The sequence below is a fragment of the Leptosomus discolor genome, chromosome 20 (genome assembly GCF_034619465.1).
Source record: "Leptosomus discolor isolate bLepDis1 chromosome 20, bLepDis1.hap2, whole genome shotgun sequence".
Lineage (NCBI taxonomy): Eukaryota > Metazoa > Chordata > Aves > Leptosomiformes > Leptosomidae > Leptosomus > Leptosomus discolor.
The window spans coordinates 1,499,714-1,748,693 of NC_141410.1; the positions used below are offsets into that span (position 1 = coordinate 1,499,714).

Genomic DNA, 248,980 nt, shown 5'->3' on the forward strand with positions numbered 1-248,980 from the left:
GGGCAGTAGGGTAAATTATTACAAAATAATTTACCAAAGCTAAATTGTTTCAGTATAAGTTAACAGCAATTCTTGGTAGGACCAGTGCTCCCCTACACAAGAGACATAAATGAACTAAATCCATGTCATTTTCCATGAGCTTCTGATAAACTAGCCATGGATTTCGGGTCTGGAGCTGAAAGTGAATAAAGGAAGTTTGTAACTCTTCACACTGAAGAGGTAATTACCAGAAATGGAGAGTTTACCTATTGTGATGTCCAGAGGCAGTTCTGAAACTACCTCTGCAGCAGAAGCATAGACTCATGGAGAAATGTAGGCTGGAATGGACTTCTGGAAATTCAACCTCCTGCTTAGAGCAGAGCCGACTTCAAAGTTGTGCCGGTTCAGTATAGGCATGGTGGCCAAAGACTAAAAATTCGTTATGATTTGCAGGTGACACAAAACTGAGAAGTAATATCAAACTTGACAGAAGAATTGGATAACCCTGTTGATTCAAATGGTTCAGATAAGGAGACATTTGATAACACAAAGCATGTCTTTGGAGATTGTTAACAAAGGCTGCCTTTTTTTGTGCTTTCTTTAAAGCAGAGGTTCAGGAGTTAAGAAATAGAAATGTATGAACTGTTAGGATAAGGAAGGTGAAAAAACTTTTAAGTGTTTATAGGATTCATATGGCTATTCAATTTTTTCCAATGTGAATACACTGGATAGATGAGCTCTGGCACTCATTTGAGACATTTGCACAGTTCTGCCATAATTACTTTAGGAGGAAATGTTCATGACAGAAGGAACGTATTTCCTGCGTAAATATCAAGGAGAAACGGGAACTGGAAGATAGTCTGTAATGATGGTTGAAGGTGGATCATGAGCAAGTTTGGACTGGAAATCAGTAGAAACTTTCCATTTCAAGAGTAAAGCGAACCATGGGTATCAAGTCAGCATACACCTAAAAACCACTGGCCAAATCATCATATCCTACACAGGGAAGCAGAGGACAAGCCATGACAGTGGAAAGCATGTTGGGGTCTAGAATCACAGAGAAGTGCCTAACTCTCCAGCACCTGTAGGTGGTCTGACAGAGAAGACCAGAATAATAACAACCCATCAGTCAAGTACATGAGTACTCTTGCACTGTAGTCTTCACTACTGTGGCTAAAACACCTTTATAAATTCCTCTTTTAGGGAACCTGGCAGTAAACTTGAAATCACTGTGTCAAGTGGAGTATAGATGGTTTGGCTGCCCAATCTATCTGCATCCTTCTGCCCCATCTGCATCGTGTGGAACAATTAGAGACTTTTTTATGTAGAAAACTCCTGTGGCTAAGTAGACATCTGCAATACAAGCGATGAAAAGTTTCAGCCAGGGAAGCAGAGCTATTGGTGAAGCTTCTGACACACAGTATAAAACATATTGGTATTGATACTGGAGCATTTTCTGAAGCTTTAAAAATCCACCATCCCAATAAAACTACTACTGGACCTGTTATACTCAACCCATAGGCCTGGAGAAAATGCATTCCCATCTTCAGTTACATTTGGTGTCATGAAGCAGAAGCACATGTTTGAGTGAAAATGCTCACAATAATAGAGAGGCATTTTATCTACTAGAAAGAGGTACAATGTGGTTAAGTCATTATCAAGTCTTTAATGTAAAAGATGCTTTACAGAGAGTTGAACTGGTAAAAATTGGAAAATTATTTTTTAAAGTACTAAGATTACGAAATGGTACTGGATCCAACATATGCTCTTTGTTCTACACAATCAGATTGTAAGGAAGATTTCTTCTAAAGATAACAAAACTGTTTTTGAAATAATCACTCTTTGCTCATTTGCATTTGCTTACAGAAAATTGTGTCTACTGTAAAGACAGCAAAGCAGTAATTATTTAAATTAGTTTGATAGATGTTTAGTAATGCTTTGATTAAAATATCAATTTTAGATACCAGTAAGTTTGCGAAAAGCAGAGCGTTTAAATGATAATGATTTTTTTTTCAATAAAAAGTTTTGTTTTATACAAACGATTTTGAATTAAAAGCCCTTGTCATATAAAAATTCCAAACAATGGAGCCAGTGCAGAACTGAGGTCCATATGGTGCCCCAAATGCATCATTATAACATAGAAAGGGGCACATCTCTGTCAGATGAAATACGGATGAATTCACCTCAACAAGAGAATAGTTTTATTACGTGGGTGATGCCCAAGTAGCTCCAACTTGCCTGGAAAATTGTCCTGTAGGACCGACAAAACTTTGGTCAGGAATGAAGCCGAAGGTGTTGGCAAAAGGCAATGCCAATTTAACACATCCAAATGAACAATCAAGAGCAAAGCCAGCCCCAGGGTTCCTTGTTTCAGCCTACAAGGTAGCAATCAGCCCTGGAACTACAGTAAAGGAATTTGTGGGGTTCCCTAGTCTATTGCTCCACCTTTACACATGAGGAATTACACATTTATCACTTCTGATAAAAATTTGCCTAACCTGTACTTCAAAATATTCTACAATCTCCCTGGTGATTCTGACCTAAATCTTGTAATGCAAATTAAACCCAGTAGTTTCGAGTCTATTCGTAATGGATATGGAAGCAAAGCTATTCCCTCATTCTTTTCACACTTCCCCTAAATCAGCTCTTCCTCCAGACAAACTTCTCAAATCCATTTTTACCCTCAGAGATCTCTATCTAATTGGTCTACCTCTTTCTCAAAATGCAGTTCTCTAAAATGGCAATAGTGCTATAGTGCTTCCACTGTGACCCTGCCATTTCTGAGTATAATAAAATTATACCACACATGCCTGAAGAATGGCAAATACGTATTAAAACCCACGTATTTTCTTTCTATTTTCTCTTTCAACAGCAAAGTGTTATGCCTGACCCATGCTCACCATGTGACAAATTATTGCCTCCTAGGTTGTCCTCTACAGTATCATTGCCAAGCTAGACTTTTCCTGCCCAATACTTGCTGGAACATTGATTCTTACCTGGAAGGAACAGCATGTTGCATTAGTGTGTATCAAACTGTACCGAATTTAGTCAGTGCATTTCTCCATATTGTCAGGATTATACCAAATTTTAAGCTTTTGTCCTTATGACTGTCCACCCTCAAATGGAGTGGACAGAGGAAGAAGATGTGGTGAAATTTGCTAGATGAAAATGGCAGCAGCAAAAAAAACTCAGTTGCAAGATGTGAGGCTTTGATGGGAGTTTTGAAATGCAATCATTAAAATGCACATCCAGAGGCAAATTTGGTCTTCATGTCAAAATGATAAGATTTGTAGTTCAGAAATGTTGTGAATGACTAAATATGACCAACCCCCTCCTTCTACCTGGCAATTACTTTAATATAGAGAGGACACGACAGGCATTACCTATTTCGACACTGGCAGCCAACTTGAAAGAAATACATTAGATGTGGAGCTGGCCAGAAAACCAGGATTTGTCTTTTCTCAATAAAACTGTGCTTCTGAGACAATACTGAGGAACAGTAAAGGGGATGTAGGTGTCTGCTTCACTAATGAGCAACATCCAGGCTCTGTGTCACCATCATGAACCCAGGCAGGAGTGCACCACATCTTCACTGTAGATTTAGTGTAAGAATCAAGCATTAGCCCCTTAAAAAACCAAACCAAAACAAAACCCCATGAGCTCCGTAAAAGCGTTTTTGCTAACAGGACTTAATTTAATTAGCAAATCTGTAACCAGGGCTGATCTGCTATAAGAAAATCCTGTTGGGCTCTTGCTACGCTGGTACTTGCTGTTGGGTAGGAACACACAGGAAGTGAAGCAAACCCACAGCCAAGCTGCAATAATTACTGGGAACTGTCTGAAAAATATTCTTTGCTGAATTTCATGTCCTCATCTTTTTCCCAGGCAATTACCCACACCAGTTTTTGAGTGAGGGATGAGTAATGTTCCACTGTTTGATCCTCAGCAACCAGTACATTCAGTATTTCTTTCATTGCACAACTAAAAGCAAACTTGTTGCATGCAGTACATATAACTGGAGGAACAGAGGTGAACAGATGGATGCCAAAATGAAAATTCAGCAAATGCAGAAACAGCAGAAGCATGTCTTCTCAACAAAGCCATTCACAATGTCACAAGCTCATCTCTAACCATTAGAAATTTCTCTGCTGAAGAAGCGTGTCCCAGCAGCTCATATCTACACAGTCCCAAATATAGCAGTGTGAAATGTCAGCACTATACCGTCATTGTAAATGGCATCATGGAAAGCAATAAGAGAATAATCACTAGTGAGTGTCTTAGAGAACAATTGCCTCTGAGATTTTTTTTCCTAGTGAACATTGCATACCCCGAAAAGATCTGTGTAGATACTCATATGAGTAAATGCACAGGGTTGGTTTTTTTTTAGTTGTTGTTTGAAAGAGGCAAATAGGATTTAATGGGCTCATTATCACAGCTAAGGAGAGGAGAGAAGGTATGGCTGCTAATGTTGGAACAGACAACATATCTTATCTTGACCTTCAGCCCTGTTCACTCCTCCACCCTCTGTCCATGGAAAAATCCTCACTCCATTGTGCCATGGTGTGAATCAGCACCTTTCACTGGAGCTCTCCAATTAAAATTCAGCAGTGCTTGGAGAGCACACTGGACTAATTAATTTTTCCTGCCTGAGTAATTACAGTCCAGAGGTGACCATGAAAGCCAAGCAAATCAATTTGTGTTTTACTGAGATCCTCATCAGTCACGGAGCACTAACCAAGAAGAAAAAAAATTACAAGAGACAGAGATGGCCCCTGAACAACAAGCAACAAAGGTTGCTCTAAAACTGCTAAACTTCTGTGCTGGAGATAGCAAACACAGTTCACAAAATCTTTTTTGTTTTTTGGTCCAATCAGTCAGTTGGCAGAGTCACCCTCTTGAAAATATAAACTTCATCTCTTTCACTGACATTCACATGCCATGCAACTGATTCATATTCTAGCCAAAAACACTTCAGAGCTCAGTTTATAAAGATGATCACAGTAGTTTTGCAAGTGTCTCAGCAAGTATTGGGAATGACTTTCCCACTTTCCAAACAGAGACAATCTGGTGCTCTGCTGAACCAGTGCGTTGCCATCAGCAGCTCAACCTATTTTCCAGGAAAAACTTTTCCAAGTGTGCCAGGGATCCAAGCAGACAACTGTATCCGCATGCCACTTCTTGATACATTCATGAAATGACTCTCAGCCTTAGCAGAGAACATCCCAGAGAAATATTGTCTCCTGAAATCCGAAGTTTTCTTCCTTCCCCATCTAATTTTTCCATGGAGTTCACGCAATCTGAAATGCAGAAGCAAGTGCTTTTGGCTGGTAGTGTGATGGAGAAGGTCAAGTTTTTCCTGCATGATGAAGAACTGGGAGACGTGGTTCTCCCAGAAGTGGGTGTGAGGATTCGTGGACAGGAGCTGTCTCACTTGGAAGGGTGCAGGTTGGATGGATCTCTCTGTAGAAGTGTCATGGCATTATGCCCAGCTAGAAGTGATTCTTCTGCCCAAGTCAAACCAGGTGGAGCAATCCAAATGGGTGCATGTGTCCCAGAGCCACTAATAAACATGTATTCAATCTGAGTTTTGGTGGCTAATTGTGGTAAGGACAATCCTGCTAGCATCATGTGTTCGAGTTTTCCTGAAGTCTGTCTCAGCATGACTCATCTCTTAATGGAATCAAGGAGGGAATTACACCAACTTAGGCAGGGAGAGTCACTGTAGAAGTCTGATGTTCCAGCTCTTCTCCAAGAGATGCACCACCAGAAAACAGAAGCAACATCCTACATACCACATTTTTTATCCTGAAACACCTGGATACCAGCAGCTATAGACCATCCATTGGACATTCTTGCAAAAAGATTAATATTACAGGGAGCCATGAAGAATCCTGAGGAGCACAGGGTCTCTGACCAGTCACACGTGTGCCTGTGCTTCAGCCTACAACCTGTGCCATAACCAAATGCATCCCTAGAGCACAGAAAAAATTGTAAGGGTAGTCTAAGGCACATCACAAAGAGCACAAATGTAGAGAAGGTTGCAGGGAGCCACTCTTCACACCGGGGAAGATGTGGGGCTACCTGGCTGCAGAGATGTTCTTTATCTTTCCAGGCAAGAATGTGAGCTGACAGGAACTGAGATGTAGCCCACACAACATTCATGTTGCTGTGATGTTAGTGTCCCTGAACTAATGACATTGTCACTGAATGAGTTTGTTTGCACATATTATGACCTGGAAGTTCTTGTAGAAATGTAGAAATTTCTCTCTAGGCAATTGCACTGTCTATTCATATGCAGAAAAGAATATTCACAGCAGGGAGAGGGAATGAGACTACCACAAGGAAGGAGTTGATCAGAATACCTGTGACAGAAAGATGTGGATGACACTGCAGACAGCTGAACAGAAATCACTATTTTCTCGGCATGTTCACCCTGAGTCTGAAGCATATCACTAGTAACTTAAAGGAGATCTGGTTGGAAAAATGGGTCACAGACTGCAGAGACAGAAAGGTCAGAGAAACCACTAGGTCTGGGTATCTGAGTAGGACTGTAGCTGGGTAGTTAGGAGTGCAAAAGAGAAGATGTGATGAAATGGTAAATCAGGCACAAATGTGGCATTGCTGAGACTTCAGGGACAAAGACGTGGTCAACAGAATGGGAATCAAACTGTTAAAAGGGAGTGATAGGACAAGGAGATGCTTTGTCACACCAGGTGTTATTATCTCCATCTATCAGTAGTCAAGGGAAGCTTTTTACGATCAAATAAAATTCTTTGACTGTCATAGGGGTAGTGTGACTCCTCACCTGCAGTGCAATGAAATGAGCTGTCACAGAGCTGCACTTCTGCTGATGTCCAAACTGAATCCCGTAATCAGCAATTTTTGTCTATTGCCCCTTGTTATACTGCTTAACACCACTGAGAATTTGTGCTCCATCCTCTTTATAACTGCTTTCAAGTACCTGCAGCTACTATTGGATCCTCATTCAAGTGCCTCTTCACCTGGATAACCCAACCTAACTCTCTTCATGCCTGCTTGTGGGCCTGGAACCTGGGTCTGACTATGTTCATCACCATCCCTCTTGAAGCAGGAGAGAGGGTCTCCGAAACTGGCCACAATAAGTCATGTTTGTCCTCACCAGCACTGACCAGAGAGGAAACCACTTTCCTTTAATCTGCTTGCCACAGCCCTCCTAATGTTGCCTAGGACATGGTTTGCCTTATCTGCAATGAGAGCAAGCTCTTGGCGGACATTCAACCTTGCATCCACAATTTCCCCCAGCAGGACCTGCGACTTTTCAACAAGGCTGAAAGCATTCAGTTCTGCCAGACAAGGGATCTGGGCTGATTCAGACTGACTCTGGGATATTACGGTGCATGGATAGACCTGAACAAGTAGAGAAGGATAAAGGGCATCTCACTAAACACTTCTCTTTAATGTACATGTGTACACATATGAACACTTGCACGTCTGTATACAAACACATGAGCGTGTGTGCACATCTCTATGATGATGTGGGGATGTCTCACACCCAGCTGCTTGCTGCAGGGGCAGATGGTTGTCTCCATAAGTTAGTTCAAGGCTTTGAGACTCTTCAGAAGGATGCATTAGCCACCTGCTTTATTTGAACAGGAAGCTAGGCAGCCTTGGAGCTGTTGTGCGCACAGCACAATGCAATTGCTGCCAAGAGCTTTCCAGGATGTTCCTGGCATATACACAATCCTGCTGCCAGTCATTTCAGTCAGGATTCATAAGAAGTCAGTCACAGGGGCCTCAAAGCCAGGATCAACCAGGAGGAGAACAGGATGGGCTGAGAAGAGCACTTCTGCCCTACCATTGACTTCCATATTCCCTTGTACAAAAGGTGCTCTGCAGTGGGGCAATGTTCCCCTGACAGATACCATTGATCAAAAACATTGTGCTGTACCCTGAACAAAGACTGATTCATAGAGAAAATGCCATTCTCTGTTAAGGAGCCTGCTGAGGTTTGTTTGACTTTTCTACCCCTGAGGTCCCATAACCATGTTATGGAAAGGCTGTGTGATGGTCAAGGTGGCCATCAGTGGTTCTCTGCCCAGTAGATGAGTGACCCAATACTCCATTTAAGTCCACAGCCCGTCATCCAGAGAGCAGTGAAGTTGGTGTTTGGAGTTTGTGGGGTTTTGTTTTGTTTTTTTAATCCCCATACACAGAAGCTGGTTAGGTTTTTCTTGGCCACCCAAAATGATGGACCTTTTCCAGAATGGACTTTTCTTGCCAACACATTTATTTTTAGACTTAATTGCCTTTCAGTTCCTCCAGATGAGCACACTTTGAAGAAACATTGCATTTGAAAAGGTCCAAGCCCTGAGTTGAACAAGAACTTGTGGAGAGGGATGAAATTGTTGGGATCTTTTGCTTTTCTCTTTCTCCATGTTTCCTTCCCATCATTCCCCCTGCTGCCAAGTGAAAGACCTTGTTTTTTTGACTTTACCAACCTCAGCGAAGCGGAGACTGAAGGGACCCTGAGGCGCTATTACCGCAATGAATGGCGTGCCAAGAGCTTTTTATCCTTCAATGCAAGCAGCTCACAGTATGGCAAATCCACTCCATTGGATCATAGAGGTTAACAAAAGCACAACAAATAATTTATCAACATGGTGGTTTGAAAGCCAATGTTGGCGACAATTACAAAATTTTCATCCCAGTGTAACTATCTCTTGCTATAAGATAAAAGCCTTCCCAAAATTCTCCCGCCCCTTGCGCAATGGTGCCAAGAAGATGATTTCTCTTGACGCGCTGAACTTTTGAACCCAATGAAAAAACCTTTTTTTTTAGTTATACAAGAGAGTCATTGAAAGTTCATTGCCCTTTCTCACATTTGCACCACCAAACGGACATAAGGAAAAACATCAAGTGTAATATCCGTCAATGTTAGTGAGGCATTCAGAATACATCACCGATGCATAAATAACCCAAATGAAAATCCAGTGGCAGGAGGAGGTTCTGGAAGAATGGAGATACACAACAATATTTAATTATAAAATGCATCAAAATTATTGTCTTTACTCATCAAAGAACTTCTCACAATCATTCCATTGGTTCTGATGTGAGCTTGAAATCCTGGGTACCCCCATCCAAAAGCTCTGGATTTTTCTTGGTTCACTGGCTACTTTTTCCTGCCAAAGCTCATAAAAATCCAGGCACCAATTTACTTAACACGAGGGGTGTGAAATCCCCACTTAGAGAAGGTGAAGTTAATTGGAAAAGAAAAAAATCATAAATCCAGGCCACTGAGCAGTTTGAATTGGCGAGCTCCCTGTGACCTTGATTTGTTGTGGTTTTATTTTCCTGAAATGTTTTTCCCAACACAAGTTGGATGGAAAAATCTTTCCCCTGGAATCACCAAGCACTGGCTTTTCCTGTCCTTTAAACAGAGCACTGGGTGTGTGCACACTGTGTAAGGCAAATGCTGATGGAAAAGCCTTCTGATCAGACTAGCAGATGAAAGCAGGCATCCAGCTTGCACAGGCAGTCCATATAATGGGAATCCAGACCTGCCAAGCAGTTGCCGCTAACAGTGCTTATGCAAATAAAATTCTCTGGACCACCTTTGTTTTTATAAGCAGAAATCTGGTCAGCAATGACCCACAACATGTGCTATGAAGAAGGTCAGGCTACAGAGTCAGAAATTTGTCTGATTCTGAAGACTCAGACAAAAATGCTGCACTGATATGGCCCAAAGGACATACACAATCCAGCCTGGTGAGATCCTAGTTACCAAAGGCAACGCCAGTGAGGCTGAAGAAAGACCTCATGGTCTTGCACTAAAGACAAGATGATCTTCACAGCCTCAAGTCAAAAATGGACTGTGGGAAATGTTAATCTGAAGAAAACTAAAGTTTTCCTAGACTGTAATCCCTAGAGAGGCTCTTATTTTCCTTTCTAGCGCATGTCCATTGATTAGTGAGAGTAAGGCATCGTTACATGAAACTCGAAGAAAGCTAAAATTACTGCATCTCTTCCTTTTTGTACCACCACCTTAATTGTTTGGTGAGGGATATCTTCACTACTTCTGTTTACTCACTGCATAATATTGACAACAAATAGCTTCTATTTTTGTCAGTGCAGACGCACATTTCCTGTTTGCACATCACTTTTTCTTATGTTAACCTGTGTGGAAATACAGGTAGAGAGGAAAGAGACTGTCACAATCAGTGAAAGCACCCATTGGTGCTAACATAAGCCTTGTTGTCAGACCCAACTCTGTTGTCAAAATCTAACTGGATGGCAGGAGAATAGAAAAGATGACATGACTGTGGAAATCTTACCCACAAAGTATGAATATTCCACTCTTGGTGAGCCAACAAGCATTTCTATGGCTTTCAGTGGGCCAGTATCTGTAAAGGCGGCAGCAAATAGCTACTGGCTCTATTGTCTGCAGGAGTATCAACGTGTTGATTTGAGGAATAGATCAGAAATAATGTTGAATCATTAAGAGACTCTCTTTGGCCTGAGCATTGTCAGCAATGGTAGACCAGGCAGCTATTACAATAATCTGCTGTGGGAGAAGGGCAAATAGTATGTTTATTAAATCAGTCTGTGATGCCCAGCTGACATTCAGAGAATCATAGAAATGATAGACAAGAAAAAAGAGGGAATTATAAGAGGACGCAAATGCTAGAGAAAGAATACTGAGGCTCAGTGTGGAAAACTGTAAATTATTTGAGAATTATTTGACAACAAGCAAGGTAACCAAATGGAGATGCTGTACTTAAAAAGACTGAGGGATATAAGGCACATGACACAGGAGAAGGCAGGGACAGAGGTCATACTGAATAAGCTTAGTATTGGCGGACAGTATAAAGAGCAAGGGTGACAAAGAAACCTTAAAGTATTATGCCTGATTGAAAGAGGTGAAACAATTGAGCAGGAGATTTCCAAGAGAAGAAAACCAGTTTCTTTCTGAGAGATATAGAATGAAACACCTTTTTTGGTGTTTTGAAAAGTTGTAGAGTTAAAGTCAGGGATGAAATAAAGTCAGATCAGTATCTCCTCCAGCCACCAAGTCAGAAGGAAAGAACAGGAGAAAATGTATATAAATAATTATTTTCTATCTTCAGGTATTGTAGACATCTTTTGTTTATTGAAAACCAAGTGCAAAAATCCATGTACCAGTCAAACAAATTAAGCTTACATCTCTCCAGAGAAAAAAATTAATTATTGATTAATCTTCCTTCTCTACCCCCTCCCCCGATAAATATTGAAAAAAGATATTTCAACCTATATAAAAGAGTTTTCAATCTTAGTTCAGCCTCCCAATTTCACTCCACTAGGCTGTGTTATCCCTATGTATTTATTGTCATGGTAGAGCTCACCAAGACTTGCTGGTTGTTACCAGGGTTCTGAGCATGTTTTCTCAGTAATAATCTATCACAATTTCCTAAAACATACCTGGATTTATGATGTTATTTATTCTCTATAAATTCACATTTTTTTCTAATCACAATTTTATCTTTTGTCTTCCTCCAATAGTCACACACAATTGCTAGCTGTTGGGTGTACATTTACTGAGTGATAATTGCCAGTGGAATCGAACAATTATATACATACATACACACACACAAGCATACACATATACATATATGTGTATATTTGATGCTAGGAACAAATTTGCAAAGAAGAAAGGGTTCAGGAAGGATAGAAACAAGTAAAAAATCATGTTGTGTTTGGTAAATCTTTTCAACCAGAAAGAATGTGAATTTTTTGAAATCCAAATATTTCTCTTTAGACCCTTGCATAGAGAATCATCTGCCTGAACAGTCAGCCTGTTTACTAATGACATTTTCAAAATGAAACAATGCTACCATTGGTTCAGAACAACATTTGTAAACATTTACATTTTTCTTAATATCCAATCTAAACCTCCCCTGGCACAAATTGAAGCCATTTCCTCTCGTCCTATCGCTTGTTATTTGCGAGAAAAGACTGACCCCCACCTCACTACAACCTCCTTTCAGGCAGCTGTAGAGAGTGATAAGGTCTCCCCTCAGCCTCCTTTTCTCCAGGCTAAACAACCTCAGTTCCCTCAGCTGCTCTTCATAACACTTGCACTCCAGACCCTTCACCAGCTTCGCTGCCCTTCTCTGGACACCTTCTAGCACCTCAATGGCTTTCTTGGAATGAGGGGCCCAAAACTGAACACGGTATTCAAGGCGCAGCCTCACCAGTGCTGAGTACAGGGGGCTGATCATTTCCCTAGTCCTGCTGGCACAACTATTTCTGATACCTATATTCTGATAGCCAGGATGCTGTTGGCCTTCTTGGCCACCTGGGCCCACTGCCGGCCCACATTCAGCTGGCTGTTGACGAACACCTCTGGTCTTTTTCTGCTGGGCATTTTTCCAGCCACTCAACCCCAAGCCTGTAGCCTTGCATAGGGTTGTTGTGACCCAAGTGCAGGACTCAGCACTTGGCCTTAGTAACCCTCATACAATTGTCCTTGGCCTATCAATTCAGTCTGTCCAGATCACTCTGCAGAGCCTCTCTACCCTCAAGCAGATCAACTCCCCCACCCAGTTTGGTGTCATCTGCAAACTTACTGAGGGTGCATTCAATCCCCAAATCCTGATCATTGATAAAGGCAACCTTGGGCTGTTGATAGCATCCTTGATGGAGGACCACTCCTTTGAGTCCAGCATGAGCTCAGTCCTTGTTCCCCATTCCTATTCCAGCGTTGTTCACAATAGTGTGATGCCTGTGAACGTATGGGTATTTGCATTGGAAATGTACCTAGGAAGACCTGAAGAGTCAAAGCTTTCATCAAGTCCTGCGACTAAAAGTGCATTGGAAAGGAGTTACAGATCCTAAAGCTATTGCAGGGTATAAAATAGGAAATTCAGGTATAAATAGGAAATACAAGTGTGCACTAGATCCTGTCCCTGAGCAGATGAATGCAAATAGCGAAAAAGGGTGAGCTCTCAGCAGAACTGGCCCAACGAGCTAGTGTGCTAATTGTATTTGGTTTGGCTACTAAATGGCCTGACAACAGTTATACAAAGGATAAAGGATAAAAAAGCCTTGATGAGAACAACCGAGGCCCTCACTTATTTCTCTTGATGGCAGAGGTATGAACAAAGCTGGTAAACACAAGATAAACAAAGAGGAGTACACCCAGAAGTAAGTGGAGAAAACATGAAAATATGGGCAAAAATGTGTCAAAACTGTGAAAAGCGAATAAAGAAATACAGAAGAGGGGAGATAAATATGCAAAGGAGGAACAGTGCAGACGACGTATAAAACGCCTTAAGAAAAATGCCTCATAATGGGCTTGTATCTAATAATCATAGGAAGGTGAACCATTATACAAGAATCTGCAGACCAGAAAAAGCCAAGGAAAGAAAGCACGATACTTGGATGCAAGCAGTGTCTGAAAAGATCAGATTTTATAGATTTATGACACTAGAACACTCCAAAACGGCTTTTTTTTTTTTTTTTTGAAGATCTGACTAGCACCAGATAAGGGAAAAAGCTGGCAGAGGCACACAAACAAACAGGAAATTGAATGGGAAGTAGACATCAATGCTTCTGTGAATGAACAAAACTACAAAGACTTCCACTGCATTGTGCCAAGGGAGAAAGCAAACCCAGAGCTAAGCAAAAAGAAATTAAAATTTCATGCAGGCTCTAAGGCAGTGTAAGACACAAACATATCAGAAAGGATATTCACCAGCCAAACACAGGAATCATTGCTTTCAGCAGTAAATTAAAGGAATCCTGACATGAAATCAAAGTGAAATAATCCATACAAAACCACAGGAGTGAAACGGGTAAGCAACCATAAAATATTCAGAGCAGACGGTATGATGCATCTGCTAGCAAGGGAGAAATCCTTTCTGATAACCCAGTACTGCAGATACTGCTGCCACTTCAGAGCTAGCAGTTTCAATGCGTGCTGAGCTTCAGACACAACTGACTTCCTACACACTTCCTTTTGCACAAAGACGCAACCCTGAAAGAGGCTGTGAAGACCTTAACCTGATAGAAATTCATATTGCAGAAAGCAACAACCACATCAGTTGTGGCATGGGTGGAAGGAGGTTCTAGGAAGCCCGCCAAGTACCATATCTGTGATCTTTTCAGGGGACCATGCCTCAGACTATCACAAATATTAAGACATGCTGAGGGTTTGCTAGTAGCATTGCAGATGAAAGGCAATAGATCACCAGATACTGGTGTCTGGGAAGAGAAAAAAAGTTGAGTCTACTGGATAACCGTTCTGAAGTTGAAGGCTGTCCTTCAAGGTAGACTTGATTATGAAAGGAAAAAACAACTCCACAAATGGGTCCCTGGCCACCGTCCTTCATACTTGGTGGAGAAGCTGAAGTCAAGCCTTCCCTCCAACTGAGACAGGGGTAATCTAAAGCTGTGCATGCTGTGACTCTGCTCTGTCTAGTATGAAGGCATTTAGTGTATGAATAGGTGGTGCCATGTTTGCCCCCGGAAGTGTGCAAAGGTAGGTGAGGCAGGTAGATGGGTTTTGAGCTGTGCTTTGCAGTCCAGCAAACCACGGAGATATCTGCATCTCCTAGGGCAGAAATGTAGGTGCTTAAATGGTTATGCACCATTTTAGAGATCATGATTTAGCCATTTGGGGCCTGATCTCACATGTGAATCTCAACCAAACCGCATTTGCAGGGAAAGCTGAGTCATAGAGATAGATGTTCCACTAATGTCACTCTTCAGGTCTATCACTTTTGGAAATTGCAACCCTACACACCTATGATAGATTATGATTATATAGCAGTTTCGCAACCGTGCTTTTCCACTAACACCTGCTGAATTATGCCTGACTTGCATCAGTGTGATGGGAGAGAAATCTAAACCACTCTGCCATCACCTGGATATCTCCATGGAGTGCAGCAGAGAAGCTTTCAGGGAGATTTTGGGCTGCTGTTTGCTTACCGGGTGGCTTTCAAAGCAGCAAGCAGACTGGTTACTTGGAGAATGGATGACAGAGGACAGAAACAGCATTATGCTGTAGACTTCCCTTCCTGGGTTAGGAAAGGAAAAGCTTATAGCCTGGGAAGGTCAAGTTTTTACATGCGACCTATCCAGCTGAGACTCCTTCTTAATGATTTGCTCCAAACTCAAGGAAGCAGGCTGGAAGCAGCCCAGGTAAGACCAGTTTCATATTTGGATAGCAGAATCATTCCCCTCCCCAGTATTCCCCTATAGTGCCAGATATTTTGCCTGTTGCTATGTGAAGGGCACATTGCTCTTATTTATTACCAGCTTCAAGTACAAATGTTCCACCTCCCAGCATATTCTGCAAAATGGCACCTCTGCCACATTTGTCAAGTGGTTATGAGCTCAGGATCTTCCCTTAATGGTTTGCAGGTGCTTTATACATGCAGTGCAGGTGGAAGAACCCAGGTAACCAGAGCATCGCAGCACTGGACATTATAAAGGTACTCTGGGATAGTAGGTGACCTGATGCAGAAAGTAGAGCTGGGAGGAAAATGGGGTGCTGAGAGGGCTCATGGTACAATAATCGGTCATGGAAGAGCCAGAAGGAGACTGTCTGGCCCAGACTAATGCACCAAGCTGGCACTAATATTGCTCGAAATGTGGCTTACTTAGGAAGAATTTCAGGTATGCCCAAAGAAGTTCTTGGGAGCTGATGCTGGCTCCATTATTTGTTCAACAGTTTTCCAACAAAGATGGAGTCTTGCCCCAGATGGAGACAACACACTTCCTAGTAAACTGAAGTGGCCAGTGGAGTGGGAGGTGAACTTTCCAGACAGGAAAGACAGTTAATGCCTTTGCTGCCTTGCCAAGACTCTCTTCTGTTCTTCTTCTGCATGTGGGCTGACTGTCAGTGTCTGGGTGGGTAAGCATCAGCTGCACCCACTACCATGTGGCTCAGAACTACTTTGTCCCTCTCAAGGGTCCCATTTTTAACAGTCCTTCTTATCCTGTGGATTTTGCCCCTTGTTGCTTCTCAGTCCCAGGCTCTCGGGAAGAGTTGTCACTGCAGGAAAAAAAGGTCTCTACCTAAGCACCTTTAGGGGCTTTCCAGGTCTCTATGAAAAAGGGGCAAACTTATTCCTTGTTTGGCTACTTCCAGAGTTGTAGTGCCATAAGGAATGATGCTGATTAACAGCCAAATAAAAGACTAGGTTCATTGGTTTCAGTCTGATGCTTCCCATCAGTATTTCTCACTGACAAGACAGTTCAGAACTGTTGTGTGTTGATCAGGTGCAGAGATTGGAGTTGCCAGGTTCAGGTCTTGACTCAAAGATTCAGATGTACAACCAGCTCCTGGTTTCTAAATGTAGCTGTACAGAAGTGTCTTATGACTACAGAAATATTTACCTCACCTACAAACATGCAAACCTAAGCTTCTGACAATACATGTAAAAATGTATTTTTTCCTTTGGAAAGGATGTAGGGGGGTGACAGAATCAGACATCATAGATCTGATTATGAACTAAATTATTGATGTTCTTATTATGAGTCAAACTATTGCAGCTGAATGTTAGATTATGACAGCTAATGGTCTATACAGTCTATGTGCTATATTATTTATGTCAATCATCTAAACTACACCTAGTTCTCTCAATGTACATGACTTTAAGGGTTGAAAGATCACTGCAAAGAAGAATTTGTGGACAGTAATTAAAATAAAAGCACTGAGTTCAGTTCCATCGAACTTCATCTTTTCTCTGATTTACGATGATCATTCCACGTATGTGATTTTTCTTTTTTTTTCTTACATGCAGTGTTGTCAGGGGACCAAGATTCTCATGAAAACAGCTATGATTTAGTTCCAACATGGGGTTCAAGTTGGGAGGTAGTTGCTTAGATACTGAATAGCCTTGAGTATCCTCCTCCTGCTTACAATTGTTTGTCAATGCATCAGGCAGCCAAAATGTCATAGGATCAAGATATCCCCTCTTATTTCATGAATAATGAAGACTAAGCAAAATCATCCCTGAAGTCCTAAGTTCGAATACTCAAACATGTGCACATGTAAATTTGTAGCATCTTTTTAACTAAAGAACAAGTTAATGACAAACAAGGTGTTCTTCTGGATAATTTGCAAGTGGAGCAAATGCTACATTTGTCAATTAATTGCTCAGACTAAATGGTTTAAACAGGGTAACAGCGCTAGCTGTTTATTTTGAAGCCATTTCCCAGGCACTAAACAAGTTCTGGGCATGTTTTTCTCTCTCCAAGAGATCAATATCCCTCACGTTTGTCTACCATAGTATTTACACCTGAGCAGGATTATTGGGAAAGGCAAAAGTTGCACAAAGCACCTAGAAAAGAAAGCCACAAGCAAATGCTTCAAACTTTACAATTCACATTTATTTTGAAAAAATGTTTTGTTAAAAATACTCCTACAAAGGCATTGGAGCAGCGGGTTTCTGTTTCCTTTATAAATACATCTGATTTATTTCTTTATTTATTTTTCTCAGTAACATCGAAAGACATCTGACGAAGCCAGGGGAAGCCCTGGTCTGAATGGAAGACACATCCCTGTGTAACAAGGACCTGCACACTATCTCCCCATTCACAATTAAAAAAATACAAATACTGTCATGAAAAGTGTTACATTGTCCACAGGGCCACGGCCAACATACAGGATGATGAAGAGTAGGAAACCAGGGCTGGGGATGCCCCTGGAGCCCAGCTGATGCATCCTTGGACTAGTGTTAGGGGGATGACAAGATGTAGCATTGACTAGACACACTTGTCTTTGGGCAGCTGAAAGATACACGTCATTTTCCTATCCTATAGTGCCAGCTCCTTCCAAAGCCATGACAAGGGGGTCAGAGCCCAGCAAAATCTCCCTACAAACCTTCCCTACAACATAGCCAGCTTCTCCACCTATCTTCCAGTGAAGGCTGACAGCTTCACACCTTGTTACATTGGAGGAGCCATAAGAGCAAACCACAGTAATCCAATGCCCTGACAGGCAAGAGGATTTGTTGCCACAGTGCTCAGCCACCCTGCTACATTACTGCCACCTCCCCATCTACCTTTCAGACCTCAGCATAAGGCTTCCTTCCCTCCATGACTTTCCTGCTTTCTCCATTGCATTGCTGACCCAGGCTTTAGCCTCTGAGCTAGGAAAGTCTTCCCTGCAAGGTCTTTTTTTAAAATGGGAACATGGACAGCTATATTGGCTCTTCAGTTCTTCAGAAGCCCATTGATATATGACATCTGGCGCTGCAGAGGGCAGTTTGACTATCTGTGCCCAGCTCACCCCAAAGGGAGGTCTTTGAGCTGCGTTGCAACTCACCTGTGTCCTGCAGTCCACCACCTTCAGACCATAGCTTGGCTAAGTGAGTTGGAATCACAGCATTACTTGGGACAGTGCTTTAAAAGACCGGGCTTATTTCTCCAGCAGGAACTGCTACTGCTTGGCTCTGGCTTGAACCACTTGAACACTCCCACAAAACTTAAAATGGTGCTTCAAAGCACATGCTGAACAGACTGACTTCACAGCCCATCCAAAGCAGACAGCGTGGCAGGGAGCAACACAAGGCTGGCAGAGCCTTTCCAAAGCAGACCTGGGAATAAAAATTGTGTCTTCAGACTGATGGGCATGCTCATTTACCTGTGGGTAAGAGGCACGGTTGGACCCTTTTCCCTGAACTATTCCATGGGAATTTCGATCAAGGATCCTGACACACCTGCCCCAGTTTCATAAAAATTTCCCCTTCTTTATCCAGGAAGATCTGGGATGCGAGGTGGCCGATGCTTCCAGGGAGGAAAGGGAGGAAGACAGTTAGGCAGAGGGGGGATTCTATCATGGGAAGAAATGCAGTTAAAAACAGGTTCCCTGCAGAGATGTGCTGAGCCAGCTCCAAGGAAGGGAACCCTTGGCGATGGTCCAAACCTAAACAAGGCATCCAGCCCTCTTGTGCCAGGGAAGAGAAAGAGGGCAAAGAAACGATGCAGAGAAGAGACAGATGATGATGGAGGGCAAGCAAGAAAACAGGGCACCAGTGTTGCAGGCTGAAAAGTGGATGGACAAGTCACTGGAGGAAGGCATCCAACAGAATTCCCCCTGATGCAGGGATCTATGCCTGGATCCACAAGTGAAGGAACAGATAGAAACCCCCAGTCCATGATTTCTCCCTCCAGCTCCAGCAGGACTACAAGTGTGTGCTGTGATGTGTGGTCTTGGTTCAGGAGGGCCATTATGAAGAGGGGGGAAGTGAAGCCAGGACCTCAGCAGGAGAACCTGGATGATCTAGGAGAAGCACCACAGCCCAGCACACCGGAGATGTGTGCACCAAGTATTGCTCTCCTTGCAGAAGGGGCACATGTCATGGCACCCACAAACTGTAGTCATCTGAAAGCCCAAGCTCATGTTTAGTCTCTCCAACTGCCTCAACCTCCACAAAGTCTTTCCTTTCACCCCTGCTCAAGCCAGCATTATTGCTGCTCAGATCTTCTCACTGCTTGATGGGACAGGGGTGACCAGACTTGTCTGTCCACTCCGCACACGGCTGATCCTGGGCAGGGTGAGCTGAGGTGTCTCACTTCCTTCCACTGTTGAACAGATTGGAAGAAAACTCAGGAGCTGGAAGGCAAGAGGGTCAGTGCTTCTACTGGCCTGAGGGACCTAGCCACAACCTGACTGCGTGACCATGAGCAAGTTCTTATTCCAGAAGCACCGCAGTATTTTGGGACCTCCTGCGATTTGAACTCTTCTGTGGCTGCCAATCTTTATTTCTCTGTACCTCAGTCCTGAGGAAAGCCCTGGCTTGCCTCTAGGATGTGCTTTACAGACTGTGGGGTGCTCAGGTATGGTGGGAATAGAGTGGTCACTAGAAGCTGGACTGGCCAACATGAAACCCATAGCCCTGCAACTTGGATTCCTCACATGACAACTGGGCTGTCCTACAATAAAAGCTGTGATTCTCACATAACCCCAGTGCTCCTGGGGTCATAAACAAAGGATTTGGTATTTTCAGAGAAAAAAAAAAAAAACAAAACAAAACATCAGAGATCTTATAAAATCATGAGCTAGAAATACACTGGTTCTCTCTCTTCCAGCCCCTACTGGAGATCAGAGCCCAGAGAGGGTAAGCAAGAAGCAGAAGTATGCCAAAAATTGTGTCCCTTCCCTGGTGTCCTACAGCTTACAAGGGTCTGCAAGGGGCCAGGACTACACAGCCAGGGACCCCTTCTGTTCCAGATGGGCCCTTCTCTCACATTTCTGGGCTGCTCTACAGAAGGCCATCAAGGCAGCCTAAACAACAGAAGGGGTTTTTTGCCTGGTTCTAAGTTGTCCCCAGGACATAAAGAACAAATTCAGCTTCAGTGCTGGGCCAGCACTCACAACTGAACCTTGCACATAATACCTGGATAATATTTTGTTCTGGAGCCCCCAACACTCAATGCCTGCTCTGGGGTGCCTCTGGGATTTCACTGTGTGCACCCAGCCAGCCCTGAATCACTCCATTATATCAAGACCTCTTTGCCCATTTTAGAAGCTTGTTCCAGGCTCTCCTGCATTTTTATCCTTAAGGCAGTGCTCATGGGTCCGTTTGGACTCATGGTTAGATACTCAAGCAACCAGCAGTGACTGCTCATGCAGGCTGAGCCAGCCTCCAATGCAGAGGGGCAACAGTTTGACTGTCAGAAACCAAACCATAGCAGAGGAAGGAAAGAAGGAAAGGGACTCCTTTCCCCAGCAGCCCTCTGTGCATCAGGTTCTCTGAATCATAAAAGAAGGTTTGAGGCAAGGATGCTTCCATAGACAGCTTCCACATTCAGAGCACGACTGACCACCAAGAAAGTCTCCCTTTTTCTGCCATTACTGCTGTTTGAGGCACTGATGATACGCTTCAGCTCTGAGTTCCAGAGATGCCTCGTGTTACACAAGGAACTGGGAGAAGGAAACAAGTGGTTTCCTCTGATAAAGGAAGCCCGCTGGCTCCACACAGAAATCCTTCACCAGTAAGAGTGAAGAATGGAAAATCAATGATGTTCCATAGAGTGTTTGGGCTTTTAAGAGATTTAAAATGTGCCAGTCCCAAGAACACGATGGAATAAAAGAAGTACTGTAGGAATTCTGTTATGCAACACATGCCTCTAGGCATCCATGACCCAGGAAAACTGGAAGAGGTATTTTTGTGTTGAGGCTTATACAGATTTTTCTTTCACAAGTTTGCCCTGTCATCTCTTGAATCCATCTAATGCTTGGTATCAATGTGCTCCAGAAAGGAGTACCATGCTTCAACCATTGTGCTTTGTGCCAAAGAATATTCTGCTTCACTTGCCTTGGTAAGAAATTATTGTGAGAAATAGCAATTGCTGGTTATTCACCTTACTCACATCTTTCCTGATTTAACGGCATGAAATTTTTTATGATCATGGTTTACCTCTGCCAGACCAAGAATCAAAATCTATTTATCTTTTGTACCTCCTAAAGACTTCCGGCTGCTCCTGAGGCCCGTATCTGTATATTTCTTAGTTCTGAGTATCCCTTCTAGTTAAGGAGAACAAAAGTACTGCCAGTATTTGAGAAGACAGCACATCAGAGATTTACTGGCTCATAACAACAGTCTTGTGTGAAGGCTACTGAGTGGTAACATTTGCTAGCAATCAGAAACTTCACGTTATTCTCTGCTAGCCAAGGCCAAGCAAGGGTGTGAATTTGCCACACCATCTGTCTCAGCCTGGTGTCCACAATGCCTGCAAGGCACTGTTCAGCTGGGGTCTGGTGCTTTTGTCAGCCTCCATCGCCCAAACTCATGAACCAGCTCACTCACCACAAACTGGAGTCTGTGAGCTGAAAGTGCAGAAGAAAGTCAATTGGGGGGAAAGGGTGATTTGACTGTCAGCTTAAACCTCAGGTTAGAACAAAGTGCTTCCCCCTACTCCTCCTTGGAGTCCTCCTTCCATTAGTTTTCGCTAACAACACAGCTGTTTGGCTGTTAAAGACTCTGGACATCCTTTCCTCCTAGACTTAGTTGGAATCATCAAAGGATACAGCATGTCATCTGTGCAGGAACTGAAGACTGACCTTAGACGTAGAAGTAGAAGCTACAGTTGAGGCAACTGAAAAATTCCTGAAATTTACTGGAATGAAAGAACTGGAAAAGGATCAACCAAACATTTGTTGTTCTTTTTTCATGAAGGCAAAACTGAAAAAAAATGAGGCACGCAAGGTCAAGTCTTGTGGCTTACTTGCAGGAACAGTAATCAGGGGCACTATGAATATCTAACAGTCTGTGGTTGGAGTGAGCAAGTCAGTGATCAGATAGTGCTACAGAAGTGGGACTGCTGCTGCACTCCTAGAAAGCACAGGACTGGAGATTTTTCTTGCAGAATTAAAAAAAAAAAAGGCGAGAGAAACTGTTGAATCAATTATAAGACAGCCGAGAATACAGATTAAGACAAAGATTTGTGGGGAGAGAGGACTTCTTGCTTCCAGTCCCATATTTCTACAAATAACATTTGTCAGTGGAATTGGCAGGAGTAACAGAGGGAGAGCAGTTAAGTTAAATTCCAGGAAATATTTGCCAAGTGCAGGGAGTTTGTTAAGAGAACTAAGGAAAATTGAAACACAAATGGAAGCAAACACAGATCAAAGTTGTGTCCTATCTTTGGGAAAGGCTCAATAGTTACAGGAAGCAAAGCCATCCTGGAGAAGTCTAAGGACTGAAGATAAAAAAAACCATGTATATTCTGCATAGTAGGAGGATTCTAGCAGCTTTCAGAAATGGCAAGGTGAAATCAGCAATACAGAAGAGAATTTTTTGGTGGAAATTGCTCATGAGACAGTGGCAGAATTACATTGAATTGTCAAAATGGTGGAACCAACATGATGAGCAGATAGGACCAGTGCTCAAGTCACAAACTAGAGCTCCAGGAGAGAACGTGGTTGTGTTGACTGCAAGCAGGTACAGCTCAGATCACGCAACTCCAAGGACATGTCATTTGGCTTAATTGATTGATATAAAGAACTATTGGCCCTAGAGATGAAAGCATATCAAACACCACTTCAGTAAGAGATTGCAGTGTAAAAGGAGGGAAACACAGCAAAGAAGATAACTTTTAGGATGCCTTTAATGGCATTGGATAACTACCAGCAGAATATAAAAATGAAGTTGGCGTTACCTTAGTTGTTCATATCACTTTGAAGGAGGAAATGCTGAATCCTGTAAGTGAAGAACTTGTAAGTATGTAAAATTTTTGAAGATGGAAAAACACCTACACTAAATCAGCCTCAAGTTGACACACAGGAAGGAAGATGAAATACATTAAAAAAATAGACTCCACTAAAACAAACCAGACAACAGCAATACTTCCAGACATTTTGGATTCATACATCCAAGGCAGCCACAGATTTATTATATCATCAGAGGGTACAACTGTTAACGATGCAGCGGAGTTCAAGCCCTGACTCCAGGTTTTGTATAAATCAGCCTGGAAAATGTATCAAGAAGTTTTCTCAACTGCTCAAAGCCACCAAGAGACTTTCTCTACAGGCCACTGCTAATCTGCAGCCTGTGTGATGATTATTGGGGAAGAAACTTTCCCTTAACACCAATTCAAAGAACAACTTCAAGGGGTGTGGGAAAAGCATTATTAGTATAGCCAGCACCTAATACTGATAAAACATTCTCTGACCTTAGTTCATGACATGCCAGACCAGGACACAACTCTGTACCAGACAGTGCTTAAGCAGCCAGTGAGGAGAGCAGGATCCTGCTATTGCAGCTGGCCAACAGTCCTTTCATGGCAGACCTCCCAAGCCAGAGCTACATGAAGATGCAGTACTGCTTTCTCCACAGCCTTGCACAGGGTACTAGTTTATATAGCGAGAGGGATGAGACACTGGAACAGGTTGCCCAGGGAAGCTGTGAGTGTTCCATCCCTGGAAATGTCCAAGGTCAGCTTGGATGGGTCTTTGAGCAGCCTGGTCTAGTGGAAGGTGTCCCTGCCCATGGCAGGGGGGGGTTGGAATTAGATGATCTTTAAGGTGCCTTCCAACCCAAACCATTCTATGATATGCTTCCGTACACATGGTTCTCTTCTTGCTAACACTGGTGTATACTGGTCCAACGATGCTAACAAGACGTCTCTTGATATATAATGACTGGCATGGAGTTGTGGGATAAAACTCTACCTTTGAATTACAATACTAAATTAATACTGCATAACCGGTAAACCCTGTGACAGCCACATTTACTTGGATCACATGGAAGACCCGTGCATGGATTGCTGCCATTGAAAGCTACTGCTTGGTAGTGAGGATACCATGGAGAGAAGAAGCCAGACTAGCAAGCAGCTCCTCAGCTGCTGAAAACCACTGATCTCCATTAAGTTTATGAAAGGTAGTGCTGAGATTTTACTGGGGAGCAGGGAAGGTAAATTCGGGAGGGGAGTGCAGTTCATAGTGCCCTGTTTCTGAGTCCTCACAGCTGGCAAGGGCAAGTGATTCCTCATGGCAGTGTTGTATCTTACAAGTTTGTTTTTCCTTTTGCCTGGCATGCCCCTGTGCTGTTAATTTCAGGTAAAGGGCTGGTGGCAACAGTTGGAAATGACACACTAAATATATTTTAACTTTTTACTATCTGCATATGCTTTACTTTCTCCACTCTGCCCCACGATGCTCCACATGATTTGAACTTCTCACTAGTCAACAAACTTAGTATTTTCAACCTAGCATCCTGCTCAGCTTTCCTACCAGCTGCTATCACCAGACATGGGTGACCCTCAGCAGCAGATGGCAGTGGGGAACAGAGGAGAAGGGTAGGTCTGGGAGGTAGCTTGAAAGGTGGAGGGGAAATGTGAAAATTGCAACAAGCTGCCTGAAAATCTCATTGTGATAATTTTCGTTAAGTATTCACACATGCACACATGCACATGCACAACAGTATTTCACAGTGTCAATGTTAGCAAGTGCCTTTTCCCCTTGTTACATGTTATCGCCATGAAGTTGAATATTGCCATTAGACTCATATTTCATAGCAGTACATTTGATACCCATGAAATAAATATGTTAAAGTCATTTCAGTGACTCTGCCATCCACAGGAGCATGCTCCGGAGGCATTTACAACCAAAGTACTTTACAGGAACTTGGTTCCTCACGCTCCCAGGAGAGCTAGAGGGATGCACAAAATTGCAGTGTTTTATGGATCATTTCTATTTTAGGTCCAGTTCTCCATTAGTCCTACACAGTGAAATACACAGACGTCACAGCGAAGCCTGGTAAAAAGAGGTGGAAATCTGTTACTTTTAGTACCAACACCATGTGATTTTTGGTCAGAAGAAGAGACAAGGATGTGCTTTCTCTGTCCTGCAGACAGCTGCCACAACTTTGGTCAGTTGTGGCACTAAGCTCGGTATGGTCCCATCCTTCACAGTGGGTTGGGTCGGGCAGGTAGATGTGTATAATAATGCTAGCCAGCAAGGAGTTTCAGTGCATTGAGACAAAATGTCTCCAAATGAAGAAGACTTGAAGTGCCCTTCCGAGCCCTGTCCAATAATGACTGTCTCTGAAGGGATGCTGCCTGGCCATTGCTCTTCCTTAGTGCCTGCAGGAATGTACGGGATGGCAGAGAACAAGTCAAGAATTGTCTGGGAAGGACGACTGAAGGGCATCATGTGCTCCTTCCTCATGGCTGCCCCATAGGAATTTGCTGGTGAGTTTCTAGACAGACAGCTCTCTTTACAAAGCTTCCTTGCATGTACAGTAGCTGGTTGACTGTGGCTAGACAACTTGGCATGGAACCATGCTTCCCTCACCCTGGACCGCCACTGAACAGCTTCAGACATGCTTTTGGGAAAGACTGACAACTGTTTCTTGTTAAAATACAGCTGCTACAGTGTGAGACAGAGACACAGCATGAGAGCAGTTCTCGCTGCTGCTCTGCACTTCTACAGGACAGGGTGCACGGAGAAGCTTCTTGTTTCTCTGTGTGCCCTCTGCAAGCATTTCATATGGTTTAGTTGACACCATCGATTTTTGCATGCTGCTCTTTCACAGTTGAGTCCATTTCCTGACCAGGAGCAGTGGTTTTTAAATACAAAGGCATTATAAGCATTCCTTTGCTAGATACACAGGCTAAACCAGGCTGGACATAGGACAGACAGCTGATTATGTCCACACATTGCCTGTATACAACATGCCTATAGTCCACTCACCTCTCATTCTACATCATATTCTGTCATCTGAAAGACATGTAGAGCAATGGTATTGCTGTCAGAGGGAATGGACTGTGGACACTGAGCACAGAATAAGTCCCTGTGTACCCAGCACACACCTGCTACTGATATTCACATGGCTACAGATGCACTTTTGGATGCAAGAACAGGGAAGTACTGTATACAAATGAAAATACAGTCCTGCACTAGAGTTTTCAGATGAATACGGGCTGAAGGGAAAATTCCTCCAGTTAAGATCCCTGCTGCTGAATCTGTGCACCAAACATTGCGACAATGCAAGAGCTAAGCAGAGAAGTAACTCTCACTTGCAGGGAACGGTCTGCTGCCACTCATAAGTGCTTCATCATCGGATCTGATCTGAAAGCAGAAAATGTTAAGTATTTTATAAATGGCCTCATATTTTACAAGCAGTCTAGGGAGATGATGTCTGGCCACAGAGGTCTAGACAGCTTGAGAGTTTCATCCACAGCAGACACACTTTTCTTGGATTCAGCTCCTGGAAAAGACAGCAAACCAGCTCCCAATGAACATGCCTTCAACAACCCCTGCTGCTGAAAATGAGTGGAGGACCCTACGGATGACGTGCAATGGCAGACAAAGGGCTTGTAAATACAAGTTATGCTGGCCACGGCCAGGAGATGTGTGGAAATAAGCCACACGTGGCCAGAGGAAGGTGGGTGGTAGTAGGCATGTTTAAAAGGATACGAGGTGGTGCTGAACAGGGAGAACAAGTCTGATTCTCATTTGTATCCCCCCTGCGCTTGGTTGGTGGTTTTCACACATACCAAAGACCTGGTCAGTAACTAAAGTATTTATTTCAGTTATTTATAAATCCACTGATGGACCGTTCAGCTTCAACCACAGCATTTTGCTTCCAGAGATCCAGGCTACTAGATCAGAGTTTTTGCCTTTGCTGTCCCAGGCTCTCCTCGAGGTGACTGGCTGCGACTGAAGCTCCTTCAGAGTACCCAGTGCATCGTGTAATGAAGGGACTGAGTCCCAGAAGGGCACAGAGCACATCTGCACAGTTTGGTTACTGTAGTGAACCACCCACAACCTGGCAGCTAACACAATTCAGACTCTGAGAAATCACATGCCACAAGCTCCTCTTAGAGGACTGGGCTTACCCTGCCTTTCTGAGGTCCGTGCACCAATCTGACACCTTTCTAAGCAGTCAGACATTTCCAAAGGGCTCTGAAGGCCAGCTGTGGAGTCTTCATTCCCTCCCACAACCCATCCACCCTCCCCTGTCTTTCCCTCCCCCCCTGCAATAAAAAAACCCACAAACCATCTGTGATGCTGCTCACCCCTGCACCAGCAACCCTGAATTGAGCAGGTGGTCAGTTCATCTTGGTGAACAACTGGAAACCCAACAGTTAGAAACATCTGTCAGGCCATGACAAATTGCAAAATAACAAACAAGCAAACAGGAGGAAATGTGCATATAAAAATTTTTTTCTCCTGCCATATTGTCAATAAGTTGCAAATTTTCCTTCCACAGGGAAGGGATTTAAGTTATTGAATGATATGATGCTTGGAGATCACATTTCTTTTTCGTTAAAAAAACCCCACCCAACCAAAAATTTCCAACCCCAAACTCACAAACTGGTGTTAACAAAACAAGGTAAAAGGACAAATCTCCCAACAATGACAACCAAAAAATAAAGGTACACACCAGCATTTGTAATCAAAAACTACTACATACTGTACTTGGGAAGTCTTCTGGAAAAGATCATTGGCATCTAGTGAGGACATCACTAAAAGTCTTGTGCATATGATATGTATGAGACAATGATGCCATTGGAGGGTGGATGGACGGACCCTTAGGAAACTGTCACTCACAAAACTGTTCCATGACAAGAGAAAATAAGAGATGTAAAAAGGATTGGTTTTCCCCATCCCCACCCCCCCAAGTGTTACAGATTCCTTCTCATTTGTTGGAAAGAGTCTCTTCTAGTCTCAGTTTATTTGTTTTTTAAAAAAAAAAAGTCTTCAGCTTTTGAAGAAGTTCATCAATTTCTGAGATGCACTTGGTTCCACAGCACCAAAGAGCTTCAGGTCTCTCTCCCCTTTGATTTGCTAACAGGGGTTTTCAGGAAGGACTGCTGGCTGCAGGACATTCCCAGAGCTGCCATCCCATGTAAGAAAGAGAAGTGCTTCTCATGACCTTTGCATTCATCTTCTTGAAAAAGTCTCATTGCTCCAGAGGTGTCTGGACCCAGCTGCAGCAGCCTTGTGCAAGAGGAAATAAATGAAGCTGCTATTTTCTTTTCCTTTGGAGACTCCCATTGGTCTTGGAGCCCTTTTCAAGAATGCAATTGCTTTATTATTATTTAAAAATATTTCATAGGTTTTGTTTTTTTTTTTCAAAATAGTTGTCTTTTTTGTTCCCTTTTTCCATTGCTTAAATTCTAGAACCTCTTGGTGACTTCTTATTACTGATGACAGGATGTTTCTTCCTGTTGCCATGATCCTCAGAGCAGCTGCCTGTCTCTGGTCCATGCAGAACACTCAAGAACTGGAGCTTGGACATACAGAGGCAAAGGGGAGCAGGGCCTCAAGGAAAAGAAGTAGGAGGACATGTAGCTATCAAACCTCCACAGACTGAATTTGGTTCATCTGTGCTCTCATCACCTGGATACTGTTCAGAATTTTCTTCTGGTGTCCTGCTAAAGTTACCCCAACTCGTAGAATATCCCTTTGGGAGGAAAAGAAACAAACACCGCATAAATATCAGAAGAAATTTTATCACAGAAGAACAAGCCCACGTACGAGAACCCCCCTGGAGCATGATGTGTAGGGAGCTGAAGTCTCCACAGATTTATTCCATAAATGCAACAAATGCATGCAAACCTGGTGAAACTCTACTTTTTGACTGGAAGAGGCCTGTCCTCCCAACCTTTGCCTTTGCTACCTACCTGCAGTATCCTCACAGTACTGGAACCTCAATAGAGAGTGTGAACCAAATACCACAGGCTCTGCTCACTGCTTTAAGTGAACTTGCCTTAGGTTTTCTACCCTTGTATCGTTTTGTTTCTTTCTTTGCATGTTTGGATTCTCTGTCTCATTTTGTGACAAAGTAACCCAATTTTCCATCCCTGGAGACACAGGAACAAGTTGTGCTAAGCTCTCATCAGTGCGAATGTTACTCCCCCTGTGCAGATGATGGCTGTTCTTTGCTACTTTTGCTTTGATCTGACGGGGTCATGAAGTGATAAACTTTTGCTACTTACCCTCTTTGCTACATCATGGAAATCTAATATTTGCACTGCTTCTATTTTTTTATGGATATTAGGCATCCGAGAAAAATAAAGGTCATGCCAAGCACATGAGTGTGACTCTACATTGGTCCTGTCTGTGATGACTCCAGCTGAGTTTGCTACTCATCTCTCTCTTGATGGATAAATCTCAGTCATTAATTCTTCTGACCAGGGAAAGGATGGCATTCATGAGATGTGACCCATACCTGACTTAAGATTTTCAGTTGCCTTTTCTCCTTCCTTGAGTGTTAGGAACACACTTTCAAGAGGAAGTGTGGAAAAACCCTTGCCTGTTTTAGACTAGAAGTCAAAAGGCAAAGAAGGGTAAACAGGAGCTCCAAGGGAAGGTGGAAAAAAGTCCTCTAGCACGATTGGCACATGAGCCTGTATGTTTGCTTTAGAGCTTCCTTTAGACATTGTCTCTTTTTCAAACAAAAGGAACATGAAGAAGGAAAGCTGGACATGGGGCTATGCGACAGATTCACACGTTCTGGCAGGTGGTAACTGACTGGAGAACACCACTGGAGCATGCTTCAGCCCCTGTCCTCTGAGATTGGTGTGAGAGTTAACATCCAAGCCACAGCTTTTCTGCTGCCCAGACTCCAGCTCAGCAAAGCAACTGGAAACCTGCTAGCACACTACACAACTCTGGCACAAAGGATGGTGTCCTTCACAGTGACTGCTTTTCTTGCTGCAAGGTCTTTCCATTCCCTCCTCTGCCCCAGCAGATGTGCTGAGCTAGGAAACTTTCCTCCTTGCATGACTTTGGCACTTTGACTTTTGCTTTTGCTCTGATTGAGAACAAAGCCCAAAGTCTTCACTTATGCCTGCAAACCAGAATAAGACTGTGGCCCTGCACAACCCTGTGCTTCCTAAGCCTTCTGCCCTGGACATAGATCCTTTGGTGACCCAGGTGTCCCAGCCTGCAGACAAACCAGTAAGAAACCTTTCCAGTAGGTCAGTGTTGAAACCATGCAGATTTGGTGAATGGAAACAGTCTTCAGCAAACATTTACACTTCGCTGGCTATCAAAATTTGAAGAAAACAGTGTCTCATGGCAATTCAGCTCCATTTACATGATTAGCTACTTCTGCAAAGAACAGTGAACATTAGAAGGTGGTTTCAAGTAATGTTGCAGCATGATTTCTCAAGGCAAAAGGACTTGGAGTGTCCTCTCTATTATCACATCCAGCCATGCAGAAGAGAAATGTGGAAAGGAGGTTTCTCAAAACTATGTTTTTGGACATGAGCTGAGGACACCCTTCTGATTGTGAGGAAGGCAGTCAGAGATGACTTGTGAGGGACATGGTAAGGAATTGGGAGAAGTGGCATTTAAGTGACACTAAGCATGTCCGTGAAAAAATAGACTTCATTAGCTGGACTGCTTGCAGAACTGTTTCCTGTTATATATCTTGCAAACAGCACAAAACCTAGGCAGGGTTGGGTTGTGGTGTGGGTGTGATGTCCCAGTTTGGTCGAAGTTCTTCTTCCTTGTCCAAATTTTATGGACCTTCTTTTTGTTGTATGAACACAGTCTATAGTGTGCCAAAAATCATCCCCAGGGCCTTGGAGTTGTACCACAGATATAGTGAAACAGTCAGAATTGCCATGTGAATTTCTTGGCAGCAAATAAGAACAAAAAGCCAGAAAAGGTCAGTTTGGCTGTTTGCGTGATCGGATTCTGATTCACTGGTGGATTTAAAGTCTGGAATTAGGCACCAAATAAAAAAACCTTCCTGGTTACTGGGCACAGAGGCATTGTAGCGCTTCAGGCTACAAGGCTTTAATGCTTGGTGCTTTCTTAGGCAGGGTTTCTAAAGCCAACTGCAACCAACCACCGATCTTTCACCAGAGGCAACAAAGCCCCAGCTAGCCCCAAAGGACTGAAAAAAACCACCACAAATGGATTTCAGCTGCCTCCTTTCTCTGAAGAACTTGCTAAGATTTTGCCACTAAGGGATGTTTCTAGTGGATGCAGGACAATTCAGAACAAACTTGAAACCATCTGGACTTTCAGAGGTCTTTCTTAGGCAGAAATTTGTTTGCAGCATTCTTGTCTCCACTGCCAATATGCTATACATCCAAGACGACTGCGGAGTCTAAAAGTGCTCTCAAGTCGCTGGAGAATTACCTGATGCCAGCCTGAAATCTGCATTTGTTCCATGTTGGGGTTTTGGAGACCCTTGTGGGGTTTTCATTTTCACAGTAGGCACATGCATCGTGATAATGTGGAAATGAATTCTGCAGATACAGAGTGATAGACAGACACACAGTCTGAAGACAAGACACAGCCTGCAGAGCAGAGTAGTTCTGCAGAAACTGAGTACACTAAAAATGGGTCCACAAAGCAACAAAATATATAAAAGTAAAACTACATCATGTGAAAATAAAAACTAATTCAGCAATGATCAATTGTTGTTAAACTACTGAGACTTCTCCCTGTGCTTTGGGACTAGAAGCCTGGGCACTTACTCTACAGTCATCTGAGATACTACATCAAAGGTGGTGAAGCCAGCACTGGCAAAGCTCTCCTTGTACTGGCTCATCTTGATGGCATCCAGCCATTCATCCACAGTGTTGAAGCTGGTATAATCCGGGATTGTGCGGTCAAGTAGAGGGAGGTTCATCCTGAAACACAGAAATGGGGAATGAGCAGAACAAACAGCAGCAAGCATGTGTATTTCTGCACCCTCCGCCAGCTGGAGGGACCTGGACCAGCATCATTCACAGTGTCTGCACTGCACTGTACTAGTAAGTACCACCCAAAAAGCACTCTATTCAGTTCAGGGAAGGATTATGTAGAGTACCAGAGGAGTCTTTCTGAACCAGTTCATACAGGAGTGGCAGGAACCACTAAAGATGATGGGATGCGGCTCGAAAATCCTGGCTGTACTTTGTGAAAATGGGGCCAGTGTTTCCCAGAAGTTGGTATATCCCTGCTCAGCCCAGGGAAACATCATACTGCCTGACAAGGCTTTATTTGCCTTACTGTGTGCAAGACTGGACTACCAAAGTAAGCATACCCATCCAGAAATCACATGTGCACACTCCTCTAAGATGCTTCTCTAACTGTGCAGAGCACACTGTCCAACTCAACTGTCCAACTCAGAGTACACTGTCCAACTCAACACAGCTGTCTGTGTTCACCAGATCTAATCTGTCCAAGGAGAGGGTCCAGAGTCACCTTGACATCTTTTAATGCCCTTCTTATAAAGAGCCAAACAACACAGGCCAAGCTGCCTTTAAAACAGCTAGCCTAGACAGATGCAAGGTTGGTGCCTACTAGGACACAAGGGACAGCAGATCTGCAAATAGAAGCCAGAGGACACAAGGAAGACAGAGACACATACCCAGACGAGAGAGGTGCCATGGCTTTCAGGCTGTTAGGATTTCGGATCATTTTATCTAAGGTGTTGACAATTTGCCCAAATTTGGGTCTGTGGTTTCGATCCTTCTGCCAACAGTCAAGCATTAACTGGTGCAGGGCATTTGGACAATCCATAGGTGGTGGCAGCCGATAGTCCTGCTCGATAGCATTTATCACCTGCAAGAGGAGAAAAGGAGATCAATACAGTTGCATAAAACCTATTTAATTCATGATGTTCCTTTTCTCGGATCCTGAGGGTGACTGGCATTGCCAGCCATACTTCAGTGGGGCTGCTCTGCCTACACTTACTGCTGTCTATCATCTCAGCCACCACCATACACCACTCTCAAACTCCCAGCCCTCTGCATGTCATGTTGTCCTGTGAGGCGATGCCAGACTTGCTCAGCTGATCTGCAGCCTTGCTGACTACTTGTGACGAGCTATGCCCATCAATCTCCCAATGTGGGGAACGAGAGCATCCCCACTACCTTGACAAGGATGAGTGAGCCACAGCTCCAGGCATGAGAAAGGTGAGTCAGCAAGAAGGGTTCACGTTTTCAGACAGGTACACAGTACAACACAACAGCTTACTGGGAGGAGAATATCACCGTCCAGTGAAGGGTCTGTTTGTGAGTTACAGACAGGGGAAGATGCCTCTGTGTTTTCCTTCCTCCGGTGGTGCTTTCTACTCCTGCCAACCCAGTCCTTCCAGGTGACAGGGTCATGCTGCCACACAACAGGGCTGGGTGTGCTGAGCCAGCAGTAAAATCTGGATATCCTCATAATCCTGTGCACGTGTAAACTGAAGTACACAGTAGGGAGGACTGAGACCTTGGTCAGCAGAGCCAGACACAGAAGAACTTCGCTACAGCATGCAGAGAAGGGTTGCAGCACACCTTGCCCAAGCCATGCTGCAGCTCTGTGGGCCAACACACGAAGGCTTTGGCTGCTGCCTCTTTGGTCTCTCCTTACCGGAATACATGACCTCGGAAAATGTCTGGTCTTCAACGTTCAATGGAAATAGCACACGCACAAGGTGAACTCCACCCCCCCGTCATTCTGCACCTGTAGCCCTCCAGGGTAACCAAGGAGGATGGACCTGCACAACTTCTTCCAGGGGTCTATGTTCCTCTGACAGAGGCATGTGACAGGCAGGCTTCTCCTACCTTCTTGGCCTTATGCGTCCTATGGTCATACTCAGAGCACGGGCACTTAAAGGTGAGCAGAAGGAGCCTTGGACACTAGAAAGAGGCTTGTGCATGGCAACAAAAATCAGAAGTGAGAATAAAAACCAGAAGCAAGGATACTGAAATCAGTGGTGGCATTTTGAAATGACCAACTCTTCACAGGGATGATAAAAAAGGGGAGGGAGATTGACAGAACCTCCCTCAGGGATCCAGAGGAAGGACCTCGATGTCTCTGTCTGTTCTCACCACGTGATCAAGGTTGCCATGGCTTTGTCCAGCCATGTCTTGCATACTTCCAAGGGCAGCAATCTGCCTGGTGGGCTACCCCAGGGCTGTACCACCCTCCTGGGGAAGGACTAGCCATACCCATACAGCAGTGTGGTTAATACATTGTTGAGGAGGAAGGCTACATAGAGAAAATTGAGGATACTGCAGTTGGCACTGGGAGAGTAGCAGGGAAGGGTTGGTAGAGAGGAGACACCGGAGGTGCTGTGTCAGTAGAAGGCTGCTGCTCCAAGGGAGCCTAGGTAGCAGATCCATGCCAAGCAACCCAGTGTGTGAGGTGGGGCATCTGGCAGGTTTAAGATGGACTGTGGCTTCAGGCAGAGAATGGATTGGGAACGTGCTCCAGACACTGATGTGCATGGCCAAAGTGCTGGGCAGGCTGACTTGAGACAGATGGGGACTGGCACCATTGCTGCCAAAATGTGCCAGATGGAAGGAGTCCTCCCTCCCCTCTGCCCCTCTGGCTGGACATGACAGTTCCCCATCGGGCCTGTGAAGGTCTGACCTGAGGCATCACTGGTATGCTTTGTGCAGCTCTTGGCTCCTGTTCAGGGATTCTTCCAGGAGCTGTGCCCTCTCCCAGCTCTCTGGATGGCAGATCTATCTAAGCCAGAGAGGAGGGGAAGCACAGGGGGAGTAAGATTGGGAAGGGTCACCATGCAAGCATCAAGCGCTCATCTCTGGCATGGACTGAACAGTTTCCCAACAAGCCACCTGCCTTGCTGCCATCAGACACATCCTGTGAGGGAGCACAGGCTTCACTCTCTTGTCTCCTCTCCCCCCACAGCTTCCCCAGGCGCTCACACCCCAGGGTCAGTAGGCTAATCTGCAGCGAACAGCCGCCACGCGCTCACTCCTAGGGAGGACCAGCTGCAGTCAAGTGGCGACAGAAGACAGGGAAGAGGCTGGGGACAGGTGCCGCACAGCAGGCTGTGCCGAGACAGGCATGGGCTCTGCCAGCCCTGCTGGCTGAACTGGCGCTGCTGCAGCACAGGGGCTGCAGCAGGAGAAACCGTTGAGGGAAGAGATCCATGGTAAGAGGACATGGGAGGGGGATGGCAGAGGGCTATGCGTACAGAGGGATGCCAAAGCAGGGAGAAGGACAGTGATACCTGGCTGCAGAAAATGCTTGAAACTGCAGGGGATAATGAAGCCTTAAGGGGAAGGGGACTGTCCTTTCTGAGAAGTGCATACCCCTAACTCCCTTCTCTTTGGCTCAAACAATTGACATAAAGACTTTTCTGGTATGCCAGGGCTGGGGCAAGGCCATGAACAGCCAAAGGCATGAAGACACCATGTATCTGCTCCAGGCATTGGAGACTCACTGGAATAAATTCCCCACCAGGCACTAGGGAGGAAATTGTCCCACTCTAGAGAAACCTGACGTGGCATGGATGGAGTTATACTGACTTGAAAAAGTCTGAATTTGCCATCAGGGTGGGAAGTATTGCAGGAGTCAGGCGGGAGCTTGGCTCTCACTCTCTCCCTGTAAGGCAGGGTTTTTTCAGGAGCCCACAGGATGATGGAGATGGAGGTGGCATTCTGAAGGTTTCCAATGGACTACCCAGAGGCAGCTCTGAAACAAGCTGGAAGCCAGGTAGATGATGTAACATTAAAGTTTACAAGACCCAGGCTTGCAACAGAGGGGGACCACAAGCCTTCTGCATGCCAAGGTATTAGCTCCTGAGGGTTAAGGAGGCGAAGACAGCATGAAGAAAGGCAGCTCTTTAGAGACATAATGTTACAGGAGACCTGGGAGCCCCACACCAACAGGGTCTTCTGGACACAGACATGCAGGTATATCACTCTGCACGGCACTTATTGCCACTGGATGGATGGGCTTTGGCCACCCATGTATCAAGTCAAGAGAAATAGGGAGAATGGCATTGCTATGGTGAAGATGTGGACTGCAGCCACAGGTCATCCTTGCATGGACGCAATGACTCACGGAAACTGCCTGGGTTCCAGGGAGCAAGGAGTGCACATAACAGTTCCACCTGAATTAGAGAAGAGTCATAAAGTATTTAAAATTAAGCATGTTCTGAAATACCTTTGGTTTTGGCTTCTATCTGTGTACAAGTTGCTTGGCTTCTTACACATCACAATCCAAGATCGCCACCGGAGATTTAATGACCATATAGTGGAAGATGTCCTTGACCATGGCTGGGGGGTTGGACTAGTTGATCTTTAAAGGTCCCTTCCAACCCAAACCATTGTATAATTCCGTAACAGACTTTCACCAAATGTCTGTGGTGTCCCGCAGATGAAGATTGCCTGCTGCTCTAGGAGCTCTCAGGTCAGTGGCGGCATTTCATTTTGCACCTGCCTGCTCCCTATCCTCCTGGGCATCTGTCTACCACTGCTGAGAGTGCTCACATTAACCCTGTCCTGCTGCAGCAGGTGTTATACAGACCCCAACCTCTGCCACAGCAACACAAGACGACCAGAACAAAAGACAAAGTTATCCCCATTACTTCTTCCAAAGGTGTTGACCTTGGACACTTCTCCCATGACAGAGAAGGCTCTAGACATGCCACAGGCTGAGTCAAGCTGTAGTCATGCTTTCGCCTTGCAATGCTCCCAATTTCAGTGTTTCTGCTCCTTGTTTCTTAACAACTCACATCTTGATTGGTCATATCCCAGTAAGGCCGCTCGCCGTATGACATCACCTCCCACATGACTATTCCATAGCTCCACACATCACTGGCTGATGTGAATTTTCGGTACTGAATTGCTTCAGGTGCTGTCCACCGTATTGGGATCTTCCCACCCTGCAGAAAAAAACGGAGAGGATGGTAACAGAAACAGCAAGAGTAACTGAAAAAGATGAGTGTCCAAAATATTTGCCTCTGATATGCTGGTAAAATCTTAGAAGGAAGGGACCACAGGACTATCCCTAACATTACATCAGGATGGCTGTGGCTTGTCTATCCAAGTCTGGGAAACCTTCAAGGATGATGATTCCCCACATTTTTCTGGTGACCTGTTCCAGGGCTGCACTGCCCTCTTGGGGAGGGGGGCTTTTCCTGTTATTCACCTTGAACCTCCCAAGCCACATTGCCCCTTATTATATCACCTGGTACCACTGCAAAGAGTTTGTCTCTGTCTTCTTTGTAACTGCACTTCAAGTACTTCAGGTCACTTACAGGTGTCCCTTCAGCCTCCTCTTCATTATACTAAACAAGCCCAGCTCCTTCCACCTGCCTACTGCTAAGCAATCTTCAGCATGACAAAATGCCCATCGTACTATTAAGGTCTTTTGCAGAAAAATGAATGTCTATGAATGTAGAAAACCCCAAACTGATCCCCTTTAAATCTTCCTCCATCTTTTTGCTGCCACCTAGCTGTCTCCAGAGCAGAATAAAAGAAATTAGAGCACCATCCTCTTCAGCTTTCTACATCTGTAGACACTTTGAAGTCAGTGATATATCATTCTCTTGAGTTCAAGTCCTCTGTCAGTCTGTTTGTTCACATATATGATCCAGCAGCTTTTGATCCTGCACATTTCTGGAGACAGAGGTGGAGTGAACATATTCTTTCGTATGCCATACTTGGTCACTGGTGGGAAATGGGATGGACTGGGTGGGCACTGCGGCCTTCATCATCCTGCTGGGCAACAGCAACCCTGGAGAAATCAGGACTCTCCACTCCCACAGTGGAGTCATGCACCGAAGCGCAGAAGAGGGGTGTACATAGCACAGGGCCACTATGATTGCAATGCTCTGCTTAGGCCCTTGCAGCCTCCTGATTTTCCACCAGGGTCTTTGGACTCGGGCCATTCACAACTCAAGAGACCTTCTGAAGGGAAAATCTTCCCCTGTGCTGAGAAATAAGCAAAATTGTCTGCATTTTGTGGCTGAGATGAATAAGGGACATTATACTTTGTCAATGATTAGTTGCCATGTCTTATTAAGGGTCTCCTAGGACTTAATAGGACATAGATCCTATACATGCTAGAATAATGAAGAAAAGATAATGTTCTTTAATCTTCTCACAGTCACAAATGTCAGATAAAATATTTTGTTTTCCACAAGAGGGGGAGACCAAGCATTCCATACCAAAAACGATGTCCTCTCCAATGGGCATACTCTTAACAGAGCTCCTGACAAGCAGTGGATTTAAAAAATGGCTAAAAATTAGACATTTTCTAAAGCAGAAAGTACAGACTGGGTATATTTGGATGATCCTCATCGGAACTCACTTCAGTGCGACCTCCCACCCTGCTTTTAATCCGACGCAGAGCTTCACCAGTCTGTTGGAGAAGGAGATTTTCCTAAGGTCCAGCATGAACCTTCCAAGCCATAGCCTGTGCCTGTTGCTTATTCATGGACACAAGGTCTCTGGGATAATTATAATAAAAAGCACTCATGCATCTTGGGACATTTGAGGATGGTGCATTTTGAAGAGGAAGATAGTATTACTTCTGGTTATAGTAGATACACGTATTCTATCACTATAGATAATACATGTCCTGCTACAGTACCCACGGTTCAAGAAGAATCAATTAGAGATGACAGAGAGAAAAGAAAGTAACAGGAACAGAAAACAGCAGTAAACATCAGAAGCTCCCATGTATTTAGCTTAACAAAGGAAAAGTTAGTTCGATGTAAGGATCGTGTTGTGAAAAATAAATGTAGCTAGTATTTCTAAAAGCCACAGGATGACTATATAAGATCGAATGGTGGATGTTTGAAGCTACACAAGTTCAGATGAAAATAAAAGCACACATTTTTCGGTGTTTGTTAGGTATTCAACTACTGTTACAATTCACTAAGAGCTATGCCAGACATCTCATCACCTGCAGATTCAAAAGATCTGGGAGAAATTATTTCCTACAGATCACGCCCAGCTCTATCAACATTTATTTCCAAGAAGTCCTGTCATAAGGACTGTACGTAGGCATTGAACGTGTAGCATCATTGTACAGTGATGCTGTATGCCACTGCAAACAATGGTATTTATGAGAACTGCTGGCTGCAATCTTACTGAACAACAAAGTCTTCAAATCATCCCTTGGTCCCGGTGCACAGTCTGTAGCCTGAGACAGGCTATGAGTCCTTGGTGGCACCTGTGTCACTGGCACCATGGTGTTCCTGGGAAGCTGTTACGTGACCACGAAGCCATTTCTGGGAATGTTTCGCTGTCTAATTCAGGTAGGCTCTCTGGAAGATCAGTATCTAGTACTGCAGGCCTTCGCCCAGCATGCATCCACACTTTATGCTGAGCCCATGACACGACATGAAAAAGAATCAGAGCCTCCCAGACAGCAGGGCAGCATGATTGGACAGCGATGGTAAAAAAACCCCAGACTTGCTTCCCTGGCAACAAATCTGTTAGGGCAGCAGCAGCATCTTGGAGGGCCCCAAGCTGGGCCACGCTGGGTGGGTACAATGCATCATCCCAGCTAAGGGCTTTATCAGGCACATGTATAGGTTTGCAGACATGCTTAGAAGAAGGCTCAGTTATCCATAGGACTGACCCATCAACAGCCACTGGACAACTGAAGAGGACCTTGCAAGAGAAAATTTTCCTTGGTTCATCTCATTGGTCTTTCTCATCTGGCACCTCATTTCCATTGTTGGCACCATGAAAAAGTGCTCCCCGTGTCAAGGGAGGATCTCCCCCTTTCCCTCTGTCTCGCTGACTCCTTCCTTCACCACCCATCCCTCCCCCTCTGGAGAGCAGCTTTACCAGTGCACTGGTGTAGGTGGGATCAGAGGTGTCATCCTCCAGAAAACGTGAGAGGCCGAAGTCAGACACTTTGCAGACCAGGTTGCTGTTCACCAGGATGTTGCGGGCAGCCAGGTCCCGGTGCACGTAGTTCATATCAGCCAGGTACTTCATGCCTGCTGCGATGCCCCGCAACATGCCCACCAGTTGGATCACTGTGAACTGCCCATCATTTTGCTTAGGGGAAGAGAGGGAAAGAGTCCACATGAGAGGAGCAAATTCATAGCCAACCGTGTCCCAGCAAACAGCCAGTAGCCTCTTTCTATGCTGCAGTTCAAGATACAGCCATGCCACAAGTACGTAAGTTCCCTCTCAAAGCAAGAGGGCAGAGAGTGGAGAGCTCACAGGGGCTGGAAGTCACCCGCACACACCCTGTGGGCATCATCACTATGACGGCTGCTGTCATCCAAAGGTGGCAGATCTGCCACATCTTGCACAGGAGGGCTCAGAAGGGGCAATCTATTCCCATTAAGCAGGTTATCTCCCTTCAACACAGTGAATGATCCATTTCCCACTCAGACCTATAAATACTTAGACAGAGCAGCTGGAGGGGAAGGCCTACTCCGTTAAAGCTACATCAGACTGTCCCTCCATGTCCATAGAGGCAGAGTTTGTACATGCATCTGTGAGCATGGGTACAGGTAGTCACAGCCTTTTGCTAGTACGAATGGACAGACATACATAACAGATGACAGCCTTGGTGCCACCTCCACCTCTGTTCCTGAGACACAGACCTCTGGACTATGCAGCAGCTGCCCCAGTGGCAGGGGATGCTGGGCAGTAAAGGGCACTGTTACACTGGCACAGGGAAGGAAGCCTTCCCCTCCAGTCCTCCTCTGGACCAACACAATCTCTGGAGCTGCATGCTCCTGTGATCTCATACCCGCAAGAAGGAGTCCAGTGAGCCATTCTCCATGAACTCAGTAATGATCATGACTGGTGAACTCTTAGTCACCACCCCTTCCAGATGGATGACGTTGGGGTGGTCAAACTGCCCCATGATGCTGGCTTCACTCAAGAAGTCCCGTCTCTGCTTCTCCGTGTAACCAGACTTCAAGGTCTTGATGGCCACAAAGATCTCTCTTTTGCCAGGAAGCTTAAGATGACCACTGCACACCTCACCAAACTCCCCTGTGAACAGAGAGAAACAGGTAGGGCTTGTCAGCCTCCCAGTCCTCTGCCTTCCTCCCCAAGGGATCCTACTCCCATGGGCTCCAGCCATGCCTGCCCTGCATGCCCATGAGCTGACCACCCACCATTTGATCTGTGCTTCCTCCCTCATTCCACACCAGAGAACCCCTTCAGGTGGACTCATCATTGGTGAGGAGCACTGGATGTGGAACTATATGCACATGGGAACTCCTTGTCTCCAGCATTGGATGTACTTGTCCCTCCAGCACTGGACCACCTTGCTCCTTCTAGTCCAAGCGGGGGCTAAGTCTAAGACCTTACTGACACTAGTCTTCCCAGTACATGTAAGGCTAAATCCTCACTAAGGCCTGAGACCACAAAGGAGACTCTGCTTATGAAGGCCAGACAGACATTCACAGTTCACCTACCTGCCCCAATCACCTGCTCGATTTTGACACAAGAGATATCGATTTCTTTTGCAAATTCCCTGACAGCTTCATTGGGATCTTCGTAGGTGAACGGATCAATATAAATCTTCATCCCTGGAGTCACTGCATAAAGGTGAGGGAGAGAGTCAGACAGACAGATGCAAATGGCATGACTGATGGTTGGCAGCAAGGAAAAGAGAAACCTATTTTTGTGAGGGTCTTTTTTACCTCAACAAGTTGCATAATCAAGGACATGAAGCGGACACAGCAAAGCAGTTTGAGAAACAGCAAGCAGAACCATGTTTGCACAGGACTAATAAAGCTGGATTCTAATGAATATTCACCCATAAGTCATTGTTGGGTCAGTGGAGGGCTGTATCATTAGCTAGGACTGCCAACTATGACCACAGAGAACCACACATCCTCTGCAGCAGGATTCGGCTTTAGTACATCCAGGGGAAAAGCAAGAGAAGCATTTGCTCTTGGGAGATGGTGCACAGGCACATCAATGTCACACCACACTCGTCATCCTGTAACGCTGCAAGAGGACCATTTGTAGAGACAGCAGCTCTGCCCCTCTGGCCTTCTCTGCATGCTCCTTCCATCTCAGCAAACCATCCCATCAGAGGCATGGGAAAGTGGAGCGGGAGACCTGGGCTCAGCACTCAAGATAGGAGATGGCGAGGGTCTGCCTTGGGACATAAACTGAGGCACACGCTGCTGTTGGTTTTCTACATGGAGATCTATAGGGGAGGCAGCTCCAGGTGCTTGGAACTACTGACACAGCCACCAAGCCAGGTTCACTCCTCCATGGGAGTGTCTGTGACCCTTCCAGGGGCAGTGCAAGCAGGATGGAGAGTCCAGGCCCCTGTTCTCCTGACAGGTAACCCTGCCTGAGGCTGGTTTCCCTCTTGATAGCCTCAAGACAGGCAAGATAAGCTGTAGGGGACACAGGAAATTGCAAAAGCCAAGCTCTTCCTCCTAAGCAGACCAGAAGACACAATAAGTTTATGTGAAAGGCAACAGCCATGGGACACGGTGAGGTTGGACTGCTGATGCCACACTGCACGCTAGCTACACTGTGGTACAGCTCTTACCTGCAGTCCTGCAGTTCTCCCCTTTCTATACTGATTTTGTTGGCCGCTGGCTTGCCCCAAAATTGGAGACCAGAGCTCACAGTTCACTGAATAAGGAGCCCAACACAGAACCAGAGGCACATCTCCCAGCTCCACACGTAGGATGCTGGTAGGATTCAGGGGAGTTGCTGCAACACTTACAGGGCTTACAGGCTCCCCGTGCCTTGGCAATTTGCTAACCATAAGCTGTAGCCTCTCCACAGCAATCACTGTGGGGGAGCTGAGCAGGGACTGTGCTTTGGACTGGCGTCCTGAGTGACGATGTGGCTAAAAGGCACCCCAGGCCCGTTATCAGTTCATCTGTGTCTGGTGGCATTGAGCCCATTCCAACAGTCATGAAGGCACAGCCATGCATGCCATCCCAGCCTGAAGCTGTCATGTTACGCACCAGACCCTGGGAGAAAGTGTGAATGTGTGTTTACACTTGCAGCACGGACTGACAAACAACTGAGAGTTGCATTTACATAATCTTTCTTGAAGAGTGTCATTTTTCCTGGTAAGTTATAGCACTACAGCCAGCACACTGCTGCTCTGTCACAGAGCTGCAGTTCAGTGCTCTGCCTTTTGGGAAATGTTTCCCAGGTAAATGCAGAAGCAACAATGAGTCCTGTGCTGAAACACTGCTAATGTTTTTCATTCTCTGAACAAGGCCTAGGTCTGTACAGGAACAAGGTATAAAAAGGACAACAATCCTGAGGCTGCAACTATAACATGAGGTAAGTAACAACTGAGATCGGAACAAAGCAGGATTATAGCGACAGGTCTCTAGTGAGGGAGGAACAAGGCATTTCAGAGGGCACACAGACAGGGATTAACAAGGGGAAGGAGGATGCACTGGGGTAAGGCAGGGTGTGCAGCAAGGTTGACAGCAGGAATGCTGGATGTCTTTGAGTACCTTGCAGTACACAGGGATGCTGGAAGAGGGAGGCTGCAAGACAGGGCAGGTTATGTATTGTATTATATACCTACATATATATATACACCTATATCTCATATCTACTACGATTCTGGGAGGAGTGGGATGGGCTTAGCAAAGGCACCACGAGGTATGTGGGTTCCTGCAGCAGGACAGCACTCTGCAGGCAGTGGGTAGCTTGGGAAAGCGGTCTCACTGCTGCCCACAAAGGGCTGGGCAAAGCTCAGAAGTCAGAGTAGCAAGACAAGGTGTGGCGGCAGGGCCCGCACTGCAGAAGAGGGTGAGGCTTCAGGGGTGTGCGTTGGATGTCACAGGGGTTTGTAGAGCATGCACAGGTGTTCACTGCACAGCTGGCGCCTGACAGCACACAGGTCTGGAGAGCACGGACTCTACGAGGCAGGGCAGGGATCTAGACCACAGGGGACCAGTAGGGGATCTAGACAGCACAGAGGTCCTCCTGTCTACGCATGCATGTGCCTGCCTGGCCAGGTGGCCTGAGCCCTCCCCACACGCCACAATGAATGAGTGAACAGGAACACAAACCGAAGAGAGAGCGGACCCCCAGACCTGGCAGGGGGCTGCGGTACGTACTGTGGCCACTGGTATAGTGCTGCAGCTTGTCAGTGTACTCAGAGTCAGCACGCTCAAAGCCCCGTCTTCTGGAAAGAAAGGAAGTCCTGAGCACCAGCACGGGTCCATTGGGGCTGAGATGCACTGCAGGGCCATCTCTTTCCCCCTTCACCTTCCCGTCCCCATCTCCCCACCCCTACCCCTGCCACTTGCTGTCCCTAGTCACCACCCACTTGCATATCCCCAGTCCCGGGTCATGTACTCACTGACCTACCTGTTGCACACAATAATGATGATGACTACAGCAATGAGGAATACCAGTCCTGCCGCAGAGGAGCCAATGATGAGTGGCAGTTTCTCCTGGACACTTGTCTGGTACTCAGCTGGCACGCAAGGAAGAGCGAACAGGTTACTGTGGCACAGGATGGGTCTACACTAACGAGCTTATCAAGGTCAGAGCATGGTCCTGAGCACTGCCCACATTTTCATGGCTATTGCTAATGGGCTTCCTGGCATGGTTTTGGTCTGAGACAGCTAGTGGTGTCCCAGGCATGGCTCAGGTTGGCTATAACAGGGGATGTGCCCCAGTGGGAATATTGGGTGGAACTATCCCTTTTGCGTGGAAAGTTTAGTCCCATGGATGCATGCTATGCCTTGCTCCTTGGCCTCAGGGCGAGAAAACTGGCTTGACCTGTTTTATTTGGCAGCACAAATTTAGAAAATAAAGACCCAGGCCTGCATTTGTCATCAACAGCTATGCACATGAAAATCATAAATTTTGTTTCCTCTAAATCCAACTGAGTGGACATGTCCCCACGCCAGAAAAGTTTGGCCTAGGTTAAGTGATTCCCTGCATGGACCACCAAGTACCCACGGCTGTCTCTAGATCTTGCCAAGTTGAATAAACGCATGTGACTTGTCAATGCACCCTTGAAGGGACCAAGAGCAAGGGGACCATCACTGTTGCCAGAGCATCTCCATCTTGTTCAAGTCTCTCTAGACCCTATGTCACCTTTATGCACAGGCATCTGAAGACTCACCTTCAGTCATGGTCTGGAAATACATCTTGCCACTATACCGGCCATACCCGGCCACGGTACGTGCCCGCACCTGGAAGACGTAGATGGTGCCAGCTTTGAGGTTTTGCACTTCCACAGTGTTGGTGGGGCTCTTCACTGTTGTTGAATTTAACTCACTCAGATCCTGCCAAGAAAACACAAATCTGTCAGAAAAGTAAGTCCAGAATCAGGCACTGCATTTCTAGAAGGAACAGGCACAGGAGACACAGATAGCATGGGTGGAGAGAGCACCATGGGGAGACCATGGGCCTGAACAAACAGTTCATTCCTCCAAGTGTGCCTCCCTGTAAGGAGACACAGAAACAGGAATGTGAGTATGGGCTACCCACCACCTCTTAGGAAAGGCTCTGATGAACGTGCTAGCTAGAAAACTCAGGTCGCTTCTCCAAGCCTTGAACTCAACGGGGATGGGAACTGCGTCCCTCTTCTGTGCCCACTTTCTCTTAGCACTGTCCTCCTTCCTCACCCCCTCCTCCTGTGCCTGATTCAGCCTCAGAACCCTCTCCATTTGCTCTTCCCCACCTCCCTTTGCCTGTCCTCGAGGTAAAACCCACCTGAACATAGGGTTTTGAACCCTGGGAGAAGCACTGCTACCATATTCTTGCCCAGGGCCTGCTTTACCAGGGACCATGGCTAGGTTTTCAAAGCTGAGGAACCAAAGAGCATATTTAAAAGCAATAATGAGACTACTTCCAAATTTTTGTCCCACCCTTTGTCTGCAGTTTTTCTAGCTGATGAGTTGAGCAGTCATATCATAGCAGTATAGACGGCATTGCATTTGTGTAGGTGATAGATTCATCACTGCCTTTAGTAATTATGCCCTTAGCTGAGCATCCAGAAGCACTACTGGATGGGCAGGATCTCCTTGGGCTAGCCACTATACGAGAGAACAGACAGCTCCTGTCCCCACCAGGGAACATGGAGAAACAGGTCAACAGAGGAGGATGAAAGAGGGTACTGAATGTTGTCAGGGCAAGGTGGCCAGATGTCTGGCAGCCATGAAGTCCTGAAAGTCAGTGCAAAGCAACAATATATGGAAACAGCACGATGTTTCTGGAAAACAGAAGTCTTAGGCAAGTGAAGGTGTGAGTATGAGCCCCTATAAAAGGAGGTGCAGGCACAGATTCTTGAATCAAATGTCTGTTGCTACGTTGAAAGTGCTCATCCTTTCTGGTAACACCTCTGATCCGGCAGGTCAGGCTGCTTTGGCAGGATCACTGGCTGAAACAAATCAGCAGCTGACATCAAAATCTGAGCTGGCAAGTTTACAAGCAAGTCCTGAGATCTGTTAACTTCAACAGTGATTGCAAAGGACTTGGCAAGCCCAAGAACTCCCGCCCCACGCACCCTCACCAGCAAGATGAGATAATCTCACGAGAAGTACACAGGGACTGGCAGAAGAAGAGGTGAGACACATAGTTTGTGCAATTCCATCAAGTGGGGCTGAGGGTGTGATCAAGGGACTAGCCTTTTGTCTCAGCTGTGAAACTCCACTGGGGGGCATGGAGGGACTTCTTCTTGTCCCATGCTACCATGAGATCAGAGTGAAATTCCCAGTAAGGAGCAAAGCATCTACTCCTCCTCACCAGCTTCTTCTGCAGTGCACTCCTGAAGGACAGAAGGTATCAGAGAAGCAATCAGGCAGAAGGTTCCATCTTGTGATGAACAAGGGTTTCCTCACACAAAGGTGCAAGTTATGAAAGCTGTTGCTCTCTTGTGCTGCTTTGGCTGCCTGCAGGCAGCAGTGAAGCAGAAATCAATGGAGAGTATTGCACTCAACTTTGCACACCCTTTACCTAGCAGGAGCTGTGTCCTCAGCCTCCTCAGCTTCATGACCAGGATGAGAGGTTGTCTTGCCCATCAATAAATGGTAGAGTTTACCCTTGAGGACTGCTGGTCTCCTGTCTCTTCCACTCTCCACACTGCTAGCCATCTGGTGACTTTGCTTTCATGTTCATTCACTTCTGAGAACAGCACTCAGAGGATCTTCTACACAGCCAGGAGCTGTGGTACCAGCTACATTAGAGGCCGACAAAGGACAGTCATTCACTATGGGGCTCCATACAGCAGACCATGTTGAACTAACGTTCTCCTCATGTTCCTGAGAGAGCCTGGTGCTTTCTCAATTACTTATTGTGTTGGAGCAGAATTGCAAGCGCACTGGCATTTGCAAGATGGATTATAGTCATGACCTGGGTTTGTGCAGGCTATTTGCCTCACAGCTGCAATCCAGCTGAAAGACAACATTCACGGAGTTAATTTCTTCTTGTATTAAGCTTTTGATTGAGCAGTGCTCTGGTGTGGATGGCTGGTAAGAAAGTGGTCTGGCAGGAATGTGTTTCTCCAAGTGTGCAGTCAAACTCAGAGGCTTGGAAATGCCATCATTCTGCAGGGTAATGCAGAGCAGCTCTGCAAATGCCTGAGACACCTCCACTATTAACAACATTCAGGAACACATTTCTCTTCTAAAAACTACATCAGTTTTATCCATCTGAACCTGGCGCTGAAGGTGCTCAGGTATCACTGGGGTATTTGAGAATTAGACTAATGACAACAAAAAGCTCAAGTACAGGTACACAGACAAGAAAGATCAAGAAAATATGAGCACACAGAAAACTGATTGCCTGGTTTGTCTGATCAGGTCTCAGAACTCTCTTGGATGTTTCCCAGGCAGGCTAGGAGAGAAATAGGTCAGGAAATGTTGACAGTTTTAGTGCTCAAGGGCTTGGATGAATCCTCCCAGGACCTTGGATGGCACTAACAATACAGTTGTTTTAAAATCATTTGTTCAGCTGTTTGAGGGAATTTCATCCCTGCCCCTGCAGGACTTTAAATTGAATGCAATGGACATGCTTGCAAGATGGTTTATAGCCTGGGAAATGGATGTCTGTCTATCTGAGGAAGGTGTGCATTCATAATTGTGCTCTTCTTTACTCCCAGATGGCAAGGAAAGAGCATTTACACCTCTCCACCCTCCCTTACCAAACCTATTCTTCCCCCCTGGCATATTGCTCAGCCATCACCTCTCCAAGCAACCTGTGCATTCACTTCAAACACTTCTCCCCTTTCACCCCTCTGGTCTTCTCCAGCAGGTCCAGGGCATCCCAGGTGACTTAAAGTCCAAGTCCAAGCAGTTATTTTTTGCAGAGGTTCGTGTTGTTTGTGTTGGGTTTTTTTCCTGCTGATTTCAGTTTGTGTTTGGAAATCCTAACTCAAAATAACCCACTCCTTATTTCCTCATAAGTTTGATTTTGAATCCTCATCTGGTTCCCCTTCCCATGAGCCAAATTTAAGCTGAAATCAAAATCTGATCAACAAAGAAAGAAACATGGATAACCTATGAAAAACCTGAAGCATTTGCAAAAATTGTTTCTAAAAAGTCATATTTTATCAGCCAAAAAAAAAAAAAGCCAAAGAAAAATGTCAACTGACTTAATTTGGCAGACAGCTCCTCTGTGCATCTGCACAGCAGCAATCTGCTGTGGTTCCTGAAGCAAACAGAGCCACACGTACAAAGTCAGTCCAAGGCAGTGTGCCAAATCATCACACACCCAAATTTCAGCCCCCATGGGACTAAGTGCATTAGGAGGGATGCTCAGGATGTGGTAAGAGGATCCTGTCAGCCACTCTGGGGATGGATTTGTGGGGTCCACAGAACCCAGACTCTCATGGGGAACACCACTTGTGAGGAGCTCTCAAAAGCATTTGGTCTTCCAGCCAAGCATCTGATCAAGTGCAGTGTGGCAAGTGTCTGTATGCCTCTCACAAAAAACCTGAACCCCAGACAGCAGCAGTGTGGATCCCAGGCAGGGACCGGGCTCCCTGGCAAGGTGTCCACATAATCTTCTTATTTCATAGTTTTCCCCAGTAGCATGGGTTTGGGCAGCATGGGGGCAGGGGAAAGGGGCGTCCCAGCTTTTGATCCATCCTGGGGACATGTGAGAAACATTAGGCAGCAGCTTTGGCCCCAGGCTCAAGGATGCTGTTGTCCAACACTGCAGGCTGGAGACCAGGGAAGTCCTCTGAGCCAGCCCAGGAGCAGTGCTTCCAGCTGTCCTGGTACAAGCCCTGGTGACATCCAGTTCTGGGGATGCTGGACTCCTGCCAGAAGCTCCTGGGCACAACGAAAGCTACAGCCAGCTCTACTCCCACCTCCACATCCACCATCAGCTACCACAGGTAACTCATCCCCTCACCCTTCAGCCCCCGAGCCAAGTCACAGAATCATAGAAACACAGAATGCATAGGGCTGGAAGAGACCCCCAAAGGTCATCTAGTCCAACCTCCCTGCAGTGATCACCGACATCTTTAGCTAGATCAGGTTGCCCAGAGCCCCATCAAGCCTGATCTTGAATGTCTCCAGGGATGGGGCCTGCACCACCTCTCTGGGCAAACTGTTCCAGTGCTTTACCACCCTTATGGTAAAGAACTTCTTCCTAATATCCAATCTAAATCTACCTGTTTCTAGTGTAAAACCACTGCCCCTCGTCCTATCACTACGTGCCCTTGTAAACAGTCCCTCCCCAGCTTGCCTGTAGGCCCCCCTCAGGCACTGGAAGGCTGCTGTAAGGTCTCCCTGGAGTCTTCTCTTCTCCAGGCTGAATAACCCCAACTCTCTCAGCCAGTCCTCACAGGGGAGGTGCTCCAGCCCCCTGAGCATCTTTGTGACCCTCTTCTGGGCCCGCTTGAGCAGCTCCATGTCTGTCTTGTTGTGGGGGCCCCAGAGCTGAACACAGCACTGCAGGTGGGGTCTCACCAGAGCAGAGTAGAGAGGCAGAATCACCTCTCTTGATCTGCTGGCCATGCTTCTCTTCACACATCCCAGGATGTGATCGGTCTTCTGGGCTGTGAGCACGCTTTGTTGGCTCATACCCAGCTTTTCATCCATCAGTACCCCCAAGTCCTTCTTGGCAGGGCTGCTCTCTATCACATCATCCTCCAGCCTGTATTGACTACGAGGATTAAACTGGCCCAGGTGCAGGACCTTGCACTTGGCCTTGTTGAACCTCATGAGATTCACATGGGCCCACCTCTCCAGCTTGTCCATGTCCCTTTGGATGGCATCCCATCCCTCAGGCATGTCGACTGCGCCACTCAGCTTGGTGTCATCTGCAGACTTGCTGAGAGTGCACTCGATCCCACTGTCTAGATTATTGATGAAGATGCACTGGTCCCAGCACTGCTCCCAGCACAAAGCCTGAGGGACACCACTCATCCTCCCATCTCCAACTGGACATCGAGCCATTGGCCACTGCCCTCTGGATGCGACCATCCAGCCAATTCCTTATCCACCAAACAGTCCACCCATCAAATCCATATCTCTCCAATTTAGAGAGAAGGATGTTGTGGGGGACTGTGTCAAAGGCCTTACAGAAGTCCAGATAGACAACATCCATAGCTCGTCCCTTGTCCACTGATGTAGTCACGTGCATACCCTAAGCCCTATCATTTTGTATAACAAGGACAGCTAATTATTCTTTGCAGTGCTTGACACTGCAATGTGTCTCCAGCTCCCACATTCTAGGATTATTTTGGCAACTTTGCAGAAAAACTGCTACGTCCTTTCAAATTGAAGACAACACTCACTTTTTTAATAAGACAAATATTGGCAGATGCCTCTTGGAGGTAAAAAAATACATTAAGGAGGGGACCATAGAGAGCAAACACTCGTTCAGTGTTTGCATAACAATCTGCACTGATTTGCTCCAGCTACATGTGAAAGAAAATCATAATGTTGCCTCTGCGCAGACATTTTTAATAGCACTTAATAATAGCAATGTTATAAATAATCTGTGAAATGGCAATAAAAATATACCTTTGTATCAGGTATTGTGAACAGCTCTTTTCTGTTAATGCTAAAACATCTATTCCAAATTTTTTTTAACTGAATTTATGTCTTCATCTAGAATAGAATCAATTCAAAATTAAGAGACAAAACACTTTTTATACAAGATGCATATACTGCTATTCTTATATTTGAACTGTTTTCATACTAATACAATATAATTTTCTACTGGGGGAAAAAAATCCACTGGAAACAACTTAACTAGCTCCAGAGATATTTTCTGAGCATTCAGAAGCACATAGGACAGTTTGTAATGAAACATTTTGGAAGAAAATCACCTCTGTACAGACCTGCAGTTGAGTGAGAACACACCTGGGATGTGTCACACACCTCATCCAAATTGCAGTATTGATGGGAAGCAGGGAAAGTGCACGGCATATCCAAAGCTGTGCGTTTTGGGACTGTTCCAAGGATCAAGCTTTCAATTGCAAAAGTCAGCACTGCAATGGCTAGACTAACATGAGATTCAGCTCTGCCAAGCAGTCAGAGACAGATGTAGTGCCGTTGCATTGCTGAAAATGCAGAGGGCTCTGGACTGACCCAATGAAGCATATGAAGACCTTGGCTGTCGATGACTAGTGATGCACCAGTGTGCAACCGGGACTTTGGAGTAAGGGCAAACACACACAGAGGATCTTAGGGAGACAAACCTGCTGCCATTGGCCAGGCCCTGCCTATAGTCTTGGTTATCCCACTTCTTTTTAACCTGTTTTCCAAATCCTCTGAGGTTGGCTTCCTGTGGGAGTAAGCTTTGATTCAGTGACCCCTTTCTTAGAATGACATACATCTTGGTTGGGGAGGAGGTAAAGCTACACCTTTCTTCTTCAATCAAAGAACCAGCAAAAAAATATACCAAGAGGTTCAAATGATTCTGCCCCTCTACTCTGCTCTGGTGAGACCCCACCTGCAGTGCTGTGTCCAGCTCTGGAGTCCCCAACAGAAGAAGGACATGTTGTTCAGCCTGAAGAAGAGAAGGCTCCAGGGAGACTTTATTGCAGCCTTTCAACACTTAAAGGGGGCTTACAGGAAGGGTGGGGACAGAATTTTTAGCAGAGCCTATAGTGATAGGACAAGGGGTAACGGTTTTAAACTGAAGGAGGGCAGATTCAGACTAGATATAAGGAAGAAACTTTTTACAATGAGGGTGGTGAAATACTGGCACAGGCTGGCCAGAGAGGCTGTGGATGCCCCATGCCTGGAAACATTCAAGGTCAGGTTGGACGGGGCTCTGAGCAACCTGATCTAGTTGAAGATGTCCCTGCTCATTGCAGGGGGTTGGACTAGATTATCTTTAAAGGTCCTTTCCGACCCAAACCACTCTATGATTCTATGAAATACCAGGACAGACAGTGCCTCAGCACCAACATGTGAGGCTGCTTGCGTCATCCTCTCTGGCAGGGCTAGTGCTCCACCTGAGAGCAGGCTGCCATGAAAATCATTGCCTAAGCATGGCTTGGGCCACTTGTGCCCATGATCAGGGACGTGCTGTGCTCCAAGCTCTGACAACCGGGCAAGAAGACACTCACCATGCAGTTGGCTGCGAAGACTGGCCACAAGCAGCAGCTTCCCCTTTAGACAAAAACTCCCTTTACTTACAGCCTCCCCCAGAAAACAGAGGGGAGGTGGAAGAAATAAAGATGGGGAGACAGATTAAGAGAAAGTAAGAGGAAGAGAATGAACTCCCTGAGATCTTCTATCTCTATGTTGAGGGTCCCTGGGGAAAGGACCCCTCTTGCTTTCCAGATCTCTCTTGTTACCTACTCATCCATCTTGCCACGTATTCTGGGATCATTTCCAAGGGTCAAATAAATGGCTCTGATTTATGCAATATAGGTCAGAACCTATTTAACGGCTTACAAAGAAGCTCCCCCCCCCTCCCATTCTCCCTCTGGCTCTTGGTGATGAGAAAATAGGTCACAGGCAGGCAGTGGGGGGGATTAATAATTTTTACCAGCAACTGCTGGGAAAAATATTTTCAATTCCATTCAATCATAAAGTTTTTAATTAGTTAGTTTGCAATTTTTAATGTATAGTTTATAAGCTCTTGTGTAAGAGGGAAGATTCCTGGAAGGAGAAATCTCCTGCTCCCCACCTCCCCTGGGTAGCACAGAGGAAGTTCACCAGCCAGGCAGAGCTTGGCAGGTCCTGGGACCAATATCAACATGGTCTTCAGGTCTCTCAGCAGCCACATAACTACAGCCCCATGGGATGGACAACCTGGCACTGCTCTGGCTTGCAGTCCCTCTGCTCACCTGGGCAGGGTGGAGACGGAAGGGATGTGTTCCTCAGGGACAAAAGAGCCAGATCTGCAGGACCCTTTCGCATCAGCCTCCCAACTCCAAATTGCAGTATGTACCCTCCATGGGAGTATGGGACAGCTTCTCCCTGGTACAACACCCAGGTTCAGGCTGCTGCACACAGATGCCAAACTCACCTTTGGTGTAAATGCACTGATGGAGACCATTACACAAAATCTGAAACACCAGACGCTCAGCTAGTATAGTCCTGCCTAGGACTAGATGCTCCCTACCATCCCCATTCCCCACTAATGCCCCAGTAAGGAAAAGGGAAAAATTTGCCCCTGGCTACCCCGCCCTCCCTGCAATGGGTCCATCTGCCGCAAGTGCTGGAGAGGTGAAGGAAGAAGCTCCTTCTGAAAGACAAGCAGATTTTCCGCACTTGCAGTGTTTATGTAGGATCACTGGAACCACCACTGGACTCCAAAGGGTTGACAGTCACGATCACCCACATGGCCAACTGCAGCAGGAGAAGTAACCTCTTGATCAACCAACTACTGTAGCTGGTGTTATGCCCTTACACAAAGATTTGCACCACCTCCTCTCCCAAAAACCTGTGGCTGAACCCTGCCAAGGTCCCACAGTACCTTCTCATAATATTGCAGCTCATAATCCAGGATGACTCCGTTGGGTTGGTCAGGCTGAGACCATGAGAGGGTAATGCTGTCCACGGTGCGACTGACCTGGTGCATGATGGACACAGCTGAAGGAGCTGGAAGAGAGAGCGAGAAAGAGGCCTCAGTCAGATGCCTGCACAGGCAGGACCCGCATCCCCTGGCTGGAGGCTACTGAATTTGCTTCCACCAGTGGCAGGGCTGTCCAGGGGTGAGGAGATCCTGGCTTTTGCTGTTTGTAGGGAGCAGTTTGGGGAGAACAAAATGTTTCCGCTGCTCATGAACAGTTTTTAGAAACGATGTAGGGCAGTGTCTTGGGCAGGAAAACAGATCATTCCCAAGCAAAATGAGCCCAGGGTTGGAGCAAACACAGCCTTGTTCCCCTGGAAAAAGCACTACTAGCCCAGCAACATGCAATCCTCCCTGCTTGCCATGGGGAAGTAGGGGGTTTTGTACTTTGACATTTGCATAGAGAAGCTTTGTCAGCCACAGGCAGATGCAGGAAGCAAGTAGCTCCTCTCTGCCTTGGTGTGCTGGGTCTGCAAGTTGCACATGCCAATCAAGGGAGGTGCATACAGCAGCCTGAGCATGCAACACAAACCTGACCTGACATGCTGACAATGGTGAGTCGCCCGCCTCGTCAGAGTGCCCTGGAAATAGCACACCCACAGACGCCACTTGTCCCACTAAGCACAATGGGACCTTCCAGCAGCTTCTCAGACAACCCAGCCAGCTGTCCACCCCTTGCACTGCCCTGTGTTGCCTACGTGGCTTGACACATGGTCAGGTAGGAACAGTGCAGTCTCAGCTGGTGCCGCGTCGTGGGAAAACTGTCCTCCAGGGACCTGTGCTAACAAGTTCATGGGGCAGGGACCATGGCGTGGAGCTGCCACATACCTGGGAAACTCTCACCAGCTCTGATCCTGCTTGCTGTGGACTGGGGCAGGTGAGCAAGCAGCCTGGACTGCTTTTAATCCTGTTAACTCAAGTAATGATAGCAGAGATGCCGCACCGCCTACTCTTCACTGCATCTGAGACTGGTGACCCGAGTACGTGTCCTTGACCACCCTGCGCCCAGCCTGCTGATGGCACTGCCAACACAGCCTCTATGGATGTCAGTCCAGAGGCCATCCCAGACCTCACTCAGCGCCAGCCCCGCCTTGGAGCGTGCTGACTCCAGCACAGCACTAGCCCTGGCATGCCTGCCAGCGCAGACTCCCCGCTTCAGCAGCTTCAGGGCAGAGGGGAAGCCTCAGGGGTGAGAGACGACTGGAAAGTGGTAGCGAGAAAGCTTCCCCATCACTTGCATGCCAGGCCTGGTTACAAATGGATGCAGAAAGGCTTGCACTTAGAAGGGCTTTTACCAGGTCCAACCCTTTCAATATTTCATGGAAGAACAACTCATTTGACAGCTTGGAGGAGCAGCACACAAAGCAAAGCGCCTCTCACCCATCTCCAGTGTGGTTTCCCTTGGCATCATGAGCAGCGACAGAAACTGTGCCAGCTGAGGACTGCAGACACGGCAGTGGTAGGACTGCACTACTTGGACTAGCATGGCTGCAGCATGTTTTTACACATTGCTGTAATGAATTACAGCTGAGTAATTCCTCTCAAAGTATACCAGCAAAAGTCATTTTTCCAATCCACCACCTTTGCCTCTTCACGACTGTTTTTTTCTGGATTCAGAGCACTGTAGCTCCCAGGATGTTCAATGCCTGTGTGCCAAGGGGAGTAGGGGCTGGGTATGGTTAAAGCAAAATCTGACACCATGCTGCTGCACCATTTCCTTTCATCTCCCTGGTTTCCTCACTCTTTAAGGAAGGTGCAACGTGGGTCAGCGTCAGCAAAGTGTTGGTGATCTCTAGTTTTGTCCAGCATTTACTAAAAATGAACAAGGGCAGACAAGACAAAAAGATAATTTACAGAAAATGGATGAAAGGACAGGTAGACTGAGAAGAATACAAAGAAGTTGTCTGAGCAGCCAGGGATCAGGTAAGGAAAGCTAAAGCCCAAATAGAATTAAATATGGCCAGAGACATCAAGGGTAACAAGAAAAGCTTTTACAGGTATGCCAGTGATAAAAGTAAGACTAAGGAAGCTGTGGGCCCTCTCCAGAAGGAAACAGGAGAACTGGTCACGAGGGATATGGAGAAGGCTGAGGTTCTCAATGTCTTCTTTGCCTCAGTTTTCACCAGCAAGGGCTCTAGCCACACTGTCCAAGCTGCAGAAGCTAAAGGCAGGGACTGGGAGAAGAAAGATCCACTCACTGCAGGTGACGAGCAGGTTCGTGACTACCTAAAGAACCTGAAGGTTTACAAGTCCATGGGAACTGATGAGATCCATCCACAGGTCCTGAGAGAACTGGCAGATCAAGTTGCTAGGCCACTTCCCATCTTATTAAAAAATTCATGGCAGTCTGGTGAAGTGCCCACTGACTGGAGAAGGGAAAACAGCCTCATTTTCAAAAAGGGGAAAAAAGGAAGACCTGGTCAGTCTCACCTCTGTGCCTGGCAAGATCATGGAGCAGATCCTCCTGAAGGCTCTGTTATGGAACACAGAAAATGTGGAGGTGATTGGTGGCAACCAACATGGCTTCACCAAAGGAAAATCCTGCCTGACGAATCTGGTGGCCTTTTATGATGGAGTTACAGCATCAATTGACAAGGGAAGAGCAACCGATGTCATCTGTCTGGACTTGTGCAAAGTGTTCAACGCTGTCCCGCACGACGTCCTGGTCTCCAAATTGGAAAGACATGGATTTGATGGATGGACTACTCGGTGGATAAGAAATTGGCTGGAAGGTCGCACTCAAAAAGTTGTGATCAATGGCTTGATGTCTGAGTGGAGACCAGTGACAAGCGGTGTTCCTCAGGGACTGGTACTGGGACTGGTGCTATTTAACATCTTTGTCAGTGACATGGACAGTGCCATCACGTGCACCCTCAGCAAGTCTGTCGACAACACAAGTTGTGTGCTGAGGTTGACACTCTGGAGTGAAGGGAGGCCATCCAGAGGGACCTTGACAGGTTTGAGAGGTGGTCCCAGGCCAACCACATGAAGTTTAACAAGGCCAAGTGTGAGGTCCTGCACTTGGGTCAAGGCAATCCCAAGCACAGATACAGGCTGGGCAATGAGTGGATTGAGAGCAGTCCTGGGGAGAAGGACTTGGGGGTGCTGGTGGATGGCAGGATGAACATGAGCCAACAGTGTGCGCTTGCAGCCCACAATGCCAACTGTATCCTGGGCTGCATCAAGAGAACTGTGGCCAGCAGGTCGAGTGAGTTGATTCTCCCCCTCTACTCTGACCTCGTGAGACCCCACCTGGAATACTGCGTCCAGCTCTGGAGACCCCAACACAAGACAGGCATGGAGCTGTTGGAGTGAGTCCAGAGGAGGGCTACCAAGAGGGCTGGAACACCTTTCCTACGAGGATAGGCTGAGAGAGTTGAGCTTGTTCACCCTGGAAAAGAGAAGGCTCCAGTGAGACCTGAAGTACCTGAAGGGGGCCTACAAGAAGGCTGGGGAGGGACTTTTTACAACGGCATGTAGTGATAGGACGAGGGGTAATGGTTGGAAACTGGGAGAGGGCAGGTTTAGACTAGAAGAAGTTCTTCACCGTGAGGGTGATGAGACACTGCAACAGGTTGCCTAAGCAAGTTTTGGATGCTCCATCCTTGGAAGCTTTCAAGACCAAGCTGGATGAAGCCTTGAGCAACCTGGTCTAGTGGGAGGTGTCCCTGCCATGGCAGGTGGGTTGGAACTGGATGATCTTTGAGGTCCCTTCCAACCCAAACCATTCTATGATGATTCTATGAACTTACTTCACTGGAATTGTTCAAGGTCAGGTTTGAGCAACCTGATCCAGTGAAAGATGTCCCTGTCCACAGTAGGGGAGCTGGTCTTTAATAGTTGCTTTTGACCCAAACCATTCTATAATTCTAACGGATCCTGAGACCAAAGCCTCACCTCCTCCCAAACACCGATCCCTCCATCCATTTCTGACTAAGCTAAGCCCTGTTACCCACCAGTCTGAAACTGTATCATCTCAGACCTTCCCTTGCTCCATGGCACACAGCACTGCTTCCCTCCCACCTTAGTGTCCCAGTCCCACTGCTTCAGGGCCCATTTCTACAAACTCCTGGGACTAGTTTCTCACTCTCGTGTTAAGACAAAACACAAGTAACATTTCTGGAGCCTGTCAGCTCTTACCAGAGCTTGATGCTTCCTCATAGACACAGATTTCATAAGACACCTGCAATCTCCAAGACAAACATTTCTTTCTCTGTAGAGAAAGGCCTTGGAAGGAAGATATGACCAAGGTACAGATGGTCCTGCAGCAGGGATTGGGACTGGACAGCTCGTGATATCTCTTGAACATTTGAGCTGCACATGCTCTGATTCCACACTCATATAGGCTATTCCAGGACAGAGGCCGCATACACCCAGTCCCATCGCAAAACTGGGATGTGGCAACAGTCCCATGAAATAGATGCACGTTCAATGGGTGGCCTTGCAGCTGGAGAAGCTCCTCAGCTTTGTCTCCCTCTGAGTAGAAGTGAGGTCCCTGGGATGCTCTTCTCCCACTTCCATGCACTGCGTGCCAACCACAGAGTACATGGCTTCCGTAAGGCATCTCCTTCTTCTCTAGGCCATGCTGAGGAAGCTACAAAAGATAACAGCTAGAGCACTATGTGTGTGAATCATTTGTGACCAGGTATGGCCCAGGCAGCTGTGTACTTAGTGAACATGCCCTCATCTGGCTCAGAAAAAATAACCACATGGATGAGGTGGTTCTCATCTAACAAGCCTTAATGAGGCGTACACTGCATTTGGGGACAAGGCAGATGAGATGAATGACTTCAGCAGCCTCAGCGCTTTTCCTACACCTGGGGCAAAGGAGCGTCTCTGGATAGGCAGGAACCTCCACCATTATAACCTCCTCCAGTCTTGTTTAATATCTTTATCAATGACCTGGATGAGGGGATCGAGTGCACCCTCAGCACCCTCAGTGAGTATGCATATAACATGAAATTAAGCGGGAGTGTCGATCTGCTTGAGGGTAGAGAGGCTCTGCAGAGGGATCTGGACAGGCTGGATTGATGGGCTGAGGTCAACTGTATGAAGTTTAACAAGTCCAAGTGCTGGGTCCTGCACTTTGATCACAACAACCCCATGCAGTGCTACAGGCCTGGGGAAGTGTGGCTGGAAAGCTGCCTGGCAGAAAAGGACCTGAGGGTGCTGGTCAACAGCCGGGGGAACATGAGCCAGCAGTGTGCCCAGATGGGTAAGGAGGCCAACAGCATCCTGGCCTGTACCAGAAATAGTGTGGCCTGCAGGAGTAGGTGATCATGTCCCTGCACTCAGCACTGGTGAGACCACACCTTCAGTACTGTGTCCAGTTTTGGGTGCCACAGTAAAAGAAAGATGTTGAGGTGCTGGAGCAGGTCCAGAGAATGGCAACAAAGCTGGTGAGGGGTCTGCAAAAGATGTCTTATGAGGAGCAGCTGAGGGAACTGGGATTGTTTAGCCTAGTGAAGAGGAGGCTGAGAGGAGACCTTATTGCTCTCTACAGCTACCTAAAAGGAAGATGTAGTGAGGCTGGTGTTGGTCTCTTCTCCCAAGTAGCTAATGACGAGACAAGAGGTAATGGCCTCAAGTTGTGCCAGGGGAGATTTAGATTGGATACTAGGAAAAATTTCTTTACTGAAAGAGTGGTCAGACATTGGAAAAGGCTGACCAGGGATGTGGGGGAGTAACCATCCCTGTAGGTGTTCAAAACACGTATAGATGTAGTGCTTACGGACATGGTTTAGTGGTGGGCTTGGTAGTGTTAGGATAATGGTTGGACTTGATGATCTTAAAGGTCTTTTCCAACCAAAATTATTCTATGATTCTATGATTATGTCTTCTCAGTAACTGCTCTTGTTATCAGAGACACCAGAGAAATGCACAATAATAAAATCACAGGAAGATTTAGGTCAGAAGTGACCTTTGGAGGTTTCTAGTCCAACTGGCTTGCACAGTAATTTCAAAATCAGATCACTTTGCTCAGGACCGTGTCCAGTTGAGATCTGAATATGTCCAAGGAAGGGGATCCCACAGGCTCTCTAAGTATCAGTTCCCAGCTGCCTCGATCTTGTGGGGAAGAAGCTTTTCACAGAATCACAGAATGGTAGGAGTTGGAAGGGACCTGTGGAGATCATCTGGTCCAACTCCCCTGCCAAAGCAGGTTAGCCTCAAGCAGGTCACACAGGAATGCATCCAGACGGGTTTTGAATATCTCCAGAGAAGCAGACTCCACAACCTCCCTGGGCAGCCTGCTCCAGTGCTCTGTCACCCTCAGAGTAACGAAGTTCCTCTTCATCTTCAAGTAGAGCTTCCTGTGTTCCAGCTTGTGCCCATTGTCCCTTGTCCTGTCACTGGGCACCATTGCAAAGAGCCTGCCCTCATCCTCTTGACACCCGGCCTTTAGATATTTATAAGTGTTGATAAGGTCCCCTCTCAGTCTTCTCTTCTCTGGGCTAAAGAGCCCCAGGTCTCTCAGTCTTTCCTCGTAGCAGAGATGTTCCGGCCCCCTGATCATCTTTGTAGCCCTCCGCTGGACTCTCTCCAGTAGCTGGCCGCACTCTTCTTAATGCAACCCAGAATGCCGTTGGCCTTCTTGGCCACAAAGGCACATGCTGCCTCATGGTCATGCCATTATCCACCAAAGCTCCCAGGTCCCTCTCTGCAGAGCTGCTCTCCAGCAGGTCGACCCCCAATCTGTACTGGTGTATGGGGTTATTCCTCCCCAGGTGCAGGACCCTGCACTTGCCCCTATTAAACCTCATCTGGTTCCTCTCTGCCCATCTCTCTGGCCTGTCCAGATCTCACTGAATGGCAGCACAGCCTTCTGCTGGATCTGCCACTCCTCCCAGCTTTGTATAGTCAGCAAATTTGCTGAGGACACACTCTGTCCCTTCATCTAGGTCACTGATGAATATATTGAATAAGACAGGCCCTAATATTGACCCCTGGGGAACACCACTAGTCACAGGCCTCCAGCTGGACTCAGCACCCCTGAGCACAACTCTCTGAGCTCTGTTTTCCTCACATCCCATTGGAACTTCCTTCATTGTCCTCTGTGGCCATTACTACTGTCCTCTCACTGTGCACCTCTTGGAAGAGTCTAGCTCTGTCTTCTCTTTAAACTCCCTTTATGAAATGGAAGACTGTAGCTAGATGCCCCTCAGCCTCCTTCCCTCCTGGATGGCCAAACCCAGCTCTCTCAGCTATCCTCACGTCTTGTCCTCCTGCCCCCAGCCCATCCTAGTGATCCTCCTGCTGGATTTGCTCTAGTTTGTTGATGTCTCTGTAGTACCGGGGAGCCCCAAAGTGGACACAGTACCCAGATGTGGCCTCATGAGTGCTGAGCAGATGGGAACAATAACTCTCCTCAGTATTTTTGTCTGTGCTGTTGCTAACAGAGCACAGTACTCCATAATGCTACAAAACATGATCCTTGTCACACATCTCCACCACAGGTGACAGCAACAGCTTGTGCAGAGAGAGACTCCCAACTCTGCGAATCAGGGATGGGCTGGGACTGGATATCTGAGTTTGAAACCCATTTAGTGGAGTCAGCCAGACCTCAGAGTGGCTTTTTGAAGTCTAGTCAGAGGGAAAAGCTTCTAGCTGGATAGTGACACAAACACTCAGGCAGCTGATATCTGGCAGCTCTTGTCCCCTGGAGCAAATGGTTCCTTCATAATCAGCTGCAAAGCTAGTTAACTTTTAACGAGTGTCTGACTCTTCACTAGTTCCAAGGCCGGAAGGTCCTGGTTGCAGTTCTCTGCTCTGCCCCCAGGTCCACGTGGGAGATCTTGTTCAAATCCACATTATCCCTCTGCACTGCCATTTTCTACCTGGAAAATGAGGAGAGCCATGCTGTCCCATTTTCACCCTCTGCCTGTCCTATCTATTTTTACTGAGCACTTTCAGAGGCAGAGACTGTGCTGAGGAGTTTGGTCTCCCAGCAGTATTTAATGCATGTAATATAATACTAAAAAGGAAGGAGATGAAAACAGTTAAAGTGAACACAAAGAGCATCCAATCTGGGATAGTGCTGCCTGGTGATACTCTCATCACAAGGTGTGCTCCAGCTCTGACAGAAGCATCAAGCACTTTGTGACCAGCCTGAACTACGATGTAGAAAGAGCTTTTCTGCCATGGGACATGGTGAAGTGACAAATACAACTGAAAAGACTGTGAGAGAGATAGACTTTCTGACACTTGATGAACTCAGCTGAGAAAAGATGGTAAAAGTCTCAAAATATCTAAGCTGACTTTCCTGAACTGTTGTTTCTGAACAAACTATACAATAGGTTCCCTCCATTCAGTTTCTGAGTATTTCAAAGCAAAGTTTTAACAAACTCCAAAAAGGCCCAAAATAATAAAAAAGAAAGGGTCTTTGTTCTGCCAGCCTTTGTGCCAAGCCCTTTCCAGGACCGGCCAGAGTACAGCTGGGCTGCTAACACCAAAGATTCACTGGCAGCATTTAACCTGGCCCTGTGGGATTGGTCACCTTTTTCCACGAACTGTGACTCCTCTTTGTTCCCTTGTGCCAAAAGAAACAGAGCTTTAGGGACCATTTCCAGGTTGGTCAATAAATTGGTGACAATTGCCCAGTGGCACAAATTGCCCAGTTACAAAGGCGCTTCTTCAGGTGTTGGCTCACCTCATTGTCCCTTACTCATGGAAAGTGTTTGAATTACTGTGTGCAGGGAAAATGGATGCTGGAAAAGAGACCTGCCCTGTGACACATAAAGGAGATAAGATTTGGAGCATCCCAGTTCTCACAGCCACTATCACTTTGAGATGTCACCTCCCTGAATGTGTAAGCAGAGGCAGTGTTATCCTGATAGTGTTTCCAGGTGAATGTGTGCAGCAACAATGCGAAAAATAAACAGAGCTTCATTTCCACAGCAGATGGAAAGCTACTCTTCATGACTGAAACCCTTGAGCCCAAATGGAAGTCACTTTTTCACATCCTCTTTATCTGAGACAGCCTCAGATTCCTTGGATTCCTCTTAGTGGAGCCCTGTGGCTTCTCCAAATTGCTGGAGAAATAAACTAAGCCAAAACCACCACTGGAGTGTAAAACAAGCTTAATGAAAATCCACTAATGCAAAAAGGCAGCTGCCATCTCTCACGTGATGACCTCTCTGGGGCAACAGCATGGGAGGGATGAGAGGGATGCTTCCACAGTCATCACCCCAAGCCTCCACAGGGCCACACAACACTGATCACAGCCAGACCCTTGTCTAGGCTGGGGCTTTGGGTTTCGTCAGTGTACCTTAATCCGCTAGGAGCTGAGCAGACTTCTCTGGCTTGGGGGCAGGTCTGCAGGATAAACCTCTGGAGGTGCTGACAGCTCTTCTTTTCTGGCTTTTCTGCAGCCCACACAGGGTGCAAGATGCTGCCTGTGCTCAGCTACTGGAAACACTTGGGAAGGATGGGGCTCAAGATGTATGCTATCCTCAGGTCTTGCCAGCGAAGTCAAACACCCATAACCTCCCCAAAGGACACACAGGTATAAGTTTTGCCAAGGCTGTAATGACAGCTAAAACAGCCGTGTCCTCACACGGCTCAATGCCACAAGGTGGATATGTCCAGGCAAGGTCTCAAATCCCACCACACAGCATATTCAGGTGCCTTCATGGAAAGGTTGCAATCTTATGTCCTGCTTGACCTGCTGTCTCCCAGGAAAACTCAAACACCTACTGGGGCAGAAACGTAAAGTCACAACAGGGTTTAGCAAGAAAAGCACCAGTGCCACAAGGCTGTTCAGCCCGTGAGTATTTAAGCTTCCCAAAAGCAGTGCAGCAGCTTCAACAGCACACAAGACAATGCTTCGTGTGTACCTCGAGGTTGGTCTTGCCACTGTCAAGGTGGGTCTAATAGACATCCTGAATTAATGCTCTAATCTAGTAAAAGGGTAATGAGCAAGGAAAGGCATCCTGTCCTCTTCTGGCTATGCTTTGTACCAGAGCCAAGTTGTGGACTAAGTCTACCAGCAAGACAGACATAACCCAGGCACTGCGGTGCTCCAGTCTTTCCCAGGTTGGTGTTCCTGGCCTAGGTAATCAGTTTAGGTGCATTATCCATGTCTAGCTGAAGCAGCTGAACTAGATGATCATTGTAGGTCCCTTCCAACTGAAACTATTCTATTCTATTCTATTCTAGGAACTGTGCCGGGAAAAGGGATGAACCAAGAGGCTCAGGTGCCTCCACTCTGAGCACAGAGCAGAGCTATGAAGGCTGACGGAGAACACATTCGCCTATGGGGATTGAACCCTCTTCTCCCACTGTACCCTCCAGTTCCAAATAGTACCAAATCCCAGAAGTGCTGGTCATATGGGACCCCTGGAGTCTCTGGTCCAAACTGTCTGCCATGTGATGATCCCAACACTGCATCAGGGAAGGTGGAGCTTGGTTAGCCGAATCTTTCAGCCTCCAAGGATGGGGCTTCCCTAGTTAGCAGCTTCTTTGTACTAGTACTGTTTAGTCTTTTTGATTAACTCCAGAAATAAAATGACAATTTTTGGTCATAAAGCACAGTCTTTCTCTGCCACATTACCGTAAATGAGCCCCACCATGTCTTGCCTCCCAGTCACTTTAGCTGAGGCACGTTCAGCATTTTAAAAAACAGGTCTTCTAAAGAAAAACAAAGCAAAACAAAACCAAGAAGAAAAGAGACCAAAACTTTTCACCTGGGCCCTGATTATGAAACTGAAGTCACTCCAGCTTTTGCTAACGATCCCTAACAGGCACATCAGCAGAGCCTCCTTGTCTTAAGGAACAGCATCTGGAGTGCATGACGGTGCTTTGGCTCTGTTTTCTGACCTGCAGTTACTGCTGACGGATGTGTGAACCAGGAAAACATCTCCATGCCAGCCCCTGAGGACAGTGAACACGGCAGAGCCTCTTGTAGCTCTGCACCAGGCATGCAGCCAGGTGGATGGAGGCAGGGCAGCTACTCCCAAGGACAAGAGGCGGCAGCTTCTCAGAGCTCTGCATATACTTCCAGATAATCAAGAAATGATGTTTTGTGCAGGAAAGAGATCCTATTTTAACCTATATGCGACTGTGAATCTCTCTTTACAGGTTTACATCCTTGCCTGAAAGCATATCCAGGTTTCCCTCTGCCAGAGCTGCTCTGTGAGGATGCTGTGACATGCAGGCTAACACCTCTATGGGTAAGGAACCAAAGAGCTCCATGCCTACCAGCCCCAAGGGCTACTTAAGCAGTCTCTGCCAAGAGAAACTGAAACCCCAGGTTGCACATGGGATCCACCACAACAGAGGCAGCTTAACTGTTGCTGATCCCTCCACAAGAGGCTTTGGATTCTTTAACTAAAGATTTGCTTGATCTCAGGTATGGACAAAGGGGCATATTGGTAGCATTGCTAAACCCAAGGTTTGCTATAGTCAGTATTTTAGTTCCATATCAAATAGTTATTTCTTTTGGGCTTGCTTGCTGAAAATGATAAAAAAGATGAAGGGAAAGAAGGAAAGGGTAGAAGACAAGAAGGAAAGAAATCTGAGTTTTCCAGGAGAAACAGACACTTTCTAATTGCAGCAATACCTGAAAGAAGGTCACGCTGACCGCAAAACCCGGGTCAGCTTGATGAGATAGTGCAAGAACACGTTGATTTTGCAGAAAATTTGGAAAAGCTACCGTAACACCCAGGTCTGAAGATCTGCATGAGACTGGCAACGGAACCCAAGCAGTGAGTCAAATATAGCTGAAACACTTGTGGTTGACCCTGTGCATATGTTATAGACAGACATCCCATTCTCTTTGAGGACATCAAATTCCGAGCCCATCGTGCGTCTTGTGAGGTTTTCCTCATGGTTACTCACTGTGTTCTAAAATGCACATATTATTTTCAGGTTGAAATTTATGGACTTCAGTTTCCAACTGCTCGAACTTTTCTGGTTTTGCTACCTAAGTCAAGGAGGAGTCTATAAACAGAATTTTGCCCTTGTGGAAGAACTGAAAGATCAGGAAAATACTTTCTTTTTTTTCTTCTTTTCTATTATCTAAGTACACTGAGTTTCTTCAGGGCTTCACAGATTTATCAGCCCATGTATCAACCTGATGACTCTCTTCTGAAACTTTTCCAATTTTTTGTTAACCTCATTTTCAAATAGAAATCTCAAAACTGAGCTCAGTAGCAAGTAACCATCTCTCTGAACTACAGAGACAGCATCCACCTCCCTGCTCAGGTCTGATGTTCCTCTGTGTCCAATGTGACACTTCTCTGATTCAGCCTAATCCTCGGGTAGCTTGTGAAGAGCTGCTGTTCCCTCTCTGTTGTGCACCTTCAGTTGTTTTTTTTTTAACTATGACCCCCAGCTCAGGGAAGGGAAGAGATAACTGCTGCTTCCTTCACTCCTTGCACCTCCCTGCTGAAGAAACATCTTGGGACCCAGGCTCTTTCTGCATTTCCTATAACCCCCCATTTCCTGATGGGAACAGATCCTAGATGCATCTGAAATTAGTCTAATTGGTGAAACTGCTATGTAAAGTTTAGGGCAATTCATTATGATAAAACTGACAAAAAAGCAGCAGGGGGGCATCACACAATGAAAAATTGTATTGAGTGAAGGAGAAATAAAGGCCCATTTTCCTCCTTGGTTTTATGCCTCTGAGTTGTACTGTTTAGAGGCATTCCTAGCAAGCTCATGTGTTTCCCTCTCCAATCTATCCCCACAACACCAGGTTTTCTCAGTCCGGCCAAACAAGACCAGGAGTCCTCAGGACATGTTCTGCGGTAGCTTCCTCTTTTATTCAGACAGCAAAAGCTTCCATCTGGGTGCCATGACCTTTCTCCCAGCCCTGCTTTTTCAGTACCCTAAGGTGACCTCCCTCCTATACCACCTCTACCTTTCCAGTACACGAAGACCAAGAATAAAGACATGAGAGTGCATCAGGACTCACTTAACAGGAGAACAAGAAGGCGTTTTCCTTGCAGACACTGAGCAACATAACCTGACACCCTGTGACACCTTCTGGTCCTTCATGCATGCTGGTTCATCCCATACCAAAGGACCCATCAGGGCTACAAGCACCTTATTTCTAATAGGCTTTGATAGCAGAGGCCAGTTTTCTATCTCAGCTCCTGACTCTTGGACCACCAAAACTGCCAGGGGCTTCTGTCATCAGTTTTTAGTAGTTCTGACTCCCAGTGTAATGATGCCGTGAAAAAAGTCCACCTCCAGCTACACACCAGATAATGTCCACAGCACTTCAGGGCCACTTCAGAGCTCCTAGAGCCTCAGTGCTACTGTGAAGCCGTGGAAGGTCACACTGCGCAGGCTGGGAAGCTGGACTGCTGCTGTAAAGGGAATAAAATTGGACAAGACACTGACACCAGCCAAAGCAACACTACAGGGAGCAGCCCAGGGTCTCGGACTCCTGAGGCAGCATCTTCTGCATCGCTTCTTGGCCATTTGATGCTGGTGTTTGGTAGGAGTGTGTGGCTCCAGCCTCTGAACCGCCTGCCAAAGGACACTAGGATGTTTCTGCAGCTTCTTTTTCATTATAGTTCTTTATAGTCTATAAAAGATCTATATCTTTTCATCATGGATTGTTATACCCATTTGAAATGCTACTAATTGCAATCTGGCCCTCATTTTGCAACTAGCCCCCCACCTCCTTCACCTGCCAGTCCTGCAAGGCTCAGACTTTCACTCCTTGCCTGCCAGTGGGTCAGAGCTGTTGAGATCCCAGTATAATCAAAGTGTCTCCATTCCTCTGCTGGCTTAGCTGGAAGAGTCAGGTTACAGGCAGAAAAACCCCTATCTCTGATCACTTTAATACCACTAACCCATGTCATGTCAGACAGAGTCAACATTTGCTCTGGAAAGCACTCATGACAGAGAGAGAGCAAAGCCAACCCGGCCCATGGCCTCTCCCCAGCAACACTTTGAAATTACCCAGGGGAAAAAAAAAGAGGCGAACAGCTGGGAGTTTTCCAGCATCTCCTCGGAGCCCTCCTGACAGATCTCAGTCCCTGGAGTGTCAGGTTACTGGACAGGGGGAACTGCTTTTATTATAGGAGGGTCTGCAGGGAATTCTGGCATTTTCAATTACCCGCATGCAGAAGCGGCTGTGATCCGGGGTCAGGATTAACTGCGTGACCCCCGGCTGAAGACAGAGTGGCAGGGAAATGCACCATGATGCTGCAAGGCACCAGCTAGTCCAGAGGCCATGGGACAGGGCAGTAAATGAGGAGATGTGGGGGAGAAAGCCACTGACGGAGCATCTGGCAGAGGATGCCTGAACTTCTACAACTGCCCTGAAAAGGTGGCAAAGACAGACTTGGAAAACCTTGGGGTAAGTGGTTAAGCTTCTCTCCCACTGCCTGTACCCAGGGACTCAGCCTCACTGGGTGACCCAGGTAACTCGAACATGCGGGAACTACACGGCGAATAGGATCCCTCCGGGGACCAGAGCAGGGCATTCCTTAGTACAGGGCTCCCAGGAGGTCCCAGAGTTCCTTCTGCACTTCAAGCCCTACACAACACCAGCAGCTTGCTCTGGCGAGACTAAAGGGATCAGTCATGGAGCAAGAGCTTCCTCAACCTTGAAGCCACAGGGCCTGGAGATGTCTAGGCTGGGACCCAGGCTCCAGCAGTGCCTGAAAATCAGCATCTGAAATGACAGGAGTGAGCACACAGTGCGTCCGTGCAAGGCCGTAGGAAGATGAAATACGCATGCGGGGCTTAGCTGACCTCTTTCGTAAGTACGGGACAGAGTGGAAAGCCAGGACAACTCAACCTGCCCTCCCCTGCAGTCCTGAATGTCTTGCGCCAGTATCTGACCTAAGGGACACCTAATCCAAACCAGCCATCCCTTCTAGCCCCAAGGCATCCCAGTCCCACATGGTTCCCAGTAGGTCACTGAGCAAAGGTCCAGCTGTCCCCAGTCCAGGTCCCATCACTGGCCTCAAGGCCCCAGTTCTTCAGGCTCCTAATAGAGTTAATCCTCAGAGTCGAAATGCATGTAGGTATCTAACTGACAATTGATCTATTTGGATAAAAATCTTCTCAATTTTTCACTTCTCCAGGTAAAGCCCTCTCCTGCCATTTAAGCGTTGCGGGCTTTCACGCTTCTCCATGGGCCCTCCTGGAGAATGGATTTGAATTTTGGATGCTTTCCTCCAACTTGAGCAGTGAAAGCACAACAGTAAAGAATGCCTGGATGAGGAAGGGAGGAAGGGAAGCTTTTCCTGACCTGCCCTCGATGGCAACCCTGGTGACCCTGCTCTGCACAGGAGGTTGGGTTGAAAACCCCTCCACCAGCACTTCTATGTTTGTAACTCTCTCCTGCTAAAAATGTTCGCTACTGCTTGGACTATTAAAACGTCTGTCCACTCAATTTCTTTCCCAGTGTCCTCTGCTGTGATGTCGTGTTCAGGAGCCACATACTTTTGAAATCAATTACTTCCAGCAGAAGCTGAGGAAAGGAACACAGCATCACAGGGATGACAGCACTAGGGCTCTTTAATAAACAACATTCGCCCTCAAAGCATGAAGAGCTGCAGATCTGGGATGTTCACTGGACTTGCTAGAGCTCTACAAGACTGGTATTTCACAGCCTGTGAGGTTTTTGTTTCTGAGATTCCTGGCAAGGTGGCCCCATCAGGCTGGTACCCACACTGTTTGTGTGTGTCGAGTGTCTGGAAAATTTCCCAGCGGGCCCAGCCTCCAGCCCCAGCCCCTTGAGTTTGTAACTACAAACGCTGGAAAATCTTAAAAATACAGCAATGCAGTCCAAAGCTGGTCCTGGCTCTGGCCCCATTTGAATCAACGAAGGCTTTGGTGTAGATTACAGCTTTTAAAGCAGTTTCCAATGCCACAAGCCCAGTGACTTGGCCAGGGCAGATGAGGGCTTTTGGCTGTCTTTATGCTCTTTGTTTAACTGAGTTAGCAGCCTTCATTCACATGCTGCCATCCTGCCTGCAGAAGAGGGCAGGACTTTGTTCGCAGCACTGAGAGGACCTGTTCCAGGGGATCCCGGCATCCCATCACACAGCCCGCTGGAGTGGGTTTAGAGTTGCTCGGTGCCAAGGTCATCCCCACCTCCTGGCCCCCTCTCTAAGTGGACACCTTATCTGCTCCAGATCAAGGTGATGTCATCAGCAAAAGGCTGGCAGAAAGAAGCCAGCCCTCCATCCATCCCACTGTCCCCCCAGATTTTCAATAAAATTGTACTTTCCCAGACAGTGACAATTAATTGCAACCAAAACTGTTCTTAGGAACAGACTGATTTTGATATTTCAAACACAGAATACTTATTAGACCAGAGAAATACTTCTTGAAAGACTGACACCTGCTCCAGAAGATCCCCTTGGACCCACTGAGTCTTTCTAATTTGAGACTGAACTTGTTCCCTTGCTGTCTTTCATGGTAGACTCCACCAGGCTGGCCTCCCTCTGTGTGGAGGGAAATTTTGGAAATAGTGGGGTTTTTTCTTGGAAAGAACCCAGCCCTAGCAACACAGCAGCCTCCTGCACAGTTGTCAGTGGCAGTGATGAACATGGACTGGGCTGCGGTGAGACAGGCATGGTGAGGATCTTCCTGCCTGAACTGAGTCAGACAGAGACTTATCATTTTACACACTGATCGAGGGGACTACTAAATCACAGGGACTCCGAGATGGACCAAGGGACAACCAGCTGGTCGGCTGCATTAACCCGATTTGCTACATCCATCTATTACGGTTCACATAATTGCACCACTGAGCAGCATCACCCCCGCAGTGTATGCTCAGCTGTTCAAGCACTGTGACCCTGAACCTGGCCTCTCGTGTGTCTGCAGCCTTGCCTACCTGCCTCCAGCATCTCCACCTGCCCGAGTGCTGGGACTAAGTTTCTTCTGCGCAAGCAAGGCAATTAGCACTGTGGGATGTGTTTGCCAAGTGCAGCAGTGAAGATAAATCACTCCTCTTGAACACATAAGCAAAAGGTGAGCTCCTGAGCCACTCCGTCAGCTCCCAGCACTCACACACAGCAGGGATGGTGATATGTTGTGGGGAAAAGGGGAGGCGCTAGTTCACCAGAAGGGACTTTCCAACCCATCCATCATGGATAGGCTTTTGTTTTCTGCCCCAAGTCAACTCCAGATGCTTTGGAACAAGTTTCTGAAGCCCCAGGCAGATGTGGAAAAAAATGATCTTTAAAGTCACAGAGTAATTTATGCAACAGGGAAGCCTGGGAGTCAGCAGGTGGAGGAGCCTGCAAAGCTGATAGCGGGTGGAGAAGAGCATCTGCTAGGAAAGCTCTAGCAGTGCAGCCCATACTCTACTCTGCCAACATCCCCCCAACTGCCCACCACAGGAGCAGGAAGAGGAGTCCTGAAGAGCCAGCAGCTGGCAAAGCTCCTACCATCTGGAAGCCCTGGCTGCCAATGGTCTCCAGTGGGCAGAGGAGAAGGGACTTGGGCATGGCAGGGTCCCTCCTGGGCACTCGCTGCCAGCTGCTGCAAGCTGGGAGGATGCAGCAAAGGCAACAGGCTGGGCCACCAAGTGAAAGGAGGGCAGCAGATGTCAAGCTGCATCAGATTTTGGTGGCAACGGCCTTATATACGACACAGTCAAGGCAAAGGTGGGAGCTGGGAAAGACGGAAAGAGAAGAGGGAGAGAAGAAGGGCTGCAGAGCCAGGATGATTACATGGGTCCATGTGGAGGGCAAGGTCTGGCTGTTAATGGTGGATATCCATCCATCACTATCTATCATATTTGAGAACTCATGGCAGTCAGGCTGACCGGAAAAGAGGAAATATAACCCCCATTTTTAAAAAGGGGAAAAAAGGCAGATCTGGGGAACTACACGCCAGTCAGTCTCACCTCTGTGCCGAGCAAGATCACGGAGTGGATCCTCCTGGAAACTATGCTAGGGCACGTGGAAAATTTGAGGTGGTTGGTGACAGCCAGCATGGCTTCACCAAGGGCAAATCATGCCTGAGAAATTCGGTGGTCACCTACGATGGGCTTACAGCATTAGTGGATAAGGGAAGAGCAACTGATGTCACCTACATGGACTTCCGTAAGGCATTTGATACTGTCCCGCACGGCATCCTCGTCTCTAAATTGGAGAGATCTGGATTTGATGGATGGACCACTCGGTGGATCAGGAATTGTCTGGGTGGTCGCACTCAAAGAGTCCCGGTCAATTACTCGATGTCTGAGTGGAGACTAGTGATGAGTGGCGCTCCTCAGAGGTCGATATTGGGACCAGTGCTGTTCTTTGTAGCGACATGGACAGTGGCATTGAGTGCACCCTCAGCAAGTCTGCCAACAACACCAAGCTGTGTAGGGTGGTCAACACACTGGAGGGAAGGGAGGCCATCCAGAGGGACCTTGATAAATAGACATGAGAGGTGGGCCCCTGCAAAACTCATGAAGTTCAACAAGGCCAAGTGCAAGTCCTGCACCTGGGTTGGGGCAATCCCAAGCACAAATACATGCCGGGCAATGAGTGGATCGAGAGCAGTCCTGTGGAGAAGGACTTGGGGGTCTTGGCAGATGAAAAACTGGGTATGAGTCAGCAATGTGCGCTCACAGCCCAGAAAGCCAATCACATCCTGGGCTGCATCAAGAGAAGTGCGGCCAGCAGGTCAAGGGAGGTGATTCTCCCCCTCTACTCTGCTCTGGTGAGACCCCATCTGCAGTGCTGTGTTCAGCTGAGGGGCCCCCACAACAAGACAGACATGGAGCTGCTTCAGCAGGTCCAGAAGAGGGTCACAAAGATGCTCAGGGGGCTGGAGCACCTCCCCTGTGAGGACAGGCTGAGAGAGTTGGGGTTATTCAGCCTGGAGAACAGAGGCTCCGGGGAGACTTTATAGCAGCTTTCCAGTACTTCAAGGGGTCTGCAGGGAAGGTGGAGAGGGACTCTATCGGGGAGTGTTGTGATAGGATGAGGGGTAATGGTTTCAAACCGGGGGTAGATTTAATTAGATATTAGGAAGACATTATTTACTGTGAGGGTGGTGAGACACTGGCACAGGTTGCCCAGAGCAGCTGTGGATGCCCCTTCCCTGGAAGTGTTTGATGTCAGGTTGGATGAGGCTTTGAGCAACCCCATCTAATGGAAGGTGTCCCTGCCCACGGCAGAGGGTTGGAACTAGATGATCTTTAAGGTCCCTTCCAACCCAAATCATTCTAGGATTCTATGATTCTGTAAGAGAAGTAGCCATGGGAATGTCAAGGTTTCAGGAGGTTTTGGAGACTGGGACCAGGCCAAATTGTCACAGAAACAGATGCAAAAGAAGAAACCTGGTATTTAAGGGACCTCAGTAATAGTCCTACAGTAGCTCAGCTGACAGACTCCTGCTTGCTCTGTCAAACAGGCTTCTCCCCTGGCTCCTCCATGTGGGAGATAGCTCCACAACTCAGAAAATTTCTGATTTTCCACATAAACACTATCACCAGCCACTCTGTACCACCTGCTCTTGTCCTTCTGCTTTAATAGCTCTTCTCCCTTTCTGGCAACCCTCCAGCCCAGCACATCATTACGAGCAGCAAATAAATCCCCTTCACCAATGCTGAGCACACAGTGCCTTTTTGGTCTCCAATCTGTATCATGGGCTCTCTTGTGTCTCGCTCACCTTATCAGCTTTCTCTCTACCTGCTATCATCACAGTTCAGCTCTCTTGAATGTGAGTAACCAGGTGTGCAAGCAATGACCATTCGAAGCTCCATCCAAGCTTCGTGCAATGGTAGGGAGACTTTGCTAGAGCTGGTCAACATATGTTGATTGATACAGTCCAGTCTTGCATGTGTTGTTTTTTCACAAGGTTTTACATTGGAGAGTTGTCTCCTTCACATGGTCTGCCACCAGGTCCTCCTTAGCTGCGCCGAACTGACAATTGCCGGGTTTTGTTGTATGGCCCCAAAAACCTGGCCTCACTGTTCCCATTGTTGAATTTCACCCCGATTCTGTTATTCCACCTCTCAGTGTCTTCCTGGAGGTATCACGGTCCTCCTCGCCCCTAACAACGTTTGTGTCAGTTTTCTGCACAAGAAATACCCTACCAGATTTGGAAACATCAAGAAGTATAAGACCACTTCTCTGGGACCTCAGTCAGCCCCCTCAGTTCACCCTGATGCTTCCCCATTTGGGTGGTAGTGGTCTCCTATTTAGGCAGTTCCGGGACAGACTTGAGCTTTACTAGTAGTTTTCCAAATCAAATGTTTTACTGGTGTCCAGACAGGCAGAGTCTACTGCATGTCCTTAGAAAATTAATGATGTCATTGGAAAAAAAAGCAAGAACAAGCTACACAGTTTCGTATAACAAAGACTTGATGGGCCCCCTCTCTCTCTTGATGTCTCAAGTCAAGACTGCTTGCCTTTCTGAAAGATGCTTTGGCCAAAGACAGGACTGAATATGAGGATAATTAATATGTAGGCTGATCTAAAACACCTCTTGGCTTCAACCTTTGAATCATAGTATAACAAAGAGCAATGGCCATAAATCATAGCTTGGGAGGTTCGTAACGGACATCGCAAAAAGTTCCCTCATGAGGAGGGTGGTGCAGCTCTAGGACAAGTAACTTGTCTTTGGGGGTTACCAATAATTGTCTACCCAATGCCACGGCTGCCCTGTTGTAGTGCTGGCAGCAGTCCTGTCATAGGTGGGAGGTTGCATGGGAGATCTGAGAAGCTGTGATGCTGTAATCTCCTGCCTTTCATTTTTATACTGGAAGGCAACGAGAGATAGACATTCATAGCTTTTAAGTTCTGGAAAGCTCATTCCAACTCTTCGAGGTGATTACTGCATACACTTTCCCAGATTGTTGTTTCACAGACAAGTAATTCGCAACTGTAGCCAGCTCAGGGTAAGACGGGGAGCAGCAAGAGAGAGAACAGAAGATGCCATAACTCCCTTCTTGTGTCCAGAGGAATGTAGGCCACTGCTGTGCATCCCTTTGAAGAAGGAAGCCAGCCAGATCTTCTGATGTAAAACAAAAGTGAGAAAAAAAAAGCAAGAGTCCATGTGCCCCAGGCCATACAGTTCTCCTCTCTCTGTCTAGCCTGCAGCATAACTAATGTGACAAGCAAACAGCAATGTGGATGGCTGGTGAGAAGTGCTAGTCCCTACCAACCTTGTATCTTCACCTTTTCAGCTGCCCTGGCTCCACTCCTCGTTCTCCTCACCCCTCCTCCTCTGACCTCTCCATGCTCCCTGTTGCATTTGACAGTAAAGCTCATGGACCGTGGCTGCAAGGGATTTTTTTTTGGTTGCAGGTGAGGGAAAAATCCTCCCTTCTGGTGCTTTGCACTTCCCAGAATCTGACTCACCTGTGCTTCATCACCTACTGGGCGGAATTCTCCAGCCTTTTGCATAAGGACCAGACTGGACTCAGTCCAGACACAGGACATTCAGAGCAGAGCAGCGCCATGGCCCACGTGTTTGCTTTGGACCACTGAAACATTCAGTTGTCCTTGAGCTCACAGGCACCTCAGAGGTTTGTCAGGACAGTGCTGTCCAAAAGACACTGTATGGCTGCGATGCAAGTGCCTGAGCTGTGATAGCCACCGCGAAGCCAAAATTCAAACCCTAATGATGTCTGGCATGAACGTGGTGCACAGGTGTGAGATGCACATCTCCCCAGCCAAAGGACCCATGTCGTGACATATTGCTGTAAAATGCCACCCAGAATAATAATGCAAATAATCACAACAAGTTGCCTGGATCCGCAGAGAGGAAGAAACTGTGCCAGTAAACTCTGCTGCTGCAGATGCTGCTCCTGATGGGTTCATGAGGAAAGTGTTAGTAGTTTCCTTCGTCACACACTAGCTGGTATTCACTGTATTAGCTGTTTATGGCTCTTTTTGGCTCTGTCTGCAGCCAAGAGCCTCTGACATCAGAGTTAATCCTCCCTTCTTATTCCATGAGACATAAGAGTTGGTCACAAAAGGGACACATTCCCAAAAATCTTGGCATTCTCTTTCCATCACTGGGAGGTCTTGAATTTGTCTCTGGATACCCTGGAGCCCAGGGATTTTCCCTCTCTTCTCACATTACAGAAGCCACACTCTGTTATCAAGAGGTGCCCTCCCTGTGTGCTGTTTAAGTCATCTCTGCCCAAGGAAACCTTTCCCTTGGCGACCTTCCAGAGCACTAAGCCTGCCCATGGCGCATATGAAGCCTGCAAATCCTCGCAGCACCAAGACTCCCCATCCTCCTTGATCCTCCCCAAAGAATGGCCACAGATCAGCAAGCAGGGGCTGTGTGTTGTCACCAGCAAGACGGCTGATGCCTGGCATGGCTTTCAATTAGTCAAGTGGCATTATCGCAAGTGCTGGGCCACACTCAGCAACTTGACCTCTGGCTTCCCTCCTACGCCTTCCCTCCTAGGATGCTGGCATGGCTCTCAACCACCCTCTTGACACAGATCTTTTGTTCTGGCATGGCTGAGAAAAGGCTTTTGGTGGCACCTGGTCTCTGCACGATGGGCTTGTTTTCTTTGGCCACATCACGGTCCCTTAAGACAGGAATGGTCGTGTCAGATGGCAAGTCCTGGATCTCCCTCCTTGGACAGCTGCTGAGCTTTGGGGGAGAGGTGCCACTCAGCTGCAGGGTGTGATAGACAAGCAAGTAGAGGGTGAGTTGGGAGATGTACAATATGGAGCTGGAGGTCAAGCAGAAGCCTTCTGAGAAGAGCAGAGAGAAAACACAACCTAGCCTCAGAGGTGACAGAAGATATTTCCTAGGAAGGTAGTGGGGATCAGGTAGAATTTGCTGGAAGGGGTAAATTTGAGTCAGCTGAAGACTGATGGGGGAGCAAGGAGGTGGTGGGAAGGGGATGCTTATTCCAAACTCTTTTTATTTCTATTCTGCTGGTCATGGTCCTTTCTAATTTTCTACACTTTGAAAAGGGAAGCATCACACCTCCTGTTCTAACAAAACCTATCCTGGAGGTTAAACACCTTTGGCATTTTTAGGACACTCACTGAAAGAGAAGGGTCCAGGAAACCACCTCCAACCATGGGCTGGCACTGACCGCTCTCCTTTGACCAACCTTCTCCTAAGAAGAGACATGGCCTGTCCCTTGGGGCTTCTCTCTGCACAGTGGTATCTGGACTGCTGATCACATTGCTGGTGGGACTGAAAAGTTGACAACGTTACAGTGAAATGCAAAGGGTAAACTTGGATAGTCTAAGGTCAGCATCAACCTGGGGAGGCTGTCCAGGAGGAACTTCAGAGGATCCAGCCAAGGGTGACCAAGGCAGCCTAGGGCACAGGGCTTATGAGACACGGAGAGAGCTGAGCTGGCTGAGCCTACTAATGAAGATGTTAAGGGCGAATTTAATTGCAGCTACAACTGCTCAGAGCTCCGTTAAAAGAGGATGGAAACTCACTCTTCCCAGCAGGGGTAGATGATCCTACAAGGGGCACAAGCCACAAATAAGGCTGGAAATTATGAAAAGCACCTTTCCCAGTAGGGTGATGTAGTCCTGAAACAGGTTAGCAGAGAGGTGCAGTTTTTCAAGACTCAGCTGGAAAAGCCACAGTAGATCTACTCTTGGTGACAGTCCCACTGCAAACAGGAGGGTGAATCAGAGACCTCATATGTCCCTTCCACAAACCCTGATGGGATCCTATGGCCCAAATCGGGCATGGCAGCATGACTTCGTGAAAGAAGCTGTTGTCAACTGTCTTGATTTTTTTCCTGAACTCAGGAGTTCAGCAGAGTGCAGACATCAGAGACGCTGGGCTCAGCATCAGCATCTGCAACACATGAAATTAGTTTTAAACAGGCTGGGACTCAATGGGGACTCACACTGTGTCTAGCACCGTGGAGGCAGAATCGTTCCTTGAAATTATTAAGAGATCTGGGAGATGACATAAAAACATTGCTGGCAAATCGTTCATAAAGTGTCCAAAATGGCAGTGTTGGCAGTGTCGCTTCTGTGCAGAACAATGATCATGGCTTGATGGCTGAGCCTATGAAAATGATTACAAGATTATGCTTCGGTCTGGAAACCAAAATGCAGGTTTTGCTTGCAGAATGGGAGACTGCATCAAGGGAAGCAGTATTGAAGGGACCAAGACAGAAGCCACCAGGGAGGTAAGAGCTGCCCACATGGCTAAGTAAGGTAGCACTTTACACTTGGATGTGTAACGGGAACAGCGAGACCAGCAAAGGAAGGTAGTTTATCTGCAGTAGAGCTGCTACTGGGTACAATATCTAGTTAAAAAAACTATGACAAAGAATACAGAAGTTTCCACAGACAACCGCAGGAAGATCCACATTCTGGAAAGCCACCTCATAGCAAGAAAGGATGATTCAGTTCGGTCTAATTACCTCCTATTTTTCCTGGAAAGAAGCTACCCGTCGCTTGTGTCTATATGAGGAAAAACATCCTACTACCACAACACAACAGCAAAACATGTTAGGTTGATGCAAAGGCCAATGTTAGTGAAATACAGACCTCACTGGAGAGGGGCATAACAGTAATGACCGCAGCCATCTATCTGTGGGAGAACAACAAGGTGAAGCTACAGGCTTGGGGAGGAGTGGCTGGAGAGCTGCCAGGCAGAGAGGGACCTGGGGGTGTTGACTGACAGCCAGCTGAACGTGAGCCAGCAGTGTGCCCAGGTGGCCAAGAAGGCCAACGGCATCCTGGCCTGTATCAGGAATGGTGTTGTCAGTAGGAGCAGGGAGGTGATCATGCCCCTGTACCGGTACTGGTGAGGCCACACCTCGAATGCTGGGTGCAGTTTTGGGCCCCTCTCTACAAGAAGGACACTGAGGTGCTGGAGAGGGCACAGAGGCGGGCTACCAAGCTAGTAAAGGATTTGGAGCATGCCTTCCTGAAAGGAGGTTGTAGTGAGGCGCGGGTCGGTCTCTTCTCCCTAGTAACAAGCGATAGAACAAGGGGAAATGGCCTCAAGATGCACCAGGGGAGGTTCAAGCTGGAGATTAGGAAGAATTTCTTTACTGAAAGGGTTGTCAGGCATTGTAACAGCCTGCCCAGGGAGGTCGTGGAGTCACCATCCCTGGAGGTGTTTAAGAGACAGGTAGGTGTTGTACTTAGGGACATGGTTTAGTGGTGTTGGTAGAGCTAAGACAAAGGTTGGACTCGACGAACTTGAAGGTCTCTTCCAACCGAAACTGTTCTATGATTCTACAATGGTGTGTCATCTTCTTTGCTCTCAAGTTTCCCTTTTGGGATGACGGTCACCATACCATTACACCCTTCAGCGCCACTACTCTGGCCACACTCTGTACCTGCCCTCTGGCTGCTCTATGGGGATTGTTTTCTTACTCTCTCCCAGCAGCTTTTGCCTGGCGTGCTGAGGAATTTGTGACACCTGAAGGTTAAAGACGTTGCTGGTGACGTGGCATCTCTCCTCAGTCCCAAAAGCACCAAGGACAGGGTGATTTTGCCTTGCTTTCTTCAGGGCTGGGAGGTCCACGAAGGCCAGTATAGCAGGCACTTTGCAGGGAGGCCATTGTCCAGCTGTGGCAGGAGCACAACCCCACCACACATTCAGTCCTCTGCTCTGCCCAAGACGGAGCTCCAGCTGGCTGATCAACCCAGAGCAAAGGTAGAGGGAAGCTGTAATTGCCATTTCCCCAGGCTCGTACCTCCGTTCCCATTGCACTCTCTCCTCACAACACCCTCTATTCTCCTGTCCCAACTCTGCCTTTGTGTCTGCAGCTTCTGTTACCGACTGCTAATGATCTACATCAAGGCTGCCAGGAAGTGCCGAGTGTAAGCAGAAGAATTCAGAGCCTCTAATTACAGAGGAATTAGCAAGCAGACAGTTACTGCTTAGTGCTAATGAATAGATACATTAAGAGAGACATCACACAGGCTGAGAAGTGTGAGCCCTAACAATAAAGGAGTGTCAAACAAGGAAAACACAAGGAGAAGGATCCAGGGGACTGAAAAGGATTCACCTGTGACTAAGTGCTCTGGTTTTGCTAAGGCAGAAGTAGCCACAGGCAGCACATTAAGGTGACAAACACACCATACAACTGCAAAGTGCAAAATCCGAGTGTTAAATAACTCATTTATAGCTTAAGACCATGCCGGGGGTGTGCAAACCCCTTCTCAGCCCCAGCTAGCATTGCACCCACCCTGTCTCCATCAGCCATCTCTGTAAAGGAAGCTGCAACAGGTCACTGTCCCAGATCAGTACCTCTTCTCATTATGTATGGATGTGTTCCTGCTCGCAGCCAAACCATGGTTCAGTGCTATACTAAATCTGCCTTCAGGGCTTCTGATATGGTATTGAAACATCGTGATCTCACGGCTCCCAAGTTAACTTAAAATGAGAGGTCACTCTGCTGGTTCATGGGCGACCAAGACATTTTTGCAGGTTACCTCTGTCTTGGCACTCTGAATGCCCAACCAAGCGATGCACATCTGCACCACTGCTGCTTTACCCCAGGATGAACATCTCCTGTCCCCAGCAGGCAGCACACACCGCAGTTTCCAGGCAATTCAGTGAAAATGCAATCATCCACCACTGCCAAATTCAGTCCTGAAGCTCATGCAGTGTCTAGGGCAGTCTGGGGCATGTTCACACTCCCCACACACTTGCTACAGTGCACAGAAACTTGCTTGCTCCCACGTATGCTTGTACCTTATTGGCATGCTTCCACCGTGCAATCGGATTAATCAAGGATCCAGACCCAGTCTGTGCTCCAGCTCCAGATGGCTTCCAGGTGGGCTGGGGAGAGCAGCCCCTGACCAGCAGCTCTGCAGGGCAGCCTGCCACCAGCACAGCTGCTGCCTGGGGGCTGCTCGTGTATCTCCCAGGAGCAGCACTACCAGACACCTTGACACATCCCTTCCACGAGCAAAACCACCCTGAACTGGGGGAGCATAGCAAATTCACAGGCCAGCGCAGAGCTGGAGACCCTGAATGAAACCCCTCCAGCTCTGCTGCTTGGTCTTCTTCACGAAGGTGACTCTGAAATGGCACAGGACCTGGGGCAGCTTTCCAGATAGTCATCCTGTATATCCACCTTCCAGCCCCTCTTCTGTGTATCTTTGCTTTCAGTCCTGGCTTTCTCTGCAGTGGGAGCAGAGATCACAGCTTGTGTCAAAACACTGGAGCTAATCTTACCTTCCCTTCCCAGGAACCAGCAGCAGTACCAACAGCTACAGCAAGGCTACCAGCAGCAGTGAATGCTGCTGCTGTGTCCACAACACACCAACGCTGTGTGCAACTGATGCTCTGAGGCAACAACCTCAGAAAGACTCACACACCCAGCGCCAGAGAGGGATGCTGAGGCACCAGGGGACCGTGATACAAGCTGTTGTCCTGCGGTCACAAGGAGGGCAGCTCTGCCTTGGGGCACACTCTAGCTTGTCACTGAATTAAAGGATATTTTTCACACCCGAGGCTTTGGATTCATCCAGAAATTGCCAGGCCCATGCACTTCGGTCATCGTCAGTGTTATGAAGCAAGCAACACCATGCCACATCTCACCCCACCTCTTCTGCCCTTCAAGCCCTGCTCACCCAACAGGGTTTCACCCAGCACCTCTTTACCAGGAGATCTCTGCCCACCACCTCCCCTTCCTGGACAGGTCTGCTGGGAGACACGGGTCTGCGTCTTACCAGCCTGGTTGGTGGTGATGTTCACTGACGCAAACTGCGGGGAGAAGGGGCTCTGGTCAGTGACGCCGTTCACCGCCTGGATCTCGAAGGTGTACTGGGTGTGGGCCAGCAGGTCACTGATGTAGATGCGGGGCTCCGTCAGGCCCAGCTGGCGGGGGGCGAACTGCACGTTGTCCCCACAGCGTGTGCACGCCCCGCGGCCGGAGCCGCAGCTCTTGCAGATGATGTTGTACACCAGGTCCTCACGGCCCCCTGAGTCCCGTGGCGGGGTCCACTCCAGCATGAGAGAGGTTTCATTCACACTGGAGATGACAGCCTGGGGGGCAGACGGGATGGCTGTAAAGGGAACAGACAGAAAGGTGTAAGAGCCAGAGCCCTGCTCATCGTCACAGGACCAGTTGTCTGTCCTGCACCACATCCTTTTCCCCATCCCCAGACTGGGCTCTGCAGCAGGCACACACTGAGCCAGGTGCTTCTCTCGGTGCCAGGGATGTGCAGAGCAAGCTGCACAGCAAAGGCAGAAGCAGGAACAAAACCTGTCCTCTTAACCCAGGCTAATTTGATCATGTGGCATTCCTGGCAAAATTAACCAGTTATTTTTTGTAGCATTTCTGATTCCTGGCCTTTGCACTAATCTTCTCATCTGGGTACAGCCCCAGGATGAAGCCATCCCACTGCCTAGAACAGCACAAAACAACCCAAATTTCTGTCCTCTTTCCAAGCGCAGACGGACCCAGGGTAAGAAAGACCCACGCCTGCAAAGCTCCTGTAGATGAGGTGCTCTGAGCCCCCTGGCCTCCTCCAAAATCCCACTGAGACAGATGCCTTTGTCAAGCATCCCTCAGTGCTTTGACTGACACGTGTCTCCTTTCCCAGCCACAGGCGGCTCCTCCCAGGTTGCCCAGAGCCCACATACTGGTGCATGGCATGTCAACAGGATCGGCATCTGCCCGGTAATATCCATTTCGGCACACGCAGTTAGTGGCCCCTTCCGAAGTCGTACGGCTGTTAATCGGGCAGTGGATGCATCCTTCATCCCCTTGGCTGGCTTTGAAAGTCCCCGATGGGCAGCCTGGAAGAGAATCAAGAGCAGTGGTAAGCAGTGAGGACAGGGGCTGGCAGGGATGCCCGGAGCCTGGCAGCGCTGCCAGAAAACACCCTTTGGGGCTTTGCAGAGTCCGAAGCCAAAACCTGACAATTTGAAGTAAACAAAGTGGAGAAGGAGCAGCTGGTCGGAAGGCTCTGAGGAGGCAGGCACTGCTGCTTGCACCACCTGTAGAGATGGGGTCCCCATGCAGGCATCTCTGCCTCCTAGTTCCCAATCACGAGCGCAGAACAGGCTCCAGTCAGGGAGTCTTATGAATGCAAAGGGGATTTTTAGCCACTGTCTCGGACAAAGATGTGAGCAGCTGTACCAAGTCAGACCAAAGGTCCACGGTCACCAGAATGCTCCCCCCAACAGCGGCTACCCAAGGAGCAGAGCAGAAGCCAGGTACATGCATTGCCCACAATACCTTCCCTCCAACAATTTACAGCTCACGGACTTTCTAAGAGGCAGGCTCTTTGCAATTAACATCCCTTGTGGAATGTTTCTTCCACTAAGTTACACAGTCACTTTTGTATTTCATGCAAATTTTGCACCCATTTTATCCTGCAGCACAGAGCCTCGGTGTAACTGCACACTACATGAAGAAACTGCTGCCCTCTGCTTTGAAGCTGTCAGCTACCATTTCATCTGATGTAATCTCACACTCACATTGGCAATGAAGACTCAATTGCCATCCACCTTCTCCATGACCCCTAGGGTTGCACAAACCTCTGTCATGCCCCAAGCAAGTTGCATAACAACGCTCACTACTTTATTCTCTACTCTTTTCCCATAATTAACAATGTCCAAATTATTTTTTAACCACCAATGTAGCAACTGGACTCCCTATTATAGCCCCAAGGTTTCATGCCTGAGAGACATCGGGCCAACTTGCAGCCTCTCTGTGCATGTGCGTGTGAAGTTGGGGTTGTTTTCTGCCATTTGCATCACTTCATGTCTATCGAATTCCAATCGTCTTCTCATTCCCCGGTCACGCCATCTCATAAGGTCTTTTTGCAGCTCTCCACATCCAGTCCTTGTCCTCCCTACTCAGAACCATAAATAAATTGTCACTTTTGACACGACTGGCAGCAACATGCTAGGGTCTACCTCCACTGGGGCTCAGACTTCTAAGCCACTCACAGATGAAGAAGATGCTCCATTAGCAAGAGCCGATCAAAAACCAAGTGTTCAGCCAGGCAGGGTAGGTGAGGGTGTCACAGGGGGTGCATGGTGCCTACAGCAGATGGGTGGTGAAGGCTGGACCACAGTGTGAAATACAGTATTAACAGATACGGCACAGGTGGCTAAAAATATCATTGCAAAGTTTTAAACACTAGAAAAAGTCCTTTCCAAGTCAGGGGATCACCAATGCCACAGCAAATGCTTGACTATAAGCATTTATCAGCACGGCTCTCAGCGATTACTCTTGGTTGAGACTTTCCACCAGTGTTAATTGCACAAAGAGCCTGGGGGGTGGCAGGTGGTTTCTGCACTGAAACAAGTTAAACAAACTTCTACTTCAGTTTGCTGCCAAGGCTTTCAGGAATGAGGCGGATCAGAAGAACAGCCTGAGAAAAACAGACGCTCAAAGTTGCTGTAAGCAAGAGCTCTTACTGAGAAGTATCTATTTTTTCTTCGAACAAAAAAAGGGGTTGTTTTTTCAGTTTTCATCTTCTTTCCTTCAAAATTATCTTAACTTTCCAATGAGAAAAGCTCTACAGAAAAATACCATCAGCCTTCCTGCTTGCAAAGTCCTCCTTGCCTCCTACAGTCAAAAGATCTGTTGAAAAACTGGCTTCTCCTCATGTTCCTAGACCTTCATACTCTCCCTGTCCTCTATCCCCCATGTGTTTGACTTCATTTCTGACCCTATTCCCAGCATGCCCCTTGGTACAAACCCATCTCAGAAGGTGTTAAGCTGGTGGGAGAGGTGATGGCTGTGTAGTTCACCATTACAGAGAAGCAATGGTGTTTCTGCTCTGTAGCTGAAATGGTAAAGGGTTCCCCTACTAATACCAATTTTCAAAACACGGTAAGGCCAACATGCAAAATTGCTCTAGTCTGTCATCCAGGGTGAAATACACAGTCATTTGATCACAGATATTTTAAGACACAGGCCTCTTTCATTTTTCTGAGGCTTATTTTAAAAATAACAACTTTCCTATAAGGCTTCTTGTGCATCAAGATAGAGAATACATCCAAAAAACGCCTATGCTGCTGAGATTTAGCAACTGGCCCTGAAAGACAAAAAAACATTCCCCAGGTTTGGCCTGGCATAGTCTGACGACTGCAAATAATAGTGGGGCAAAGTGGGGCAAAAATCTGAAGCTGAATGATTGTTCACCAAAAATGCCAAGCTGGGATGCCATCAAAACACAGCCAGAAATTTTGGCAACTTTCTTCCTCCCCAGGAGGTCCCACACACCAACATGGGATAAAATAATCCCAGAAAATCAGAACTTCTACAAAGATAAATGTTCTGAAATCATGCTGAAAGACATGAAAATTACTGAAATTTGATGCAAAAACCTTTTTTTTTTTTTTTTTTCTCTCAAGTAATGACAACCTCCACAAGTAAAATAAATTACCATTGTGTTCAAAACTGTTTTGTTCCCTCCAGGTCTTCCTCTGGGTGAGAAAACTGCTTTTAATTTGGAATCCACCCAATTTCTTGTTTCCAGAGTAAACAGCAGTTCAAAATCAAAACCTTCACACGGGCTAAACTCCCTCCTATTCAAACAGCGTGGATGTTCTCACCACTCGCTGGAAAACATGGGGACACCCCAGTTTTCTGCCCAAGGTGGTGACAGCAGCTTTGGGATATGCCGCTTCCCCTTAGGCTTGCAACAAGGGCAGGGGCAGAGCATCCCTAGAAACTCCTGCTTGGAAAAAAGGGAATTGAAACACTGAAAGCACAGAAATTTTTCATTTACCAGAGCATCCTTCATCCCAGGAGGGCAATTACTGTGACAGCAGCTCTGGCCCCATCACTGAAGCAGGGGTGCTTTGCAGCTTCCCACATGGTGGGTTCCCACATCTCCAGCACCAATCGGAGGATGCTAACAGGGGTTCACACAAAACATACGGACCTTTAATTGCCTCACTGCTGCATGTAGGCATGGATGGCTGCCTCGCTAGGGTACAGCTCAGGGACAGCAGTGAGTTTGCTAAGAGTACTGGCTGTGGCTCTCTCAAACAAGATTAGGAATGTCTGAGCAGCACCAAGTGTCCTTGTTTCCCATCCACCCATTCCTGGGGCGTGGAAAGGTGGTCATGCCTAGGAAGGCATGTGTTCTGGGAAGGCAATGCCATGGAGAAGGACCCATGAGGGGTCCTCTGTTGCAGGAGGACTATGCGAGTGCTCTGGGAGGGAAGGCCACTCCTGCAGCATCTGCTGCTGGAGGCAGCACTTGCACAAGGCTTCTGCCCTCCTTCCCCGCAGTGCTGTATCCCGAGCCTCAGTGTGAAGGAAAAGACTTTGGCCAAATGTGCAGGAGGGACCACAAAGGGGTTCCTGTGTGCTGACCCCATGTCCCACTGCCTCCCTCTACCAACTTTTTAATTAATCCAGTGTGAGCTGAGCAGGCTCCAAACAGGCTCCTCTGCATCAAAAACTTCCCTGACCTTCAGAGCCCACACCAGACCACTTCACAAACAGCTCAAAGCAAACCGCTCACTCTTGCAATAAACATTTCCAAAACAGCACCTTCGGTCCATGCCAATGGCTCTAAGAAAGGGTCCTCCTCAGCTCCCTTTGCCTGGCTTTGTTTCTCCTGGCAGCAGCAAGGCTCCTTCCACTCGAGCAAGGCACTTTTAACGGCTGACAGAAAACAGGCAGCCCTGGCTCTGTCTGTTAGGATCCACCAAGACTCTTAAATCCTTAGCGTTATCTCCCAGCTGCCTCTCTTCTCCCTCTGGGGCCGGAGGCAGGGGACAGGCAGGCTGGCTCTGCAGCCTGACATTGTCAGCATCCCCGGTGCTGCAGGATCCCAGAGCTGGCTGCCTCGGCTGCATCCTACCTCTCATCCTTCCCTGTGCTTTTGGGAGCCCTCTCTCACAGCCCTCTCCACTCCCACTGGCATCTAATCATCCCACAAACCCTACGCAAGCCTCTGGCTCCCTCAGCCACACACCACAGGACTGCACCTGCACTGACCCCACGTCGAACGGGTAGCAGCGATTTGCTCTTATGGAGAATAAAGAAAACACCAGGAGGAGTGTGGCCAGCACATCAAGGGAGTGTTTTCCACTGCCAGGACTGGGGATGCCATTGCAGTTAGCTTGGGGTTGGCCAGTTCAAGGACAATACGGAGGAACAGGATAGTACAGTGGAGGGGGACCAAGATGGCCAGCCCTGGGGCATAGGGCATATGGAAAGAGCTGGGATGGGTTAACTGAAGTAATGGGGTGGATCTAACTGCGGCTGCAGCTATCTCGGGACCTGCAAAGGCAGCAGACCCAAACACTTCTCAGGGTGCCAGACTCTATAACAAGGGAAAAGGACCACAAGTTCAGACTGGACTGAAAAGCTCCTTCTCCAAAGGATGGTGCAGCTCTGGGACAAGTCACAGAGGAGTGGTGGACCTCCCTCCTTGGGGGAGATTCAGCTAAAAGCCATGGCTGCCTTGAGGTAATGCTGGTGGCAGCCCCGCTGCAAGTGGGAGGCTGGACCCCTGACGCCCAGGCCTTCTCCACCAGCAATTCTAGGTCTCTGCCGCTCATGGTGTGTGTGAAGGTTGTCCTGTGCAGAAGACTATTATGTCCAACCAGCTCTGAATTCACTGCTTTTTCCTTTCATCAACCATGTCCTCCTTCTTGCAAGATGAGGTGGGTGTTGTAATAACAATGTCATTTTTCCCATATTCTTCCCCATTCTGTTCCTTAAGCCTTGACCCTTGTTTTTAGTTCTGCATGCAAATTGGTCTCACTTTGTCTCACCTGCAAAAGTTGCCCATTCTCTGCTTGTTCCTGTTCCTGGGCCTTCACACAATGGTGTTTGTCACCTTAGCGAAAGACTGGCCTCTAGACAACCAAAAGGAGCAATGCTGCCATTGCCTTTGGACCTGCTTACACTTCTGCCAAGGCCTGTCCAGCCTGGACATTTTAGTGCTGGAAGGAAGGGGACTCAATCCTGCCTTGCAGGATTGTATTGCAGAAGGCAGGTAGTAACACCCAAGCCCCTTGGACTTGGCATTGGAGTTCGCTGCTAGCTTTGACAGAGAGAGGATCTTGGACCTCTAGGTGCCAGCTCTCGGCACTCATCCTTCCTGGGGCCACACAGGTCCTCCAGTTTCCTTCCTGATAAATTTAATTAGCAGCCTACACTGTTACCTCATACTTGAGATAAGCAATTAATCCCATTGCCAGGTGCTGTCACTGCCAACAACTCTGACAGCATTTGGAGAGCAGATAGAAATATAGAAGGGAAAATGGGGTTAAATTAGATTAACTGAAGGAACGTGGTGTTCTGCTGACTTCTGTGATGTGGACTAAAGAGTTATCAATAAATAAGAAGTCACAATGCAAATGTTCCCGTTTAACCCTGTCTCCACAGGACAGAAACAGAAGCAGATGGCACAGGCCTGCAAAAGCATCCTGCCATTGTTAGTGGCTTTTAGATAAGTCCCCATGCCCTGACTGGCCCAGTGTTCTGAACCTCACCAGCAACTCAAGGAGATCAACTAGGTCACATCATCTCCCCAGCACACAGACAACCACTGCTCCGGCCTCCCAGCTGGAGGTGCCAGGACTCCAAACTCCATATCCCCTACAACACTGCTTCCCAGAGGTGCCCCCAAACTATCTCATCTGCCTCCCAGCTTCAGCCTAGGGATCCTGCAGACACAACCCCCTTGGAAGTGCCCTGGCAAGGACTTCCACGCTGCACCCTGCCTGTCTGCAGCCTAACACCGGCTGCTTGGTTTAAGAGGTTATATCTTATTCTCACCATCACCCACCCTTTCACTTGGTCCACAGGCAGGCGCAGAGGGGAGCACTGGGTCAGCAAGGGGCTGTGACAGGACCTTAGCACTACACTGTCACAGAGGCTTGGAGAGGACCAGGCAGGGCAGAGTGATGCCCTGTTTTGGGAACTCCCTGAAAGACCATGCTGGAAAGTCCCACCAGGGACAAATAGTCCCCAGCCTTCTAGCCAGGCTGTCCTCAGCCTAGCCCAAACAAGCTCCAAAGACCAGGAAATCTGCATGGGCCAGGGATTCAGCCTTTTGGACACCATGGGACAAACTGACAGTGGTCATCACATACCAACTCAGCAGCACAGCCTGGGCCAAAGCCAGGCAGTTATAGTCCCCTGCTCTCCTGCAAGAGCACCACCAGCCTGCTAGCCAGGACAGCCTTAGGCAGGGAGCACCCTCATCCAAACCCTCGCAGCTCTCTCCCAGTGCTCACGCACCAGCAGGTGGGCTGAGCCCTCAACTGGGAGAGGCTCCACACCAGCGGCTTGCCAGTAAATCCCTCCTGCAGCTTCCATGGGGTTCGCAAGGTCATCTCCCCGCTAGCACTGCTCTGAAGTTCAAGCATCTGGCGAGACCACCGCACCTGTGGGCATGTACACCTGCAAGCCCCCCCTGCCCCCCTGCTGACCTCCTCTGGGCGGCACATCCATCAGCGGTGATGGGATTCAGCTGTCAGGGAGAAACGCCTGGAATTTCTTACCTGCCCCGTCAGCCTGGTTTAGCCTCTCCAGTCTGTCACAGGAGCTCTTAAAAAGAAATGGAAAGCTTTCTGTTCCTGCCTGAGCATGGGGGACCAGGGTGCTGCCAGCACCCTCAGACTATGGATGGCAAGGGACATAGAATCCAGCATTTCTCCTGCTAGAGCTGTTCAGCAGACACCTGAGGGGAGAGGACTTCCTTATCCAAAGGAGACATGGAGCTGTATGTTCATCACGCTGCTGTAGACCACAGGTGACTGCAGCCCCAAAGGCACAGTTCACAGCTCACTTCCAGAGGCCAGCGCCCGTGGGTGAAGCTGAAACCAGATGGTGAGTTTACAGGTCAGGAACACAGCTCTGGTGCCAGCCGATGCTTTGGACCTCCTTGCACCTGCAGACACCTAAAGAGTGCTCTAGGGTGTAGCTCCAAGACCAAGCTCAGCAGCCAATGGTGCTCTCCTCAACCATGACATCCACCACCCTGGGGATGCTGGGTGCTGCTGGTCTAGGAGCAATCCCAGTCCCAGCACATGGGGCAATCAGGATGCTGCTACCACCTGCACAGTTTCAACCCCAAAACCCTTGTCTTGGCAGCCTGGCACTCATATAAGGACCCAGGGCTTCAGGTACTGGAGAATGGCATTGTCCCAGGAGACCTGGGGCAACTCGCGTGGAGCGATGCCAGCCTATGCCAGACGAGGTGCTGAGCCATGAGGTTATGTCCGTGGCGTGACGCACTAGCTGATACACCAAATGTCATGCTTGCGTTATTCAGCCTCTCATTTTCTTCTGGTGCAGAGGATGGACTGATGTGTTTTCCAGCCTCTGACTGCAAGACTGCAGGGTTTTTTTTGGTTTTGCTTTAGATTCCTTACAATATAATCATTAATTTTATTTAATGTTTTAAAAAATGCTTTTCAGGTAAGCAGCATGTCCTTTTTCAATAGATGTAAACACTGCAGCACTACATGCTGAAAGAGCAGTTGTTTAAACAGTAAGCCCACATTCTCCAAGTGATCTCCAGGAGATTTTAGGACTTTCACATTTTGTTACTTTGTTTGGTCTTGTTTAAATGTTTCCCAAAGCTTCTGCCTGGGAGAGCTCTGCCTCTGGAGGGTAGTATGTTAACTATTACGGGAACAGCTCCCAACCTTTTAACGCAGGGAAAGAAGCAAACCAAGCAAGCAAGTGGTGACATCAAAGTTGCACTGATGGAAAACCCCTAATCCTATAAACCCTTCCTGCTTTAATTGGTGTTAAAACAAAGATAATCTTATCTCACCCCTATAAAAGAAGGGATAGGATGTACTCTCTAAAAGCTTCTCTAAAAGCCCTCATAAACTTGACAAACATTCTGTGTTTCGAGCCTGAGGAGAATGGCTTTAATCCTAAAGGAAACATGAAAGTAAAAAGGGAGCTTTTCCAGGACAAGAGCCCTTCAAGTGGACAGTCTCCACAGCCCTCTTGGTCTTGGTGCGAATCTGGAGTCATGCTGGGGATGAGCATGTATGTCCACCGAGACCAGTCACCAGACTCAGGGGACCAGAGCAGCCAGGGACCATCTGATGTCTGCACATCTCCAGGTGTGAGCAGAGCCAGGATCAGGCCCCCAAGTGGACTTGTGCCTCCACCTCCAGAGACTCCAAGTGCATCTGTGGTTGCATTTATCTGCGAATCACCTGTCTCTACCTCACTCCCTTACCCCAGAGGTTGGAGGAGCAGGCTTCAGGATCAGAGGCATAGAGTCCGAGATCAGGTCTCTGAAGGACATCCCTACCTGACCCGGAGGCCCCAACCCCTACAGCCAGTGTGCAGAAGTGTTGATGATACTACTCCCAAACTGCTCTGCCTTCACTTCTCATAGCATGAGAACAACTGCCCTCCCACCCCATGCTCTCCTCTCCATCTCCAGCAGGCACTCTGCAGACCCCCTCTGCATGCAGCTCCTAAGGGAGCCTTTCCAAGGCACAAGCAGCTTTTCCAGGTGGAGGTGGCCAGGAAAACTTTGAGTGGGCATGTTTAATTATTGCATTTTAATGCTGCTTAGCACCCAGTTTAGACAAGTTTAAAACACGCCAGCTGGTTAAGTGCCAGCAACCGCTTTCCAGATGACAACATTGTTCTTTGTCAGCACTAGGAGCTGAGTGGAGCTGGCATAAGGGCTCATTAAAAATGGTTAGTTATGGTGGTTTAAATCACTGGGGGTGTAGTTGCACAGTAACTCTCCTTCCCAGCCCGCAGCAACCAGAGAAGCTGTAGGCAAGCAGCACTGCATGGGAAGGGAGGTCACACAACACCCAGAGCAGTTGCACACTGTCCACCTCCCCTTTTCCAAAATGCCCTGAAGTCTGCTGACGTTCTTACAAAGGGCATAACCCAAGGAGAACGAGCCTTCCTCCAAAACAAGCTCTGAAGTGCTCTGGCACTTGTGAGATCTGCCTGGGGCACTGTTCCAGTTTGGGCCTCCCCAGTGCAAGGAAGATACTGGAGCAACTCCAGGGGAGGCCGCCAGGACAGCTGGGGGCTGTAGCACATGGTGGGCAAGGAGGGGCTGAGGGTCAGACGTGAGCCTGGAGAAGAGAAGACAGAGGACAGACCTTACTTTTGCCTTCAGAGACCCAACAAGAGGGTGTAAGAAAGATGGAGCCGGCTCCATCAGACCCTCAGAGGTAGGACAAAGGCAGCATACGGGAAATTCCAGCCTGACACAAGGAGAACGTTTTTCAGCACAAGGGAGGTCAAGTATTGGAAGGCCGACTCAGAGAGGTGCAGGAATCTACATCACTGGAGACAGTCAAAGCCTCTCCCAAGGGACTGACCTGCTGTCCTGTCACTCTACCTGCCCATCACCAACAGCTTCCACTTCTCAAGTTTTTGGATGGCCAGCTTGCCCCCTGCTTGACGGACCACCGCTTCCTGGTTGCAGGCATATGAGCACGGCAAACAGGGTTATGCAGACACGTTGCTGGCCTGAAGGCAAAAAAAGCGACTGACACCAGGAATGCAAAGGTCAAGCAGTTGTTTGTAGGAGCAGCCCAGGGAAAAAATCCACTTTTTCACTTTGCTTAAATTCATGGACTTCGATAAATCAATCACACTTGAAAGCGACAGTCCCCTTCCCCAAAGCAGAGTCCCTTGGCACAGACACCACACAGGCCTCACAGACCACAGTGCCAGCCTGCGATTCCAGCTCCATTTCAGAATTCCATCTGTCCCTGCCACCTCTAATTCACCCACATCCGAACAGGCATGCTTCTGGCCCCTGAACATCTTTGAGGCTTCCTGAATGACCTGAGCTGAAGCAGCTTCATCTGGCAATGAGCTGCTGCAGCAACATGGTGCGATGGACTCGGAACTGCCGGGTTTGAGCTGCAAGCAGAAACCAAAATCGTTGTGCCTCCAGCCAGCTGACCTGCTGAAAAGCTAGGGCTCCTTTGAAACCCTCTGCTCCAGAGGAGAGGAGGATGTATAGACAGCCATCTGCTGTCCATCCCTGCAGAGGCAACATCACCTTTTAGCTGGGGATGGAGAAGGACAGATGAGTGTTGGGACTGCAAGGTTGACTATGAGTCATGTCTCCTACCCTAGAGAGAGCACAGCTAAAGCACTGGTGTCTGTCACTGCGCCCATCCTTGTTTATACAGTCTGTCTGTCTGCAGCATTATTTAGGAGCGGTCAGCATGCTATCTCAGTACTGCTGACAAAATAAAACACACTAAGTACCATAATCAGAAGGATTCACAGTGGGGAGATAAGGGTTTTCTTAAGCATGACAACCTGAGCGCTAGACATTTTGGAAATGGCAGGACTAAAGCCATTTGAGCAGCCCCCTCCCCTGCCTCCCCAGCCCCCAAGCTCTCGTGTGGGACTGATCACAGCATTTGCAGCATGCAACCGCGAGCCATTGTTTCCCCACACACAGGACAGACAGGACCCGGGAGCACGCTGGCTGCCGCAGTAAGAGGCAGCTGGGTGTACAGGGGCTCTCATCGAGCGAACAATCAGCAGGAGAGAGGGAAGCAGGAAGAAAGGTAAAAGCAAGGCAAATGAAACCTCTCTAGAAGACCTCATCTGTACCCATGTTTGATAGACTTTTTGGAAAATGTGGATGGCTGTGTGGTACGCTCAACCCTTGCTGGCATTGCCACCACATGCACAGTGTCTGGATGCCCAGGACCAGATTTGGATGTCCACGCTGCTGCGCATTCAGAGCCTCATCCAAAGTCAACCTGTCCCACGGCATCACCACACCAGGAGGCAGTAAGAGCTTAACCTGACTCTGCCACAGCTTCACCTCAGACATGTTCAACCTCTCTTTCTATTGACACATGCCGGGCACTCGGAGGCTAAGCAGAGAGCTCAGAAGTCCAAAGAAGGAAGCTACAGCTCTGTAATCAACACATGTATTTTGACAGAGAGCAGAAAATAAGACGTGGGGCCGCACAGTAAACTATGTGTACAGAAAACTACAAAACCCCCCACCTCTTTCCAAAGAGCAGTTCTGGTCACCTGTGCACTGAGCAAAAGAAGTGTGGCCGTGCCAAGATCACCACAGGTGTGCATGTAAGTAGGGATCTTACATACTATTTTGTAGGAAATCTTTTATAAAGCCTCCTTATTTTGCACAACTCTGATGACTTCTGCAATTCGTGGCTGAATAAATATCCAGGAGCAATTTTTACTGTCGGTATTCCTGCTACACTCCATGTGTCAAACTGGTAGTGGTGTTTGTGCAGTATGGAGGGTTGGGGGGGATCAACACCAGAAGGAGAAGGTTGAACCCTAGGTCCCCTGGTTCTCATTTCACTGATAGCTTTCTCTGAAAGGATGCTTTGCTGAGGGAAAAGAAGCAGAAAATAATTATCTGTCTATATCCATCACAAGAAGTGGTGTATGGCAGGACTTGAGAGCCACTGTCAGAAAACACAGGTGGGAAATGGCAATTTTCAACAGCTCATAATTCCCCTTATTTGGGCGGGTTTTGCCTGCATCCATCAAAATGCACCTTTCGCACCTGAAAGCTTTCTTCTACCAGATTTCATACTTCCATACTTCCAGATTTTCATACTCCCACTGGAAAGCAGAGAGGCCTTGGAAAGGCATCGCAAGCAACTCGAGATGGAAAAAATGTGAGGTTGCTCAAACACAAGGTTGGGAGTATGCTGGCTGGTTACAGCTGCATGAAAGTTGAACTCAATTCCTACCTCTGTGCATTTAAAAGTAACTCTCAGTAAATCATGGGTCTTCCCCAGCTTCCCAGATTGCCAGGGCTCTCCCACTGCACTCGAGGGCTTGCTGCCAGCTCCAGGCATGCAGCATGAGCACTGAGTGGATTCTCAGACCTGTCAGCAAAGCCACCAAGGACAGAAAGTACAAATAAAACACCATGAACAATAACGAAAATTCCCTCCAAAAAGTTCTTGTTGCCCCCAGGAAAATGCAATTCATATTTTTCAGTAAAAATTAATCTTGGCCAAGAAATTACAGTGAAGGAGTAAAAATGCATCTTAAAAAGTCACAAACTGGCAGCAGTGGCTTTAAAATAGTAAGCACAAAATACAAGCAGTTGGTAAGATCAGCTAAACTGGGCAGTGGGAAAAACAGGTAAGATTAACAGCAACAACATGGAAATCAAGAATGCAAGAAAAATTATATAGTAAAGATACATGCCTGCCCCCAAAATATGGGAAAGCGATACATAATGACATAGTGTACGCATAGAGAAGGATCATTTCATAACCAACACTTACTTAAAATTTTCCATTCTCCCTGAAAGTAGGAAGAATATCAGTGATCAGCTCCCAGTGCTAGGCAGGATTAGATAACTGGTACCCCAAGAGCTTTAAGAGTCAGCCAAGGAAAACTCTGTGATGCAAGTGCTGGCGTTCATGAAATCAGACGTTGTGAGACCATTTCAGGGGACCAGACACACCGGTAACACTGTGGCATATGATTCTGAAGGGTAAGAGATGCTTAACTCTCTTGGACAAGATGATGGCACCACTGCTAGGGATAAGGAGTGGAACAAGTGACATCAAATAAAGTCCCCTGATATATTTACTTTGTGTTGTGGGGTTTCATTGGTTTACAGGTCACTGCAGAGTAGGATCAGAGATAACTCACTGGTGCAGGATGAGCACCTTCCCAGTTCCGTCCTTCAAAAAGTGGTCCTCAGCACCACATGCCACTGAAGAAAACAGGTTAAAAAACGGAGAAGCTGCCACAGAGAATTGGCTGAGCGTGACAGACCATCATGAAGCTCCAGCAATCGATCAGCGAGATGCTCAGATGGAGAAGGCAGAAAGCGCCCAGCACATTGGGTCACACTTGGACATTGCAAGGGCAGCATATTACAACCAATAATTTCCTGTTCCCTCAGCAGCCTTATAAAAATATAGACAGATTTGGGCTTCTTTATCCACAGACTGCCCAACCACCAAGCTCATTTGGCTGCAAGGGATCCCAAAAGTCCTTCTCCAGGGACCTTCACTGCATTTCCCCAAGGTCAGCCGCTCCCGAAGCCCATGGCATGGCTGCGGCTGACACAAGGACTTCCTCCATCTGCAGAGGAGATGGGGAAAGCAACCAGGCTTGCCTAGGTGGGAAGCAGCTGGGTTATTTGGGGCACGGGCCATGGTTGGAGAAGGGTTTTCTTCAAAGTGCAAGGCACCTGGAGCACTGCTGGCCAGGGCTGCAGTGGGACCCACGGCAGCGCCCCGCTAACCCAGATGGGCAAGCCAAGCTAGGACTGTGCAGCTCCCTGGGACGCTGCCAAGCATGAACACCCACTTTAAAGGCCCCACTTGTCTTACAGATTAACATAACCCCCCTAGAAGATGCCATGGGGAGATACTCGTGTTTGAGAAGATTTGTGCCGTGCCTGATGAAGGACGCCATAATGGAACAGAGAGAGGAAAGCAGAGCTGGGCTGGAGGACGCAGTGCATGTCCCAGCCCGTTCCTGCTACAATCCTCAGTAACGGAGTGCAAAACCCCAAACTTCCTCACCCTGACACATCTGTATCCTTCATCCTAGCAGGGTGCATGCTGCAGCACAGGGCTGTTAACAAGGAATTGCCTTATTATTAGGGCCGCATGAGCCAAACTCAAGCTGTCATGCTCCTCAAGATGAGGTCTATGTCTTCTCCTCTCTTCTGCTCCTTTTGGCTCCGTCTGCAATACAGAGCCTGATTTTCCACGGAAAGGCAATGCGGAGGGCAAGGGCACACAGACTGACTGCAGTCAGCTCACAAGGCAGAGCTCTGCTTAGCAGGACAAGGACCAATAGACCCTCTTGTGCAAACAGCAACTCTGTTGGGATGAAACACAAGCTCCTCAAAGCATCTCTAGGATGCTAAGGCACTTCCTGCCTTGTGACTTCTCCTCCTCCTCCTCTTCTCTCTCTGGGGTACCTCTCCCTGCTGCTTTTGTTCCTGTAATTTCATCTGCTCCCATGGGAAACCATCATTAAGTGTCTCCCCAGCTTGTTCTCTGCCCACCCTCCCACACAAGGATCTCAGCAACTCACACTCATCACAGTGGGACGTGGAGCCTGCTTTCCTCCTGTGCTGATCCCCAGCAGTGAGAACACACAGCTTCTTGTGTCCCTGTCTCAAGCAGATCCCATCCAGGCAATGAATGGTAAACCCAGTGTCCTGGGTTACAGTGTAAAATGTGCCAAAAGAAAAAAAATATTCTATCACCATCTTCAGGAGCTGTTGAGACCAGGTGGGGCGGTGCTCCCTGCCTCCCCCCCTCTGGACTATCTCCTGTTCATGGGCACAACAATGCCTTATCGCCTGACCCATCGATAACTCGCTCCTGGGCTATCTCCTGTTCATGGCCCATCAAGGAACTGCCTCACGACTCCCCATCCCATTGTGAGATGCTCCGTCCGGGGAGGGGGGGGGGGGGGGGGGGAAGGAGCCAAGCAGTCCATGCCAAATAAAAACGGAGATTTTGAACACCCTAGCAGCCTTCTTCCACTGGATTCCCAGAGGAGCTTTTCCCCCCACTGGAGTTCCAGAGGACAAGAGCTACCTCCCTACCACTGGACCTTCGGAGGAAGACCAGACTCTTTTACCTGATTGCTGCTTCCACAGAACTGCATCCATCGCTTCAGGAGGACTGCAGCCAGCATCTTATCGGACTGCTACTGCCACCCTAACAGGGTGTCAGGTTGTATTCCTGACTCTGTCAGTGTAAACCAGTGGGTTGTTTTTCCCTGCCTTGTGTTATATATATATATATTAGTAAAGAACTGTTATTCCTATTCCCCATATCTTTGCCTGAAGGCCCGTTAATTTCAAAATTATAATAGTTTGGAGGGAAGGGGGTTGCACTCTCCATTTCAAGGGAGGCTCCTGCCTTCCTCCACAGACACCTGTCTTTCAAACCAAGACACCCAGGCAGGCACAGACATCATGGGCAACCCCACTCTCTCCCACTGCACCAAAACAAGGAAAAGATGGCAGCTCCTTATGCCATAAAAAAGGGTTGATGCAGGCAAAGCAGCAGAATGAAAGAGCTTAGGGGCAGCTAATGAGGTGACCCTCAGCAGTCCCATGTCCAGCCAACACAGCCTGTCTTGGAGGTGGCACGTGTCTGGGGACTGGTAGGGCCAGGGTCATGCAGCAGTGGTTATTCACCCCTGGGAAAGCACAAGCAGATGGTAAACAGGAGCCTGGCTTCTCCCCTGTGCTAGGGTGCCCGGCTGGCCACCACTGCCCTGCCAGTGCATCCCAGTACAGACAGTGTCATGGTACTGAACACAGATGCTCACAGGACTGTTCTCTCTGGTCTAGAGCTGAAAATTAAATTAAAACCACGACAGGGACAGTTAATTAAAGCAGATTAGTGTGAGACTAATTAGGGACGCTGACACTGCAACCATCAAGCCCTGCAATGTTAATTAGCTGTTCATTAATGTCAGCTCCCTGTTCAGTACAGAAATATGAACTCCCTATCTCCTGGGCTTCATGCACAGCAGAGCACACAGCACCACTCGGTTGCCTCCTCCAAGGGCACAGCCAGCCTCCTGTCCCCTCCCAGCAGAGACACCACCACCAACAGTGTGACACTCACCAACAACAGTGAGATTTTCACCACCACCCAGCATAGATAGCCACCACTAACAGCAATATGCTGTCACCATCCTGAACTACTACAGCCAGGAGGTCCCCATCCCTACCCAGCAGCAAGGCCATGCCATCATGAACAGCATGACATCCCAGCACCACTTGTGATCATCTGCCATGTACCTCATTACTGGACACCATCCCCTGTGTCACCGTTAGGGAGTTGAGTGGTGCCCAGCACCCACCCTTAGCACTCCCTAAAACTGGCACCCACTGACTTCCACAGGATGGATCCTTCATGTTTCCCCTCACCCGCTGCCTTGAAAAGGTACTAGGAGAGAGAATCATAAAATCATAGAACCATTTAGGTTGGAAAAAACCCTTAAGATTATCAAGTCCAACCATTAACCTAGGACGGCCAACTCCTCCACTAAGCACCACATCTATGCGTATTTTAAATACCTCCAAGGATGGTGGCTCCACCTCTTCCCTGGGCAGCCTGTATCAATACTTGACAACCCTCTCAGTGAAGAAGTTTTTCTTAGTGGGCTCTAAACCTCCCCTGGTGCACCTTGAGGCTGTTTCCTCTCGTCCTATCGCATGTTACTCGGGAGAAGAGACAGACCCCCACCTCACTACAACCTCCTTTCAGGCAGTTGTAGAGATTGATAAGGTCTCCCCTCAGCCTCCTTTTCTCCAAGCTGAACAACACCAGTTCCCTCAGCTGCTCCTCATAAGACTTGTTCTCTAGACCCTTCACCAGCTTCGTTGCCCTTCTTTGGATGCGCTCCCATCCTACTATCGTGCCCATATATGGGACTCAAAAAAGAAGGCCGGAGGACTCTAGAGAGGCAAAAGCAAAAGAAAGGAAATCCACTAAGCTCCTTCGTGTGACTTTCCAAGACCACAAGAACCTCCGTCCAGTCTTGCCTGGGAAAGGCAAAAAGAAATCTAACACTGTACCTCAGGAGGCCAAGAGCACACAGTGATTGTAGGAAGCACACAGGGCTGTAGGGAGGATGCACTGGCTGCGAGGAGCACACAAGGAGCTGTAGGCAGCACACGCAGGCTGAAAGGAGTGCAACATGGGCTGTAGGGAGCACACATGGGACTGCAGGCATCACGCACAGTGCTCTAGAGAGCACAGACAGGCTGTAAGGAACGTGCAGCGGCTGTGGGGAGAACACACAGGCTGTATAGAGCCCACAAGGGCTGTAGGGAGAAAAACATGGGTGGTAGAAGCAGACACAGGGTTACACAGAGCACGCACAGAGCCACATGGGCCACAAATAAAGGTTGCAGGGAGCACATGTGGGCTGTAGGGAGAACATACAGGTTGTAGGAAGCACACACAAGGGTTGTAGGAAGCACACATGGACTGTAGAGAGCACACACAGGCTGTTGGGATCTCACACAGCCTGTAGGGAGCATACAGAGGCTATAGGGAGTACACAAAGGCTACAGGGAGAAACACATGGTCTGTAGGAAGCACGCAAAGGCTGTAGGGAGCACACACAGGGACATTAGGGTGTTCAGATGGGGCTGTAGAAAGCACAAATGAACTGTACTGAGACAAACAGGCTGTACGGTGCGCACACAGACTTTACAGAGCACACATACACTGTAGGGAGCACACATGGGGCTGTGCAGAGCACAATCGGGTTGTATGGAGCACACACGGGGTGTCAGGACTACACAGCAGGCTGCTGTATGAACACAGAGGGCTGTAGGCAGCACACACAGGCTGAAGGCAGGAGCACACACTGGCTGTAGGGAGCACATACCATGGACCACACATACATAGGGCTGTAGGCAACACACATGGTGCTCTAGGGAGCACGTAAAGGCTGTAGGCAGCATGCACAGGCTGTAGGAGTACACAGGGGGCTGTAGGGAGCACACATGGGGGCTGTAGGGAGCACGTACCGGCTGTAGGGAGGCCACAGGTCGCAGAGAGCACACAGGGGCTGTATAATCCACTCATAGAACTGTAGGGAGCATACACAGGGCCGTGGGGAGCACACATTGGGTAAATGAAGCACAGACATGGGTATAGGGTAAACAAACGAGGTGTAGGCTGTAGGGACTACACACAGGCTGCAGGGAGCACACTCAGGGGCTATAGGGAGAACACAGGGGGCTGTATAGAGCACGCACAGGCTATGGGGTGCATACACGATGCTGTAGGCAGTGCACGAGTTGTAGGGAGCACACACCGGCTATCCAGAGCACACACCAGCTGTACGACCACACATGAGGCTGTACACATCACACATTGCTGGGCCATGTGCAGGCTGCAGTGATCACATACAGGGGCGCAGGGAAAACACACTGGGCTGTAGCAGTACACATGAGGCTGTAGGGAGCGCACACAGACTGTAGGGAGTACATACAGAGAGTATAGCATAAATACAAGCTGTAGGGAGTATAACCACAAGTCGTAGGGAGCACGCACAGGGGTGTAGGGAGCACAGAGGGGGCTGTAGGAAGCCCAGCAGTAGCTCTTGGGCTGGTCCCATTCAGTAAGTTGGTGTGAGCTGCAGGTACCGTGCACAGGGCCCCACCTCAGTCCTCTGACAATGCTCACCCCAGCTCACATGCCCGGCTTCAGCCCAGCCACAGGACCTGCCTGCCCCACACATCAGGGTCTTGGGGACAAAAGAGTCCTCTCATGTTCGGTGATGGTCATGGCGGTGAGCGCTGAGCCATCACTCAGAGGAAATGCCTCCTGCAATAGAGCACCTCCCAAACACATCACGGCCGCTAGGCTGAACCAGCCCAAAAAACCATGCCTGCTTCTCAAACATGGTCACATTTTCCACCACAGAAGCCTGCACTGGTTCCCTCCCATCCAGTGAGGATGCTCACACCTTCTCCTCTAACTGTATCCTGCTCCAGTACTGCAAAAGCCTCTTTGTATGGTGCATCCATGGCCTTTAGCCAGCTCTGGAGAAAAAAGGTGTCTCATATGTCTGGTGCAAACTGGTGATGGGGTGGGAGCTAAGTGAGGATGTCCTAATGGGAAGCAATCAGACTCCACTGCTTCTTCTCCCCCAGAGCATATTTAGAGCTTTCAGAAGGAAACAAAACTTGTTTATCTTAACACTAATCAATTTATAGCAATCAAAATAAAACCCATTAGGAGCCATTCCCCATTTGAATTTCAAAGACGCTTCTGACCCCAGGAGGCTCTGAGCTGATTGATTAGAAATTTCTGACACTAATGTGTGTCTTCGAAGGGTCCAGTGTGGCTTTAATTCCTCTCTCTTGAGACACTGATCGTGTGTTAACATCTGTCAGCCCCTTCCTGCACTTAGGGGAAGAGAAATTCATGAGCATACTGAGTTGCATGGCACAGCTGGGGAGAAGGCAGCATTTGCTGGCTTAAACAGCTTCCAGAAATCCCTTGGGGCAAATCATTTGCATGATCCTTTTCTCCTTGGGCAAAAAAAGCTGGAGTGCATCAAGAAATTAAAAGCACTGATGCAGAGCAGAGGCAGCAGGTGGGGCGGTCAGGGCTGGGATTTTGGCTTTTGCATCCCAACCTTGCCTCTGACTCCTTGTGTCCCTGGGCAAGCCCGCTCCCCACTCTGCTTGGGGGCAGCAGCGGAACATAAACAATAAAGAAACAAGAAAGATTATTTTTATTTGCAGTTGGAGACAGATGTGAGGAGGAGCCTTCATCCTTCAAGATGGAGCACTCTTGGTCCAACAGTGTTTTATATCATAGTGAAGACTACATCTGTTTCCACTTGAGGACAGCGTTAAAGAACAGAAACCACCAGTCCTGGCATGGGGTCCTGCACGGCTGGGGCACAGGAGCTGCATGTGCCAGCACAGACAATGCCCTGCGAGACATGCTGCCTTGAGGGCGTCACCCCTGGTGACCAAAGATCCATTTGCTGGAGCTGGACAAACAGCAGCTGGGCAAGAAAGCGCATTTTTTTGGCAGGGAAGCTGAAATAATTGACCCAATGATGGAGGGATTCTACCCTTTTGCTGCCACATTTCTTTGTCTGATGCAAAAAAGCTGAGGGAGGCCAAACACATTTGGGCTAAGGGTATATGCATGGTCATGTGCACCTGCATGGGGGTGATCCAGGAAGGGACAGCACAGGAACAGTGTAATCCCTTGCATGCTCTTCCATCTGTACAAAGAAAAGGGACTGAGAAGGGGTGGGAGGAGAGAGGGTAAATCTGTCCATGCAAAGAGGATGAAGCAAAGACCAGCAGGCACTGGGCTCTCTGCTGCCTCCACCTCCCCCCTGCAGCTTGCCCTCCCCAGTAACAGCCCCCTCTGCTGCATTCCCAAGCAAGACCAACTGCCTCTGACTTTCAGATGATTAAAGCAACTAATCTAGATAATGAAAGCGAATCAGCCCAAACGAGGCACTCTCCCCTGCAGCAGGGTGATGGGTCACCTGGAGCAAAGATCACTCCTCCTGCCTGGTGCCTGGAGCTCCCAGTGAGGATGCTGAGCCGCTGTTGCTGCAACAATCTGGCGTGCAAGGCTGGGCCTTTCACCTCCCCGGTGGGTGTGCAAGGCAAGCAGGCGTGCGAGGGTGCACCTGGGACTTGATGGGAGCCTTCGTCCTCTGCCCTCACTTCATGCAGGAGGCAATCAGCAAGGTTCATCATGCTGGCCCTGAATGCAGAACGCTGAACCTGTGGAACATGGAAAATTGGTCTGGGGAACGCAGGGTCAGCTGGTGCAAAGTGCCTCAGGAAGGAGCAGGATGCAGTGGCAGGGCTTGGTGGGGTCAGCGAGGGGTGTCTTGGGGTGCTCCGGTGGATGCTGTGGGCTTATCTTGGGCAACGCATCACAGATAGCGCTGGAGACACGCTATCCTTCAGGCCCTTCTGCAACCCAGGAAGCAGTGGAAGAGGAGTTTCTCCACCACTGACACCGGAGGGAGAAACCACTGCCTGCCAAGCTGCTGCACTCGGCCGTCGCACAGGCTTCATGCCTCTTTGAACAGACTCCCTCCTTCTCAACCAGTATCTCCAGCTGGGCAGGCCAGTGGCCACAGCTCTGGTGTCCAATGCCCACGATGCCAGCATGGGATGGGAGGCACAGGAAGGGCTGTTGGCACTGCTGGTACAATCGTCCCCTTAGTGGGTGCTGCCTGTAGGGACTAGGGTCCAGCAGCTGAGCTGACACTGCCCACCACTCTCACAGGCACTGCTGGGTCTTCTCAGCCCCCACTGGGCTCGCTGGTCCCTCCACAGCCTTGCACAATTTGAGGGCTCTGGACTCCAGGGTCCTGTACTTCATCCAGGTGCCTTTTGATGCACCTGATGGCTGGTCCTCAGCCCAGCAGCCAGCAATGAACCATCTTGTCCTACATAGTCCAAAACGTGAAGAAGTCCCTCTTATCTCATTAGCTTGCTCTAGTGGTGAATCACTTTGAAACACATGCCTAATTTTTATTTGTTTAGCTTCACTTTAACCCTACTGGTTCTTGTCATCCCTTTCTTTGCCGGATTAAAAAGCCCTTTAGAGGCTGGTACTTCCTTTGGGTAATCATCTCATCTCTTAACCTTCTTTTTGAGAGGCTATTGAGGTCTTTCAGTCCCTCATGGAAGAGGATTTTCCATGGTTCTTGGGACCATGTTTGTGTTTCTCTGCAGCACCCTCCAGGTTTATTTTTCATATCCCTCTTGAACTGTGGAGAGCAGGGCTGTCTGCTCACGTGGAGGCATTTTGCTGACCTCAGTCTACAGGACAGTCAAATTTTGCATTTAACTTCTTTGTATGAGATGTGGCTTAGCACAGCTTCCCAGACCTCCTCACTTACTGCTCATACTTCCACAGTTTTTTTCAGCAGAGATTTTCAACTCCCTGCTAGATGCAGTTACAGCAGGTCTGGCTCCCGGCACTGCTGACCCATGGTGGGGTCTCCTGTCTTCCCATGACATGCTACCACCTGAGGAATGTATTTAGACCCCTAGCTGGCTTCAGCACCATACCAAGGTTTCTCTGTCCATCTCCAGTGCAGAGGTGGTGCTCAGGTCAAGCTGGCTCCATGGTCTTGGCACATGATTCTTCACGGCATCCCAGCACAGCTGGTGGGAAAGAGATGTCTGGGGTCTTCAGGCCAGTCTCCAACTCATAGAAGGGCTATGCCCGGCCCTAAACCAGGGCAGCTGTGTCTGCGTGCAGCCAGGACTTGGAAATCCCTGAGGATGATGACGCTCAACTTCTCTGAGGAACTGTCAGCTTTTCCGAACTCCGTGCTGAGCCTCTCAAGCGTCCCTTCCTGTACAATCTGGCACCACTGACGGGGGCTTGGCTCCATCCTCTTTTAATTGACCCATACAGAGCTGTAGCTGTGCTTAGATCCCTTCTTAGGTTCTTCTTCAGCGGAAACCTTCTTCTTGCTGAAATCTCCTTGTGCCAAGCTCCAGCCAAGGGCTGAGCAACTCTCAGTCAAAGCTGCATCTCTCCACTGTTCTGCACAGCACGCCGCAATCCTCTGCTGGCTGCTCAGACATTGGGAAAGAGCCTCCTGAGACAAGAGATAAAGTGGCTCTGCTAGCCTAATAGGGATTGAAGAAGCCGCACTGAGATTTGAAATAGAACTCAATATGTCCAAAAAAGCACCACCCAGCCAGAAAATCCCAGCAACGTGACACATTCCCTAGTGGCATCCAGATTTCAGGCCCACCAAGGGTGACCAGCCACTGCATAACGTATGAATAACATCTCTGCGAATGCATAGATTCATGCAGATGCTGACAATGTCGATCATCATGGTGCCGGAACAAGGAGCCAGGCCAAGCACCCACCTGCAGGCTGGGGCAGGGGGTGATGAGTGGTACGGTGTAGCTTCCTGACGTCCCCAAATTAACTGAGTTTACCATAGCTAAAGCCACTTGCAAAGAGTGACAGCAAGATCTCAGGGTGCTGAGTGACTGGGCAATAACATGGCAAATGAAATTTAGTGGTGACAAAAGGAAACTAATGCACTTGGGGGAAAAGAGCCCTAATTATACAAACACAGTGATGGGCACTAAATTAGCTATTAACATGCAGGGAGGAGATCTCAGCAGCACTAGAGATAATTCTCTGAAAACATCAGTTCAAAGCTCATCCATCATCAAAAAAAATGAGAAAATGTAAGGAATTATTAAGAAAGGAACCCAGTGCAAACCAGGAATGCTATTAAGCCATTGCACGGAGTAACATTTTGAACAGTGTTTGCAATGGTAGCCACTCTTAGACAAGGTCATGAGGTAGATGATAAAAATTGTTAGGGATACAGAGCAGATTCCATATGGAGAGTCAATCAAGTCAGGACCTTCCATTTGAAAATGGACCACTCAGGGAGGTATATAAAGCCATCAGAAATATAGGAGACATGAATGGGAATAGATTGCTTGCAATTTCTTACAGTATGCAAGGACATATTTTTTTAACATGGTGTATAAGTAAATTGCCTAAATCACCACCACAAGACACTGTGGGCACTGAAAATATGAACAGCACGTCAGAAGACTGGAAGAATCATCACTTTATCCACCCCTTATTTCTCCTATGGTCTGGCCAGTACAGACTACTGCAAACCAATAAACACCAGGGTGTTTCTGGAAAGGTCATTTTTTTCCATCACACATAAAGTCACGCCCAACACATGGGAAACCCTCTCTCAGACACCTCCTGGATGTGTCTTTGGATCTGCCTGGACCAACTGGTCAGAACACATGGGACCTTCAGCTACCAAGAGCTGCAACCAAGTGTCCCAGGGGACATAACCTGGAGGATGCCCCTTCCTAAAGCACGCTCCAGCCTCAAATATGCAACTTCTAGTGAGCCAAGTCAACAACACCAACACCTGGAACAGAAACTGGAGGGGCTGCCAAACAAGGTACCTTGCTCTACTGAGCTGTTTGTGAGTGGAGTTGCCTAGTTGATGGGCTAAGGACAGTCCTTGTCTCTCATGACAGCAGCAGGACCCACAGCATGATGTCACACTAAGGACTGTGTCCTCGAAGCCCCAGCATCGCATGACATTGCACTAAGGACCATGGACTGTGTCCCTGGACCCCCAGAATTTCACAGACATGAACACTGCAGCAACACTCTGAAGCCCTGGTCTTTGCCATTGCAACGGGTCTCTCACCTTGCCCATCTGCCACCTGTGCTAAATCCACAGCTCAGGGCCTGTATGTGCATTTAAACCTGTTCTAGGAGGCTCCAACCATTCTGCTGGACTCCAGGAGCCTTCTGTGGAATAAGAAACCACCCCAAAACAGATCAAAGATGTCCACAGAGAGGCTGTTTAAGGGGAAAGAGCTTCTGGGCTTCCTATTTGAGGGGTATGTTTCCCTTCATGTTCAGTCCAGTGATTAGTGCTCTCCAGGGAATCAGAGCTGCAAAATGAATTTGAGAAGACAGGGCAGTGTCAGTCTGTTAGTAGCTTGCAAAGGATCGTGGCTCCCCTGAGCCTGAAGTCTGAGCACTTACCATTCAGATTTAACAACCAAACGCTTCCAAGGCAGGCGGTGGCCTGCCTGCTAGGCTCTCCTGCCCTGACTCCTCCCTGAGGAGACCATTAGCACCTGAAAACAGAGAAGCCACGGCCTTGGCTGCAGCATCTGGGGTTGGACGCGGCGCTGCAGAGCAAGGCTGGATCCATACGAGAGCCAGGGCTACGAGACAGCTTCATGCACCACCCCTGCGCCAGGGCTTGTATTTTTGGAAACAGCATCCCAGTGGGCTGCAGTGGATGCTGCTTGTTCTTGTGCCAGCCCTGACTGTTTTGGAAAGTTTGGTTAAGCTCCATTTGGCTGCCTCTGAGTTATTCAAGAACAGAAAGGGGGGTTATTGGTTACAGGAGGTTTCAAATTTTTTTTCTGAGCATAGTTCAGTTGAGAAAGTATAGATTTGGCCTGCCTGGTGCAGCTCCTGCAGCGAGGTGAAGCAGCCTCTTTACACAAGCATGCAAAGTCACAGCTAACTCAGCAGAGAGTTATTTAAAAGGACGTATTCAGAGCTCACAGCCTGGGTCTGCTCAGTCCTGTCTCTGCAGCCAGGGGCAAGAGCCACCTTCTCTGCAGCCCAAATGCCCCAATTACCATTCACCTCCCTTCGTTTCTCTTCACGCCCCTGGCAAAAGCCACTTCCCCGCGCAGGGCGGCACCGTGCGCTGGTTCACCACGCAGGTTTTGCAGGGAAGGCTGGACACAGGCAGTCAGGGCTGCTCCAGGCTGCCCTGCAGAGTCAGCACTGCACCTCAAAACACCCCGGGACGCCCCCTCCTCCTCCTCAGCTGCTCGCTAGCCGTAATGCTGATAATAAAGAAACCTCTGTGCGTCTCCAGGGAAGCGGGACTCGGAGAGGGGCACAAAGACTCCCGCAGCTGTGTGTTTGCAAACAACCCAGCTGAGCTGTGAAGAGGGGCTGAAAGCAGTAATTGTCTTTAATTAAAGGAGGTTGGAGGCATCTCAAGCTTTGACAAAAGACATTTCCAGTCTGCTAGCAGCTCCAGCACTCATCGCTGCTGCAGCCACAACCCGGCCCACAGGTTCAAAGGCAGCCTGTGACAGTGGGGTTGTGGCCACGCCAGCCCGAGGGTGCAGATGCAGCAGTGCCAGGGCAATGCCACACACCCAGAGGGCGCGAGTGATGTGCACACCTGCGCTCCAAGGAGGCGCCGGCAAGTCAGCTCACAGCAGGACAAAATACCTAGGACCCCTGCACCACTCGCACGTGGCACCAGATCGCAGCCAGATGTGCCTGTGTTGGGAACCAGCAGCTGTCCGAAGGCGTCCCACCCTCCCGCTTGACCTGGCTGCACGTGTCTCTTCCAGGGGTGTCACCTCCACCTTGGCTGGTGTCTCAACCCTGTCCTGATCTGCCCTCATCACCCTCCCACAGTGGTACCCACACCCCGCAGCGCCTTGCCAGGGAAGTCACGGTGAACACGGAGGTGAAGCACACAGGCGGAGAGAGGCTACAGACCAAATGCTAAAAGCGCTATCACTGCAGTTCCTCCTGGGCTATTTAATTAATCCTGTTTGTTAGTGATCTACCCGGGCCAGCATGGAGCTCTGTCACAACGCTGCACCCTTGCAAGCCAATGTTGGGCTAAGCAGCCCTCACCACAGCAGTACACACTGTGCCGGACACCCGTATGGATGGCTGCTACCTGCCCAGACTCCTCTGCCAAGGTTGGCCCTGGCTCTCAGCCATGCTCTGAGCTTCAGGGAGATGGCAAGCAAGCTCAGGGTACCAAAATGTCCTCCTTCCCTCCCCTCCTCTCCTCCGTGCTTCAGGGATGAAGATCCCCAGAGAGACTGTACTGTATTGCCCACCACACGCTGCTTCCTCCCTCCCGCCCACACTTGCTTTTGGCCTTCCAGCCCATGGGCGTGCAGGAAATCACAGCTCTGATTTCCATGGAAACCCCATGGGGGGGCAGGAAGGGGGGCTCTCCCAAACCTACGTAACACCATCAGGCTGAGCCTGGCACAGCAGCAGTGGTCCCACGTGTCCTGCTACCCCATCCCCGGATTGGCAACCTCTTCCTGGTTTCCACCAAAGCCTTTCTGACCCCTTCTCACGGCAATGGCCAAAGCTGCCTTGGTGTCAGGCAGCCTGGTCTGTAGGGAGGACTTCTGCTGCCAGAGAAATGTGTCAGACTAACCTCTCTTCTTCAGGCAGGACTAAGCAGCAAAACTGCACTTGTGTCCAGTCTGAATCCTCTGCTCATTCTTTGCAAGTTGTGCTCTGACTGCTTTCCCACACATACCCTGTCTTCCCATACTCCTCTCGGTATCTGCCTTGTATCTGGAAGCACCAGAAAACCAGCCCTTGCACATGGGCAAATCCCCACCATGGCCCCTGCAAAGGTGCAGAGTGCCAAATGCTCCAAAAATCACTAAAGCTGTCAAGCATGCACAGGCTGCGTGTGAAGTGCACGTACATTGGGCTCGACACATCCTAGAGGAACCACTGTGCATGTTGGGCAGGTCCCCATGCACATATTCTTGCCTGGGAAATCCTGGAAAGAGCAGCCATGCTCTAATTCCAGAGAAACAAAAACAAACTGGGATCGCTTCCATCTCAGCCAGACAGCAAAAACCTTTCCAGAAGCAAAAAAAAAAGGCCAGTTCTAATTATAGGGTATCCTGAAGATACACATGCTTAGATTTGTCACTGTATTTGCAAACTAACCATACTCATAGTGGTAACGCAAGTAAGCAGTGGGGCTGATAAAGTTCCTCTTTTGGCTTCCTAACCCTCTTTAGAAAGCAGAACAACCAGCGTAAGGAGTAACAAAGGGCAACCCAGTGCACCCTGCCATTCCCAGCGCCGCAGACCTTTTGCAGGTCCTAAGGCTAGGATTTGCATGGCTGCAGCTAGAAGACCAAGCTTGAAATAGCCTGGAGATTATTTTTCCTACAACAGCTACCCCATCTCTTATTCTTCAGTTGGTGCCACAGGTCCACTCCTAGGGTGTAAACTGAGAGTAAAACACCAACATTATTGCTCGGATCAATGTCTGAGCTGATGCAGGTGATGGTAATGGCGTAACCACTGTACTTGTGAAGGTGACTGAAAATTACAGCGTTGCTCTCCTCCTCCAAATGAGAGGAAGGCTGGCGAGGCACCACATGCCGGGAAGCACGCTGTGGACTGCTAGTAGCAACGCAATGGCAAATGCAGGCAATTTTTAATCCATCATTGGGGTGCACAGCAGGGAAAGGTGAATGAGAAGCTTCTCTGGGTGTCACTCCCTGAATGTTTCTCCTAATCCTGTTTTCCCCATTTTTACTCTTTCTGTTCTACTAATGAGGGCTGTGTGTATACACTAAAAGGCTCAGAATTAATTTTGCTTGCCATGCTGCAAGGAAAGGCCTGCAGCAGTAATGTTTCCATTGTGATAAACCCTCCCAAGCTTCACGCCTTCAGCTACAGGAATCCTCTGGGTGATGACTGGCATGAGAGAGCAGCTCCAGCACCCACTGCCTGGGCAGCCTGAGACATCATCTCCTCCTCCTCCCCCTCAACACAGCTCCCTGCAAGCCAAACACAGTGCTGTAGGATAAGCCACCCAGGTGGGGATGAATGGGGAGGTTATCTGCCAACATAATGCTCTTGACCATGGTTACAGCGATATGGACATCTGGAGAATTGTCACTGGCACATGAGACTGGAGGGATAAGGAAAAAGGAAGGGAATGGAAAGGGGCAGAGGAAGGCTCATGAAAACACAGTTGGTTTCCACTGAGATGCCCCAAGAGAGAGTGCAGCGCGTTGGAAATCCCCAGTTCAGGGTCTGATGTCCAGCCATGTCCTGCATCCCACCTGTCCCTTGACACTCCACGCATGTGAGCACTTTCGGCTGCTGCACGGGGCACCGGCCCGCATCTGTTTGCTCTGCACGCCCCAGGAGGATGTGGACACTGAGCTCAGGAATGGCTCTCCTGGCAGGGAGAAAGGTAGAACGGCGTGATGGAAACCACCCGCTGATGTCTGAGTGCAAATATGCCCATGATGCTGCACAGACCTTTCCCGTGTCTTCACAGAAAGCCTCCTGGAGAGCCGGAACCGTAAAACGGCAGATATCGTGCATTTAATGGAGTGTGCTGTTTGCTGTTTGACAAATATTATCTGTTACTACAGCCGCCTCAGAAGTCGCTACAATCTTTTCAAAAGCCATCCAGGCTGGGAGAAATGCCATTTGGAGCAAAGCATCCATTTCACTCTACTTTATGGGCTCCACTTCAGGCTGCACTTTAATCCTTACTAATCTTGAGGGTTTGGGCATTTTGATAGTTTGAAATGAATAAAGCCTTTATCATGCATCCATTTATTGTTCACTCTGCTCCTGCCTCCTGTCACAGCTGCAGGTGTAACAACCATGGTACTCCTGGGATCATAATGTTTTGAAAGGAAATTGCTAGCTTTGGTTTCAGACTTAAAAATTGTCTTCTTGAACACAGGATCTCCATGAGCTCTGAATGTGACAATAGTCTGAAAGTGCAAAAAGACTTTGCAAGCAGGAGCTTGTTGTCCTTGAAAACTGCCAGCGCCCAAATACTGAACAACCAGATATTCCTTCAAAATGCATTTTGAATTTACCCCATTAGCCATAGGATTTATTTCTAGCCACCACCCACCAAAGCTGTGGACCTCCAATGGGACCCTCACCTCGTTTTCCAGGCATGCCCTGGCTGCCACTGCAGCATTGCTGCGGTACCCACAGCTCATTGCATAGCAGTGGGCCAGCCCAAGTGCTTGGGATGTGCCTGAGCGCAAAACCATATACTCGAGTGTCAAGGATCAACTGAAACCATGAGATGGGTTTTGCAAAGGTCTGACTGCTTTCTGACACAAAGAGCAAAGCCACTATCTCCAGTTTACCTCCAAGGACTCCAGGAAAACGCTAACACCTTGGCAGGTGTCATTTCAACCTGCTGAAGCGAGGAAGAGCTGTCTCTGAAGACCTTGCTTCAGAGATCCGGAAAGGCTTCACAGGAGTCACCTACCTGCAGAACACATGGTGTTCACACAGGTCCCCCTCTTGGGTGCCTTTCTAAGAAAAGGATGCAGGAGGAGCAATGCACTGAGTTGGCAGCTCCTAGTCTCAGTAGGGTTTTTTTCTGCCTCCCCTTAACAGGATGCTTTCCAAGACCCAGTGACTTAGGAAGTCTACTGCTCATGCTATACCTTGTTCCCCATTTTCCAGCCTGTAAGACCTGCCATTCTGCAAATTACTAGTTTCTCATGTACTACAACCAGTTTCTCCACTTCTTGGCCAGACATTGGACTCCAGCAAAGGCATCCGAGCTAGGTGAGCGTGGGGCTGGTGTTCACTTGAAGGAAGAATCCTATTGAAACTCGCTAGCAGGGAGGAAGTCAAGGGTGCTGGTTCAGAGCCTCTTCTGCTTGGAAATGCATTTCCAGTGCAGCCACAGCCCACCCAAAGTACGGCAGCACTTTGCAGCCCTGCCTTAAACCAGCTGCTGGCCATGTCCCACAGCCTGCCCCTTCTTTCATGCTTCTTCTCTTTTTAATACCTAACAACAATTTTTTTGTTTTTTATTTTCCTTTCTTAGACACCAGTTCCCCAAATGCCAAATCGAAGACAATGAGGGGATGCCTTAGACTCACCAGACAGCACTCACCACACTTCTGCCTGGGTTTGCTCCCCATCCTTCACACAACTCCTTTCTCATGGTTTTTAAGTTATAACACCTGCCCACATAAGGATTGGATATTGCGGACTGGTGTTAGCAAACTTAAGGTCTCCTTCAAAATGTGACAATATTGTGTATTTTGCTTTGCCGAACCTAATTTAACATTGTTTGAAGTTTGGTCTATGTAAACACAGCCATTGTGTGAGCTATGAAACACTTTGATTCTATTTCCTAACCTTTATGGGGACTTTTATGTATGCTTTCCAGTGATATACTATGTTTCTAAGGCATATGGGGAACAATAAAGAGTTTCCCTGGAGCTAATTAAGCTAATTATGGCTTCTAGATTACATTTTCTGTAAGATTTTTACCTTGTATCACTAAAATAAAATAACTGTGCTCTTACAGAGCAACCATCTGACATCAGTCGAACTTTAAATCGGTCTCTCTCTCCTCAGAGAATTGTCTGAGGGTACTTCCCAAAATAAAATGTTCAAAATAATCTCTTGGTTTTGGCCCAACTCACAGAAAAATCTCAAATAAAAAAAAAAAATCCTCAAAAGCAGCATTTTATCCAATTTTCCTCAAGTTACATAGGATGAATAATATCCTCCTCTTGCCCTTAAAGATGCAGCACTATGCTGAATTCAGGGAAAAACCCTCCTTGCCCCCAAAATCTCTGAGGACATTGATTTAAAGGAAAAACTAAGGGTAAAAAACACATTCCCTTCATTTTATGTCAATAATGAGTTAAAATCCTGGAAGCCTGGGCCTGGATTCCAGCTATTCATTCCAGTTCCTATTAATGTTTACCACTTTTCTCAGAAAAAAAAAAAAAAAAAAAAAGGGGGGGGGGGGGGGGAGGCCTATGAAGGAGAGAGAGGAAAAGCAGGAATAAATGCTGCTCTGCCTCCAGTGTCAGCATGAGATGCTGCCAGAGCCGCTACTCCCAGCTCATATGGGTGTAGCAAGACCAGGAATGTGGTATTTGATCCAAAATGCTGTTTCATCGGTAAAAATAAGGCAGGGAGAGATTTTCTTATCAGTACAGATGTCAGCTCCATGAAAGCACTCGTGTTACAATGGGGGTCCCATCCCTGCACCTCAGGCACAGTCAGTGCACATGGAGGGTCAGTGGGGACATCACTCCTTCTCCAGTGGAGACCTCCAGGCCTGCTCTCACCCACCTCCTCCCATCTTCTTGCTGTTCCCAGCACAATGAAGCACCTGGGGAGTAAGGAGCGGGGCAGAAGCCCGTCCCAAAGCGGGAAGTGGAGCAGAGACCTTCCCTGCAGCTCTGCAGGCAAGACCTTGAGCACAGAAAAGAAAAGGCTCATGCAAAGGGACTGGGAAGCACCAGCAGTGGTGGATAGGGGCAACGCAAAACTCCACCACATCTCTCTGAGAAACCCTGGGGATGGCCACCATTTCCATCAGGGAACTCCCAATGGGTTTTGCTGGACCTGAGATGTCCACCCCTTCCTCCAACCCAAGGGAGTCATAACCTGCCCATACTAATAAATGAGAATATGCTGTTCACCCCCGTGCTTCTAGTGGGCTGCTCTCAGGTTATCTTCTGCAGCCTGCTGGAGTCTTTTCTACACCTTCACAATAGGACTGGGAGTGCTCTGCAACGCTCCTGCTGTTCAGCAATTATGCTCATGTCCTGGAAAACCTCATCTCCTCCCTTTCTCTCTAGAGAAAAGACTTTTGTGGAAGGCCTCAACCCGCCCCTTGTCTTGAAAGCAAAATGAGAAAGCAGTTCTCATTTCCTCTGCCTGCTTTTGGCCATGAAGGTCTAGTCACTCAGAAGCAGCATTTCCTAGTCTGAGGTGAGTCATCCATCTCTCTCCTTCAGCAGTAGATGTCTTGCCCCATTCCTGGATCACCTGTGAGCCTCCTTGTGAGGTTAGCATCTCTCGGGGCTTCAGACTGCCAGAAAATAAATACCTCAGCACCCCCACCTGACATGCCCTTGCTCTGCTAGGCTCCCCTTGGTCCTACTCCAACCTCCAGAAGCCCAAACACTACCCAGCAATGTGCAGCATCTCCTCCAACTCCAGGGTGCACCAAGCAGGCTTGGAGTGGTTAATACCGAGCAGCTGCAATCCCCACCACAGCCCTAATTGGATTCACAACATGGAGAGGTCAGCAAGAAGCACGAGGGAGAAGAATCAAAGCAATGGAAAGAAAGACGCTGTATTCTTGCTTCCCAGACGGAGAGGGAGGAGAGGGAGAAGCCCAAAGAGCAGTATCCACAATGACATTGAGCCACAGCCGGCTGGGAGCATTCAAATTGTCAACAACCCTGTAGAAAAGGCAGACAAATTCCTGTTTTGTACTTGGGAAGAAGCCAGGTGATGTAATCATCTTATAGGATGATGGTGAAATACTTTCCATTCCAGCAGTAACTCAAGATGTTAAATAGCAGCTACTAAAGTTAAACATTGTTAAATCAGTATGTCAGGATAGCATCTACCTAAGAGTCTTCAAAGAGATGGCAGATGAATCAGTGGACAGTCAGTGTTCACTTGCTGCATGCCGTGAAATCGTAGGATGTTTCAGAGACGTAGGAAAAAGCTATTTGTTAAATGAGGCAGTCCTGGCTATTTTAGGACTAACACTGCAACATCAGTACTAGTCAAGTAAGGATGTGCCTGATACAGGATTTGGTTAGTGAAAGATTAAAGGAAGGTAGTAACAGTAGTGCCAACCTACGTACACTTATGGAAAACAGATTAAGGCAAATTAGCCTCGTATGGTTTTCTGATGCAATTAAAAGATCGTCCAGGAGAGGTAACAGCGTTAATGCAATGCACCCAAACTTCTGCAGTGCATTTCCCTCAGTAACACATGATATTTTGATTCAGAAATTAAGAGGGTCCACCGACACCGTGGGACATATTCAATGCATTAAAACTTGGCGAGCTGACACTGCTATGGTCTGAGATCTAAGCAGGGAATGTGCAGAAAGCAGGTCTGTTTCTACTAGAGCCAACAAATTTGGTTCATGCCTCTGGGCTATTTAACATTTTTATCAATGACCCAGGAGAAAACCCAAAGCATTCCCAATAAAGTTAGCTGATGACATGGAAGCTGTAGTGTGGTAAATACTGAAGATGATGGGATCCTGATACACAGCAATCTGGATGCCTCGGTGAGCTGGGCAGAAGCAAGGAATGTGCATTTCAGTATAAACACATGTCAAATCACACCTCCAGGGACAAGGATGGGGCCACAGCAGTTATCTGCTCCTAGTCCCACTAGGAAGGACAAGGACCCTTCAAAAGCACCCAGAGAAATGCCGTTGCCAAAATGGTTAAAGCAAAGGGGGATGTAGGAAGAGGGAAATCTCAGCATCCCCTCTGGCACTCAGCTGATCCCTATGAGCATCCCGTATGTGGGACAGTGGATCTACTAACAGAAAGGCTAAAGCAGTGCCAAGGCCTGGGAAGAGCCAAAAAAACTGGCCAAAAACCTTACCAGAGGACCAGGGGCCAAGGATTCTCTTAAACAGGCACACAGAAAGCAGAGGTGTGGTGTCGGACAAACTACACCGAGGTCCGAGTGCAAGACGCAGCCGCGGGTAAGAAGGCAGGAGCGATTGCTGTGTTTAACAGGCCGTTCTCCATCTCTGGAAACATTTACATCACGATTGGCTGTATCTGCTCCAGCTCAAGCAGGAATGCTTCCTGTAAGAATTTAATTACCCCTGGGGCCTTACAATTTATTGGCTGGGTCCAGCATTATCAGTGGAAGCCCAGGCCCAAAACAGGCATGGAGCCATAAATAGCCTCTTATCTTCAAAACATCATGTACTTACGGGACGTGACTGTAAGACAGCGAGGACATACCCTTCTCCAGCACATCAGAAAACTACCTGCCCCTCCAAGCCCTTAGCCCATGCTTGCCCCTCTCTGAAACCCAAGCACAGCATGGCTGGCACGGACCTCCACTGCTTTGCACACCTCTGTGATGGAGGAATAGCTCTGGGTCCTTGACACACGTGTACACGCACATCACTGCTTCTGCACCTGCATCCCCAGCACAGGGTGGGGTGGGGGCAGATCTGCTGCATCGGACCTCAAAATAACACACAAGCCCGGGCAGGGAAGCCCATCATGGAGCCCACCTATAGGGCACAGCCCTACCAAAACCTACCAGCCAGCCCTCTACAGCCCCAGACTGGAATAGCCCAGGTACCAGCCCGCTACAGCAATAACCCCGGAGGTCACACTTCTCCCCTTGGGCTGAGTCAGTGCTGGAGCTGACCTGGGAGCACCCAGCTGGGTCAGTGGTGGAACCAGGCTGTGGTGTTGATGGGGCTGGACAGGACCAGCACCAGGCTGGGTGCTGGAGCTGGATCAGGACCCCCACATCCTGGCTCTATCCCCCAGGGAAGGAGCAGGAGGAAGGCAGTGCAGGCTCCGAAGGGGACACACTACTGAGCCCCCAGGCTCCCTATAGGGGTAGCCCAACTCCACCTTCCTGGAGAAGACAGGTGGCAGCCTGGATCTTCTACAGACCACCTAGGTGACCAGTTTTCTCCTATTCCCAGCACGTCACCAGCTCCTCTCCTCCTCAGAAATGCCTGTGACCCCAAGGGATGATGTCACATGTCTCTGACAGCAAGAGAGTGTTACCACCAGCTTCTGCAGGGCAGAAACATTCCTTGTTACCACAGCAAGACCAGGCCTCCCTGTGCTCGCTGCTGCACGAGTGCAACAAAGAAGAGGCTGCCCGCTGCAGATGCAGTGATCAGACACACGAGCAGACGTCCCTCAAAGATGGAGAGGAGCTGGAGATGGACACAGGATTCGGCAGCTAGGACGAGCAGCCAGCGGCTGCCATCGCTAAGCAGGCAGAGACCCTTGCAGGCAGCGTTCATCCACTGTCCAGTTCAAACAGAGCGAGCAGGCAGCACAATAGCTCTGCCTCCACTATTGCGGAGGGGAGCCAATGAATAAGGGAGGCAGAGAGAGAAATGCGCTTAATATGCTGCATGGGAGGGACAGGAGGGGGAGAAGGGGGGAGGCGGCAGACAAAGAACAGGGAGATGGGGAAAAAACACACAGGCAGGGAGCAGGAGAAGGTGAAGCAGGGAGGACGGGGCTGGGCGTATCAGGCTGGGGTGGGGGGCGGTGTGGGGAGGCGCATGCATGGAGCCCCTTGCCAGCGCAGCAGAAAGGAGAGACGGGAAGCGAGCAGAGGAGCAGAGCAAAGAGGCGCAGGCAGCCAGCCCCTTGCAGGGCCCTGCGGGACTGGCGAGCAAGGCCCAGCAAAATGAAAATCTCTTAACCACACAGAATTGTTAACCGTCCCCAAATCCTTTTGTGCTGGGGCTGCAAGCTTAGAAGAGCTTAAGCTGTTAGATGCATGAACTTCCTCCATAAATATCCCTGGTGTACAGTGCCGCGAGCAGGCTTGCGCTGTGTTAGCCAGCTGAAAAGCCTAGCGGAGAAAATGAGCAACTCCTGCCAGCACCTTGCAGCTGCACCGAGGGGCTACCCACTGCTCAGGGTGCTCTTTTCCACTGGGATCCCTTGGCGGGACAGGACCAGGGAGCCATGTCCCCCACGCTCCCTGCCATGTCCTGTTTGGGCAACCGAGACGTGTGAGAGCACTTCACCCCGAAAGCCAGCTTGGATTTGCTTTTGTTTTGCTTCTGGAATGGGGCCCAGATTCCTTCCCACCCCTCGAAACATGAGAAAACCTGCTGGCCACATGTACGAGTGAGTCCCCCAAACCAGGCGGCTCCTACGCTGCCTCTACAGGGACCAGGGGCAAGGACACAACGGGAGCTGGGCAAGGATGGAGGGCTGCATCCTGCAGGTCCTTCCCGAGTTGAGCTGGGGAGGAGAGCCCTTTCTTCGCCCGACTGAGCTGGGGCGACCAGCCCCTTCCCCAGTCCTCTGCTGGGCTCACTGAGGGGCCTGGGAGAGGATGGGGATGCTATGGTTGTCCTGCCAGCTCCGTGGCTGGCTCGCCTCCCTGTCCCCAGTCTTCTTCTGGGGACTGCTGGGGGAAAATGGAAGGTGTGTCCCAGTCTGGTACAACCCTGGGGTCCCATCCAGCCCTGATCACACAGCTCCACACAGAAAGGGGAAGGGAAAGGGGAAGGGGAAGGGGAAGGGGAAGGGGAAGGGGAAGGGGAAGGGGAAGGGGAAGGGGAAGGGGAAGGGGAAGGGGAAGGGGAAGGGGAAGGGGAAGGGGAAGGGGAAGGGGAAGACAGTCCCAGAGTCAACTGCCCCACGGAGACGGTGGGCTGCCGGCCATCGTGTGATTGATGATGTTGAGGAGCGTGGGGCTGGGCGCACGCCAGCGCTGGCTGGAGAAACAGCTGCTGAGGTACTGGACCTCCCAAAATCCTACTGCTGCGCAGACAAAGAGGAGACCCAGCCTCTCTCTCCTGCTCGCTCCCTCCACCTTGGCCCCCTGCTCTGCCTCCCCTCCCAGCCCAGCTGGGCCAGGCTGCAGGGATAGGGCTCTGCATAAGGAGTTCTGGGAGCCCAGTGGCATGCAAAGGGACCGTCCTTTGGCTGGGCTGGCACCAGGACCAGGGAGCCCTGAGAAACCTTAGCTGCATCAGAGCAAAGCGCTGTGCAGGGCTGGGTCTGCTCAGGCAAAAAAAAAAAAAAAAAAAAAAAGACTGAGATGGAAAAGCTGACATGAATCATTTTGGCTTTCGGGTGTTGCTCTGAATGCTTCACTTGGGTGTCGTAAAACACCCGTCTTCCCTTCGAGGCTGGGATTAGCCAGGCTCCCTTTCCACGCTGTGTTGCAGCAGTATTTCCTTGCTGTCCCCAACCCCAGCACCATCCCTGCTACAGCTGAAGGAAACTTAATCACCCTGAGCTCAGTTGGAAGAGATGTTCAGTGGCTCAGTGAGAAGCAGCTCAAAGCATGGATATTAAATGACACCTGCAGCACATCAGGAGCTGTAGCTTGATGAGTGAGCAGCCCAGCCACCAGCAGGAGACATGGTGCCCTCTCCAAGGGGACCATCCAACCTGCAGTCCCAACCAAGTACAGCCAGAGACTGTCCGTCCCCCTCTCCAGTGTGTCCATCTCCCCACCACCAGCACCATCCCCATGCTTGCTTGCTGCTACCTAGCCACCCCTGCCCACAGCAAGAAGAAAGGAGATGCAGCTCCTTCCTTGTGCTCTGCAATGCCCACTGATGTATCTATAATTGATCTCAGAGAAACCCCAGTTCTGCTCAGAGGGTGGCGACACTATCGAAACTGTAACGGGATTTTGATGTTCAGCCAAGACAGGGGGGAGAACAGTCCATTTGCCAAATGCCATGGTTTGCAGGTTTTCAGGTGACAATTAAACATGCAGCTCTTGGGTACCCATCTCTCTCACAATAACCCCAGCAGCTCCTTTCTCCACTTCCCCAAGCCCACGGGTGACTGGGGAGGAGCATGGAGATGGGTTTGGGAATGGTACTTTCAAGAGGGTGGTGCAGAGCATCTCACTTTCCCAGGACCACGTTGGCTCCATGGTGCTCAGCTGAGCTGAGCAGATGCTCCTGGAGGCTGCTTTTGAACATCAACAGGGGCAACAGAACATCTACAGGACCAGAGAACATCTACAGGACCAGAGAACATCTACAGGACAGGAGATCTCTGGCTACTGAGGGAGCTCAGGCGCCAGACTCGGAGGTGCCCAGGCTGGAGAGGTGAGCCTGGACCTGATCAGCCTGTGACCATGTCCCACCCTGGGCCATTTGCACCTCTCCAGGAAAATGCTGCAGACAACTTGCTCCCTCCCAACACATCACCTTTGGGTGCCTGCACTCCCACTCCCCTCACCCCAGAAGCATTTCAGCCCACACCAAGGCACAGAGTGTAAACCAAAAGGAACACAGTATTTTGGGAGGTGACTGCAGATCAGTGGCATGCACCATGGCTCCAAAGATGTGTGTCCCTGGAGGACACCAGCAACAGGTTGGCACCGCCGGCCCCAGTCATTCTGAGGCCCCAGAGGTAATGCAGAGCCTCTGCAATGGATGGATGAGCCTGGGGCAGGAACTGAGGAGCTGGGGAAGGAGTCAGCATGCACACACATGCCCCTCTCCCACATCCCCGCACACCCCTCTCCCACCCCTGCGTAGGGAGGTCACTCCCAGGCAGCTCATGCACATCCCAGCTGCAAATCCCGACTGCCACCACTGGCACGGCCCACGAGCAGCAAGGCAAGCGCGCAGAGCAAGACCAAAGACGAGCAGTTACCTCTGCAGACAGTCCCATTTTCCACCGACTCATAGCCCGCCCGGCACATGCAGCGGCCGATGGGCACCAGCCACTCGCCATCCCCGTTGCAGTACAGCTTGATCGGCACATCCACCTCCTCTGCGTTGGTGATGCACGTCCCCCGGGCTGCCACCAGTGAGGTGCTCTCTGCTCCCGACAGGGTTTCTTGGAAGACGGCCCCATTCTGGATCACACGGGGACACTTGCGGTAAAAGACACGGACAGCAATCAAGGACATGCAGCCTCCATAGTCCTGGAAGGCCAGGTAGAAACCGTTCTTGGAGACAGGCCCAAAACTGCGCACCTCAGTGTTAATCTTCATCACCCGTCCACCTAGGTCCACCTGTGAGAAGCTCTCATCGGCAGCAATCGTGTCTACCTTCATCCAAGGGTTCTCCATCCAGTTAGGAAAGGTCTTTGTGGCCGAGTCAAAGTCCGACTCAAAATAGTAGAGGTTAAAAGTCTCCTTACAGGAGCCTGGGACATTAGGGATGCTGCTGCAGTCCCGGACAGAAAATTTCATCTCCACGTGGATGCGGTGTGCTCCTCGCCTCCGGATGTACTTGGTCCGGAGCCAGTTGTTTTGGTTGGATTCAAAGACATTGCACACCTGGTAGGTGCGAATCGTGTTCATGTTCTCGTCGTACCCACTCACCTCTTCCCACTGTGGACAGGACACAGAAAGTCAAGGGGCTGCACCATACTGATATTCCCCACCCACTCCACCTCTTCTCAACCCCACCACGTGCCAAGTGGGCAGACTCTGTCAGTACCAGCTGCCCCACATCATGCCCACCCCGTCGCACAGGCAGCTCCATCAGTGCCCAGAACCTCGCCCCGGCACAGCTCCAGCACCACCCTGCAAGCTTCCCATACCTACACACCTTCGTCCTTCTCCGGTAGGGTTTGACTGACACTGGACAGGCCCTGCACAGTGGGGACAAGCCCTCAGCAGAGCTTGGGGCCATCCTGCTGCCAGCAGCATTGTGCTCCATGCCCGGATTGATGGTAAAGCATCTCTGCCGGGTGGCAGGGCACAGTGGGGCCACGCACCTCCTCTGCAGGCAGTAATGTCACTAGCAGGGGCTGCTGCCTGCGGGCTGCATGGTACGGCAGAGCCTCCTGGCAAAGTAATAGGATGCCTTTAGCAGATGTACTCCCACCAGCGCCGCTGTGGTTACAGATGGGGCAGACTGGACCCACTTTCTCAGGAGTGCATAACACGTAAACCTCCTCACCGGCTGCAGCCTGTGCACCAGACTGGTGTGAGGGCTGGGTGGCTGACAGTGCAATGGGCCAGTAGCTCACGGCCTCTCCCCAGAGGAAAGTTTATAGGAGCCTGGCCAACTCTGCTGTGTACCCAGAAAGGCAGATGCTGGGCTAGATCCTGCTAGTAGCCCTCATCTCTCCCCTTTTAAGGGCCAACATGCTTTGGGGTCCCTCCTGCAGGTATGCACAGGTCACATATACCAGCTGTCCTAATGTGGGATCTGTGGGATGTCCTGAGATCTGTCGCCTGACAGTAATATCCTCCTCAGCAAGACAGCTCAGAGCTGACATATTTCCCCATGGGAAGCTCAGCCAAGCTCCCCCCAGCTGATTAACGGCTGACTGCCAGCTCTGGAGGAGTCTCTGCAGAGCTCAGGATGCTGTGACACCTCCTGGCCCTGTCCAGCTCCCTGCCCTTTTCCCAGGCTGTTTTTTCCCAAATCTTTCAGTGCTTGGTGTTGTCTCTACCCTTTGTAGGATGGGGAGACTTCAGGGTGGGTGATGCACCAAGGAAGGGCAGAGCTGCAGCCTCTAACTGGCCACCACTCCTCTGCAGTGAGCACAGACGGGAAAGGGTCTTCGTGGGAGGAGAACCTTTCACTTGGCTCACCACAGCATTCCCCCAAAACCTCCTGGAGGGCAGAGCATCTCCCTGTGCTGCCCCCTCCCCACCCGCAGCACCCTCGCGATGTTGGCGGTAGGGATCAGGGTTCAGCTAGCGTGTGACACAGTCCCAGCCAGCTGGAACAGCTTCTCCTGTTCATAAACCTGCTCAAGTGGAAGCTGAGCTGTTTCCCACGGACTTGAAACCCTGAGCACAACCCTGCCCTGGATGCAGAATCACAACATCCAGGACAGGGCAGCAGCATAGCCCAGATCCAGCACCAGTGCCAGGACCAAGGTCTGCAGGGAAAACCTTGCAGAAGCAGAGCACCGCCATGCCGTCAGCCTGCAAAGAGCCTCACAAGAGCATCCAGGACTGCACAGGGAGGCTCATGAGATGGGAGACAGATTGCTCCTCGCACATCAAGGCTAGCAGCCCAGCAGAAGGCTGTCAGGGAAGATCCTCAAACAGCTCAAACCACTTCTGATTGGCAACGGCTACAAATCTGCTGCCATTGCTGGGGGAGGAGGAAGGCACCCTTGCAAAATGCAAGGGGAGAATTTGCTTTATTTTCCAGAAATAAATTTGGTGTGGTAGTGGAAAATTGCAGGATATCCCTGGGTTTTAGGGCACCAGTTGAGGGGGGGGGGGGGGGGTGAAGGAATCAAGGATAAGGCACAGGGAAGCAATTCTTTCCCCTGCCCTGCCTCTGACATGGCGCTCCCTCACCTGGACCCCTCCTGACACCACTCCAAAACAGTGTGACTGCCACCAAGACCCAGGGATGCCCAGTACTGCCCTGTCCCCATGCACACCTACATGGCTCCCGGGGAGGGTTCAGCACATGAGCCTGAAGAGCTCAGCCCTGGCCAGGCAGGAGCAGCATGTAGTGGAAGGAGAGTCTCTACAGTTCGGGCATGAACAAGCAGACGATGGAGGCAGAGCATGGGGACACCTACAAGTCCCATGGGAGCAGCACAGCCAGGGCAACTGTTTGGGCTTTTGGATCTCTAATCATCACCAAAGAGGAAATAAATGGGTGGACCACCCAGCAGCTTTTTTCTTCCAGGTGATGCTGGCTACACCTAACCTTGCCAGTCACCCATGGGTAGGATGCCCTGCCTTGTCCTGCCAGTGGGCATGAGGTCGCACTGGGAGAAGCCATGAAGGCACCACAGCATCGGCATTCGTGACACGCACAGTGCAGGGCACGATGCACGCCACATCCCCCCCCAGGGACTTGCCCAGAGGTGGGGACAGGAGATGACCCCACCAGCAACGCCGGGGCTGCACTGGACTTTCCAGACAGGCATCTCCATCCTGACAGGGACAGGGGACCTAGGAGCACCCTGGGGGCCAGGCTCAGGACCCCCACTATCCTCCCGCATCCCTGCAGGAGCGAGCAGCAGGCTCCCAAGCTCCCTTTTCTCAGCTGGGAGAGAAAGTCACTCCCGTGCACCAGCCCCTGCGCTTCCTCGGTGCTTAATTAGAAGCCTCTCCCTTTCTCCTCGGTCTCTAATTAACATGCCGGGAGCTCAAAAGAAGAAGGCAGCACAATAATACGGGGAGACGGCTTCCAGCAGGCCCAGGCCTCATTACTGCAGGGCTGGGGAGCCGGGAGCAAGGCATGCTTTACATATGGAAACACGGCAAACAAGAAAGGCTGGGCAAGGAGAGAAAAAGACTTGACCTCTGCTCCCACCTATTGTGCTCCCGTCATCCCCCTTTGGCGGCCGGGCCGGCACTGGTGAGGCGGCCGGGCTCGCGGGCGGGCGTGGGGCTTTATCATGGTGATGGGGGACCGGTGCCGGCACCACCCGTGCCCCAGTGCGGCAGGGCTGCTCAGGAGCTGGGCTTAATCTCCCCGATGGAAGCTTTTCTTGGCCATTTCTTTTCTTCTGCCAAGTCAGTTTGGGGAGGGGGCTTGCTGTCAGCCTCGGGGTGAGGTCCACTGAAATGTCTTCATCCAGCCCCTGAGGAGGGTGGATGGAGGGCAGGATGGAGCCTGAGTCACCACCTCTGTGCACAGGGATGGGAAGCATCTCCAGGCTTTGGCCAGGCTGGACTGGGCCACCCAAGTGTGAAGGAGCAGGTCTAGGGGTGTCAGGCACTGGGGCTCCCTGCTGCTGCTGCTGGCCACCACAGCCAGAGCTGGGCAGGACACTCTGAAGCACCTCAACACGCTGTGAAAACACTGCAGGACACAGAGGTGGTTGGGGCCGCTCCAGTTTTGCGTCATGAGCGGAAGGGTGCAGAGATGCACTGCCTTGTCCAAGCTCTTCTTTAAAAGTTTGTTCTGTGTGGTCTTGGGACGTGGCTCAAGGGACGCTTGGCACCAGTAAAGCAGAGATGCAGTCGCTGCTGAGCCAGCAAATGTCCCTCCATGAGATGTCAGGATGCTGGACAGTCATTTCAGGACTTGATCAAACAGCTGCCGTGGGTGCAACCTCACAGGCCAATGCCCTCATCCTTTTCTGCCACAAGTGACTGGCAACGGGATAACAAGCGAGACATTGGGGAAAAATGACAGTGGCCTTGGCATTCCATTTCTCCCCCCTCCCTGATTTTTAAGTAGCTGCAGGCCAGGTTTACAGAGAGTATGATTCCTCCAGCACCACACTGGCCTGATGCTGAAGGGTGAGAATTACACTCCTCCAGCACTGCATTATTTTTTGGAAGCATCACCTCCTAGAAACTGCTGGAAGCCTCAACTGTCAACCTCTTTTGTGCTCTTCCCACTAGACCTTTTCACGTGGCTTCAGTGGCTGACTTTCACTGAGCCAACCTACCTACGTTCACATGCAGCAGGAGATCCCACACCAGGCCCCAGGCCCCTGTGAAGTGACAGGACAACTTACCCCTGATGGAGGATGCACCGTCCAGCCCAGCTCTGCTGTTGCTGTTGTGGAGTCCATCAGTGTCTCTGCAGGAGGAAGGTGAAACATGGAGTCAGTGGCTGTCTAGTGAATAGTCTGAGGCTGGAAAAGGGCAAAGGGGTGGAGATGAGCCAGCCCAGGACTGCAGCCATCAAGCAGCCTGTGCTGAGCCCTCTGGCCACCTCTCAGCCAGGGAGTTGCCAGGTATCAGTCCCTTCACCCATCTGCTTCCCCAATCATTGCCCATTGCTCCCTGGCTCCCTCATCTCCTGCAATGCATGGGGGCACGTGCACTTCCACCCACCAGCCCAGCTGGACCTTCTTCCTCAAAATCGAGAGCCAGGGTAGCACAGCCCTGGAGCAGCTCTGCTGCTGCAGATAAGGAGCCCAGCCTGAGCAGGTTTCCTCCATCACCTTCCAGTTTCTTTTGCAAAAGCAGGATAGTTTTTTCTCGAGTGTTTTGCATAGTAGGCAGAATCCTTGGCAATGCGATAGCACATGGGAAGGAACAGCACTTTTAAGACTTAAAAGTACTAAAAAAATAAAGCAACGTTAAAGCTGATTTTCCAGACAATTTGGGTTGAAATAGGTCAAGCAACGCTACCATTGACCAGTACAGAGGAGAAGTCTCCCTAAGCCAGGCGGGCAGCAAAGCCTCCTCATCCTTTCTATAGCTTGTCACACTTCCAGAACAGAAGGTTTTTTTCATCCCAAATAGTTATAGGTTGGCCTAACTACACTGATGGCATAAGAAGGGATGCTCAGGTTATGGCATCTCAGTATGTGGGCTAATGTATGTAGGTGTTCTCCATCCAGCACGTGAACAGGCCAGGTGGCCCCATCAGAAATATACTGGACAGATACTTCCATGAATGGTTTCCACAATATGGGTAGCTGTCCAGGTCTGGGTAACTCCAGGTCTGCAGCTGCATGCTCGTTGCAGCACAGGGGTTTTTCAACACTGTGCCAAATGCTGAGGTTTTAAGATAATAGGACAATATTCTGGTGTTTCGGAAATGGTATTTAGAAATCATACCCAAGAGTTTCAGCACACCGAGGCTGGGCATGGGAAAAGCATTATGCTTGTGGGACAGACTGTACAGGCCAGCAAACGGCCAGTGATTCTGTGGCTGAGACCAAGGTGATGCCCACAGAAGAAATTCTATCCCTCTGCTCTGTAGGGAGAACATGAGTCTGCCCCTGATTTCAGTGTGTGCACTTGGGATGCCAATTGCATTTGCAGGGATGCTGGAAAACATCCAGCAGACACACACGCAATACACAAACACGAAATTTGGCTTGCAGCTTTGCTCTCCCTGCCCTCCCAGTTAGTGCAGGGCAGGCAGGGAAACAGTCCAGCTTCAGGGCTCTGAAGCTCTCAAGACAAAGTATCTTATGCATAAGATGAACACCCACTCTGTGTCAGCTCACTGAGAACGATCAACCATGAGAACTCTAATATAGTGGAGATCTCCAGCTACCATCCTATAACCCAACAAATGGTGTCAGTTCCCATGGCCCCAACAGGGACGGAGAGTTACTGGCTGTGACCGTGTCCTGTTGCTGCTCCTTACCACCAAAAAAACAAGCATCCTGCCACGAATCCCCCAAAAGCATCTCCACCTTCTCCACTTCCACTACAATGAACAAAAATGAAGGAAAAGAAGCTCAGCCTTGAGCAGACCCATCATCTAAGAGACAAGCCTGGATGCAGAAACAACCGCTGTTCAGCCTGCCCAACAGCGCACATGAACTCCCCTCTTCCCTTCGGCAAGCCAAGAAGTGCCTCAGCACAGATACGCTCCTTGCACCTACTTTTGGCAGTAAATCATTTTCAGACCGTGGGTTGTTTGTTACTCCTAGTAAAAGCCAGCGGTCTCCAGTTCACAGGAAACCAGGATTTCACAACCTGGTCTTATTCCAAGAGTAAAAAGCAAAAATAGTTCTTTTAAATTTTCCCACTAGGAAGAGTTGTGGAAAACAGCTAGTCAAGAAATGTCGTCATTCAGATTTATGAAATTTCTCTTTAAACTAAATGTTTGTTTACATAGTTCAATAATAGTGTTTATCTTATCGGAGGGTCTGGCTTTTTCATTAAAACACCAGTGGCACTTTGATCTGAAAGGAAAACAACATTTTTCACTCAGTGCTAGCTAGAAGCTGCATTACTTTAAAGAAACCTTAAATTTGTTACCTTAACTATCAATGTCAGTGGTGCATAGTAAGTATATTAATAGCAGTGACTATAATGTAAAAGAAGATATACTCTAAAACAGTATAACTAATTCCCCAAATAAAAACAGTATTTGGAGGAATTTGGACTTTTTAAAAGTCTTGTATTTAATGAAAACTTAGTGCAATTGAAATGTGCTTGGTGCATTATGCAGAGCACGCTGCCCACAGCCCTCGCCGTTGCCCCGCACGCTCAGCTAAAGAACTGCACATCTCCTTGGAGCTATGCATCTACCCCAGCTGGCCAAAGGACATCTTGTTTTGACACAAGACAAGAAGTAGAAATTTGCAGATTTTAAGCAGGTTTTTCCAATGGTCAATTATCATCTCATAAAAAAAGATTTGCCATTAATTTTAGTCTGAATTTACATTGTTTGGCTGCTAGCTATTAGATTTCCTTTTCCTTGTACAAAGACTGTGCTATCCAAAACCCCCTTTCCCTCTGGTGGTGCTTAAGGGTGGCAAACGAATCATCTCCAAGATAACTAAATTAGCTGAGCTTCCTTATTCTTCCACCCTAAAACAGGTTCCTTTCTTTGAGGCTCCTGTTTATCAACCTTCTTTGCATAGGGTGGACCCCAAGACTGTGGTCTCCATTGCACTCAGCTGTAACATCCCAATGCGCCCCTTTCTGCACAGCTTTTCTACCGAATTGCTGCTCTGGCTAAAGTCCATTTCGAGATGAGTTGGCACGTTAGCACTTAGCAGCAGTCGCCTGAACTAGGGAAAATTGTGAGTAACTGGTCCCCATGAATCACAGCAAACCTGGTTAGCCGCACTGACTGCAAAAGTGGATGTGAAGCCAGGACGGGTTTCAGTGGTGGTGGTGGGTTTGCTCCACCCTCCATTGATGGCTGACTTCAGAACACCGTATTGCTGAAATAACAGCCTGCCACAGAGTTATCTTGCCTGTATATCTGGCCAGGAACACCCCTCACCCTCCACCTGAGGCCAAGGAGGCCATATGGTCCTCCAGGGTAGATCGCTGTCTCATTCCTAAGAAGTTTCATCTTTCCAGACAAAAGCAGTGCATTAATTTTCTCCAGTAAACAAAATCAGGAGTGATGTCCAATGAATCAACACATCCCTCATCTGCAGGGGCTTCTCTCTGTGTCTCTCTCTCAGGCTCAGACCTCCCCAAATTTCCACAGCCAGATGCCATGGTGGCACACTGCAGTGGGAGGAAGACCCCATGAAGACACAGCCAAGCCCCGCTCTGACATCCCATCCTGAAAGTGCTGGCACGGAGTCCAAACTAGCAACCAGTAAACCTGGAAGGTTTAAGAAAGACAAGGCCTTACCACCCACCTCAGCTGAGCAAGAGAAAGGCTGAGATTTCCCCAGGGTCTTCCTGAAGCTGGACGGGTTTTTATTGCTGCAGGGGGACTGCGGAAGCTCATCAAAGAGGAGTTTGCAAGATGATTGATTGTGGTCTGCAAGGATCTACGCCAGGAGAAAGGAGCAGCAAACGCAGCTCCTTAGCCCATGAGGGAAGTTACAGCTACAGCTTTGCCTGGGAGCTGAACCCAGTAAGACACGTGGAAAATGAGATTAAATTTTACCAGGGAAGGTAATCTCCCCTAAAGAGTAATCACCAAGACATGCAGATCTTGCACTATTTGCATCCTTCACCATCCTGGGTGAGCCAGGAGCACGCACTGAGCAGGAGGTCACTTTGGTTCCTTCTGGCCATCGAGGTATAATAACCAAGGAGATACTCATGGACATCTCTGAGTGGATGGGTGACTCCAGGCACCAAGATGACAGTTGTACAGAGTTCTGCTACGGGTGCAAGCCCCGCACAAGGCATGATAAGCCCCACAAAATAGGAACCCAACATCCTCCAGAGGCAGTTCTTCCACCTGCAGCAGTCCCATTGAGTCTGCCCTCAGCACCTCAGTCGCTTGCAACTTCTGTACCCACGGTGACCCATAGTGGGCTGCCATGGCCAGCAGGTCTCATGATCCTACCTGTGGGCTGCCCCACGCTCATACCTTGCTCCATGCACCCAAAAGGACCAACTCCTTGGCTGGAGACAATAAAGTTGGACCCATTTCTGGGTGAGCAACCCCAAGCCCAGCTGTTAGAGCCCTCCCAACCACGGAGAGAAGATGCCTGCTTCAACCAGCAAACTCAGCAGCTTCACTTGCTGTCACAGCCAACACTTTTACAGTGCCATCCTGCCAGTTTGGCAGCACCAAATAACAGTGTGAGGGGCTGCCGCTTCGGCAGTGCCATAAAGACCTCCCTTGGCATCCAGGACAGAGCAACCCCCCAGCAATGACAGTGACGACATGGAGCTAAGCCGTGTAGAAGCGACAGGGGTGCGTGTCTGGCCCCTGGCCCATCTCTGGTGGCTGGCGATAGCTGCAGCTCAGTGAAATGCTCTCTCCAGAGCAGCATTTTCTCAATATTGTTGTTTGTGTTCTTCCCTCCCGCGTGTTTATCTGCAGATTCACATGCTACCCACGGCATCATAAATAAATTTGCAGCTGCTCGAAACCAGCAGACGCAACTCTGGCCCGCTTCCCACCAGAAACCACACTGCTCCCCACGGGACAGTTAGGAGATAAGTGCCTGTCCTTTTCACTTTGAAGATGTTTTCAATAAGCAACTTTCTGCCAGCGCTGGGGCCTGTCACCAGCACTGCTGCTTGCTAAGAGGGCATGCCAGGGCTCCGGCTCGAGCACTTTGCATCTAAAGGTGCGTCATCACCACCATACCACCACCTCCAGATGCTCAACAGCTCTGCCAAGACACTTTCAAGCTGATGATCTGCTATGCCAATGACCTGGGTGGGTGGGGGGCTCCTACGCTTCTGCATGGCCTTCTTGCTGCTCAGCCACAAGCGAGATGAGTGTGGGGATCTCAGCTGCACCAGCTTTTCCCATCCGGACAGGTCAGAGCTGAGACTGGCGGGCAGGTCTGGGAGGGGAGGACAAGATGGATGATACTGGGTGCTGGCAGTGGGATGGCCAGGACTGGGGATGGAGAGTGACAGGACCAAAGGTCAGCAGCAGAGAGGCTGGAGGGGCAAGGGATTAACAGAGGAGCTGTGCACTTTGCAGGCACACTTCTCTATGTCCAGAAAAATAACTTCCATGGAGTTTTGCCAATTTAGATCAATTTAGAGCATGTGTCCCCGAGTTTCTCAGAAGTCCTGGCAAATCCTTCACATTCACAGGCTTCAAACTCATCCAGATAAAGAAACAGCTGGGCAAATAAATAGCCCCACAGATAGCTCGAGCCTCCACCCTCATTTTTCCACCCACAAGTTTTTCCCTTCCCCTTTCACTTCTCACGCCAGCTCCTCTCTCAGGGTAGGAAACTTGCCAGTATTTTAATCCTAGTACAATATTATAACACAGGGAGTGAGCTTCTAGGTTGACCCAGGATCCCATCAGCTGTGGCCAGTGCTGGCTGTGCAAAGCAGGCAAGAAGTTGCCCAGACCAATAGGCTGGGAGCAAAGTCATCCCAAGGGAGATACACAGTGGGGGAGACTGTGCCTCATCTCCATCTCCCAGATGTGGCCTGGAAGCCCACCTAACACACTTCATCAGATCAGTCCAGGCTGGAGGTATGCTCAGTGCCAGCGTCCATCCAGGTGGAGCAAGATCAGGATCTGCACCGCAGATGCAGCAGCTTGGGACGAACTCCTCCGCACAGGCACACAGCTCCTGAAACCTCATTTCCAGTCTGGCCGCAGGCACAGCCACCACATCCCCATACAGGGGAGGGCAGCTAATGAGAAACCCATCTGTCCCCCACCCTGAGGAGCCCTTGCCACAGATCTGTTTACCCTTCCAGAAGTTGAAAGGCCCCTCTCTGCCTCCTGTGCTTTACTGAAGCATTATTATAATATTTTTGCCAGTGAGAGCTGAGAGGGGCTGAGTAAACCCAGTGGCCCTTCTCTGCAGCCCCCAGCTTTGCTTTGCCTGGCCGATGGCCAGCGGAACAAACTGAAACCCAATCTCCCCCGGCCGACCCGCTGGCGCAGGAACAGCACACTGCATTGTGAGCCGTCGGCTACAGGATATTTTGGATACTTCACTCAGGGATCCACTTAAACTCCAAGAGGGAGAGTGATTGATAGAGAGCGAGAAGAGGCAGTTGACTGAGCTAGGATGGGGACTGCTGGCATTCCACCCCACACCGAGCCTCAAAGGCCACCTCAAGGGCAGCCGGACCAGGTCGTGCCAGTGGTCCCAGCGCTGTGGATCCAGCAGAGAGGTACCTGGTCAGAAAAATTAGGTCCAGCCAGACCTAAGCATAAGGGTGACATCCAGCATCATCATCGTCAAGAGCAACTCTGACCTCCCAGCCAGCCCTCCAGGCTGACAGTCCTGGGGGCTAGCAAGGCATGGAGGAGGGAGGCCTGACCCCAGAGATACCGCACAGTGCTGGCAAGGGAAAGATGTCACCGCTTTGGGGGAGCCATGGAGCCTCTCTGGCCGCTTAGTTCACCAGGATGGCACCCCAGCCTGCCTGCAAGCCCTGTGAAACAGGAGCCAGCCCCAGAGCCAGCAAGGGAGTAGGGGATGGTGCTGGAAGCTGGTGGGGCTCAGCAGTGCCCGCTGGGATGCCTTCACCCATCTACTGGGTGATGCTCACCTGCTTCTGACAGAGACAGGATTGGTGTCAAACGAAGGGATGTGTCCCCAAGACACCCTGCCCTTAGCAGAGCAGTGCAGGAGCCTCACTGGACGCTCCCCCTGTGTTTTTCCACAACTTGCTGGGGGGCTGCCACGAGCTGGGTTACGCTTTCCCCCTTCCCACCTGGATCCCTCCCTTCCCCCGATCCCCCCACAACCTGTCTGACCACACACATCACTGGACCTGTCCTCTGGGGACCAAACCCAGAGCTGATGCTGCTGTGCAGAAAGGGGTACCACTGAGGCCCTTGGCTCCCAGCCTTTCCTAGATGGGGAAAGAAGGAAAACGGGGCTCAGAGCAGAGCTGCTCCTGGCCACCAGGCGTATGGCATGCCAACGGGTGAGTCAAGAGCCAGGGCTGAGTACGGCTGCGGCCCAAAGCCACCACGTTGGGAGGAGCAGCTTCCCAGCCCCTCTTCTCCCTCCTCTGAAGTCGTCGGCATTGCAGGCAGTGCCCTGCACAGTGCTGAGTACTCCACTGCTGGAAAGCTCAAAACCAAGGTGAAAGCCCAACTCAAGAGCCCCAGGGGTCCTGCAAGTCATCCAAGCGTGTGTCCTGCTTTCTAAGCACCCAGCTGACCATCATCCCATCCAGACACCGTCACTGCCAGGCAGACAAGCGCGAAGCATTGCCCCTCTCATCTGCCCAGCTGGTAGGGGTATGTCTCAGCTCTGCCTCTCAGCTGAGAAGGGCTGGGAATTCAGATTTTGTGATCTTTCAGCCTGAGGCCTCTGCTGAAGAAGAAGGTTAGGCTGGATCACAGAATCACAGAATAGTAAGGGTTGGAAGGGACCTCTGGAGATCATCTGGTCCAACCCCTCTGCTAAAGCAGGTTAGCCTCAAGCAGGTTACACATGACCACACTCCGTCCAGCTGCCACATCGCCCCCAGTCATCGCTGCAGATATATCCTCTCTGGCCCCAGTTTCCCAACACCGCCTGCCCCAGAGGTCAGCAGAAACATGATAGCCCCACCAGAGACCCCAGAAAGCTGCTCCAGCAGCACCAGGGACCCATGGTCCTTGCTGGCAGCATCTGTCCCAAAAGGAGCCAGGACTTGTAGGTGGTCCGAGTTCAGCCGAGGGCAGGCTGCCGGGAAGAGACAATGCAGATGCTAAATGCCAGCAAGCAGGGGCCCTCCTGCTGCTGCCAGGAATGCGGTAGCCACACAGAGAAGACACAGATGCAGACGCTTAACAGCCATTGCTACTGTCAGTGCTAATGACTCGGTCCCTACAGTGGCACTGACCCCATCATCTGAGAGGGACCTTGCAGGAGGGAATCCCAGCATTAAGCAAGTGCTGTCCTCACTCGCATCCAGCCTCATCCACCCCATCAGGACAGGTGCAGCAGACCAAATTCCCCACCGAGCCATCTCCCAGGAGGATGGAGCAGGCCCAGGTCCCCCTCCACAGCCTCCAGGTCCCTCTTCCTCCCTGGGGGCCACAGGGGTGCCCTAGGAGGTTGAAGACACCATGCTCATGAGCTCCTTTTGCAGATGCTTCAACCCCAGAGGAGCTGGCAGCCTCTACCATGTGCTGCCCCAGTCCAGTTGCTAGCATCGCACAGCCACCGTACAGGCTGACCCTGTGGCAGGGATGGCTGTCACCGCTGCAGCCCAAACAGGGGGCCACAACCATTGGTGTGCAGCAGTGGATGCCACATATGGCTCCTGACTGCAGCATCCGAGGGAAAGAGTGGCTTTTTAAAATAACAACCTGCTCCCACCACCGTGCCCTGGGGCCAACTGGTACACAGCGTAATGCCCAGGGTGCAGGGCCGCACCACCCAGTCCCCTTCAATACCCCAGACCCAGTCTCCTATATCCCAGACACAGCATCCTGTAATCCCAGACCCACTCTTCTGTATCTCCACGCACAGGGATGAGGTGACCTCAGGAGATTTGGGATGCAACAGAAAGCCTCAAGTCTGCAGAGCATCATCAGTAAGGAGCACGTGCTCAGCTCTCGCACAACTTCCATCCCTTTTCCCCACTAACTCCTGCCCATCATCTGATGTGATGAGCATTGAGGGGACCACAAGGAGCGACATGAGCCCACAGCACGGGTTTTTGGCCAGCTCTGGCCACCTGGAGTGGGGATGGCGTGTGCAGTGAGCCCCCGTCCCACCTCCCAGCATCACTTGCATTAAATGAGGTTTTGCCACCCTGCATGGTGGCACGGGCTGCAAGCAACTTGTTCCCAGCAGGCTCCAGAGCACTGCTCAGCATCCCAATTGAGCTATCCTTAATGGGCTTCAATTTTAATTTGCTTTTATTGGAAAACACAGATGGTGATCCCCTTCTCCCCCTGCCTGAACATATACAGGGTAATAACATTTACGGGGGAAAGATATTATCTCCAAACACAGCCAAAGCTCCAGCAAAAGCCCCACCACCATGCAGTGACACGCAGCTGCAATGCACAGCTCTGTGCTAAAGGCAGGGCCACACAGAGCCACCAGCATGGCCGGAGCGAAAGGAGGCAGGTCCAGTGAGGTAGAATTAAAGACCAGGACCAGCCCCTGGTGCAGCCGAGCAAGCCTGGCAGATCAACCTGGTTAACTTCTGTGAACAGCTCTTTGCAAAGCAACGTGGGGAGCTGCCCGGAGCAGAGGGATGCCCAAAGCTGCTGCTGCCCAGGCCTGGAGGGCTGTGATGGTGTACACTCCCCACCAGAGCCAGCCCCTGCCTGCAGCCCAGACGCCTGCTCCGAGCATCCCAGGCCCCAGCCAGTCCCCTGCAACAAGTTCATATCAGAGCTCTGAGAGCCTGCAGGGAGGTGATGGCAGCACAGGGACAGGCAGGGACAGGCAGGCACTGCTGCACAGGCAGACAGGCTACACCAGCCCCAGCGAGCTGGGATGGGGAGTCCTCCAGCAAACAACAAGTACCAAACAGCCCCTGACTTGCGCCACCTGCCCCTGGGCACCCAAACACCGGTGCCTGAGGATGCTCCCGCTGCTCAGGCACTGCTGTGCAGAGCCCTGGACCCCCTTTCACACATCCCCGCCACTGAGTATGCAGAGCACATGGTTGAGTGAGGATGCACGTCTGGCTCTGTGCATCTACCTGACAGCCAAGTATTTCTGCTTTTCACTGTTTTTACTGACAGCCTTACATTTGCTTCTGGTTGGCAGTTCCAAGTGTGAACGGCTTGGGAGGAACCACGGGGCCAGCTGCAGGTTTGTTTTTGCCAAGTCGCAGAAGGATGCCCCATGCCCTGGGCTGGCATCAACAGCAGGGGGCTTTGGGTCAGGCTCCTGACCATGGGAAGCCTCTCTTTGGGACAGATGCAGGAAATCCCAAAATCCCTACAAGGAGGCTTCCTTCTAGCCCCTCCTGAGGTCAAAGCATCTCTCTGCCACCATCCCTTTGGTATCTCCAGGGGTTTGCTTGCAGCCACACCAGGAACGCAAACCTTGTGTCCCCTCTGGGACCCCCACAGCAGATAAAGCCACAGCAGAGTCAACAGCTGCAGGTAGCAGGTATTTTTAGCAAGCTGCAAATGTTTCCTTCCTTGGGAAAACCCTATCTTCAGTACCTCACCACGGAGAGGGCTTCCTTTTTCACACCCGGGTAATTCATTGCACACTAATACAACCTCCCCAGGCAGCAGGCTGAACCAAGAGGATGCTCCACCGGTGGATGCTGCGAGGCTCCCGCTTGCTGGTGGCTCTGCCCGGGAGAGGGATGCGCTCCATCCATCCATCCATCATAGCGCTGCCCATCAAGCAGGAGTCCAGCTGCCCTCCATCGGGAAAAAGCATCCCTGAAGCAGGCAGGGGATGGGCTGTGGGACTGCAAGGAGAGAGAAGCCCCTCCAGGGCTGAAATCTCAGGTGCGGCTTGCGATTGTGCTGCAGCAGAGCTGCCATCACCTGCAAGGGCTGCATCGAGGAGCTGGGGGACCAGGGACCGGCATGGGAGTGAACATCCACGCTGGGACCTATCTGCAGGTCTGCAGACCAGCCTGGAGAAGGTGGCAGCAGCTTATGAACCAGCTCTGCTGCTCACAGGGCTGGCAGACAGCACACACCGGGGCCCAGGCTGCCACTGGGGTGGGGTCCTGGAGACCCCAATGCTTGCGGAGACTCACTTCCACCAATACAACCAATGTGGGTAATCTCAGAGCAAACCTCATTTTGTCAGCTGAAGGGGAGCTCATCAATGAACCGGGGATGAGCCATTGCACAGGTACAGACAACCATAATCTGATCACACATATTTGGGAAGTGATTTTTGCACCCACCAAAAAGAAACACACCCGGAGGTGGAAAAGAGGCAATTTCCAAAATTTGACAAGGATTATTAGCAAAAATTGATTAGAGGGGAAATGTAAACAAAAATAATAAAGAGTAATTACAGCTAGCTTAAGAAGGTTTTGCCAAAACCTCATAAATCTGCGATCATAAAAGAGGCGTCTTTAGCTAAAAATTATCTTGGCTTTGAATGAAAGAGAAAAATTGCAGTAAAAACAAACATATTGTATAAATTAAAACTGGGGGAAGTTGGCAGCAGCAAATTAGCAGTTCTAAGATGCAGACAGTTGCTAAAGGATGTATCAATGAAAAAAATCAACTGCCAGCAAACATAAAGGAGAGAAAAAGTGGAATTTTTAAATACACCAAAAGTAAACACAACCAGAACCGTGGAAAGGTGAGCCCACGGGGATGCTCAAGTGTGAAGTCAGGCAGCAAAGGCAGATGCCCCAACGCACCAGGCAAAAAAAAGAGCAAAGCCAGGAGGGATAAGCAGATATGGCAGCTCCAGGCTGGGGATCAGCAGTGACCAGCAGATGCCAAGAGCCACGGACGCGCCTGAGATCACTGACAGCATCCCACTGCCCCGGGCAGCTGCTCACCCTGTTCCATTCAGGAGCAAGGGATGCGTGGTGTTGGGGCTACGTTAGCATCACCCCCAAGACAACTATTTCCTCTCAAGTAACTCCTTCATGTGGTCAGCAGAGCCCCTACAGACCTGCAGGGTGAGGGCAGCCCTAGGACCAACAGCTCTTCTCTCCATTGACAACACTTTTTGCCATGCACCAAGCAGGGAAGGTGCAGTCCGAGAATCGGGAATGATCCTGTAGCATCCCATAGGGCTGGTGGAAAGGAGCTCAGGGGTCTCGGTCCAACATCATCCCCACCATGAGACAGGGGCAGCTGGGGCTTTGCCCAGCTCAGCCTGGGAGAGCTCCAGGCATGGAGATGCCCCAGTGCTCCGGGGACCTGCTGCAAAGCAATGCCGACGCTTCCAGCTGCTCAGCAAACCCTTCCCCAACCAGAAGGATGCTTATAGCATGTGCTCGAGGTGCTGCCTGCAGAGAAGCCATGGCGGCTCTACTAGTACTGCTGCCCCCTAGGCATGATCAACAAACCTCAGGAGAGAAGCAACCTGTTGGCTCTACAAAAGCCGCAGCGGCCACCCAGACAACTCAGCCAACATCTTGGCAGGAGTCAAACCAGAGAGACGCCTGGGGTGTTAGCTGAGCAGACAGGTTATAGGATAACATGACAAGCATCTGGGAGGACACATCCAGTGCCGAGAGCTCTCCAGGCCAAAAACCAGGCGGTTTGGCCCCACACTACCCATGCTGCACTGTTACTTCCTTGCTCTGCACCTCAAATGTTTTGTCAAGGAGGTGCAGCAGTGGGGACACCCCTCAAGCAAGCTTTGAGGACAAAAGCACTAGAGGTATCAGCTTCTGTGCACTGCAGGACAGGCAAGCACAAGCCATTGGGAGTGCCCTACGGGCAGGAGTCGAGACAGACTGCGGCCACTGGGCTTCTGCAGTGGGGGAGGTCCCTGTTTCATTGCCTTTTCTCACTGTGGGAAAAAGCCTCATGCACATATTGCAGCACCGCCCAGCTCCTTCAGTGCATGACTGTGCAAGGAGGAGGTATCACTCTTCTCCAGTGGCTGGCAGGGAAACTGAGGCAGGGAGCTCTCCCCACCACTTGCCCCAGGAGAGGCTGCAGAAATCAGTGAGCATGGAGAACCTTGTCCCCTTGCAATGCATGGTTTTAGACTCGGCACTGACTAGCACCCCCACGCCCTTCCAGCACGTGACATTGAAGCGACACCATGGAGGCTGGCACTGCCCATGCAAACCCAGAGACACGCATCCAGAAGCAAACTCACCCACGGCCACCTGTGGACCCCACGGGGAAGACATGCCCTTGAGACAGGCTGTGTCTGCACCCTCTCGCTGGCACCCCAGACGTCCAGCACTCTTTGCACGGGTGCACGGTGGGGACTGTGGAAGGATCCACTGGCTGCATCCCCACTCCCTCCTCATGTGCAAAACCACCCTGCCAAGACGAGAGCAGCCCTGCATCCTCTGAGCACCAAAGGATGTGCAGACAAACACCTACAGCTTTGCAGGGTTTAGGACTTGCTGCCTGAGCCTCATAAAAGTACCACACCTCCAAAATTTAGTGCATAGGGTGACCGAGGCGCTACCTGACAACGTCCTCAGCCTTGACATGGGAAATCAGGCGAAAAGTCTTGTGCAGGGAATGCACCATCCCCCAAATTCCCTACTCAGCATGAAGCAGCCTTTATAAATCAATGTCTGCAGGAGGAAAACACGTGAGGGAGCAGCAAGTTCATCCTCCCCTTGCTGCTGCACTCCTGATGATCCCTGAATCCACAAGCATCATGGGAAGGGATCTCTGGAGGGCTCAAGTCCCATCTCCTGCTCAGGGAGGGACTCTGACCTATGCCACGTGCTTGAGCACCCAAGGATGTGCCCAGACCCCCAGGAGCACTAGAAGAAGAGGACACTGCTCTTCTCCCACTTCCCAAAGCCACCCTCAGTCCTCTTCCATCACAGCTCCTCTTCGCATTCATCTGCAAAGCTCTTTCAGGAAGTGCTGCTCCCTCAGGGCATCCTGGCAGGTCTTGCTGCCACCATAGAAGAGTCTGGGCCAGCCGGCGGCCACGATGGCCGAGCCATGAGAAACCACCGGCACCCTGCACCAATGTCAGCGACGCTGGAGCAGATGGGCCGCGGGCTTTGGGATGCACAGGGAAATTATGGCAGGCAACACATATAGCCTGGGCCAAGGGTGGCCACACAGATGACCTCAAGACCACACCTGCCCACCAGGCAGAGCACCAGCTTGCACACACAGCTTCATGCACGGTCATCGTGTCTCCTCCACAGCACCTCGGACCACAGCACACCCTGGAAAGCTTGACAAGCTTCCAGTGCTACGGAGAGCCCAGAGGCTGCAATATCACCACAGCCCAGACATGACCTCCTGGCTACCTGTCCCCAAGGTGGGCTGCTTTCAAGCAGAGGGCGAGTACAGCCCGGGGCTCAGCAGCAGCATTGCTCCTCCAAACCAGGAAGCTGGAGCAAATCCAGCTGGTTTGATGTCAGCGGGTGCAGAGCCTGCCCGCAGGAGAGGCGTACGATACCTCTCACTGTCCACAGGGCAAAGTGGGTTACGCAGCAAGAGTAAGAGTCCCATGGTGGGGATGGGCTGCTGCCGCCAGCACTGGGACTGCTGCTCCCACGGGAGACCGGCCGCCACCACGGGCAGCCTCGCAGGGCACCAGGGCTTTTCCCATCCTGCTGGAAACCCTCCCCTGTGAACATCATTGGGCTCTGCTGGCTGCAGTAAGTCCCTCTTGCCAGAAGACACACCTGGCTGCCCACCAAGAACACCTGGAGCACGAACGCTGCCCTCCAAGCTGCCCTCCCCAAATGCACAAGGCAAAAGTCTCCCCAAAACCCACATCCTGGTGGGCAGCAAAGGAGGGGACTGGCTGGACCCAGCCCTGCCAGGAACGTGTCCGTGCCCCATCACACCCCAGCAGCCCAGGCAGGAGAAAACATCTCCTTAGGGTGAAAAATACCTTCTTGATTCATGGGAGGTACCTCTCCCGGACACGGAGGATGGAGCACTCTTCCATCACCTCCTGATTTATCCTGCTTGGAGAGCAGAGGCACTGGGGCCGGATGCCTCAGCACAACCGCCCCCGGCAGAGACACTGGTGAGATGCATAGGGCTGCTGGCCCCATCTATCCGCTCACACTGCCAGGGATTTACAGATGTGTAAAAACCCATTGGCTGAGCCTTTGTTTACTCCTCTTGGAGAAAATAATTAATTCTTGACGCAGTTCTGACTCACGGGACGTGGATTTAAAGAACTTGGTAAAAACATCTTTAAAGCTGTCCCACTCCAAGCACAGGCAAAATCAAATTATAATATTCCCCGTATCACACCAGGGCAGTGCCGAGCCCGGCCTTGCTGGCTCCGCACACCCACTTGTCCCTGTGCCATGATGTCCCCAGGCCAGGACAGATGTCCAGGGAGAGTCCGCAAGGAGCAAAGCCCTGCACTGGGGAGACTGGGGAAGAAGCCACAGAGAGATGGGAGAGATGGGGGGACAGGCAGCACCCCTGCAGGGACACGCCATGCCAGCCAGGGAGGTGACAGCTGCTGGCACCCAGCTGGTTTCCACCGCAGAGTAGCTGGGTAAGTGTGAAACAAGACAACGGGACCTTCAGTGCCTTTTCTCTCCAACAACTTTTTTCCTTCAGCTACCAAGTATTTGCCCAACGGGGTCACTCATGTGAAAAAGCCCCCAAAGGTGAAATGTCACATTGCAGTGGCACAGATGACAGGAGGGAGAACCCAAATAGCTCAGCCACCACCACCCAACATGTGAGTCCTCTGAGGTGGCACCTGGGATGGGGCAGAGCACACAGTGCTGTGCCTGGGAGCAGAGCTCTAACAGTGCTCACTACAAGGATGGAGCAAGGCTTGAAAATGCTCATTCAGCGCCTGGGGGCAGCACCTGTTTTGGCCGCCTGCCTAAAAAAAAAAAAAAGGGGGGGCGTTTCTGCTCCCCAGAGAGCAGAGAAACGTCAGACTCTGGACAACACAACGCTGAGCGCCCACAAAGTGAGTGCATGAAGAGAATGGCTTTGACCCCTTGTTGCTGCAGGGGAGGGGTCAGTGAAGCACCCTGGGCACTGACACCCCCACCAGCCTGGGGGTGGAGGGGAAACCCCCCCAAGCCCTGCAGGCCGCTGGCTGTCCGCAGCAGGGCCCGTTGTCACAGATGTGGCAGCGGGTGTCCGACCGCAAGGACAGGCGAACAAAGGACAGTTCGCGGCTCCATCGATCCAGAGGTCAGATGGGTGAAGCACAAACATCTGGTCTGACACCCTGCCCAGCGCCGGCCAAAGGACTTCCCCAGGCTTAGTTAGACAAGGGTGAGTCTTTCAGAAGGAAGCATCCAATACCGCTGCTGAATTTCCCAGGATGGAAAGCCGTCCCCAGCCCCAGTTCGTGCCTGTGGGGAGGGACCTTGAGCAGCACAGGGTAAGCGTCAGCCGATGCTGCAGCAGCCGTGATGCATGCGGCTGGGAGATGGCTACATGCAGCAGGGTAAGCCTGATCAGCATCTTTACATTTATTAGCATATCCCTTGAAACTGAAGCTTTGGTAAGATGTGTATTGTCAGGGAGATGTTTGCTTCATGGTACCCACGGACGACGGGGAGAGCAGAGCCACCCCAGCATGCTCCGGGCAGTGGGAGTAGGGCTTTAGCACGAGGCTTTGGCATCCACTGCAGCTGAACGCAGGCTCGCGCACTTCTAAGCCAGCAAACAGCCTGGCCAGGCTGCCTGGCCATCCCTCCAGCCCAGCACGTGCCCAGGGATGGCTGGAGACAGAGGGGTATTAGCTAGAGGGAAGAGCCCCAGGGGTCAAAACTGGTTTATGAGAAATCAGTCACCTTTGATCTACAGATTACGAGCAATAGCGAATTGACTACATCCCTGGGTGAGCTGCTGCACAGTTAATTAGACACGTTATTAAAAACATGCTCCTCTACCAGTCTGAATTAGTCCAGCTTCCAAGCCACAGAGTCCTGCCCTGCTAAATTAAACAGACCTTCACGATTAACAAGCCTTCCTCCAGGCCGGTACCAGCAGATGAGGCAGAAGACACTCCTTAATCTGCTGGATAAAGAAAACTATGTGCAGGTTTTCCACGCCTTGAGTCACGACTGTAGCTCATTTATCTTTATTTTGATTCTCCTTCAGCTGTGGACAGCAGAAAAGGACCCGGCATCCAGGACCCATCATCACAAGGAAAGGATAAACTGGTATGTGTTGGCTCACTGAGCAAGGCCCTGAGTAGCTCTTTCACTCCAGGGAAATGCATCTCAAAGGTGTCCTCAGGGCCAGAGATTTCCCGGTTAGCACCTACTGTCCCATAGCTGTGGACCACACTTTCTTCTCCCATACATACCATCGCCACACTCTGACACACTTTTGTTCCCCTAATGCACCAAATCATCTCAGGTGTAACCAGCTCATCCTCTCCCATCTTTATTACTCTTTCAATACCGGTACTTGCTGCAGACGGGGATCTTACTAGCAATGCTGCCCAAAATGTGGTGGTGACCCACTTATAAACCCCTTCAGGACATGCTTGTAAATCCATTTCTTGCTGGAGCACCACGGGAACCTCCCCATACTCCTAATAATGCTGAATTGTACATAAATGGCTTGAAATCCCTGCTTACCTCTGCAACAGCTCTTGGGGTGACTCATCTGTCCCCCAGTTTGAAAGCACCAAGTGCTGCCCACATGCTTTTCTCCACACTAAAGCACTGTGTAGCACACATCTCTATGACCTGCCCATCTTTACGGACAGCCTGAGCAAGAAGGTATGTCCTCAGGGTAGCTTTGTGTCACGTGATAATACAAAGCAAGTCCTGCTGCAGCCCTGTTCCCCCAAACCCCACACCTTCACCCCACATCTCCACCAGCAGAGCAGAGAACGGAGAACCCCCTTGAAAAGCATCACCATGAGCTTGGGTTTTTTCCTCAGTACACATCCTCCATAGGGTTTCACGGCTGGCTGTTTCATCTTACAAGAGCAGTCCTGGCTGCCCACAAGCTTCGTGGGGACCTCGCCCACCGGCTGCGGGACCCTGCTCTCCCCAGCATCCCAACCACCCGCCAGCGGGCAAGCCTTCGCCTCGCTCCCGAAGGCTTTTATTAGAAACACACAGTCACGAAACGTTGCAAGAGGAATCCATTACACAGCATTTAGTACATATCATTTGTATTTCACAGCCGGCAATCTTTCTGATTTCACAGGGAAACGGCTACTAAAAATCCTGCTGCAGCCGATGGGAAGGAAATGGTGTGCTAGGTGGGAGCGGGTATTGAGGGAGCGGGATGGACCTGCTCACATGTCTGGACATATTTCACAGCCACAGCCTCTCCCAACGCATCCTCCACTTGCAAGATGTTGTTGGTGTGCGGGAGAAGGCAGCTCTGCTGTCCGCAAATAATTCACCCCCATCTGACCCAAGTGCTTTTTGAAGCTGGGATACAATTGCGAATTATTACTCCAAGGAAAGAGAAACTCTGAAGCACTCCAGCATTTAGTTTAGTGTAACTCCTGCGAGTATTCTGGATGTCTGCAGACATTTCTAGTTCATGCACAGTGAGAGTGTTGTGAACCATGCCTCAGAGATAAATCAACTCACGGATTAGCTACTCTCCCACCTCCTCCTAAGCGTTTCGTTCCCCACACCTCCAGGATAGGATCTCTGGGGCAGTGGGGATCCATGGTCAAATGGGATCGTCACCATCAGGGCAATGCTATTCATGTACCACCAACATTCGGGGCAGTGTAAGTAGAGAACGAAAAACAAAGACATGGTTTAAACCCTGAACCTGGCCATTCCCAGAAAGATGCAATTTCCCAAAGAAAAGGCTGAAAGGAATGAACGGAAAACATAGCTTTTACCTATGCCCAGCTAAGCAGAAAGCACCTCATCCCACAAAACAAGAACAGCCAGTGACTCCAGGATGGACATCTTGACCCAGGAGAGACCTTTTCAAAATACAAATTGTGACTTAAGAGGTTCAACTTGGATATTAAAAGATTATTTAGGTCATTACTTCCTCAGAAGGGCCATACAGCCCTGAGGCAGGCCACCAGAGAGGTGGGGGATCTCCAGCAGTCTGGGTTTCCAGGACTTGACTGGGCAAGTCCACAGCCACCCTGATCACTGCTACGACTGGGGCAGGGGGACCTCAGGGACAGGGACACTAGAGCTGGACATCTACTCTGATCAAAGACGGAGACGCCTTGTTTTACTGATGGAGCTGAAAAATCTTGTTCTCCTAGAAGGTGAGCAGACATAGCAGGACCCCAAATCATTTCCTCAGTACAACATCTCCTGTATAATGATGCAAGCCAATACCTCAACCAGACCCCCATTTGCCACCTCAATGTTCCCTTCTTCTGGCAAGTGGAGCTACAACACACAGATCTGAATTTTGCCCACAGGAAAGTTGGCTGGAAACTCAGGCTGGGAAACACTCTCATATATCGTTCAGACCCATCTCCACATTAACCATCCAAAGAACTCAGAGCCACTCCATCACACTGACAACACACCCCCTTCTGCCTTCTCCAAGATGTCTGTCTCTTTAGCATTACAAATTATTTTGTGGGGGAAAAAACAGCATTGATTTCTGTTTATTGTGTTTTGGAGCAAAAATCCCACAGGTGCACAAAGACAGTAAGACACAAGTAAGGCAGGGTCTCCCTGGTCTAACACCAGGCTCACCAATATGAGTGAGTGGCATCCATCCTGCAAATTCAGAGGCTCACCCACCCTTCAGCGGATGCCAAAGACTCTTCTTCCCTAACTAGAAGCAATGCATGAAGTCAGCTGAACTTGCACAGCCCAAAACCAACAGAGACACCAGCAAATATCTAGCAGAAGCCACTTTCTCAGGTGAAAGCTGGTTTTGGCAGGGCAGCAGGTCCTTCTCCATCAGCAAAGCAGGGCTCCTCCCCCGTTTACAAAGGCTATTGTCATTACATATCCTCTCAAATCCAGCCATCAGTGTTCTTTCCTCAATCCTAAAACATCCCATTCAGCTCACCTGAGACTGTGCCTAACGTGAGGGTGGGGCAGTCTTGGACTCCCCTCTCAATTTCAGCAAGAAATCAGGCCAGGGCTCCTCTTCAGGAGCCACGGAGAGTGCAAGGTGACCAACATGCCCAAACCGAGCTGCCACAGCAGACACCACTGTCACCTCCCCAGACCATGTCTCCTTCAGCTCCTGGCTTGTCTACAGAGGGGGGTCCAACCAAGCTGCCAGCAGCATGTCAACCCAACAGAGCTGGGACTAGGACTAGCCTACACTGTCAACTTGTCACAGGGCAGTTAAGCCAAAGAGGATGCTGGAGAAGACACTTCAGTTTGCCCCAGTTCAGCTGAGCCACAATTGCACCAATACAAATCCCAAATGTGCTTGGGATATGAAATAGTACAATGACACACGTGATGGAGAGCCAACACATGATGGACATAGAGCCAATGAACCAGCTCTCACCACCAGATTTCTGCTTTTCACACTGCCTGGAAACACTGGTGCCTTGTACCTGTCAATATCTGTCATCATTACACTATATCATACCGTGTGATCAGTGAGGATAGGCTCGATACATAATTTTAATGCACAAAGCGCATTAAAGACCCCGAGGTCTACAATTTCAGACCTCATAATGACACAGAAAGAGGGCTGAATCACTGGACTAGAAGCATGTAATTGCCCCAGCACCAGTGATCACAGGCTGTGTTGGTCAAAAGGAGGACAGGCCAAACCTAAATTGCCTTTGCCTGTTGCTCCAAATGCATTAATTCCCCAAATCTCAGAAAATTCACAAGCAGAGTCAACCAGAAAACAGGAGTGAAAAGTACAAATGAAAATCAGAGGTGTTTTGGACTAGAAGATCTTTGGAGCTTCTTTCCAACTCAAACCATTCTATGACTCTATGACTTCAAGAAAAGTTTAAATAACTTTCTCTTTTAGAAAAGCTACAATCTGACACCCTAGGAATACGACTTCAACCAAAACCAACCTCAGAGTAACAAAGTGCTTGCAACAACCGCACATACAAAGGCAATGCATGAGAACTGGAAGGAGAATAAGCAGGCAACCCATATTTTACTGTGACTGGCATTAAGTGAAGCAAGTTAATAAGGGAAATCTATGGAAAAGCTACGTCTGGCATGTCTGAAGACAACGAAAAGTTATGGTGGTGGTGTTCTTTGAAGTACATAGACAAAATGCAAAGTAAAGATGTTAAAATTCATAGAAACATAGAAAAAAAACATTAACGATGCCCTGGAATGGAGATACGGAGATCCTGTCACCTTTTTGGGCCCTGCCGCACCATTTTCAAGGCAATTTTTTGGTTGGTTTGTTTGTTTGTTGGTTTGTTTTCCCTACATGCAATTAGAGCTTCCCTTGCTGCAGTTCTTTTTAACAGTTTGTGAAGGATGGCCATGGTCAGCCAGTCTGTGTCTTTATTAGGAAAGCAGGATGTTATCTCCATAGCCCTGGGGAGGACAGGGCTGCTTCCTCCCGTTAGTAACACAGGATTCCTCAGCTCATACATAACTAATGACCCAGAGACCGTCTGGCTGTAATTCTCTTAAAAATCACACACACCATTTGCAAGCATCTAGCAAATAAATAAGACTTTGGCTGCAGCTGGAATTGACACATCAAGACCACGCAGTGACCAAACAACTAGGCTCTTTTCTACATGGACAATAGCCTCGTGGAGGTGGGAGAAGACACAGCCATGGTTTATCTTCATTTCTGGGCTTTTCAGTTACAACACTTTCATAAACAAGCCCAAGGAACCATGGGCACATGAAATTCCTGTATGACACCTCCACAATAGGTTGAAAAATCAAACCCTGGGACTAGTTATTAACATCAAATTGGAAGAAAACCACAAGAAAGTTCCACAGCCTGATCCCAGTACTGTCAATGAATAACTGGGCAGTGGAGCAAACCTATGTAGCTCTTTCCAGCACCATGTTTCCAGAGAGTATCCCCATCTCCTTTGCCAAGGCAGGGAGAGATAAGCCTAGAAGCACTTTGGAAGGCAGGAGGAGACTTCGAAAATGTCTGTATCACTTGCAACAGCATCCTGAGGAAAAGAGTGCAGATCCACCAGGCACACCAGCCAGTGGAAAGCACAAGGCAGAGGACAACTTCTGACCGAGAAGTATCAGAGCCCTAACCCTTCAGGGACTTGGATTGGGAGAGGGAGAACTACGAAAACCAAACACATTTCACAGTGACAGACTCAACAGACTTCAAGACTTAGCAAGCAAGACCCCATGAGGGGACGCCTGGGAGAAGAAGAAAGCTGGTAAGTCCTTGAAGACACTGATGCAGAAGCATCTCAGTGCAGAAGGAGGATCACATTTAGTAGATGCACTAGGATTATAACGCGACAAAAGGGTAGGCATTCATGGTCTTGCTCAGTCTGAAATCACTTCTGGGGAAATAATGAAAATGCTGATGTAATTCAAATCATAAAGAATTAAAGAACAGGAGTATAATTAGCACCAGTCAACATACTTCTACAGGAAACAGATCTTGTCAAACAAATCTGATTTCATTCTTCACTGAGATTACAAGTTTGATTGGTGAGAGTAACCGTGCACAAGGCAGGAGGCTTTCTGACTACTGAAACCAGGAGGCGTGACGGCAGCTCGGGGGAGCAGAGCCAGCCGTGCCAGCAACAGCCGAGCCGTTGCCTGGGCGTACAACTCCGTATCGCCGAAAACATGCTAAAGGGATTAAGAGTTGATTAGCTGGCAGGTTTCAAGCAATAGTTCCCTGCGCTGGACCTCAGTGAGCTCTGCGGGAATCAGTCCCAGGTTCATTTTTGTCTCACAGTCAGTATAGTCAGAGGGATGAAGGAAACCAATGCTGAGGTATCTAATGCTCTTCCAGGCTGGCAGAGCATCTTCAGGTAAAGGATATAGGATTCACCTCCCTCAGCATTCACCATATGAAAAAATAATGCTTCCACTTTAATGCAGTTGTTAATTTTCTACAGATAGTAATGACAGAGAAAAAAGGGCCTCCAAGGCAAGCCAAACGATCTAAAACAGCCATCCCAGGCAGGTGGACTGAATTGCCCTCTGCAGGATACTAAGCGAGGGGATCTTGCTAACAGCTTACATAAAAAATCCACTTTTGTGCTGGTAATTACATTGACCAAATCATCTTCAAAGGAAAGTTGGGGGTGGGGGCACAATCCTTAAAATAAATTAAACTCTGTTGGGAAAAGCACCAGAAAGCCTGGTCTCCTCCAGCAAATGCCCTTCAAGCTGGTGTGGCTCAGCAGAGGTAAGCGCCAGCCAGGAAAATCTCCAGATGGTCTCAGTGACACAGTGGCACTGATTGGGGACAGCCCCCTGCACCCAGCTCTGGCACCGCAGCACGGATGCTGTTCCCACCCGACAGACGTTTGCTGTGTGTGAATCAACGGGACAGCTTCAGTCCAAGCGGGCAGGTGTCACCGACAGGACGGCCGTTGCAGCCGGGACCTCCTTGGAAGCCAGGAGGATCAGGGCTAAGTCTGGGCATGCAAACGAATGCTGACTTTGCTCTTCCCTCCCCTCCATTGCCAGGACAGCAGGAGCATAACCGTGGGTTTAAGGTTTCCACGAGAGAGCTGACTGTCCCAGGCAGGAGTATCTACGAGGTCCCACAGATGAGCTGCCCCAAGACATAAGCAAGGTGTACATAGACTTGCCTCAAGGATGCAGCAGTCAGGACAAGGAACATGCTCAGCACCACCCACATCCATGTGTTCCCTGCCCTCCCCAAGGGGTGAACAACAAAACCCAAAGCACCCCAAGAAAGTCCTACGGATGGTATTACACCGGGAGCTCTTCCACAGCAGGCATTATACACGAAGGTGAAGGTGGGAGCGCACCCATGGCTAGAAAGAGACCACTTAGTGCCCAGCCCGAGCTTTAGGATTTTCAACAGCTTTTGGGAACTTGCTCAAGCGGCAGCAGAGACAAGACAGGTCTGAGGTGTGCTGGGAGGTGGGAGAGGAAGAGTCCCAGGTTCCTGCTCCACCCCAAGCTTACAGAAAACTCTCCAGTGCCCCAGCAAATGGCAAATCCGTATGGAAAAAGTCCTCAGCAATGGGGAGGGAGCAGCTGCTGTTGTCAGTGCCTTCTGGGCTTGTCACGGCTGCCTCTTACGCCCTGCCTCCCCAGCCAGATCCTCTGACATCCAACACTGCTGCTGCCAAGCCAGCCCAGTTGGGTTCCCCCACTAATGCAAGCAGAAAAGTCATCCTTTGGGGGCTCCTTTACAGCAATGCCTCCCCCCCCAAAAAAAGACTTAGTCGAAGCAAATGCCAGACCCATTAAGAGCAAAGGACCTCACAGCCAACAGAGGAATGCCTGGGCTTGATGGACTGTTTATAGAGTCTTTTATAGGAAGGATGGGTAACCTAATCCCAACTACAACATTTTTTATGCTGCTCTATGAGGGTTCAGCTGTGATTAAACTGTTGGCACAGTCCCATGGCACATAAAACCATGGAGACCAGCAAGTCTCATCCCCGCCAGAGCCCTGCAAATGCAAGTGGCAAAACTATTCCAAGCATTAAAAGCCACCGAGCCCCGCCACGGGCCGTTCCCGCTCACACCTCCAACGGACCTCGCTGTCTTCAGAGACCAAAATAAAAGTGACTTGGCAGTCGCTGCGCTGATCTCTAGTTAATATTTACCCTGCTGCAGTCCAGAGCAGGGTAAAGGATAACCACCCCTCTAGGACTTCTTTTGGGTCCCAGAAGCTGGGTGCAGGAGATACAACTGCTGTAATGTGCTCTCAGCAGTGGGCTTCAGTGTCCTCTCCTAGAAGCAGTCCCAGGACCAGCACAGAGCCCTCCACTATCCTCCTCACTGGATAAATCCCATAGTCACATTTTCTGAGCTGTTAGAACACTTGATTTTGAGCCATTCTCACTAAACTGAGATGATCTAAGTTCTGTGGACCCCCTGTCTCTATCAGGCTCCATGACTGGAGCAAAGACCATGGTCCCCAGCATGGGCAAAGTCCTTCCAGGAGCCAGCCTCCAGGCAGAGGACATCTGAACACCTTCACTTGGCTCAAGCAGGTGCTGACTCAGAAAACCATGCCCACCTGCTACAAACCACCCCCAGGGTGCTCTAATTTGACTGTCTGAGACGGAAATAAAGATTTGAAGGGGGAGAGGTTGGAAGAGCAAGTACCTCCAAGCCCAGGCTTGGCACAGTCTCACCAAACCCATGCTGGAGGATGGGCTGGTGCAGCAAAGCAAAGCCCCCTCCAGACCCTCAACTTATCTGGAAAGGGGAAAAGAGTGGGGTGGCTGGGGCAGGAACCCCCTCTGCCACAACGCATCAATGGGGACTGTACAAGGGATGTGCATCCTTGGAGCGGACTGCTCAACGTCAGACCGGCAGGGTCTCCCTCAGCGCCGCTGGTGGGTGGGATTCCTTCAGGCAATTTGAACATGATGTCTGTTTCATGTTATTGTTATAGAATTGGAAGAGAACCAAGGTGCTTTTTTTTTTTTTTTTTGGCTTTGTTGAATCATCCATCAGTTTGTCTGGTCGCCCACATGATACTCCCTGGCATGATGGCCTTGACTCCTTCATGGCCACCACACGCCCATTCCAGGTGGGCTCCCAAAACTCACGTTAGCCCATGGCCATTTGAGGTGGCCTCTCAGAGTTAAAGCTCTGGAGCACATCGAGCACAAGAGTCTACCATCAATTTCAAACCCTTCTTCTGCATCAAATAAAAGACACCACCACCTCAGAAACCCTGCCTTAAGCATCCCCAGGCACAGCAGCCAAGAGAGGGCCATGACCCTCAGTGCACAGCCAGGCTCTTTAAGTGGGACAGGACTTTGCCAGCAGTTTCATTTCAGCCCTGTGCAAGCGTACAGCACATTCCTGCTGCTGAAGCGAAGGAGACCCCACAGCACTTTCACTTGTGCACCCATGGGGTTTCTCCTTCCAGTACACCTAGCACAAAGCCTGAGGCACCACGCGCAGGGCGATGGGCAACACAGCGGGGTGGGCACGCCACCATGAGCTGCCAGCATCCCCAGGAAACCCACAGCAGGGTCCAAACCCTTCTCCACCCCTCTGGCCACCGAACAATTCGAGGCTGGTGGACGACACACCCAGTGCTGACTTCGTAAATCCCGTTATTTTTTCCCTTTTCCCTCTGTAGCCCACACACCGAGGACCTCCCAAATGCACGGCAAAATGCTGGGTCAGCTTTCCAAGGGCTCAGCACCCACAAGTGGGAGTTCATGTCATATTTAGGCCAACCAAATTACAGGGCAAGTTTTCTCCTTGAGGGTGACCTGCTTCACTTCCCCCGGCACGAAGCCACATGGGCAGCCCCTGCCACCCCATCTGGCACGCCATGGGGACATGCAAGCTCGACCAGTTCCTCCTATTGGTCCTCAAATGTGCCACTCCCAAACCCACCGCAGCCCCTGGCAGTATCCCCTACACATCCCTTACTCTCCAGTCCAAAATTCAAGCCCTGACCCTGCAGCCCCACTTTTTCTTATGCAAAGACATATGGAAACCGGGAGCAGCCAGGCAGTGCTGCGGGACTCAGCCCGGAGAGGCTGTACTTCACCCTCAGCCCAGCAGATAAGCAGGGATGGGCTTCTGCAATGCTAAGGGATGAAAGCAAATGCCTGCGACGAGTTGGCTTGCTCGGCTTTTGGCACATGCCCATTTGCCCCCCATGTACACGCCCATGAGCCGTGTGCCACCAGGATGGGGACAGCCGCTTGCTCAGCCCCAATGCTTGTCCCAGAGGGACCAGCCTGGATGCACTCCCTGACAAAGCCTTACTTGCACGTGTCTGCACCTCCTGCCTGTCCTGTGGCTCCCCATAAACCAGCAGAGCCCAGGAGACCTCCCCAGCTACCGCTCAACCCAAGGAGGAGCATCAGCAACCTCCCAGAGCGGGGCAAGGTTTAGCCAAACCCTGGAACAGAGACCAGATGACAAATGGGAGCAGATGCCAGTAAAATCAGCATTTCCAGAGGATCTGTGTTTATCAAAAGCTTTTGCTCTCCAGCCAGAACAGGTGTCAGTCACAGCAAAATCTCGTGGCAGCTATTCAATCATCTGAAGGCATGAGTTCAACATCAGACCAAAAAAAAAAAAAAAAAGCACCATTAGCAACTTCTCTGCTCTCTATCTCACCTACAGCATTGGAAAAAGAAAGGTGAAGAGATAAAAGGAGGAGAAAACCAGGAACCAGGTGTACCAGGCACTGGCTCTGTGCAGCAGCAGCGCGGCCAGACGAAGCAGGCATCTCCCCATTCCTAGGTGATGCTCAGAGCAGATCTGCCCCCCCATGACAGAGCCACATCACCAACCATCACCCGGCTGCCATCGGTGGACTCAAAGCAGCAACCCAGGACGGCTCCATCGCGCACACCCGAGCTGGCCTCGTCCTGCCCACCGACGTGCTAGCAGCCGGCAGATTTACACTGCATGCAACGCAGAGCAGACCCTGCGCTGCTTGTTCAACACTTCCTGCTAGCCAGACACCAACCCCTACTAATGCTGCCAACATCCTAATTAGCACCTTTCCTGTGCCTGCCCTGCTCCCAACCGCTCTGCATCTGTCTGAGGACTTTCTTTGAGGTTCCCCAAAGGCAGAGCAGACGAACGGGGACAAGTCCTGGAGGTGCTCAGCTCCCCTTCCGCTCCAGAGCTGGCACAGCCTCCTCCTCCAGCCCACTTCAGCATCCCATTGCTCTGCTACATGCCTTCTGTCAAGGGATTTCCACAGGCATCAGGCACACTTCTGTGTTTATCCTTTCTGAGCCTCCAGAGCGGTGCTAACATGCGCTGAGGACGGGAGAAGCCCGGGAGGGTCCCTATTACACAGGGACTATCCATGCCTCTGCAAGGCGGGTAAAAGGAGCAGGGCTTTGTCCCAGTTTTGGCCCTGCCTGGGGAATTCACTTGGCCAACCTGGCTGGAAACTGTCCCTGGTGGAGCTGCTCTGCTCTGCTCTGCCTGCCTTGATCCACCCCCTCACTGCCACAGCATTGCACCCCGTGCCAGGCAGGAGCAAGCTCAGAGGGACAGACATCTGCACCCCACCACCCAGCACACTCCAGCACTGGGCAATTAATACCCTGCCACTGGCCATTCCCCACATCCAGGCACTGGCCGCCCTCTGCTCCCCAGGGAAAAATCAAAAAAACATCCCCAGCTTGCTTTCCCTCCCGGAACTGTGCCCGTTCCTACGCCAGAGCAGCAAGGAAGCCACGTGCCTGCTCGCATTTAACACGCAGGTGCTCTCTCGGCATGCACGCAGGCAGCTTGCGCGCCGGGGCATGCATACAAAGGCTGGGGACAAGCACACAAAACCAGGGCTCAGCCACCTGCAAGCGCGCTCTGCAAGCAACCTTGGAGGTGTTGGGGATCCTGCAGGAGGGATCTGCAGAAAATGCTTTCCCCAGAGCTGGCATGCCACAATTAACTCTCTGCAGGCTGGCCAGCCCTCCTGCCTGCGGGCAACGCCTCCAGCCAGCTCGTACACCTTGTTTTATTTCATCCATGCTGCCCTCGGTTCACGCATTTCTCCTGCTCACTTTGTCCCCTGATATCAGACAGGCTTAAAAGTAAAACAAGACAAAGATTTATCAAGTGAGGCTCACCATAAAGGTTTCCGAGTCACAATCGTGGAGCCTGGAAACAGGATTACAAGCAAAGCAAATCACGAAACGTGAGCATAACCTCTGCACAGCGAGATGTGACCCCTCACGTGCTCCAGCCCATCTCACACCCAAGCATGTGGCGTGTACCGGCTGGGGTGGCTGCCCGGTGTATTGGGTTTGTGTGGCAAGGTTTTGGTAGCGGTGCGGGGGAGGCTGCAGGGGTGGCTTCTGTGAGCAGCTGCTAGAAGCTTCCCCTGTGTCCAACAGAGCCAAAGCCCGACAGCTCCAATATGGACTCGCCGCTGGCCAAGGCCCGAGCCCATCAGAGACGGTGGTAGCGCCTCTGTGATAACATATTTAAGAAGGGGAAAAAAACCTGCACAACGGCAACTTCAGCTGGAGAGAGGAGTGAGTAAATGAGCAAGAAACAACTCTGCAGATCCCAAGGTCAGTGAGGAAGGAGGGTAAGGAGGTGCTCCAGGTGCTGGAGCAGATACCCCCCTGCAGCCCATGGAGGACCCCACACCAGAGCAGGTGGATGCCCAAAGGAGGCTGCGACCCCGTGGGAAGCCTGCACTGGAGCAGGCTCCTGGCAGGACCTGCGGACCCATGGAGAGAGAGGAGCCCATGTTGGAGCAGGTTTGCTGCCAGAACTTGTGAGCCTGTGGGGGACTGCAGGACTGCAGCCCAGGGAAAGGACCCACGCTGGAGCAGTTCATGAAGACCTGCAGCCCATGGGAAGGCCTCACGTTTTCCAAGTTCCTGGAGGACTGTCTCCCATGGGACGAACTCCACACTGGAGCAGGGGAAGAGTGTGAGGAGTCCTTCGCCTGAGGAGGAAGGAGTGGCAGAGACAACGTGTGATGAACTGACCCCAACCCCCATTCCCTGTCCCCCTGTGCCACTGGGGGGAGGAGGTAGAGAAAATTTGGAATAAAGTTAAGCCCAGGAAGAAGGCAGGGGTGGGGGGAATGTGAAATTTAGGAATGGGAAATTTTAAGATTTGGTTTTATTTCTCATTACCCTTCTCTGATTTGATTTGCAATAAATTAAACTAATTTCCCCAAGTCAAGTCTGTTTTGCCCATGACAGTAATCAGTGAGTGATCTCCTTGCCCTTATCTTGACCCACGACCTGTCATCATATTTTCTCTCCCCTGTCCTGCTGAGGAGGGGTCATAGAGCAGATTTGGTGGGCATCTGGCATCCACCCAGGGTCAACTCACCACACCCAGCCAGCTTGCAGCTGCTTGTCACCTCACGAATCTCTCTGTGATGGCCCAGGGCTTCTTCAACCTCCCCTCTACTGCACCCAACTTTAGTAACTTTCTACCATACCTTGCATCCAACCAGCTGCACATGTATTTGTCCGTCCAGAGCACTCCTAGCTCTTATTCAAGACCACAAACAGCTTCTTCAGACATCGTCAGAATAGGTGGCAGATGATGAAGGCATTGTCCCCAGGCATGTCCTAAAACAAATCCCTCCTCCTGGGTCAGACTGATGAGTCCCACCCCCCCTGCCCAACAGCTCAAACACTGGTCATAAAAAAAGTTGAGCTTGCAAGAAAGAGATGCATCTCATGAGAGAAAGGCTTGAAGCCAAACTCACAGAGGCAGCACGTTGTCCATACCCAGAGAGATTGAGCTACAGAGTCATGGGAGCCAGCAGCAGGGAAGGATGCTGCCAGCTCCCTCCAGGAGTACCAGCCATGGCCACCAGCCTGTGCCTGGAGTGAGTAGAGAACAGGGGATGCAGGCAGATACAGGTCCTGGTAGGACACACACAGTCTCTTGAGTGAAAGTAACCAAACACCATCTGAACAGCCCGTTCCTGCCCAGTTTGTCCTCAGACACATCATGCCCAACCCTCTTGTTTCAGCAAGCAACCCAAGTCAAAGCACTCAGGTTTAGTGGCCACCCCACATGAACGAGTGGCCTCCTGGGAGGCTCAGAAAAGCAGGTTCTCCTCTGGAGACCAAAGAGCATCCAAGGACTGTATCCTGTACCCTGCTACAAGACAGAGTGCTCCAATCAGTCCTACCTTGCTCCAGGAGACTCCAGCATAGGAAGAACCCGCAGTGGCACACCACGGTGCATACAATGCTTCTCATCCCCAGCCTCCCATGAACCCTGTGGACCAGGGCTGTGGAGGATGAAGATGCCTTCTCTCTCCTGCATCCCTCTGCTGAAGTTGTCCAGCCTCACAGAGCATCTGGACATGGGGTCCAGAGGGTCCAGCCCCTGTTCAACCCTCCTCGCCCTCCCTGGCTCTCCCCCTCCTCCCTGCCTCACAGCAGCAGAGCAGCACTGCACCAGACCCCCAACAAGTGTCCCTGCAAGCCACAGTGAGGGCATGCAACCGGAGCTCACAAGGCTCCAGCACAGCCCCATTCACTTTGGGACGTGTGTTGGGAGCTGCAGTGACATTTCCCATGGAGCAGGACTCATTTCATCCCACTGCTGGTCAGACGGGACCCCAAATAAGCCTGGACCAGCTGGATGCAGGCAGGGAGCGGCTCGGCATGTGGTAACCATTGCCTGGGACACAGTTTGTCCTTCAGTCCGCTGTGGACTGGGTATCCCCGTGGCCCCCAAAGCCTGGGTGGGAGAAGAGTGAACCAAGCCTTTCGTGGCCAGCCCAACTGCCTCCCCCTCCTCTCCCATGCCGGGGGCTCAGCAGCCAGCCGCAGGCTGCCCAAGAGCCCGGCTGCGGAGCCCATTGTTCCCTTTGTCTGGTCTTTTGAGCAGGAGCCCGCGCGGCTCAAGGCGTCCCCTCCACTGCGGGGACGTTCACACGCTCGGCCGCCCTCGCCACCCCCCGACCCGCTCAGCCGGCGGGCAAGTGGATGAGCACCTCCCCTAAATCCAGCCTTTGCCCTCCACAGGTGAACCCAGGGCTGAGGGTAGCTGCTCTCCTCCCCCAGCTCCAACCAGATGCTCTCGCCCTCCGGAAGGCCGAGGAGGGCAAAGGTGAGCATCAATGGGCATTTCCCAGAGGACCTTTCCCTCACCTGGCCACCCTCCCAAAACCAAGAGCCTGGGTAAGGCTGGAAGGCATTCACGCACCCATGGGGTCCACCATCACGGCCAAGGTGACGAGCACCCAGAGCAACATGGATCCACCCTGGCACTTTGCCTCACAAGCTGCAGATGGGTCTTAGAAGCCAAGCTGGGAACTGGGGGGTGACAGGACCCCCACTGAGCATGGGTATCCAGCATTGGAGCCTGGAGAAGACACCTCTCCCTTTGAGGCAGATGTCAAATACCATAACCACCACGGGAGGCTAAGCCAAAGGGATTCCTGGTTTCCCTCCCACCTCCAGCAGTGGACCAGGGGGATGCTCAGGGAGGAGGTGCAGAAAGCACCCCGCTTTCTGCAGCCCAGCATCAAGGACTTCCTGATACCATGGGCAGGGGTGGGCTTCACCCTGCCCAACGCAGTCCTACCTCCACCCTCCATCATTGCTCCTGGTTTTAAACCTGCTGCTTGAGAACTCAAGAGTGAAAAAATACAAAATAATGAATCATCACCCCTTCATCACCCTCTTCTTCACAACTTCCGTGGTCCAACGTACCTCTGCCCCCCACCAAGCTGCATCTTTCCTGAAGCACCCCTGCCCCTGTACCTCTCCTGTGCAAGCATCTTTGCCCTCCTTTCCCAGCCTTTCCCAGTTTTGAGTTGAAGCTTTCAAAGAGCCATCCACAATGACTTTAAGATCTCTTTCTTAAAATGCTAATAAGTAATTTAAAGACTGCCACTGTGTATGCATGGGTTTAGGGTAATTTTTTCCATGTGAATCCCTTTTCATTCATCACTGACTACATTTAATCTGCCACTTTATAGCCTGGTTATCCAGTGTCATGAGATCCTTTTACAATATTTTAAAGACAACTGTTGTTTTTATCATCCTGAATAATTTTGTATAATCTGCAAACTTTCTCGCCTTTGAGTTCCCACCCCTTTCTAGTGCGTTTATAAATATGTCGCACAGAACAAGCCTCACGCTGACCCCCATCCAGTGGGAAAACTGACTCTTTGTTTCCCCCTCTTTAAGCAGATTTTAATCCATAAGAGAGCCCTTCCTCTAAAATTACTGCTCTGGAGTCTCCTGGATCACCCAGGGAGCTCTTCTTAAAGGATGCTCATCCCACTTGCTGTGGCCCAAATACTCGTTTTACCAATTTATTCTAAAATATAAGCTCTTTTGCCATCACTTCAAGGCAGTCTCTCAGTCCTGCTCTGGGAAGGAAAGCCCCTTGGCAGGAGTCCCCTTGGCCACAGCCATTTGGGAGGACACTGAAGTCGTTCCACATCTCCCAAGTGCTCCATCCTGGTCAGGTTTAACCTCACGATTCTTATTTCCTGAGGAGGAACTTGGGGGGATAATTAATATCTTCTCACTAGTTATTTTTCAAACTTCTCTTAGCCTGCCATATACGGTTTTACGTTCACCATGCTACAGTTTCTGATTTTTTTTTCTATTTTCCCTTTTTAGATAACACTTCCACCTTCTGAAGAAATCTTTTTACCTCCAGTGACCTCTTTTAACTTGCCATTTAATCAAGATTTATTTTTTTAAAAGAAAAAAACTCTTACATTAAACAGCCACGTGCATTTATTCTGAGATTTAATATAATTTCCTACACTACATGCAAGTATTTCACTATTTTAGCTGCTCCCTTCAGCTAGCTCCTTCATTTTGCCTTACTTACAAACTGTTACTGTGTAGTAGTTTTAAATGCTGATCATTTTACAGATGCAGTGGTCTGCCTCTAAGAGAGGTAAAGTGGAAAGAACATTAATTTATTAGACTGACTGACAAAGCTTCACCAAGTTTTGGAGCTCACCAGCTCCTTCTCATGCTCACTGGGAGACAACCTGCTCCCACAGAGCCAGCCCCATGCCTCACACCACATCGCACGTGATGCTCGGGTCTAAATCAAGAGATTCTCCTCTCGTCACTCTCCAAAGAGCTGTGATGATTCAGTCACTAAAACTATAATTTCTGAATGATGCCCCTCTGTGACCAGGCATGGACCCTCCACAATTACAGTTGCGTTTTCTGCCCTCGTGGCCTGTTTCATCTCCCTTAACATTTGGCAAGCAGTGCCGCAAGTCGGGTCAGAGGGGTAGCAGAGACCTAATGCTGCTCCCTTCAGCCCCGAGCATGGGAATTCAGAGAGGGGCGGACAGCACGGCATGACCCTCACTTACTCCTTCACCTCCATCCTGCTTTGCCTGGGGGGACCAGCATGCCCTGCACAGCACACCCCCTCCTCTCCACGCCTGCATCCTGGCACAAACTGCCATCCATCCAGCACATTCCTGCACCATACATACACATATCAGTATATCCCTGCGCACTCCCCTGGAGCACCGCTCCTTCCTCACACCCTCCCAGCTGCCTCCTGGCACCCAAGGGGTTCCTGCCCACCTCCAGCATCCCCAGCAATAACCCGCGCTCCCTGCATCCCTGGGTACCAGCCAGGGCAGAGCCCCCAGGTCCCAACCCTCCCCGGGGGCTCTGCCTCTCCCTCCCACCCACACCAAACACCAGCGCCTTACCACAGGAGGCCCCGTCATTACCCCCTTATCTCACGGCTGAACTTTTGCCTCCAAGGATCTCCCCGCTCCCCCCATCCTGACGCAATCCAACAGGCAGCCACGCTTTTGCCCTCTGCAAGCCAGAAGCCAGGTTCGGGAGCAATTGCAAACCAGGATGGGAGCCAACGCGGGTGTTTCTCTGTAAAAAAAGGCCTTTCTGCAGGTTGGGAACCCCGCGCCCGCTCCAGGACAGACCAGTCTCAGCAGGGTCGGTCTGTCAGGAGTGGGCGCGTGTTGGGCTCAGACTCTCGTTTCTCCCAGCTCCGGCTGCACTCACACAAGAGCACTCAGGCCTGAGGAGGTATCTCAGCATCCACCAGTATTTACCCAGCTCCTCAGGCAGGTTTCACAGCCCCGCTGGTGCCCACCCCTCTCTACAGCCAGCTCAGGTATGTGTACACAAACGGCCACCGACTAGTGCAGGCAGATCCTGAGCCTGTCTGCAAAGGGGACTGCTGCTCCCACCCTTAGCGGCCAGCCCTGAAACCCCTCGGCAGCATCTTCGAGGCACAGCCGCATCCCTAGATCCCTCTGTAAGCTCTCCTGAGTAAGACATTGCTGGCCACACCAGCCCCAAGCCCTCATCCCCTACAGCCCTGTCCCCTTGGCATCTCCCTACAGCATCTGCTCCCTCGGCTTTTATCACTCAGAGAAGCTGGAAACACGTCAGGGATCGGGAGCAACTGCTGCTCCCACCCAGGAAAAACAGAGGAGTGGAGCTGCAATGGCAGCTACACAGACATTTAAATCAGGCACCAATTTATTTGGTCTCCAAAAGGAGTCTTCCCTGCCGCTGCCCCAGTAATGCAAAGGCCAGGCGGGTGCAAGGAATGCACCTCATCAATAATTAACCCAGGGCCAGGGAGGGGAGGCAGCAGCAGGGAGACGGGCAGCACAGGGCTGACCCAAAACCATGATCTCTGCTCCATGCCTCAGTCCCATTTGTCAAAAATTTGCTTCCAGCCTGGACTAAGGACAGCATTTGCAGATCCGGAGTTCAAATGCATGGGATGGATCGGCTTCTTGACAGATCCTGGCCTTTTCCCTGGACCTGCTGCTCTGCCACATCCCTCGGGAGCGTGCTGGGCTCATCAAGATGCTCCCACAGCTCCTATGGCCCTGGCATGCTCTGGGCACATGCCACCTCCCTGGAGCACCAAGGGCAAAGCAACCGCCCTGGTGTGACCCTTAACCACAAAGAGACGGCTAAAGTCTTCCTCCGCTGAGACCACAAAGTTGGACACAACGGGGTACAAGCCAAGCCCTGTGTTTGCTGACATCCCCCCACACCGCCCTGAGCCCAGAGGAGGCAGCAGAGGTGCTCAGCAGCAGGTGTACAAGAGAGGTTTGACCGTATTTTAACACTAAAATACGTTACAGCATACATAAAATGCAATATACTGTATATTATGTACATGTATGCAACATAATAAACGCATAATGTACATTGTGTACGTTATACTACATTATTAACTATGCAGAAACACAAAGGTCCTGTCTCCAGCTTGCTCGGAGGATGGGCATGGATGTTCGTGTCCAGCACCTCAGCCGAGGCGTACCCCAGGGGTCCCCGGCCCGGGAGAGAACACGGCCCTCCCACTCCACCATCCCTCCCTCCCCAAGCCCAGGGCCGGGCTCAGGATTGCAACCACCCAGCACAGAAGGATGCTCAAGGCTGAGTCCCCTCTCCCGTCACGCTGCTTCCCAGCAAAACTTGCACCGGGCAATTCTCCCTTGCCCATCAGAGCCCACCGCTGCCTCCGTGCTGCCTGCTCCCAGGCTGCCTGCACCCTCACAGACACTAAGGCCATCTCATTTTTTCTTTTGCATTTTTCGGCACATGGTTGGCTTTCCTCCAGCCCTCGGGAAACTTGCCAGCGCCGCAAGGTTTACGAAAAGTTAACTCCAATGGGGCGAAGAGCACCTTCGGAGTTTTTTTCTTCCCCTCTCGCACGTGAGTTGGCCAGGCTGTTGATGTTAAAATACCTAAGTGCCCTTCCCAGCTCCCCCCAAAAATACCTCGGAAATCTCAGTACTCCCGATACATGTGCAGCATACGCCAGCAGGAATACAAAGAGGAGCCGTTAGTGATAGCGGCACTGTTACCAACCAGTGTGGGATTCAGACCCTTCCACGACTCCTTTGTTCTTGACTTTCTGGTTTTGTGGTTTTTTTTAAAAAACACACAAAAAAACTTTCCTTTTATAAGCCTGAACTTTCTCAGCTGCAGATATGTTACCTTGCGACTGCCTTAACAACTGTACGCAATTCTTAACCTCTGCTTTATGTATGTTGTCATCCACCTCCCTGTTTTCCATATTGATTTATGTTTTACGTTCTTTTCACATTTCCTTTTAACAGAGCCGGTTTTAACCAAACAGCCTTTCCTCCCGAGCCCGAGACATGCATTCTGCTGGCCAGTGAGTAATCAACTTCCAATTTTCATGCACACTCCTGTTTATATTTCCTTCCCTATCGGCTTTGTTTCTAATTAAGGTTTGTTAAATGCAAGTGAATATATAGTGTACAGAGAAATATAAAGCATGTAGATAAATAAACACCCCACACACAGGCGCACTGACTAAGGCTGCACTTTCAACCACGGATCCCAAAGCACTTTGTCATGTTCATTAACAAAACCTCGTGGCTCCCTTGGGAAAGACGCTTGTATTATTTTACGCCTTGTAATTAGGAAAACTGAGGCACAGAGGAGACAAGTGAAATTACCAGCATTACAGAAAAGCTCTGTAGCAGAGCTGAAAACAGGACTCAAGAGGCAAGATCCTCGGTCAAATAACCAGAATATGTTTTTTTCCCGAATGAGCCTTTTTTTGCCTCCATTTTGGCCCTGCAAATTTGCCAGAGCTGGTGATGGCAGCGCGGAGACCATTGCCATCACGGGGGTGCCCTGTGGCTGGGGGGATGTGGTGGGGTCCAGCCACTGCCTCCTTGGCCAGTGACTGCCGTTGGGTCAGTCTGCCTGCACCGATGGGACCCAGAGCACCCGGAGATGCACATGGAAGTCACGTCCAAGCATCCCAGGGATCTCCGGGAAGAGGCAGCTCCCAAAGGGGAGGAAGGGGCAGAGGCATGCTCTGGGAGCTGCATCCCACACGCTTTCACGTTGCCAGCTCTCTTGGCAAGGAGGGAAAGGCTGGGACATGGTAGCTCATTGCCCACAGCAGCACTGTAAGCCACCATTAGAGCCTCGCGACGCACAGACAAGAAGGCAGGAGGCAGCAGCGGGGGCACAGGGGGAACCCCACTGAACCCAAATCAACACGTTCAGCCACCCCAGATGGGGACGGTCACTGGGAGCACTGTGCAGGGCCCCCGCCAACCATCTCCCTGTGAGCGACCCCATCCATGGAGGAGCACACCTCACAGCGAACGTCTTGGGTGAAACCTCCCGCCAGCACTGGCCACCCCCTCGTCCCCAGATATATATTTCCCATCCCATGGGATGAGCCTAGGCGCTTGCGCCTCTGGTCCCCGCTGCTCCTGCCATGACGGTGAGAAGGTCACGCACGTCTTCAAGCAAGTGCACGAGAGCCCTGGGAGCTGGTCACCAACCTCCCCAGCACCACCCAGCAGCTCCGCTCAGTGTGCAGAAAGGGCAGGGCAGGATGGAGGTGTCACCCCGTCCTTGCGCAAGGCCCCTGGCCCCCTCCCCTGCCATAGTCAGCAGCATCAGCTCTGCACGGCCAAGCCCACTCAGGCCTTGCTGGCCAAGCACAAGCCCCATTGTAAGTGTCAACGCCGCCAGCTGATCAGGCCAGACATCCCACATGGATATGTATGCTCCCACAAACACGCTCATCACCCCAACCCTCCCCCCCCCGAATAATTAAAAACATACTGGGCTTATTTGAATAGCATAGCTGGCTAGCGCTCTCCGCTGCAATGTAAATAGTCCTATTTATGCCAAGCTCCCATATTGTAAATATCACGATGTATAGCTGGCCAACCCATGAGTCATCTCCCAAAACTCCAACTTAATAAATGGTGCATCATCCGTGTTCCAGACAGACACCATCCGTGCAGCTCCCACCGCCCGGCACCTCCACGCCCAAGGCCAGTGGCTGCCGCCCAGCCTGCCCACCAGCCCAGCAAAGCCGCGGGGACAGCAGAGCCACCCATCCCCTCGCCAGCTCGGGCACGGCCCTCCTGTGATGGGCAGACATCCGTGGACCACGCTGCTCCACGATGGGGTGGTTTTTGGCCTGACACCTTGCTCTCGCCCCTGCTCAGCCCAGTTCTCCAGCGCTTCCCAGGCCACTCGTGCGGCGGGCGGGCGGCGCACAGGCACGGCTGCGACGGGCTGGGGAGCGTCAAGTCGTATCCCCCCTTGCCTAGACCCCACCACCGGGCGCCCGCCCAGTGCCTTCCCCGTACATCCAGCCCGCAGGAGCTCCCCACCTGCCTCCTGGCTCTGCTTTGTCTGAGCACCGGGGGAACTCGGCGGGGAGCCCGGCTCCTCCCGGGGACGCCAGGAAAGCCACGCCACCAACGGGGAGCCGGCCATGAGCTCCAGGATGTCGGCAAGGCCTTGCTGAGGTGCGCCCCAAAGCCTCTCCCAGCCACCAGCAGCGGGCATGGCGTGGCCAAGCCCGGGCATCCCTGGGAGAGCGGCTCCGCGGTACCCAGCCCGCCCCCAGGGACCTGCTGCGGGGGTGCCGAGGTGCCGGCGAGGGGATGCCCACCTTGGCGAAGGGATGGCGCAGGAAAGGGCAGCGCAGCAACCGGGAAGGTCTGGGGTGGGTGGGGGGAAGGGGGGGGGGGGAGGGCGGGACACACGAGGGGCCCCCAGCTCCGCACCGCGCTCCGGCGACAACACCTCCAGCTGGGGCAGCACTTCCCCAAAACTTCGCCTCCCCTCCAGCGCTGCGGAGGGGGTGCGGCGGGGAGGGGGGGAGGGGGACAAAGTGCCACCCCCCCTTAAAAAAAAAAGGGGGGGGGGAAACCCCAAAGGGGGGCTCGCCCTGCCCCAGAAGGGCCCCCGCCCCTCGCGCCCCCCCCCCCCCCCCCCCTTACCTTCCACGGCGGCGAGCAGGGGCAGGAGGGCGAGGGGCAGGCAGCAGAGCCACAGCGGCCCCATGGTGCGCGCCGGGCCGGGCATCAGAGGCGGCGCGGCCGGCGCTCCATGGAGGCGGTGGGGGAGCGGCGGCGGCGGAGCGCAGAGCCGAGCCCCCTCGCTGGGGCCGCCGCCGGCGCGGGCACGGCCGCGGGCACGGAGCGCACCGCCGGCCCCGCCGCCGCGGCCGGGCCGAGCCACCGCCGCCGCCGCGCGGGGGAGCGCCCCGCGCCGCCCGCCCCGCCCCGGGGCGCCGCGCTGCCGGCGGGGGCGGCGGGCGGCGGGAGGCGGCGGCGGGCGGGCGGCGGCTGGGCGGGGGGCGGCGGGGGGCCGGCGGCGCGGCGGGGGGCGGCGGGCGGGCGGCGGGCGGCGGCTCCCCCCGCCCGCCGATGGTTTCTCCCGGAGCTGTCGATCATCCAGAGAAAGCCGTGATTTCAGCCCAAATCTTCCTCGCCGGGGTTGACTGCGCGCCGCAAAAACCGGAGAGGGCGGGGGGGGGGGGGGGGGGGGGGGCGGGGGAGGGGGTTCCCGAAGGGATGCCCCCGCCTCCGCCCTTCCCCCTGCCCGCAGCCCCGCTCCGGCGCGGCCGCCCCGGGCCGAGCATCCCTCCGCCCGTGTCCGGGGGTGCGCCCGCCTGGCCGGAGCCCCCCGCCGCTGCCCACCGGGGCGGGCGTGGGGTGTCCCCGGAGGGGGCGAAGGGGGTGGAGAGTGTGCTGGCTGCAGGCAGGGCCCAGCGGGAAAAGAGGGACATCTCCAGAGGGACAAAAATACACCCCAAGGATCTGGCAAAATCCGTGGCTTGTTGCTGGCAGGCTCCGGGTAGCCCTGACCTCCCCAGGCCCTCTGAAGTCAGCCAGGTGGGGCAGGAGCAGGACTTCCTTCACTTCCCGTGCGTGGGGCCGTTGTAGGTTGGTTATGAGCCCCCTTCACGCCAGATGGGGCCAAGCAGGACTTTCCCAGAAGGTGCAAACTGACACCCAGCTCCACATCTCCATCACACCACCCAGCAGCCCCGACTTCCCTGCATGCGTGGGAGCCAAGTCTGCCCTTTGAGCACCTTGAGCCAAACAGGACCATGTGCCACTGTTACTAGGACTGTTTGGCCCAAGAGGTTCCTTCTGCCACCACCCTGATATCTCCTCCTCATCCCACCCAGCCCACTAGCATCCACTTTGTACCCAGCAGTGCCCCTCTGCTCACCTCCCATAGCTGTGCCCCTGTTTCTTCTGGCTGGGAAGGAGTGCCAAAGGTATCCTGCAGAAGCATACATGTGCCCTGGAGGATCTTCTCAGGGAAGGTCACATGCTGCACATGGAGGTCTATACGAGCTGTGCAAGGTTCATAGGCCGAGAGCTGAAGAGCCACTGGACTGCCAGGGTGGATCCCTGCCCCTCAACTCACAAAGTGTTTAAGATGCTGAAAAACCAGGGGCTTGGCTCATTGCACTCTTCCTTGTCCCTTTGCTGCGCTAGCAGCTTGAACATCTTGGGTTCCCTGCCTTGACCCATTGCAAGTGACTCATTTCTTGCGACTCACAGGTGCATTTGGAGGAAGGCAAGGCTCCCTGGTGGTGTTGGCCATACGGGTGAGCCAAACGGGCTTCCCCAACTCAAGTGTGGCCGACTGCAGGCTCTGATCCCCTTGGGAGCTCCTATCACTATAGATGTTGCTGGTCATACAGGTTGGCCTCATAGACAGTGCAGCAGCCTCCAGAGAATCCTGTGGCCCAGCTCCACGGTATGTGGAGAAACTTTTGTCTTTAGTGCCTCATTAGGGTTCACTCTTGCATGGAGAGTGCTCAATTCGTTACAGAAGGAGGCAGAAGAACCACAGACAGCCAGTGGTCTTGCTGCTCCTGCGTCCAGATGTGTTCCTCTGCAGGGCAAGAAGCTCAAGCATGCCTGCGGTTACTCACCATCCCAGTGCTCTCCCAGGGCTCCCCCATTTCCCAGGCTCTGTAATGGTGCCCTCGCTCCCCGCTGCGCTGCATCACCCAGCATTTCCCATCAGATCTTAGGAAGCACTCACTGTTTCCAAACTCCTCAAATCGTCATTTCAATCCTTCTGGATCCCAGGGCTGCTTTTGTCCTGCAATGCCCTAGACAGGTATGTCCCAGAGGATCCACCCAGTTCTTCAAAATGAGAGCCTATAGTCCAAGAGCAAGCAGCAGCCCTGTCTGTTTGCCAGAGTCCACCCAGACCCTCAGGATTTTCTTGCAGCTCTCCAGGGCTGCGCTGCCAGACACAGTGGGAAATTTGTCACAAGGGAACAGTCACTGGAGACCCTCTCTCTTCTTCAGCTCCTTTGAGCATCCCCTTAGGCTATTGCTGCTGGAGATGGGACCTCAGACTACACAGACTTACTGTCTGACTGCCTCAGTGACTCTGAAGATCTTATGTACTCCTTGGAGGCCAGTTTGTCCTCTGAAGATGCTCTTCAGAGTCAGTCATGAACTGTGAGGACTAGTCCCACCTCACGCCTTCACTCTGCTCCCAGGAAGGGCTTCCTACGACTGTTGCATCCCTCCGGTATCCATAGAAAGTCCTGCCAAGGCCCCACAGCTACCCTCACAAACTTTCTCTTGCCAGTGCAGGGGTTGCCACCAGCCTCCACCTTCTGTCGTGAGGCCCACGAGTTTCTCTGATCCCCGAGCCAGTGGCTCTGAGCAGACTATCAATGTCCTTTTCTGCACCTGCCTCTCGTTCTGCACCAGAACTAGTGGCCTCCGTGGAGGATGATCGTGGACCAGGCAGCATAGTGCATCCTCACCACTGTCCCCAGCCAGCCACGACAATGTGAGCTGAAGCTCTCCTTGCTGCCATCTGGTGACAAGTGACCACAGCATTATGTCACATGGACCTGACCACCATCGGGCAGCTGGTCCCACCTTGGGAGCCAAAGTATATCGGTTATACTGGTAGCTGCTGCCCACATCTAACCCTTGGGAAGCACCATCATAGGATGCTCAAACCCTGCTGCAAAGAGTTAGATAAAGCCTTGTGTGGGAAAAGCAGCAGCATTAAGGTTACAAAAATGGGACAGCTGCCGCTTTGGTTGCATACGTATTAGTTTATATCACAAGATTGTTCCTAGGCAGACAGAGCCAGGAGAGATGACATCTAGGGGACATTAAAATGAGTTTGATGGTGACGCATTTAATGTAGCATTTTCAGTTCCTGGTGCAGGAAGAACAAGTTTCATTTGCACATGAAGCCCTTGGCTCATCACACCTGGAGGAGGTGGCTGCCTCTTACTCTCTGCGAGGTTAAAGCGGTGCAGCAGGCAACAGCGAGAAGTCAAGGGAGACACGAAGGCAAGCAGCATGAATGAAGCAGCATCTGTGCCATGGGTGATACTGAGCTGTGGTGCACAGACTCAAGGCTCAGTGCAGCCACCCCAGGGCCGGGAGTGAGAGGGAGCATCACCCAAGGAGTCCCAACCACTAGAGGGATCCAGGAGAGGCTTCTTCTTCTTGGGGTCCAGGGAAGCTCCCTCCGCTGAAGCTACTTGATCAAGCTCAATGACCCAATTGAGAGAGAGGGCAGTAAGTTTTGGATGGGAGGGATGGGAAGCGAGTCCCTTGGTGTCACCTAGAGCAGTAAATCTGCCTGTAAAGACCCACCGAGAGCAGGCACGCAGCTGGCTGGGGGCTGCGGAAAGACACCCTGAGGGAAACCAGCACCCTTGCTCACGTCTCTGCATGTGAAAGGAAAGCTTTTCAGCTCCTGGCTGAATCCCTCAGGCTCCGTGGAGCCTCGAGCTTCCAGGCACAGGTTGGGAGGAGGAGAACATGAGCATATTTTTACAGAAATCGGAGTCTCCCTGCAGCAGCAAATCCCCTAAAAGCAAAACCCAAGTGAAAAGCAGCTTCAGCTGTTCTGGCTCTGACTGTGACAGGCTTGGCCCCAAGCCAGTGAGTTAATTCTGCCTATTAACTAATAGTATAGTATTGTCGGCAAAGATTCATTGCTAAACTTATGTTTTTAAGATATCACTTATCATTTAAACACTTAACTCTTGATCCCCGAACATGTACAGGCACCATGTAGCCCTGCAGCCATGCTGCAGATAACCAAAGCCACCACTGGTTGAGGAGGCCCGGCAGTGTTTAACCCTTTTTCCCCTCTTTGTCTGAATGATAAATTGTCTTGAATAGCACTTTCCAAAGGAGAGCAGGCCCTCCTGCTCAGGGACCGCTTATTATCACCTACTTAATGTTCCCAGCTCAGCAGGGACAGAGGAACTGTTCCCAACAACGGGTTTTTCTAACCTCTGTGAAGGGAGTGTGAACAGCAAGAGACCCTGTGGATACAAATGATTGCAGCCTGTCACAGAGAACCGCCCCCCCCCCCCCCCCCCCCCCCCCCCCCCCCCCCCGTCCTTCCTTGCCTTTCCCGGTCATCCCAAATGCAGTCTAGTGGAGAAGCAGGTCTAGTCCTTCAGGAGGAAAGGTGAGAGCAGCAGGGACTCCCCACCCTGCAGAGCTGGGCCCTGGGTGCTGCCCAGCACCTTGCAGCTCAAGATCCCCAGGCCCTGACCTGTACAGTAAAGAGACAGTTTTTGGGGACCTCAGACCTCTCCCCCCATCCCACCCCCTTCCCAGAGCAGACCAGCATCTTTACCAATTGTACTGGACTGCAACAACTGTCCAAGCAGGCGTTGGCTGCAACCCGCTGCCCTCCTCACCCCACTGAGGACTTTGTGGTGAGGTTTCTCTGTGCAGAGTTAAATCAAGATAAGGCTTTTACACCCCTTTAAGCTTTGTGAGGGCACCTGTCCCTGGATGGCTTGTGCTGAAATGTGACACTGTAGAGCCATCCTCACTCAACCTGTTTAGCTTGTTGCAGGGTCCTGCCCAGGGGAAGTTAAGGCGGAGGAACCAGCAGCTCCCTCTCCCCTTCAGCTCTTTCCTCCTGCATTTCTGAGCTCCTCTATGGCTAAGTGAAAGATTCGTGCATGGTACAAGAAGCAGGGATGAGATGGAGAGGAAAGGAGGAAGGTAAGAGCATGGCATGGGTCAACTGAGCATCGCCCTATGCTGGGGCCCCCAGGATGCAGCAGAACCCAGAAAAGCTTCAGGTGAGGATTTAATCTCTTTGCAGTGACAAGGTGGCTGCAGAAAGGAGTGAGGAGTGGAAGGTAGGCGTATTTTTGTTGCCTTTGCACTGCCTGAAGTCTTAGGTCTTAGAGTCTTCAGCCAAATTAGGAAGCAAAAGTCAACTGGTAGATTGCACTAAAGATCTGAAGAGTATTGCACTCCTAAAATGAATGAAACTTTTGAATGGTATCCATGGGAACAAATTAAAGAAGCACTTTTGAAGCATTTAAAATAGCATTAGAACTGTAGAATTGGGCAGGGAATGTTGGATATTTTGTTCAACAGCTAATTCGAACCCAGCTAATGATGACAGAGCTGAATATAGGCAGGTAAACCTTAGATGAGACAGGTAAACCTTAGATTAGACACTGCAGAAATTATCCAATCATGGCTGATATTAACTAGCTGTAGAGTTAGAAGAAACTTTTGGAAAAGTAACGTTTATAAAAGTATCTCCTTCAGGACTGCAAACATGTCCAGTCTTCTTTGAAAAAGTTGATATCAAATAAGCAGGACCTCACAGAGATAGAAAGAAAATAATTAGATAAAGAAAATACAAATTTAAATAAAAGCATATAAATAAGAAGGAGCTTCCAATTTCACAGATTGTAGAGAAATACAACAATCAAGAATGTAAGGTACTACTCCATGTTTTAAAAAATACATAAAGAAAAAAGAGGGATTTAGATATACAGCAAAGAACAGGTGAAACGATCACCAGACTGCCAAGTTATGTATGTAAATCTAATCCAGAAGACTTTACAACTATGAGGCATGACTGGCAAAAGGTGATTTTTGTGTTCTGGAAAATATTTTCATTTTAGTCCTTGATTATTTTATGGCTAGCCAGAAACAGAAATGTTAGAGAATAAATCTGCCCAGTAGATAACCTCTGATGAAAAACTGCCAGGCATTACATACTGACAGAGGTAATGACATAAAAGGATGCACAATTTAATTGCTGTCATTTTTGAAGATTTGTAAAAGAAAAGGATGAAACCCAAGCTCTTTTGTGGCAGGGCATCCACAGTCCAGAAATCTTCCGGAAAATAGTTTTAAAGTTGTTCAAAGGAAGCTAGAAAAGCCGAACAGTCAAACCCAGGTCCCTGTTTAATACTACAAAATTACAGGGCAGCATCCTTGAAATTGCGAATGCTGAAATGGCATTTAACAGGAAACTGAGGAGAAAACTACCTGTTTTTTGTCAACGCTGATGTTAAAAATAGGAGTTTTGCTATTGCTTATGAACACTATGAAAAAATGCAATATTATGTGCTATGATCAAGGCACTCACGAGCAAAATCCTCTGGTGCCCTGAGATGGCATAGGTTTACGAGAAGGCAAACATAAGATCATAGGCAATGGCAAGTTGTGAAATTGCGCTTTTCTCCTAAGAGGTGATTACTACAAAAAGGCAGACCTGAAGGAGGCAACCACATCTCCTTTCGCAGCAGAAAGATGAAAAAGAGACAGGTTGTCTGGGTCTTTCCAAAGAGAAGCAAGCTAAGGGAGATGCGGTGGCATGAAGAAAGCAGAGTGATGTGCAGACAAAAACCCTCCAAGGTCTGGAGATAAAAGGTCAGGAGTCAACAGGAACGGTGCCACATGCTGTGTGACAGGCATTTCACATTTTCTCTTTGGGTGTGGCAATATCCACTCCGTTGAGGTTTTGGCTAAAATGTAACTGAGCTGGAATAAGTCATGCAAAGTGAGACAGCCACTGGATGCCAGCAAATGTATGCACAAGCTCTTCATGCTAGTATTTACTTAGTTTTTTTTTTCTTTTAATTGAAGGCTCATCAGCATAATAAGCTCTAGCACCAAGATATCTTCTCCTGCCCGGGGACAGCACAGGGGGTGAACACGGGGTGTGTGCAGGGCACACAGAGTGCAGAGGCAGGAGACCGGCTGGGTGAGACCAGGCAGTACTAACGATGCGCAAGCGCCGTGGAAGAGGACGTCTTCGAGGAAGGGGAGGCAGGTGCTCGCACTGAAAATGTGAGCAGGAATAGGGGGTCAGTTTGGGGCTGGGCAGAGGGAGAGGAGGCATCCTTGCAGAGCTTGAGGAGTGTTGGCCATGGCATAGGAGGAGAGACCTGCTCCATGTTTGTCTGCCGGCAGGAGATGGGTCTGGCAGGGAGTGGGAGGAAATGCTGCCCAGTTAGCCAAGGTGGATGGAGTGTGGCTGCCCCTGCAAGAGCCTGCCCATCTGCTCTTTGGGTTGCTGCCCTGGTGACACGAGTGACCTGCCAGCAAAAAAGCGCTCAGGTGACTCCATCCCCTTGACACGCTGCCATGGCACTGCTGGCATGAAGCAGAGCTGGTAGAGGCTGTTGCACAGATCCCTGCCGTGCACATCAGCACTGGGGGCCGCAATGGTCAGAAAGGTCCTGGCTTCATCCTTTCAGTGGGCCCTTCAGTGTTGCCGATGGAGGAGGCTCTCTGCATTTTCCCACGCAAGACTTGGTCCTTGCAGCTATTGACACAGCCTCGGCCCATTGGCATCAGCATCTGGCTGGTCTCTGAGAAACTTCTTCTTGAGTGCTCCTTCAGGGGACTCTTATGAGCACCTGAGGCTGCTAACTTCTCCTGCGCTCAGGGGAGGTGTCCATGTACTGCTGTATTGTGAGGGCTAAGCCCCTTGGCACCCTTTCCCAGCAGCAGGAGGAGACCAGGTGTCTTGAGGGGTGCTGAGGCGGCCAGCGTGACACCAGTGTGACACCAGCCTGTACAGAAAGTCCCGGGAAGACACAAAACACTACAGAGCTGCTGCTCATAGAGGGCAGAGGGTGGACAGTGTTAAAGATACTTGGGTAAGTGCTGTCTGCTAGAGGAGAGTCCATGGGGCTTCTGCAAAGGGGAGTCCTGCTCCACAACCCCTTGGAGCCCTTCAGAGCAGCCAAACACACATAGACCAGTGCAATCTGTTCATGTCATCTGCTGGGGTTTCCAAAGGCTTTCCATTAAGTCCCTTGCCAAAAGCTTTTTAAGGAAAGCAAACAGCCAGGGGGTATAAGGGAAGCTCCTTGTCTTTTTAATTGCTTAAGAGATGGTAGCAGAGATGAGTAAGTAGCAGGCACTGCAAGCAGAGGGAGGTCACCAGTCAGTCCTGAAGGGTCTGAGCTGAGACCCATCCTTTTCAACAGACCCAGAAGTGGCACGAATAGGGACAAACAGGGAGATGACAGAGTATAAGCAATGCACGTGGGGAAAACAACCATAACCTCACTTGCACAGCGACAAGCTGGCTGCTCTCTGTCTTTTCCCACAAATGAACAAAGACTGTCAAAAGAAACTCGTGTGAGGTTCAGGGCCAAGTTTGGAAAGATTTGGGTTCAGGAGTGAAGGAGGTGAATCTTCACATGGATAGGAGATGAACTGTGGAGCTCTTTGGCAGAGGATGCTGTGGATACACAAAACTCATGGGTATTCAAGTGGAGACTGGACAAGTTCTTGGAAGAGAGATCCAGGGATATATAACACACAGAGAAACCTATGGTAATGAAAATAGTGAGGAAGTCTTCAATACAGGTATTTCTGGGCTCATGCAGCCCCCCAGCCTGTCTCCTTTCTGCCATTAAAACCCTTCCTGGGCCCACTGGAACTGTTGTAGATACTGAAAGGGAGTAGCAGGCAGCTATAAGGGGACCATGGGTGCTCCATCCCCTGGAGACACAGCAATCACAGAGGCCTCCAACCTTGGGATTGGGATACAGAGGCAGGGATGTGTCAGGCTGGTTCCGTGCTGAATATATTGCTCAGCAGGCATACTTGAGAGGAAATAAATCAGCCCTTGATTTACCTGGGAGGACAGATACTTCTTCTCAACTGGTTTTTAATTTGGAGTCAATTTCCAGGCTGTTGAGATGTCTTTGAGATAAGTGATCTGTGTTGTTCTTGAGTCAAACAGGATTTTCCTTCTTTTCAGACCAGAAAAACTGTGCTCTGTAAGTGGATGTTCCAGCTAATGAGGTGTTAAGTGTAGAGAGAATCACAAGTACTTGAGGGCAGATCCAGCTGCTAGTAAAACCAACAACCAAAACCAGGATTGTCCTCGACTACTTCCAGGAACAACTTCAGACAAAGAAACTGCCCCAGGGGCAGGATCAAGAAAAAATTGGGAAATACAGCCACAAAAATATGGCCGTATGTCATGCCACAGCTGCATTACGTGACTTACATATGGCCTTTCCTCAAGCCAGTGGAGAAGTCTGATGAAAAGGGGCGTGGTCGGAGCAGATACAAACAGTGGCTTTTAGCTTGCAACAAGGGACTGACTGGGAACAGCCTCCAGAGCCCTGAAATACCACAGTTTGCTGAAGAAATGGCCACAGAAGATGTAATGAATTAAGTTAGGGAGGTTTAGCAGAGGCATCTGCTCCCCAAGGAGAAGAGACGCTGTTTTGGGCTTGAGCTATGTACTTTGCTTAGTCCTCAACCAGGCATCCTTAGTGTCTACAGCGCTGCAGAGAAACGGCTTCAGGGCTAGCCTTGAAGTCAAATTTATCATCTGCCCACTTTGCCTTTGGTGAAACCCAAAAGCCCAGCTGCACCCATGCTCAGTGGCACTGTACTCTGTCCCTGAGCAGCGGAGGGCCCAGCAATCTCCATCTGTCCTCTCCGTGTTGCAGCAGCGCTGCCTGTTTGCCTCTGTGCAGAACAGGCAGCCCAGGAACCGCAGGGCCTGGCACTACCTGGCACAAGGACAGAGGGGATACACAGGCAAGAGGAACGCAAATGCGACGTGCTGGGCTTTGCAGTGTCCTGGTCTTCAGGACACTTCCACATCTCCAAATCAACAAATTTTCTGAAAGGGACCTCCTTAGTCTCACATCGTGGACACAGGCTCAGCTAGCACATCAGATGGATATCAAGGTTAAGAAGAAAGGCCATGAGGAGGCTGAAGAAGACCAGATGGGGCAGAGCACTGTGAATGTCATACAAATGCAGTGTCAGGACACAGGGATATCTTAGCATGGGACCCAGGCATGATGGACAGAAGATCAGAAACATGTAGGAGGAACACAGCAGCTACCCTCAAAACAACAACCTTTGGCAGGTATCCTGCTGGCTGGACATCACCATGTGATGCTGAGAGGTTTGCAGTACCCTTGGGGCACATGGTAGGACACTGTCAGCCTCAAGACTCACTCAAGGCCTGCAGTAACGTAAGGAAACCTGGGGCTGCAGGAAATCCCCTGGAGGGTTTCCAGGACTTGGCCAGACTTAGCCACATCTGCCCTGATATAGTGTTGATGACAGTCCTGCTGCAAGTGGGAGGCTGGACCAAAGCCCCTGTGTGGGTTCCCACCACCACCTCTAGGATTTATGTATCTGATGAGCTGACCTTCTCTGGGACACAGATGCCAGGTTTGCAGGATGAAAAAGAACAGCTTTTCTTGTGACACCTGGACCTAATGTTTCCCATTGCTGCAAGGGGATAAAGACGTTTCCCCTGGGCAGGGCAGCCCCCCCAGGCAGCAGGGATGTAACAGCTGGGAAAAAGGCTCCAGCAGCAGGACCCTCACTGCCATCGCAGCACAGGAGAGCACTCAGCATCAGTTGAGGAGGTCACCAGTGGATGGAGCCCTGGAAATAACACAAAGCTGGCAGGAAGCCAGCATCTCTTGCTGCACTGGGGTTTCTCTTTAAAAAAAATGATGGCAACAGCCCCACTTTGCTGGAAAATACCTGCCTGGTGCTGGGATCCTGCATCCTTAGGTGCCCAACCGACAGAACTGGGCATCCTTTGGGAGTTGAGCTGTGTTATCTGACAAAGGGGGATTATGTTGTGAAAACTGCTCATTGGGGATTGTATATTAACAGGATATGCTCGGCTAGTTGACAGGAAGCAATAAAGTAATTTGAAGGAGACTGGGAGAGAGTGTGCGAGTTCCTGCGCCTGTGTTAAATCACTGCACTAGATAAGCAAACAGCGCAGCCCTGGAGTGGGGAGGAGGGCTGCCAAGAGGGAGTTGGCTGGTGCCAGAAATCTCCAGGAGCTGCTGCGAGTCCAGCTTGAACATGGTGCGGAAACCAGTGGGATTGCAACTGCAACTCTCCCAGCCCCTGCTCAGGGCTCCGGTCTTGCAGCAGGAAGGTTGGCAGGTCCTGTTGCTTGTCACCCCAGGTCTGCACACATGCACTAGTGGAAAGAGAGCATCACTCAGCAGCTGAGAGACCCCAGCGCTTGCTTGCAGAAGCCCAGCCCACTGGCCTTTCAGGGGCTCTGGGAAGGAGCTGCTCCTCCCAGCAGATCCAGTCCTGGAGGAGGAAGGGGAGGAGAGCCAGAACGAGAAATACGTGCAACTGCGAGAAACGAGGCTGCGAGAGCTGCCGAGCAAAGGGCAAGCCAGAGACTGCCTGCGACAACGAGGGGAGCAAGGGGGGCTGTCGAGAAACATCGGGCACTTCTCATTCAGCAACTGCAGATTTAAGGACTCCGCTCGAATCCTGCCCAGGGGAAGCAGTGCCTGCCACGTGTGTGTCAGCAAGCACAGCACCCAGCATGCTGTCCCTTGCTCAGCCTCCCACGTCCTGCTGGAATCAAATATAGCAAAAAATCAGCAGCATTTTTCATTCTCATAGAAGCTTTGCTGGCCTCCAGGAGGGGACGTTTGCAGGCCTTCTGATGCAATCTCTGATCCTTTTCATCAGGGTTATGCTTTCACACTCTGTGTGATTGCCCAAGATGCTTGCTGCCATGGGATGTGAGCGCTGCAGGATCTATGGAAGTGTGTCTGTGTTTGGTGGAGGCTGAAGACACTCAAAGTGCTCTCTTCTGAATAACAGATATAAAAAACCTGACATATACTGCCTTCCACCACAGGCAAAAAAAAAAAACCCAACCCTGACTCCTGATGAGTGTTGAACCATTTTTCCATGTGTTAAGAGCTCCTACCTAGGCTGACAGGCAGGACACTTCCCTTGGCAATGGATTATGCCCAAAACTGTATCTCACTCTGAAGCACCTAATGGTGCCCCCCTGCATCTGACCAACATGTTCTCCAGGGGGTGAGCATCAGTGAAGTACTCTGCTATGAGGAAGCTTCCCTGGAAGCTGAGAGCATGATGCAGGTGGACATCTATGTGCATTGTAAAATAAGACCCTGACAGTGCCGTTCATGAGCACGTTGGTTGCATTTCATGGGGCATCACAAGTCCTGCATGCTGAAGAGGCAGTGGTGAAGGGGACAAGGATGGTAGATCACTGGAGGCAGAAATGGTCAGACAGGTACAGTGAGGTAGGGCCACAGCCATGTGTTTCATCATTCCTTCCCTTATCAACACCCAGCAGATGGTCAGCACCTTCACATGAACCTGGCTCCAGGCAGTGGTCATAAGTGTTGGCATTTGTGAGCGCCCAGGATAAGGCACATCCCCTGCCTGTGGAGGCAGCTTCCTCATTTTGAACCTAAGTCTTGAGGAAATGTAAATTTTCCCTTATGTTCAGTGACTTCCAGCAACTCTGGTCCTCAAAGGAGAGCTCCTCCCCCAGAGCTGCTAAGCACCATGCAGACCAGCAGGCCAAGGTGGTGTGGAGATGTTAATGCCTAAATGTTCTCAAATTTAAGGCAGGTGCAGGCTCAGCAGGTGGGATGGAGAAAGTCTCTCCTGCACTGGCCAGGAGATCAGAAGTGGTTATAAGTACAGAGGTAAGCCCAGGGGCTGGATGAAAGTAGTGTGGCAGGAGAAGGAGGGAGAGCTGTGGAGTGGTCAATGCTGGCCTGTCTTGAACTCTTATGGACTCTCCGTCTGACTGTCATGGGCTTTAGCACAGCCCAATGGTTTGTTAACATCCGAGATGGGTGCTGTGGTGTGCGCACGCAGGGGGCTCAAAAGCCACTTGCTGGCAGCTGCATGATATCCAGAGCCTAGTGCTCCTCAGCCCATCAGCACGGTTCTCCACTCACATGAGCTGCCTGAGCTTCAGCAGAGTGATGGGCATGCAAAAGACTTAAGAGGGCAGCAGAGGTGGTGGAGTTTTTCATTCCCTACTCATCCCACAAGATTCCTGCTTCAATGGACATTTATCTGCTCGGTCTCTCTCATCTTCACTGAGAGCTGGAAAAGAGAAAACACTTCCTTCCTCTGTCTGCAGTTCTTAGTCACCTCGTTACGGTTGAATGTGTCGGTCATAGCACATCCCCATCTGCACATCTCTCCGTGGGAGAGCGCAGAATAGGGTGCGTGCATGGCAGGGGGAGAAACGTAGCAAAGATGACTCTTGGAGAGGAGATGCTCCCCTGCATGGCTGGGGAAGCACTTTTCTACTGCCAGAAGACAGACTCCTCTGCAGGAGGAAAGAAACACATTGGAAGTTAAGCTAGTTAAGGTGAAGTGAAACAGCTTGTGTGTTTCCCAGCTTAACAGGCTTTTGGGCCACCAGTAGGGAGAAAGGAGGTCTGGAACTATAGGTAGGAATGTGCAGCCTTTGCTGGCTTATTCAGCCTTGCAAAGTGCACGTTTAGGTGGGACAAGAGGAACTGCCTAGGGCCAAGTCAGCTCCTTCCTCTGAGAACAATGGCAGGGATGGGATGCTCTAGCCTCTTCCTTCAGATGAGCAGTGTGGTCTTGCTTTCAGAGAGCATCCCCAGCCCTGAAGTGGAAAGCAGGGCTGACATCTCCTCCTGTGACGGGTCATGGCATAGGGGAGTTCTCAGGGCTGACAGACAGCAAAGACATAGGTGGACACCTTCCATAAGTCATGTTCAGGCTGTGGGGAGGAGGCACTGCACACACAAGCTGAAGGGTTTGCTCTCTGACTTCACTCACTTCACTTCACTGATCCCACGGGGCTGGTGATGGATCCTCAGTAGAAAGAGTTGCCAACGATGTTCTTGCACCCCTCCTTCCTTCCTCCCACGCACCTCACACAATTTTTGGAAGAGCCAGGCAGGACAAACGCAACTTGTTCTCTCGCCTCTGGAAGAGCTGCTCCAGCTGGCTCTTCCAAATGCGTACGGGCAGCCATAGCTCAAAGTTATCTGCTGGTCATGTTCAGCAGCTATATTGAGTCTGCCAGTGCGTCCTTCTCACAAACCTTTCCTTCCACAAGGAGCAGGCTGTGCTGGTGAACCAGCTGGCTAGCTAGATGGATGCATAGGTAGTCCCCAGAGTCTGAGAGATGACACTACAAGCTCAGGTTATATGTTGTGCAGCCCTTCGCATCAGCATCACTCAGCAGACTGGTGTGGGTGGCCTGTGATGCCCTCCAGAGAGGCTGTTTATCCTTCACCTTCCTTATCTCCCTCGGTCTGTCGCTGTTTGTGTCTCATGCTGTCTCATCCTGGAGAGCCAAGCAGACTGTCTGACCTTCATCACCAGCTTGGCACCAGGAGTTACCCAACCTGCTCATGAGTCATTTCTGCATGCAGAGGAGAACAGCACCCTCCAGACAATGGACATACCTGTTGGTCTCCACCTCTGATCACAGGGCTTTGGAGCTCCTCATGTGTGAAGTAGCTGTCACTACTTCACCCCTGCACACTTGCTTCAGCCACATGCTTGAAAGCTTCAGCGACCATGATGGGACTGCCTAAAGCAGGCACCTCCCAACCTCAGCCTCACTCCTGCTCACGTCTCTGCTCCATTGCCTCCCAAAGAGACCTAGCATGGCCTGGGCTACCCTGATCCTTTTTGCTTCTCCAGCACTTTGTCCTCCTTCGCTGACACCCCTACCCAGCTGCAGGAAAGAGATGTTCTCCCAGTGCATGACCCAACCACATCACAGCAGAATTGGAAGGGCTCCTGGAGCACTGGCTCCAGGCCACCAGAGAGGAAGGACCACTCCCTGGACTGGACTGGCGCCAGGCTAGAAAGAGACACAAGCTGCCTTAACTGCAGTAATTAAATCCTCAGCCCATATGAGAAAGAACATCACGTCTTCCCCACTCTCTCCATGCTGCTGCAGTATGTGCAAGTCACTGGCACCACTAGACAAGCACATTCTCCCCATGAGAGGCACCCATATTGGCCTAACTTTCATGATCTGCTCACCCATGTTCAAGCACCACAGAGTGGCTGCCTTGAGCCGGGGAAACAGAGAGCAAATCCCTGGTGTAAACTGACTGTGTTTTGACACATTCTTGTACTCACCAATGCACAAAGCAAAGAAAGAGAGTTGAGGCTGCAGGACAGACAGGAAGAAAAAGTCCAACGAGTGCAAATCCATGGGAGACAGGACTTGGAAGTGGGGATAAATGTGTGTTATTTACTGAGTCACCGTCATCGTCTCTTCTAGGGAGGGACAGTTGATTTCTCCAGACAGGACTAAAAGTATCCCTGTCTTTCCCCTGTCTTGGTGAGAAGCTCAAGTCCTGTTAGCTTTGCTCGGTCTCCATAGGAGCCGAAAGCCCCAGTGAACTAAAGTGCTTCCTTCCCCTGCCTGGGTGCCCGACTCCAGGCTCTGGAAGCTGCTGTCCACCGTCTGCTGTGGCCCCACGCATGGGTCCTCTGGTCCTGACAACTGTTGGCTTTGAAGAAGCATCAGGCAGCCGCTTACACTCTGAGAACAGGATGGTGTCTATGATCCCATCCTTCCGACCTCACCCACATAAAATGAGCCATTACTCTGGCTTCTGAGGGCTGTGCAACACTTAGTGCCCGTGAGCCCCACGAGGCTCACTAGTGCCCCGGGAGTTGGGCAGCAAGGCTACAATGCCCCAGCATGGCTCGGCTTGCGTGGGACTGAGCACCATCATGAGCACATTGTCTTCCCAGAGGGCCAGGTCACCTCTACCCTGCTGCAGTCCCACCAGGTCCCCACCAGTCAAGGCATTAAAACCATGGAGGGTGTTCCTCTGTGCCCAGGGAACTAGCACCACTCTTAATGCCCAGAGTACCCACCTCGCTCCCCTGGGAAGGCTCTTCCCTCGCCCCCTACTAGTCTCATCCCTGGGGGCCAAGGGGGGCCCAGCACTCACACACCCCTGACAAAGCTGCCTCCCCTTCCACCCCAAGCGAGACCCCCTCTCCACAGCGTTGGCAGAGCTGCGTTTACCGCCAGGCTCTGCACCGGCGTGACATGGCCTTTCTTCCTTTTCATCCCTTTCTCACTCCCTGAATGAGCTTTGCTTGCTTTGGCGGCGCTGGGCAGGGAGAGCCCGTCTCCCCCCCCTCGCTCCTGGGGATCCCCCCCGGCAGATGGGGCCGGGATATGAATGTGCACACAGCGAAGCCCCTAAGAGGATTTGCTGGCGCCCCTTTCATTGCAAGCCTTTGTGTGCTGCTCCGCTGCAGTGGGACGCCCCCGAGTTCTCCCCCGGCTTCTCTCTCTTCCACTCCAGAAGAAAAGAAAGTGCTTATAAAGGCCTTGTTTGTCCGACTTGTTTGAGGGGACCATATTGCTGTAGGTGCCGCGGGTCCCGGCGTGACAGCATCGCCCCTTTGAGAAAGGGTGACGCGCGGCTCCCTCCTGGGAGGGTCCGAGCGGGCGGCTTAGCCAGGCGCTGGGAAAAAAGGTTTCAGTTGCATTTCAATGTCCATTGAACCCTGAATCCCTGGCGATGGTTTTTCCAGAGGCTCCACAGACAGACAAAGCCACCAAGGCAGAGGCTAGAAAGATGCTGTGTGTCCAGCAGTGGGAAGAGGATCTGCTAGCCGCGCCACCCGCCCCCCCCCCCCCCCCCCCCCCCCCCCCCGATCCCATCCAGGATTGCCGAACAGGGCCGGCAATGTTGCTTTTCCTCTGACATCTAGTGGTAAAGCCAGGGCAGGAGGAAAATGTCGGCTGGGTTTTCCTGGCTCGAGCACGGCTGTCTCCTGCTGCGGCATTTTGCCCTTTGTATTGCAGCAGACGGTCCCCGGTTCAGAGGGAAGCAACAACAAGCTGCACAATAGCCTCAGCAGCCCAGAGATGTCAAACAGTCCACCCTGAAACACACGCTTGCCCCTGTGCCTTGTCTTGGATTTTCGGGGCACACAACAGGCCCCCGAAGCATATGCCTGGGCTGGAAATGGAAGTATGCACTAGCATACCTATCACCCTTCTCACTCCGGTCTGTGCTCCAACATGTCCCCTTTTTGCTCTCCAGCTGCTCAAAAGCAGTTACATGACATAGATGTCAGGCCCAGGAAGATTTCCAGTGCAAGTGCAGTGCACACACATGTCTCACAGAGCAGCAAAACATTTGCAGCAGCCAGAGGCAAAGTGACCGTGCACCGTGAAATGTGGCTCTGAGGATGCTTGCGGGGCTGCTTACTGTTTAACCAAACTGTGTAGTAAAGGTGTTGGCAAGAGCTTCAATACCTTACCAGACAGCCGAAAACCCACTCTGGAGAGCACACACTGAAGACGTTAATCATTAATTACAGGGTTTCAGTGTAATTTCTGGCTACTTGCTACACACCAGAGGATCTGCATTGCTGGACCATGAGCTGCTGATAGCTGATGGATGCTGTCCCAGACCAAAAGGTACCACTGAGCCTAAACCCTCTTTTTGCACAGTCTACCTCTTGCAGCAGATCACCTTGACTTGGTAAGCAGGGCGTGCAGGGAGGATGCACCTGCAGATGCATCAGAGCACGAGGACTTCAGGACCACACTGACAGTGGGACTGAGAGACCAGAAGTAAGAATGAAGGAGGGTGCTTTGGTGGTCCTGCACAGAGGCAGAGCAGGTCTAACCTCCACTGAAGATTTCAGGCTGTGCTGAGAAGCTGTGTCAAGTAGTTGTGCTACAGTGCAGGCAGCCAGACGTGCAGCTGAACCTGGCTCACTGGGCTACAGGTTGATCTTCCATAGCTGAAAATTGCTGAAGAAAACCTACGGGGGGCACTGCCTGTCTCCTGTGACATTTACTTCAGTCCCTCTGAACACTCCCAGGCACAAGCGATGTTGCAACAAAACTATGGTCAAGGAAAAAACACGGACACTTAATAAGAAATAAGAAAGTGGTTATTTGACAGCACTCACATCTTAATGCTGGCAGGAAAACAATGAGCAAAACCCAGAGCAACACAAGCTGCCTTTAAAAATTAAATACATTGAATCCAGAATTAGAAACCAAAACGCGTTAATAACAAATGGGTGATGCTTCTGTCTTCCTGGGCTCAGGGTGCTTGAATGATCTAGCAGAGGTCCTTGGGGTCATGAATGCACAATACTCAGACACATCCCATGTTCCTGTAATGCATTTTACTAAGGAAAAAAGAAAACTAGGGAAAAGGCTGGAAATGGAGACAGAACCACATAAAACCCTGATGGAAGCCATAGGACGATGACAAAGTCTACCCGAAGGAGGAGGAGAAGCCTCCTGGATAACCCCCAGCCCACCTTTCCTTTCTCACTCATGCTCTGACTCGTCCCTGAGGTCCCAGCCTGGTGAATGACAGGACCATCTGTCTCCACTGCCTTTTCGGACAATTGTTGGTGGCTGCACGTTGGGGCTGTGGAGGCAGAAAGGTGCTACACCATTTCACAAACTCCCCTGGCATTTGTTTCTTCTTCAAAAAGACTTTTCTTTCCCCTCTTTCTCTGCTCAGTGAGGACACAGGTCCTTCTCTGAATCCAAACAAAGTGAGCATGAAATGCTGTCAGCAAAACACTGTTTGGCCTATAGGTTAAGCTCCTAGGACTTACTTTTCAGCAAGCCAGAGGGACAAGCATGATGGAGATGGAGACCAAAGGACCAGAGAATTTCCAGAACTCATCCTGAGCTTGGGGACAGAGTTGGAGCTGTTGTGGTGGATCCACACAGTGCTAGAAAGAGAGACCACCTATTCCTTGCCTTTCTCCAGGGAGCTCTTCTACATGCAGGGCTAGCAGCCAGGGTGGGAGGAGGCACCCAGCACTGCACCTGGAGTGGCCCATGCCCTCCCGCTACATCCCGAGGGACCGTGTTCCACTGCAGGCAGCTGGTGGCACTGGCAGGACCACCCTTGCACTAGGCAGAGCTCCAGCATCACCGCAGGAGCACAGTCCAGGTCTCTGTGGATGCTGGAGTCTTCCCACCACTGGTGCTCAGTACCGTTAGCTGGCAGGTCTCCAGGAGCCAAAACACGCACAAACCCCTCCCGTTCCCAGGGCCCAACTCTCTGCCCAGCCCTCATGGCCATCCCCAGGCTGCAGGAATGGGCCCATGACACAGGGTCACCTCGCCCAGTAGAGGACATGGCCCATGGTGGCCGTGCAGCCAGCCCAGCACCGCTGACATTGCCGCTGGCTCAGGGACGTGCGGGGCTGTCCGGCTCCCTCCCAGCTCGGCTGGATCTGCCGCTGATGACCCGCCGCTGTTCCCGTCTCCTTGGTGACTGCACATGCCAGCATCCCCAGACAAAAGCTCTCCTGGCACATAATGGGGACAGACGGGAGCGCTGGGCAGCGGCATTCAGCCCTTGGGGAACTGCTTTCTGAGCCCTCACCCTAGGACTCCAGCCCCTGCTCTTGCCGAGTCAGCCAGGACTGCAGACTGGCAGGTAATCCCCGTACAAAAACCAGATGGGTATTTCAGGTACGTGGCCGTGCGAGTTGCACACATTTCCCCGGGGACCCTTCTGCGGCGCAGCAGCCCTCGCCGGGCTGCACATGGCCATATCTTGCTGTGCTGTGGGCTCCTAGCTGTCTTGCTTGGGTTTGTTTTTTTTTTTTTTTTCGGTTTGTTTGTTTCTCTGCATGTAAATGCAAGATTTAGGGTAGCGGGAGGCTGTGAGCATCTTGACTCTTCCACCCGGTACTGACTGCCCAGCCTGTTCGAGCATTGCTGTCGCGCTGCACGCTGCAAGTGTTGTGCTTTGCACAGTGTTTGTGTGGTTTGCATTTGGTGCGTATGCCTGCTACGTGCCCTGCGTATTAATTCACGTGAGCCTCTGACTCGCATCATGTGAGGCACACGGCTACATATGTGACAAGGATGGGGCTTGGGGCTTGTCTTATAGCCTCACATAGGCGGAGATCACGGCTCGTTTTCCTGGCATGTACTGCAAAACAAGGGCTGAAACCCACACACCTCTCCAGCGAGGCTGGCAGGACAGGGTGTGTAATGTAGCAGGGTCTATTCCTTGCCATGAGGAAACCGAGGCATTCAGTGGGCATCACTGATTTGTCCCCAGTCACTCCCAGGACCCAGCAGTGGACGAAAAAAAGGTTTGCCTTTCCTTTTTCTTGCAAAACACAGAAAACCTCTGGAAAGGAGAGCAGGGCTATGTGGGGCTCTCCCAGACCCGTGCTATCACATCTCCAAGTGCTGGTTTTGGGGTTTCGCCAACAGCTTGGTCCTCTGTCACAGCGTGGCATCCTGTCTCACTGCTCCGAGACCATGGGGGAGCCAGCATGCAAGGGGGTGGGTGGGTGTGTGTGTAAACCTGAGCTCATTGAGGTGTGTCCCCCAAGGGCTTAAGGACACGCACGGGGACCTGCAGGACCAAGCCGTGCTCCCTGCAGGCTCTCCTGCGTCCCCTTCTGCTGCTGCTCCACGCAAGGGTGAAGGCCAGGGGAGATGCTGCGGAGTGGCAGCAGGAGGGCGGGAGGCAGTGGGAAGCGGAGCGGAAGGAGCCAAGGCCGACGTCGAGGCGAGCTGTGCCTGGAGCTGAACCCAGGCTTCCCATCCCTGTGCATCCCCATGGAAACCTCAGTCCCGCCGCCCCGCCTCGCACCCACGCTGGATTGTAGGTCACTGATGGCCACGCTGGTCCAAGTGGCCTCCCACAGGGGCGAAGCGGCTCCCCGCCACACAGGGCCATGGGCCGGGGCTGCAAAAGCTGCAAAGGGGCAACGGATTGAGCCCCTCCCACCCCCCGTGCCCGCATGCACCCTGCACCACAGGGTTAGGGGTGCCCGAGCATCCTTTCCTCTGGCAGCATCCCTGCCTCCTCGGTCCAGCCCCGGGGTTGTGCAGGGTGCCCCGCCACAGGGTTCTGCAGCAGCAGGACCACCCCACCCCACAGCCCGGCTCTGCTGGTCTTGCCCCTCCTACGCACCCTTCCCAGCATGAGTCCCCTGAATGCTCCATTTGAAGCTAATTCCGGCTGAAATCTGGTTTGCTTTCCAACGTTGCTGCTTTAAATTGGAGAGATTGACCTTGTAGCAGGAGGTGACATGCAGATGCACATCAGCAGCCCGTCGGAGCGGGCGGCGGGGGCTGGGGGGGTTGCAGAGCCGCCTCGGGGACAGGCCAACTATTTTATGAGTAATTTAATATCTGGAACACAGACTTTTCATTCCCAGAGATCTGCTGGGGAAAGAAAGAGCCTTTCTGCAGCCCTGCAAAGGCTGTTCCTCATAAGGAGGCAGAGCAGGAAAAAAGGGCTGGGACTTAACCCCTTGGTGGCCAGCCCAGAGCAGAGCCTCCGCAGCTCTTAGTCTTTGCAGAGAGGCTGAGAAAAGCAGGAATTCCCTGTGCAGCTCAAAGTGGGAGACAAGCCAGTCTACGTTGCTCCAGGCAAAAGAAGCAATTGCTCCTTCCCATTCAAATTCAAAGCCAAGCCTGAGTGAGGATGGGGGAAACAAACTTATCAGGAGCCCTGAGGTTAGATTTGGAATAGGAGGTGTTGTCTGAACTCCCTTCCCTATCTCAGACTGGTTTCTACTGTATCAAACTCCACATGAGTCCCACTGAGGCTGCAACCAGTCCCATCCTCCAGTGAAGGCAGTGCACCTAGGGGATCCATGCAGGGAGCTCCTGCCCTCCTGCCAGTGAAGCGACCGTGTGCAGCCTCAAGTCTCCACCTATCCTGAGTTTGTCATGCTGTGTCCCCTTGGTGCCTGCAGCCCTCACAGCAAGCACAGTCCGGTGCACTGCCCCAGTAAGGCCTCTGCCTGGAGCATACCAGCATCGTGGCACAGCATTGAGCATGTGAAAGGTTTCCCATATGCCTCCTGCACAATATTATGGTTTGGGGAAGGGGAGGAAAGGAAGAACACTGAAAAAATGCAACATCTCACTACACAGCCCTGCCCAAGGGCAGAGGAGGAGGTGGAGAGCAGCCACCATCTTGGCAGCGGCAACTGTGCCTTGATGTCGAGAGGCTGAAGGGAGGGAAAGGCTTGCAGGCTGTTCAGCAGGGAGCTGCTGGGAAGGGAAAAGTATCCCTGTGTGCAGGAGCAATGTCATGAGCTACATGGGAGAACGGCTGTTAGGCAGGGCTTGCATGGGAGGCCGCGCTACGTAGCCTCTGGAAAACCCTGCTGGGCAGCGCGGCTGTGGCTGTATGATGTGGCCAGCAAGGACCAAGGCCAACCAGGGATAGTTTAGGAAGGGCTCGTCCTTGGGTAGCAGATATCAGGGACTGACCAGGCTCAGTGCAAATGGATCAAAGCTTTGAAAGTGCCACTGTGTTTGCTAGTGATGTTAGACTGGACTGCAGGACCGACATCCCTGGCTCAATCTTACTGACAAACAGCACGACTGTGCTTTGATCTCTCCAGTTCAGCTTCACTTCCCATGAATATTGGTAGGCATCTGGCATGCTCCACCACATCAGATCCTGCCAGAGTCCTGCTTATGCCTGGACTGGAGCTTCAGCACAGAGAAAACCCCCAGAACCCCAGCTAGATGATACAGGGGAAACCTCCATGTCATATTCCTGCTGCTCCTTTTCACTATGTGCCTTGAAACAGGAATATTTTATTTTAACATCCTGACAGCTCTCTACCAGTGTCTGCACATCCGTGGATCTGCTCCAGTTGAGCTTTGGACCAAACCAGTGCCTGGGTGCAGGGAGTTCCCAGAAAGTAACCTTGACACTTACTCTTTTTGTCCCTGGACACCATCTGGCACGTGATGGGGCAGGGCGACTGGGTGGCATGGCTGTGCTCCTGGTTAGCCCTTTGTCCCGCTCAGCTCATCGAGTCCGTGTGACCTCCAACATTGAGAGACCAAAGCACTCCACGGCTGCTTAGCTGCAGCTTGGCAAAACACTTACAACCCTAAAACTCCTGTTCTGAAGTCACCTCCAAACACCACCAGCCTCAACTTCTACCAGAGCATCTGCTGAGCATCTGGTGGCCTCTGTCCCAGCACATCCCGGACCTTGGTGGAGGCCTGACTCCACAGACGAGGGTCACAGCACCACCTGGCGAAGCTCCAAATCTTAGCTCTGACCTGACAATGAGGAAGTACTGCTGCTCCACTTTCACCTGTGATGCCATTAAAATAAAAACAAAAGGGAGAGAAGAGGAGCAGAACATGCGTGTCAGGGCAGATCTGCAGAGAGCACGCACAGAGCAGGGGGAGCGTGCACAGAGCAGGGGGAGCGTGCAGAGAGCAGGGGGAGCGTGCAGTGTGAGTGCACACAGAACAGCAAGTACGTGCAGAGAGTAAGGCGAGTGTGCACGGTGTAGGGATGCACAAAGCAGCGAGTGTGTGCGCAGAGCAGGATGAGTGTGCACAATGTGAGCGTGCACAGGCTGGTGTGAGCGAGCACAAAGACAGCACAAGCAGAGAGCACGCATGGAGCACTGGGACAGCTCTGTCAGGTCCCAGGTAAGAACAAAACCTGAAAATTTATTCAATGGCTGCAGACATGGCCAGGTTAAATTTTGTCTTGTGACAAGTACTCACAGGTAAGGTGTAAGGAATTAATTAAAGATGCAGATTGGTCCTTTCCCTGAGAGACAGTGAATGTGGAGCTTCCTGTGCCTGGTGTCCTCACCACCAGGCTGCACCTCACCCTGCAAAGGGTTTCTCTCCAACTCTCCTGTTAATACTTATGTTGTTCCAAGACTGCTTTGTTTTGCGTGGACTAATTAAATATATACCACAGTGCAGGGCGGGGGAGGTCTGAGCGCACAGCTGTAGCAGTCCTGCCTTTCCTGAGTGACATCTAGCAGGAATGTGTGACTGGCAGCGCAGCACCTCCCTACCCAGACCAGCTTTATTTTTCCTTGCTGTGTTCCCAAGCATCACTGAGGGTCTTGCAGAGGGTTTCTCCCACAGGGCGGAAACCCAGAGCCCTGCTGTGGATGGTCCTGTGGGAGAGGGAATCTGCATTTTGGCTCTGGCCTCAGTGAGTGCTATAATAACAGCTTGAGAGGAGGGGTGGTCTTCTCCAGCTGCCCTAGGGTGGAGGCCTGGGGCTTTAGGGGTTCCTGTAGGGTCAGAAACACACTGCCCACACTGAGCAGCCCTGAAAGAACAGAACAGTGATGTTGCACAGACCACCACCCACCCCGGTCGCTCATGGCTCCCTCCCCGCCTTGTCTCATCCGTTTTGGATACCTGAGGGGTGTGCTGCTCCATGGCCCGTGCAGTGGCAGTTTCAGGGAAGCAGAGAGCTGCTGTCCCATGGAGCTAATGCCTGAGGTGGCATTGCTGGGTGCTGGCTAAGACCCACAGGAGGAAGCAATGCCCTGTGCATCTCTTTTCCAGCTGCATAGATACAGTGAGCTGCACTTTAGAGACAGTTGGTACCTGCACTGCCCTCTGACTCTCTCCAGGTACAGCCAAGACCCTAGAAGCCCTTTGGCTTGTGCTCAGGTTAGGTCAGACATTAGTTTTAAAAGTAAAACAAGCTCCACTCCAGAGGGGTCCTGACAAAGACCTTTTCAAAAGTCCGAAATGATTATATTGATTACTCAGAAAGGCAGAAACCTTCAATTTGCTGTCTACCAGCATCCCAGATCCCTTCTTGCAAAGCTTCCTCCTGCCCCTTGCCTGTCCTATTGCATGGGGTTATCCCATGCCAGAGGAAGGACTTTGCATTTATCTCCATTAAATGTCAGTAGGCTCCTGCCAGCTCATTTCTCCAGCCTGTCAAGGCTCTTTGAACAGCAGCCTTGCCCTCCAGTGTATCGACTGCTCTTTGGTTTGGTGTCTCCTTGCAGACTTGCTGAGGGTTCAGGAGACTTAGCTGGTGTATGCTGCCCAGCCTGTTTTGGGGGTCAAATACATACTCTTTTCCTCCACCTGCCCTGCTGACCGATTTTATTTGGGATGTTGTGTGTCCAGCTCCAAAATGGCATGAGCATTGCAGCGGCATTTCAAAAGCAGCCCAGTGCTGCTGCACAGGGAGAGCTTTGGGGTGCAACACCAAACAGCTCACCCTGGCTTTCTGACGGGAGGTAGAGGTCTGGGAGCACAGGGCGGCTGCACCCCCTGGGACAGAAGCCACAGGTTTTGCTGGGGGAAGGATAAAGCGATGAGGACAAGGCTTTAACGCAGGGCCACAAGAGGCGGCACTGATCCTGCCCGGTGCCTCCTCCCAGACCTGACGGGCCTCACGCTTCTGCCCGGTCCCTGCAAGCTTCGCCCCCCCAGCCTGCGGGACAAGGATGCTCCCGCTGGCGGGGTGCGGGCTGAGCCAGTCTCCAGTGCCACCTGCCGGCGAATTATCCCGGACAAAAGCTGGAGCCTTCAAGCTGGCCCTGCCAGTGCCGGTCACCGTCGTGCGCTGGTGCAGGCAGACCTGTGCAGCCCAGAGCTGTGGGGCCCTGGACCCACAAGCAGACCCCGAGAGCTCAGTGGTCATGCTCAGTAAAAGCCAGTCCGTATCCTACCCACCCCCAAGACCCTTTATCATCATCCCCTTCATCCAGCCCCTTTCAAATCCCAGACCCCTCCAAAAATTCTCACCTTCTGTGTCCTGAGCACCTCGTGTGCACCCCCATGGGCTTCACACCCTGCAGCTGCCACGGCTGGGGGCTGCAGGCAGCAGGTACGATGCTGGACTGTGACCTGCCCCAGGGATAGGGACATCTTTGGGGTCTTCAGCTCTTATGCATCTGGAGGTCCTTGGGTCCATCAGCTCTACTATTAATAAAGACCTACCTGGGAGGGCTTGGCTGTGCTATAGGACTTGCATGTGTTGGTCCTCTGCTGGGGTTATGGGACTGCTCCAGACTCTGCCCAGCTGCACCAGGGAACAGCTGTGTGCCCCACTCCTCTCCCATCATGGCATCAAGCTCTGGCTTCCCCACACCCACCTGGTTCATCTTGTCACTAGCTTTGACAAACTTTTGTGGATATTATTGTCACCACCACCCCCAAAAAAAGTCTGAGAGGTTGGTGTCCCCATATCCTACCAACCTCAGAAGTGTCCAGTACAGGACCACCTCCAGCACCATCTCCAGCATCTCCCCATCTATTACCAGCACCCAGTGGCCCCAAATTTCCCACTATGTCATGTGTCCCGCCCCCTGCTAGAGATCAGGCTTCCTCTCCCTGTTTTTCTAACCCTGTGCTGGGACTTTCTCTGGGTGGCTCTGGAAGGAGACACTCACCCTGGTCTGCAGCAGGAGCTTTGCTCACCGGTAATGAGACGCTAATGGCCTAGGCTGCCCCTAGCTCTGCAGGAGGCAATGCCCCGGGTATCTGAGCATTTGAGGGCGGGGGGTGGAGGGGAAGAAGGAAAGACACAGTGGCACAAGGAGCTGTTATTTAATGTGCAAGACTGGCAACAATGCACTTAGGGCACCAAATCTGGAGCAAAGCATAATTTCCAGGGGAAGAGTCCTCAGCCCTGCAGGGGCCATCCAGCAGCAGGAGAAGGGCTGCAGAGAGACACTTTCAGTGGCTAAACCTCCGGGAAGATGAGGAAACCAGAGAAGATGTTGTCAGACCCTTCAATCCCCACTAGGGAGTTCTTTTCCGTTGTCTCCAGCCAGACAGACTCGTTGGCTGCCATCTTCAGGACCACCCCACCTGTGGTAACCTGGTAGCTGCCTTGCACGTAGTCGCAGAAGGTCACCACCTTCTCGCCCCTGCTGCCACCCCGGCCCTTTTTCACACTGAGGCACAGGTTGTTCCTGGAGGTGACATGGTAGGTGAAGTAGTAGATGCCTGGGACCCGACAGTTGAAACGGCCATACCGGTTCTCATAATGGTCCTTCTCATTGGTGATGATGCGGTCAAACCGGATGGGCTGCTCCCGGCGTGGGTAGGAGCTGAGGGTCCTGGCAGCGGAGAAAGCGGACCTGAGGGTGGTCTTGTATTCACCAGAATCCCCCTGAGGGCCACGGTGTCCCATGGGACCTGGTAATCCCTTTGAACCCGGCGGACCCGTGGGGCCGATCTTCCCAGGATGCCCTGGTAGGCCTGGGTCTCCCTTCTCCCCCATGTCTCCTTCATGCTCTGCCTGGCCAGGGGGACCTAGAAAGCAGGAGGAAGAGTCATTGTGGTTGCAGCTGAGCCCCACAGGTCTGCAGAGGGGGCAGTGGGAAGGAAACTGCCAGTATCTGTTCTGGGGTGCAGGTCAACAGAGACCCCTGCCCACCTGGCAGGTGTGACATCTCTTGCTTTCATGCACCCTCCCTCCCTAGGTTCTTCAGGGCGCTTCAGTTTGTCCAGCCCCTCTGTCCCCAAGCATCACACTCACTTGATAACACCCCAAAGGGACTGGTGGAAAATGGATTGTTTTCCCAGGACCATGCGCCCGGCACTGCATGTTCCTGCTCTCTGTATTCATAAGACGGCATTTTCCACACCTGCAGCCTCCTCCTTACCTGGCTCACCCTTTAGGCCATTCTCCCCATCTCTGCCATTGCTGCCAGGCTGTCCTGGTAACCCTGGAATGCCTGGGATGGTGCCATAGGTCTTGCAGATTGTGGCACTGGCAAGCTGCCCTCCAGCCAGGCAGATCAGCATCACCCACACAGTCTGCATCTGCTGGAGCACAGAAGGATGTTGAGAGGCTTGTCTTGGGCAGCGGGAGGGATGGGGGAGGCTCTCTGTGCTGCTCTGGAGGACGATGACTGGAAGCACATCTGGATAATATCATCAGGGAGGGAAAACATCCTGCTGCGGAGCCATATCTGCTCTCCTGATGGCATTGGAGGGACCAGCCCCTTTGGGCATGGGAGGGCTTGTCAGTCTCTTCTCACTCTTAAATTACTGGTTTACAAGTCCCCAGAGCTTCAGCCACATGGATATCTGGGGACAGGTTAGCCTGTTGTAGAGGTCTGATGTCCAGCCTGGCTATGGTGCTGTAGGTCCCTACTGCTCTGAGTCCCCACTGCTCCCTCAGAGGACAAATTCTCCATCCCATCTTAGGACCACATCTGCAGGGTAAAATCCTTCCCCAGGCCCGAGCAGTTTCATCATCTGCAAGGGGACAGCTCTTGCTTTCCACCAGCATATCTGAGGGATAGCTTTAGTCCTTGCAGATGGCAATGAAATCCCCAAACCTGCCCTCCTAATCTCTGCAGGTTCCCATTGTGTCCTGCCACACACCTCTATCATCCCAGAGGCATTTCTCTATCTAATAGGCCTTACTGGGATAGTCACCTGGGCTTCCAGTCCCTGGGGTCCCATCTTCCTTCTGCCCTCCCTGCATCCCACAGCTCAGCTACTTCCCCTAGCTCCTGATGCAGGTGCATGTGTGGTAAGCACTGGGCATCTGGGGGCTGCATCTGGACGACACATCACCCCAGCCACACTCTGACCTCAGGTGGACTTTCCCAGCACTGAAACTCCGGTGTCAGCAGGAGAAGAGGTCAGTGAGTTGGGTCCTCCAGCCACAGCAGCTCCAATTCGGATGCAGCAGGTACAAGGACCGATCCGCAGGCTCCCAGCCCAGGTCCAGGCAAACAAGAGTATCTCAGGGCAGGAGAGCACCCCCAAGACACCTTCCAGACTGACACTCAGTCCCTGATCACCCCTCTGGGCCTTTGCAATCTCCCCTTTCCATTTCTCCTTTGACCCAGGTGGAGCAGGAGGGGCAGGGTCCCATCAGGGGTCTCCACCACCTCCAGCCCAGCAGCCCCCTTTCTCTCCTGCCCTAAGCCACACTGAAGAGCCAGTGATGCAGGGGATGACTGTCACCCTGCTGCTCCCAGGTTCCCCATGTGCTCCTACCTGCAGGGAGAAGATGAGGCTTAGCCTTGCTGATGTCTCGCTCTTACCTTGAACATCTCGTTGCACGGATGGGGAGATGGAGCAGGACACACCAGTGTCCCTCTTGGAACTGACCGTGAGGAGAAGCAGAAGTTTGCTGCAGGGGTTATTGTGAAAGGATCTGGGCCACATCCCTTTTTTATCTTTAGCTCCTACCCTTTCTTCAGTGGCATTTTCATATCCGCCACGAATGGTGTCAGCTCAGCAGAACATGCTGTCCCCAAACAGCACCCTGGCGCCCCTCAGGCATCCAGCTCTGGCCCCAGGGAGCAGAGAGATGTCCGCTCTGCCCTGCAGGGTCCATGGGTCCTTCTCATGTGTGCTCGCTGTGGGGAACGCTGCCATGAGCTCCAGACAAATTTGGGGTAACCCCTCAGGACTGCAGAAATGTGCATGCACTTAGCTAGCATCCCCCAGGCTTCTCCACGCATACCCAGCTCTGTTGGGGGGTACCAGCAGGCCCAGAAGATGCTACAGGGTCTCAGCATCCATCATCTTGAACTTGTCCCCCAGGGTCTCCTAAATCTCACCCTGTGGGAAAAGCATTTCCAGTTTTGCTCTCTGCTGGTGCCTTGCAGAGGTGAAGCACAGGATGTTCAGGGTAGATGACCTCCTTTTCCACTGTACAATGTGTGACACCGGGAGGAATCTCCATTGGGTTTTGGTGGGGTCTGTGGCCTCCACAGCCATGAGCTCCTTTGGTCTGGCTCAGGGAAGCCAGTGCTTCCCCTATCCTGACCCTGGTGAGGCTGGCAGGCTGGGGCTGTCCCAGCCACCCGAGGCACGGCTGTGAGGTTTGATGAATGCTCTGTGGCCCTCTGCAACTGAATTGCACCCACTTGGAGGAGAAGGGGAGTATCGGGGCCCCTGCCTGCAGGAGTCTTAATTCCCCCCTAGGGTGGTGGCTGAGTGCATGGGCACGGGAACCGTCCCCTTCCTGCAGTCAGTGTACCTGGGGGTCCTACCCCATCGAGCAAAGCCAGGGCTGTCAACACTGTGTGATGCTCACTCATGCTGAGCACGGCCAAGCCAGCGAGGTCTCAGGGACATTCTGATGCCACACAGATGTCCAGGTGTTGTGCACACATGCACACAGCGTTCGTCCAGCCACACGTGGGCTCCACATGCAGAAAGGCAAGTCATGGAGGAAAAACCACAATAGGCCAGGCACATTGGGGAAGGTTTTATTGTCACTTTCTACAGCTGGGTTATGACAAAGGTGCTGCTGCAAGCCTGCTCCAGAACACCTGGCTGTCCCTGGTTCAACCCAGGTGGGAAGGGGAGAGACACAGAGAGACCTCTGGCTTCAGCAGCAGAAGGTAACATAGGCTTATCAGGGTGGATACATGTGGCAGTGCCAGCAGGACCCCACGGGCTTGGCATCATCACTCTGGGTGCAGATGCATCCAGATGTGCCTGTTCCCCCTGCTCAGCAGCTGCCTGTGCTCAGTCCCCAGTCCAGGGGTTGTGTCTGGTGGCTGGGACTGACCCCCCCCACTGGGGCCTCCCACCCAGTAGAGAAACCGGTAGCGTCAGCAACAGCCTGGTGATGAGCAGCAGCATTTGCAGGGCAGGGTGAAGGGGTCAGCAGGCTGGGGTGAGCTCTGGTGGTCCTCTAGTCTGGGAAGAGCAGGAACCCTGAGAAGATGCTGTCGGAATTGCCGATGCCCACCATGCTGTTGTAGTCATTCACCTCCAGCCAGACCTGGTTCCCAGCACCTAGGTGGAGGAGGATCCCACCAGAGCTGACCTGGACAGTGTTGGTCTTGTGGTCGCAGAAGCTGGCCATCTTGTTCCCATCCTTGTACAGGAGGACGCAGAGGTTGGCTGTCAGTGAGGTGTGGAAGATGAAGTAGTAGAGGCCAGGGTGGTTGCAGGTGAACTTGCCTGTGGTGGTGTCATAGTCGTGGTTGGTGTTGGTGATGACATGGTTGAACACCACGGGGGTGTTCTTCATGGGGTGTTGGTTGGTCTGCCTCGTCACTGAAAATGCTGACTGGTACTTCTGCTTGTAGCTGCCCGGCATACCTGGCTCTCCAGCCATGCCCATTGTCCCAGGGTCTCCAGGGGGACCAGGGGGACCGATGGGGCCAGTCTTGCCTGGCAAGCCAGGGCTGCCTGGTTCCCCTTTCATGCCCTTGGGTCCTTGTGATGCAAGATTGGCTGGGATGCCTGTGGGGTGGTGGGGAGTGAAAGGGAGTCAGCATCAATGTCAGGATGTGGGGAGAGGCTCCTCCACCCCCGTCCCTTGAGCAGGAGAGGGTTGTTGCCTCTCTCTAGCCTCCTCTCCTCCTGCCCTGTCCACAGAGGATGCTCTCCATGGCCTGCAAACCAAGGCAGACCAGCCATGGAGGACTCAATAGCTCCCCTTCAACAGCCTGTGTGGTTCCCCTCCTTGTCCACTCACCTGGCTCGCCTTTGGCTCCTTTCAGCCCATCCCGGCCATCCTTGCCTGGTGCACCCGGCATGCCTGGCAGGCCTGGAGCCCCATAGCAGCTGTGAGGGGTTTCCCTGGTCACAGCAGACCCCAGATTCAAGAGTAGGAGGGCGAGGGCCAGATGGAGCTGCTCCCTGAAGCTCTGCCCCATTTTGGTGCTCTGGAGCATGGAAAGGGAAAGAAAGTGCTGGGGTGAGGGGCCACAGCAGTGTGGCTTGCAGGCCATGGGGCAAAGGAGGTACTGTGCTATGAGGCTGACTGCACCAGGAGCACCTAACTGCGATGGATGTGCCCGCAGTATCCCCCTCATACCAATTGCCAGGCAGTGGGGAGGAGAATATGTGGAGGTGGACCCTGGGCTCACCATCATCCCCAGGGCAGCCCCTGATGGCACATGGAGGGTTGGACTTTCAGTCTGGATGGAGCCATGAGGTGTTGTGGTACCCATGGCCAGCCCAGAGGCTCTGCCGGTCCAGTGTCTGGAACCCCCTGCAGACGCATATGCCACTGAAGACTGTTGCACCATGCTGCACTGAGGCTGGAGCTCCCTGGACTCAGCTGATCTCACCCCTCCTCTAGCAGCAGACTGACTTTCCTGACTCTGCCTGTCAGGATCAAGCTCCCCATTAGCCGGCGATCTCCCAGGACAGTGCCTGACCCACAGGACTGGGTCTTCCCCCAGCAAGGACAAGTGGGCATCCCCCCCTGCTCCATGATGTGTGCAGCCTGGCAGTGCCTCTTGTCTCATTCTCCTCCTCTTACACAGTCCAGCACTGTGCCATGCTGCTGGACCCCCAGTCCCCATGCAGCCCACCCCAAAGAGATGGACTTTGCAGCACCTCTTACCTCTTATGGGGGCAGCAGGGCACGGGATCCTGCAGTGCTGAGCTCTCTGGCTGCTGTGGGCACTGCCTGCCAGCACAGCACAGCGTGGGTCACTTCATGAAATCCTCCCAGAGGAAGTTGCGGAGTTAGGAAAGGGCCCTTGGGGACCCAGAACCCCCAGCTGGCCCCCAGCGGAGTTTCACATCCTCCTGCCTGATTGTTTCCCCTCAGCAAGCGCTTTCCTGGGTGTCCAGTGAGACCTGTGCTTGTGCCACTGCAGCAGCAGAGGCTGGAAGGACAGAGGTGGGACGAACCCCTGACAAGAGATGTGCCACAAACACTCCAACTGCCACAGGGACTAGCTTTCCGCCCATCCTTAACTTGTTTCTGAGCAGAAGGGCAGCAAGAGGATGGGGAGCAGAGCACCATGCCAGCTCCATGGAGCCAGAGATGCCTGTGCAACAAGGGGCTGGTGCAAGGTCATTGCCTGGCTCTGATGGGAGATGCTGCTCCTCTAGGCAGTGGGACTGAAGGATGTTTCTCCTTCAGGGTTTCTGATCAGCAGGCTGGCTGTCCTTTCTGCACCTTGCCCTTTCTGCACCTTGCCCTGTGTTCCACCAGCTCTGCTGGGTGCTGGATTTGCTGGGGCCCCAGCATCCCTGGTGTTGCTCCTCACAGGTGACCTGGCCTCCTCCCCACTGCTCCAGGAAAGCAGACACTTGACTGCCCAACATGTGTGTAGCAGCTCCTCTGTGTAGCAGCTCCTCTGAGTAGCAGTCCCAGGGTATGGCATCTACATGGCTTCCCTGATGCTTTCTGGCTGCCTGATACCTACCCAGCCTGCCATACTGCTCACTAGTCTCACCCCAAGCCAAAGAGAGAAATCGCCTCACAACCCTACCACCATCACCCCACAACACCATCAATCACCCTGATGCCCCTGTTTCTCCTTGCTGAAAGTCTGGAGGACCACAGCTGTCTTTCCCCTTCCTGGAAGAGTTTTGGTACCAAGAGAGGACCATGTGGGTGAGGTGTGTGATCGACTTGTATTTACCCTTGTACAGGACAGCTAGCTTGGACTTATCAGAGAAAGGACACACATAGGTTAGTCCGAGAGATTTCCTTTTCCTCCCTGTGCCAGCTCTGCTTGTACACTCAGTTCCCTCCTGGTCTGCCTTCACAGTCAGGGTCTGCATTTGGCCAGGGGCAAGCTGGGATCACTTCTCTCCCTGGGCAGCTTGGGAAGTGGCCAGGACACTGATGGCTTAGGGAAGAGACATGAATAGGAAAGAAAACCCAAGTGGTTGTTGTAGAAGAAGAGTTTATTTATACCAATGGGGAGGATGTGAGAGGTAGTAGTGGCCCAGTGTCATAAAGACATTTGCAATGGTTAGTGTAGCAGAAGCAGTGGCACACAGTGATTTCCCACTCAGAGCGGAGAGCCACAGGTGGTGAACAGCCCCAGTGACAACTGGGCCCCTCTTGTGTGGGCTCTGCATGACCAGGAGGAGAAAGGGCTGCTCGGGCCAGGAATCCTCTGCCTCCAGGATGGAACAGGCAGGCTCAGCATGGAGGTAACTGCTAGCAGGGGTCTCATTGCTGCAGTGGTGACTCGCAGCCTGGCCCCTTTGTGACACTGGTGGGAGCACAGGACCCATCTGGTGGCTCAGTGTGGGGCCATCCCTGTCACTCCTAGGGGAAAAACACGTGCAGGCACAGACACCGCAATGCTCTGTTGCTAAGCAGGTCCAGGCTGACAGTCCCTCAGCTCCTCTGTGGGAAGAGCATGAAGCCACTGAAGACACTGTCTGCCTCGAAGCCGCTGTAAATCATGCTGTCCCTGGTAGGGTCAGTGCTCACAGAGACCCGGTCACCCACTGCCAGGCTGAGCACGCTGCTCCCTGAGTTCACCTGCAGGATGTTGCGGCTGTTGTAATCGCAGAAGCTGACCACGTGCTCGCTGTTCTTGGTGATGCTCAGGCAGAGGTTCCCGCTGGAGACCACCTGGTAGGCGAAGTAGTAGAACCCAGGGATGCGGCAGGTGAACTCTCCAGTCTGAGGACTGTAGGATCTCTCCTCATTGGTGATGATGTTGTCAAACACCACCGTCCTGCCCAGGGGTGGTGGGGACCTCCGTGAGGCGGAAAAGGCAGGACGCGGATGCTCCAGGATGTTTCCAGCTCTCCCCTTTTCCCCCTTTGGCCCTGGTGGCCCTTGGACCCCGGGGGGGCCATATATGCCATGGTAGCCTCGGTTCCCTGGGATGCCTGGAGGCCCTGGCTCACCTGCATCCCCTTTGGGTCCCTGCATGCCTGTCGTCCGTGTTGATTTCCCTGGGAAGAGGTGGTGAGGAAGAGCAGTTCATGCACATCTGGCATCACCCAAGCTGCTCCCACAGCCCGTGATGCTCCTGCCAAGAGGCTTGAGGCTCCCAGGCCACCCACACCGCGCATCCCTGGCTCCCCCTTACCTGGCTCTCCCACGTCACCCTTCTGTCCTGGCCTTCCGTTGAGGCCAGGGACTCCCGGGAAGCCATCTTTGCCGTCCGGTGCCCGACACACATCATCCAGCAGGGCCATGCCCAGCACTGCTGCCAGGGTGCTGGCCGCCAGCCACAGCCTGAGTTGCATTCTGCCTCCCTACAAGCACAGCGGAGGGGATGGAGGCGGGCACACGGCAAACACACGGTTGCACCTTGGACACAGACACACAAGTACTCTCATCAGATGCATGCACAGATCTACCACACCACCCATGTGTTGTCCAACACAGCCGGACAGCACATGCAATGGTGAAAATAACTTCACAGAAGGATTTTGAGTCTGTTTCCTCGCATGATCTGAAATCATTGGTGTTACTGAAAATCTCTGGCATGTGCCCATGGCAGGGCTGTGGGTTTGGAAAGTCCAGGACATGGAGCACAGCATAAACCCTTTGGTGCATGTCCTGGGGATGGGTAGTTGCGCATCAGGTGCATGCAGAGGATGCTTCTTCCAGGGTTGGGGGATCAAGAACTGAGGTACAGGGCAGCAGTCCCACGGGATGGAGAACACAACTGAGGAAATTATGCAAAGAGATACAACAAAGGAGGGATAAACAGGAAAGGGAGAAATGGCAAAAGGGATCCAGATCTCCATCACACGGAGCTGAGAGATAGGAGGGATGTCCTGAGCACACAAACCTACCCCAAAACCTTAGCCCAGGACAAGCCTGCAGAGCCCAGTGTTGTCCACAATCACATGGAGCAAGGACAGATTCCTGCAGTACATTTCCCCCCTGCTCCCCCCCACGCCCCCCCCCCCCCCCCCCCCCATCAACTTCTCCCCCTTTTCCAACTTTAAACCTTTGTGGAAAGGGGAAGTGAAGAAAGACAGGGATGAAGGACTGGAGAGCGGTGGCACAGGAGGCATGTGTCCCCAACCATTTGGGGTGACTTACCTCCTTTCTGGGGGTGAAGGCAGACTAGTCTGAGCAGCAGCTCTGTTTCTGGAAGCTCTTCCCTGGGAGCAGGAAGGAAGAGGATCAGGGTTGGGGCGGGGGGCGGCGGGGGGGGTGTACTTGCATGCACAGTGGTTTCCCTGGTTGAAGAAGAGAAGTGGCAAGTTTCACTTTCTCCACATGAGAGAGAAACTTGTTCCCCTTCCCACACCCAGCCCTGGCTGTGCTGGTCACAGTCAGGGAACAGCTTGGTCAGCAAAAGTGCAGGACCGCAGGGTTCCCAGGGATTAGTGACAACCAGGCATAAAGCAACACAAAGGTAGAGGGTGCCCAAAGGCATGCCACAGCTCTGTCACTGCGGGAGGGGACAGGTGATGGGAGCACTAGGTGGCACAGCCATCCAAGGGATGCTCGGTGGTGCTCAGGGGTCACTCTTGATGGCTCCTTGTCTGGGCAATGGGCAGCACGTAGATGTCAGTGGTACCCAGCCTCGTCATCACTGCTGCTGGGGGCTGACCTCTCCAGATGCCCACCTTGGTTATGCACCTTGACACAGGGCTGCAGCAAAGGGATCGTCAGTGCCTGTGTGGTTCAGCAGGGCCTTGAGCATCCTTGATGAGACATCTCCTTCCCATTACCTTCACTTCAGCGGTTTGGGGACCTTATCTCTGTAGTAGAGCAGGAGAAGACTGGGGTCTCTGGCACACACGTGGCTCCCGGTCACCTTTGAGTGGCTGTACCTTGCACCAGCCAGATCTGGGTAACCCCAGGAACTGTGCATGACCTCACCCAGACATGCAAAATGAAAAAGCCAGTACCTCACTGCTTTTTTTTTACTCACTGGGAAGATGCCCAGGGATAGACATTCATCTCTGCCACAAAAGAGCCCAAAAACGCCATCAGTACCCAAGCCCATCTGTGGCAGGGAGCAGAGGGATGCCACATGTCACAATGACTCCAGCAGTTGAACATCCTTGGGACACTGGGGACTGGTCGGGCTACCCCATGGGGGACACAGTGGGTGGCTAGGATGGGCTTTCTGATCCATACCCACCTGAAGTCTCCTTCCAGGAGTCCCGTGGCAGCTGTACTGACCTTCCTGAAAAAGAAGCATTGGGATCCCCAACACAAAAGCAGCAGCAACTGGAGCTCAGGGGAGGATGTTCAAGGAAAGAAGACAGCTTGCAGGCTCAGGATCAGGGTGGTCCCAAAGCCATGGTGGGCTGGCAAACCCTCCATTCCCTCTGCCCACCACATCTAGTCATCCCAAGGAAGGTGTTGCGTTGTTTCCAAAAGAGGGAATGTCTAGCTTTAGCCCATATCCAGGGCTACACTATAGGAGTTGCTCTATCACCCAATAACCCTTCCCCAGCCAAGAAGGGGAATTGGGAAAAGGAGAGGAGACTTGTGGATTGAAGGGACAACAGATTTAATGAAACAGCACTAATGCCAACAAAAAATATACAAAGTTCTACTCAGCCCAATGAATGTGGAGTTGTCACAGTCAACAGGGGAGCAGCTTTCAGAAGCAAAGAGAAAGATATACCACTGACAGCACCATCCTCAGCAAACTTCCCCTTTTATTGAGTGGGAAGTTTATGGTATGGGTGAGCCAGCTTGAGTCAGCTGCCTTGCCTTTTGCCTCTCCTAGCTTAAGCAGTTGCCTGGCTTGAAACTGCTAACAGCGTGCATGCCGTAGCGGGCCTAAGACTATCTCAGCAAAACCAGGAAGAGGAATAACTAGTGTGAACCCCAAAATCAGCCCAGAGACCCTTGCTAGACAAAACTTCACTTATCAGTGCATCTCCATTAATAATTACCTTTGGAGATCTGTCACTGAGCTGGTCTTTAATTAGTTGAATATATGCTCTGTTAATGCAATATAATACACATTTTTGATCAAAATGTCACTCTGTAATAAATCAAATGCCCAGAAGAAATGCAATTTCATTTTATCAGCAGAGTTCCTCTATCAACCAGGCCTGTAATCATGTCAAGAAAAGACGACAGGTGAGTTTGAAAGGACTTACCTTCCACAAAACGGTGTTTCTGGACAGTAATTGTATTTCTGCCCTATTGTCCTTTCTTAATATGCAGCCAAAATGAGACCGCTCCACCATTTCATCCAGGATTGATCGATGGCTGTGACCTAGCGCTCCTGTGGCCTTTGTCCCTGACTGTCTCTTAACCCCATTTAAATGCTAAATTACAGGGGGCTGCTTACGGGTTTCCAGCATCTCATGGGAGCTGGTTACAGGTTTCCAGCATCTCGTGGGAGCTGGTGTTGGTCCAGGCAGCATCTCCTCCAGGTCCTTGAGACTCCTGAGTGCTGCTTTGCCCCACTCGATTGACTGTCAGTGTTGCTGCGTTCAGGCCAAGCCTTCCTCTCCCCTCCCGGGAGCATCTCCCGCTGGTCTGCAGCCGAGCCACCCGCGGCTGCAGGATGCCCAGGGAGCTGGGGGTGGGCGCCGCACGGCGGCATCCCGGGGGCTTCTGCAGACCCCACCTGCCAGCACAGAAAGGCCTCCACCCGGGCGCACTCCTCCTTCGCCTTCCCACCAGGGTGTCTCTGGGGACAGGCGGTGGCCGGAGGACGCGGTGAGGGCCGCGGCCGGGTGGCACCGGCAGGGAGGTGACGCGCCACGAGGTGGCAGTGCTGCCTCAGCCGTGCCGGGTGGCACCGGCCCGTCAGCGCCCCTCTTCCTCGGCCAACAGCGGGGGCGAGGGCGAGCCCCGGGGGATCCCCGTGTCCCCAGAAGCGCCCCCGCAGGGGGTCCGGCTGCAGGACGAGCCCACGGGCGTCTCTGCCCCGGCACCTCGGGAGGCAGCTCCTGCCGACGGCCCCGGTGAGGCTACAAACGGCCTCGCCCCGAGCTGGTGTGGCGCCCCACGAGCCTAGCAAAGCGGTGTTTCCTCCGTGAGGACCAAGCCATGGTGGAAGGTGCGAGGGGTCACGAAACCCTGGCAGGTTATCCCTGCTGATACTGGTCCAGCAGCATCCTACCAGCACCACTACTGGCAGGCTCCAGCCTGGAGAGGGGGCAAGGATGACGGAGGGGACATCCAGATGACATGAAATGGGGCCAAGTCCAAGGCAGAGGGGAAGGTGGGTGTATGCTGGAGTAGCCAGAGGATGTAGGTGCCCTGCAGAGCACCAGGCGGCACCAAAACCAGCCCCAAAGAGGACAGCCCTGGGTCTGGGGGAACCTGATCACTCTGGTGAGCATCCACACCATTTAGGGCACCTGTCACAGCCTCCTGGCTCTGCTGCAGACCCAGGACCAGCCTCGCTCCAGACAGATTTTACCCTGAGCAACTCTTGTCCTTTCAGGATGGGCCATGGGGCAGCTCCATCTCCTTGCTGCCCTCCCACCTGGTGGTGCCAGGCAAGACAGGGCAGTGCCATCCCAGCCTTGCACCCCTTCAGGAAAGAGAAGTGACCCCTACAAAGCCTCCTCCCTGTGTCCCCAGCACCTGCAGGCACACACAAACTGCTTGACAGCAGACAACAGGGAGAGATACTCCTCTGCTGCCTTCCCTGCTGGGGATCCCCTGGGGTGCTGAGCGGTGACAGGCAGGAGCTGCCAGAGGAGGATAAATTAGGTAGCTAGCACCTACCTGTCACTGTACAGGAGACAGTGACAAAGGCAGGTGGTGGGAAATCAGCAGTACTGGCAGGTACTGCACACACCTCTGCTGCCAGTCACCAGCATCCCAGTCTGCCACCTGCAACCACCAGGAGGTTGGGACAGCTCAGATCATCCGTGCTTCTGCTCTCACCAGTGGCTTAATGATGCCTGAATAACCACAGAATCACAGAATGGTGGGAGTTGGAAGGGACCGCTGGAGATCATCTAGTTCAACCCCCCTGCCAGAGCAGGGTCACCTAGAGCAAGTTGCACAGCTCGGCATCCAGGTGGGTTTTGAATGTCTCCAGGGACGGAGGCTCCACAACATCTCTAGGCAGCCTGTTCCAGTGCTCTGCCACCCTCAAAGTAAAGAAGTTCCTCCTCATGTTTAGATGGAACCTCCTATGTTCAAGTTTGTGCCCATTGCCTCTTGTCCTGTCACTGGGCACCACTGCAAAAAGACGGGCCCCATCCTCCTGACACTCACCTTTTAAGTATTTATAAGCACTGATAAGACCCCCAACATCAGCCTTCTCTTCTCTAGGCTAAAAAGTCCCAAGTCCCCTAGCCTCTCTTCGTAAGAGAGACGTTCTAGCCCGCTAACCATGCAAACTGGTTTCGCAGCTGTTGAGCTGGCCTGTCCCAAAATGTCCAAGCTGTGCTGCTGACTACCAGATAAACATCCTGCGCAGTGCAATGGTGTTTGCATGAATTCTGAAGTCTCCCATGCTTTGATCAACAAAACAAGAAGCTGGGATGGTTCCGGTGCCCTGGAAGGATTTCCTGAGATGTCACCTGAAAATCAGGCTGCAAGGCCACTTGCCACCTGATGTCTAAAATGTTTTAATTGCTGTCCCAGAGGAGGTGTTATTCCTACGACAGATGCTTACACAGAGCAGGTGTGAGGAACAAACACAGGTATGGGGTTTGAAAGCCAGGACTTCATGCTCCAGCACTTGCTTACTCCCTCCCAGCATTGATGCACATCCCTGTTGGCTCAAGGGATAAGAGGAGATAGGTGAGTGCTGAGCAGCCCTGGGCAATGCTGGGAAAGCTTGCCCCATCCCTCCTTCTCTTGTTCTCTGAGGATGTCAGGGCTTGTCATTATTTGACATCTATTGGTTAATTTGGCTGATTGTTTCTCATTCTTTAATGTATCCGTTATTTATTTATTCGCTTGTGTAACAAGCAGTTCCGGATTGATCTCTTTGGCATGTAAATGAGCTGCTCTAGTGCTTGTCATCGAAATTTGTAGATTGGGAGAGTTTGCAATCAAACACAGCCGGAATCTAAATTACAACATTTCAGGCAATAATAGCAGGGAGAAGACAGGAAGGATGTGCCATAAATAAGATGGGATCAGAGCAGGGTGCCCAGAGCTATGCTGACAACATGCTAGGAGCCCCGAGGCACGCAACAGGAGTCCCTGCTTTGCAGTGCCTGGGTATGTCTGGCAGGGCTGGAGGTGCTCTTTGGCAGGTTCCCCTAGGGGAGAAGGGCAAACAGAGGAAGCAAAAGGCTTTTGGGGAATGGTAGGATCTGCCCTGTGGCCAAGGGCTGCCTGCACCATTTTCTGAAGGGGGCTGGTTAGCCTAGCATGGTGAAAAGTGTGCAGACACAGGACTACGGGGTGCAAGGAGCATCTGGCCCGTTGTATGGAATACTGATTTGCTTGCCACCATGGCTCATGTTTGGCTTCTTCCCACCACTCAAGGCTCCATCAAAAGTCGATGGATGCATCCAGGATGCAATTCTGTCCATCTCAAGGTCAGTAAGAGAGATCTCTCAAGATAAGTAAAAGAGATCCTGCAGGCAACAAGCATTGCAGCTGGGCTGAGGAACAGGGAGCCAACGGGGACCTCTGCAAAGCTAGAGGGAAAGTACCTGCACCACTCCATGACAGGGCATCCCTGGACTGAAGTCCAGCCAGGAGAAAAGTGATATTCAGCAGGCAGGATGAATGCCAGCAGGGCTGGTGAAAGGACTTCTGGGATCTTCTGTCCAGATTCTTGCTCATGGTAGACTATTCCCCACACTAAATCAGGGTGGTTGTGGCTTTACCTACGTAAGTCTTGAAACCCGCCAAGGACAGAGAACCCCCATTGCTCTGAGGACCTGTCTCAGGGCTGCAGCATGCTCAGGTGAAGAAGCATTTCCTAATGTCCATCCCAAATCTTTGAAGGTCCATTGTGTCACTGCTGTCCCTTGTTACCTCATTTGGCACTAGTGAGATGTGTTTGGCTCTATCTTCCTTGCAATTGCTCCCAAGTAGCTGCAAGTGTAATTAGGTTCCACCTCATCCTCCTCTTCACCTGGCTAACCACAGCACAGCGGGGTGTCCTCCCCACTGCTGATCATAAGGATGAATAATTTCCCTTGACCTTGGCCACAGTCCCCCTAATGCAGCAGTTTATCTTATCTGTGGTTTGCTCACATTCAGCCTGGTGTCCACCGCTCCCCACCCCAACCCTTCCCTGCTCCAGCAGTGACTTCCCAGGCTGTTCACCCCATGTGCAGAAGGTCGCACTTCTTGTAGGCTGAGGTGAGAGTCCACAGTATCAGCTAAACATCCTCAAGGATTTAAAAAATGACTTGAAAACTACAAGGCAACTGAAAAAAAAAGACAAAGCCCAGTCCTTCCTTCCTTCACCTCTTGGCTTTATGCTATGGGCTAATGAGACGAGGCTCTGAGAGACACCCTGAACAGCACAAGATTCCCTTCCAAATCCAAAGTGATGGCCATATTGAGGAGGGGGGCACAAGGTTCTCCTCTCTGGACTTTGTGTTTTAACGCCTCAGTTCTGGGTAGGCGAGGTTTGCACTCTTTGGGGCCATCAGGCCATGGCAAGACCATCACAAATCCCTCCATCGGAGAGGGATGTGCTCATCCTAGGGGAGTGGGGACTGCTGTGCACTCGTTTATAGCAACATGGCGCTTTCCACTGGGCTGAGATGACCAGCACGGACCCTTCCTGCACCCTGTGCACGACCAGATCCTGACGGCTGCCAGAGCATCACATGCACTTCCCAGGCTAATCTCCATGCCATGGTCTGGTTTCTGTGACATAATGCCTTGAAAATGGAGTGGAAGTTTCCTGCAGGAGAGTGTTAGTGCTAACTGGGTCAGTGGCAGCTGGAGGTCCGTGTCGGCTGGAGACTATTACAACTTATTTCTATTACAACTCACTTTCCACAGTGGCTACTCCAGGAACTCAGCTTCCCTCTAACTGACCTTGACTGCTGGATCGATCCAAAGTTGCAAACTCAGTTCTCACGTCTGCTCAATTTGGAGGGCGTCTGATTGCTGCTTCGAAGGCTTTTTGATTGCCTCTGCTTCTGACCGGCAGGACCCCGGCGGGTGCCTTGCAGGCACCATTAGTCAACCTCCGGCTTGGCAGATTTGCTGAGGCACAGCCCGGCCAAGCCGCAGCAACACTATGCAGAGCTGGGCCTAACGTTTTCAAGCCAGGGATGTATTCAGCCTGTGGTAGGCTGGAGGTCACGACGCCTCCTTGTCCCTCTGGCCTGTGCTTGAGCTTTTCAACAGCAGAAGTAAGGCTTTGATTTTGGCAGCTCTCTGGGCTCTGGTTCCCCACGCAGGCAGAGGGCAACGGCACAGGCATACTCAGCACGCATGTGGTCCACACGCGTGCAGCATCCTCTCAGGCACATTGATCAGCTTGACAGCTTGTTACCCTCTGTGGGCAGATCCCAGTCTCTCTGCTTCTGAGGGAGTTCACCCTCCTCTTCTCAACCACCTCCGTCACTTTCCAGTGAGGAGACGACACCTTCCCAGCTCAGGCAGACACTTTTCTACTTGCAGTGGCATTAACTGCTCAGGATTCCCTCCTGCAGGCAACTGTCTGAAGTTCTTTCCCTCCTCTCTGCAGGCAGAGGTCAAACCCATGTCCTTGCTGCCAACTCAAAAGCAAATCGATCAACATCTAGGAGGCAATTGCAGTTCTTGGTGAATCTCTGTGTGGGGGTCAATCGTGTGGAAGCCCCAGCAACGATTCCCTGGCCTGGAAGTTATTCTTCACTCGGACTCTTAATTTCAGAGCTGCACTGAGGGATGGGAAGACTCCTGGCTTCTAATTAACTACTGAATTCACTGTAATTGATACAATTGACTGCCAATGTATCTGTTTTATTATGCTGTGGAGAAGGTCATTCTGTAACACTGTTTTCTCAAACACCCTAGTGAGTTGCCATAAGCCATGCCCTGACACTCATCTCCAAATCTGGGGGGAAGTTTGCACTGGGAGGCAGAAGACGACTGTGGTCCTGTGTCGATCACCCAGGAGGTCCCTGGGGAACAATGTGTGGCATCAGAGGAACACAGCATGGTGGAAGCTGACTGCTCCTGGAGAGTGGGTCCTGGTCATCTGGATCTGGGTCTGGTGAACACAGATGTCCTAGCATGAGGATGAGCACAAGCTGACACATGCAGGACCCTACAGCTGGGCGTTTCACATTACACAGACTGGGCATTTTTATTTCCAGTTCAGATTCATCCTGTAATGGGACATATTTGTTTACATTAGTCTTCATAAGGAGGTTTCAGGAGCCTCAGGATGGGCAGTGAGATTTCTAGGGAGCTCTAATCCTTCCAGTAATCCCCAAGCTTTTCAAATTAATTTATTTGTGGAAGCCAAATGGAGCCTCTCATTTGCTGCAATAGTACAACAAGATTAGCAGGTGGTGTCTCCCATTCAGTCCTAAGCAGGACGGACGTCCCTAATCCCCTAAAAGCCATGTTGGTGGGACCATGCGTCTGTGTGTCTTCTCAAGTGTTACCTGTCCTGGTGTAGCATCCCCTGCGTAGGGCCATATCCTTCCACTTGGAGCCATGCTGATGTGCCTTGCTTGGGCTTAAGAGGGGATTTTACTGAGCCTTTCGAATGGTCTTACTCATTAATTAATGACCAGATTTTGGTTCTGGAACATGCGCTTAGATAAACTGCAAAAGCGCATTTCATTAGTCTTAATTAATGATTTAAATACTCAGAAGCCTCTGCTAAGGCCCTGTGATTGATGGCAGCTAGCTGGCTGTATCACCATGCTTTGGTCCCTTGGTATCCTGGACTGTACAACGGGCATACAGGAACTGACCTTCCCTGCTTTCCCTTTCCCTGCTGCCTTCAGATCCAGGCTGGTCACCTTTCTGGAAGGTTTTAGCTAGGTGCTTGATCAGCAAGTGAATGAGTGACAATTCATACTTTGGGCTAGACAGGACGTCTTCCCTGAATTTAAACTCTGTATGTCTGTGTGTGCAGCCAAAGCAGCAGTGCATGCCAATAGCTAGGGCTGGTGGAAAGCAGGCTGTGCAGACCACTGAAGGGAAGAGCTGGGCAAACAGGGCAAGAGATGGCACTTCAGGCCCCTGCAAAACACCACCCACACCCCTGCAGAGTTTGCACAGCCCACAAGGCACAAAGTATGTTGTATGCCATCATACTGGGCATGGCACCAAGAGCATTTCCCAGCGCTGAGACACTGAGAAAAGACCTTCCATTAGATTCACACATGCAGCTGTGAAATTGCTTATTGAGACATGAATTAAGGGGTAGGAAAGGACCCTCCTGCACTGCCAAAAACCTGCTGGTGAGCCTGAGCTTGGCACCTGCCTGCACCCTGGACTTGCACCCTGCCTGTACTCCACATGCTGGAAGGGTTCTGCCCAAGGTGGTCGCTCCCATGCTCCTGGCTCCTGGCGGGGTTATGATGGAGGTATCTATCACACTTAAAGACAGTATGTGATAAAAGCTCACCTGCACACCCACAAAGGAAAACAAAGAGACAATGGCAGGAGAGGGAACCCAAACAATACTCTGGGACTACTTCCAGGATCATCACAGGAGAGCCATCAATCCATCAAACACCGATCTCCACAAGCCCAGAGGAGCACACGGATGCAGTGCCAGGTGGGAACCCAGATTAAAAATTCCTGAGGAACAACCACATTGTCTGGGGTCTCTTCCAGGGCTGTCCCTGTAGAGCCACAAGCCCCAGTGACGAGGTGTGAAACCCATCACCATCAATTACTGGGAACAGCTCTCCAGATCACCTTTTGGGCCAAGGGTGTTGCTGCCTAGGGGTGTGAGACCTGTCATGGGATGAAGGGAAGAGAATTTTTGGATTTATTATGGGCAAACTGGGTGTCTGAGCTCAGCTGCTGGAGGGAACCACATTGCACATATGTATGTGTGTACGAATATATGTGCACCTCCAGCCTGCTCAGCCAGAGAGGGGAGCAGGATGAGGCTGTTGGTGCTGTTGATGTTCGTGTGGGTGCTCTGAGTGTCGGTGACCTGTGTGGCCAGCCAGGTATATAGGTATATATTAGGTACACGTGTGCTTTGCATGCGAGTGTCTGCTGGGAACACACACCTTCAGCCTCACTACTGGTCAGAGCTGGGGACAGGGAGCTGCAGCAGCCTCATCTCTTTCAGCTGTTGGATATGTTTCCCACTAACAATAAATATTGAAACCATCATTTTCATGATGAAGAGACTGGGAACCAGTACAGGAACCCCCTGCATTTTTGTTTGCTGTGGTTACAGGCATCCTGCTGCAGAGCCTAAGTGTGGCATCCTCTGGATATAGACAGGGAGAGGACAATCCGCTTTTTGGAGAGAAGACCAGGAAACTCTGCCCATGATTTTGTTCTTCCAGGAGATGATCATCCTCCTGCTCCTCTGGGATCTTGCTAGCTCCGCGTGAGGCAAAGCCTCTCTTTCAGCATCCCAATCACTTTGTGGTTTGTATCTGGAGGTGAAAGACTGTTGTCTGCAGCCCTGCAGTGATATCTGCTTGATTTATTATTGAGACCTGCCCCCTCAACAGCAAAATCATTGTTTCCTCTCTGTCCATGCCCTTCTCTCAGAGGAGAATCAAGAAGGGATACTCCTTTTCTTTCAGATCCTCTGGTAAAGATCTATTTTTTAAAGCCTCACTTCCTTGAGTCATAAGGCTAAGTGTAAAACTCAGTTTCTGCCTAAAACAAGTATATTTTTTCCCATCTGGTGAAGGAAGAGCCCAAAAACATTATCAAAAGGCTACTGTCAGTTTAGATAACAAAAGCTGAGAATGACAATCCAAAAGCAATAACCATTTTTAAGCCAGGCCTGATTTGGAAGTCTGGAATAGGTTTGGGACGGAACAGGGCGTCCACCAGCACCCCCAGGGTGACACTGAGGAGTATTTCTAAATTTCTGGAAGACTTAGGGACATAGACTGTATGTCACTTGGGGTGACAGTGTTTCCCTTGTGCCTCTGAGGTCCAGCTAGGTGGCAGCTATGACCTTCCGCATGCCCTGTGGGCCTGAGGCTGTGCCTGGGCATGGGGAAACTTCCCCCATGCTACGCCACAGGTTTTGGGGCTGCAGAGCCCCTGGCCCTTGGGCTGCGCTGCATCTCCTCACCCTTTATTAAATATCATGCTTTGCTTTGGATGCTGCTTAATTTCTAATCAAACATGTTTGCCGATGGTTGTCTTCAGGCCCCCAGGGCAGCACTGCTGAGGGCTCCTGTGTTCCTGGCATCTCTGAGGCAGCGTTTCTCCTGTGCCTTTTTGCCTCAGAGTACTCACAGCAGGGCCGATCCTACGCCTTTCTCACCCAACTCTACAGGGTCTTTGCAGAGGAGGAACAGATGGGAACCACCAGCAGGACTTCCACCCCAAGGGAAACCTGGCAGGGCTGCAAGCTGGAGAGAAGCAGTCCAGGGCATCCATCTTAACAAGGCATCTCCTTGTTCATGAGTGCTAGGGATAAATTTGCACCAGTGCACTTCACTGTGCCCTGTGATGGCTCAGCCTTGCTGTTTGGACAACTCGCAGAGCCCTGCAGGGAGGCTGTGGTCCTGTACATGCATACGCAGATTTGCAGCTGATTGCAACTGGTCCTAAATGGACCTTCATGGGATGACCCTTGTGAGTGCAAACTCTCACTCCGGTGTCCTAAAACCAGACTCTGGAAGGAGGAGCTGTTGCTGTTTGATTGTGCTTAGAGGGGTGGTATTTGGATCAGACTGAGGACAGATAAACAATCTGCATGCAAAGTGCTTTTCTCATGCACAGCTGGCTCACATGACAGATACAGGAATCAAGGAGCCAGGAAAGGTTTATTATACCTGGGATTATGGAAGTGTCTGACAACTGCTTACTGTAAGCCAGCCAGAAGTAAAGGATGCTCTGCATTTTGATGAGACCCCTGCCTGAGTGAGCAGCAGCAGCCGCCAGGGAAAGGCACCGCTGGGACTTGCTTTCCTTGTGGTTCCCAGAGCTTGACAGCAACAACGGGCCAGCCTGCAGCCTGTGCTGAGTGGCCAGGGAAGAGCACAGGAGGTCGCTGGAGGATGGGGACAGTGCCTGCACACCCCTCCCAGCCTGGATGGGCTCTGCTAGGGATGCTGTTTGGAGATGTGGCTAACACGTCTGCGTCCGCTGTCTGCGCCTGGTGCAGGAACACTCAGGCACCTGGCTGCACCCCTTTTTCTGGCTCGCCCTAGCCTTCTGAGTGAGCTGCTGCCTGCACTCCTCCCTGCCTCCTTCTGTGCAGTAACCCTCCTGTGACAGATGCAGATGCACCCCCTGTGATGACAACAGACAGGGAGGAGAGCCGCCTCCAGCTGGGTGGAGTAGCTGGAAATAGCATTTTGTGAACCATTTTTAGCAGTTCATTTGGAGTTGTGTTTTGCCAGCAAAACTTCCGCAAGCTGTTTATCTCTCTTAGCGGAAGGCTGTTATTATTGCAAAATGAAGCAGCATGTATGCAGTTCCTTGGCAGCACAGAGCTGGTCATGCAGCAGGAGGGATGCAGGCAAGCACAGAGAGTGGCTTCAAAGTGCCATTATTAATTCATGCTCACATTCATTGTAATAAGACCTTGAATTGTGGCAAATTCAGCTGGTGTTAACCACTTGGTGCAAGCGAGGGGCTTTCCAGGGGAAGAGGCTTGTGCAAAGGAGAACACTGGCTTTGCATGTGCAGCTCCAGGCTTGCTCAGCAAAGCAAGAGTGGAGTACTGCTGGTTTGACTGGGTCCCTGGCAGTGATGGTGACTTTGCTTATCATCATCAGCCTTCACATTCCAGACTTTTCAGTTAGTGGGCACAGAGTCGTTGTGATCCTGTAGGGATGGCTCATGGACATGGATCTTCCCTGAATGTCTCTGATCAGCTCTTCCACGCCTTTGAGCCTCTCTCAGCTTTCATTTCAAGGATTGCACCAGAGGCATAGTTTTCTTTTTGGCAAGGAAGGGGTTATTTAATACACCAGTGCACTTCAGCCTAGCCTCTCTTCCTGTGGAGGCTGCATGAAGATTTGCACTCCCTAGGTAGGGCCATCCTCGCTACCCAGTTCAGAGGGCACCATGCTCAGCCCAGTAGTTTGTGGGGACAGACAGGTGGGTCCTGGTCTTGTGCTGACCCCAAACCCTTGTGCCTTGACTAAGGGATTAAAAGACACCAACAATTTGGAAAGCAGGGAAAGTGGGAAAGCAGTGTTGTTTTTCAAGCTTTTAATGGATTTTTAAGCTCAAGTTTCTGCTCTGGGTCTGGTGGGAGGACTGGTCCTGACAGCCAGGGGAATGAGCATGGGTTGCAGTGGGAAGAGCCACCTGCAGAGCACGGGCACGTGCAGTGCACACACACACACGCAGGGTGCAGCTGGCTCTGTCATGCACTGCACACATGCAGGGTGCGTGCAGGCACAGGCAAACAGCGGGGATCAAACACCCCGCCCTCACACAGAACGGTTTGTGCACTCTCTAAGCAGAAGTGCTGTCACCCACGCTTGTGCACTCACACTGCTCACACACCCTTGGCGTGGGGCGTGGCAGGAGGGGCTGCACAGGTGTGCGCTGTCTGTGGACACATGTGTGATGGAAACATGAAGCCTGGCAGGAGCTGCGGCGTGCAGATATTGCTTGCTCACATCACAGAATGGACCCAGTCGGTAACATCTCTTTGTGATGAAAAGTGACTGATTATTTCCATTTATTCAAGACAGTTCAGTTTCTTTAATATTCTTTTTTGAAGCGTCATGTCAAAAGATTTTGATAGAGTATCACTGACTGCTTCACTGAGGTCACGGGTTTAGGGTTCAGGGTCCCATTCTTGATATAAAGTGACATTGAACTGGACTGCGAAGGAAAAGGCGCTCTGGAACATCTTACTTGCTGATGGCTGAGTGGGCATGCTATTAGAAATTAAGTAATTGTGGGCCTGACCAGTACTTGAATAGTTTACAGGTTTTAAATCCCTGGTATGGTAGGCACAAGCCAGTTAGTCATGCTTAAATACTTGGGAGATTGCTGGAGCCCCCAGCCTCAGCGAGCTATGAGACTCAATTCTGCTCTGCTAGTGAACTGATTTGCAGGAAAAGAGGGGAGGAGATCTTTTCTCAAGGTGAAATAGATGTTCTTGGAGGATATGCAGTTTAATACAGTTAGACACCTGGCAGATTAACCCCCACAGCCTTGATTAGCCCTACACTGGCATTCCCAGGTGAAGCAAACATGAAAAACACAAAGAAAACCTTCTACAGTCGTAGAGATTTGCAGAATGCAACTTTCTGTGGCAGCTCTTAACTAGTTCTGGTGATGCTGCAATGCAGTGTGTAGCAAAGAGAAACACAACTTCGGAGTCAAGGTGGAGGCAGAGCAGAGAGTAAGCCCTGGTTGAGCTAGTGCCAGACTTTGCACCAAATTACCAACATCCCCACTCTGGTCTGGTGTGGGAGCCTGGCTGCGTGCCCCAGGCAGGCAGATTCAGCCTGGATGCCGTGTCCCTGCAGCCTTGCCTGTTTCATCTGCAAACGCTATTGCCAAGCCTTCCCGGGGAATCTGCTCAGCAGCTACATCCCTCCTGACCCAACACAGACTGGGGCATCACTCATTTACATGTCACTTGGCACATCCTCAGGCTCAGCCACAAGTCCTAAATTTGATCAGATTTCAGTCTGATTACGTTCTCCTCCACTTGAGAAAATTAATTAATCTCCAGCTCTGCTCTGTTTCTTTTTTTCCCAATCGATAAAAGGAGGAAGGAAAAGGTGGTATACCTGTCATTAATCATCATTAAATTAGTGACTCCGGAATTAGTTCACCATGAAAGCCAGCACTTGTGCAGCAGTGGAGTTCTGCCACCTCACTGTACAGCAAGACCTAGACCTCTGCAGAGTTAGTGCAGTGAGAAACAGAGGCCTGAGAGAGGAGTGACCTACACATGGACACTGTGTAAGGGAAAGGATGCAGAACCTTCTTGGTGTGAGAGGAAGGACTCCACCACAGCAAAGCATCTCTATACAAACAGGAACTTGCATCTCCAGGTGCCTCAAGGTAATGCTCAAGCCAAGCCAGAGCTTCATGGTCACAGGTCAGCATCACCCACATCCCCTTTGAGGCGTCCATCCTGATGCTCAGTGCTGGCTCTGTGCTCAAATGGCCACACAAGATGGTTTCCCTTCCACTCCACACAGCATGTGGCCTCCACATGCACAGGGACAATCAAGGATTAGGAAGGAGCATCACCGCATACCCTGCACCCCTGCATCTGTCTGGCCACCGGGATCAAGTGATACTGTCCCTGCCCTCATTTCCTGCCCTTGCTCCTGCCTCTTTGGCCTCCCCTCATCCTGTCCACCCTGGGCTTTGACCTGGAGCTGGAGGCTGAGCAGTTATGGTGGCAGCACATGGAGCAGGAGTGGTGGGATCAGAAGGAGAGCACATCCACCTGTGGCAGTGGGTGATTAGCACACAGTAGTTTGTATAAGCAAATGTACCTAAAACCAAGTGTATCTATATTTGCGTTGTATGTTTTGTTCCCCTGGGCACATTTTAGCTCTTGTGCCTCTTCCTGTCTGACTTGCCACAAGCTTTGATTAATGAACATCTGCTTTGCCTTACACAGAAATGCTTTGGTTGTGCTATGGGATGAAGTGGTGATGGTGACAGGACTGTGCTGGGGCAGTGGGTCTCAGGTCACACGTCTCTGGACCTGTTGTCTAAGTGACACTTCAGACGATGCAAGGCATCTGCCTGGGCCTGGAGGGTTTGTCTTTGCCTTCCCTTGACAAAGTCAGTCATGCCTGACCTTCACCAGCACATCTGCATACAGCAGCCCGACACAGGCATCACCTTGCTCTCCCACACCACAAACACCCTGTCCCCATTGCTGCAAGAGCCAGTTGCCATATAACTCCTTTGCAAGGGCTTGGACACACGAACAGGGACGCACACTTCCCTCCACAGCACCCACACTGCATTTGCCTTGTTAGCCACAGCTAACAGCGTCTTTGCCTGCTGCAACCCCCAGTCCTCTTTCAAGGGTACTGCTTTCCAGGATGCAGTCCCTGTCTGCTAATTGTGACCTACCCTCCTCAGCCTTTGATGTGTGACCTTGCCTCTGGCCTTGTTAAAATGTATGTTTCTGAAACAAGCCCACCTTAGCCAGGATGCAGCATCACACCATCACTACTAATTGCATGTCTTGCTTTCTCTCTGTCTCCCTGTAAATAATGTATCTTAATAACTAAGCAAGCAGAGCAGGCTTCCTTTAATAGACATTGTCTGTAGCAGCCGTGCTGAGGAAGCGCATTTGCTCCTGCTATGCCTCAAAGCACCTCATTAGTACATCAGAAAAGGCCAGAAAAACAATGCAAATATTCTGATCAGCCAGTCTGTTCTGAAGGATTTGCTGTCCCCACCTGGCTGTGCTGGGTCCAGAGCATTTCCCTGCGCCCAACTGCACTGCAGCCTTGCGTATGAGCCTTTCGGAGCCTTTCTGGGTGGCTCTCTGTCTAGCTGTCCCTGAGACCTTTGAAACCCCCCTAACATGGCTCATGCATCCTCCCAACCTGTTGTGTTCTTGGGGCTGGAGGTTTAACCCCTCAGGGGCTACAGGATGCTTCCAACCCCTTGTTTCTTCTCCTCCCCTCTTCCTAAGCTGCACCACTCTTCTCCTGGCTGGGGCATCCTGTTGCTCCCCTGTGACAGCTGTGGTCAATCCTAGTCCTGTTGGGCACCACCAGTTTGGAAAATCTCCTACCAGAAACTGCCCCCTTTCCATTTGCAATGCTGATGTCACTGCTGACAATGGGAGACAAGGTCGAGTCATCCCCAGTGCTGTTGGGGTGATACTCCAGGGAAAAAAAGAGCAAAGTGGGCATGGAGATGTCCTCCACAGCTGGCCTGGAGATGGTGGGCATGAACACCCTGCTGCTACTGTCCATAATTCTGCCCCAAAAGCAAGCAAGAAATGCTCCCAGAACCAGGAAGCCTGACTCCCAGGACTGCCATTACATTTTCTCTGGTCCTTTATGAACATGTGGATGCCCAGATCATGTTGATACAGAAAACTCCAGTTTGGTCAAGATTATGTGGATCAGGTCAGGTCAGACTGAGCCAGCAGTGCACCCTTCAGTGACGAAGGCTGTCCTCAGATGGGCTACATTAGAAAAAGCACACCCAGCATGTCAAGGAAAGTTGTCATGCTCTCTACTCACACGCAACAAAGCCCTGTGCCCAATTTTGGCCACCCTAATGCATGAGAGGTGCCAAGTCTGATGGAGGTCACCAAGATGGTCGGGAACTGGAGCACAGGACATACAAAAAGAGCAAAGGAGCTACATCTGTTCAGCCTCCAGAAGGGAGAGATGGATGAGATCTAACTGCATCTTTCACTGACTTAAATGGAAGTTTTAAGGGAGGCAGAGCCAGAGGTGTAGAGTGAAAGAGCAGGAGGACACAGGGACAGCTCAACGGGAAAATATCAAAAACTTCTTCCCTATGAGAGTGGTGCAGCCCCAAGAGAGGTGCTCAGGGAGCTTCTGGGATCTCTGTCCTCAGATGTTTTCAAATCTCAGCTGGGCAAGATCCTCAGCAATGCAATCTGATTTTGATGCTGGGAGGCAATAACACCAACTGTACAGCCCCAATGACTCTTGGAGTTAGCTGTTAGCGGGATACGGGTGAGCTCTTAAGGACAACTCCTGGACAACTACAGCTGTGTGGGGGAGCGCAAAGGCAAACACTCTTGGGAAGGCTGGAAGGAGAGGCAAGAGCAAACCAGCAACCCAATTACTGCTCCTGCACGATCAGCAGAGACTCCTTTACACAATCACTGCCTTACATGCTCTGGAGACAAAGATGTGGGAGTTCACTGGAAGTCTGTGGGGATACCTCGAGGGCAGGGCAGGGAAAGGACAGCAGGGAGCACTTTCAGCAGGCAGGAGACCAGCACGAAGACAAGGAGAGAGGCGCAGCACTTTGTAGGCTGGTACGGCTGAAATCAGGTCCAAGCCAGACCCCTTATGTCATGTCATTTGGTCTGCCACCCTCAGAGAATTATGTGATATTTAACAAATAATTTCCTCCCGTGTTTTGTGGAAAGAGCAGAGAGAGCTCAGCCTCCAAGGCAGATGCTGCTCTCCAGTCCCCACATTGGCTCTGGGGGATGCTTGCCGCGGTATGCCGTGGGGTCAGTGAGAAACAGAGGATTGCCACAGCATCTCTGACTTGCTCACTGCTAGCACACTGGCTGCTGGTGCAGGAGCAGGAACCAGCTTTGAGCTACAGTGCTCTCTGAGAAGCCTCCACAAGGTTATGCTGTCAGATAGGTGACTTCAGCTGCAGTGGTGCAGAGGGTCTCTCGAGGGGACGCGGACTGGGGATGTGGACTGGCATTTCCTGAGCTGGACTCGATCCAGGACTTGCAGAGGAGGGAGCAGGGGGAAGGGTGGGATGAAGCTGGGCAGGTGAAGAGAAGGAAGGGAGGACCACCCCTGGTTCTTGCCTGACATCCAAGCCTCCTGTTGAGGGAAGGAGGTCAGTGGAGCCACGGCACTAAGGGGCAGAACTAACAGCCCTCCTGACTGCCTCCTGCACCCCTGCCCTGATCAGAGGCAGTGCATATCTTGGCAAGACTAGCAGCAGGGATGTGTCCCAGAGGCTGCTTGAAACCCATCTCTGAGAGCTCGTCTAAACCCAGCCATGACCAGTGAAGCTCTATGAGCTGGGCTGGTTTCTCCCCACCTATCCTGTGCTACCTCCTCTGCCCACAGCATCCGTTTTAGCATGCTGCACTGTGCCTGCATCACAGGCAGGCAAGGCTGCCTTCCACTCGAGGCTCAGGACAGGAATAGCAATGAGTTGTCCCCAGCACCTGCAGAGCAACTCCTGCCTGCAAGAGCTTCCAGCCCAGCGGGGTGCAGGCAGGGCTGAGCAGCAGCTTCCAGGCTCTCATCAGGAGTGAGTGCTGCCCGTCCACGCACTCCAGACACTCTCCTCCAAGGGCTCGGTTCCCTGGGGCTTGGCACAGGAGCCTTGGTCCTGCTCAGAAGGAGGATGAGTTTATCATTTATTATTGATTGTCAACAGTGGGGAGTGCCCTGCATGGCACAGAGAATGCAGGGAGGCACACTGTCTCTCCCAGCGCTTCTGCAGCAGTGCTGCTTTGTGATAAAAGTTTAATAAATTGAAAACCACAGTTTCCATTCCACTGGTAATTAACTTCTGCTGCTGTGTTCCCTCCTAATTGTCTCTATTACTCCAGATAAAACTGAGATCAATAGAAACCAAAGTCTGGAGGCTGGGAAAGTCGCAATTAATTAATTATCTCTCTCTTGCGTGCATCCTCCATCTGCTGGTAATCAAAGAAGACCGTCTGGTCCTCACACAGGTCCTGGGCCCTCCATGGCTGCTGGCATCCCATGGGGATTTTGCAGTGGGCTGAGCAGTGTGTTTTAGAGAGGAGAAGGCAAAGGGACATCCCTGATTGTGCCACTGCATCCCTCCCGGGTGCTTTGCCTCTCCAGGATGGTCCAGGATGGATTCCACAATGGGCCACTTCTCCCAGGGTGGTAGCTGCATGTCCATCCCTCAGGATCTGCAGTTTGTGCTGGGACACAAGCACTAGGAAACACCTGGAAGGCAGCAGGGCTGACACACCTTTTGTAAGGCCCATCACTGCCTCTGGGCTGTGACTGAGAACAAGGCTGAGAAGAGCCAGACAGTCTCTCTGCATGTAGCTTCTGGAGGCTCTCAGAAGCTCCATCAGTCATCAGTGTGGTCCACGACACGTGGACTAAATCACCTTGCTGCTAGTCCCTAGAGTGAGATGATCTCTGCATCCTCTTTAAACTCTGGAGTATCTCTCCTACTCCTCCTAATCCTCCTGCATGCAGAAAGTGCTTCTCCTCGATGCAGACAGCCCCATGCGATACACGTCTGATCAGCTCTCGCAGTCAAAGCTGTGTCTACTCAGAAGTGCCCTGCTGTGAGCCAGGCCAGCAGCAAGTCACATCTGCAACCTGCACAGCACTGACCCGGTGGCCAGACATCATTTGTGTCCTGTGTCCATCGAGGCTCTTGCGGGAGACAGCCTTGGAGACAGCCTGTTATTGAGAGTGGATACTTGGTAAGGATTTGTATTAATTTATACCAGTGTTCAGAGAAAATAATACCTTTTCCATGAAGAGGTGAAGACAACAAAGTCACAGAAGAGCCAGGCCATGGACACCATCCATCAGCAAGTGGCCAGTCACAAACAGATGGTGGGTCTTCATGGCTCAGACCCCAGGCGATGAGTCCATCTACCCCACTGCCATGCAGTCCTTGAAAGCTGGAGTATTTCTTCCCCTTATATACTAGCAGATACTGTCACGTTTGCAGACACCCAAGCGAACCTGAGCATCTTTTTCCTATGCTTTGAATTGCCTGTGTTTCAGGATGTACAGGAAAGCTCTGTAGGAGGGGCGATACGTGATTCCTTACCTCAGCATCCTGTCTATATTCTCCTTGCAGAACTGTTCTCTGCGGTTTTGATATCATTTGCTAGGATGTGGGTGCTGCTAAATTGAAAATTTAAAAAGAAACACTCGGGTGTGCTGTGCTGAATTTCAACACAGGCCTTATTCCTCTTCCACTGCGTGACAAAGACCTGCCTCAACCCTCATTCAGGACTCCTCCATTAGAGGCCTTTGCAAGATGTGGCTGGCACAAAGCTGTTTTAGGTCAGCTCCATGATGCCCTATGGGACCCTTCGCAGCACAGCAACTCCACGCTTGTACCATGCCCATGGGTGAGAAGAAAGGTTCAGGAGTTCCCTGGCTTCCATGGGTGCAATCTGTGGTCTTGTTCTGTGATTGGTGCAGACCCTTTTAGACAAAGCGAGGTTTTGGGTCACCCTAACCATATATTTTTTCCCTTGACAGGGCTCCTCCAGCAGTATCAAGGTGATCCTTTCTGGTTTTGTGTGGTTATTTTGGTGTCTAATGAAGATGTGGGATGCAGACAGGAGCTGGATGGAGTTTCAGTGTGCCCAGCTAAGTCCTACACTTTTCAAGCTTCTTCTGTGGCAATTTTCCTCTTCTTTAGGCCTTACACACCTTCAACATCTTAGACTGCAGAAACTACCCCTAAGGACACTGGCTGCAGCTCCACCTTACACCATCTGTGGCTGTGACTTGTCCCATCTTGTTGTCCACTTATTCAACCCTGATTGCTTCATCCTTTGCCCTCAGAGGTTCCTACATCAAAAACTACCCTGTGAGAAGAAAGCAATGTACCTGGATCAGGGGGTCAAGGAGAGGCTGGGCCACACAAGTCAAGGCCAGTTCTCCACAGTCATGGGAATCATGGATGTTTGCTCCAAAAGCACATTCACTGCACATTCACAAGACTTATGAAATATTAAGGCAAAGACAGGATATTTTTGCAATGCTAGACAGGTATCAAGGAAGAAAACTGACAGCAGGCAATCTCTGTGGGGAAAATTCCAGCTAATCCTGGGAGAAAGTGGACAGAATCTAGAGTACAGAGGAAAAAGAACAGCATCTCTGAACTCTGGCTGGGGGAACTTCCTTTCTGACCTCAGTTATGGTGACAGATGTGTCAGGCCTGGCTGATCTTATGCTATACATTATTCCAGCTGTTTCAGTGCTCCTGCAGTGAAGAGAGCCAAAAGACTGAGTTATGGGGGAAAAAAAATTATTAGGGAGAAAAATAGTTTCTGGTCCTGCAGGTGGTCAGCAGGACCTGACAAAGAGATGCTTGCAGGCAGTGATGGACCATCCTTTCCAGCCTCCCTGGGGGATGCTGTTATACTGGCTGCATGAGTACTCGTGATGCAGACCTGCATTTCCAACACCAGGTTCACTCCTGCCTTGACCCTTTGCTACGGTATTTATCCCAAGCCTCTTTGTTGCCTTCTCCCTGCTTGGGAAACCATTCCCTTTTGTGTGCTTATGAATCTCTTAATTTTCCGTGTCAATGTGGTCACAGGCATTTTATGCAGATTTGATGTGCTAACAGAATTGTCGCTGAAATCGGATAATCCCTTTCCATATTTAAAAGATCGTGATCTCTTTTCTCGGCCCTGGTTGCGTCAGGCCAAGGTTTCTGTGCTCCTCCACTCCCCAAATCCTCCCAGCACTGCTGGCAACTGCTGGTGCTGTAGATAATAATGTAAGTAAGATCTTAACGCCGCCTTGTACGTCCCTGTCTCCTCTGCAAATGCTCTGTCTGGTGCATTGTGTGCCCGCATTAGCCACAGACTATTGGGAATCAAATTAGATTAAAGGAAAAAAGAGGTATCAACTACCCTTGATCTCTGAGGTTTGAGACCAATTGTTTGTGACTAAGATCTTCACTAAGCCTGATTTGAGAGGCACATATAATTTGCCTGGAGTGAAACAAATTAGTGGAAAAGCCTCTCAAATGAGGTAAATCCATTTTGGGGTCTTGGTCACGCTTGTTAGTCCATAACTGCCTCTGCTATCTTCCAAGATGATAAGCCATACTTTTAGGGAATTACTAGATTACTTCGCAAAAATCTGGAAATGTAAGTAGTGTTTAAATTTTGTAAAACTTTTACATTACCATCAGCTCTATATTAAGCTGGAGAAATGCTCTTTCAAACACTGTACGACAGTATTGCTAGGCTTTAGAAGTCTACTATGGTTAAACTGCAAAGTGAACCAGTTTCTTAGAAACAAAAAGAAGGTAGTGTCTAAATGCAGGAAACAGAAATGTGCTCAGACCCTGGCAAATTAAGTGCCAAATCACAATGAATTAGATTAAATATTTTTAAGAGCTACTTGCTAGCAGCTTAAGAGCTAAGAATGCTACTTTTCACCCATTTTAGGAGGCCAGACCGTCAGGAGGCTGTCATCTCTCATAGAAGACAATGTATTGAAGGAGGATAGGAGCACATAGCCCCACAGAAAAATAAAATCACACCTTTGCAGTGGTGTTTCACACATCTACAATCAAGGAGGTTCCCACACCACAAGGGCTTTTCCAGGTGATAAACCTGAGGAATTGCCCCACAGAAAGGTGTCAGAGGAGGTATGAGAGCAAAGCAAGCACCTGAAGGGCTGCAGCTGTCCAGGACTTCATGAGACTCAGACAAGACTTCCAGAAGAATCAGATCAGCTACAAACTCCAATGTGTAACCTTAAATTGGTGTAGAAGGTGACAGATGTAACACCAATCCACACAAAAAATCTCTGTGGGCATTTAGACAACATACGGACAACTGATCTGAATGCCACACCAAGAAATTGGGGCAAACTACAGTGAGGAACAGACCTAATAGACACATGGATGAACATAATTCATTAAGAAAGTGCTCTGAGATTTTCTGTAAAGGGGAGTCAGGCCTCAGTCTCAGACTTTGGAGAGATCTTTGAAGAGGTCAAAAAGGACATGGAGAAGGACCAATACGATCAACATCATGTGCTTGGATCTCAAAAGGCTGTGCCCAAGGTACCTCAGCAAAGGCTTTTATAGATGCTAAGGTGCCATGGTTCAGTCCTGTGGCCTGATAACCAGCTTAAAGGACAGAAATCAAAAGCTAGCAATAGTGTCATGGTTTGAGGCTGGGCTGGCCACTAACAAACGACAGACATTCTCTATTAACCCCTCTCCCCTCCCAAAAGGGAAAAGGAGAGAGAACAAGGGAGAGAGAGACTTTACGGTTTGGAAAGGAAAACTAAAACAGCTTTAATGAAATAATAACAATAAAAGAAAATATAATAATAAGGAAATAATGAAATATATACAATATGTACGAACAGGTACAACACCAATACCGAACCCAGCTCCCCCCACCCTAATGACAACACGTCACCACCACGCTGCAGGGCTGGCACTAGGGCAGTCCCAGGCTGGACTCGGCAGCAGACAGGGGTGGGATGCAGGAGCTGGACTCAGGCCCTGGATTCAGGGATGCACGGATCGGGATCGATGACAGAAGAACAGACAGAGTCCTCCTCAGATGTCGGCCATCGAAGAAGAGAGAGAGACCCTCGTGATCTCTCAGCTTTATACTGAATATGACGTCTATGGGATGGAATACTCTGTTGGTCAGGTTTGGGTCACCTGTCCGGTTCGCTCCTCCCTGCAGGGGCGGCCTTTTTCATGCTTGCGACCCTTTTCACTCCTGGCACCCCAACACGCAGTACAAGATTTAGCAGTGACCTTGGTCACTACAAGAACAAGTATAAGCAAGGGCCTCTCTGCATCCCATCCCTTGGTACTGACTGTAAACATCAGGCCTTGTCACTGCTAGAAGCAGTCACTGCCTGGAAAAACGTGCTGCTGTTTCAGAAAGCGTCGTTAGTTAGACGAGACTTAACTGAAAATTTAAAGCACTAAAGCAGAATTAGTTCTGGTATAGCCCAAACCAGGACAAATAGATGTCCAGTTTTTGTGATGGAAGAGCTCATCATCAGAGGCCCAATGATTTAGGCTTCTTAGCATGTTTGTAACGTGTTAGCGTGTTCACCCAGAAAAGATGGTGAAAGCTGAGGCAACAGTGCAAATCTATTCAAAGTGTTCAGATCTGAAAGTGACCATGAAGAGCTGCAAAAAAAAGTCAAAATGATGACTGCCTGGGAGAGAAAATGGTACCCTGAGTCCATGCCAAAAGACACGAAGTAATTCAGATAGAAAAGAAACCCAGGCTGTACTTGATAATGGGCTCCAAATTAGCAATGACCACAGAGAAAGGATCTTGCAGCCACATGGAGCTCCCTGATAGTACCTTGAAACTATGCCCAGCAACAAAGAGAAAGGCAAATGTACTAAGAACAACACAAAACTTTGGTACAGCTCCTGTGGGTTGAACAGCATGGGCAGTTCTGGCCTTTGCACCAAAAAAATGACGTCTTACAACTAGAAACAGGGCTGAAGGAGAGAGGCAGGATGATGGGAGACACAAAACAGCTATATGAGAAGAGACTGAATGGATTAAGGCTGTTCAGCCTGGGAAGATGAGAGTGAGTGGGGTGCGATAGAGATCTGTGTAGGGTGTGGGATGACGAAGGGCTGGGAGTTGGAAATGGGAAGGGATGCATTTCTGGAGGACAGCTCTGCCAAAGGTGGTGGGCTGGCTCTGGGTCCTTGTCCTGTGGATTGCCGTGCTGCTGTGGGCTACCTGCAGTGTGCACTGCCAGTCCCCATGCCATGGAGAGCCCATTTGACTCCGTGTCGGTCCTGGGCCAAATCTGCACCACTGCTTCATGTGAGACAGGTTGGGCTGGCGGGTACAGCCTCTCAGATGCCCCAGTACGAGTTGCAAAGTGACTGGGAAAACACATGCCATAAGCAGTCCACAGGCCAGGCCAAATCAATCCACTGCGTTTTCTAGAAAATTGTTTCCCTGAACTGCTCATTTGCTGCCAATAATGAAAATTAGAGAGGAGTTTGTAAATTGCTAACAAGCCACGAGAGAAGGTCTGATTTCTTCTTCATTTGATTTGATGGAGCTTTCCAAATCCACACAGCCAGCCTCCACTCCCCTCTGGGTAACTTTGGAGGTGCATTGGCATCAACCTGGACTGGTAATTATGTTTGCAGGGCTCCACATGAGAGTGGTTGGGTCCAAGCTAAGTTTCTGCTCGCACAGGACAACTTCTCACAGGCTGGCAACAGGTCCCTCCAGGACCGCCTTCAGCATGTGGGTCCTGATCTCACGTGGGGCCAGAGCACACCCCACTGAGACAGCAGCCAGGAGGATGCAGCAGGAAAAGACACATCCTGTGTCCACAGATATTGAGCTGCTCACGGCAAGGTGCAAGTGTAGCACAAGAGGTGCTCCCAAACTTGGGCAGCTCCAATGGTCTGTACAAATCTGCCCTAGTCCTGCCCTCATCTCTGGCTCTGGGCAGCCATGTGGGCAGCAGCTCCAGCTAAAAAATAGATACCACACATTTAAGATACAGTCGTTAGCATTATTTTCCTTCCTACTCTGAAAGCTCATATCTTTTGTGCTACTCATTTCCACCACTTCTGCCAGCTGTACCCCACCGCCGCCCAGCTTCTCTGCTCTCCCAAATATGACGCAGGTGGTAGGGATGCTACTGTGTCTGGCTGTGCCCATGAGCCCTGGTTTGCATTATCTGACACCTCATTTCATCCCTGCTGACTTTGCCAGGTACTTCACCTTCTCCAAGGAAGACAGTGCAGAAATTCACTGTTGCAGCCATTTGGAAGCCTGCTATACCATACCTGTGTCCCCTGTTGTTGGTCCTCTGGCTCTTCTCTCCCTGCATTTGCACTAATCCCCTCCTGCCCGTCTGCTGCCAGACTCTGAATTCCTCATTCTCTGTTTCCTCTTCCCCTATGGATGCTCCTCTCCTTTTGTCTCACACCTGAATCACAAACCCCTAATTACTCCCACTGTGCTCCCCGCCTCTGATCTCTCTGTAAAACTCCCTACCCGTGTCTTCTTCTCTTTCTTCCTAACACTCTCTCCTTCTCTTCTCATACCCTTCCTTCCCACTGTCCCTGTCAAATATTCCCTTCAGACCCTGGAGTTTTTGAAGGCTCTGCTTGGCCTTGACTCTCACATCCTGCCCATCCCCTGGCTGCATGCACCTCTTTGGGGCCATCCTCCCTGCTGGCTGCCCCATCAGTAATGGGGCTGTTGCTCATTAAAGAAGTCCTGTCAAGAAATACTGTGTATGGAATAGGCCGAGCTCTAGGCAGCTGATCTGCTGGCAAATGCACAGTGGATTTTGGAAACAGCAAAGCCCTTTGTTTTGTTTCAGTGCCATAAATTGATTCCAGCCAGTGGCCTCCTCCACTGTTCTCCCTTCTCCACCCCCCAGCCAGCATCTCCCACAGTGCTCGTGGCACTGGTGCTTGGAGTCCTGTAGGGTAACGTGTCCACCAACCTGTGTGGGGATGCCACAGCATCCTATCTATGACTTTCCTAGGCCACGGGGCTGAGTGCTAGCTCAAAATGAAGTGATTAATTTTCACAGCTGAAAACCCTCCACATTTCATCTCATTTTGCATTCATTTTGCAAAAAATGCTGATAAATCCACAAACTCCACAAGGAAAAGGGTTATCTTGATAGCCTTATTCACTCTCCTCCCAAGCAAACCTCCCCAGGTTTCTGGCAGGGCAGAGCTGCATCTCCTCTGGCACAAACATTTTCAGCCCAGGAGACAGTGAAGATGTGTCTGCGGGAAGCGGGTGTCTGGTCCCGCTGCGCTACTGACACCACGATGACATTTCCCCTCGGTGCTGGGCAAGACTGGAGAACTGCAGTGGCACCCAGCCGAGCCCTCCTGTGTTGACAGGGAAGATGAAACCTCTGCAGCAAAACCGGGGTTGTTTGTTCACAAATATCCTAACAGCCTCCTATTTTGCAAAGGAGCTGGGTGGGGGGTGGGAGTACTTGAAAAGCAAATGAACTTATGTTTTATGCTTTTTAAGATGTCTAACAGAGTACAAAAGTTCATCTTTAATAGGAGGGCAACATAGAGTGCTTAGAGCTGCGGTTTGACACAGATACAGAGCTCAAATGCCTTTGAAGTATCTTCTGATTCCTCATTCTGCCTGAAGTAACTTTAGATTTATGCAGCAGATGGGAAATAGTCCCTTGTTACGTGGCTCTCTACTCCAGCACTGACTCCAAGATAAGGCAGCCTCATTGCATCTGCACTCCTTAGAAGAGCTCTTAGACAGTGCTTTAGTCTTCAGGGACCTGAATCTGTAGTTTGCATATTTTTTTATGGTTTTCTCTAAAATTAGTCTTGATAAGTCCAACATGTTGTAAGCATCTTCAAAGGAGAAAGAGAGGGAAAAAAGTTTGTCTGTGGAGTAGAGGTGGTTCATTTCATTTCATTTGAAAACTACTTTGTGTGTTTGGGGGAAGAGCTCACGGAGAAGCGACAGGGAATGGCCTCGCTGTGACCCCAACCTCAAACACTCCAGCTTTGAAGAAGTCGCTAAAAAAGCTTTCCTGCAACTCTTGCAACTGCAAACCACACCCTCAGCCGCACCGAGGTCCCGCTGAGGGGCTGCAAGACAGGGGACACTCCCCGAGGGGGCTACAGAGAGAGGCCAGCATGTGCTGCACGTGCTGGTGCTGGGGATGGCTTAGGCAACCAGAGGAGATGATGCTTTCAGCTTTGATTAGCCACGTGCTTGGCTGCCAGCAGGCAGAGCCGCCCTGCCTGCACACAGGGGCTGCTCGCATGCTATCTGCGCGCTCAACAGTGCCAAAATCCATCTTCCTCCTCTCCAAGGGTGAGCGGGGAGAAGCTGACATGCATCAGCCTTGTGGGCTTGATTTCTCCACCTGGACCTGACAGCAGCCTTTCCTACAGGGGCTTCAACCCTCCCAGCCCCACATCTCTTCCTTGCAAGGTGAGATGAAGCCCCTCACTCCCCACGGCACATTGCATGTGCTTATCTCACCGATTTGAAGCCAGCCCCTGCAATGTTTTCCTGCACCGAAGCACTCCTTGTTTCATTCAGCATTGCCAGGACAAGGCTGACGAGTCCCAGGTGCTGGCCCGTCCCCTGGCAACTGATTCCAGCAAAGCACATATCAGCCTGGCTTTGGGTGCCCCCATAGGGTGCTGGCTGCTCACAGGGATGGTTTGGGCTCCTGTGGTTCCCCAGGGCTCAGACCAGATTGTGGTTGATGGGTGCTGGATAGGGCAGAGTGACATTGCTGTGCCAGTTGTCACCAGGAAATCTTGTGTATTATATTGCAAATTAACTGAAGTAATTGAGGTTGTGCAAACACAATTTATCCTAGCAGGATTTGTGGCTGTGACTGAATTGGCTTTGTTTTCAGCTTTGAAGTTTTCCCCACTGACCAGATGCTGAGGGTTGTGTTGTTTACCGTGTTGCAGAAAGGCATCATTTTGCAGACAGCTTGACGTTTCTCTTTCTTACAGGTTTCCCTGGACTATGCCATGCTGGACCATCGTCCTTCTCAGATCCTGCTCAACAACTATTGAAGCCTCCTAGCCCCTCACCCCTGCAGGCACTCATCCAGGTACGTGAGTCCTGCTCCCTGAGGCAGTGCTGCAGGAGCTGCTCAGCCTGGCCAGCTGAAGCTGTCTAGCAACCTCCTGCAGTCCCACGGCTTAGTTACCACTGCAGAAGGCAAGAGGTGATGTTTGGGAGGAGGCTGCCTGGCACCGTTCCTCCGGGGCATCCACTGGCTGACCCCTCTTCTGGGCTGCCATGCAAAAGCTCCAGTATATATGGCATGACATCATGCTCAGCTGCATGCCCTGGGCTGCAGGATGGTGTATTTATTGCTGTCCTGTTCCTGCTAGACTGTTCCTGCCTTCTGCCTTTGAGCTTCATGCTAGGGAGCTGCTCAGACCAGGTACCCCGCAGGCATCCCTGAAATTGCTTATGTGAGTGCAGAGAGGATGGGGGGGCTCACATAATTGAAACAGTCCTTCTCTCAATCCATCTTCTGCGATGTTTATGACCCATGCTTTGTCTCTGATGTTCAGAGCAAGCTGATAGCCAAAGTATTAGTAACTTGTACAATAATTGCTGCTTAAGATAAATGATTCATAAAGTCCTACTATAGTCTTGGAAATGGTGTAAACAGGGGAAGCAGCTGGAGGAGAGCAGTGGGATGCTAATGAGGGACCACCACAGGTAAGTAAATGTGTGAAGATTAGGGAGGAGGGGGATTAGTCCAGCCTCTGACGCTGGACAGTGTCCTGCTTCCAGTGCTCATCTGCAGCACAGGGGCAGAGCCCAAGCTGTCCAGCCAAGCAGGGCACCAGTCCTGAAATAAGGGGTCTGCAAGAGTCACTATAAACCATGAGGAGTGGCAAGGATATGAGTACTAGAGCCAGGGCACAACACGAGCAGCTCTGAGATCTCAGGAATAAGTCAGGAGACAGAGGGGACAGGGCTGGACAGACAGCCCCAGGTAGCAGGAGGCAAGCTGGCAGGTGGGACTTGCAACATCTGGCATGGGAGATCACTGACCTCCCAGCTCAGCTGAGACTGAAGCAGGTGAGGAGGTGGTCTGCTGTTGAACTTGAACGAAGCCACACAGATTGGGAGCACACAGGCCATCTGCTCCATCATATCTACGTGGCCATCACCAGCTTAACAGCTCCAGGTTTAACTCCCACATTGACACAGTATAACAGATCGGGGAGAGGGCAAAGAGTAATAATAACCCTGGCTTTCAGGTGACCAGAAAAAACTTGGGAGCAGAAAATTGTTATTCCACATACCAGCATACATACTCCTAGCACGTCTGCTACTAACAGCATGAGCCACTGTGGATGCTGGATGGGAAGTGCTCTAGTCGAGCCACGGGACCAATCTGAGGACAGGTTACAGGAACAGTCTTCTGGGGTTATGTTCCTTTGGCAAGATACAAGAGCGGCATGAAGATGGGCTTCTGAGCTGCCCCTGCTTCACTGCTCTCTTCTGACTGCCCAGGGAGCGTGGGCACTCCCAGGAAGTCTCCATGCACTTTCTTCTGAGCACCACTTGGAAAAGACCACCTGCAGATCAGCACCTGAAGGCAGACACTGGAAACAGTTTTGCAGGATGTTTAAATGTGCTGAACATCCCCCCCTGGCCCCCATCAGCTCCGACACAGATGGCACCCCATGGAAAGGCAAAGGGCTTCCTCTGACCACTGCTCTCCAGGCACCTGCAGGGAAGAGTAAACCAAGATGTGGTATTATTCAGTCTCTCACTGAAATGAAAAGAGCTGAAACTGGTCATTCTCCACCTCCCATCATAAGAACTTTAGCAGAAATACATTCCTTTGCTTTCCACGCAACAACTTAACAAGGGCTAAAGCAGCTAAGCACAGTCTTCTGCCAGCTATCACTTAGCTGCTGAATGTTGATGGAAAGACAATGCAACTTTAGTGCTGCAGTAGCTTTTTAAGGCAAATCGATGTTGAATAGCAGAAATTATCACTTGAGATCACCTGGAAGAGCAGCTTGGAAGTGAGGTAGAAGGATAAAAATGTCAGTGTGGGGAGGCACTGCCGTTATCTCTGACTCAGGCCCTGTGGGGTCTCTATGGAAGGATCCTTGTAGCCTGTGAGTAGGGTGCTGCACCCAAACACAGCCAAAAAAACCCCCTCAGTACTCACCCCTCTCCAGGCTAGATCAGTAGCTGGATAACTGAGGGTGCAAATCAAACACATGGAGGAAGCAGATGGACTACAAATAACAAGCTCTCTGGGACACCAAGATCAGCAACACAGGGTAGCAATCCTGTCATGCTGCAGCAGAGGACCTTTCCTACCTTGTACTTCATGAGCACGATTTTGGGCTGCGTCCCGACAGGTGGCCACACACACGTCCCTGCAGCACCATCCTCTGATTGCACTATGTCCCGAAAGCTTTTGGCCCCAAGAATCTTAATGCTACGGCCCTTTGTAGAGCAGCTGGTACCTCCCCAGTTCCAAAAAGAAGCCTTGAAAGCAGATGAGACACTGATGGAGCAAACTGTGATGGTGACACTGCATTTAACATGGGTCAGTCCTGGGCTGCTGCAGTCTACCAGCCTGTGTCAGGATGCAAGCAGAGGTGAGAAGTCAAGGCACCTCTTGATTGCAAAGATCTTGCAAACCTGACCAGTGCCTGGAGCTTGTATGCAATGTGAGAACTGAAGTCACTTAAACCCTTTCAGACTGATTCCCATTTTTGAGGGCTCACGCTATCGGGCAAGCATGTTCACGTGAGCTCCAAGGCAGATAAGTGGGGTGAAGCATGGGGCTCTGCTCCTGAACTGTGCTGGGACCCAAGCTGGGAGACCCTGAGGCTTTTGGTTTTGGGGCGCTCTGCCCTATGCTCAGCTGGATGTGCAGGCCTCCGAGTACACGACTGCTATGCTGCAGGCTGCAGACTCCTGCCCACACAGTCCTCCATGGCACCGCAAGTAGTATTAGGAGAGGACAAGAGATGGCAGCAGCCCTCACCACTGCTAATCATCCCTGTGGAAAGGCCAGGCACCCCAGTCCCAGAGTCTCTCAGCCCTCTTCAGCCTAGGGTAAAGGTGGGAGCCTGCTGAGAGGGGGACACTGCTGGGCGATGCCTGGTGCAAGCAGGCACCGAGACAGTTTCATGTCCCTGTGTCTGGTGCAAGGTCTTCTGTTGAAGGACTGGAGCCAATGCTGAGCTAGAGGAGCATCCATCACCCCGGGGCAACAAGTCCAGGACCTAGCTGAGCCTCCAGGGATCTGGAAAGCTGAGTGCCCAGAGAGACACCAGGATTTGGCTCAAGGAGAAGGGACTAGCGCTGGCTCTGACGAACCCCGGGAGCCTTGGGACAAATGAAGAAAATGACAGACTAGAGGGAAATTAATAGAGCAGAAAATTTGAAATGATGTGGAAATAATTTCCCCAGCTTAAGGAGAGCTCCTTGTATGCTTAATTTCAGGACACAACTGTTTTTGTGTTGTTAAATTACAGTATCAAAGCAAGGGGCCCTGACTGGAGCTTATGGGACATGGGGACATTTCCACGCATGTGGTGAGCTCTCCCATCTGAAGCAAGGTAAGGGCTGGGGTGACCTTAGTTTGCCAAACAGCTGGGGGCAAGGGGTGGTGGTGACTGTCTTGGAAAACCAGTGTGCTACTTGACACGTTTATGAAGATTTGTCCGTTAACCTTTCATCCCTAATTTGGGCCTGCCATGAGCAGCTGGTAGAGAGGACAAGGGGATGGAGGTTGTCTGTGAGGTGTCTGCTGGCCCTTCTCCCACGTCAAACTCTGTTCCCCCCTGTCCACAGGAGCTTCTGTCCCCTGTGCTGTGCCAAGCAAAGAGGCTGCACCACAGCCTGGCTTGGGAGCTGGATGAGACAGGAGGGATGGAGGGAGCAGCCGCAATGGGAAGGGAGGACAGGGGCACTCCTGTTTCATGGAAACCTCCTGAATCCACCCTGCTGTGCTGGGTCTGGCCCTAGCTGCAGGGATGCTGCCAATGCCCTGACCTGGCCCTGTGTCCTGACATTTCCTCGGCTGGCCCATGGGACAGGCGAGGGCTGAGCTGGCTCTGCAAAGTCATTCCACTGCCTGTAGCCCTCTGCTTGCCTGATCCTGTGTAGCTGAGCCAAAGGAGTGAGCACTGAAGACCCAGCTCTGCCCCTATGCCAAGACCTGTAGGACTGGGATCAAACTCTTTCCCTGGGCAAATTCCCCATCCAGGGATATGAGGCCTCTTGGGCAGAGGCCACAGAGAGCAGAGACTGCAATGACCCTGGGGAAATACAGGCATCCATGAAAATGGTGCCCCCTGCACCCCATCCCAATCTGGGTATCCTCTCCCCAGAGCTCGGTGACAGCCTGTGGCCATGCTCTGCTGATGGGTGTCAGGGGAAGCGGGCATAGGGAACATGCACTCTCAGATGCTGGAAATCTGTTGGGAAGTCCCCAAGGAGCCCTGGGGAGAGAGAAATCAGCGTCTTTCCTGACAAAAGAAGTTTTCAAGGTGTCCTTTAGGCTTCACAGCGCACAGTGAGATTGATCTGTGCTCAGCCCCCCAGAGAAAATCACCAGTCTGTATTTTCTCTTTCCTCACACATAAATGGGCAGGAGCTGCCCACACGTCCCTGCCAGCAGAGCCGGGAGCAGGCAGCCCCAGGCAGCCAGGAGAAGGAAGACAGGTAGGGCTGGCGTGCATCCCACACAGCCCTGCACCGGGCATCAGAGCCACATCCAGCCATGCCCTGAAGCGAGACCTTGTTTTCCCTGTCTCTCTGCAGCCAACACAGCTGGCTACAGATGCCTGACATGAAGGGTGTGAGGGTCATGGATGGGGAGAGACACAACCCTGTAATGTGGGCAGGGGAGCAGGAGCATCCCATCTAGAGACATGGCCCCAAACTACCCTGAGGAGAGTGCCAAGACGCAGGAAAGCAGCTTCTTGCTGCTAAAACAGTGCAGACCTGTTCTGTGCACGCTCCAGTGTAGCCTCCACCATGCATCCATGACCACGCAGACCTGCATCCCTGATGGGATGTTCCCAGTTAGGAAGCTGGGGTGGCAGCTCCTCTGCTCCAAGGCACTGGGCATCTGGGCAGCACATCCACACAGAAAACTTTCACATATCCCAGGGATGCTGCAAAAAGCCCTGACTCACGTGAGCGATGCTGGAAGGGTCAGCTGGAGTGGCCTCTGTCCTCTTTCTGCTGAGCTAGACTGCTCTCGGCATTCTTTCTAATGAAGCTCAGTGGAGTTTTCAGCCTTCCTGGGAAATACCTGGGCTTCCCAAGGCTGCATCCAGAGCCCAGTTCATCCCTGTCTGCCCTAGTTTCCTCCTGCTCACTGCTGAGCACCAGCAGTGCTGCATATTCCCCCAGCACAGGCAGCTTGGCGCAAGCCAGGGAAATTCCACTTTTATTACAGCAGGTGGAGTCTGAGGCCTGACATCCGGGAGAAGAGGAGTGCGCACACCATCCTCTGCAGCCACAGCCTGTGGGGGGCTCACTAGCCCCCCCACCAGAGCACATCAGGGCACAGAGCACCTCTGGGCAGGGGACCATCCTTCTGCATGAACCCGGGGTCAATGTCTCTTGCTCTGATAGTCTCGACATGGGCAACCAGCAGTCCCCTCTAATCATCCTCTTGCACGCATCAGGTATTTACCCTTTGGTAAACAAAACTCAGCAGCATGGGATAGTGCTTTCCCTTTAGTTAGCACTTCCCAGTTCCAAACCCTTCAATTTCCCACCTGGACTGGACCGTCTGAGGCATCTGCTGTGCTTGGGTAGCCACAGCTGGCATTGCCTCAAGTATGTCTGCTGTCCTGCCTTTCCATTGCTTGTCTGCTCCCAAGGGTCCCCATCCCTTCTTCCTGGAGCTTTGAGTCCCAGATTAGGCTTATTGGGGGGACCTGGCTGAGTGTGGTGCATGGCCGGTGCAACAGCAGATGAACTGCGCCACAGATGAATGCATAGAGAAAAACACATGTTGAACCCTCTGTGCACGTAAATGGCCCCAAACTGAAGTGCAAAAGCTGGAGAAATGGCCCAGGGTTTAGGAACACCTGGAGGTGTTATCATCAGCCCATGGCAGACACAGAGTCTGGTCACTCCGTAGACTGGGTGTAGCAGAACGGGTCAGGGACCAGGAGGAGCTGCAAGGTAAGTGGAGACCCTCCAGGGCAGGACCACTGTAAGCAGCGCAGGAAGGCTTGGATTTGCACCACTAAGCTTGGTCCATGGGAGTGCCAATCACTGTCAGCTGGAGCTGGGAGAAGACAGACAGACCATAAAGCCTGGCCACAAGAGCTGAGAGTGATAAATTCAATTCGGAAAATAATCTGTTAACTATACTGGACTGGATGGGTGGCTAGTTGCTTGCTATGGCTGGGACAGTCATCTCCCACCGGTGACTCCAGTCCAGTGGATGTTGTACGGGGAAAGACATCCCCTGACCCAACAAGGCTTCACCAGTGGCCTGAAGCAGCCAGACAGTGAGGATTGGGGGGGCAGAGGAAGGCAGAGCAAAGGGAGCAGAGGCAGAGTGATGAGCCTGCTCTGCCACCGTTCCCCAGGGCTCTGACAGGCACAGACCACTCGTGCTGCCAGAGCAGCACCCAGTGGCTTTGGTACAATGGCTGGGAGAAGGACGAGCCCAGGGATCTGCAGGGGAGAGCACGTGTGTCAGAGAAACCCCTGGCCGCTCGCTGTGTTGTGCCAACAATAGCGTGTAAAGCGCTGTCTGTGTGAGAGGAATCGCGTGTCAAGTGCTCCCCAGGGCTGCAGGATCGCTGCTCACTGCTGCCTGCTCCATCCCTGCCCTCCCCGCGCGGGAGGCAAAGGCAGAGCAGCGGAAAGCGTCTGGAAGCAGCATCCCGGCAGGCAGCCCACCCGCTGGGCAGGGAGGCAGCAAAGGCTGCTGCCAGGGAAAGGCCTCATACCTGGGCACAGCCCAGGCTCTCCCGAACCAGCGATGTGCTCCGAGAAACAGCCACCCCAGGACAGGGGAGGTGGTGGGATTCAGGGGCAAGAACGGGGTCAGTCCTTCGGAGGCTGAAGCACTGAAGTCAGAGCATTTAGGCTGCTTTAAGCATCTCAGCTCTTGTCCCGTTCCTACTCCGTTTATTTCATCAGGTTGGCTTGTACCCGTTGTGTGTTGGAGATTGTTCTGGCTCTGTCACATCCCCTCCCCTCGGAGCATGGGCAGAGGAGCATGCAAACCCCTATGCCCTCGGCTAAGGGGCAGTGAAGGGGAGGCACAGAGATCTGGCGTGTGTGATCCACCCACGTTAATGGTGCCACTACCATTTCTCAAACTGCACCAAAGAAGTCACACCGCATGTGGGCAGCCAGAAAAAATAGCTCTGAGGCTAATGGCACCATCTCCTGAATTGCACCTGTTGAAGGTCAATGAGTCTCTGGGTGGGGACAGAGCTGGTGGCGCGTGGCTGCAGTTGAAATCCACATGTAAGAAAAGACAGAGCTTTTCCCAGAGCAAAACAACACTAGAGAGGATGGACTGGATTGTTCCGGCAGGGAAAGAGCAAAAAGAGCCCAGAGGGTCCGAGCTGCCAGGCCTGTCACGAAACAAGGCCCAGCCAAAGATTTGGGTTGGAAGGTCTCTCTGGAGGTCCACAGTCCAGCCCCCACATCCAAGCACGGCTGACTTCAAAGTCAGATCGGGTTGCCCTTGGCCAACTGAGAGATGAGAATCTTGACAGATGGAAATTTTTTGGCCCCCACCAGTACTGCCCAGGAAATTTTAGGCATGCATATGATTAACAGCACTCAGGGATGCAAAAGGCAGAGGTAAAGTTTTCAGCTGCAAAATTACCCAGCCCTTTCGAGATACTCAAGCATTTAATTTTGTGCAATATCCTGGTGCCTTTGATGCCTCCTGCAGCTGGTTGTGAGGCAAAGAGACAACCAAGATCCTGCTGAGCATAAGGCACGTGCTCATGTGTGCAGATGGAGCCAGGGAAGAATGGCTGTTATTGTACAAAGAGAGCTGAGGCAAGTTGGGATGCACAAAGTTTTAAAGCCGATGGTACACATCAGCTTCAAGGTTACCTTACAAAAGCATAGGGACAGAGAGAGAGACAGATGCACTATGAGCTTTGCTGTGTTTTCTTCTCCCTGCCCCACAGAGCAGCTCTGGGGAAGCCCGTTAGCACTTATATTGTCCCAGATAACTGAAAAATTTGAACAGTAGGAACGTCCTTGCTATACACAATTAGCTGCCTGAAATAACACAGCTGAATTCTCAGGAGCCAGGCTTATCTTGCAGGCCTGGTCATTAGGAAAATCATCAAGATCTTGATGAAGAGAGAGCATTTATTAGCCTGTTCAGGAGCTGAACCTGTGTCTCCAGAGCAGGAGCAGGAGCAGAAGCAGAACAGTGTCCTCGGTGCAGGAGGTACCTGGTTGCCCACCTTGAACTGTAGCTCCCATGCCAGGCAGGGTCTGACCACCCCCGGCCCCATCACATCATGGAAAATGTGCGTTTGGCATAGGAAGGACCCGTGGCAAATGCCAGCCTAGGAAGAGGGAGAAAGCCAGATGCTGGCAGCAGCAGCGGTGAGAGCAGGCTGCAGGCAGCGGGGCTTGCTCCAGAGCAGTAGGAGGTGGGGGACAGCGGCAGGAAGGGACAGGGACAAGAAGGAGGGAGCGAATGGCTGGCAGGCAGGCAGGCAGGAGCAGCAGGCAGGAGCAGCGGCAGGCAGCAGGTGGTTAATCAGCCGTCTGCTTCCGTGACTGAGCTCGGCATTTGCAGCAAAGAGCTACTGAGAGGAGAAAGCCTCTCGCTCATGAAAGAAACATCAGTGCTAATCGAATCAGGGTCCAGCCCAGCAGCACGCGACAGGCCACGGCAGCTCATTCATATTTCATGCTTTGCTCCACTTCAGCAAGATAAAGGCCAGTGCAAAAAGTGGGGGAGCCCTGTCCGGCGTGGGTAGGACCCCAGGACCACAGAGGGAGGCCAGGAGAGATGGGAACCAAGGGCTGAGCTGTACATGGGCTGGGACCAGGGCGTGGGAGGGTGGCTGGGACTTGACAGCAACTCAGGGATGTCCCAGGTAAGATCAAGTCAGTGCTCGCCAGCCTTCAGGTTCTAGGCTTCTGAAGGTCAGCAAAGCCAGTGGGTTGCATGGGGCTGTCCCCCATCTCTTCCACAGCTGCTGGAGGCTTTTCTTGGCTCCTGATTGTGGGGAGGATGCTCCTCAGTGCTGCTGGTGGTGGGTGGGAGCCCAAGGAAGCCCAAGCTGGTCATGGCGGGCAAGATGAGAAGAAGACAGCACCCACGGCAGACAGTGGCTAGGATCTGATTGCCCCCCAAAAGCACCTCTTCAGGGGCTTTGCTCTTGTCTGCAAGAGACTCCAAAGACCCTGCCGCTGTGGGATGGGGGTGTAGTGCGCAGATCTCATCAGCATGCTGCATGGAGCTACTGCAGGGGTAGGAGAGGCGGATTGCGGGGAGAGTCCTCAGCCTATGGCAGGAGCTGAACCAAGGTTTCTGCTCTAACAGTGAGGGGATGGGAGCAGCTGTGTGGAGTACTTTGCAGCAAAGCTCCCAGCAGTGACAGTGGAGGGAGGCGTGCAGAGAAAGGAAGGCTGACAGACCCTGGGATCAAGGCTGATAAGCAGGAAGAGATCAAGAACAGGATTAAAGGACAGGCAAGCTAGGGGTTAGACAAAAGGGCAGGCAGCTACTGCTACTCCTCTTGGAGTTCTGTCAAGAAGGATAGATGACCAAGACAGGAAACTCCAGTTTTAGCTTCAGAGACTTGACCCTTTACTGGTGTCCATCCCAAGCGTGCCCAGACCAGTATGCCAGCTGGCAGCAGCTGGTGAGTCTGTCACTGGGGAGTCCCTGCTGCCTTTCCCACCCCTGTGTTGGGTTTCCATCTCCCAATAGCAAGCTCTGCTTTGGCCTTTCACAGGGCTTAGAGACCCAGCATGGAGAAGTAACTGGTTTTGGTAGAGATATCACTGGTGCTGGCTCAGAGAAACCTATGGGTGTCTGCAGGACATTCCATCCATCCCACCACCCTTTCCTCCCTGCCTTGCTTCCACTCCCCTCTAAGCCCATCAACTTTGTCAGGAGCACAAATAATAGCAGCAGTTCAGAGAGTTTCATGCAGTTCAGTGGCAGCTGGTGGGTCCTGCCCTCCATGAAGGTGTCCTGACCGCTCAGGCTGCACTCCAGGAGGGCATGGGCTGCCGGCTGTGGCAGGCCAGCAGTGCAGGCTCCAGGAGCAGAATGCAGGCAGATGTCAGTGAAAAATCTTGGGGCCCCTGCACCCCACTGCAGGCAGCAGACACCGCTGGCTCCCTGGGTCTGCCTGCACTGCACCCTGCTTTCAGCCAGAAGTCATCTCCTGGACTCCCAAAACTTTCAATCTAAAACTGATGAGACACTTCAGCATCAAATAGAGAGATCTGGAGGCGTTCCCATGCAGTTCCACTCAGCTCTGTGGTGCCAGGAGGATCACCAGCAGGGAAGACACCTCCTTCCCAAAGAATATTTTTCCTACCCTAGGAAGCTATGAAGGCTAATTCAGGCTCAGGGGTAACTGAGCCGTGCAGAAGCAGAGCAATGCCACCATGGAGGAAAAGCAAAGGAGGGACTGGCAGCAGAAGTCGCTGAGGCTGAGGCACCCCTCACCCTCCTCCCAGGGCCACAGAGGATGCAAAATATTCTGGGCTAATGACCGAAAGTGTGAGACATTGACTGAACCCAACAGGCTCTGTGTCTCCCCAGGGCTGGTGTGTAAGGCAGCATCCTGCACCACTCAACGTGTGCAGCAGTGTGCGGGCAGCAGGTCCCATGGTGGGACCTGTGCACAAGGAGTGGCCTGGACCTGGGGACCATGCATAGCCTATGGCAGCAAGGAGCTCACTTGAGGGCAAACCCAACCTCCTGGAGGAGAATCAGAGTAGGATGTACCCATCTTGGCTCCCACAAGCTACAGGTTTGCATCCCCACCTTCACCCACAATGGAAGATACTGAAACTGCAACAGAGAAAATAAAGGTTTGGGGCAAACAAGCAAAGATGCTAGCAATTTCCTCACAGCATCTCCAGATGGAGCCTTGCCTACCTCATTTTACCGTTGAGTCTGTAAACTCACAACATATCTGCCTGGATCTTCTCAGTTGTCCTATGCTCTAGCTCCCAGCACCTACGCAAAAATACCAGCTCAGCAAGAGACAGCCACTTGGCAGAAGTGAGAGCTGTGAGCAGTCGTCATAAACGCCTCCCATGGACAATGAACATCCTTGAAAAACTGGAGAATCTCACCCCCACTGTAATGCTGGCCCTTGAAAACCAGTCCCAGATGTCAACCCTGTGTACCCCAGGCAGCGTGTGCTGTAGAGTCCCTTTCATCAACTACTCTTCAACAACTACCTTGCAGCACACAGTCTTGAAAAGTAAATGTGAATATAGATGCAGTACTAGGCTTGGAAATTTGAACAAGAACAAGAGGGTGCAGGATACTGGAGAGATGCAGCTGGCATAGGCCCACTTGTCTTCCCAGGAGTGTTTCACCAGGCTTGTGGAGAGCTGAGGGTGGACCAGGCGCAGCTCATCCCTGAGTCATTTAATTTCACCACTAACAGCTTGATCATCACCCCCAGCCCTTCTCAATAGGTTGAGAGAATAAAGTTTTTGCCAGGCTGCACTGGAACCCTGAGATGGAGCAGGACCGGCAGCCTGGGGATGCTCAACAAGAGCAGGGTGGGCAAATATGGCTCTGCCCCAAGGGAGGACTGAATCTTGCACCAAAAGAGCGGTGTCAGGGGCTTGGCTGCTGAAATGAGGGTGTGTAAAAGCTGAGAAAGAGATTTTGTCAGTGGTGGGATCTGTCCTGGGAGAGGATCAAATTGAAGGTGCTGTTGCGAGGGCAGAGAATCGGCAGCTATGGCTGTCAGCACTGATACTAGAGGGCTTATCAAAGCACAGGGAGCTCCCACCAGCCCACCACGAGTATTGCTCAGCCCAGCCATGTCCATCTGTCCATCCTGTCCTCCCGGAGGTGGGTGTCTCTGATAGGCACTCTGCAGAGAGAAAACCAAAACCCAGGCCCCCGCCAGCTCAGTGCCCCTTGTGACTCCCTGGGATGCACGTGTGGGGAATTTCAAAGAGGCTGCAACTCTGCTCTTGCTGGGAAGGAGTTCTGTGTTGCCACCCTCTTGCAGACAATGCATTACCCCCATCACAACTGTCATCCTTGGGCAGTGCCCTGTTCACAGAACATAGGCAGGGAGGTGAAACCCGTTATAACCTGCATTTACGAGCACCACAAGACCCCCTCACCACCAAGGATGCTTCACTACCCTGCCCACTGCCCTCAGCAGGCTGTGGTACCAGCCCAGGGGGCCCGGGAGGAAAGTGAAGGAGAGGTGGTGGTATGCTTTCAGGGAGCAGCTGAAGACACAGTGTCAGGAGAGCAAGGGACAAGGGTAAAGTATGGAACACCAGAGCACAGGGGCTACAAGTAGCCTCAGGGGCACTTTCCTTCAGGAGGGTGTCTCAAGGCTCATTGCAAGCTTGAAGCAAAGCTTTGCCTACAGGGAGCTGTCACAGGTCCCGCTTTCCTGCCTTGTCCTGGACATATGTAGATGCAAGCTGAGGCTGCCACCGTCTTGTCTGCGGGGGCACTGCTACATCACACGCTCTTTCTCCGCTGTCATCTGTTTCCATAGAGCCTGTAGAAACATGAGCTCCTCTGTGCTTGCTGTCCTCCGTCACGTTTGGCTGAAACCCACCGCTGCTCCAGGAAGGGGAGGGAGAAGCAGGACAGGTACAGGTCGTGGGGCAATGCTGCCTACAGCTGCATTGCCAAGCCCTTGATGGTAAAAAAGGTGAGAGGCCTTGAAATATCTTGGAAGGCTGTACTATAACATTTTAGTTCTTTATGTGCAGCATTTATTGGTGAGATTTGCTGCTTAGAGATATTTCACCATCTGGAAATTCCACAGCGTCCAGCAGGACTGGTGAAAGGGACCTCTGGGTTGTCCTGTCCAGCATTACATTCATGGTGGAGCTGTCACCTGACACAGATAGGGTTGTCCCATACCACCATGTTCTCCTCAGACCCCTCCAGGGATGTGGTATGTCCCTGCTGTGCCTGGCTGGGGTCCTGACAGTCTTTCCTGATCACGGGGCCTCCTACTGCCTCCCCCTACATCGGCACCAGCCACTGAGGCTCTCTGAACAGGTAATCCCAGGCCGCTGCAAACAGAGATGTCTGGTGGCACCTGCACAGACACAGTATAGGCAAAGGACCCATGGGCTGGAGGGGTGAGATCTGAACTTCTGGCTCAGGCATGGAAGCAGAACTCTGACAGAACAAGGGAAACTGAGGCAGGGAATAGCACTGAGGATTAGGAACACTAACATTTCACTTCAGTCTGGATGTCTCTTATCCCAGCAAAGCCTGAGAGAGGCTGTTCTGGGAACTTCAAACCGTGTCTGTGCCTATTCCCTGATGTATCATAGAATTGACGAAGTGAACAGAAATCAAAGTGCCTGGAAAAGTGAGGATACAGGGAGGAAGGTCAGGTATCAGTAGGAGCAAGGGATGTTTCTTTTTTGCATGGTGAGAACACGCACAGAAATGTGCCCATGGCCAGAGAAGAGGCCATGCACCAGAAAGTCCCATCCTGTTTTCATGTCTCTGAGCAAAGTAGCCAAAGATTTTGCTAGAGATTTTTTTTCTTTCTTTGCAAAGCTTATACTCAATAAGCCATTGCCTCTAGTTATGAAAAGCCCTTTTCCACACCAGGCATGTCTTGCCCTGGCCTCTTATTTCAGCTCCCACCCCACTCAGACCTACCTTTGCTCCCCTGTGCTTCTCGGCTCATCCAAGTTCCTCCTCCTGCCTCAGCTCTTCCCAAGTCTCTCAGCCACAACCTAGTTCACCCAAATCTGTCCCAGTCACCCTCCTTTTCCCACCACCAGTCCCTCCATTTTGTCTTGAAGAGCCCCATCGCTTGCGCAAGATGCTCCTGTACAATGCTGATGCCTCTCAGCAGGGCTTAGCAATGGAAAAGCATCGACGCAGCCAGCAGTGTTCACCTCTCCTCTGGAGCACCTGGAGTCAAGGAGGCTGTTGCTCTGCTCCCGTGACCCTGCAAAACCCAGAGCTTTCCAGCTCCGCAGGTTTGCTCCTCCCCACACCCCAGCAGAGAGTCACATCAAAGAGCACAGCCTTTTGTTTAGGCCCTGTTTGAAGTTTGCTGCTAATTTTTGGTATGCATGCAGTGGTGTTTGGCTTGTGCTTGTTCCTGGAATAAATGCTTGTTGCATTGCTCTTAAATGATTGGAGACCTCCGATTTTAATCTTTTATTCATAATCTTCTTCCAGCTCAGACACAGAAAAAAACATGTAAATTCAAAACCTGCGAGAATTGAAAATTTTATAAGTGCTGCTGACCCTTCGCTGGCAGCTCTGAATGTGAAAGAAATAAAGGAATTGTAATGAGGAACCTCATCTTTTGATAACAGGTTTAGAGGAGCCCAACATTAAATGGGGTTTCATCCCTCCCTGCTGTGTGTCCATGCAGGATGGAGTCAGTCCCACTGGGCAGGGAAATGTAAGCCTGTCGCTCCTGCCTCTCCATCACCTCCCACCTCTCCATCTCCATCTCCTCTGCACTGGGAGGTGTAAGCTCACCCGGTGCCTTTGGCGCATGCCCTGCACGTGTTGCAGCACGCATTGGTCCCCAGGTTCATGCTCCATCAGTGCACCAAAGCATGTCCACCCAAAATGCCTCTGTCACCTCATGCTCCCTCAGCTCCTGTCCAGGCACAAAAACCACTGCTCACCATCATCTGCCTCACATACCCTCCCCTCTCCTCCTCGATATACCCATTTGCACCCTTCTCTGGCTTTGGGAAAGACAGGTTATCTGCTGTTATCTGCTGAATGCCACCCCACCGCCACTCTCTGTCCCACTGCCTGCTCCCTACAAGGACCACTTTTCAGGACAACTTTGTGAGGGGCAGATGGGAAGGTGGGGAGGAAATTAAACATATGATGTATGTATTAAGAAATCTATATGAATGGGGCCAGGAAGACATCAATGAATGCCTGGGAACAATTTCACCTTCTTTCAGCATCAGCGAAATTAAAATGTCTAATGTGCCATAGCTGGCAGTCTAGATCGACAGGTTTCAATGCATTTACCCTTTTCACAAGGTTCCTATGTGGCATGCAACCCCTTAGTCTTTTTTAACTCATTAAAACAATTCTTGCTCTTTTTTTTTTTTACTTCCAAGAATAAGCAGCGTGGTGTGTACGGGAAGTGTTGCCAGATTTGCACACAGAAAACCTTCTGGCACTTGCAGGTGGTCTGCAATTCCCTTCCAGAGGATCACCATAAGCAGGAGATGCAGCAACTGTGCACTGGGATTTCCCAAGGGATGAACTGTGCTCTCTTACTCCTTGATGGTGGTTTCCAAGACGTGACCTATGGGATACTTCAAAACCCATGCAGAACTTAGCCCGTAACCCTTCCAAGGGTTAAAACAGCAGCTGTGGGTGATATTTCTATCTTACATCAGATTATCCTGAGTAATTTGATGGGACACGATGCTAAACGACTGTGCTAAAAGCAGAGAGAGAAGCTGGTTTGGGAATACAGACTTCCTTGGCAGACTAAGCTGGTATGTGATCAGACAGGAATCGTATCAGTAAATACAAAGCAGAGTTCACCATCTGTTAACACCATCCACGGAGTGCATCTGACCCTGCAAACCTGCATAAAGTTGGCACAAACAGAGCATGGGGGCAGAGCTAAGACGGGCAGCTCCATGCAGGGCTCTGCAGGTGCTCTGCAAGTCCAGACTGCCACCTCCAGGCACACAAAGCTCACAGAGCCTCACTTGCTAATGACACAGCCAAATTTGGCCAGGACAGCTGTAAATTAAATGCTTCTGAGATGACTTGTTGGTAGCTTGGGGTAATACTGGGTGTGACTAGAAAAGAAAAACGGTTTTGCTAGGGAAAGACCAGCTCCCAATGGTGCAAGTTGGAATAAAAGTCTCTTGGGGGACATTTAAGAAGGTGTGAAAGCCCTGAGGGCTATTTTGATACATGAAGGGGTTTATTTGCTCTCATACATAAGCTAGAGTTTCTGTCACCTCTCCTCAGATGGGAGAGTTTGCCTCTTGACCAGCTCCTTCCCCTGGACATGTTCCCTAAGTCCCCTCCACAAGGGGTTTGCTGCTAAGCCGTTTCCTCTCTCAGCCATCAGCATCCCTGGGTGTCAGCCCTGTCCCTAGCCTAGCCAGACCAGACACCTACTGCCTGCGGTGGGGCTCAGCTTTGGGAACATGGAGCAGTGCATGAGGTCTGGAAATGTGGCTCTGTGTCCTAGAGAGGAGTCCCCAGTGACTGGCCCTTGCCAGGACTGCAATTTCATGCAACTTCTTCCAGAAGGGGAAGAAAGGACATGTTAAAAATGACACCACCGTGCCTCGTCTTCCTGGGGGTTGTGAGCGGAGTGATGCCCTGGGCATGGTCCTCACGGCCATTCACAAAGTGAGGCTGCAGTAGCCGTGGAGCAGCGCTGAATACCGGCCCCTACCCATGCAGAACAATGCACATCAGCCTATCTGGGTGCATCTGCCCCTGCCCCTACCTGGGGGAAGGAGCCAGGCACCAGCATCATCCGTCCTTCCATGGATCAAGTGTTTGCTTTGGGACTGAGAAATGTAAGAAAACTTAGTACCTTTCGCACAATGTGGATACCTGCTTTTTTCACAACCGCTATACGTTAGTGAAATGTGGGTCCTTGGTGAACACTGACATGTCCCAGGATTCCTAGGCTGTCCCACTGCGCCCAGTGCCAGTAGAGCACCATGAATGGGGTATGACATGGTTGCTGTCCCTGTCTCATGATGGAGTGAGGGTCCGAGCAGAACCTGCACAGCTGTATGCACTGGACATGCATGTGGAGAAGTGGGGTGAGATGACCTTCAGAGGTCCCTTCCAACCATATTTCTTGAAGTCTCTGGTAGATAAAGGCTTCAGCAAACTAGAAAGGTGGAACATGACGCATAAGGATGTGTTTGGGAGGTGATGGGGGAAGGAGGAAGGTCTGGGACAGGACAGTTCATGAGCAACAAGAGGAGTAACAGGCATTCTGCAGTCATGATGTGGGTGGTAGTGGCAGGAAATGCAAATACTAAAATCGTGTATGTAAGGGGAAATGCAGAGCACAGTGCTTGTGAGCTCGACCCTCAGCACTGAGGAGTCTGCCCAGGAGCAGCTTGCCCAGCCTGGGGACCAGTGCTTTGGGAAAAGGGGAGAGAGCCGTGAAAGGGGGGACCAGGAGGAAGGAGGCTCTGGAATATAATAGATATTCCAGATATAATAGATATGCCTGGTAACATGTAGACAGCTGGTGCAAGGAGGGCTGGGGAGCCTGGGAGGAGAGGGCTGCACAGCACAGTGGGGGAGCCAGTCTGGCCTTTCCCCGCAAAAGGGATGTGGAGCAGGGATGTACTGCTTGAGGACCATCACCTCCATCCCTGAAGGGCTGCAAAGGCTGGTGGCATGTGAGCAGGCAGTGACATGGATAGAGTCCATCCCACCCTGTGCCTTGGTGCCCTTTTTGTTTTACAAGGCAAGAAAAATACGCTTCTTTCCTGCAAATGCTAGTGTTGTCTTTGTCCCTGCAAGTCATATGCTAGTAAATCCTTCACAGGAAGACAGCTGGAACCACAGTTAAATGCCTACAAGAAGGGTTTTGCAAGCCCACTTACAACATACTTCAGCTCAGACTTACGTGGATGAAGGTTGAGGTTTCATTGCTTTGGGGTTTTTTTGCTTTTTTAAAAAATTCCTGAATTTCCAGGAGAGGGTAAGCCTGGGTCTAGGAAAACCTGCAAGAGACCCTCAAGGCTCAGAGGAGCTGCTGCATGCAAGGTATCCTGTGCTTGCATGAACTCCTGCATGAGATGCTCCTACATAGCAATGACTTGGTGGTTTTGAGGAGGCTTCTGCCAGCCTCATTACAGAAAACCCCCCAGAGGGACTCAACAAACGATCAGCCTCTTGGCCCTTCCCTGCGCCTGTGAGCCCATTCCACAGACACTCCTGCTCCCCAGGAAAGCGTCCTTCACGTGTGAGAGGCTTTCTGGAGTGGAGGAAGGTGGTGGCTAGCTGAGCATCCCAGTGCTGGCCCCCCTGTGCCTCTGAAGCAGCTGAGGACAGCGCCCCCCACCCCCTCTGCAAGTGGTGAAGCAGCACTGTGCAGCCCAGCAACAATAACAGGCAAGGAGCTGGCCCATGGGAAGAAGGAGTTTTATTGCCCAGGAGGAGGTGCACACTCTGAATATAAAATCCTGCCCTGCCATCCGCACAGCCAGGAGCAGCCCAGCAATCCCACGCTGCAGGATCTGACCCATGAACCACCTGGAAAAGGGCCATCTGGCAGCTCCTGACCTCAGATCCTGCAGCCCGTTTACCAGGGCTGCCCAGAAAACCCGAAGGACACAGGTCTGTGGCACGGGCCTGATCTCAGTTCTCTCCAGTTTGTCCATGATGGACTCACCCTCTGGGGAGTCCCAAATGTTGGGAAGAGATGACATGGCCAGCACCCACCATCCTGTGCTGTGGGGTTTGGACTGAGCGCCATCATGATGCTGACTGCAGGATGGATGTGCAACAAGTCTGAGTGCAGGACACAGGGTGCAATAGAAATTAAACAACACATTGCATCTGTCCCCCATTACAAAGAGCTTCCATAGGAAGAAGTAAAGTGCCCGCCACAGTCATAGAGTCACAGGATGTAAGAGCCCTGGATGGAAAGCTAAGACAGCCCCAGAAAGGCCAGTTTATCCAGGATTATTGCAGCTGAGAAATGGCTTTAACCCTCCCCCCACCCACCTCGTGCCCAAACAGCACTGGGAGGAACAGACCTCAGGCCAGATCCTACCAGTACCTGCATTTGAGTGATGCTGGATTTACTGTGCCAGTGCTAAGGACAAGATGCTGTGGGCCAGGCTGGTCCCTGGCAGTCAGCATGGCTCCCCTACAGCACTTCTCCTTCTCCAGCAGCCCCCCTCCCCAGCACACTCCCAGCAGATTGTTTTTGCAGTGAGTTCAGCCCCATGACTGAGGCTTCTGTGCTTTGAGAACATTTTTGTGTATTTAACATCATAGTTCAGTAAACAGTTCCCAAACCCATAGAAAATTGTATTTACACCCGAGAAACCTTCCCAGCCCACAGCCTGCCCCCCCTGCCCCATCACATCTGCATCTCCACAGCCAGCTCTGCCTCTCAGACCAGCTCCACAAGACTTTGGAGGCCACTGTTCCACACCAGGCAAGCTCACCAAAAGAGATGCTCCTGTGGAGGAGAGGAGAGCTGTGAAGGAAAGGCCAACCTCCCAGTCACCAGGCTCACCAGCTGGGTAGTGCTGAAGATTCTCTTTGCCCACTGTCCCTTTCCCCAGCCACAGGAGTGTGTGACTGCAGCTGGAAATGTTGCTCAGGATCCCTCCTCTGCAGATGACATGGCAGCCCTAGGCATAGGTAGATAGCATGGTAATGGGACAGCTCTCGGACTTCTCTAGGGCACTAGAAAAACAAAGAAGAGTTTGGCAGAAGTCTCTCTGTCCCTTCATCATGTGAGATAGGAGCAACCACTCGCACTCCTCTCTTCTCTGGTACCACTTTGGGGGAGGCCAGGATGGTTGTTCTGCTGGGGGAGAAACCTGAGCTTGTGGCCCCAGAATTTGTGTCTGGG

General features: G+C 50.8%; 4 protein-coding genes across 11 annotated transcripts; all 4 read right to left on the reverse strand.

The window, feature by feature from the left end:
- Positions 1 to 28,750: 28,750 nt before the first annotated feature.
- EPHB2 (EPH receptor B2) lies at positions 28,751 to 164,832 on the reverse strand. Of its 7 annotated transcripts, none has more exons than XM_086476309.1 (16): positions 164,748 to 164,832; positions 125,617 to 125,681; positions 120,865 to 121,549; positions 82,558 to 82,713; positions 81,642 to 81,977; positions 53,980 to 54,104; positions 45,212 to 45,374; positions 44,446 to 44,554; positions 44,193 to 44,260; positions 41,550 to 41,672; positions 40,874 to 41,121; positions 39,952 to 40,167; positions 36,882 to 37,031; positions 32,772 to 32,965; positions 31,894 to 32,049; positions 28,751 to 28,859 (listed from the first exon to the last, which is right to left on the reverse strand). In XM_086476309.1, the coding sequence occupies exons 1-16, from the start codon at positions 164,830 to 164,832 to the stop codon at positions 28,751 to 28,753; spliced, it is 2,988 nt and encodes a 995-aa protein (XP_086332435.1). The 7 variants fall into 7 exon arrangements, with proteins under 7 accessions (XP_086332435.1, XP_086332436.1, XP_086332433.1 ...); XM_086476310.1 differs by having other exon boundaries at positions 44,193 to 44,257; positions 164,748 to 164,811; XM_086476307.1 differs by having other exon boundaries at positions 44,145 to 44,260; positions 164,748 to 164,811.
- A 26,351-nt stretch (positions 164,833 to 191,183) lies between these two features.
- Positions 191,184 to 193,709, reverse strand: C1QB (complement C1q B chain). The gene is made up of 3 exons (XM_009954288.2): positions 193,662 to 193,709; positions 192,264 to 192,426; positions 191,184 to 191,910 (listed from the first exon to the last, which is right to left on the reverse strand). Exons 1-3 carry the CDS (start codon positions 193,668 to 193,670, stop codon positions 191,336 to 191,338), a joined length of 747 nt encoding a protein of 248 aa, XP_009952590.2. The 5' UTR covers positions 193,671 to 193,709; the 3' UTR covers positions 191,184 to 191,335.
- Positions 193,710 to 194,821: 1,112 nt separating this feature from the next.
- On the reverse strand, positions 194,822 to 196,979 carry C1QC (complement C1q C chain). Of its 2 annotated transcripts, XM_086476146.1 has the most exons (3): positions 196,937 to 196,979; positions 196,061 to 196,250; positions 194,822 to 195,825 (listed from the first exon to the last, which is right to left on the reverse strand). In XM_086476146.1, exons 2-3 carry the CDS (start codon positions 196,239 to 196,241, stop codon positions 195,269 to 195,271), a joined length of 738 nt encoding a protein of 245 aa, XP_086332272.1. In that variant the 5' UTR covers positions 196,242 to 196,250; positions 196,937 to 196,979; the 3' UTR covers positions 194,822 to 195,268. The 2 variants fall into 2 exon arrangements, with proteins under 2 accessions (XP_086332272.1, XP_009952591.2); XM_009954289.2 differs by lacking the exon at positions 196,937 to 196,979 and having other exon boundaries at positions 196,061 to 196,259.
- A 1,239-nt stretch (positions 196,980 to 198,218) lies between these two features.
- Positions 198,219 to 200,397, reverse strand: C1QA (complement C1q A chain). Its single transcript, XM_086476207.1, has 3 exons — positions 200,354 to 200,397; positions 199,386 to 199,609; positions 198,219 to 199,248 (listed from the first exon to the last, which is right to left on the reverse strand). The coding sequence occupies exons 2-3, from the start codon at positions 199,543 to 199,545 to the stop codon at positions 198,680 to 198,682; spliced, it is 729 nt and encodes a 242-aa protein (XP_086332333.1). The 5' UTR covers positions 199,546 to 199,609; positions 200,354 to 200,397; the 3' UTR covers positions 198,219 to 198,679.
- Positions 200,398 to 248,980: the final 48,583 nt, after the last annotated feature.

Excerpts from the sequence above, each read along its gene's own strand:
- EPHB2 (XM_086476307.1), bottom strand. The coding sequence starts at position 164,811 with ATGGGGCCGCTGTGGCTCTGCTGCCTGCCCCTCGCCCTCCTGCCCCTG. Across the intron at positions 81,978-82,557 it reads TGTTGACATGCCATGCACCA|CCATCCCGTCTGCCCCCCAG; the intron begins GTATGTGGGCTC and ends TTCCCTTTACAG. Across the intron at positions 44,555-45,211 it reads TTTCCAGACCATGACTGAAG|CTGAGTACCAGACAAGTGTC; the intron begins GTGAGTCTTCAG and ends CTTGCGTGCCAG.
- C1QC (XM_009954289.2), bottom strand. The coding sequence starts at position 196,259 with ATGCTCCAGAGCACCAAAATGGGGCAGAGCTTCAGGGAGCAGCTCCAT. Across the intron at positions 195,826-196,060 it reads AGGAGCCAAAGGCGAGCCAG|GCATCCCAGCCAATCTTGCA; the intron begins GTGAGTGGACAA and ends ACCACCCCACAG.
- C1QA (XM_086476207.1), bottom strand. The coding sequence starts at position 199,545 with ATGCAACTCAGGCTGTGGCTGGCGGCCAGCACCCTGGCAGCAGTGCTG. Across the intron at positions 199,249-199,385 it reads GGGTGACGTGGGAGAGCCAG|GGAAATCAACACGGACGACA; the intron begins GTAAGGGGGAGC and ends ACCTCTTCCCAG.
- C1QB (XM_009954288.2), bottom strand. Across the intron at positions 191,911-192,263 it reads TGGCCTAAAGGGTGAGCCAG|GTCCCCCTGGCCAGGCAGAG; the intron begins GTAAGGAGGAGG and ends CCTGCTTTCTAG.